Genomic DNA, 255612 nt, shown 5'->3' on the forward strand with positions numbered 1-255612 from the left:
CTCAAAACCAAGTGAAAAGCTTAGTTATTTAAGGCCCACAGTTGTCTTCACGATCTTCTTAATAAAAAAGATATAGATAATTGATTTCTATGAAAGATTAAAAGAGAAAAATCTTTTATCTTTAACCTAGATAATATCCCTTATTTCAATAACCAACATTATTAAACAAAAAGAATTCTTATTAATTCTTTTTGACAAAAACCTAACAATCTTGTTGTGTCTCAAGATAGTCTATCAAATGGATAAGTTATATACCTGTAATGAACTTATCTTCTCAATTACGTGCAGCACCCAAAACGGCATAGGTGTTATCACCGTAATTAGGGTCATTTAGCAATAATCTAGGAGTATATTATTGTAATTAGAATATATTGATCCTTTCCTTATAGGTTGTTCAATTTAGTGTATATTTACCATTGTATTCATCATTTCAATAAAAAAATAATAATATCCAGAATATTCCTCATAATATTCATCATGGTATCAGAGCTAAAACCCTAGATCTACTGTACTCGCCACCGCCGAAAAACTCTGCCGTGAAGAACCTCACACACCGCAACTTCTATCGTGAAGACGCAACCCAGCCGCTAACGCCAGAAAACCCCTCAGTCAATCTCCTGCCCCGACTCACTGTCGTGAAGACGCTTCACGACTCCTTGCCACAACCTCCTACCGTGAAGACATCCTGCCGTGAAGACGCTCACCTGCTGGCGACCCCCTGCCGTGAAGAAACAACCGCGCCGCGAACTCTAGTGAAACCCCAGTCGTGAAAACGACTCCCAGTCGAAATATCTGACGAATCCCAGCCGCGAACTCCAGCCACGAACCCCAGATCTAACGAATTTTAACCGCGACCTTTCGATCCGGTGAATTCTAGACGCGCATCCGACGAACCAGCAGCAAATCTTCGTCACCAACCAATATTCTGTGAACTTTTGCATGTTTTGATTGGACAGTTGTGTGTGGCTAATTATCGTTAGATGGAGAAACATGAAGTTGCTCATCCCATTAGCACCATTCTCGATAGAACTAATTATATTACTTGGGCCCACCAAATGAGGAGTTTTTTTATAGGTCGAAAGTTATGGTGTATCGTTACTGGAGATATCACTAAACCAGTCAAACCTACTCCTCCGATGAAAAACATTAAGGACACCACTGAGTATATTGATACAGACCCATCTGATGTCACGGTTCAAGAGACGACTGCAGAAACCGACAAATACATTGAACGTCTTAAGGACTGGGATAGCAAAAACCATCAGATCATCACTTGGTTGGGTAACACCTCTATTCCAGCAATTCACACACAATTTGATGCATTTGATACGACAAAAGAACTCTGGGATTTTCTGTCCACACGTTTTCAGTCTATTGGACTTGCTTACTATTACCAATTGCACTCTCGACTTGTTAGTCTAAATCAGGAGGGAGGACAATCTGTGAACGAGTATCTTGCAACTCTTCAACCAATCTGGACTCAGTTAGATCAGGCAAAAATCAAACCGGATCATATTCGGCTCATCAAAAGTCTTATGGGTGGCCTAGAGTATGAATCAGTCCGTGCTGCATTGTTACATCGTAACCCTCTGCCGACTTTTGATGCTGCCATTCAAGAAATCTTATTTGAGGAAAAACGCCTTGGCATTGTTTCCTCTCTGCCCTCTGATGTCGCTCTTGCAACCACCCATTCACGATCGACTAATGAGTCTATTTTTTGCAAAAATTGCAAACTTCATGGTCATAAGTTTGCTAATTGTCCTACTATTGAGTGCATGTATTGCCACAAACGAGGTCATATCTTGGACAACTGTCCCACTCGCCCACCCCGCCCTCCTGGTGCCCCATATAAACCCAAGTCCTCCCCTAAATACGATTCTCCACCTATTGTTGCTGCTGCTACCTCATCTGATATCACCACACCTCAAAATTTTCAGTTAAATGATCTTCATGACTTACTGAAACAGGTGATCTCTTCCAACTCTACTGCTCTTGCCGTCACTCCAGGTACATCTTGGCTCCTTGATTCAGCTTGTTGCAATCATATGACTGCTGACATTTCATTATTATCCTCACCTATTCATGTTCAATCTCTTCCCTCAATTCACTCTGCTGATGGTAATCATATGTCTATCTCTCACGTTGGTACTGTTAACACACCCACCCAAAATTGTCAAACACCTATCATGTTCCAAAACTCACATTCAACCTAGCTTCAGTTGGCCAACTTTTTGATTTCGGACTAACTGTTATCTTTTCTTCTCATTGGTGCCAGGTTCAGGATTCTCAAACGGGGTAAGTGATTTGTATGGGACGGAAGGTGGGACGATTATTTGAGCTTACATATCTTTAGCAATCTCTTGTGTTTCCACCCATCTCTGCACCAGTCACTGATACCACTATATATCAGTGGCACCTTCGTCTAGGTCATGCATCCTCTGATAAACTTCGTAATTTAGTTTCTATTGGTAATTTGAATAATGTCTCAAAATTCAGTCATTTTGATTGCTTAAATTGCAAACTTGCAAAACAACCTGCTTTATCATTTCCTAATTCCACCTTTTTATGTAATACGCCTTTTGACCTTATTCATTCTGACATTTGGGGTCCTGCTCCTTGTACTACTGTTAATGGTTATCGATATTTTGTCTTATTTATTTATGACTATTCTCGTTTTACTTGGATTTATTTTCTTAAACATCGCTCTTCCTTATATCAAATATATGTTGATTTTGCAAATATGATTCACACACAATTCTCCAGCAAAATTAAAATCCTTCGAACTGATAATGCGATGGAATATAAGGACTCTCACCTTCTTTCATTCCTTGCCCAGCAAGGCACTCTGATTCAACGCTCATGTCCTCACACCTCTCAGCAAAATGGAAGAGTTGAACGCAAACATCGCCACATTCTTGACTCTGTTCGCGCTCAGCTTCTATCTGCTGCTTGTCCAGAAAAATTCTGGGGCGAGGCTGCCCTCACCTCTGTCTATATCATCAATCGTCTTCCTTCAAAAGTCACTAAAAATGTTTCTCCCTTTGAAAGACTATACGGTACTTCCCCTTCTTACTCCAATCTAAAAATTTTTGGTTGTGCATGTTTCGTATTATTACATCCTCATGAACATACCAAACTTGAACCACGTGCACGTCTATGTTGCTTCTTGGGTTATGGTACTGAACAAAAAGGATTTCGTTGTTGAGACCCCATCTCTCAACGATTACGTATATCTCGTCATGTCACCTTTTTGGAAACATCGTCTGTTTTCTAGTCTTTCTTCATTACATGAATCTCTTTCAAGTTCTCACCCATTCTTCACCGATCCTTCTATTGACCTTTTTCCCACACTTGACTCAACACCTGACACTACACCTTGCCTGTTACCTATACCTGAGCCCACTCAATTGGACCATATTTCTGCACTCCCGGATCTTCCATCTGCCCCTCTTGAGGAACCTGAATCTGCATCAATCCGACGATCTACACGGGTAAGAGAAATTCCCTCTCATCTTAAAGATTATCATTGTTTCTCCACTATCATGTCTTTAGTTGAACCTTCCTCGTATAAGGAAGCCAGCACTAACCCATTATGGCAGCAAGCAATGAATGAAGAACTTCAAGCCTTAGAAAAGACTCATACTTGGGAGTATGTGGACTTACCTCCTGGAAAGAAACCTATTGGCTGTAAATGGATCTTTAAAATCAAAACGCACTCTGATGGCTCTATTAGAACGATACAAAGCACGACTTGTAGCCAAAGGTTACTCTCAAGAATATGGCATTGATTATGAAGAAACGTTTGCTCCAGTAGCTCGAATGACGTCTGTTCGTAGTCTTTTAGCCATTGCAGCTGCAAAACAGTGGCCCCTCTTACAAATGGATGTTAAAAATGCATTTCTCAATGGAACTCTATCTGAAGAAGTCTATATGAAACCACCACCTGGTACTACTCCGCCACATCAGAAAGTATGTCTTCTTCGACGAGCTCTCTATGGTCTCAAACAGGCTCCTCGAGCCTGGTTTGCAACTTTTAGCTCCACTATTACTCAACTTGGGTTCACTTCCAGCCCTCATGATTCAGCCTTGTTCACCCGCCAGACACCTAATGGTATTGTACTCCTTCTTTTATATGTTGATGACATGATTATTACAGGCGATGACCCTCAAGCTATATCTGAATTGCAATGCTACCTGGGAAAGCACTTTGAGATGAAGGATTTAGGACCTCTCAGTTATTTCCTTGGCCTTGAGATCACCTCCGTGTCTGATGGTTATTACTTATCTCAAGCTAAATATGCTTCTGACCTACTCAGTCGATCTGGTATTACTGATTCTACAACATCCTCAACACCTCTGGATCCAAATGTTCGACTTACTCCTTATGATGGTGTTCCCATTGACGATCCTACTTTGTACCGGCAACTTGTTGGTAGCTTGATTTACTTAACTGTAACTCGCCCTGATATTGCGTTCGCAGTTCACATAGTTAGTCAATTCATGGTCGCTCCTCGTACTATTCACTTCACTATTGTCCTTCGGATTCTTCGCTACATTAAAGGCACTTTGGGTCATGGTCTCCACTTCTCCTCACAGTCTTCTCTAGTTCTATGTGGATTCTCTGATGTTGATTGGGCAGGAGATCCTACTGATAGAAGATCCACCACTGGCTATTGTTTTTATTTAGGTGATGCTCTTATCTCCTGGCGCAGCAAGAAACAATCTGTTGTTTCCCGTTCTAGCACTGAGTCTGAATATCGTGCTCTAGCTGATGCCACTTCAGAATTATTATGGCTTCGTTGGCTTCTTACTGATATGGGAGCCCCACAGACATCATCTACTACTCTCCATTGTGATAACCGCAGTGCCATTCAGATTGCACACAATGATGTATTTCATGAACGAACAAAGCACATAAAGAACGATTGTCATTTTGTCCGTCATCATCTTCAAAGCAACACTCTCCATCTTCAATCTATCTCTACCATTGATCAACCTGCAGATATCTTCACCAAAGCTCTCAATTCTCCTCATTTCACTCTGTTACTTCATAAACTCGAGGTGGTATCTACTCTACCAACTTGAGTTTGAGGGAGGGTATCACCGTAATTAGGGTCATTTAGCAATAATCTAGGAGTATATTATTGTAATTAGAATATATTGATCCTTTCCTTATAGGTTGTTCAATTTAGTGTATATTTACCATTGTATTCATCATTTCAATAAAAAAAAAAAATAATATCCAGAATATTCCTCATAATATTCATCAGGTGTATTATATCAAACTGAGCTATATCATGTGTCAAGCGCTATTACTACTTTACCTTGTCTTTACTTTGTTGTTTATCTTGTTTTAACATTTGATCCAACATTGTTTTCTTAGTCAACTCATATTGTTTGTTCAGTATCTATTTTTTTCTTGAAATACGTTTTTTTAGTTTTACTTTTATGATCTTATTTCACTTTCCTCTCTTGGTTTTAACTCTCCTCTTATGTCATAAAAAAACTCATTTGGTTGTAATACATTTTATTTTTCTATTATTTGCAATAATCCGTTCTAACGAATCTAAAGTAGGTTTATCACCGTCTCACTATTTTGATACATAGAAATTTTCTTGTTCATGACTACCAATTTGGTCGTCCATAATTTGGATGACTCTTAAAACCTACTCGAACTATTATCAATATTTACAAACAACAAATACATAAATTAAACACACTCTATACAAATATTGACTGTTCAAATGTAGATTCATTCACTTCTTTTGAATTTTTATTATAATTTAAAATTAAAGTTTACATGTTACGATACTATGCTAGACTGCATATTAAATGTGTTATATATTGTACAACTTGCATTATTTGACATGGCATACTAGCTTTTTCAACTCCTAGTGATATTTTTTTTATCCCTTATTATTCACTACCCAAAGAAAGAAAGAAAAAACTCTTACATGATCACAAAAGTAAAGGGAAAGAGAAAAGAAATTAAAAGAAAAAAGATTACTTTAATTTGTTGAACAACAGAAGAACTACTTTTGTACATTGTCTATTAACCTTCAAATTAGCCTAAAATTTCAGAAAGGATGCAAGAAAAAGAAAACCATTAAAATCTCTAGGGTGATTAAATATTCCCTATTGATACAACAATCCAATAATTAAAATTTCCACTTTCAGATCCATTGCTTTGGAACCCATTTAGGGCATTTGGGGCTGAAATAATTTGACACAACCCTAGAACTCAATAGTTGAATTATGGGTTCATACTTGACACATCTTGGTGTCTTATACTGATTTATTGATGCTCCTAAGCTAATTGCAAAGTCCATGAGCTTGTCGAATGTTCCAGTTTCGACGATCTTGATCTCGAGAGGACCAATGGACTTATCGGAGACCCGACCTTGACGGTACACGGCATTAAGAGACTCTTCGATAGCAAAGCAACAATCCTCAAAGACAGAGGGTGGAATTGGGGTTGATTTGATTTCATTGTTTAGAGTTAGTTCCCAATAGAGAACATAATGGCCAGGGATGTTTGAAGTGTCAACACAGCTTGTGTACTCACTCAAAGTGACATCAAATGGTATCAAATGGGTTAAGGCGTTTTTTACAGCATTTTGTAATTCAACCTCATCTGTTTTGTCTGAATCTATGCTTAAAGCAACATTTTTTCTGCATATGAAATTGAATTGTGGTGCATTGTTCTTGAACCCTGCCACTCTTAGTATATCTCCCACTCTATACCTATACAATCCTGAAGGTAAATAACAGAAAAAACATTAATCATACAAACCATATCATGTGCTATTTAATGTCTGCTTTTGAATCAGTGAGATAAATCATAAATTAAGAAATAAATCAATAAGAATAAGTAGTGATATTTATAAGCTAAATTTTCAAAAACTAAAAACATGGTTCTTGTTATATTATTTAGAGACATGTTTGATAACAACTTGATTTTTACTCTTTTTGAAAATTCATTTAGTAATCACTCGTTCTACCTCTAATTGGTTCCTTTTTTATCTACTTTTTATCGGTAAACTAATTCAAAGTTTGAAAGAAAAAGAAAGTAAAATATATATTTTTTAATTTGTTTTTGTTTTTTTAAGTTTGAGGAAGACTACCATTTTTGTATTTAGAAAAATGCAAATCCTTATTAGTAGTGGAAAGTAAATAAGTTTAATTGTTTTTTTTTAAAAAAAAAACTCTAAAGAAAAAACAAAATACTTAGTAAATTAGACTTTAATTACCTAATGGTTTTGGATTTATGTGGTTTAAATAAATAAATTTACCCACTTCTCATACATGTTTCAAAATCCTAAAATGTTGCTTCTAAAAAAATATATATTTCCAAATATGGAATTGAGGAAAGAAAAATGTTTCCTTACTAAAAAGAAAAAAAGAAAAGAAAAGAAATGAAACAAACTTTAGACTAAATTTTGTTATGTTTAATAAAATTGTGTATTATTAAACTTCATCTACTTGTTAGTTTTGTGGAACACCCGTTTTCTTTCTCCATTTCCTCCCGGATTTGGACAGACAAATCTTAAAATTAAAGTTTTTTTCAAAAAAAAAGAAAAGAAAAGAAAAAAAGAACGAAAAATACTAACCTGAATATGTGGTAACAACAAGCTCATACTCATGACCAAGCTTGACATCAACAAGATCCACAAGCTCCTTCTCCAACTCCTTCTCTTTACTTCTATTCACAGGAAGAAACTCAAAATACGCCATCGTTGGTATAAGCGTATATGCCACTTCCCCTGGTTTACACATCGGCTTCAAATTCACTCCAAAATAACACTCCGATGAAGCATACATTGTGCAAACAATTGGCAAACCATTACTATAATAATCCAATGTCCCGATATACTGCGACATTGTCCCCGTTACAATCACATCCACGTACTTCGTATTCGGCCATATCCTACTTATAATCCCTCCCCAACATTTCTTCCCACATTCCCCTTCCACAAAATCCGCCAATTTCCCATCTGCCTTCAGAATCTTCCTCACCGATTCCCGAATCCCCTGATCCGTGATCTCCGAGTTTAGAGTCCCAGTTCGAATGTCGTGGCAGAGCAATGTGTAGTGCTTTTCCAGGAACCGGATGGCTCGGATGAAGCCGGAGGCGAAGACAGCTCCAACACGGAGGACGTCAGTGCGGTGGAGGAGGCCGCAGAGGAGCTGGGCATACATGCTTTGGTATGAGTCGGAACAGAGGATGGCTTCGTTTGGGCTTGTGTAATTGGTGTATGGGTCGAATGGGCGGTTCTTGAAGTGGGGGCTTTTGTAATAGCTTGTTAGTACTGGTCGAGCGAGTAGTCCACTTGGGGTTTTGGATTCTGATTTTATGAACAGAAAGTACATTCCTTTCCCTTTTTCTAAGCCTTCTATGAATTGGCTCATTACTGGCATTAGTAAACTGTAGAGCGATGATCTTCTTTCTAATTCTTCTTCTATTGTTGGCATTAGCTTTCTCTCTCCTCCTGATGTCCCCGAGCTGGACATGAACCATTCCATAAATTTAGTATCATCCATAAACTCAAAACCTTTCATTTAAAACTATTTTCTTTGAATACATAATCTCTTTTAGCAGTTTCGCTATAACTGACACCCCTCTTCTTCTGGATTTGTATTGTAAGTATTGTTTGGTTGATGGGTTTTAGAAACAAAAAATCATACATGTTACCATGTTAAATATAATTGTCCTTGAAGCCGATGGGTTTTAGTAGTCATGTGACATTTACCCAATTATATTGCTGAATTTAAAGCATACGGAAATAAGAAAAAGTTTGAGCACATGGATATTTCGGCAAACTAATGATATTTATTGATGATTTCAACATGACATCACTTATGGGTTTGTGTTGAAATTACTGTCGATTTCAAAAGATTAAGTTGAAAAGAGTTCAAAAAATAAAGAGATAAATAAATGAGTTGATGGATTACGGCTAACCAGATGATGTTTACCGCAATTTAAAAATAGGACCTCTAAAGTTACGAGTTAAAGCATAAGGAAACTCAAAGCAAGTTGAGGAGGATAGTGGACATCACGATAAACATGATGACGTTTACTTAAAATTGAAAATAAAAGCGTTCAAGTGGATGAGTTACGGTAAATTTAGCGTTTTTACATCCTATACGAGGAAAAAGAAACAAGAAAAACAGAGACCCATTTGAGGAAAGGGTGAAATGAAAAGAGGGGGAGAATATATATAAAAAAAAAAAAATTAGAGAAACCCACCTTGTGAGAAACTCAGAAATGGGAGAGGAACAGAGAATGGAAGAGGAGTCCCCATTGGCAATACGGTTGATATCAGGTTGAATATCCTCGTAGGAGATAAGAGGAAGGGTATTTTTGAAGGTCTTACAGTCGGTGGCGCCACCAAGCCCGTGTCGACGGAGGTACTCAACGCCGGCATTGCGGGAAAGGATCTCGGTGAGGACCCGACGCTGGACTTGATCGGCGTTGGCAGTGACATCTTCAATGAATTGAAGAGTCTTCTTGTTTTTCTCCAACAGTTTGTAGTATTCAGTAGTGGAGAGAAATGAGGAGTTTTGAGGAGTTTCTTCAGGCATGATGTTGTAGAAAAGAAGAGAAGAGGAGTGATTAAGAGAAGGGTGTGTGTGAGTATGTGTGTTTAGAAACGATGGTTGGAATTTGGATGTGGGGAGGAAAAAAAGAAGCAAAGTGGGTTTATATAGACACGAAAATGTGGTTCTTCAAACTCAAACTCAAACTCAAGGTCACGGGCATGGGCGGAGTAAACTAGATGCTTCAAGGGTATAATCGTAAATCTTTACTTTTGCACTACTTTTATATAGTGAGTTTATTCTAATTTGTCAACATCTTCAAATAATAATAAGCAAAATTGTCAAAAATAAAAAAGTTTAACAAAATATTTAGGGAGTTATACCAAAATGTGAGATTTTATTATTTTAGCTAGTGATATTCTTTTAGACCGTGTTAATAGCCAGTAGTAGAAAATATTACTCACATACAATTCAAAATGTTTGTTTGTAAATATTTTAACTGAAATTTTCATAAATCTAACAAACCTACTAAATATTTATGCTCCGTAACAAAATGAAAAAACTCTAATGGAACTTAAAAAAAAGAATCAGGTTTGTCTTCCTCGTCATGGTCTTTATTCCTTAAAAGAAATTGACCATTTTCTACTACTATTTTTTTTTACTTGCAATTTTTTCTCTTTTCATCGTGCTTTTCTCTTCTTTCTATCGTGCTTTTCTCTTCTTTCTATCGTGCTTTTCTTTCGTTCTCCATTTTCTTTTCTTTCCATATTTTTTCTTCTGACATTTTTCTTTTTCTTTTCATCGTCTTTTTCTTACATTTTTTTTAATTTTTTTCCAATCGTTTATACTGTGGTTTAAGATTGTCTCCCAAATATAAAAGATTGTATAAAAATGAGGATATTGGATTGTCAAAAGTAAACGATGTACCAAATCCAAACAGTCGCCTAGTAAATAATTTTGAAAAAAATTGTTGAGATTTGAGTACCAACTTTAAATGATTAAATCCAAACGACTATTTACCAAATATAAGCAATTGTACAAAAACTCTTCAAAAAAATTGTTTAGATTTGGAAACAGGAAATAATAGTCAAATCTAAACGATTGCTTTCCAAATATGTTATGGACATCCTCTATAGGCTAAATATTTTTTCACCTTATTATATTTTTTAAAAAAATTCTATATTTTAATTTATTTTGTTATTTTAAAAAATATCCCAATAATAATTCAATTACCACAATTGTTTTAAATTATATAGAACAATTTTCCTAAATCTAACCAAATATCTTTTTCTATTTATAATAAGTGATAGATTTGATTTATAAATATATTGTTTCAGTATGTTATCTTTAAAAAAAATCATAATTAAATTTCTTTTTTAAATACTAACCATTTTGAATCTCTAGAAAAAGTATAAATGTTTAACTGCTTAGTTAGGCTTGAAATGACTATGAAGTGTTATCTTAGTCATGTTATTTTGAGTATGACATGAGTTTAACTAGATTTAAATATTTAATAAATACGTATTAAAAAACAAAGTTTTTTAGAAATTTTTTATTGATAAAACAGTTGAAAACATTTATAATTATAATAAAAGTATTTTTTTTATCAATAAGACTATAATATAACCAAATAGATATTTATCGTCGGAAGGAGTCGATACTAATTTATTCTCGATAAATACTTATATCAATAAATAAGTGGGCTCACTCCAAAAGACATTTTTTTTAGTTTAATTTCTATCCTAACATTAAATAAGAAAAATATATATAAAAAAAAGAAGTACAAACGGGTTGATATATATATAAAAGAAAAATAATCTAACCTTTTGTTTTCTTCTCTCTTTTTGTAAAAAGGAATCTAGCTTTAGACAACAAAAGGAAAAAAGAAAAAAAAAATTCAAACACTCTCGTTATCTTCTGCATAGGAGAATAATATAGATAAGAGACAATGATGAATAGAGTAGAATATAATTTTTTTTAGGATGATTTTGGATAGGTTGATATTTATTGTTTTGTACACATGGCCATTGTTATTTTGGAATTTTTAATTAAAAGTTAATGGAGAATTTTTAAAAATATATAATAAACGTGTGAAATATTTACATTTGGCAAGAAAAAGTTTATAGGCCTACAAGGTAAAATACAAAAAATATCTTCATAATCTTCTTCTAAACAATAATAATGTACTACAATGTAAACAATGGTCGAGATCATGATATACGATTGTTTACCATAACTACATGATCGTTTTAGTTATATTACAAGAATAGGTGATCGTGCAATAAAAATAATATATTTTGAACGATCGTGTTGATTATGGTAAACGATCGTGTTAATTATTGTAAGCGATCATGTAAGTTATTGTAAACGATCGTGTAGTCCAATGTAAATGATCGTAAAAAACTTCAAATCTAACAATCGTGTTAACCATGAAAAAAGATCATGTTCATCATGTTTGATTATGATAAGCGATCGTGTTGGTTATGGTAAGCGATCATATAGTCCAATGTAAATGATCATGAAAAACTTTAAATATAAATTAACGATCGTGTTGACCATAGTAAACAATCGTGTTGACCATAGTAAATGATTGTATTGATCATTTAAAATTATATTTAAACAATATTGAAATTCTCGAATATGAGAAAGATGAAGAATAATATTGAAACAATTGTGAAATAGGTTCAAAGTATCTTGTCGAATATGATGAAGATGAAATAGGAGATTTAGATGATTTGATCGTCTTATACTCTAAACACTGAAGAAATAAGATCTGAAAGAGGAGATGAATAAATCGCAAAGAAAAAGAAGTGAAGAATCATCCTTCATTATTCAAGAAAAAATCTAAAATTTATGAAAATACAATAGTGACTTCATGAGCTTTTATATTTTGTTACACGGACCGTAAATAATTTTGGGTTTTATTCTAGGGGAGACTGGAAGAATATAAAAAAAAATATTTTTTACTTTGGATAAATAGCAAAAGATTATTTTAATTATAAACATGGCAAAAACTGAAAAATTGAATAAAATTTCACTAGTAGAAAAGTGGTCTACTATGACAGTTGTATACATCCCAAATTGAAAGGAGAAAAGAAAAAACTGTTATAAAAGCTAAAAAACCGCGTCTTTGACGGGAAAAGACGGAATTTTTCGGATTTTACTTTCCGCGACAGTTATTTGGTGTCATAAAAGATACAAAAAATATTTTATTTAATTTATTAAAATAAAATTTATTTTAAATAAAAAATTTATTAAAATCAAATTTTTTCCTAATTCTAAAAACATTAAATAATTTATTTATTAAAATAAAACATCTCCAAAACTCTTTCTCTACCTCCTCCTCTTCTTCTTCTTCTCTGGGAAGATCCACACGTCGCCCCTCTTCGATTTTTCCTCCCTTCCACTAACCATCTCTCTCCCTCTCTCACGCACGCCGGAAAAGACTAGACTTTTGGTCAACAACGCGTGAAATCCCTCTCTTTCTCTCCTTCAGCCGACGCAACCACCCAACACCCCTTGCACCGCTGAACTCACTGGTGAATCTCAACCATTATTTCTATTGTTTGTATTTATACAGTATATTAACTTCAAATGCTTTCATTTTACCCACAATGTGATATATTGATGGTTCTTTTTATGAAAAACATCCCTCATAGTTTTGCTTTTATATGAGATATGTGTTTGTTTTGTCTACCATCCTATTCAATATTGTTGTTACAATCATTTTTCTAATTTGAATCTACATTTTTTCTTTATGGTTGGCTATGTGATGAAACATTTTGGTACCTTACAATGTGTTTGATGAAATGCCTCAATGAAGCATTTGGATGATTTTTGATTGATTTTTTTTCGTTCGAATTAGGAAATCAACGCCAAGGGAGATGTCATGGCTATGGGCTGAAGCTTTGAGTAAAAGAGAATGAAAAATGAAATGTGAGATTTTAAACTTTGATAATGTGTAGGGTCTTTTTGTTTGTCTATGCATTTTCCAAGTGAATTTTAGTACTTTTGATTTTTCTATTGATATTTTGTTTATGGTTGCTATTGAGTTGCTTTGATTGAAGGATAGAGAGAAGTGATTATTGATAATTATAGGTATGTTCTCTCTCCCTTTCTTACAATAAGGATAGTAGCAACAAAAGTTACTACATGTTCTATATTGAAAGGAAAGACAAAAAAATGATGTTGAATTAAGATTTATTTTGTATGGTAGAATTTTATTTGCCACTTACCATGCTAGATCTTTCCAAGAGGAGTAAATTTGAAAATGTTGAAATACACCCTCTGCTTGAAACATAAACCGCGATGTATGTTATACACATTGGAAATGTATGAATGTGTATGATGAAACTTAAGCCTATACACTTTCCAAGAGAATTTCTGTATGTTATCTATTTGGTTTTTGGCTTTAAGTTTTTGAAACTTAAGCCTATACACTTTTTTTACCTCTACTTTTTATCAACGTTTTTAAACTATATTTTCTTCCTATGACTACCTTATGACATTTTTATAATTGATTGAATTGAGGATTAGCATAAAGTTCTCTTACTTCAAGGACGTTGTCGTTATTTGTTCAAGTAAGTAGTGTCTACCTCCCTACCAAAATACATATTCAACTATTGTGGTTTAAAGTATATTTTGTATAATTTTAGTCTCGTTGAAAGTGTTTTAGTCGAATTAGTAGTATATAAACGTTTGCTTGAATTAATATCATCTAGAATCTTCATAGTAGTTCTTTCCTTACTTTGAAAGATCTTGTTGTTCCTTTCCAACAATAGTGTTGGAAATTGGGGGGGGGGGGGGGGGGGGGGATTATGAGAGTTATCAACTCAACTTTGTCAAATTGTCATGTAAATGGAGTACTATTTAATCATTGAACATTTTTTCATACTTAGGGCTTGAAGAATCCTCAAGAGAGTGACAATGCTTGTTGAATTTTTATGAAAATGCAACATTGAAAAGGTATTACTTATGAGTATTTATGTTCAATCTTATTTTGTTGTGATAAATTGAGATGCATAATATGCACTAGAAATTTGTTAAAGTGCTAGACTTATATGTTTTTTTGATAGGGTTGGAAGGGCTCCAAGGTACGTTTTTAACTATTGAATTACAATGAAAATTGTTTGGACTTGTTAGTTCAAAGTTTAAATTGAGTTTAGCTTGTGAAACTCAAAGATTTCATTTGTATACTGATTATATATGTTGGTGTGAAATAGTTTATCTTGCATGTACCTAACAAAATGATTATGTTTGCTTGATTATATTTCTATTTGTCCATTTTCTTAAAGGTTTTGAGTGAACTCAAGTTTATGGTAGATTGGGGTACATTAAAGTTTATTGAACTTATTCTTCATTATCCCATTACATAATGTTCTATATAAGGTGTGTGTATATATATCTTGTTATATTTTTTTAATCTTTCTTAAAGTTTATAAACCATGAAAAGTAAGTTGAACAATAGTTTCTCGTTAGCTTTTGTTTCTAGAGACATGTCTTTTATGTACATAGGTCTCTTTAGGGTTTATTGTGAATATCTATGGATTTTATGAGAGTCACCAAAAAAAAAAAAAAAACACAATGGTTTGTTTATCCCACATTGTATTAGTAAAGAAGAGTGAAGGGAAGGGATTTGAAAAGATTCAGAATTAGCCCCCATTATAACCATATCGTTTTTAGTTTGGGGCATTTAATTTAGGTTAGGTTCATCATCATTTCTTTAGTATTGTCTTCACCTTCAAGAAGAAATGGTTGAATTAACAAGTTTTTACAAAGACGAACATATAAATTCTAACGACCAAGTTTTTGTCTTATCATTCTTTCATTGTCCAGCAGCGTTTTTGTTGTGTTTTATTTTTTTTAAGTCAAAATGTGCACTACTTCTGTGTATCTTAACTTCTGCCTTCTCCTCAATTTGGTGGTTCAGTTATGTGTTGGGAGCTATTGAAACATTTTTGAATGTGTACCAGCTGCAGGGATATTTAGAGGTAATGATGAGTATTTGTTGTTTTAGAGTTAGACTATAGACAGAACTTATTTGTATCTAGTTAAGCCTTTTTATATTGTTATTAGTTGTGGATTTCATTAGTTTTCATTTATAACTTGGATTTAAACAACATTTTTTAGTTTCTAATTTCTATTTTTATCAAGGATATATTTGTCTGGTATGTGAGATTTTGATATAATTTTACATGAGGCACTGATACTCTAGTTTATTCTCATGAAGACACCATGTCCTTTTGTTTACACCCTTGTAAGTTTTATGAAAATGCAATATTGAAAAGGTATTACTTATGGGTATTTATGTTCAATCTTATTTTGTTGTGATCAATTCAGATGCATAATATGCACTAGAAATTTGTTAAAGTGTTAGACTTATATGTTTTTTTTTTTTAATCGGGTTGAAAGGACTTCAACGTACGTTTTGTTAAAGCAAATTTGATCTTTATATGGCTAGGTTGATGAGTTTCCAATTTCAAAAGTCTACCTAAAGCTCTATTGTTTGTTTAACTCAAAGGTAAAAATGAGTAAAGTATGTGGACTTGCACTGAATAGAGCCATGGTAAGTTTCCAATTTCAAAAGGTTACCTAAAGCTCTATTGTTTATTGATGAGTTTCCATAGAATTTTGAAGGTTTGAGAATAGTTGTGGAAATTTGGGACAATACCACCCTCCTTACTTGTATTTATTCTCATTCTTATTAAGTTTTTCTAACTACGTTTCTTTGGTCCCTCAAGGATATGTCAAACTGTTCAACTTTAAGGACTACAAATTGTCATACATGTATTGTGGTAGCGTTTTTTGTTGTAAGGACTAGGAACGACCCAACTTTAAGGACTACAAATGGTTATTTTGCTCTACATTAAACATTGTGAACTTTTCATTGATGAAATTTGCATACCTTGGACATTTTATTTTTGAAGTACCTTTCTTACCATGGACAACAATTCAGTAAGCCTAGGGAGGAGGAAACTTCTTCTTTGACCAGTCTCACATTTTTCAATGTAATAGGTTTTAACTTAAGAGTAGAGTATGTACAGATTCTCAGAGCTAGTATTTACAATGGATTAATAAACTAAATTTCATCGGATAAAAGTTAACCAAAGAATAGCTAATGTTTGTTACTATATTTAATTTTGAGAGTTTTATTGCAAGAAACAGGGGTGAGAGAGTGCTTTGCATTCTTATATTTGAAGCTTCGATCTCATCTCACTTCTTGCTTTTTCAACTATCTAGTGTTTTATGCACACATACACACACACTTGAACTCTCTGTATTTGTCTCTTTTTGTCTCCATGAATAATGAGAAGCCAATACAAACAGATGAATTCTCTGTTTGGTTCTCTTTCTCTATCTCGATGTTGGGGAAAAGCTAAATATTTGAGGCATTGGTTTCAGGAATTGGTGCAAGGGTTTGGATCAAGAGGCTGCTGCAGTTGTTGTGGCAAGATTAACTTCATAAAAAATGGAGATGGAGCTATTCTTAAATGCTTATATCCCTAAAAATGCTTATATCACTTATATTTATTCGTTTACGTCACCAATAATTCTCTTCAAACATTTTACACTGCATTGTTTTGGCTTCGGAAACTTAAAAAAGAAATTGGGAGACGACTCCAAGGTTTAGGGAATTTTATATAGGATTCTTACCTTCAAAAAGTTTACTTTGTCATGTGTGCTGAAATTCATGCGTTCCTCTATTATATTTATTCTATGGTGTTCTTTTACAACATAAGCTCGCTCTATCTTGAATTAGTTTATAGATTTTGGTTGCTGATATTAAATTCTGCAAACGCTCATCAAGTACATGGTTAGGAAATAAGTTCTTGATTAGAAACAAGATTCATAATATATATAACGTTTCTTTTACATTCACATTACTACATGGTAGTCCTCCATTTTCTTCTTTGTTGTGGTAATGTTGGTTCACAAATATATGTGTTATGGATGCTTATATTCATGTTGTCTTTGTAGGTTCAACTGGAGTCGACAACTTCATGAGTTTTCTTTCAAAGAACATTTTCAGAGACGAACATTCTCGGTTGGTCGTTTATGCTTCTGCATAAAATCTTGTTAGATGTATTCTAATGTTATTTAAAATATTTTTTGATTAAGGGTTGGGATTCCGTACTTGTAAATTGTTGACACTTGGTTGGAAATGTACGAATATTATAAAGTGTATTATATCGTATATATATTGAAGTGTTGGCTACTTTTTTCTATATGGGTGTCAATATTATAAATTCAAAATTGTCATTCTCAGCTACATTATTGTCATTCAAATGGTTCGTTAATGGTGGAGCGGCAAGGAGAACAGGAAAAAACGGTAGTAAATTGAGAAATTTGCAACAGAAAATAAATGACGTAATAAATGAATTTGTGACAGTTATTAATTGTTGTCAATCCGAAAACGATGACAGTTGTTCATTAAAATAAATTGTCACAATTGCCCTATATGTGACAGGAAAAAAATGTCGTCAATAGCAAAACAATAACATTTTTATACAAAAAAAAAAAACTATCGCGATTAACATATTCATGACAATTAAAAATTGTCACAATAAATGAATTCGCGACATTTATTTAACCGTCGTTAATACACAAATGATGATAGTTATTTGTTGTCATAAAATAAAATATGACAGTTATTTGACGTCGTTGAATTCTGATTAACGGCATTTATTTCATGTCATAAAATAACTTATTGCGACAGTTTTTAAAAACTGTCATCGAAGGACTTTCCATGACTCCCGCTTCTATGACTGAAAATAACTGTCGTCGTAGACCACTTTTGTTGCAAAAAGGACTTAAATATCATACTTACTTTAGTAAAAAATCACACCTACTAAAATACAATCATTGTGAAAACAGAAATACACCATAACTAAGTTGCGTATCTCAAACCAAACATCAAATCAAAACAATTGGTTGAAATTGTTCCATCTTCTTCATCTTCATTGAAAGATCAACGTCAACCTTCCATCAACGTAGAAACATACATCCACATAGCCAGAATCGTTGAAAGACTAGTGGAACTACCAAACCATAAAAAAACGTGAAGTGAAAAAAATCAAGGGTAACAAGGAGACCAAAATTTGTATTTTAACAAAATTAATTAATATATAAGTAACATACATTTTATATTAAAGGAAAAACTTACAAATTATAAACTAAAAGTTGAGATGTATGAGCAGTCTTTTCTTTTCTTTTCTTCTTTTTCTTCTTTTTTTTTTTTTTTTTTGAGAAGGGGCAAATGAAACGGGAGCAATCAAGACATGAAAAGAGAATATCTTCCCATAAAATGAGAGATAAATGAATCAAAGATAACGAAAGAGCTTCTACCACCTTTTTCGGAGAAAAAAGAAGATGAGTTATAATAAAAGAAACACCTCAATTTCTCAACCGCTCGTGCCCAAGGCACCCTGTTAGCAAATCAAGACACCAAGAGAAAGATGTCACCCTGGCATCCATAAACAATGCCTCATTCTCTATAACAAAGCCACACATTTCAAAATCATGCCCCTTACATACATAAGCATTAATAACCTAGGTATAGTCAAACTCAGCCACTATAGGGGAAAGACAACAAACCAGACCAAGTCAGAATGTCCTCCAAACCTTTAAGCATTATTCAAGGATTTTAATGGGTAACCTCACATCCACAACCTCACAAACAATAAGGATGTAAAATCTAGTAGATTCATGCACCATACCCAGCTGATCTCATCCCTTTTAATCATAATCAACCTAAGAAGCAACTGCATGTGTTAAGCTTACAGTATTGTTAGACTTAGGTTTGGGAATCTGGTGTTGCGATTTGTTATGTAAATAAGGTTTTGTGTTGTATGTATAAACTTATATAAATGTTGTTTTAATTAAGAGGAGTTTCTTTCAGTTCTATTTTTAAGTTACGTGTTATAACTTCCGTTGTTGATCGTTGTTTTATGGGTTAAAGTTAAGGTTGAGTTAAGGGTCAACTAGTGTCGTTCTTGAATTGGGCGATATCGGTTGGCTTCACGCCACGTCTTGGGCTAAGCAAGTAGATGCTCGGGTCAGACTGTGACAATGGGAGTCTTATCCTAGGATCCATTTGGGAGCTCGTGAGTGTTGAAAAGAAAACATTTTTTGTTTTGCTTATTGTTGGAGGCAATTTTAACAACTGATACACATCGTGCACATTTGACCTTTGATTTATGATTGTTAATTTTAATCATGCAAGGACCCATAGTTAAGTAATGGTATAGATTTAAAATAGCTTATGAAACCGAATATTGTTCTCAAGGATCAAATTAACAAGTGTGTTTAGCTATTTTTGAATTGTACTTGATTTTAGCTAAGAAACCAAACTTAAGTGATTTATGGAAGCAAGATAAAACTGAAACAACAAATCTTCGATTTCCAAAATAAAAGATGTTCTAGGGTGGATATCCTTACAAACTTCGTTAGGTTATATCTTAGTCAATCATGGATATTTTACAAATATTATGACTTTAGTTTCAAAATAAAGTCTAGATTATTCTTTTTCAAAAACAATCTCTTCTCATGCAACTTCAATTAAAACTAACATCTTGATATCATATTAAGAAGCATGGCATTAACAACTTCTACTATTTTCCTAACTATGTTCACATGAAAGGCCTAGTACCAATTCAATATTATAGATTCGATTAAATAGGCAATCTATCAACTTGGATATTTAATTTAACAAGTATTGAAGACCAATCAATAATAATAATGCGTAATAACATTGAAAATCATAACATTCAACAATATCCATGAGTTAACATGAAACATCAACCTATATCCATAGGTAGTTCAACCAACCTAAAACTATCAACCTATATCCATAAGTAGTTCAACCAACCTAAAACTAGTGAGATCCTTGTATGGTTTTACAGAATCAGGCCTTGAACCCTTAGAGTTTTGAAAAATTAGAGATGGTCAAAATGGTCTTGTTTAGAAAAAAGAATGTGGTTAAACAAGGGGCTTGTATCGTAGGTCCACCTCTTTGTCTATTGTTCAAATTCTTAAAGGAGTTTGATTCATGTGGATGGGTGCTTCATTATATATAATATATATATATTGTGGATATCAGAATACTTTGTGCTTCTTTTGTTTCAATCTCCTTCCAGTATGTGTCTCATGAATCGAATCAGACAGCTGATCACTCCTTGGCTAGATCAAGGTTTACAGGCTATTTATGACTTAAGCACTTCCCCACTTGTATTGTGATTAAGTTCTCGCGTGATTTTTTTCTCATTGTAATGTAAGGCACACTTCAAGTATATATATATATATATATATTATATTCTCTTTTATTCTTTTCATATCCCACTTTTGAAAGCAAGTTGGAGATTTGCAAAACATAAAGTGCACCAATGAAATATAAATATATATTAATTTAGATGACAAACTGCATTAGACTTTAGTTGGGAAAACTAATGAAAGGTTGAAAATTGTGATAAAAAAATCATAAAAACAAGTGGCTTTTAAATCAATCTAATCATATTATCATTTCCTAAAAAACTAAAATGATGGTAAGAACAGTGACTATAAAAGATAATTATTTATTAGCCAATCGGAATTTTGAAAAAATAATATTAATTGAATCCTTTTAACATATATGTGACACATAAGTACATTAAATTCTATTGCAGAAAAGTACACCAAAATTCTCATATTGTACCTATTTAGACTTAATATTTCATTTTTATTTAAAAAAATCACTTCAAATTATTGATTGACATACCTTTAATCCTTTCAACTTTTCATCCTACACATTTTCTCCACTTCATATAATTCAACGCTTCATTGTGTATTTTTTTAGGTAAAGTTTTATGTGTAAATACAATTGATCTTCGAATATTATGTCAATGATATTTAACGTGATTTTTCTCTCTAAATATTGATTGTTCGATTCCAAAAGTTTGATTTCCTATTCTTACAATTATTGTAAAAAAAATAAACAAAAAACCTCAAATATTATTAATTGACGATAAAATAATATTTACTTTGGATACATGCATACACGAATATATATATATATATATATAATATGAATCCTTCTCTTATTGGTCACACTCCAACAAAGTTCAACTATAGTGATTATGTCTCACCATCTAGCAACTAGTGGATTAGTTGAAAATTTGGATAAAAAAAGGTTATACATGAAGATATTTAGTTGGAGTTAATAAAGTTTATTTTATTATTCCAAGTATGCATATAGAGGTTGTTTTCACAATTATAAGAGGAAAAAAAGGCAACAAACTCAATTATATGCATCACAACACTCATATAAAAAAGAGAAAAGAGAGGGCTAAGTTGCACCAATTATTTGGCCATTGAAAACCATACAAAAAAGAAAGGCTCAAAATGGGTTTGACACATATCACACTTATCCTTGTCCCATTTTTGGGGGAAAAATAAGGCTCATGCATACTTTGCTTTATAGACTTCTTAAGAAAAAAGAGGTCAAGTTTTTTTAGTAGATAAGTATTCATAAAACCCCTTTGCATGCCAGCTAATGATGCAACCCCTTTTTTGTTGCCTTTCTTTTTCTAGTTTTTTGCCATCCATGCCCTAATCAAAATCGAGGCTTTGGTGTTACTTAAATTAATTAATCAATATCATATCATAATATAAACCCTAGTTCATTATCAACTTCTACAAACTTGTCCTTCTAAAGTGTCTATATATATTTGTTTATGTAATCACCAGTCTTTTTGTTAGGTGATAGTGGTTACTCATAATTAAAAGTTCAATCTTAATTTATCAGAACTTTTCTTTTCCTAACCCTTCTTTTTTATCACCACTTTCACACTTAAGTGTGATTTTTATTCATTTCTCATATATATCTTACTTTGCCTCTCCCTCTCAATTATGGTACTTTAACCTCTGGTTTTTTTTTTTCTTTTTATCTTTATGTCTCTATCTTTGTGCTTCATTTAGACTATATAACAATTTCAATGTATGTTTTAAGAAAACAGTTCATGAAAATATATCGTATGATAAAAAAAAGGGTTTCTTAGTTACATTTTACTTTATAATTATTTTAAATTAATTAGTAGACATTTAACTTCAAATGAATATATATTTTAAGAAAATGAAGGTAAAAATGTAAATTTTAAAACCTATGTATCAAATAAAAACAAAATTCAAATTTGAAAGAGAAATGGTAACATTTTGAGATTTAGGGAATTAAATTAAAATCACATATAAAAGTTATAAGAACTAACAATATAATACCTTCAAATCTAGAAATCGAATGAAAACAAGAACTTAAAAGAAGGTTTTTTCTCTATTAGACTATATTGATACAAATTATTTTTCATATTTTGTTTGTGAGAAAGGGGGAGAAAAAGAAACGCAAGAAATAGAGAAGAAACCAAAGGAGACATGTGGTTGTTGAGTCTGTGAAAGGGGTGAAAAAAAAGAGTCCTTTTAGAGCATTTCTCCTTACAAACTTAATTTGGAAGTTGTTGGATCTCAATCCATTGTTAGAAAGATAAAAAGGGTATATATCTAACATTTTAGAGAAAAGAAAAACCCCTCTTTATTTGTTTTTAAGAAGAGTTGCTAATTAAACAGAGAAGTTCTTTTTCTTTTTACCTAGAAAGGCATGTGTGGGAAGAAGATGATGATAACAACAAAAAAATAAGAGAGAAGTGTAATACCAAAGGTATCTAAATTATAATTATGAGTATATCTCCTAAATAATAGAGTTCAACTATCGTGTAATTGTGTGGATAAGAGATCGATATGATTATCGAAAATTAAAATATTTTTTTATGAAGAAGGAACTTTACCCTCAATCCAACTTAATTAACACATAAGTGGAAGAGCAATCAAGTCATGGCCCGTGCAACACGAGCATAGGTTTTAGGTGAGAATATTTATATATTATGAACCTATTGTCCTTTGAGGGCTATGCATTATCACAGTGGAACATAACATATATAGTCCAAAGCACAATATGAAAGGTAAGTTTTTGCCGACATATTTATCTTATATTTTGAACATCATATATCATACAATATATATAACTTCTCATCACCATCCATCAGTCTAACACATGTAATAAAACAAAACTCTCGTTATTTAATATTTTTTTATTCTAAAATTGTCAATTGTATTATCTCCAACCCTCTAGCCTCTAATTATGATCTATGAATTAAAAATTTCTTCAACATTATCAATATTTTATTGTGGTTTCCTACAAAAAAGATCTATTCAGTATTTAAAAAGATTTAAAGTATTCGTAAGATAAAATAAATAGTAACAATGACTTTAAGTTGCTATATATATATATATATCAAAATAATGTAAAACTTTTATAGCTTATCTTGATGGAATATATATTTTTCAACCATTTTAAAAATAAAAAAGAAATAAAAATTTCTCAAAATTACAAAAATTAGAGCATAATTTAAATTCCTTTAATTTATTTTGGTGCTGAAAAGGAAAATCGTTAAAAATAGAAAAAAATTATAAAATATTTACTTTTTTTTATAGATAATGAATTTAATCTTTTAGTAACTTTTTCTATATTGTAAATTTCTTTTGAAAATAAAAATTTTGAAAGACATTATTAGAGTTAGTTACATAATTTAATTTAATTTTGAATACAAGAAAACTATTATAGTTGGATAATTAAAACACTCTACACCTATTATATTAATAAAAACAAATTAACAATTTTGAATAAATTAAAAAGAAAAAAAAAAAAGAAAATGAGGTAAGCCGAAAAAAGTGGAAAATAATGAAAACAGGAGCCGAAGTTGAGCCTACAAAGTGTGGTTTCGAAGAAAAGGTAATCCACTCCTATTTAGACACGTGTTCACCAAAGAAATAGGTGGTTCCACTTGGATTCTCACAAGAAACCATATGATTAACCGTAAACACGCCCGCATAGTATCCATTATTCACTCTCCCTAACTTATCTATGTACACAATTGTTTTAGTTTACATTGTCCTTTACTGAATACTGTTACCCGATAATGGAAGTCTCCTTTTGACAAATTAAGGAAATTGGTTGTTAGGGTATTTTGTCAAACACTCCATGCTTGCTATGCACGCTCCCACATCACAAAATTCCAACCCAATAATCTCGAGACTTTAAAAGGGACAAAACCACTAGTATACTAAACACATAATTTAATAATAATAAAGTATTATTTAATATACAATAATTTAATACTTTAAAATTAATATTAAACTATAAAAATCGAGAATGAACAAATCTACCACGTTTTATTTACTTTGCATCTACTGGATTTTGTCAGTTACTTGTTTTTTTAATTAGTCTCGAAAGTCTTAAATAGAGCAACCTTGATTTTTTAAAGAAAAATATATATCTTTTTCATGTTTTTAAGAGTAAATTAACATTTTGAAAAATAATTATAAAGCATATAATTAGAGAAGAAAATGCCATTGTAAATATTAAAGAAATATTTAGTTTTCCAAGCTAAATATATTCACTCTTTTCTTATTTGGTTATTCACCTTTTAAAAGTCTTAGTTTCATTTAATGTAGATTGAATTTATCAAATAAATTACTTACAACCAATAAATATTAAATTAATGATCGTAACATAATATTTGTATTACTAAAAATGTTAAGGTTATATGTTAGAAGGATTATATTTGTATTGAAGGGTGAGAACATTTTCTTTAGATTTTTCTAGTTTTTTAGTTAAAAATGGAATACTTGAGAGTATCTGTCAGTTGCTAACTCATTGAATATGCTAATTAAGCAATACTTGCTTTAACAACCTACTTGAACTAATTCAACTATATTTCAGTTTAGAAAATTAATACATCATTATACTTTATTTGAATTTGAGATTACACTATTTCATGAAATAGTTTTATTTATATACAAAAAAAAAAAGAGGTAAATAATTAAATAATTGGAAATTAAAATGTTGTCAAAGCACACTTAAAAAGAAGTAAAAAAATATAAAAATGGGAGGCTGGAAAATTTTTACTTTAGTTTAGGGGTGCAGTGGTAAAGGCAATACAGTGGATGATGATGATAGAGTTGCTAGGCGTTTCAAGTTTTGTAAATGTTTCATGCATTATTTGCCCATTTCTCTCTCTCAATTTTGCTTGGATTTGAAGTTAAGTGGTTTGATCTCGAATCCAAAGATTCTACAAAGTTAGATTTCTTTACATGTTGAGGAGTTGTGGTGATAGTGGGATCCTCCCTCATCTGAGAAAGAAGCTGAAGTAATTAAGTCAAATTCGTTGTTCCCTACCTATTTCTAACTACTGTGTCAACTTAACACATGCAGCTGCTTCTTAGGTTGATTATGATTAAAAGGGGTGGGACAAGTTGGGTGGTGCATGAATCTACTACGAGCTCCCAAATGGATCCTAGGATAAGACTCCCATTGTCACAGCCCACCCCGAGTATTTACTTGCTTTGCCCAAGACGTGGTGTGAAGCCAACCGATATCACCCACTTCAAGAACGACACTAGCTGACCCTTAACTTTAACCCATAAAACAATGATCAACAACCGAAGCTATAACACGTAACTTAAAAACAGAAGTGAAAGAAACTCCTCTTAATTAAAACAACCTTTATATAAGTTTATATACATACAACACAAAACCTTATTTACATAACAAAACGCAACACCAGATTCTCAAACCTAAGTCTAACATTACAAAGACTAATTACAAAAGTACTTGAATAAAACACATACAATAACAGACTAAACTCTTCAACAGATAGATAGTAGCGATTTGGGCTTCAAGGACACGATCTCTATCTTGAAAGTGTAAAAACATTTTGGAAAGCATGAGCTAATCGAGCCCAGTGAGTGGTAGTTTTCTAAATACTTTTCATAAATCTTTGTAACAGTAATAATTAAATCCTTTTAACATTGAACAATAAATCTTAACATGAAAGCTTAAACCTTAAAGTATTTGAAAAGTAGTAACATAAAGCCTTGCTTTTCCTACTCGGAATTCAAGTATCTACTCCTACGAGATAGTAGAGATTACTCAATACCATCTCGTCCATAGTATCAGAGATGGACATCCCCAATCCCTATTCCTACGAGATAAGCGTCCCTAACTCGTTCCTACAGATAAGTATCCTTACCTCTGATTGGCGCCCCTGCCCCGTTAAGGAAATTTTGAGATATCTTGATTTAAATAAAACATTTATAAAGATGTAAATCTTTTAACCTTTTCGTAAGCCTTAAGCAATAATGCCTTGATGAACTCCTTTTCATTAATCCTTAAATATTTTTCAGTAAATAGTAATCTTGAATAAACAATAACATGTTTGAATAACTTTTCATAATATAAACATTTAACAAAATTCTTTCATAAATTATGACTTAAAACATGCTTCGAAAAAGTTCAAATAAATAATTTTTCACTCACAGATACAAGTTTAATTCCTTGCCTATAAATATTTCTGATCTCTTCTTGACTTAAAAATGTGGTAAAATAATCCATTTAACTTCCTTTGACCATAGAAACATCAAAAGAGTACTTAAAACTTTCGAATGTATCCAAAACGTCCAAAAATCATGTCTTGACATTACCTGGCGCGCATGCGTGGGTGGCAGGAGCTTGGCCAAATGTTGGACTGCCCTGTGCTAACCTCTTCAGAGGTTCTCTACACGTATTGGGCTGCTTCTGTGCATTGCATGTCGCGTAGCCCATCTTACCTACCTATGGTCGCACTCGCATCTTGCCTACCAACCAAACGTCCAATGCTTATCCTATGTCAATTAAACCTCTATGACTTTTAACGCACGCCCAACTCGCTTGGTGACTTCTCATGCTCAGCCAAACACAACCTGTGCCCAGAACACCACCTTTCAACCAGAATCTTACTTCAACTTGGGAGCTAAATAACCTAAAATACAGAACTCAAATGAAAATTTTTCCTTCTACAAAGTTTTTCTAGTATTTCGTAACTTTCTTACCTCAAACTTTTAGAACCAAACTTCAAAGGATGGGATCTACAGCTCTCTAGAAGTCTACCTTGCTCAGATACACCTGAGAATTGACCTTCTCGTCTTCTCTTAACCAAAACGCCAACCTTCTCGCATCCAAAATGAACATCAACCCTTTCTCATAAACTAGACACAATTTTTAAGCTTTTAAGACTATTTTGAGTGATTTTTTCCAAGTGAATTGTGAGAAATTCTTTCCTCAAGTTGCCTATTTATAGAAGTCCTTGCATGAAATTAACTTGACACTTAAACTTTGATTAGACTCACGTCTTAAGCTTCTAATTACACCTCATCAACTCCTCCATGTTAAAATGCATGTTAACATGCTTAAGACACTTGGATTAATCATAAACCAATTGTCCTAAGCTTGCCACATACATGCCCAAAACACATGGCTAACCTCCAAGGTCTTCTCGCATACCATGCTTCTTGCTCACAAGACTTTCTCGCCTAACCTCTTTTTGCCTCTCAAGCTAGCTTTCTCTCCAACTTTAAGTGCCCAACAAACCTCTAAAGACATTGTCTCGCCTAACGAAGCCAATTCACCAAGCACACTAAGAGGTTATTCCATCCTTCTCAGCCACACACATACTTCACCAAAACTACAAGATAACCTCCTAAGAAATTATCTTCTCGCCTAACAAGTCTCTTTTCACCCAAAATAACCTCTTTAGAGGTTTTCTTCCTTCTTTTGGCCGCCCAAAGCTCTCACTTACCTCTAAATGCAAAATGCTCAACACTTAGCCAAAATTTCCTTCTTTTCCTATTAAATCATGACATTTGTCCTTAACTTAAACTTCAAACTACTCCAAAAGACTTCGGTTTTTCTCCAAGGTTTGAGATTTACACCCAACCTTATCCATATATGATAGCTCTCCCGAAGAGCTACACATTTCCTCCTAAATCATGTTAGATATTAGGAATTTACTGTTTATTTGAGTGTTGAACAGGAAAATGAGCAAAGGAGACCAATGGGGTGGTTTGAATGCAATTCAAACATAATAGAGCAATAATAGAAATCGGAGGGTGAAAGTGGGAAGACAAGCTTGACGAAGTAGAACTGCCCTAGCTCGACGCTCACTTGACGCTCAAGGCAATAACCTATCGACATTAAAGTGCTCTTAGAAATCACAGAGACGCTATGAATGGATCATGTGTTCGTGTAACCCTACACACAGCCTCCTCTGCAACACTGATGACCAAAGCATTTGTGCCTTTTCTATTCTTATGTATATCTCATTCATTTTTTTAAAGGAAATGAGGGAGAGAATGTAGAGAAAACAGGGAGAACTTCAAAACCCAATCTTCTTTACCTTCTTTCTCATCATTTTAAACTTAGGGTTTTACTTTGGGTTTATAACTAAATCTTTGAGCTTCCTAATGTATTTGTTTATGGATCTTTGAGATTAGTGTCGTAGTTTGGGAGCTTTTCGCATATTTTGTGAGACATTTTAGTTTGTGATTTTGATATTGAAAGGTGTATTTATTGAACTTATACTTATTTAGGTATGCTTTATTGAATGAATTGACGTCTTTAATTATCCTTAAATGTATGCCTTTGCTATTTGATTTTAGGCTCGCACATTCCTTACAGTTTATCAACATTTGAAATCAACCAAGTAGAAAAATGTTAGAAATTGTATGATAGGTGTAAATCCTGAACCTTGAAGGAAAACCTAAGTCTTTTGGAGTAGTTGGAAGTTTAAGTTAAGGACAAAACGTGTGTCATGATTTAATAGAAAAAGAAGGAAATTTTGGCTAAGTGTTTAGCATTTTGCTTTTACAGGTTAGTGGAAGAGTTTTGGGCAGCCAAAAGAAGGAAGAAAACCTCTAAAGAGGTTATTTCGGGTGAAAAGAGGCTTATTAGGCGAGAAGATAATTTCTTAGGAAGTTATCTTGACGTTTTGGTGAAGTGTGTGTGTGGCCGAAAAGGATGAAATAACCTCTAAGTGTGCTTGATGATTTGGCTTTGCTAGGCGAGACATGTGTGTTTAGAGGTTAGTTGGATGTTCAAATTTGACGAGAAAGCTAGCTTAAGAGACAATAAGAGGTTAGGCGAGAAAGGCTGGTGGACAAGAAGCATGGTATGCGAGAAGACCTTCGAGGTTAGCCGTGCGTTTTGGACATGTATGTGACAAACTTAAGACAATTGGTTTAGGATTAATCCAAGTGTCTTAAGTATGTTAACATGCATTTTGACGTGGAGGAGTTGATGAGGTGTAATTAGGAGCTTAAGAGCTGAGTCTAATCAAAGTTTAAGTGTCAAGTTACTTTCATGCAAGGACTCCTATAAATAGGTAACATGAGGAAGGGATTTCTCACAACTCACTGGGGAAAAATCACTCAAAATAGTTTTAAAAGCTCAGAAATTGTGTCTAGTTTATGAGAGTGGGTTGTCCATTTTGAATGCGAGAAGATTGGCGTTTTGGTTAAGAGAAGGCGACGAGGTCCATTCTCGGATAATCTGAGCAAGGTAGACTTCTAGAGAAATGTAGAGGTCATCCTTTGAAATTTGGTTTTAAAAGTTTGAGCTAAGAAAGTAAGACATATTCAAATAACTTTGTAGAAGGACATATTTTCATTTGAGTTCTGTATTTTAAGTTATTTAGATCTAAAGTTGAAGTAAGGTTCTGGTCGGAAGGTGGTGTTCCGGGCAGAGGTTGTGTTTGGTCGAGCATGAAAAGTCATCAGGCGAGTTGGGCGTGTGAAAATTATAGAAATTTGATTGACAAAGGTAAGCGTTGGACGTTTGGTTGGTAGGCAAGACACGTGCGTCGCGAAGGGTAATCGTGTCGTGTGACACGCAACGCACAGAGGGAGCCCAACCCATGTAGAAAACCTCTGAAGAGGTTAGCACACGGGCAGCCCAACCCGTAGCCAAGCTCCTGTCGCACACCCATGCTCGCCAGGCACTGTCATGACATGATTTTGGGACTTTTTGGATAATTTCAAAAGTTTTAAGTACTTTTTGATGTTTCAGAAGTTAAATGGATTATTTTACCATATTTTCAAGTCAAGAAGAGATCAGACATATCTATAGGCCAAGTAATTAAGCTTGTATCAGTGAGTAAAAATTTATTTATTTAAAGTTTTTCAAAGCATGTTTTAAGCCATGATTTATGAAAGATTTTTGTTAAATTTTTAAGTTATGAAAAGTTATTCAAGCATGTTATTGTTTATTCAAGATTATCGTTTACTGAAAAATGTTTGAGGATTAATGAAAAGGAGTTTATCAAGGCACTATTGTTTAAGGCTTACGAAAAGGTTATAAGATTTATGGTTTTATAAATATTCTATCGTACTTAAGATATCTCAAAATTTTCCTAACGGGGCAAGATTAAGGGGCACCAATGACAGGTAAGGACACTTATCTATAGGAACGAGTTAGGGATGCTTATCTCGTAGGAACGAGTTAGGGGAAATTATCTCATAGGAACAGGGATTGGGGATGCCCATCTCTGATACTGTGGACGAGATGGTATTGAGTATTCTCTACTATCTCCTAGGAGTAGATACTTGAATTCTGAATAGGAAAAGTAAGGCTTTATGTTACTGTTTTCCAAATGCTTTAAGGTTTAAGCTTTCATGTTAAGATTTATTGTTCAGTGTTAAAAGGATTTAATTATTATTGTTACAAAGATTTATGAAAAGTATTTAGAAAATTACCACTTATGGGTTCGATTAGCTCGTGCTTTCCAAAATGTTCTCTCACTTTCTAAGTAGAGACTGTGTCCTCCGAGCCTGTATCGCTACTATCTATTTGTGAGTTTAGTCTGTTATGTACGTGTTTTGTGTAAGTTTTTTTGTTAGTCTTTGTAATGTTAGACTTAGGTTTGGGAATCTTGTGTTGTGTTTTGTTATGTAAATAAGGTTTCGTGTTGTCTATATAAACTTATCTAAAGATTGTTTTAATTAAGAAGAGTTTCGTTCAATTTTATTTTTAAGTTATGTGTTATAGCTTTCGTTGTTGATCATTGTTTTATGGGTTAAGGTTAAGGTTATGTTAAGGGTCAGCTTGTGTCATTCTTGAAGAAGGTGATATTGGTTGGCTTCACGCCACATCTTGGGCCAAGCAAGTAAGCGCTTGAGACGGGTAGTAACAATAGGGCTTATAGCGCTTCTAAGGTCTTAGTTATGCTTGTCTTAACATAGTTCAAAGAAATTTTGTTAGTAATTAGGCAATCCAAAGTAACTAACCAAGAAATAAAATCTTTAACCTTAATGCTCATATTACTAAGTTCTATATGATCATTCAGAAGGCAATAGAATTTAGAGTATGAAATTTAATTAGGGCTTAGGCTTTAACTATTATCTAGGATGCTTGCCTAGGTCACTCCTAATTAGTTGTCTGGCTTTGGAAAGGCTAATTAGGACGCTCTAAGGACGTCGTTGTTAGCACGTGAATTTTAGTGAAGTTAAATGTAAAATGTCAATGTTCCAATGTACATGGAAATCCCTTTGCTCCTATAGCTAGACATTCCAATTTATCGTTATGCTCCCATATTTTTCATTTTATGTCTTTTTTTACACAATTTAGTTCACATCCACATCATGCCCCTCATTCTTGTTCTACTTATACAATTGACTTGATTTAGCATCGAAACTAGTGTTTTCCTATGGTTTAACTTTGAACTTACTAGTATTGCTACATCTTTATAATGTAGTCATAGGATTTGAGTGTATAATTTTATTTCAATATCGAAGTAAAGATTAATGGTGTCTCGCTTTCAATCATGTGAAAATGGTGTCATTCCTAAAAAAAACACGTCTTTGATGGTTAACTTGGTCAAAAGTCTAGTTAAGACTTTCTTTTGTCTATGATTTATTTCTTTTTTTTTTCTTTTTTTTTTTTTTTTTGTTTTGTTGTGGTAGAGAGATCGTATAGTATGTATTATGTGCTATGTGCAAGGCAAGTTGTCCCACATAAAAAGAAGGCGTGCAAAAAATCTCTAAAATCAGAGGAATGTTTGATGAACTTCCCTCTTCCGTTTGATTGTTGGTTAAAAGGCAATTATAAAGTAGCCTGATGTCATTAAGCTCTACCTTGAGGGATGATTACTATCATTGGGAGCCTGAGCCTTACACCCATCTTGGATGGACCACTTATTCCTACAACTATAGAACTCTCTATCCATCGTCCCTATACTTCTGCCATACCGCCATCCTCAAGTAGTCAAAACTTACTCAATCGGGGGGCCAATACGTCTTTAGAATATATAGTTAAGAAATTGACTAATCACCAATTCTCAAGGCAGTAGGAAGCTCCACTTTTTCAGCAGGACAATCTTTCTTTTCATAAGGAGACTAGAGCTAAGGTGAAACACTTGAGCGATTAAACTTGCTCAAATTGCAAACTCGGTTAGGAGATTGGAGAAAGCCAAGATGTAGTGATATTGCTTTGAGCATGCCAAAGAGTCCTGTCATGAGATAATTTGTATTTATGAAAAGGAAGATGACGAGGCTTCACACCATGGTTAGCCCCAGTTGTAGTTGACACCAAGGATGAGCTCAAAGTTTCCATGTCATGCTTGAAGTTAGTTTTTAAGGTTAAGTATGAGGCCATATATCATCATGAGAAGCCATAGGTGATAAAGCAAGAGATTGAAAGACCTCATTTTGTTTTTTCCTCTTGCATCTCTTACATTTTTCAATACTACTCATCTTTTCCTTGCAAGTCTGATAAGTCTTTTTCTACTTTGGACTCTTATGATTTTCTCGAGTCTTATAAGTAAATATTCTAGATATATTTCGCTTAATCAAGATTAGTCATATGGATCACGACCGGTAACCATGTGTGGCATTTAATGACTCTGAGAGGAGCACGCCTTAATCATAATCTACTTACGAGTAACGTATCGCATCAGGACTCTCGCGGTGCTTAATCATCTTATAATGCATGGATTTTCCTGCACTTCTTCTCACATACAAGTCAGTTTGCATCTCCATCTAGCCATAATTTATTCTGCTTTGCATGAGTCTCTAGGTGTAAATCTATAGTATTAGTTTATTTTAATATTATTTCACATTCTTTTACTTTTTTCATAACGCCTATTTGATAAGTAGATTCGAGTACTAAGCTTTGATATCAATACCCTGTGTTCGACCCAGGTTCATTCGAGAAAACTTATTAGTTTGCTTACACTTGCACAAGCAATAGGAAAGCTTGCACAACGTAGACTTGAAATAGGTGGCAGAGACATTTGGAGCATTTTTCATGCTATGGTCATGTTCACTCACATGATGAAGAAAATATTGGAAAGCATTTTGCATGCAATAATTTGAATTCAATGACACGTCATCACATCGGTAAATAAGTTTGTATGCCTTAATTATTGGCAAGTTGTTTAGCATATTGTTCCTAATGATAGCACAACTTATTCCATATTGATTCCCATGAATTAAACACAATCTCAATTTCGAAACAATCACATCCATAATCATTACATAAGGGGTGAGAGTTTCATGAACACGTAATCCAATAAGCAAGGTTCGTCAATCAAGCAAGTTTTTGGCGTCGTTGTTGGGGAATTGATTTTTCAAACAATAGAGTAAGTTTTTACTTTTTTTTGGACAAAACACTCGATTTTGGCGAATCGCGCGCTTAGCTGAAGATTGCGTGAGAAGGTTCAAGGTACTAGAGTAATTTGAGCTTGCTTAAATGCATCCCAAGATCAAATGCATCTTTCAACTAGTTGTTGCGAGGAATCTCAATTAATGCATTTGATCACTAATGAAGTTGAGACCCTAAAAGCATATAAATTTGTGGATGCCTAATATGATTAAAGGCATAAAAGAAAGTGTCCACGCGTCTAGCTTAGCAAGACTATTACCTTGGCTACCTGCATGAAGAGGACCAAAAAGGTTTATCTAGACATTGCAATGAATGATTGGGAGCAGAGGCTTATTGTGAGGAACAATCAAGATGCAGAGAGTCATGTCACAGAAGATCAAGGAAGTTCAGGAGAGACAATGTGGTTAGAAAAAGCTATGAGGAGCAGAATGCTAATGAGACCACGACTCTTCTTCATCAAGGAACCTAGACGCTAGGGTGAATCTGTAAAGTATAATTTTTACATCTTTACTACAAACTGCATCCTTAAAATTTTTGTATATATCATAATTGTATTTACCTGTAATTATTTTATAGTATACTTTAGTTTTGTAGTTTACATTTGCATTTTATTCTTTTCAAGTTAGGGAGAGTGTGTTATCTTACACAGTCTTAAGGTGAAGTAAGCCAGAGCTTTTTGCTATAAAGTTATCTTACAAGAAGGCTCACGTCAAAACGCATTAGGCATTTTGTTCTTCTCGCAAGGTGTAGAGTAAAGGGTTTCGTTCGTAATTAGTTAGGGTTTTAAAGAATTTTAACCGTCACTTTTTGGATTTCGAATCCAATTTGTATTAACTGTACAATATATCAAGAATTCAACAGTATGTGTCAGACATCACTTCACGTTGCTAACGCGTGGCACTAATTGCACAGTTAACCAAACTTTAACCACAGTTAAGAGTGCCTTTAAAAACCCTTCTAAAACACTAAAAGTAGCATTTTCATCACACAATCTCCCCTGAGTTTCTCAAATCTCTAAGCTCCCCGATCATCTTCTCCAGTATACAAAGTCAGATTTCATTTCTTACCCTTTACTTACCATTTTATTCCCTTTACTTCTTTGTGACAATGGCCAGAGACAAAGTATTTGATAGGTCAGAAAAAGGAGTACCATTATGGTCGATACTAAAATCACACACTGTAGCCCCTAACTTCTTCATCCTATGTCGGTGCAAGCACAAATTGATCCCTTTGTACCTTAATGAGAGCAGTGTCTTGTCAATTTGAAGTGAAGTTTCTGGGATGGGATTAATGAATACCTTCAACATCAATGGTAAGAAGATAGCTATGACTAATGAAACTATAGGAACAATGCTTAACCTACTCCTTGATATGAACAATAAAAGAGGCAGGAGAGAAGAAACATAAAGAAAATGAGGAAAGAACAAGCAGAAAGGGAGTAGATAAAGAAGAGGAAAAGAAGAAGGAAACAGATAAAAGAGTAGAAGAGGATGAAGAGGATAAAGTAGGCAAAGAGGAAGAAGAGGAAAATGAAAGAGAGCATGAAAAGGAACCGTTTTTGCCCATTGCTGAAACTGAGTTTGGAAGGTTGGTAAAGGAAGCCCAGAAACGGAGCGAAAAAGTTAAGTTTGGGCTCCTAAAGATTAAGGATCAGGCCAAAGGCTTGAAGGCCTTGACGGAGAAAAAGTGCCAAAAGGAAGTTGAGAGAGTATGAAGAGCTCCTCAACAAGACTGAAAAAATTGGCTCTCTCCACATAGAAAAGCAAATGAAAGGAGAAGCCCATCGAAGAGTTCTGCAAGGAGTTCAAGAAAGAAGTAAATGAGACGAGTCCTTTAGAGGACAATGTTGGTGAGGAACAACCAACGAAGAAGAAGGCGTCAGAAGAACAGGACGTGAAGAAAAGACTTAAGAAAGAAAAGGCTTAGCGAGAAGATACGAACCAAGAAAATGAGGAGGAATTTTCCTTTTTCACCGAAGATTTAAGCAAACATTATATGGTGGAAAAGAGATTCTTCTCAGTTAAGGGACAATTACCGCCATTTCTCGCAGCACCTATAAAAGCATTAGGATGGCAGAAGTTTTTTCGTAGAGTGACTGTGATTCGGCCTGAATAAGTTATGTTTTACAACGGCAAAATCAACACTAAGAGACATTATGCCATTTTAAAGGGGAAAAAGATAGACTATGGACCAAAGAACATCAATGTGTTATACAAATTGGAACAAATTGTAGTAGGGCAACCAAGTTTTAAGGAACCATCAGATCGCGACATGCAAGATGCATTAGACACCGTAGCCTGGTCTGACACAACATGGGGTGTAACTCCAATTGAGAAGTATCATCTCTTCCAGTGCAATTTAAAGATAGTGAAAAGTGTTTGGTTGGTGTTCATTAAAAAGAAGTTGATACCCACATGCCACGACAGTACAATATCAATTGAGAGAATAATGCTCCTCTAGAATGGAGGCAATACCAATGAACGTGGGTGAAATAATTTGTGAACACGTAGAAGCATGGTTGCAACATCCGATAGGAGTTAAGCGCTTCCTGCATCTTATTGAGAGGCTCTATTTGAAAGCATGCTCAAAATTAGAAAAGTCTCCACAAGTCGTATGCACTCGAGATGTTATGTTTCACACAACAAATTTAAGCTGCATTATAGTCATCCACAAAAATAAGGTCACAACCAAAAAGATAAAAACGAGAGATGAATAAAGAGCAAAAGTTGATCACAAGGTGGAGGTGAAAGAAAAAGAAAAGGAAATGAAAGAAGAGGAGGTAGAAGAAGTAGAAAACAAGGAAATTCCTCTTAAGCAAAAAAGGCATGACAAGGAGGAGGCCTCAAGATTAAAAAAAAAAAAAAAAACCTCAAAGGCCAAGGACTCTAGGGAACCACCGCCTCTCGCTTCCATTGATGTTAAAACATTTTCGAGCATATTCAACCAATTCTCTGCATTAGCTAGATCTGTGGAACCCTCAAACACTATCGCCCCTAACTTCTTCGACCGTTCAATTTCGTATGCCTTTTATGGATCACTAAGCTCTGCTCTCTCTAGCCTTCCTATCTCTTGTGCAGTTCTCGAAAACTGCTCATTTCCTACCTCAACTCGAACTCTCGGGGTATTAGAAGCAAAAATATTATGATTTTCAAATGTTATGCTTGACATGGCTCACTAAGGATAATGCTAAAGAAGTCTATACTTAAAAAAAAAAATCCATACTCCACTAGTTCCCTCTAAGCTAACTTGACTTCCAACTATTTACTTTCCAATTTCTTCTTAGAGCTAACTGCTCTATTTTAATTCCCATGGAGCAAACTGCTTTGATACCAAGTTATCAAAACATTTTTTGAGTATATTGAACTAATTCTCTGCATCAGCTGGATATGTGGAACCCTCAAACACTGTAGCCCCTAACTTCTTCAGCCGTTCAATTTTGTATGCCTTTTCTGGATCACTAGGCTCTGCTCTCTCTGAGCTTTATAGCTTACCCTTCCAAAATGTTTTACCCACTTTCCAGGTAGAGATCGAGTTTCTGGTGCCTGATAGATTGCCTTAGTCTGTTGAAGCTCCGATTTCGATTGTTAGTACGTGGTTAGAGTTGTGCATAGAGTATGTTGTGTTATGATGTATATATCTTAGTATGATATAAATACTCTATAGTTTATGTAAACTTTAGGAGTTGTATAAACCTTTATTGGTTATGTTTTGGTTAAGGTATCTCCAGGCTTACTCGTGAAATCAATTAATTTTGGGCTACACTTCATGTATGTATATGATTAGTATAGGATATGTTGTGTTATGTTGCATGTACAATAGTTTATATACTAGATGAGCAAGTTTATTATGTTAAAGATTTCAGCAAAGTCGACAGATACAAATAAAGAAAAGCATTGCCTGTCAGCTTCACCGTCTTTCGATCTAAGCTAGTAGGTTGTCCGGAAGGGGGTGTGACAATTAAACCCACTACCACTACTCCAACCAAGTCCCCATTAAACCCAAATCAACAGAGTCCACCACATATACCCACCAATCCAAATCCTCAAATCCAAATCACCAATCTCTTCCCAAATCCAAATTGATTCATCCTCTTCAAGGCGAGAATCTAACAACTCCCTAGCCCTAGTACAATTTTACCCAGTTGGCCAAACCAAATCGTCTAGTCATGAAAGATTCAAACCAGGAAGAATGTCGGGACCCTCTCATTGCTCTTAATGTGTCCAACAATGACACGTTTAATAAGCGAAAAGATGGGACAAATAGCACAAACATGTCCCTAAGTTCTTGAGAAAATGATTGACGATTATCCACTCTACAAGGAGAGAGAAACAATATCTGAGGAAGGTGGCGAGACACACCTCCCTTCACTACCTAAAGAAATTGTAGAAGCTTCAACAAAAGATGATAAGAATAAAGAAGCAATGAAGGAAAATGATGAAGAAGTTGTTGACGATGATTATATCTTCTATTTCATAAATCACCACGTATGCAAACCAATGGAAAATTGATTCGAAGATATGATCCAGTGTCGAAGTAATCTTCAAGAAATGCATTTGCGAAGTCAAAAGTAGTAGAGTGACTTATAACTTAAAATAGACAACACAAATGCAAATTTCGAGGCACGAATAGAACAACTGAGTGAGAAAGTCATGGACCGTGTAATGCAAAAAGAAGAGCTCCAACAACAAAATGAGGAAATTGAAAAGGCTAATGGGTTTAGTTGAAGAGCTGGCCGTGAGAGGTGATACACGGTTCAGTGCTCTACTCAAGTATCAACATCTACCGATGTGTACCTGGACTGGGATTTGTATTGTTACTGTAGTCTATGTGATAATTCATTGGTCATGATCACTGTATGCGAATTACTCACTATGTACCTCTTCATCGCATAACTATTAATTCCTTATTGAGTACAAGTTTTCCTACTGTTTGCCCAAGTGCAAGCGAAACAATAGGTTTACCTAGGTGAGTCAGGGTCGAACACATGGAATTGATTCAAGACACTAGTTCTAGAAATTACTTATCATCTAGGCGGTATAAAAGAATTAATTAAATAAAGTATAAAATAATCAGAATTAGGAATAAAACTACTTATGCATGCCAAGAGAATCTGTAAAGGGGAATGATTGGATGCAATATGAAATTGTAGACTAACTTGTATGCGAAAAAAAGGTGAAGGAAGGTCTACACATTATTAGGCGACTAAGTAATGTGAGAGCTTCGATGTCATTAAATAAAAATAATAAAATATTATTTTTATTAAAAATAAATAAAATATAATTTCACCCCTTAATTTCCCTCCAACTTTTCATTAAAAATTATTAAAATATAAACTTACTTTTATTTTCCCTTTCTTCCTTATCATCTTCACGATAGAACCCAAAAAACCCAACCCTAACCTCATTCTTCTCCATTTCCATGAACTTTCTTCTCAGCGATGGAGACCCATGGCAACATCAAATCTAAACATTTCGAAGATAACGACCCATACTCGTTTTCTCATCGACGGGGACCCACACTCGTTTTAAAGATTTTGAAGACAGGCTAGTGTTTAACACCTTTCACTTTTGTGTTTTTCTCTTTTATGAGTTTAATCAATAGGTGTAAGAAATTGAACAAAATTTCACATTTTCTTTGATGTAACAATTTAATTTAATAGGGAGGAAGTTCTGATAGTGGTAGAAGGTCCTCTTGTAAGTTCTTATACTTCTTTCTGTGGTTTTTCTTTTTATCTTATCAATTTAATTTCAACTATAACAAACTTTCACATTCTTTCATATTTTTCTATTCAATTTGATTATGAATGGTTTGTTTAACCGAGAAGTAGACATTAAAATACACATAGAAATAGAAAAATAATCTATTTAATCCATTCCATTGCCAATTCTTGCATGGTTTGTTTAACAGTGTTTTTTAGAATGTGGATTGTGGCTCTGTTTTATACAATTTTTTTCTAAGCATATTTTGATTGTGGAGCTGGAAAGGGACTTTGGAATCCAACCCATTTGCTTTAATTGCACAAATTGCTAGTGGAAGAAAATAAAGTTGCTACTCATGAAGTCCAACTAATGGTTTGCTATTATTATTAGCCTATTTGTCCAACTCTATTGTCAATTATGAGAAACTTCCCCCCTGAGTTTGGTATATTATATAGTGAATAGAAATATTATTATCTCCTTCTTGGTAATGAAAATAATAAATAGGATAAGGATATGGTATATTGTGACAAGCCACGAGCTTAGGAGCTGAAATTAACTTTGGGGTATCAAAGATTGTGTAATTTTGTAAATGGGCATTTGATTTTGTGAGATGTGAAGTTTTGAGAAGTTTGAATGATGATGGTAATGGAGAAAATTTTATAGGAATTATTAAGGATATTCTTACAAAATCCAACATTGATTCCATTGAAGTTGCACAAAATTTGGTCTCTCATTTGATGAGTTTCAGCTCACTTTGTTGAAGGGTTTCATTGACTGCTTGAGCTTGAAGGAAATTTAAAGGGAAAGAGAAAGAAGACAGGATTTGTGGGAGTTGTTTGAAGGAGAAAGGATTTGATAAGCTTTTTCTTTTGGTAAAAATGGAGGGGATTTTGAAGGGACTCCTTTAGAAAAATAAATTGGGAGTTTTTTCTCAACTAATTTTAGGTCATTGATTGTGAAGGGTTTATATTGTGATTCATATGAGATGAAGAAGAAGAGTGATCATTATGGTTATTATTGTTCTTCATTGGAAATTCATCGTCTTGGAAAGTTTGAATATTATCTCTAATTATGGTCACCATTTTTATGATGGGATTTTGTACGGTACTTGATTTTGTACTATTCTAGTTCAGAAAATTGAAAACATTGGAACATATAGGAATAATGTACTATTCTTGGGTCTATTTTATAATAATTTTAACTTGTGAGCTTATGCAGGATCAATGTTTGTTATTAGTCTTTTGTTAACGAGGCATTTGACCCATTTCCTTGTTGGAAAGTAAGTCCAATAAACTCTTATGATAACTATTGTATAACTTGTCTGCTTATGAAAATTTTATTAAATTTTGGTGGCTATTCTTCAAGTAACTTAGTAACTTAACTACTTCTATGTCATATAACGAGTTTTAGTAATATGATCTCTTTAAGAAACTTTTACTACTAAAAAGTATTTTTTATGTGCATGATTTTACTGTCTTAATTATGATATTGTACCATCCACAAGATATAGCATGGTTGAAATCAATCACTAACTTGCTAATTCTAATAAAAGGAATTCTCACACATCAAAATGGTAAGATTAAAATTATGGCTTAAAGAGGTAAGAATCAGAAAATGAACTTTTTTTCCTTATCTAATGAAATGTTCTGCAATAATATATCTTGATATCAAATTCAAATACTGCAAGAAAGACCTTGTTTAATCTTACAATTAAGTTTCGATATGATAACCAAAAGAAAATGCATGATTATGTGTATGTATCCTTTTTCTTCTTTTCTCTTAATTAGTCTCCACTACTACAAAAACAGGCTCTCTTGACGTTTTTAAACTGTCAAAAGAAGGCTCTCTTGACGGTTTTAAAAATGTCGTTGAAGCCAGCGTCAAGAAAGACAAAGTTCTTGACGGTTGATTAAACGTCAAGAATAGTTAATGTTGACGTTTTATAAACGTCAAGTATACTTATGTTCATGACATTTTAGAACCGTCAAGACTGGTATTGTTTATGACATTTTAAAACCGTCAAGGATGAACTGATTTATGACATTTTAAACCCGTCAAGAATTTTAATATTCATGACATTTTAAAACTGTCAAGAATGTAATTATTCTTGACATTTGTCAACCGTCAAAAATGCAATTGTTCATGACAGTTTAAAACCGTCAAGCTTGCAATTGTTCATGACATTTTAAAACCGTCAAGTATTTTTTAATTTTTTTTAAAAAAAAAATTGTAATTGAATTATGCTTTAATGGAAAGATTATTGTCCTGTAATTGTCCTGTAATTGTCCAGCAACAGTTTCATAGATATTTGATATTCATCAAATATAGTTTCAAATCTAAAAAATATATAAATAAAACAATTCACCATATATATTCAATTCCAAGACTTTACATATACATAATGAAATAGGCTTTACATTAGATTTCATATGGCATTACATTGCCATGAATCCAAATCAACTTACAAAGTCACAAAACATGCTAGCTATAACAATAATCAAAAGTATATACGAATGAACACCCCCCCCCTCCTCCATATGAACAATTCAAAAGAATTATCGGCTAAAGTTTCTATACATAAAGTTTAAGGTCATAAAGAAGCGACACAACAAAAAATTTCCTACTTCAGAATCACAAAATATTGGTCATAATCATATGTAAGAACCCAAAAAGTCAGCTAACTCAACTCGCACCTCGTCTAGTTCTGCCTGTGAGTATGATCTTCGTGTATCAATCTATATATAAACATGCAAAATAAATTAAATGAATTAACTGACTATACAAATAAACCAATTAACTCACAAAACCAATAGTTTGATATATAACATACCGCATCGGATATGACAATGCTTCCCCTAGTCACAATTTCTCTCATATACCTCATCACGTAGTATCCACACTCAGTACTCCCAACTTGCAGTGGACACTATATAAAAGCAACAAATTTGAATAACAAAGTAATCCTAATTGCTAGTAGTCTACAAAAATTTAATGACTTTAAAAGTTGATACTTGCCTTTACTGTTCGCCATAAAGTTTGTTTTCTACTTTTTTTAATGTTCTTTTGTGACTGAAACATCGCTATTGCTCTGTTTTGACAAGATAAGATTGAACAAATAGTTTAAATATTGTGTACATGCATATAAGAATCAACACTAAATGAAATACTAGATTAACTTACGTGTCGGTGACGTATCTTATAGTTGACTTCGATGTTGTCCTTAGTGAGTCGAGGTAAAATACTGTATCATCATATGCATTTATGGCCAGCAGTGCCCAATGACCCCTAATTATACAAAATATTAGTACTAGTTTTTTGCAATGCAAGTAATAAAATAACTTGACTTACCCAGGATTAAAAGGAGCAAGAACTATTTCGTTAATCTTTGAGACCATCAATCTACTGCATAAGTTTCGAACTCGAGATTCTTGCGAGTGTCCGACAGAGGTGAGGGATGGATCTACAAAGACGTACTGTATATTTTCCTTCGAACCAAGAACAGATGAATACAAGTACCTACAAAATATTATAAACTTGTAAACGAGATACATAAATTTAGATCTAAAGAAATGAAATTGACTTACGTCATATAGGCCACCAATGTAAATGTTTTGACCTCATTCATGTTACAAAGATCAATGATGTCCTCTCGGAGAACAGAAGTCTTTCGACTAATACCAAAAATGCCAACAGGTAGTGGAATAGTGATACTAGAATCTTTCTCCATTATCTTCTCAGCGTATCTGAGAATCAACTTCATTCCCATTGGCAAAACTGACGTCGATTCACAGACAACCTCTCTTTCCTTAGGCATTTTTATTAAGGCTCTCTCCTAATTCAAGAAAAACATTCACTTTCAATACGATATGAATAATTCAAGAATTTGAGTTTATTAGAGGATCGATCACATACCTTAAAGATGTCCAACTCTACTTTGTCGTCATTTACATTGATCTCCTCCACCTCTTTCCCTTCGATTTTATCCATCAACTTACTCTTCCCTTTGATTATTTTCATCGAGTCACTCTCTTCTAAGATATTTGGCTTCGAACAGCTACCATGTCCAGATAATGGTCTAGACAAGTTTGAGTGGATATGTGCTTCTAATTCGCTTACACGCCTTCGAAGTTCTTTATTCTCAAGTATAATCTCATCCTCACGTTTAGATGTCTTTTTTACAGAATGAAAGTAATTGGTAGGAGTAACATACCCACCGACCCCACGAACACGACCGTGATGCTCTTTTGTACCCAATGCTTGGGTTAACACATCGTTAGAAGAGTGTCCTTTTTGAGACGATGAAGACGTATTCATTGAAATCTCATCCTAAAACAAAAACCAATCTACGTTATAGAAATGTGTAAACAAAACCAATCTAGTTCAAATGTTCAATATACAAAAAGTCTTACAATTTTATGGACAACTTGTTGAACGTCGTCGTTCTCATACTCCCCTTTTTTGTTAACTCGAGCCTTCTTCCACATGATGGCTCGATCCAACTCTTGTTGATTTGAACCTTCCTTTTTCTACATTTCAATTCCATAATAAGATTAGAACAACCTTTGATAAAGTTTGATAAACTTAATAAATTAGTTCTTACCATTTCCTCGATAAGATTGGCATAACCCTTCCTCGAAATCCTATGGTTATACTTGTTCTTAGATCGTCTATCTTGTTGCAGAAGTCTTTTTTCCTATTTTTCAAAAATATTGTTAGTGAGAAAGTAACACACAATCTAAACCTTACAAATATATTTGTTATTGAGAAAGTAACATACCTGAAAAGTTTCACACAATCTAGACCTTACAAATTCTGCCCAATGATGTTGATCAATGAATGAATACTTTTCTGGTGGAACTTGTAGGAGTTGTGGTTCATCCTTATGTGGCATAATATATTTTGTTGTTAGCCAACACTTAAACTGACGAAACGAAATGCCAGCAGTTTGGATAATATTTTTCCTAGATCTTGGATCAATGACGAATGCGGCCTAAATATTTAAAAGTGATTAATAAAGTATACATCATGAACATTATCAATATAAGCACATTGAAATTATATATATACCTCAACCGTACTGAATATTTTTTATCTTTCAGCTCTACCGGCACACTTTTCCATGATGAATATGTGATCGGGACATGATAATGTGTCGCATATCCTATGAAAGACTTCAACTTTGCTCCATTCTCACCAATGGGTACTCCGTCTTCATTGTACATCATCACCTTCTTCTCTCCCAAACTTCTAATGCGAGTGACATCGAACATAATAGTTGGTCCTCGTGGTCTACATATCTGCTTTGGGGTTTCATTTTCAACACCAGCTTCTTCATCACTAAAGTTATCCATGTGATGTATGAATCAAAGGCTGCCAATCAAAATGAAGAAACAATTAGCATAGTATACAAGTTTTAAACAAAATTAAAAACTGATCAATTAATTGAGATGAATGAGCATAATAAACGAATGGTACTATTAGTTTGAGAACAGTAAAACTAAACCTTATAATATTATGTAGGTATCCATGTGCCTTCACAATCTGCTCGTACGTATGTTAAGATGTTGTCATCCAAGTCATTATTTAAGTCAACATCTGGCATACCATTGGGTATTCCTTCACACTGTAGTATTGTATCACCAAGTTCATCGTTGTTATATCTATCTTCAAAGTCTCTTTGTGGTGGAGTAAGCACAACTGACCATCTAACATCGCTTGGATCCTCAACATAAAAAACTTGTTTTGCTTGACTTGCTAGTATGAAGGAGTCTGACTTGTGTCCTACTCTATTCAAATCAACTAAAACATAGCCAAGTTCATCAATCCGAACATCGCCATTGTTTTGAACCCAATCACATTTAAACACAGGAACATTAAATGTATTATAATTCAGTTCCCATATCTCTTGTATGACTCCATAAAATGACATATCTCCGATGACCGGATTTTTATCTTTAGAACTAGACACTTGCATTGTTTTTGCAACTAAGCTAACTCCACTGTTTTGTACACTTCGTTCTTTATCACAAGATTGTGTGTGATAGCGACATCCATTGATTGCATAACCACTATATCTAATAACAAAAGGATGAGGGCCATGAACAATCCATCGTAAGTTATCTGAAACTCCAGCATTTCCAACTTCAAGCTCAGTTGATACCTAACATGATAATTCTTATTTAAAATTGGACACATAACATGTGTAACTAAATTACTATGTTCAGCACTATACCTCTTCCCGTAGCCAATGTATAAAAGTTCGATTATGTTCCTCTTGAAGCCATTTTTGATTTCTAGACTTATTCCGATATTGTAGTTGCAAAGCCTTCATATGTTTTCTTTGTAGTCATCAATTCAAACATTGTAATATAGTTAGATTAAGTATATAAAAGTGAATAAAACAATCAAGAAAGCAAGAAAATACTTACTCTGTATATGGTTGGACATCGACTGTATTTTCCAAAACATATTGATGAGCTTTATGTAGAAGTTCTTGTTGAGGTTTGAAAGGAACTCCCGTGGACAATGGTCTACCAATGTTTAAAGTATCTAAATGGTCTTGTGACTTGCGAGTCCCAAGTCCAATGGGATCTACTCCAGATAAGAAATCAGTACAAAATTCAACAGCTTCTTCTATTAAATAACTTTCAGCAATACAACCTTCTGGACGATATCTATTCCTCACAGAGTTTTTAATGACCTTCATGAATCTTTCAAAGGGATACATCCATCGAAGATATATAGGGCCACAAAGTTTGACTTCTCTAACTATGTGTACTGTGAGATGAATCATGATTGTGAAGAATGAAGGGGGAAAATACTTTTCAAACAAACACAATGTTACCACAATATCTTCTTCCAACTTGTCTAGTTGTTGTACGTCTAATACCTTGTTGCATACATAATTGAAAAAGACGCACAACCTAGTTATAGCATAACGAACATGTTTCGGTAGCACTGATCTTATCACAATGAGAAACAACTGTTGTATGAGCACATGACAATCATGAGATTTTAAACTATTAAGTTTTAAATCTGTGATTGACCCAAGGTTTCTAATATTGGAAGAGTAACCTTCAGGAACCTTTATTTCAGACAAAGTCTTCAAAACACATCGTTTTTCATCCTTTGTAAGAGTATAACACGCGAGCGGAATGAATATTTTCTTTTCACTATTGATAGGGGCAAGCTCTGGTCGAAGTTTTAGATCAACTAAATCGCGTCTAGCATTCAATCCATCCTTACTTTTCCCAGGAATATCAAGAAGTGTACCTAAGATATTCATGCAAACATTTTTTTCAATGTGCATCACATCTAAACAATGTCTAACATGAAGATCCTTCCAGTATGGCAACTCAAAAAAAGAAGATAATCTATTCCAACAAATTTTGTCACTTCTGTTCATCAATCGTTTCTTATGGTTCTTCTTCCCTCTAGAAAATTCAAGATCTTTCAATTTTAAATACACATCCTCCCCAGAAAGTGGCTCTGGAATTGTATCAAGTTCTTTTTTACCATTGAATGACTTCTTTTGTCGTCGATACGGATGATTTCGTGCCAAAAATCTACGATGTCCAAGGTATGCCATTTTCTTCCCATACTTTAACCTTATAGAATTTGTATTATCTCCACAAATTGGGCATGCTTTATACCCTTTCACACAACATCCACTAAGGTTACCATATGCAGGAAAATCATTGATTGTCCACAACAAAACTGACCTTAAGTTGAATGGTTCTTCTCGATAAGCATCATAACATTCAACACCACTTTCCCATAAAAGTTTTAAATCTTCAATTAGTGGTGCTAAGTATATGCCTATGTCATCCCCTGGTTGTTTTGGTCCTGAAATTAGCATTGATAGCATCATGTACTTTCTTTTCATACACAACCATGGTGGAAGATTGTAAATAACCATCACTACCGGCCAACAACTGTATTTAGAACTCATGTCACCATGAGGATTTACTCCATCGGCTGACAATGCTAAACGAAGATTTATGGGTTCAGAACCGAAGTCTGACCATTTCATGTCTACTAACTTCCATGCTGGAGAGTCTGCTGGATGTCGTAACTTACCATCATTAATTCTTTCAGTAGAATGCCAAGTCAAGTTTTCAGCACATTCAATGCTTCTGAATAGCCTTTTAAATCGTGGAATGATTGGAAAGTACCATATCACTTTAGAGGGAATTTGCTTTCTCCTTTCATTTGTATCCTTGACGTTTTTCCACCTTGATTGACCACATTCAGGACATTCAATTGCATTAGCAAATTCTTTTCTATAGAGACAACAATTATTCGGGCATGCATGAATCTTTTCGTATTCCATTCCTAATGCACCTAATGTTTTCTTTGCTTCATACAATGAATTCGGGAGCTCATTGGTAGTAGGCAGAATTTCCTTCAAAGTTTCAAGTAATTCTGAAAAACTAGTATCACTCCATCCATACCCTACTTAATTTAAATTATACAATTTGACTAGAGTAGACAACTTTGTGTACTTTTTGCATCCTTCGTACAAATTTCTAAAACTTCTTGACGTTTTTTAAAACGTCAAGGATTTTTTTAATAAATTTCTTGACGTTTTTAAAACGTCGAGTAAAATTTTAAATTCTTGACGTTTAAGAAACGTCAAGCATGTCAAATTCATACGCTTCTTGACGTTTTAAGAACGTCAAAAAATTAATAGATATTTCTTGATGTTTTAAAAACGTCAAGGAAAAATTGATTTTACTTGACGTTTAATAAACGTCAAGAATGATGTTTCAGAAAAATTCTTGACGTTTTTTATTAAAAATGAAATTTTTCTTGACGTTTTTCGAAAAAAAAACATCAAGAAAGGAAAACTGCAAACGTGAAGAGAGCCTGTTTTTGTAGTAGTGCTCTATCAAGTTTGTGTGTCGTGCCATTGTCTATGGATAGGCCTTCTTTTTAATTTGTTAACGCGGTTCATTAATGTAGCAATTAAGACTGTAGAAGTAAGTGTTGATGGAATTATTGTCTCCAATCAATGAGCTCACCAACTAGATTTTTCTCCTGCCCAAACTAATTATTAAGCTAACATTGTTTCAACTATATAGATATAGACTAAATAGGCACATGGGCATATGAAATAGATATGATAACTTACCAAGCAAAGTTATTGGAATGGTGGACTTTGGAGTTGAATCTTGAAAAAAAAAAAAACTCAGGTGGTTTCTCAACCTTAATCCTCAAAGCAATCTGAATATCCTTTCGAGTATCATTTGTGATAAGAACTCTTTGCCAAACTTCATGACTTTTGGTTTTGGTTTGTGAAATGCTCTATCTTTTGGGCTTGGACATGATGAATCTTGGTAGGTATTGGATTTTGAATGGTATGCACTAAAGGAAAAAAGCTGAATTTATAGACTTTTGTTTGTGTTCATGTTCTAAGAGAAAAGTTCATAGACCTTTTGGATTTTACATATAGAAGAAGTTATCAAGTGGATGGGTTGGGGGACTTTCAAGATGTAATTTGATAAATGATGCTTGTAAGGAGATTCAACTCATCCATCCTATCACCGTAATTAAGGTCATTTAGCAATAATCTATCATTGTAATTAAGGTCATTTAACAATAATCTAGGAATACATTATTGTAATTAGAATATTTTTTATCATTTCCTTATAGGTTGTCCAATTAAGTGTATATGTACCATTGTATTCTTTATTTTATACAATAAATCAAGAAGATCTAGAATATTCCCCATAATATTCATCATGCTATCAGAGCCAAAACCCTAGATTTACTGTACTCGCCGCCGTCGCCGCCGCCGGAAAAACTCTACCGTGAAGCTCACACACCGCAACCCAGCCGCGAACACCAGATCTCCCCTCGGTCAATCTTCCTGCCACAACCTCCTGCCGTGAAAACGCTTCCGCGAACACCAGATCTCCCCTCGGTCAATCTCCCTGCCGCAACCTCCTGCCGTGAAGATGCTTCCACGAACGCCAAACGCCAGATCTCCCCTCGGTCCTTGCCGCAGCCTCCTGCCGTGAAGACGCTTCCACGAACGCCAGATGCCAGATCTTCCCTCGATCCTTGTCGCAGCCTCCTGCCGTGAAGACGCTTCACGACACCTTGCCGCAGCCTCCTGCCGTGAAGATATTACCTCACCGTGAAGTCGTTCACCTGCTGGCGACCCCCTGCCGTGAAGAAACAACCGCGCCGCGAACTCCAGCAAACTCCTTGCCGTGAAGACGCTTCACGACTCCTTGTCGCAACCCCCTACCGTGAAGACCTCCTGCCGTGAAGACATCCTGCCGTAAAGACGCTCACCTGTTGGTAACCCCCTGCCGTGAAGTAACATAATTCCAGTGAAATCCCAGCCGCGAACTCCAGCCTCGAACCTCAGATCTAAAGAAACAACGACGAACCAGCAGCAAATCTTCGTCAACAACCAATATTATGTGAACCAGCAGCAGCTAATTATCTTTAGATGGAGAAACATGAAGTTGCTCGTCCCATTAGCACCATTCTCGATGGAACTAATTATATTACTTGGGCCCACCAAATGAGGAGTTTTTTTATAGGTCGAAAGTTATGGCGTATCATTACTGGAAATATCACTAAACCAGTCAAACCTACTCCTCCGATGGACACCACTGAAAATATTGATACAGACCCATTTGATGTCACTGTTCAAGAAACGACTGCAGAAACCGACAAATACATTGAACGTCTTGAGGATTGGGATAGCAAAAACCATCAGATCATCACTTGGTTGGGTAACACCTCTATTCCAGCAATTCACACACAATTTGATGCATTTGATACGGCAAAAGAACTCTGGGATTTTCTGTCCACACGTTTTCAGTCTATTAGACTTGCTCACTATTACCAATTGCACTCTCGACTTGTTAGTCTAAATCAAGAGGGAGGACAATCTATGAACGAGTATCTTGCAACTCTTCAACCAATCTGGACTCAGTTAGATCAGGCAAAAATCAAACCGGAGCATATTCGCCTCATCAAAGTTCTTATGGGTCTTCGCCCAGAGTATAAATCAGTCCGTGCTGTATTGTTACATCGTAACCCTCTGCCGACTCTTGATGCTGCTATTCAAGAAATCTTATTTGAGGAAAAACGCCTTGGCATCGTTTCCTCCCTGCCCTCTGATGTCGCTTTTGCAACCACCCATTCACGATCGGCTAATGAGTCTATTTTCTGCAAAAATTGCAAACTTCATAGTCATAAGTTCGCTAATTGTCCTACTATTGAGTGCAGGTATTGCCACAAACGAGGTCATATCTTGGACAACTGTCCAACCCGCCCACCCCGCCCTCCTGGTGCTCCATATAAACCCAAGTCCTCCACTAAATACAGTTCTCCACCTATTGTTGCTGCTGCTACCTCATCTGATATCACCACACCTCAGAATTTTCAGTTAAATGATCTTCATGACTTACTGAAACAGGTGATCTCTTCCAACTCTACTGCTCTTGCCGTCACTCCAGGTACATCTTGGCTCCTTGATTCAGCTTGTTGCAATCATATGACTGCTGACATTTCATTATTATCCTCACCTATTCATGTTCAATCTCTTCCCTCAATTCACTCTGCTGATGGTAATCATATGCCTATCTCTCACGTTGGTACTGTTAACACACCCACCATAAAACTGTCAAACACCTATCATGTTCCAAAACTCACATTCAACCTAGCTTCTGTTGGCCAACTTTGTGATCTCGGACTAACTGTTATCTTTTCTTCTCATGGGTGTCAGGTTCAGGATTCTCAAACGGGGCAAGTGATTGGTACGGGACGGAAGGTGGGACGATTATTTGAGCTTACATATCTTCAGCAATCTCCTGAGTTTCCACCTATCTCTGCACCAGTCACTGATACCACTATATATCAGTGGCACCTTCGTCTAGGTCATGCATCCTCTGATAAACTTCGTAATTTAGTTTCTACTGGTAATTTGAATAATGTCTCAAAATTCAGTCATTTTGATTGCTTAAATTGCAAACTTGCAAAACAACCTGCTTTATCATTTCCTAATTCCACCTCTCTATGTAATAAGCCTTTTGACCTTATTCATTCTGACATTTGGGGTCCTGCTCCTTGTACTACCGTTAATGGTTATCGATACTTTGTCTTATTTATTGATGACTATTCTCGTTTTACTTGGATTTACTTTCTTAAACATCGCTCTTCCTTATATCAAATATATGTTGATTTTGCAAATATGATTCACACACAATTCTCCAGCAAAATTAAAATCTTTCGAACTGATAATGCGATGGAATATAAGGACTCTCACCTTCTTTCCTTCCTTGCCCAGCAAGGCACTCTGATTCAACGCTCCTGTCCTCACACCTCTCAGCAAAATGGAAGAGTTGAACGCAAACATCGTCACATTCTTGTCCAGAAAAATTCTGGGGTGAGGCTGCCCTCACCTCTGTCTATGTCATCAATCGTCTTCCTTCAAAAGTCACTAAAAATGTTTCTCCCTTTAAAAGACTATACGGTACTTCCCCTTCTTACTCCAATCTAAAAATTTTTGGTTGTGCATGTTTCGTATTATTACATCCTCATGAACATACCAAACTTGAACCACGTGCACGTCTATGTTGCTTCTTGGGTTATGGTACTGAACATAAAGGATTTCGTTGTTGGGACCCCATCTCTCAACGATTACGTATATCTCGTCATGTCACCTTTTGGGAACATCGTATGTTTTCTAGTCTTTCTTCATTCCATGAATCTCTTTCAAGTTCTCACCCATTCTTCACCGATCCTTCTATTGACCTTTTTCCCTCACTTGACTCAACACCTGACACTACACCTTGCATGTTACCTATACCTGAGCCCACTCAATCGGACCATATTTCTGCACTCCCGGATCTTCCATCTGCCCCTCTTGAGGAACCTGAATCTGCACCAATCCGACGATCTACACGGGTAAGAGAAATTCCCTCTCATCTTAAAGATTACCATTGTTTCTCCACTATCATGTCTTTAGTTGAACCTTCCTCGTATAAGGAAGCCAGCACTAACCCATTATGGCAGCAAGCAATGAATGAAGAACTTCAAGCCTTAGAAAAGACTCATACTTGGGAGTATGTGGACTTACCTCCTGGAAAGAAACCTATTGGCTGTAAATGGATCTTTAAAATCAAAACGCACTCTGATGGCTCTATAGAACGATACAAAGCACGACTTGTAGCCAAAGGTTACTCTCAAGAATATGGCATTGATTATGAAGAAACGTTTGCTCCAGTAGCTCGAATGACGTCTGTTCGTAGTCTTTTAGCCATTGCAGCTGCAAAACAGTGGCCCCTCTTACAAATGGATGTTAAAAATGCATTTCTCAATGGAACTCTATCTGAAGAAGTCTATATGAAACCACCACCTGGTACTACTCCGCCACATCAGAAAGTATGTCTTCTTCGACGAGCTCTCTATGGTCTCAAACAGGCTCCTCGAGCCTGGTTTGCAACTTTTAGCTCCACTATTACTCAACTTGGGTTCACTTCCAGCCCTCATGATTCAGCCTTGTTCACCCGCCAGACACCTAATGGTATTGTACTCCTTCTTTTATATGTTGATGACATGATTATTACAGGCGATGACCCTCAAGCTATATCTGAATTGCAATGCTACCTGGGAAAGCACTTTGAGATGAAGGATTTAGGACCTCTCAGTTATTTCCTTGGCCTTGAGATCACCTCCGTGTCTGATGGTTATTACTTATCTCAAGCTAAATATGCTTCTGACCTACTCAGTCGATCTGGTATTACTGATTCTACAACATCCTCAACACCTCTGGATCCAAATGTTCGACTTACTCCTTATGATGGTGTTCCCCTTGACGATCCTACTTTGTACCGGCAACTTGTTGGTAGCTTGATTTACTTAACTGTAACTCGCCCTGATATTGCGTTCGCAGTTCACATAGTCAGTCAATTCATGGCCGCTCCTCGTACTATTCATTTCACTGCTGTCCTTCGGATTCTTCGCTACATTAAAGGCACTTTGGGTCATGGTCTCCACTTCTCCCCACAGTCTTCTCTGGTTCTCTCTGGATTCTCTGATGCTGATTGGGCAGGAGATCCTACTGGTAGAAGATCCACCACTGGCTATTGTTTTTATTTAGGTGATGATCTTATCTCCTGGTGCAGCAAGAAACAATCTGTTGTTTCCCAGTCTAGCACTGAGTCTGAATATCGTGCTCTAGCTGATGCCACTTCAGAATTATTATGGCTTCGTTGGCTTCTTACTGATATGGGAGCCCCACAAACATCATCTACTACTCTCCATTGTGATAACCGCAGTGCCAGATTGCACACAATGATGTATTTCATGAACGAACAAAGCACATAGAGAACGATTGTCATTTTGTCCGTCATCATCTTCAAAGCAACACTCTACATCTTCAATCTATCTCTACCATTGATCAACCTGCAGATATCTTCACCAAAGCTCTCCATTCTCCTCGTTTCACTCTGTTACTTCACAAACTCAAGGTGGTTTCTACTCTACCAACTTGAGTTTGAGGGAGGGTATCACCGTAATTAAGGTCATTTAGCAATAATCTATCATCGTAATTAAGGTCATTTAACAATAATCTAAGAATACATTATTGTAATTAGAATATTTTTTATCCTTTCCTTATAGGTTGTCCAATTAAGTGTATATGTACCATTGTATTCTTTATTTTATACAATAAATCAAGAAGATCTAGAATATTCCCCATAATATTCATCACATCCAATATCCTTTCTTTTTTTTTTTTTTTTCTGCTATAAGAACAAAAGAAAGTGCAGCTACAACAACTGCCCTTTGTGATCAAATAGTGGTTATAGTTTTATTAGTTGAGTTATAGCTTATAAGTTGAGTATTGATATATGAGAAGAAAAGTTGGAAATGATTAAAGTTCCTCAGTTCCTAATTATTTCAAGTTGTCTTTTGCAAAAAAAATTCCTTGCAGAATACCATATCATTTGCTCTTAGCCAAGTATTGAGATGGTTATAAGGCAAAAGCAATTTTGTTTCTCTGTTACAAGTAACCATTTGCACTAATGACTGAAAACGCATATTGTAGATTGAATATTGCATCTTCATTTTCACATTTTCTTGTTTCTAATGGCCATTAGATAATCATATCATGTGGACGCTTGCTACTGAGTATGGTTTTTGAAACTTGTATTACTCTCAACTATTATTGTTGGTGTTCATATTTCTAGTGTGATCTCATTAGTCATCATTTAGACTGGTTAGTTATAGGCATTTTTTTTCCTTTTTTTGTTGTGCTAAAAAATGTATACCCCACTATATTTTTTTTGTGCAGCTTTCCTTTTCTACAATGATAGAGAATATATCTATGATCGAAGAACATGGGAAGCTGCAAAGATATCGTTCAAAATTGGGATGATATGTGACATGTGTGGGATAATGCATTTTCAACGAACTCAAGGAAAGAATTTTCTAGCACTTAAATTCCCATTTACCACCTACTTTGAGCTTTATACAATTTTTCCATGGACAAATCATAATGTTGCGCTAAATTGCATTTGTTTTTTCTGTCAATAGATAGATCCAAAAGATTGTAAAATTTTGCTCACAGACCCACCTTTCAATCCTTCAAAGAACCGTGAAAAAATAGTTTGTGATATTTGATTTTCTTTCAATGTTATCTCAATTTCATTTGCTCAATTTAATGAGTTGGGTCAATTTAACCTTATAGGTCGAGACCATGTTTGAAAAGTACAACTTTTATGGGGTCTTCATTCAAATCCAAGCAAATTTAACTTTATATGCTCAAGGTGCTTATAAAGATGAATTAAAAGTCAAAATTGTGCTTAGTTATTTTTTCTGAACCTATCATCTTTCCCCACTATTTTTCTTTCTCATTTTTTTTCTTATAATTTTCATCTAATGTTTTACTTAATTTTTTCTTTTTGTGCTGGCAGGTTTACTGGCTGAATTAGTCATCGACTCTGGTGATGGTGTCACTCATGTGGTAAACAATTTACGTACTTGTCGAGAGGAGATTTAAAGGTATAGTTCTAAGGTTTTTTTTTTTTTTTTCTCTCTTATTTAGCTTTCTAATCAATCAATGAGTTTTTGTTGATGAAGTTAATTCTCTACTTTCAGATTATGTCTAGATGTTGTGTTGCTAAAAGCTAAAATTGTCTAGCTACTTTTACCCACTGTAGTTGTCAATGTAGCTAGAATAAAGGATTTGGATATATCTTCAAAACTAATTTGACTTCAGGTTTTTTATTGTTTATTTGTCATGAGATTATTGGTGTTCTATTCGTCAATGTTGCTCTATTTTGTAGGTTTAAACATTCTCTAAGGTCAGTTGCCAATATTATACAAACCTCACACTAACGGTCTTGTATAATAAATTAAGGGCAGAACAATATGTTTAGATTTATTTCATGATAGTTGGTTTTACAGCTAATGTAATTGTGGTCTATCAATAATAGTACTTAAATGTAGATCCCATTGATTGAAAACATATTATTCTTTTTCTTTTTTACATTCTTCTGTGCTTGCTACAGAGTAAATTTTCTGTGACTGTCTGTTATATTCATTTTGTACTCTCTTTAAGCGAGTTGTACTCTACATTTAGCCGACAACTTCATGAGTTTTCCTTCAAAGAAGTTTATCTAGACCATCAAAATACATTGGCTAGCATGGTTTTTAAAAAACAAAGAATATTTTGAGAGATGAAGGCTTACCAGTTGGTTATTTATGCTTGTACAGAAAATTATGTTAGATGTATTTTTATGGTATTTACACTGGTTTTGATTAAGGACTATAACTTCATACTTGTAGATTGTTCAAACTTGATTGGAAATGTATGAATATTACAAAGTGTATTATAGCATATATATATTAAAGTGTCGATCATTTGTTTCTATATGGGTGTTATGTATTATAGCATTATTGTCATTCAAATTGTTCGTGTAATGGCAGAGCGACAAGGAGAATAGAGAAAAACGGTAGTAATTGAAAAATTTGCAACAAAAAAATAAATGTCGCAATATATGAATTCGTTACACTCCATAATTGTCGTCAATATTAAAACAATGACATTTTCATTATAAAAAAACTGTCACAATTGCCATGTATTTGACAGAAAAAAAATGTCGTCAATAGCAAAACAATGACATTTCATTTTATAAAAAACTGTCACGATTGACAACCGGAAAAATTGTCATAAAATACGAATTCGTGACATTTTTTAACTGTTATCAATTTCGAAAAGATGACATTTATTTTTGTAAAAACGTCACAATTGACATATCCTTGACATTTAAAAAATGTCATAATAAACGAATTTGTGATATTTGTTTAATTGTCGTTAATATGCAAATGACGACAATTATTTGTTGTCATAATATAAAATATGACAGTTATTTATTGTCATAAAATAATAATGAACGACATTTATTTTTTGTCATAAAAAAATTTATTGCGATAGTTTTCGAAAACTATCATGAAAAGTTCTGTAAATAATTGCCACAGATTTTATTCGTGACAGAAAACAACTATCGTCATAGACCACTTTTGTTAGAGTGATATGGTACATGCTACATTACATTCCATATCAAAAAATAAAGTTTCTAACTAAATATAAGAAAGAGTGAAATACCTCTTCAAAACAAAGATTAATGGTTTGAAAGATTCAAATCACACGGTTAAGAAGATGGAATTTGGGAATAGGATGAAGGAAGACTCGGAGAAGTGAGGACCTAATGTGGTTTCTGTAAGGTAATAATTCTTTCTTTCTTTTCTTTGAAAACAAGGGTAATTTCGTCATTTCATGAAATTGGGCTGCTTGAAATCTTAGCATTTAAATGAAATTGTGGATGTTTAAGGCACAGACTGGTTGTTTAAGCTGAGAATGATGATTTAATGAGTGAATATAGAGCGAATGTTATGTAAAAGAAAGAAAAGAAGAGAGTGATCTTAAGTTAAGTGGACATGTGGTTACATATTGGAAAGGAATTAGAGAGGGGTGTGATGATATGATGAGAAGAGGATCCACTAAGATTACAAGTGGGACACGTGTTGACACCCCAATAATTGGTGGGTGGTTTGACCCCTCACTTTTCTCTCACCACCATATCTGAGATCACGTGCTGAGTGGACGGGCGGCCGGAGTGCGGCGGTCAAACTCCCGACCGGTGGTGTGCCTCCCAACCATTCAACTATATATTTATCCAAAAAAGGGTTCATTAATTAATCCTTTTTCTTTTTCTTTTTTCTTTTTTGTATTCTCAGAATGCAATTAAGAGAGCAAATTGAAGCCATTTAATATGAATTCTAAAGAAATTAGAACAAGAGGTGGAGAAGTTGTGGGGTCAGAGATGGTGCATCTACACACAGGTAGGCCCCCACTTCTTGGCATGTCCTCCTTCATCATTGTATAGAGACAGATAAACATACTTCTAACCAAATTGTATTACATACTTTCTTTTTTTTTATTCTTTTTCAAACATTCAAATTTTAGTTGTATACTCATCAAACACCACCCTCTTTCTACAACTTTTCTTTTTATCATACTCTTATTATTAATTCAATAATTTAATGCATTTTCCATTCTACCTATCTCCTCAATTTAAAAATAATCCATGAGGAAGATGAGTGCAACTTAATATTAGCTACCATTCAACGTGTGAAATTAGTGGAGAAATGAAATTTAAGCTCTTCATTCAATTATACCAAGATTTGTTGGAAAGAGTTTTGATTCATTTTAACATTTGGAGTTGAGAACCATATGGTAGAGAGAATTTTAACTTTTAACTTGAACAACAAGTGTATATATCTTAATTAGTTGAGTTAATTTAATTAAAGGTAGATTATGAAAATTAAGCCTACAAATCATAAATAAAAGCAGATCTTTAACCACTGACTTATGGTGACAGTTGAATGGTTTTTTTTTTTTTTTTAAAGAAGAAAAAATTGAGTTGGGAGTGTGATATTATAATATTGTTTTATTATTATTTGTTTGATTTCAGTCCTTATATAAAACTCAAAGTGGGAGGAATTTTGATAACAGGAAGATAAATAATAATTAGGGTTTCAAAAAGTAATGCAACAAATCTTAATTACACATTTCTTCACTCTCCCATTAACCACTCACTACCCATTTTCTTACTAAATTGGGTAACCATTTGCACAAGTGGAGGGAGAGAGAGGGGGGACTAATTGCCCATTACCCTTTTTATATCATTTATTTATTTGAATCAAACGTGATTCGGTTGTCAGATTTATTTTGTCTCATCCATTTTGAGTAAGTAATGTTAAGAATAATCATCGAGTGGGAGAAACCATGACTTGGAAATATATGGTATGGAATTACAACTCTATGCTAATAGTTTTATTAGTTAAATTCTAAGAAATTAAAACAAAAAAAATTAGATTTGCAAATTATAATTAACTATATATTTTCATGCAATTCAATTTACAATCAATCAAGTATTCTCTCAAAATTCTGCTAAAGTCGAAAGATTAACAATCAAAGTAATAATTCGTAAATAGTAGAGAAATATTAAAGAATTTAGAAGAGAAAATGAAAAAATCCAAATATTAGAAGCACTTTCAAATTAAAATTGTAATAATTAATTTGAATGTACACCTATACAAATGTAATTATATACATATGTTAAAACTTAGAAGATAAACATAATATATATTTTGATAGAAAATGAAATAAAAGTGGTCCCTCCAAATTTTTATGAAACCTATTAAAGATGTATGGGATCAATAAAGGAAGAATCGAAACCAAATCGTTAAGGAAGGATTCCTGCTCTCAATGTGAAGAGCGAAGACAGTATTAATTAATTTCTAATATTGATATTCATAAACTAAAGATTTCCCAATTTTGACTCTTTTACACATCATATCTATATTTTGGTTTTATGGCTCTGTGTATAAACAAACTCCTTATTCACATCCAAATTTACATTCCCTCCCATGTTTTGAATAGCTACCATTCACATTCACATTTGATTTAACTTTAAGTTTAAAATTCAACTCAACTTCATATTAAATATCATCCAAAGAAGATCTAATGCAACACAACTCACAAAAAGAGATACATAAGTTACATAACAAAAGTCAAAATGATATACATCAAGTTTTACCTCAAAACAAATGTACAACAAGAGTAACTTATAAATCTTATAAAAGTCGGGAGGTTTCTTCCATTTTTTTTTTATGAATCTTTAATGTGCTCCTTCAATGTTGTCCTTTTGAGTACATGTTGAAATTCAATAGATAAAAAAAAGGTGACTTATGAATCTTATAAAATGAGAGGGTTTGTTCGTCTTTTGGACGTAAACTTTCCTAATGAATCAGTATAATTTAATTAAAGAAAGAAAAAAGAAAACAAAAGTTAGTGTAAGATATATGATTGGTAGCTACTATTCCCTCCATTGACAGTCGAAAAGGAAGGCTTTGGAGGTCGAGTTTCACAGTTTCCCACTGGAAGGGGCACAAAATCATGGGTTTCATACAGCCATTTCTCTGGACACATACAAATTGAAACGTAGCTTTCAATTCATGGCAGATTCGAGGCTCTCTCACCTGTTAGCCTGCTTCAATGACACTTCACTATCATTATTATCCATACAAAAAGCAAAGAAAAAACAAACTAATGACTTTAAACAATCATATCCAAAGCAGAGAAATAGTGTGAGAAAAACGAAACATATTGTGAATTTTTAGCCAACTTTATATGCCAAGATTTACTAGTCAAATTACTACTGGCTGCTGGACGCATAATCAGGTAAATCAATTTCTACTAGGGAACACAGCAATGTCTGACCATCATTATATCAATTACATGTTTCAAAACATATTCAGACAGAAATAAATATCAATGAGGAGTAATTTCAACTGTTCTGACACCTATTATCATCCTCCTAAGTTTTAGCATCTTCTCCTTTCTTTTCTTCCTACAACTATGAAATGAATGAATGAAACACCCAAATTTTTAAATTAACAATCCACTCACGAGTATAAGCTATTGAGTAAAGACAAATTTAACACTATTAGTCAATACCATCACAAGTGAGCTAAAAATATGAAAAATGCACCACAAGTGGAAATCAATTTCAATTGGTGTTTTAGATGGTAGCAGATGGTCCAAGAGGTCTTATGTTCAAGCCCTTAAATTGTTATTTTCTTTCCCAATTACAATTGATTTTCCCTTGTGGTGCGTTATGCATGTTTTTCGTTCACAAGTGATGAGGAGTGTTAAATGATATAATATTAAATTTATCTTCACCAACTAACTTTAACTTTTAGGTCAAAACGAATTTAATATTGTATCATTCAACACCTCTAGATATAAAAATCACACCAATATTCTTCTCTGATCATGTTCTAACAGACTCTCCATTCTGTTGTTAATAATGATTTTGGTTTAGTTACTATGGCTTTAGTTAGGTAGATGAGACAACAATTACTGTACGACATCCCTACAATAATTGAAGAAAAAAGTATATCGAAATGGGGTATTTTAAAAAGAGTTATTTTTTAAGAGAAATTTTATAACATGGTGTCTGAAATGTTAAATATCTATATCACTCTACCCATTTAAAAGTTCAACTAGCCCTACCCTACATGAATTTTAAATCCACTCAATGAAATATTTTCACAGAATATTTTAAACATATAACCTAACTAAAAGAAAAGGAAATACTACCTAATTATTACCGCATGACACTTCAAATGCCATACAATCATATGCCAATTTGATTTTAACAACATTATTATGCAGGAACTTCATAGAAAATTTTAAAAACTATCCGGAAGTAAGAAGCACAAATATATATATATATATGAGACACAGATATGATATAATACATTCTTTTACTTCTTTTTTTTAAATCTAGGACACACCGTAGAAAGGGACTTTATTAAAGTTAAAATATATAACATTTATATAGGAGAAATATAATTATAATTAATAACTTTATACACTTTATACACTTTATGATTAAAACATTAGTTTAATATTTTTTCATAAAAATATATTTATCATATAGGCTATTTGGTATACTTTATAAGTATATTACTTAACAAGTGCTAACAAAAACTAAACTCTACTGCATCTAAATGTATGTAGAACCTAGGGATCTTTGACTCAAATCTACCATTCCAATTAAAAAAGTATACTTAACAAGCGATAAATGTAAGTTTAAGAAATGTTAAGCCTACGCTAGACAAACTAAAGTATCCAACTCAAACACACTCAAGTATTCAACTCAAACACACTCGTCCAATTAAAGTATCAAACTCAAACACACTAGCCAAACTAAAATATTCAATTGTGGTCAACAAGGTTAAATTCTTTCGGTGACCTGCAATCAATTCAAACTTGGTATGCGACTGCAGAAATGTTCAATCTCAATTAAAACCAAATGAACAGAAACTTAAAGTTGGAATGCATGCATAACTGTTCTTTCGGTAAAAAAAGAAATCATAATAGGCTGATCACATACTCGATTAATTTCTGCTGCTTACCAATCTCTTTTCATCTCTTTCCATTTCGATGAAGCTAATTTGCCTCATATCGACACGTAATTCGTTCCATGCATGTTTTCCGCCGACAAAAGGATCATCAACAGCATTATGGCCTGCCTTCCCCTACCCAACTACCTGACATTAAATAAGTAAATGCTAATCGTATCTCAGAGCTGCTGCAGAAAGTAAGTCCCTTTATAAGATAGTCAAAAGAAACTGTATGTATATATATTATAAATTAAGAACCATCCTTCTCCTAGAAAATTAAAATAAAATGTCACACTTTTATCTTTTCCAATTTCCTTAAAAAAAAAAAAAAAAAAAAAGAACCTTTGTATGCTTCACTGTGTGCTTTCCATAACGGATTTGTAATACCACATTTTGTGCAAATGCACAGTCCCATGCCAAAAGTGCCCCCAAACATTTATGATTAACATTTAGGTTACAGTGACTTGAGAGGCTATCCACGTGTTTATGGTGAGGAACTAGAAAAAAAAAAAAGCTTCCAGACATTGTCAAAAATGGAATCATACACTTTTTTATTACAGGAGAGCTTGACATAGATTAAATACTAATGCTTAACAGCATCTAAATCATAAAGCACTAATCTGTACCACAAGATCAACTTCTTTTAACCAGAATGGATATCGAGCTTGTTAGCGATTCTTTTCTTATTGCAATGTTTTTATTTCATATTTACTAATGTCATCTTTTGTGAGAACATCCTGCATTTAACTAAATATTTCATTCAGAAGAAGTCGAGCTGGGGAATTATTGTATTCAGCCTCTGGTAAATTAGAAAACGTTAATTGGACGTTCATAGGACAAATTATTGTCTCATCAGACTACAGTGTAAGAAAAGTGAAAAACATGACAGAATATTAGTATTGAAGCTAATTTAAAATCAATTTTTTAAAATAAAAAGCACAATAGGATTTAGAATCTAAGATAGTTAGAACTGGGTTCTAGCTGGACTCAGCTATTTGTTCATCCAACAAATGGAGTCATTAATCAAACATCTTATCTCTTACTTTATAGGATATCATTACTTTTAAGCACTACATATTTCTTTAAGAGCGGTTCGGATTAGATGTGACTATGGAACATTTTGCCAATATTATGACGCTGTTTCATAGATAATAAAATGGAAGTCAGAGCTATACGACAATAAAATGAAAGTCAGAGCTATAATGATGACTTCATAGGCCAAACCGAAGGCCAACTAAGGAACACTTCCTGATTAGGTAAGAAAAAAACCATTAGCAACTCATTGTCGCTGCTTTCGTAATATTAAATAAATAAAATAGAAGAGACAGGAAAAGAAAAAAAGGAAAAATTAGCCAATGAGTTTCTGTGATTGAGGCCACAAATCACATGTTATCACCAATAAAATGAGTTTTTAAGTTTCTGTTGGTCGGCTACTTTTGGAGGCCAGGATTAGATGGCTAGTGATGTATAACACTTTGTGCCCAGGCATATAACATGCATTTTGATTATGGTGTAGCATGTAGCAAAGGATAAACATTAATTTTAAAAGAAAAATACCTGACATGATGGCCCAAAAAGAGATTTAAAAATCACGAAGATGACAAGAAAAGGTTTTGTGATTCCAAAGCAACGATTTTCCATCGCTAAGCTAAGTGCTTGGAATTCATATAAATATTTATTTCAAGTTCCTACAAAAGCAAATTCAAAGCATCGACGTGATTAGACCTTGAAGTTTATATCCAATACAAAAGAGCAATATGGCTTCTTAGGTTTCAACCTTTCAGCCCATCGCTTCCTGTCGCTCGATAGGATAGCCAGTGGGTCCTTACAGCACGAACACCTGTTTGACCACAAGTACGCAAAAAAAGTATCTCTTTTAGATTATGATAAAAAAAAATCATGTATATATTATAAGAAGGGCATATTAAAGCTTCCTTTTTTTTTCTTTTTTTCTTTTTTTGTGGGTTTCTCTTTCTCTCTCTCTTTCAACTTTTCCCATTTCTTTTCTTGAGAAAATGAAGTGACCAGTGGATAGAGATTTATATGACATATAGAGAAGAGGTAATGGTGGGGAGCATATTCATTCGGTAATTGAAAAACAATGTACATAAGGAAATATGTTGAGAAACAGTGTTGCTCTGTTCTCTTAACATGGTTAGGATTTGAAATTGAGAATTAGTGAAGTTTTATGAGGATTCGAGGATCATATATGTGCTATACAGTATTACCAGTATGTCTGGAAGGGTAACAGAACAAATATATATATAAGCATGTTTTCCCTTTCAATTGCACTGTGTTTGACCAATAAATATTTGAAACTGTGCTCGGTTGGTGAGGTGGTGCAAAGAGACATGGGGTATAGAGAGAATGATGGCCCCATTTCAAATGCATCTAAAAAGAGAGGAAAGTGGTGTGTCATGTCTCTCCTGTCAACCCCTATGAAAGAATGAAAAAGGGCTGCATAATTATGTCTTCTTAAGCATATTACTTTCGGCCCCCCCACTCCCTCCCTTCCTAATTTTATCTCATGAAGAAGTGGATGTACCTAAGCACAACTTAGAAATGCCCCCACATAGCTCTTTCTTCTGTGAACTGAGTAGTTCATCCGTGTTCATCTGGTGTAAGGTAAAGATTAGAAGTACCTAGACATGAATTCTAAATACAACATCCACTATTAGTTCGTCAAAGTATTGATAATAACACCCAATGTTGAATGCTTTCACAGGCCACATCATCTAAATTAAACTAGCACAACAAAAGCAGAATATAAATGTGCAAGAAACTTATATTTTCCTCTGCATGATTATCTCACACGCTTGCTCTGGGAGAAACTCATTAAAATTTGAAGTAATCTCAGGCAGTAAAAATTGATGTTCAAATCACAAAGGCAAGGATAAATAGACCGAGAAAACCAAAATTTCTCAATAGTTAAGAAGAATTTGAATAAGCAGATTTACTTAAGATAGTGGCAAGACTCTTGAAGGGAAACAAAAGAGTCAATTTCACAATTAGTAAATGAGGGACCCTCTATGCTAATAAAAACGGTTGACAATTTTAGCGGTCTATGTAGTTCCAACACTAGCACCCTGCGACAAAAACTACAAATATAGGCAACAAATGATGTCACTGTTAGATTCTTACTCGGAAACAGTGCATCAAATAAACTATTAGAAAAATGAATCTTACTCGGTGACTCTTATAAACCAAACCGCAGGGAGAACGGAAAATGAAAGATTGAAAATATATAGATTCTTTAATCCTCAGAAGACAATAACTTCCTAGAAAATGATTATGCTGTAAGAGCTCAAAACATTGATTTCGAAAATTGTTCGATTCTTAGATATAATAATTAAGCAGAAGCGCAAGAGGCAGGGATGGGCCGTGTTGGAGCCCAATATGGCACAAAAACCAGTAAGAATGGAAAACAATGCACATGAAGAAACTTCCAGAAACTTTCCATGAGAAGCTTTTGCACTAACGGTAATTCACTTCTACATATAGAGGAAAATCTGAAGGTGACAAAAGAAGAAAACAAAGAAATTAAAGAAATGCAAAAGCCAATAACTTACACAATTTCTTTTACTTGCGTGTCTGTACCGATTGCCATGCCATGCGCAACCAATATTATAGAATTAAAACTTCATATTTCTTTCTCCATGGAAAGACTGTCACAGATGAACAATAAAATTCAAGTTGAACTACTCGATCCCTTAGCATCACTATTTTGCTGCAACGGATGGATCATATTAGACCAAATAAAAGAGACGGTTATTAAAGCCTGTTTACACCTCTTTATTCTCCAGAGAAGCTAAATATTGTAAGCTTGTAGAACTCGATCCATCTGAAGAACTACAGGTAAAGCTTTTTGCATCCATGCTGATGTCGAACGTCAGGGTAAGTTCACATTCCTTCTATGCCGTTTTAACAATCTAGCTTGACAGATGTTCAGGAAAGGTTTCAAGCGCTTCTACCTGACCGATGTAAATGATAGTTCTGTAGAAATGCATAAAAAAATTCAAACAAGCTGGATTAGAGAATATACACATTTATAGATAAATAGATATAGATATATATTTTGTAAAAAGTCCTATTCTCTTCTATGTACGTATAAGATCAAAAAAACAATTCACACTGTAATCTGTTCACTACCAGGGGGTACGTTTATGTAAAGGAACAAATGTACTACACGCAGAACAGGATCTGATAAGACATAGCCGCAATATGTGCAATTTTCCAAGCAATTTCCTTTGCACGTACATGATATTATAAACTTGTTGAACGAGAATTTCAAGTCAAACTGCTAAACAGTGAACAAGAGAAATATCTTCATCTTTACTGACACAAATGATATGACAAAAAATATAAACTTCAACCTTGACATGATGGGATACTGATTTGGAATTTAAGATAATGGAGTTTCGAGAATCTTCTTATATTTTTCTGTGCTATAGCTTTCAAAGAGTCTAACAAGAACACAGCTTAGGATTTCCATCAGAACAAATGAAAAAACATGAAATAGACAGCACAATCTTAGGCAGATAATAAGGACACCGAAGGGACTTACTACTAGTTTACTGGATAAAGAGATAAGATAAAATTGATAATCTCAGAAGAAATAACAGTTAACACAATGTCAACCCTTTAAAAAGTTTGATCAAATAATTTTGGTCAACAGTCATATTAAAGTTCAGAGACGGAACACTAATTTATTGACCACTAACTAAAAAACAAGATGAAAGAGTAAGGGAATAAGATATACTCAGAAAAAAAAACCCTTAATACAAACTCGCAATTCAAAACAATTTCTATAGCTTTAACATTTCAACTCTAAAAAAATATATAAATCATAACTCTAATCCAGCCACCACAATGTAACAAAACTGTCTCACAAATCTTTCCATCTCTTTCCAATTACAATACCAAAAATACAATAACGACCTAACTTGAACAAAATTATCCGTAAGTGGTATAATTACGTCCTCAAGTTCTATATACCAAAACTATATCAACAGTGACACAAATATGGTCAACAGTTTGAAATGTTGTAAAGTGCTTGAGCATGTGAAAACCTCCATAGCACACATAAATTCATTACAGAAGTTCCTTTGGCAGTTGACACGTTTAACTGAAATTTACAGTCCCTATAGTTACGTTATCAATTTATTCCATTACGAAAGCTCAAGGAAATTACCTCAATCTCATTGTAGAACTTAATGGATGTAGTGCGATCACAATGGGCTTGTTTTTAGACTTCTAATAGAATTTAGGACTTGTATTAAAGCCAATTGTAGACATGTGTACATTATTTTAGAATTATAATTAAATTTACATGGTAGCTATAAATAAGGAATAAACTGTTTGACTTCTTCAAATTTAATATTAAAGAACTTTAAACCTTTTAACCTGAAAGATACAGGCAGATACATACATTAACATTGAAATTTCCATATAGATCATTAAAACCCCTTCCTACAAGATTTCTGGAAGCTATATCAACACCGAAACTTCCATATGGTTCATTAATTCTTGAGAGACAATGTGCCCCACAAAAGTAGCAACCTACTAGAACAATGACACGGGTTGACATGGACAATCTACTCAGAAAATTGAGGAAAAGAAATGGAGTTCTTCCCCAAAATGATTCCAGTTATGGTTACTAACTTACTAAACATAGAAAACGAGAAGTTTTGGGTTAGAAGTTTCACACTTTGTTCAGAGTCCATTTTGAGAGTTTAATACATTGTAATCCACATTTAACACGAAGCACCAACCTTTTTCCTTCTGCAGGTTTACCAGCTTTTCGTGACTTTCCTTTCATTCAAACAGGAGAAATAAGGCTATTTATGCTTGCATTATGTCTTTAGTTTAAAAACATACACTAATCCAACGAACTAGACTTTAGTTTTTCTAAACTAGAATTATTTTGGGGGGAGAGGGGATCAACCCAGCTTCACGAACATCAATGTAAATTGTAAGGTAAAAATTCAAAGATTAGAAGTCTATCCCATTAAGGGAAACAGACAATTAGAGGAAGCAACAAAAAATTTAAATCAATGGCAACTTCACATTGAATATCTGCTACACTTTTGCTCAATACAAGATTCAGATTGTTGGGTTCTGAGAAGCAGAGGCACTAACATGCGACATAAATACGACACAGCACAGACACGATGATATATTAATTTTAAAAAAAAGTAGGACACGACGCATTGGGAACACACTGTTCTTATTTTTTCTTCTTTTTTTTACAAAAGTAAATATATGTGTGCATATTTTGACATATTATGAAATATTACCTTTAAGCATCCAAATAACAGTCATACAATTCATGAAAAAAACAATAGATAAGATGGCCAACATCATAACATTGTTCAAATCCCAATAAGTTGGTAATTAGTTTAAGACAACAAAACAACAAATTAGAATCAAACAAGCCTTTTGCAAATTTTCCTCATGCTACAAGAAAGAATCAATTAGCTGTTGATCATGTGTTTGAGACTTAGTGTATTGTGCGACTGTGAGAAATTGTGGTTAAAACCCTAGAATTTCAAACAATACGGACTGGACACTGAACCCTAATGGGCTTAAAAGGGTCAAAGTAGCATGTTGTGCATTGTCTATTTCCGCCTAAATTTTAGCAGATCACTTGTCCTTTGCGTCTCCATTGAGTGTCTTAACACGTTGAAAAATAAAACTAATAAATAATAATAATAATGGACACAGCAGCTGGCATGTGTTGGACATGTGCCGGTATCCATCAGGTGATACTGAACAATTTTAGGAGTGTTGTGCTTTATAGGTGGGGTTTGAGAGTTTCAGGACACTCAATTTTTGCTTAGATTCATCTCCAATTAAGTTAATGGTCAAAATGCACAGAAAAGAAATGGGGCAGGGGAGTTAGATTTTTGTGTGGTCCTTGCTTGTCTCCAAGATGCTGTGTCTTTGCAAGGAGAGCCGTAGAAGTGAACTATTTTTTCTCAGCAGTCAAGTCATTTCTAGAAGCTAGAATGAGCCTTCCTGATGAGTTACGTCTAAGTTGATATATGACACAGATTCGCTGGCTGCCTACATTGAACAACTCATTGTCACACTCCTTTCAACGACAAACTACAGGTGTTGTGGTTTTGCATGGTTAAGTACTAAGGTTCGGTTAGAGATAAAAGAAAGATTTTTTTTAAGGAAATAGCAGGAGAAAATCTAAAAAAGGGCCAAATGTTTGTGCTCTTTTTGCTGTACTCCCTCCTATAACATCACCATCGGATGATTAACAGGTGTCATACATGGAAAAAACTACACTTATTCAAACTAGAGACGACCTCTGATCTGATGCTATATTAACAGCAAAAAACATCGGATGATTAACAGGTGTCATACATGGAAAAAACTACACTTATTCAAACTAGAGACGACCTCTGATCTGATGCTATATTAACAGCAAAAAACAAAAAAGAATGGAGCTAATGGGTACATAAACATACAAATTTTTTAGAGAACTTTCACGAGTCACCTTAGTAGTTTAAACAATGCAACAAGCTAAGCAGCCTTTTGCCCTCGAGGAAAACAAATGGTTGAAGTGTTGAAACATAACATAATTTTACCATTTGGACCTCAGTAAATGCCCAAATCTCACCATTTGTGACATGGATTAACTTCAATAAAGAATTATCCACAGGAATGAGCAAATGAGCTGGAACATCATTGTATCACATCATTATCTGTAGAGCTAGATCAAGTAAAAATCGTACATCTCCTGATTCCTGGCATGACATTCGAAAAGGTCTGATCAATACACAAAGGACCAATGACACAATCTACATTCTACAGTATAGATAACTTAAAATTGAAAATATCAACGAGCAGTGTACAGAAAACAGGGTTATGCATGAATTGTTGCATTTTTCAATGAATGGACATCATATAGACAAAAATTTAACTAGAAATGCTTCTAAAACTTTAAAAAAATCAAGTCATATAAAAGAAATTTAAGCCTGTAATGTTAGCTTCTATGCAGAATCAAGTCATATAAACAGGTTTTAACGGACTGTCTTTTTGATTGCCATAGAGTTTCCCTTTTTTTCTATCCTGTGTATAATCTAAAGTATGGAAATGAAGATTTCACATTGATTTGAAATGACATTCAAACGAGTATGCAGTTCACCAGCCTTTACCTGCCTTGCTGGTAATATCAATAGGAAAATCATAACCTAGAGTACTATTACAACAACTCCAACGATCTAATTGATGAATTAGTTAAAACTTATAATGATTCTTTGAAAAAAAAAAGAACTCGAAAAAAATGATTGATATAAAATCATACCCATTGGCGGATAAAACCTTCGACAAATTTGATTGCCTCAACTGAACAACTTGTTAGGTACTTAAGCATCTTAGGGAACCACACCCCAAAAGCCAACTATTGGGGTGGGAGAGCTAATTCACTCAAGTACCATGTTGATCATCCCATTCTAACCAATGTGAGATAAAGGAATCCTATAATACTTTGGTTCCTAACAATGTTCCTTCCCCAGAAAGTTGATGTCCCAACGGTACTTCACTCGGCCACACCCAATTTGAACCCTCCACCGGTTCCACTTCGAATCATCAACAACCGACTTTGATACCGTTGTCAGGTACTTAAGTACTTCGGAGAACCACACCCCAAAAGTCAGTTGTTGGGGTGCGAGAGTCAAGCCCCTTAACTACCACATTGGTCATCTCATTTTAACCTATGTGGGCAAAGGTACCCATACTACCTTGGTTCTTAACACAACTCTACAAGCAGCTGAAAACAATTTTGAAATGCAAATTTTCACAGATTAAGAAGATCAAGCAGACCACCAGGACAAACTATACTAAGAGACAAGCACTTTGTTAGATGGATTTACTGAAACTATCTTTATCTTTTAATAAAGTTCCCAAAAACATTAACTACCCGAGAAAAAAAAAACAAATAATTAACATGCATGGAATTTGAGAAAGGCACATGGAAGAACAGAATCACATGCATTGACGTTTGAGATAATCGTTTTCCGTACGATCGGCTTGTTGAGACTTAAGAAGTAAGAAATCAATATAAGAAAAATTGAAAAACAAAAAGTGAAAGTAGGCCTGCAATGGAAAAATAATTGAAGTAAAACCTTGAAAGCTACATGGGATCTGCTTGTATTCTTCATTCTGATGGCGCTCTTTACCTGTTTCCCGGGTTCATTTATAGGGAAAGAAAAACCCATCAAACAAAACAGAGTTAAAGATGAATGCAAATTCTAAACAATAATTCTGTACAGTTTCCCCTGCTGACCTCGCAAATGGTAGCAGGAAAATCTGAAGAGTAGAACCATTATTTAATTCAATTCAGAAAAGTTAAATATTCTAATCCAAAAAAAACGAGTATAGCTTCGAGTCGCATTATCCAGATAGAAGATTATCATCCACTTACTCGAGTTTGAAACATCCAATTTCAAATTATAATTAAAACAATATAATTCAAAAACATAGAAACACCTCTCCATTGGAATATAAATCTAAACAACTGCAAATGAGAAGAAAGAGAGAGAAGAACTTACGAGGAAAGAACAAAGAATTGTTAGGATGAAGACGGAGCCTACGTCGAGGAGGCAAGAGCGACTTGGACACAGAGGAAACCGTCATAGAAGACGATGAAGCTTTCATGATTCAATCGCGAGGAGGAGACAACGGTGGGGGAGAGAAAGCGGATTGGAGAGGAGGAGGGAATATGATTTTGATGTCCGTGCAATTGGAAGGGTAGCGACGTGGGGGACGTAGAATGAGTGTTGACAGCCAAAAGGGGCGTTCGTGCAATTATTACGAATCCGTGCTTTGCTCTGAGTGACTATCACACGCGCTTTTTGGGAACCGTGACTTGCTGCTTATTTCTCTACTCAATCACATTACATTGCAAGCGTTGCATGAATCAGAAACTAGAGCTTGCACTTCGGGTCCTTCAGGTTCAAATTGGTGAGAAATAAGCAAGATTGAACCCCCTGGGAATCCCCCAAAATTTCCGATTCATAAGATTAATTGAAGAAAACTGTCTCTGTTTCAATGCTTTTCCTTCTTTGTTTCAATCTGAAGGTGTGTTCCTTTGGGTCATTCATTCTAAAGATGCCTCCAAAGGGAGGTCAAATGAAAAATAGTCTAATTTCTAAAACTGAATCAAAAGTGCTCTCAGCTGCTATGTAAATTTAGTAATTTGTCCCTAAAAACTACCTGCACGCCCTATTTTATATACTAAATACTAGATAATCCGATACTAGCTACTTATGCTCAACGTTCAATGATCAATATTTGATGCTTGACCTTTTATTTTTTGTTATATATATTTATCAATTATACTTGATACTAAAAAAACAAAAAAAAGGAAAAAGGAAAAAAAAGAGTAGAAATGAACAAAAAAAAATGGAAGAAGAAATCCAAAATAAAAAAAAGTACAACATCAGAAGAAGAAATGCAAAAAGAAAAGGAGAAAGAAAAGAATCTTTAAAAAGGAAAGAATGGAAGATGAAGAAAGAAAGAAATTGTGAAAGGGAGAGAAGAGCATAAGAAAACATTTAGGTTGCGTTTGGGGAAAGGGTTGAGTTATGGAAGGGTTAGGATTATGATAAAACTAGTGTTATGATAAAACTAGTTTTATGATAAGAGGTGTTTGGGGAAGAGTTATGTGACTAGTGTTATGTTAAGATGTGTTTGGAAGAAGGGTTATGTTAGTAGTGTTATTAATTTCTATTTTCCCAATGTGAACAAGGTGACTTCGAGAATGGGGGACGACATTCCCAACGTTTGTGTGTACGCATTGGGAAAATTTAAACTTTAAATATTAACTTCCCTTTCGATCTAGTACGACATCGGAGGAGTCTCTTATTTCACGAATGCCTTTTTTTGCATCACGGATAGCTCCGAATTCTTGTAGTGTTTGTATGAAAAGTATGTTATACTTCAAAGTATATTTATCTGTTTTAAATGATTATGAAATGGTTTTCAAACCATTAGTTGTAGCTCTGTATAAAAGATGTGCATGGTGAGATGAGGCGGGACAATGTATAAAAGATGTGCATTGAGCAACAAGGATGAATCGATGTTGCTTTTTGTTTGATAAGCAATTGGAAGATGATAACAATGAATTTTGTAATATTGATCATACTCCATAACCAAGTTTCGATAATGTACTAAGATTAGATGTTCCTTCTTTCGTCAATTATTGGAAGGATTCGAAAGCGAGCATGACCATAAGCTTCACTTAATCCCATATAAGAAAGCTTTATGAGATATTCATATTGAACAAAAAAATGTTAAGGTCATTGACTCCTCCACGGGTACATTTACTACATCTGAAACTAGGTCGATAATTAATGTGTTCATCCCAAATTGTTTTCATTTACAAGAAATACATCATGACAGAGTTATGTTCTTGATTCAAAGTAGCAAGGCTCCATTTGAGTTGAAAAATTCTAGGGCCATAATCTTTCTTTGAGATCGAGCCATATAGCACGCATCGAATAAGGTATTGTGTCACTTTCCTTTGATACCGAGATTACAACGCTTATTTGTTTCGCAAGAAGGATTCGTTGACGTGAGATGACACCAATGCAAACGTGTTCAAACAGATGATGTGTTGAAACATCCAGCCGATGCAGATGGATGGAAAAATTTTGATTCTGAATTTCATGATTTCGCTGCAGATGCAAGGTGTTGGAATTTTTTGTCCTAAAACTCGTAGTTTATAATCATATTTTGTTCAATAAAGTTGTTATTGAGAAATTAAATATTATAATCTTAAATCCAATAAATCAAGTTCCAATGCTATTTTTGAATAAACTTGAACTTTATGTGTAAACGTAAACGTGGATCAAGTTCGAGTATATAGCCTAAATAGTCTATAGTATATGAATAAAGGTTGGGCGCCTTATTTAGAGAAACTATGAATGCGACCCACTTTGTAGTACAAACGAGGTGATCCTGAATCGTTCATGTAGAGACATGAAAGTGGGGGCATCCTATGTAAATTGTTTACATAAGACTGAACCATGAATTAGTCATTTTTACGTTATAACACCGTTTACTGTTTAAAACTGACTATCTCAATTATTGATGACCTAGGTAACTTAGTCTTAATCCTGAGTTAACTATGAACTCCTGTTCACACGAGATTATCCTTAGATCTGCATAGGTGAGGGCAGCTCATCAGCGTTGGCCCAATAAGCCTCCCATTTCAGGGGTAAGATCGGGTGGATAGCTGGGAACATAGGGTACAAGATGGAATTCACTCCTACCCGCTTTAGGGTTAGTAGATAGGTTGTTCTCTTAAGCACTGAATCCAAGTCTTGAACAAGGGGCCCCACCCTCTCATTGGCTCGAGAGGGATTAAGTTTATAGGTTGAACCTTAAACCAATTGTTCAATAGTGGATTAGTGGGACTTAAGGAGCAAGATGTAATCTTGGGGGTAAAACGGTATTTTGACCCAGCCAAGGTTACGAGCAACCTGTGAAGGATTAACTTACTGATTATGGTTTTATCAAATGGACACAAATATATCTATAGTGAGGGGAGTGCAACTACGGGACTTTAGTGGAATGACCCGTTAGTTAACGAATGTTGATTAACTCGGTTTAAAAGAGTTTAGCTAGTTAATCTTGAATCGTTGGAGCCCATGATCTATAGGTCCATTAGGTTCCTCTGCTAGCTCATATGGATTAAACTTAGAACAGTGTGATGAAATAAGTCGAATTGTTCGAATTGGGAGAAGAAAGAGAAACCGACAAATATAGTGATATAGTCGTCGGTCTTCTAATTAGAAATAGAGCTTTATGTTTTACATACTATAAGTATGAATGCGGATTCATACTAAGAAGCTCGGAATTGATGGAATTGGTCAAAAAATAGTAAAAAGTCAAAATGTTGACTTTTGACTTTGAAAAGTCAAACTTTGACCGGCCTTATATTCAAATGTGATTTGAATTTTGGAAAAATGAATGCGGATTCATGCTCGGGAGGTTGGAATTAGTCAAGACGGACAAAATGGTAAAAAGTCAAAATATTGACTTTTGACTTAGAAAAGTCAAAGTTTGACTTTTGACTTGAAATATCTAATAACCATTTTACCATTGGACTAAGTTAGTGGGAAAATCCAACATTTTGTTGGATAATCCCACTAACTCTTAGTGGGATATGTGGCTATATGAGATGTAGACACCTAACCCACTAAGTTCCACTAATTGTTAGTGGAACATTAGGTGTTGAGATTTGGTAAATTAATTACATGCATTTTTGCATGTAATTAGGTTATAAATAGGGGAGTTTTCAAATGGTTGAAAACTTTTGCCTTTTTTAATATACTCCAATATCTCAACCAAGAAAAAAAAAAACTTCTACCTTCCAATTTCCTTTTATCTCCATTACTTTCTACATCAAATTGGATCCCACAACCCAGTTCTTTGTCTAGAGGATAGTAGTTGAGCACTAGTGTTCGTCTCGGTTTGAATTGGTAAGGAGGTATCAAAGTTTTTGAAAGCTTCAAAGGTAATATTTCCTAAAACCCTAATTTGATTAGTTTAGGGTTACTTGTTAATTGTGGCAATTAGGGTAGAAATTCGATTCTTTTTCCGTTGTGCATATCTTAGTTCTATCACAAGGAACATTCTTCTGGGGTTAGCTTCAAATGGTTTTAATTTGTTCAGTTATATGAGTATCTCGTACAGTATGTGGCCTGTGGTGTTAATTCCTTACAATTTTTCACCCTAGAAATGCATGAAAGAGTCAACTTTTTTCATGACATTGTTCACTCCCGGTCCAAAATCTCCTAGTAGGGAAATTGATGTTTACCTTAGACCTTTGATTGAGGAACGAACTTAAACAGTTATGGACTTTTGGGGTGTGTAAGTATGATTCCCTTACCAATAATTTCTTTCAGTTGTACGCAGCCTTGTTGTGGATGATAAATGACTTTCCAACGTATGGTGATTTATCGGTGTGGAATACAAAAGGGTATCAGGCATGTCATGGGAGATAGATCGTCCTTCGGGATAAGAGGGAAAATATTTTTCATGGGACATCCACGTTATCTTTCTGAGAACCATGTTTGGCGAAGACGTAGGTTGCATGATGGCAAGGTAGAGCGTAGGGTTGTTCCAATGGTAATGAATGGGCACGAACTAATAGAACAAGTAGATCAATTGAAATTTTTCAGTTATTAGTAAACATCATGCATTAAAGGAGAAGAAATTATGTACTTATACTTCTCCAATTCATAACTTACATAAAATTTTATTTGTTGCAGGGTCAAAATGTTGGAACTTCAGTCCCAGCCTACCCTAGAGAGTTCTCAACCACTCTCTAATGATGATATCTGTGAGATCATTTTGGATAAGCATCCAAGCTACTCAAAAGGTCTTGGTTGGGGACCCATACCTAAGTCTGCAAAAGTCCTTGTAACAGTTCTTCGACCACTTATTTGCATTCTACCGCGGTCGAACAAGCTAATGCAATCCTCATTAAGCAACAAAGACTCGAGATTCAAGAAACTAGACACATGATTGAAGAGCAGAGAAGGTTCTTCGAGATGCAGTCTAAACAAATGGAAGAAACGATGAAGAAGATTGAAGAATTGAGTCGGACACAGGGAGGATCGTGAGGCATCCTCGACTTTCTTATTTTAATTTTCTTTTTCATGTCACTTTTCTTAATGAATTTGAAACTATGTTCTTGTGACGTTTATCTAATTATAACAAAATTTCAATTTGGATATATTATTTACTATTTTGGTTGTTCAATTTTTATTTAAACTAAATCAAAATTGAATAGAAACTACAATTTAAACAAAAAAAACTAAAAATTAAACAAAAATAAATAAATAATAATAGTAATAATAATGTAAAAAAAATTAAATACTATTCTCGAAGCCGATAATGTGTTGGGAAAAAGGTTTTTCCCTGACGCATTGTAGATGGCGTTGGGGAAAAGTTTCACGACGCACCGTCTCTCGACATGAAGAGAATCCTAGGGGTAAGCTGACACATAATGGACGTCGATGAAAGTACCATCGGGAGATATGAAATGCCGATGCAGTTTTGTGGTGTGTCAGGGATGGGTCTCCTGACACAATTTTACCAACATTCGTCCGACAGACGTCGAGTAATACATTGGGAGAGTTGTTCCCGACGTTTTTCTTAATATTTTCCGACGTTGTAACGTGTCGGAAATACACCAATCTCTTGTAGTGTTAAAAGAAATAGAAGAAAGAAGAATTGGATTTTACGGTTGTAGACGCCATGAATTAAGAAGAAAATTTGTCATGATGAAGAGAGAGTTTTCTTTAATATGGTAAGAAAGTAAATTCTGGAAAATGGATGATTTATCTTATTCTTCTCCTCTCTTAATAGATTCATATGTGTATATAGTGATAATAAACAAACTTAAACTAAAAGTAAAATCTCAACAACTTGCAGTTAATATGCATAATAGATTGTGCACTTCTAGCCTCAAGTCTCAAGGTAGATACAATAAATTATGGCCATGACAACGGATTTGTTGTTGTTGCTACCGTTGTTGATTGGCAATGTAATTGTTATTGATACGATTTGGAAATTATGAATCTACCGCTACCGTTTAGGGTCAAGTAGTAATTTACTGAAAAAATTACCAACGGTAGAGGAAGTGGGGAACAAATTATAGTGTATTTTCCACTTTTACGCTGCACCAATTTACAAATCAACTCCTATTTTCTGAGAATTTCATTTGAGCCCAATTTTAGTTATACCTATATAATTCACTTCGAATATTTTTACTCTGAATATATACATATATAAAATTTTATTTCAAATATTTTATTCTTTATTGTTTTTATCATTTTGAAAATAAGATAAGCTAGTCAAATATGGAGAAGTATCTTGAAGTATTGATATCAATATAAAAGTATTACCATCAACTATTCCAAAAATAAAAATCTTAATATTGTTTGAAGAGGTAGAACGTAATTAAGATTAAAGAGTGAATATTAGAAAATGTGAATAATAAAAATAAAATAAACATGATGCGTGAAAACAATGAAAAAAGGGTTAATGAGTGAAAGTTGCAAATATGTAAACCATTTTTCAAATATTTATAAACAGTCTATCGGTCTATAGCACAATTGTTTGAAAAATAATGTTGTTATACAGTTTGATTGCTAAGACTGCTATTCATTGTGGTTGCAATACAAATTCATCTCCATACCGTGGAGGTTGATACGTTTTTGTTACATGACTTCTCCCTCTTCACTCTCGGTCGTGATCGTCGGGAAACAAAGAAAAAGGGTGTAGTGCTTTCACTTACGGCGGAGGGATCTGTAAAATTCAACACTTCGTGGCCAGAAAAGTAAAATAGCGCACAAATGGCAACTCCACCACCACCGACGGCTCCGCCAGGGACCGGGAATTTCGAGGGGGGGCCGCTGCCAGCAGCGCCTCAGCCTCCGGGCACGGACATGACTGGAATTTGCTTTAGAGACCAGCTTTGGCTCAATACTTACCCTCTTGATCGAAACTTGGTTTTCGATTACTTCGCCTTGTCGCCTTTCTACGACTGGACTTGTAACAACGAACAACTCAGAATGCGCTCCATTCACCCCCTCGATCTTTCTCAACTCTCGTACGATTTCTCATCTTCTTTTTTTTTTTTTTTTTTAAATTTCTATTGACAGGATTTCGTTTTCTCTATTAATTGATTTCTTCGTTTAATTGATTGTATGTATCTTACATATTTCCCCCCGTACTTGGATAATTCAACCTTGTTCTTTATATGTTCTTGTTTTATTAAGATTTCCGAAATTTGTGAATTGTAACCCTAGGATTCAGTTTCATTTAGGCATTACCATGATGGGTAATCTTCTGTTCAACAGAAAAATGACAGGCATAGAGTACATGCTGAATGAAGTTATGGAGCCTCACCTTTTCGTTTTCAGAAAGCAAAAAAGGGATGGTCCTGAGAAAGTCACACCGATGCTGACTTATTATATCTTGGATGGTTCAATCTACCAGGCGCCTCAACTTTGCAGTGTTTTTGCTGCTCGCGTTGTGAGATTGGCATACTTATCTTTCTTTGTCACTTTCATTTGTTTGATGCAATCTTAGTTTTTCTTCTTTTTTCCTCATAATTCTTGCATTTGGATAATTTCTTAGTTCCATTTAGTAAATTATCGTGTTGGGTAACATCTCTTCAACTGGAAATTTAATTGCTGGATTCCTTTTTTCTTCTTTGTTTTGAAATTAATGTAGAATTTGTTTAAAACTGCAAGGCTATTATGTATTCTGCTTCTCTCTTCCTCTGTTTTTTTGTAATCTTACATTGAGTCTTCATCATACTGCAGAGTCGGGCACTGTATTACATATCAAAGGCCTTTACCACTGCTTCCTCAAAGTTGGAGAAGATAGGATATGGTATCTTCTAGCTATTAGTGATATATTTTTTGCTCACACTATTTTAAGTTATAGTTAAAAGATACTCACCAATGACTTTACACCTCACGGTTCTGCTATCTTAACACACATTTTTTAAGTTTTATTTAAGTCGTGCTAATTTTCTTTGAAAGAATTCTTTGAGCTTTTCAAGATTAACAGTTGGTTTCTTATTTTGAGATCACTTAACCTCGGTTTGGTAACCATTTTGTTTTTTGTTTTTAACTTTTTATAATTAAACCTATTTCCTCCTCATGTCTTACAATTTTGCATCTTTCTTAAATACAATGGTTGAACGCTTAGCCAAATTCCAAAAATAAGAACAACTTTTTAAAAGCTACTTTTTAATTTTCAAATTTTGACTTGGTTTTTAAAACCATCAGTATAATGTAGATAACAAAGGAAGAAAGTTGGAGGTGGAAATAGTGTTTTAGGCTTAAGTTTTCAAAAACAAAAACCAAAAACAAAATGGTTACTCTGAGGACTCTTCCTAAGAAGAACAAGATCTCAATTTATTGAATTATATCTATGAAGAAATAAAAGATAATCCAAGAATAAAGGAACTTGTGAGCCTCCCTCTTGAGTATTTTCACCCAAGCCCTAGATCACTCCACAAATTAACCTCCCTTCATTCACTCATTCTCTTGCTATTTATGCAACATGCTGTAGAAATTTTCATCGAAAGACCATTATACTAACATGCTAATATTCTTATCTAGGTATCTAACAGTCACCAAATGGGCATTGGCCTTAGTGTTTAGTTTTCTCTTGTTTTATTTGATTAGGATTGTTTCAGTTTTCTGTGTAGATCTTACACTTTGTTAAAGGGTTTGTGGGTTTGTTGTTTTCTTTTTGAACTTTTGTATCTTGAGCATCAACCTCTTTACATCATTTCAGAGAATTAGAGACTCCTCAATACAAAAAACCAAGAAAGACCAAATTTTGATGCTTTCAGGCTTTAGATAGTTGATATTTATAGCACTCCAATAGGCTTTATGAATGTTCTTTTTTATTCAGACTTCATTCTGAAATCAAATTTTTGGGTCTTATATGGAATAGTTCATTCACATATGAAATGTAGAATGAACTTTAAAGATACAACACTGCCTAAATGCCTAACAAACTGTTTTCTCATTTCTGGTTCAGTTGATTCTGAAAATGAGAGTGAAGAAGTAAAACCTGCAAAAGAAACCATTAACTTTAAGGAAGTAAAGCGAGTTGATCATATTCTTGCATCTTTACAGCGCAAGGTAACTTTTTTCAACATCACAAATCATCTACTCTCTATTGACATAATCTGCATGAGCTTCATCTTTACTATAACAGAAAGTTATGTATAAATTGCGAAGTGCTAATTTATCTATTAAGAAGAAAGTGGTGAGAATTTGTATGCAGTTTTCCTATAAGTCATTATCACATTTCATTTAATAACAACAGAACTTTTTGAAGTTTCATCAGTTTATTTAAGTTTTGAACAATATTACCAAACCTAATCTAACTACTCACGAACCACTTACTCATTTTGAATGGAGAACTAATGACTTAGGCTTCAAATGTGTCCAGATTCAAATATATTGTACCTGTAAATAATTGAAATTAATTCAATTGAACTTGTAAAACAATTAAATTATCTAAATCGATAAACTGCTGGTATAGTATACAAATGACTTTATGTGTGTCCATATTAATGGTTTATATTTTTCATATTGAAGATTTGGCTGGTCTTTTTGCCTATCCTAATTAAGAGACAAATCTTCTTGTTAAAAATTACAGCTGCCACCTGCCCCACCACCCCCACCATTTCCTGAAGGTTATGCTCCTGCTGCCACAGCAGAGACAGAAAAAGGCCCTGAAAATCAGCAAGGAGAGTCACAACAGCCTTCTGCAGATCCCATTATTGATCAGGGTCCAGCTAAAAGGATGAAATTTTCAAGTGTTTAGGCTACCTTGCCTGTTGAGAAGCCTATTTAATCCTACAATTGAAATTCAACATGGATGACATCCCTGCACAAAGCATGGTGAGTTGTGAACACACACACACACACACACACACACACACACACACACACACACACCCCCAAAAAAAAAAAAAGAAGAAAAGAGGAAAAAGGTCAAAGAGTTGGAATCTGCCTTGTGAAAAGCCTGTAGTTATAGACTTAACTTGTGATAATCCATTGTTTTAGTAGTAACTTGTACTACACTACCATGTAACCATCACTTCCTGATTTTGTTAGCTAGAATTGTTTGATACTCATATGACATACCACTAGTTGCTGTGTCTTTGTATTGTGATAACTTGGGAAGAAGGTTTTTAATATTGAACATGGTAATATAATTCTGCAATATCTTGGGCTAGAGACTTAAAACATTGACATGATTGGAATCATAAGCTTTTATTTGTGTGTCATGTGTTTGGATCCTGTTAGGGAATGAATTATACATTCTTAGAATCATGCAATCTGACGTCTGGTACATAAAGTATTGCAAGTAGAGACTGTTGCTAAGTTTACAAACCTGATGGTCAAAATGGGCTTCGAATCCTAATGGAGGACTCATATACACTTCCTTTTCTAAATTCCCGTTTAGGAACGCGTTGTTAACATCAAGTTGATATAGAGGTTAGTCTTTATTCATTGTATCAGATAGCAAGACTCTAACAATGTTTAAATTTGCAATAAGAGAGGGTCTCAGAGTAGTCAACCCCATAAGTCTAAGTGAACCCTTTTGCAACTAACCTGGCCTTATGTCTATCAAGAGTATCATCTGCTTTGTACTTAATAGTAAACACCCATTTGCATTCCATAGTTTTATGTCCCTTAGAGAGAATGCAGAGCTCCAAGTCTTTTCTTTTCCAGGGCTGGAAGAAATCATGACTGTACTTTTCCACTCTGAGCATTTGAAGCCAACATGACTATTCTTGGGTATCGTAGTAGAGTCAAGACTGGTTGTAAGGCTCTGAACCGAGCAGATAAGTTCTTATAAGAAACATAGTTAGCAATAGAGTGTTTTGTGCAAGACCCGGTACCCTTCCTTAGTGTAATAGGTAGATCAAGAGACAGTTATACTTACTAATATTTTCTTAACGATTCTCCCTAGTTTCATTCTCAGTAACTTTTTGCAGTGACCTCATTCCCATCATCACTGCCCTTTCGATATGAACTTGCTTCCATTGTGTGTATAGGCGAGAGGCATTTTGATGTTTGGAATATAGTTTTTGGGTCGTGTCCCAAATATCCTTAGCACTTGCAGCGTACAGTAAGGATTTGTTGGTATGTGTTGGGTCGAAGAAGAGAGTCCTCTCCTTATAAAGGTGTATGAAGGCTATGATCGGGAGTGTTGGATGTCGCCCCTTAGATAGTCTTAATTGCCGCAATTTGCTGTCAAAGCTCTTCCAATTGCTGGTAAGCTATACCCGAGGAAGAAGCTTGCACGTTAAGGTTGGAATGTGCGGAAGATTCACCAACCTTAAATGTTGAGTGAATTTGAGGATTCCCAGCCCTGGGATAATAACTAGGGTTTGCAGCGAAATCAGTGGGTGGCAACACATACAGATTTGACTGCAGAAACAGTGGTGGCTGGACAGAATTAGATGGCAGAACATGGAGCACTATGTGGGGGACATTATAGGCTGCAAATGAAGATAAGGGTGGCAGAGAAGGATTGGCCGACATGATCTGAACCGGATGGGCTGGTTCGAAGGTTCTCAACGACGATGTGTGGAGCTTCGATGGTGGCACATGGAGTCGCGAACGATGGAAAGGGTGACGGAATCATGTTGGCCAGCGTTGTTTGAAGGTGGCGAAACCACTCATTCATGGCAATTCTGATTTGAGCATCAACGACGACACTAATACTGACGACTGTCTTCTTTGTTTGGTTTCCATCAAGAGTTGTGTTGTCTAGGGTTTGGTCAATATCGGGCTCTGATACCATATTGCAAGTAGAGACAAAGAACACCCACAAGTTTTACGTGGAAACCCTAGTCCAGGGAGAAACCATGTTGGAAATCTTTCTTATTGTTTTCTTTTCTTATATCACTGATGATACAAGGGAGCATTAATTTATATGCAATAGAAGCCTAATTAAAATAATAAAAGAGAATTAGGGCAACATAAAAAACTAAAAAACCTTTGAGCTTTCAACCTACAAGTCCACTAATACTAACATAAAGTATAATCTAAGATGATAAATTTCAAAAAGACTTTTAGGATATAATGGAAATTAGTTATAATGTTAAAACTCCTGCTATTTTGTTATTGGTGATTATTCTGTTATCCCCCACTTACGTGTACTTCCATTAGGTATTTATATTGTCCATTCTTAATAATAAAGATTGAGCAAGTTATTTAATCTCTATGTTAGTTTAATATGGTATCAGTTGATATTCATTGAGAAACTTCTGAGTTCATTTGTCGATGGCCAACGAAGAAGAAGAAATGCTTCTGTCCAATTCCGCCACCGACACTCATTGGATTCTTCATCTTCTCAATTTGGCAAATCCCTATTTCCTTCATCATTTTGATTGCACCAGCCTTGTCCTTGTATCAAATCCTCTCACTGAGACGAAATATACTTCTGGAGTCAAGCCATGATTATTGACCTCACGGTGAAGAACAAGTTGGGATTTGTTGATGGAACGATCACTCGGCCTTCTGGAGAACTGCTACATTTTGAAATTTGAACTTGATTTTGAAAGAAATATCGGCCAGTGTCAATTTCTTCGATTTTGCCAGAGAGATTTGGCTTGATCTACAAGAATGCTACAAGTACAAGAATTGTCTACAAGTTTATCAGATTCGCTGAGAATTAACCACTCTTGTTCAAGATTGATCTCTGTCACAATTTATTATGCCAAACTCAAAACTCTATGGAATGAATTGGAATTATATCACTTGGCTTGTTCCTATGGAAAGTTCACCTGTGGTGGAGTAGAAGATCTCGTGTAATACTTCCAAACAAAGTATGTCATGACGTTTCTTATGGGTTTGAACGAGTCTTTCAACCCAATTCGAACTCAGTTGTTGCTCCTGAAGCTAGAACCGATGATTACTAGGACTTTCTCTTCTACTGTGGTTCAAATGTTCGCTCAAATTCCAATCATGAAAAGAAGAAAGAATGTTTGATATGCACTCGTTGCAACATTCCTGGCCACACTGCTGAAAGATGCTATAAGGTTCATGAATATCCTCTGGATATCGAACCACCAGCAAGAACTCACCAAAATCCGGAAATTCTTCACCTACATCATCTTCTTCAGCTACTTCATCTGCTTCATTTCTTGGAAATCCAACTCATACACAATGCCAGGGACTGTTAGAAATGCTTCAGTCACATCTAGCAAAGGCCAAGACCAAGACCAAGACCAATAATGACTCTGCCTCTACTCCTCATGTAGTAGGTATGTGCTCACCTTACACTAATACTAAAGCCACTAAACTTTGGATCTTGGATTCTGGAGCATCATCAAACATCTGTTGTTGCAAGGAACTATTCACATCATTACATTCCATATCAATTGTCATAATCTCTTTGCTTGATCATAGACAAGTCGGTGTGAGTTTTTCTGGTGATAAATCATGGTTTAATACTTCAGAATGTGCTCTTTATACCTGATTTTTGGTTCAACCTTCTTTCAATCAGTGCCTTAACTGCAAATGTGCCAATTACAGTCCAATTTTATGTTGACAATTGTGTAATACTGGACAAGTTTCGTTGAAGATGATTAGCAAAGCTAGATTTTGGTATGACTTATATGTCCTTCAAGTTGAGAAGCCCTTGCTCTAGATTTGTCTACTCCCTCCATCTTGAATACTGCTGTTAATTTTCATGCTCAAAATACTGTTACTACCACTCGTTATCTTGAAGCAGTGGTTACAAGTACTTGTTATCTTTGAAAGATGAATTGCATATTACTCTTTCTAATAAAAAACACATCTGTCCTACTTGTCTTTTGGCTGAATAAAGGAAGTTGTCCTTTTGTTCAAACAATCATTTAGCAAATAAAGCTTTTGATTTAGTACACTGACATCTGGGGCCCTTACAAATCTTCTACATGTTCAGGTCATTGTTTCTTTATAACTATTGATTTCACAAGATATACTTGGGTCTACTTAATTCGACACAAGTGTGATGCCTTACATATCATTCCAACGTTCTTTGCTCTCGTTTAAAATTAATATGGAGTTTGCATAAAAGCCTTTTGATCAGACAATGCCCCAGAATTTTATTTCACTGATCTTTTTGCAATCATTCATCAATTCTCATGTGTTGGCTGTTCAGAACAAAACTTAGATGTCGAGAGAAAACATTAGCACCTACTTTATGTTGCTCGAGCTCTTTATTTTCAGTCTAAAATTCTCATTCAGTTATGGGGAGGGTGTGTCTTGACAACCACTTTCTAATCAACCAAACACCTTTCTCCATTCTCAATTGTTCGACTCCTTATTATCATTTTGGATGTTTTTCATGTTGAATGCTCATCTATGCACATCTTTGGATGTCTTTGCTTTGCATCATTGCTCACTGCACATAGATCCAAATTTTATCCCCGTACCATTACCTCAGTCTATATGGGACATCCTCCAAGAATGAAAGGGTACAAGCTATATGATGTTGAAAAGAAGTTTTTTTTTATCTCCAGAGATGACTGTTTCATGAACATGTCTTTCCTTGTCAACACATTTCTTCACAAGATAATCTTGTTGATCCATTTCCAGAAGTTGTTACCCCTGCCATTTTCGAGTTTGCAGGGATTCCTTTTAATGAAGCTGGGACTAGTACATTAGCCAAAGAAGTAGTTGCCACTCCAACTAACAACAATGTTGACTGTGAACAAAATAACAGTGCTCCAGTTGAGAATCAAGCAACGCTTGAGAGTCAAGCATCCATTGTGATTCCAAACAATGTGCCAACCACTTCTCAAAATGTTAGACGGTCTACTCGCTTACCAAACCACCTTCTTATCTTCATGAGTATCATCGTTACTTTGCTTCAAGAGTCCTCTATGAGCAACGTGCTCACTATGCCTACAAAGCTCCCCATTCAGAAGTTCATGTCTTATAACAAGTTGTCCTCGAGTTATAAGAAATTCTTACTCACTTCTACCTTCAAGCCACTATTCTACCATCACCCTGTCCCTTTCAAAGAATGGCATGATGCTATGACAGATGAGTTAAAAGCCACAGAAACAAAACTAGACTTGGTCGGTTGTTCCTCTTTCTCTTTATTGTTCTAATTTTATCAGAAGTTCATGTCTTATAACAAGTTGTCCTCGAGTTATAAGAAATTCTTACTCACTTCTACCTTCAAGCCACTATTCTACCATCACCCTGTCCCTTTCAAAGAATGGCATGATGCTATGACAGATGAGTTAAAAGCCACAGAAACAAAACTAGACTTGGTCGGTTGTTCCTCTTTCTCTTTATTGTTCTAATTTTATCAGATGTCCTCCAAGGGACTCAGTTGTTCCTCTTCCTCCTACTCAACATTTCATAGGATGCAAATGGGTGTATAAAATCAAGCATGGAGCCGATACATCGATTGAACGATAAAGCAAGACTTGTAGCCAAGTGGTACACTCAACGAGAAGGCTTGATTATGTTGAAACGCTTTCTTCAGTTGCCAAGCTTTTGACCATCAAAATTTTATCAACTATGGTTGTATCAATGAAATGGGAACTAGTTCAACTTGACGTCAACGATGCATTTCTACCGTGATCTTGTTGAAGAAATTTACATGGATCTACCACTAGGATACAAACATGGTGTGGTTGCTAGAAAGGGGGAGCATTTACTATGTAAACTTAGCCAATCAATATATGGGCTTAAACAAATTTCTCAACAATGGTTTGATAAGTTTTCTCGCAATCAATATATGCCCTGTTATCCCTCGGATTCTCACAATCCAAGTTAGATTATTATTTGTTTACCTGTGGCTCTGGACATACTATTAATCTATGTTAATGATGTAGTAATAATTGGTGCTTTATCTACTAATATCTCCATTCTAAAGCAACACTTGAATTTTGTATTCAAGTTAAAAAAACCTTAGCAGCAACTCCTGGCCAAGGTCTCTTCTTAAAGGCATCTATTTTTCAAATACGTGCCTTCAGTGATGATTGGGCTTCTTGCCTTGACACTTGCAAGTCTACTACCAGTTTTTGTGTGTTTCTTGGTGATTCATCAGTCTCTTGGAAGTCAAAGAAGCAAGTGACAGATTTAAAATCATTAGCTGAAGCAGATAGAGGTTTAGCAACCACTGTTAGTGAAGTTTCTTGGCTTGTCCAACTGCTTAAAGACTTAGTGTTTTGTGATATAGTATTTTGTGATAGTACTGCTACCACTCACATAGCCTCAAATCTAGCTTTTCACGAAAGAACGAAGCACATATAGTTAGATTGTCACCTCGTGTTAGATCATGTAGCAAAAGGCAATATCAAATTGATGCCTATCCGGACTCATTCCCAATTGGCGGACATTTTCACTACGGCCTTGCTATCTTCATTTACACTACTATTGTCCAAGATGGGTGTCCTAAAGATACTAGGTCCATCTTGAAGGGGAGTAATGGAAATTAGTTATATTGTTGAAACTCCTGATATTTTGTTATTGGTGGTTATTTTGATATATCACCCACCTATGTGTACTTCCATTGGGTATTTATATTGCCCATTCTTAATAATAAAGATTGAGCAAAGCTATTTAGTCTTGGTGTTAGTTTAATAAAGACTGATGTTATCTGTATCATACATCTGACCTGTGATTGATTGGAATGGCATCTTGAAAATAGAATATCATATCTTAAGCAAAGAAGTTAATTGAAGGTATGGGAAGAAAAAAAAAAGGGTGATTCACTGGGAAAGCATATTCCAGAAATTGACAACGTCAGAAGAAGCAGGATGATGTGGAGAAAGCGGGTGGCAGAATGAGAAGAACAGTGGTGGATGAGTTCATCTCATAAGTTGTCTCTTCTTTCCTTATGTGTAGTAGCATTAACAAATTGCAGAAATTATTCTCTGTTCTTGTCTTTCAGGGTTTTATTACACCCAATATTTCGACATTTGGGCAATGTCAGAAAGAAAGTGACCGTTTTCAGGGGTTGTAGGGGAAGAATTTAATGTATCGGACCAAATGAAACAAAATACAGAATATATATATATATAATATGTATTTTGTGGTTTATATGTGGCAACTCAAAATGTACTATGAAGTTTTAATTAACTGAATGTATTATATTCAGTTTTTCTTTCTTTTCTTTTCTTTTATTTACTTTTTCTTTTTCTTTTTCTTTTTTTTAAAACTAAAATTCCTACTCTTGAATTTCACATTTGTAAAAGGATATAGTCTTCTTAAATTTTCATGGTAGATGGGTTTATCTTGTTTTTTAATACACAGAATTGAAATTTTGGGTTACGTTAGTTATAAAGTTTAATATTATGTTTATAGTTTTGCTCCCCTTTAGTCATAGTTGAAACTTAAGGACTTATTAGACATTGTTGAAGTTTATAAAAGTTGGTTCGATTAAACATATTATACATTTACAATTATGAATGAGTTAATAATCTATGATAAATATTTGTCCACCTTTAATAAACCATAAACATTATTAACGACATAAATCTATTGATTTAACTAGGATATTAAATGCACAGTTTTTCTATTTTTACATTTTATTTCAGTAATTTAGTTTAACAATTATTTAAATAATATAGTTGTATTTGTTTATACGAATTTAATAAATTTTATCAAATTTAATTTTGATTTATTTTTATTTTGATTAGGTGCTATTTAAATTATTTAATTTATTAGTTTATTTTGTTTGTTTTAGTTTATAACACTACATTGTTGTTAAATAATCAAACTGGATAAATATTTATAATGGGACGATTTAAAAAAAAAAAAAACTATTTACACCTCATATAAATTGCCAAAAATGTAAAAGATAAAAAATAAAACAAAAAAACTCACTACATTTGGTATTGTGAGTGTAAATTTTTTTGCTCACTTTCTCAATTTTTATAATTCTCCAAATAGTAGTTATTATAACAATAAATACAATGAATTAACCCATTCAACTTCTTTATATACAATATTTTTTGACGGATTAGACCATGAAAATATACATTTTGAGGGAGATAAACCCCTATATTTGGAATAAGAATAATTAAGGAATTTATTTTAATTAAATTGAAAGAAATAATTAGAGTAAATTGATAATAGGAAGGGATTTTATAAATTAATTGCAATTTAAGAAAATAATTAAAATTAATGTAATTTAATAAATTTGTTGATAATAAGAAAAATGTAATTTTAATTAAATTGAAATAATTATACATTCCATTGTTAAGGGTATAGATGAAATTTAACAACAAAATCCTCCCCTTTTATATATTATAGATATAAATATAGATTTGTGACAACTTTTTTTTATTCTCAAATGTATTTATAATTTTTTTGGTACAAAAGTATCTGTATAATTATGTCAAACATAAAATTTTAAAAAGTTAAATAAAACTATAACCAATTTTGTTAGTTCATCATTTTCTTGATGTCGTTGTAGGTGAAAAAATTTTAAAAATAATTCAAATTCCTAGTCTAGTTTGATGTTGTTCAACTTAATCACAACAATGAAACCTCATTTAATTTTCAAAAAACCATAGGAAGAGATTGAGTTTTAGATTTAAAAAAAAAATACAAACACATGGAGGTATTGTACTGACCTCCTCCTTCTCCCCGATTTCAATTTTCAATCTCTCATTTCACTTGTTTGGGTTTCCCTCATGTAGATCTGCAACAAATTTATTCTTGGGTTGTGTATTTATATTATTTAGTATTGAATTTTGATAGTTTTCCATTTCAACTTTATAACAACATTAAAAATAAATTGTAACCAACCATGATCGTAATTATCCATCAAATAAATTAATTATCGGTTATAAATATCTAATTTTTGAAAAAAAAAATAGTTTTTTAGTTTCATTTTTATTTAGGACATATTTGCAACTCACTAAAGTTTAAGAGGAGAAAACGGTCTAAAAATGTTATTTTAGAAATCTCACCTTTTAATTTAATTTTTGGTGGAGAAAACTAGGAGAAAATGTTTATTTTATAGGATAATTTACCTAAATAAAATAGTTGACAAACTATTTACATAGTTTTGAATTGGGTTAAAATTTAAGTTATTTATATTGGCTTTGTTAAAATTTTACTTTGGCGGTAAATAGTTTGTATAAAAATTTGATATTTTGTATATATAATATAAAATGTACTGAAAAAAGATATATTACTCCATACATACAAATAAGATAAATTGGGTTTTAAAATTTTAGATTAAATTAGCTTTTGTTTAATTTCGTGTAAATCATCGCTGAAAACTAACCCTCTAACCCATATTTTTCCTTCCAAATCTCATTTCATCTCTATCGTTAGGTTTGATATAATCAAATGACAATTTTGAAATATACTTATGGTAGTCCATATAAATTATACAATACACTATGTTACTATATTCTTGATCTTTTATATCAATTTTGTCAGATTATACCATTAATTCTATTACATTATCCATTTTTTCTATCAATTTCTTAATAATAATTCTAGATAAAGGTTTCAACCTTCCACTTTTGCCAAACATTAAATATATATTTGAGATTTAAGTTCATACAAATGTTATTCGCAACAATGTAATAAAAATTAAATTGCAAAAGAAAAACAAAAACAAAATTAAAGAAGTAAAGAAGTAAAGAAGCCTTAAAAGATTACACAAAGTTAGTCTGAACTTTTATTTTGTGTGTTTATGGTACTGATCGATGAGGTTTTTTTTGTATAGGATTTACAAAAGCAGATGAGCTAAATTTTTGCTGCAAAAAATGTGTATTATCATGTGCTAGTGAAAAAAAGATCATTTGAGCAGTGTACATAGAGCATTGTTCTCCAATTTATATTATTAGAATTTTAACAAAGAAATGTTTTAGTTCAATTAGTTACTATAAAAATTTGATTCCTAATAATTTGATTATTTAAACAATGGGATGTGGTAATCATTCTCTATCCATCTATAACATTAGATTTAAGAGTTTCTTTCATGTACTTTTAGGTAATTAAATCAAATAGTTACATGTTGTTTTTATTCTTTTAGAAATATAAATCTACAATAGTTTTGGAAAACATTTACACGAACGCTGATCATTGAATTTTGGAGAGTTTATAACTTTTGTGCTGTGGTTTGTGTAATAGTGATATTGATATATGGTAAATTGGAAGAGGAGGTTGATGTTTGATTATATATTTTAAATAAAAAAATTGGTAAGCTCCACATTTGTCCTCATATTGTATTTGGGGGGCGTTTCCGTAAAGAATGTTATCTTTTCTTTTTAGAATAATAGTTGGGAGTAAAATGAGATAATAAATAAATAAGAAAAGAAAAATGAGATAAACACGCGTGTGTGTGTGCTGTGTGACACGTGACAGAAACAGAAGTAACGTGGATATTTCTAAGGAAGAAAAGAGCCACACCCTGACACGTGGGCTTATTTCCTTTTCCAAATCAAAGTTTGGTGACGCTGGCTCTTTCCCAACCAATTAGGGTGTGACAGAGTGGACTATAAATTTGAGTCGATGACACACCTCATCTGCATCCCACGGATCATTGTCTTTCCTTTTTATCTTTTCTGTATAACAAAGCAAAGCGCCTTTTCAACTCTCACATATTTGCTTCCGGGTGGGGCCAATCATTTTTTATTCATTCTATTTTCTCTTTTTCTTTTTCCTTTTACCTTTTTTAATATTATTTATGTTTTAAAACTATTTCGTGTTTTATTTATTATATTTCTTCTTTTCTTACTGTAGTTCATACACATTAACTAAAGTGTATACATAAATTTCAGAAAGCAACTGTTTGATAAAAAACGGGTGTTCAACAACAAATTTTAGCTAATTAAATCTCGTCATCTTATAACAAAATTGTGATAATGATAATGTGATTGAGTTTGAGTAATCAAGGTTTTTCATATGAAAGAATTAAGTTGGAAAAGATAATATACCAAAGCTTAAGAAGCAAATAAACTAAGTCCAAATAAAATCCATGAAAATTCTTTGTAAATATACACAATGTCATTCATTTTAGGGATTTCGTGTGGAAGGAAGAATTGAAATTATAAAAAATTAAAGATTCAATCTTCTAAAAATAAAGTTTTTATCAATCCTAAGATTATCATCTTCTGAAATATCGAAACTTCAAAAATTAAACTTTCCTTGACTTTCAGAAATTTAAAGTTCAAATTGATTTACAACTTACAAAATATTCTAAAAAATTTAATTTGTATTAGAAGAAGAAAACATCGAATGAGTATATTCTAGAGATTATATTATACTTTCACTATACAGTTTAAAATTTTAAAAATTTAAGGATATTTTAATTTTTTTTTTCAAATTTGAGGATATTTTTTAAACTTGAAAGGTAAAGAATGAGAACCATCACTTAAAAAAATGTGAAACAAACAAAAATAAAATAAAAAACTAACTGAAAGAAAAACGTTAAAAATAAAAAACAAAAAAGCCCTAAAAAAGGAAGATGAACCACTAAATATGTGTTTCTGTCTATCCATTAATTTAAAAAATGGATAATATTAACAAAAGTACTCATGAAAAAACGTCTTCAGTCACACACACACACACCAAAAAAAGGAAGAAAACAAAACAGAATAAAAAAACGAAAATAAACTTGGAATGGGTAAAACAATACAGCAACCGATGAAAAAGGAAAAGAAAAAAAAGAAATTGTTTTAAACAAGAAAACTTTTAAAAATATATATTAAAATGTTTGATTTTGTATATATCATGATTAAGATAGATTAGTTTATGATTAATATTTTAGTATATGGAAAGAAGCTAAAAATAGTTTGCATAAAAAGGTCAATGGTATAATGTCTTCATCTCCGTATTCCCAACTTTGACGCCGCACCAGAGAGACACTATTCCCGTAATTTAGTTTTCAGGATAACAAATATACAAGTTTTGCATCTCAGTAGTTCATCAATTGCAAAATAACATTATCAAACCCAATTATTTCTTTCTAAAATTCTTTTTGTTATTTCGGAATAAGGACTCGGAGCCTGAAAATTCTCAGGGAAGGGCTTTCCGGCCAATTATAAATACATTCTCCTTCCCCAATTAATGTTCTCACTACCACCGCTAAAACATCTCTCTCTCTCTCTCTCTCTCTCTCTCTTCTTTTCCCATTTCGTTTCTCTCTCCCGGTTCAATCATGACGATCACCCTCCTCGTTGAGAACCCGGAGTTTGGTAATATAATTTTTTATTTTTTAAATTATTGATTCCGGTGGAGTTCTGAAATTAAGGTCACCGGAAGCGGATTGACGATGAGTTTTAATTTGTAGGAGTTGCAGCGGAGGAGAAGGGATTTAATCAAGAGTCGGAATTGGTTTTGGACGGAGGGTTTTTGGTGCCCTATGCCAATTCCTTTGGCCACGGATTTAGGTTTGAACTTTTTATTTATTTATTTATATATATATCAAATTGAAATAAGATGTTTAAAAAATATATCCAAAATATTTTTTATAAATATCTTAATTCCGAGGTAAAAATTGGAAGGTATTAAAAGATTAAAAAAGGAAAAAGGAAATGGAGATTGTTTTGGGTAATTTTTATCCATTTATGCTTAAAAAAAGGTGCATGTTGATACAGAGCGTTTTAAAATAACAATAATAATAATAAATTACTATAGAAAAGTAGCGGTTGGACTTAATTTAAGAAAGTAAAAAGTAAAATGGGTAGAAAATGAGTAGTCATAGTCTTAATTTAAGAAAGTGTATAAAAAGTAAATTGGTTTTAAAGATAGTTTTGGAGATTTTTAAGAATTGAAAAATAAAAATAGTTCGATTTCAAAAAATCAACTACACAATTTCGTCTTAAATGGATAAATATTTTTGTTTTTATAAGTCCATTCAATCAAGTTTAATTTTCTCGTAAGAGTTCAATTGTTAAAGATGTTTTAAAAACTAAAATTAGTTTTTAAAAACTGTATTTTTAAAACATGGTTAAAAAGGTACGTAATAAAAACATTTAAAGGTGAAAAAGTCTTTCTTGTCTTAATTTTAAAAACTAAAAACTAAATGGATGCTAAACTAATACATATTATTGGTTTTTATACTTCATATTGTATCTAACAAATTCTTAATTCCTTACCTCTCTATTTAATATATCTATCAACTTCCATTTTTGTATATGTTGTCCAGTTTCATGTTTTTTCTAAAAAGAAAATTGAACAAAACTCAATTATTATCTAATAGAACTAACTAATCTTATAAAATGACAAATATAGATTAGGAATCTTTTAAACATAGAAACTCAAATATTCAAAGTAGATTAGAGAAGTTTTAATGACTTACTACCCGATATATTTTCTTGATGTAGAGACTAACTATGCATGCCAAATTGCCAATGATGGAAAACTATGATAATTTATTTATCCCAAAAAATTAATTAGAATTTAAGTTCAACTAGATATTAATGAGAAAAAAAAAAAAAAACAGCAAAAAGTTAATACTTCTGATCTTTTTTAAAAAATAAAATTTTACTTCTATATTACTTTCAGAGAGTGTATTGAAATAATTAAAAACAAAAATCATTTTTAGTTCGTGGTAGAAATTTAAACTTCTGATGTCAATAGTTAAGTCATATAAAATATATATTTAAATTTAACAAAGAAAAACAATTAGGTAAAATTCTAAAAATGGTTTTTTAAGATAATAAAAAAAACAAAAACATTTATGCAAAAATTTAAAATTATATATAAATGAAAACTAATTGGATAATAAACAAAATTTAAAATTGTATGGGTTAGTAAAAGTATATTTTTGTTTCTTGTGTTATATTTGCAAATGGTGCGAACTAATTTAGTTCACCATAAATGGTTAATTAAATAATTGAAGTTAGAATTATTATTTTATTATAATATTTAGTGATCTTAAATTTTGGAAAAAAAACACACACACAGAGACTATGATGCGGAAAGCGAAAGGCAAGAAGGAGTAGAGAGATTCTACAAACTCAATCACATTAATCAAACTTACGATTTCGTAAGCAAACCTTTTCCCATTAATTAGTTAATTAAAATAAATTTCGATTATTCGTTTTTCAGTTCCCTCTTTCCCAATTGAAAATGGCGGAATGTGTTTGTAGGTGAAGAAGATGAGAAAAGAGTACGGTCAATTGAACAGAGTGGAGATGAGCATTTGGGAATGCTGCGAGCTTCTCAATGACGTAGTTGATGAGAGCGATCCTGATTTGGATGAACCTCAAATCGAACACTTGTTGCAGACTGCTGAAGCCATCAGAAAGGATTATCCCAATGAAGATTGGCTGCATTTGACTGCTCTTATTCATGGTACTCTTCCCTCTTTTTTCCCTCGTATCATTCTATTTCTACTTCATTTCTACTTATTTAGAATCTCAATTTGGTGATTCTATTTGTTCACTGGTACATGATTGAGAAAGAGACGCAAAACAAGCATTGGGTTTGAGTGAAACTGAAGAGAACATTAGCAACTATGGACAATAGTTCTAATTAGGGTCTAAAATTAGACTAAAGGAAATGGTATCTTATTAATAATGTATTTCATATCCTAAAAGCAATTTAAGATTGTTTAGTTTTCTGCATATTGTAAAAATATCTTGAAGATGTTATGTGATGCTGAAGTTAGAAAGAATTTTTAGGATATTAACCTACATAACATAAGTGGTCCCTAAGTTTAGACCTTCTTATGTGAATATATGTTGAGCTTGAAATCCTAATGGCTTTATTACAGTTAAAGAATAGGGTTTGTAACATTGTCTCTGTTTTTTTAAACTTATTTTTGAGTTATTTTAACTTTCATAGTTATTTCAATTCGTTTTGGTGCTTGTATTTCTTAAACGTTTTGGACTTTGGTTGGGTACTTGGTGTTCGAATAGAACCAAAAATTTGTTTTGTATTAATTGATTTTCTTTATTGTATGACATTGACTTGTGTGCATTTCAACCATTTGAGTCTTGATCAAGCATTTGACTAATTTTTATCTCCTTATTTATTTCTACTGCTTTTCTTTCTGTCTTTACTTTTTAGACCTCGGAAAGGTGCTTCTTCTACCAAGCTTTGGTGGTCTTCCTCAATGGGCGGTTGTGGGTAAGACATGAGCTTCAATCTACCATACAGACAATCACATGATTCTGTACATGGGTCTTTTATTTTATAAAGTTTATTTGCTAATTATTGTTATCATACCCTGGACCAACTTGCAGGAGACACCTACCCTTTGGGTTGTGCTTTTGATAAATCCATTGTCCACCACAAGGTCTTGATTTTTCTATAATTAAAGTGCCAACCAACAACCTGTTTACTTTTCTTATAACCATTGACTTTACTACCCCTTAATTACAGTATTTCATGGAAAATCCTGATTACTATAATCCTGCATATAACACTAAATACGGAGTTTACTCACCAAATTGTGGACTTGACAATGTAATGATGTCGTGGGGGCATGATGACTACATGTATTTGGTATTCCTCCTGCCTCTACGAAGTATTAGAGTATTGAGTGCTGTTCTTAAACTACGATGATAAAGTTTGTAATTACATGGAACTTTCAGGTGGCAAAGGAGAATAATACTATTTTACCTTCTGCAGCACTTTTTGTCATCAGATACCACTCATTCTACTGTACGTTAATAAGAAATTGTGAAAACATTTTTGTTTCACTGAAACTTTTAACTATGAAGAAACCAGTAAGCTTATTTGAAATTGATTCTGCAGCATTACATAGATCCGATGCATATAAACACTTGATGAATGAGGAGGATGTTGAAAACCTGAAGTGGCTACGCATATTCAAGTATGAAAATATTCTTCTTCACCACCATCTTGAGAGTTTGGAACTGATATGAATTTTTAAGTTTCTGATCTAACCAAATCAATGTTTTTTTCACTTTTCCCCCATGAAGCAAATACGACCTTTACAGTAAGAGTAAAGTTCGGGTTAACGTTGAGAAAGTGAAGCCATACTATCTCTCTCTCATTGAGAAGGTAAGCACACTCATGGTAATGCAATCCGTATTTTCCTTCTTTTCCAGGTGCATTATCATTTACTCAACTGGAAAAGTTATTTTTGGTTGCAGTACTTTCCTGCCAAGCTACAATGGTAAAGCAATACCTGTGTGATTTGATTTATGTGAATGGTCGACACATAGAGGTGAAATGGGGTCAGCAGTAGCATGCCAAGGCTAGAGATTTCAAGCTTGGGGGTAACTTGGCTCAAACTAGTCATCAGAGTGGTGTATTAAATAATAATAATAATAATAGTTGTTCTATTTCTGTGCAAATATTGTACAAGGTTTTCACTCAATTAAACTATTGGTTTATTCGCGTGACTTGTCCTCCTATATGAAAAGACTTCAAAACTACCTGCATCTTGACAGGAAGGAAGATGCTCTTATCGGTAATAAGTGAAAGCAACATTGTGGACTTTAAATGAAAAATAAACTTGTGGATGAAAACTGAAAACCAAAATGCATAAAGTTGATAATTAAACTAGAGCAATAGATCTGTCTTAATTATTACCAATCAACCCAACTGTATGGATTGAACCTTTGTTTACCATAACGTGCTGCTAAATTAACCAACTTGGATATAAATATACAAAGATTCATGGATTTTTAGGCTAATCTCAACACAAAAATCTTCCACACAAAAATCTTCCATGAGATAGAATGACACCAAGTCAAATAAATTGATTCAAGTTTCAGCAAACTAGATGGAATATATATTTATTAAACCAGATGCTTGCCAGTTGGAAATACAGCAACTTAAAATTTTTGGTACACAGGAGAATTAGATCACGACATTCATCTGTTATCTTGTTGTGGTTTTGTGTCAAATGAAACTAGAAATTCTACTGACACTCTGTTAGGAATATAAATAGGGATATTTAAGGGTATATTAGTAGTTGAGTAATGAAGGAGGTGGTGAGGCATTTTACGAGTAAATTAGAGCTTGGGAGAGGTCTTAAGAGGGAGGTTGTACTAGGGAGGGTGCAAGTACCTTGAATTACTTGTTTATCTTGCAGTTTCTTCTTAATATTGAAAATATATTAGTTTCCTGTGTTTGGATACCTATCACAGTCTTACACATTTGCTTTGTTTGATATTATTTCATATCAGAATTTAAGGGTCCAAATGAAGGTAGATAGGGGGAAGCCTAAAGTAAATAACTTGTCAAGCCAATGTTTAGAACCTTCAAAGTTGACATAAATCACCTTCAACCAATTTTTTTTTTTGAAATGCAAGTAGCTTTTTTATTCTTATTGAAAAATTGGTGATAATGTCAGGAGAACTACTTCCTAATACCTTCAGACTCTGCCTGGTTGACTTGTCCTTTCTCTATGACAGACAAAAACTAACACGAGTTTTTGAAGAGCCAAAGTTAGACATAACCAAGTCTTTATAACTACTTATATTACTCACATTATAGATGTTACCCAGTAGCAATACAGTGGCTTCTCACTACCACAATTATATTAACTCCTGCACATGCAAACTCATGCAGCTTTAACTCATACACAACCACCATTTATCACCCAACTACTCCACCAAACCTATTCATTAAATGTTGCATGAATACATAGTTTTCCAACTAAATAATTTTATTCATAATGGTTTTTTGCACTTGCAGGAAAGGAGAGGGAAAGTAAAGAAAGCTGAGGGAGAAAAGATTGCTTTCTTGGGATTTGGTAAAGGTATTTAAAACCAATTACCTTCAATGACAGCATTTCTTCACTAAAAGGGTCATTATTGATTGGGTGCACTCAACCTCCAGCTTCCTTCAATAAAAGAAAATCTAAGGTGGGTCCTTCTGACTTTCTTTATAAGTTCTAATCCATAGTTCAGTTGCAAATCACAGCGCTAAAGGAGATGGATTCCATTATTAGCAAAGTGTTGGTGTTGTTCTTTGCATTTTTGCTTGGGAGTGGAAATGCTCAAGATTCTACCACTTTGGTGCCTGCTATCATGACTTTTGGTGATTCTGCCGTTGATGTGGGAAATAATAACTACCTTTACACTGTTTTCAAGGCCAACCACCTTCCATATGGAAAGGACTTCGTGAATCATCAGCCCACTGGCAGGTTTTGTAATGGAAAACTTGCTACTGATTTCACTGGTAAGTGCAAAAACTTTCTTCTTCGTTGAAACTTAAACACATTGGCCTTGCATGATGCTTGGATAAACTTCCTGCATCATGAAAGTCATCTTTTTCTTTTAGACCAAGGGCACAGTTTGTTGGTATCGTGCCTTCTTCCTTCTCATGTGTCTTGTGAGAAAATAAATCTATTTGATATCTTCTTTTTTCCTTCCGAGTTCTGGGAACATGAGAAAAAAGAAATTAAAGTTTCATTCATAATTTGTTGAATCTGCCATTTCCGGTTCAAGTTCTAAATGGAATCAAATGATAATTATGTTGCTTCTCTCTCTATCCTGGTTTTCCTACAAAACTATAAAAAAATTATAATGAAATGTGATTTTTAAAAACACAAAATTATCTGTTTCTAAGATCTAAACATGTTTTTAGGAAATTTTCCTTAAAAACTGAATTGGATGCATAAAACAAGTACAATTCTCTGGAAACCAATATATGCAAACAACATTAAATGAAGCCTAAATATCAAGTTGTTATTGACTGTTATGTGTACCGTCTTAGAACAGGTGTTCTACTTAAGGCCTGTAATTATCATTAATGTTTTTTATTTTCTCCAGCTCAAACTTTAGGATTCAAGACCTTTCCGTTACCGTACCTTAGCCCAGAGGCATCAGGTAAGAATCTTCTCATCGGAGTCAACTTTGCCTCAGCTGCATCTGGTTATGATGAGAATGCTGCGCTCTTAAATGTAAGAATACCTTTGCTTTTGGAAGCAGTATATTTCTGAGCAAATCAGGCCTTCTTTTGTACTTACTTTTACTTTAACTTGGTGAACAGCATGCACTCTCACTACCCCAACAAGTTGGATTCTTCAAGGAGTACCAAGTCAAGCTAGCTAAGGTAGCTGGTAACGAAAAAGCTGCATCAATAATCAAGGATGCACTCTACTTGCTAAGTGCAGGAAGTGGTGATTTTCTGCAAAACTATTACATCAATCCTTACATTAATAAGGTTTACACTCCTGATCAGTACGGGACGATGCTCATCGGAGCATTTACAACCTTTATTAAGGTGTTTTCTTACTGTTTCAAAAACCATTTGGCTTTCCATGTCATTCATGATCTCATGAAATACATTTAACTGATACATTTCTGGTATTGGGAACAGGATATATATGGTTTGGGAGCTAGGAGAATTGGCGTGACTTCACTTCCTCCATTAGGTTGCTTTCCTGCTGCTCTCACCTTATTTGGGAACCACCAAAGTGGGTGTGTCTCAAGGATTAATACCGACGCGCAAGCCTTCAACAAGAAGTTAAATGCTGCTGCAGAAAGCTTGAAAAAACAACTTCCAGGTTTTAGAATTGTCATCTTCGACATTTACAAACCACTCTATGATGTCATCAGTTCTCCATCGGAAAATGGTAAAGATGAAGCTTAGTTTTCTTTGGGGAAAAACTTTGTGAATGTAGCACCGAAGCACCAGAAATTATGCAAAATGGATCACTAATTTTGTTCTTTTTTTTTCTTTCTTTTGGTTAGGCTTTGTGGAAGTCAGAAAAGGCTGCTGTGGAACAGGGACAGTAGAGACAACATCACTTTTGTGCAATCCCAAATCCTTGGGTGGAACTTGCTCTAATTCAAGTCAATATGTGTTTTGGGATAGTGTTCATCCTTCTGAGGCTGCTAATCAAGTTCTTGCTGATGCCTTGATCCTCCAGGGATTCGCTCTCCTCTAGATCACTAAACTTCATACAAATGATCTGCAATCCAAAAGTTTGTACCGTGTTTTATTTATGTATCTGAGGAAATTTGTTCTATGTATTGATAATTATTAGTTACATGTGATCATTCTGTTATATCATAAGTTTATATTTGTTAGGTACAAAAATTGGGCTTAGCTTGTAAGTTCGTGATTTATTAAAAGTCTATATTTAGCATAAAATATGGAGTTTGTAGTTTGTGGATTAATTAAATTTGAAGCTTGGCTACTTCAATATGTGGTGGGGAGGCCCTGAATCTTGAACTAAAATTCCGGTGATATTAATTTTTCTTTTTTCTCATTTCATAACATCTCTTTAAATTTGTTTGGTTGGGAGATTGTGACTCTTGTGATTGGTTCTTTCTCATTTTCTTGTGTCAATCTTCTGAGACTGCTTATAATTATTATAAGCTATCTAATAGAACAAGAAATTGTTTTAGTTTTGGGAAATTATAGACCATGGAAATCCTCTATGAATTAATGTATATCTTCTAGACAAATTAAAATTAAATGTGCAAACAACCTTAAAATATCCCGTTTCTCTGCATGTCAAACTGCAAATTGATTTCAAAGTTTGAGGTGTTCAATTATTAATAATGCTATTTCGCTTTTGGGGGAAAAAATATTGCAAAATTCATCTATACCTCTTTTAATTTTTCATTTTTAAAATAAGAATAATTATAAATAGCAAAACTGTTAAAAATATTTATAAATTATAAGAAAAATATTTAATTATATCAATATAGACACTAATAGAAGTCTATTAATATCTCTAACCGACATTGATAAGTTTTGATGTCTTATTATTAGTGTCTATCAATAACACGGTTAAACAATAATAGAACATTATAAGTGACATCACTCAAATCTAAAATTTTGCTATATTTTATTCATTGTGCTATATTTTTAAATGCTCCTATTTAAAAGCTTCTTTTTTTTTTAATTTTCAATAATTTACTTAACTTTAAAAAAAACATTAGTATGAAGTAGATACCAAAGTAAGAAATTTAAAGATGAAAGAGATGTTTATAAATTAATTTTCAAATTTTAAAAATTAAAAACCAAATGATTTTCAAATATTCCCTTGAGGGAAAGCATTTGTGATTAATATATGGTTACTAATTTATAACTAAAATTTGTGTAATCCAAACAAGTTATTGATGTATTAATTGTTATGGACCTAATTGTTAGATTATTTTATGAAGACTGAGTTTATTTAAGGACAAATTTAATCCACAATTTGAAAAGTAAATTCCATTTCATTGTACTTGTTCCTTAATCGAACTAAAGTGTGAGGTACATTGCCAAATATATAATCAACAAACACTGTACGATTGGAGAGCTTAGAGTGAGTCACCAACTCTTTTAAGATATTTTGAACAACTTTCCAATTTTTATTCTCACATACCATTGCGATTATCGTTGTTGTTGCAAACGATATTACTGTTACTGTAAGAGAGTTATGAGTATGTCACATTTCGCATTACTTTTTTGACACAGTTATCGACTGAACTCTGAACAATAACAGAAATGGTAAGAAGAATGTATCTATACATAACTTGTTTCAACATTGTTAGGCAAAACTACCATGACATATCCTAAAACAACTTCTTCCCATTTTCTTGAATTCCCTCGATCTATGGATGAGTCACTTCCATCCTTTCCTCCAGCAATATGAAAACTAAGGTAAGTTAGTTACAGAATATTGATATATACTGAAATGGAAAGAGCCCTTAGGGCAATAATACAAGGCTAACCAACCAATTCAAGAAGGGTTAGTATATTCTCTCCTTTCACTCTCTTGAGATTCTTCTAAAAGGTAAGAATTAACATAATGAAACACATTCACTTCTACTACTCTCATCAATAAAATCTGAAGACACAACATTAAGTAACATCTCTTCCCTCACGCATCATCAATGTATTTGATGCATCTCATAAATAAACTTAAATTTTAAGTTAAACCTATAGTGTTAACACTCAAAGTGAATCAAATAAAAGTGTACTTGAGACTTAACCCATACTGATAATCTGATAGGGTGTGAGTTTTGTTTTGTTTAACTAAGAAAAGGTAATTTTGAGCTTTTTTTTATTTTTTTTTTGTGTTCAGACAAAATAAAAAGTTTTAGGGACATTTTTATAATATAGGTAAAAGTAAATTAGAAGGTGGGAAATTGGAAGGGCGTGTGTGGTGCAATGGAAATGGCGGGTGATTATACCTTAAATCCTTCCTCCTCTTTCTAAAACCCTCAAACTCTCTTTGATGCATCTCTTAGACATGAACTCCCTCAGAACTATTTTATACTCTCGAAAGCACTTTCTCATTTCCTCAACTTTCTCTTCTTATACAACATCCCCCATCTCCTGCCGCTTTTATCTCGCCCCTAACTCTTCCCTCTTTCACTACGCCCACCTTTCGACCCATGCTCCGAACGCCGACCCCCTCGCCGGTTCCGGTCCCGAACATGAAAAAGGCCGCAATGTTTGGTCTATTTACGGCTCCGTTTCGAGTAAGCTTGCTACTCAAAGGGTCGGAAGCAGTATCGATGGAAAGGACCCCGAACCCAGCATTGGAGTTCAGAATGGAGATGGGTCAGAGGATTTATTGAACAAGAAGACTTCCGAGAGTGTGAGGAAAGTGGGTTTAGAAGATAGGTTGACTTGCAAGCCTAATTCGGGGAAGGTTGTGGGATTGAAGAAGAAGAATAAAGTTTCTTGGGTTTGTTCGAACTGTGGGCATAGTGAGGGGCAGTGGTGGGGAACTTGTCAGTCCTGTCATATGGTTGGGACAATGAAGCAATTTTCAGTAGGCAATGATAGTGGAGGAGAGAGACGAACATGGCTTCCAAAGGAGGTCACTAACGTGAATCCTCTGCGGTTAACAGATGTGAACCGAGGGATCAATACTCAGGATTGGAGACTTCCCTTGTAAGTTATATTTTGCAACTTTATGTTCTTTTATCTCTCTTTCGTACTAAAAATGCATATCAAACTCATTAGAGTGGTTCCAATTAGAGTGAGTCTAAACTTAACGTTCTTTTAATCCATTATTGCTTTTTAACCTTGCGCTTGATGGAGCTCGGGGTAGTGTAGTGAACTCTGTGGACTATAATTTATACAATATGAACATATTGGATATCCGACTGTTTGGGGGTATATTTTTTTATCCATCTTAGATGGGTGTTGATAGGAGGGAAAGTTTATGTCTTTTCACCTTGCTTGATGTTTAGGCCTGGTCCCTTTGGAAATGAAGTGGCAAGGGTGCTTGGTGGTGGGCTGGTACCAGGTTAGTTCAAACTTCGAGTTTTATTTTACGTAGTATTGTGATTGTGCTTAATACTTGCCATCTAGTTATTCTTTATTTTACTTGCTTCTATGTACAATTGTCTGATTCCTGTAAGACGAGGCTATGATTTCTGTTTTTCATCTGTCTGATTCTCTTTTATCCTTAGTAATCATTAATCAACCGAGGTTAAAACATGTTTTATTTTTGTAAAACTTGTACTTCCACTCAAGACAGGCAATGGATCTTTATCAAGTTAATTTTTCATCTGCATGACAATAATTTATCTCATAGTATGATACGCTAAACTAAACTATATAGTGAACACTAGCCTTTGATTATCATGTATAGTATCTACTGAGACAGGTCTGTTTATATTCATATGAAGTAAATCTCACCTTAATTTATATCAATCTTTCATAATTTTGAGGATTGTAAGTTAAAATGTTACCATTTGTGATTTTTGTTTTTTAATATATCATCCTCAAGATTTCCTTTGAAAAGTTTTTTTTTTTTTTTTTTTTTTTTTTTTTTTTTTTTTTATGTTATATTAATATCTGCATCTTCCTGGGTTTGAAGGTTCACTTGTTTTGATCGGTGGTGACCCTGGTGTCGGCAAGAGTACATTGTTGTTGCAGGTATGAAGACATGTAGACCCTGATTGATTTTTTGGTAGTTATTTGAAGTTATATTTTATTATTATCTTATTATTTCCAATTTTTTTGTTCATGGTGTCAAATCACACATTTGATTCAAAGATTGCTGCAATTTTAGCTGAAGGGTGTGGCGAAGGTGGATCAAAATCCGTTGTTTATGTCTCTGGGGAAGAGGTAACCCTCCTAACAGTCTATGATGGTTAATTTTCATTGTTCTTTTTAAAAATTCTCCGAATAGTCTAAGATGTCCTTTCGCAGAGTGTGGAGCAAATTGGAAATAGAGCAGACCGATTGAAGATTCAAACGGAGAATCTTTTCTTGTATTCAAGTACTGATGTTGAGGTGCGTCATGTACATTTCCTTGCTAGTTTTGTTCTGGTGTTGACTTCTTCCACTCCTGCCTACCTGTTTTTTTTTTTTTTTTGTTTACTTGGATTATAGTTATGATTCACTGGTCTAGAACTCTAGGTGATAGGTTGATCTACATCAAAGATTTAGTGTATTTGATAAATCATAAAGGATAGGTAGTCTTATCAAATGTAAATGTGCTAATCAATGGAAGATGTGAAATTAATTAAGATCTTTCCTTATTTCAGGATATATTTGAGAAGATTCAGCCTCTATCTCCTAGAGCCTTGATTATTGATTCTATTCAAACAGTTTATTTGCAAGAAGTAGCTGGAAGTGCTGGAGGGATTTCACAGGTTAGAAACATTATTCTACCAAACAAATGGTCTAGGTGAAAACTTTTTTATGCTTGTGCACTGCTTCACCATAATCATATAGTGAATTTAGAACTATTTGATTCTCTCAAGGCTGAGATCTTAAGAACTCCAATCTTGTCAGGTGAAGGAATGCACCTCAGCCTTTCTCCGTTTTGCAAAGATAACTGGCATTCCCATTTTTTTGGTAAGTAAAGCCAACATCAATTCACGTGTATTCTGTTGTTTGGATGGAATCAACTGTACATACTAGACTTGTACTGTAGTGTTTGATACAATAAGTCCACTATTGCTTTCTCCGGGACAAATTTCTTTCTTAGCTTTTCAAATCCTGAACCTCCAAAATTTTACAAACTATAGCATTTCTTAAATCTGTAGTTATTGTGAATAAAGTGTCATCTTTGCTTTTTGAAAGACTAACCTGTCACCCATTAAACATTCATTTCAAGTTCTTTCATATGAACCAAGAATTACAACAGATAATCTATCTCCAAGTTGGGTTTCGAAGAAACTCAAGATCACCTTTTCATCTCTTTTTCTTTTTTTCTTTTTCTTCCCTTTCATTCAATGGCTTTCTGATCTTGACTTTCCCATTTTAACACTTTTGGCTGGCTTACAGTGCTTATATGTATCATTAGTCTCCTCTTCTCCATAGTAGAATTTTTCTTGGATTAGAGGGATTGTATTTTTTTGTGGGTTCATTTTGCTTTTGTGGCCTGTCTTGCTGTAATTTTTTCACTTTAAAGTTCAAACGTTCTTATGACTATTAGGCTTTCTTCTCCTTCTGTTTTATTTTTTATTTTTTTGTTTTTACTGCAGCTTCTTTACCCTGGCTGAAGTTTCCTACCATTTTTATATTTCATTTTTCAATGAACGTTTTCTTATAAATTAAAATATTTCTTTTAGTCGCACATCAATTCATTCTTCATTTCGATGATGGTAGACATTATGAGGACATATATGCTTTTTGCTCAAATACTGTTTTACTAGTTATGGGTTTCTCAATTCTTTGATTTTTCCATAAAAATTGGTGGCTTGGGACCTTCCTATCAAGATGGAAGGTCAGTTTTACTTACTGTCCTTTAGATGAGAGTAACACTCTACCTACTGTTGTATTAGTCTAGAGTGCATATGAGTGTAGCTACCACCTCAATACTCTTACGTGTTTTTTATTTCCATATCTGTATCATTTATCATCTTCCAACACTATTTCGGATCTTTTGGTGGGATATGAGAATCCTGTGTCTTTTTCTTTCGGGTTACGTTGTAATTTGACCAATGGGAAGGCGACGAAGGTGACCTCTCTTCTTTCCTTGCTTGAAGGGTGGTCTTTTAGGGAGAGGAGAAGGTATGTTCATGTTTAGAACCCTAATCCTAGTCGCGGATACACTTGTAAGCCTTTGTTTAGTCTGTTGTTGGATCACACTCCCCCTAAGGAGTTGGTTTTTGATGTGGTCCAGAGGACTAGGTTCCTAAAAAAGATAGGTTCTTTATCTGGCAAGTTTTGCTTGGTTGGTTGGCTTGTTAGTAGGAGAACTTCGCTTGTCAAGCTTTTCTGTTGCATGCTTTGTTGGAAGGCAGTGGAAGATCTCGATCATCTTTTTTGGGATTGCCAGTTTACGTAGGCTGTGTGGAGCACTTTCCTTCAGGAGTTCGGTGTTAACTTTCTTATTTGCAGAGTGTCAAAGCAACAATCAAGGAGTTCCTCCATCCGCCCTTTAGAGACAAAGGGGGGGGGGTTTTTTATGGCTTGTCGGGGTGAGCGTTGTTATTTGGGACATTTGGGGTGAGAAATGATAGACAACATTTTACTTAGTTGACCTGACCCTTTGTTCGATGGGGGTGTTTTGTTGGGCTGGTTTTTTTTGTATGCCCTTGTATTCTTTCATTCTTTCTCAATGAAAGGTGTTTTCATTAAAAAAAAGAGTGATTTTGAAATGGCTAAAATGTTTAAAATTACCCCGAAACACTTCTTTAATCTCTTAAATCAATTCAATGTTTAGTTTTACATTCTCAAACACAGTTTCTATGTTGGAATGGATTTTGAATGATCAAAAGTCTTTGTTGAGTGCTTTTGGCCATTTGAAAATCGCTCCCAAGCATATGATTACTCTCTAAAGAATCTCATATACATTAGTTGGTTTTTGTATTTCTATGCGTATTTTGGAAGTAATCTTTTTTCTATCCATGTGAACCTATGTATGCATAGGTATGTGATTGGAAGTAATATACACATCCTCATTTGTTGAAATATTTCAGATTGGGCATGTGAACAAATCAGGAGAAGTTGCTGGACCTCGACTTCTGGAGCACATTGTGGATGTTGTACTGTATGTGGAAGTGGGTACATGTACATCCCTCTTCTATTTTCCTTTCTTTTTAGCCGTGCATTTCAGACATATTATCATCCTTTGGGGCTTGATTTTCAATAATCTACCATTGTACACTATCCTTTTCTTGCTAATCTCTTTCCACATATATCTTCTCCTAGTACTTCCAGAAGTAATTTATTTTTAGGCACACTTTCTCATCTCTCACTAATTTTGTCTTTCCATGCATGCATATTTTCTTTCTAATCTGTCTCCTTTTATGTAGTGCATTTGTTAAGTTTATAAATATTAATGCCACCCTTTTGTTTCCATCTAGAAATATATACTTGTAACTAGATCAACGACCCCTTTGAAATATTAGAATCAAGCAGTTATCTATTTATTTTTATAAAGGAGTAAAGTCTTTAATTGTTAATTTCACAGTTTTGATAGAGGCACTTCCAGTTCCAGACCTTTAATTTGATTTAATGTTTTCATATGACTACAGCCTACAGTACGTGGGTAGTGTAAATAATTTCACATGTTCTTGAGTTGTTCCTACTATACTATTTACTTTATACAGTATTTAAAAGTGATTTGTATGAAAGGAAAAAAAATAATAAAATGATGTGTGGAATAGGGGGAGAAATGCTCGTTGCATCGGCTACTACGACCAGTGAAGAATCGATTTGGATCAACAGATGAGCTTGGAGTATTTGAAATGTTGCCATCAGGACTGGAAGTGGTGTCGAATCCAAGTGAGATGTTTAGAAGGGATCACAATGGAAATTTCAATTCAGAGCATTTGACAGGACTTGCTGTTGCAGTGGTCATGGATGGAACTCAAACCTTCCTGCTTGAAATTCAGGTGCTTCCCTCCAACCCCTCTCTTATAAAAGAATCACATTCCAATGTTTTCTTATTGAAAGTATCTGTCAAGTTATAATTACTTATTTGAAAAAAAAGCTATAATTACTTATCGGTCTCTAAGCTAAAAAATAGTGTTTATAGGTCTCTAAAATTCAAAATCTTTTTTTGATAGGTTTTGAACCTTGAACCTTTAATTTTGTGTCTATGAAGTTTTGTCATATTTCATATATTTTTAAAATTTACGATCCCGATAGGCACAAAATTCAAAGTGTCCTATTCAATTAATTGAACTTGAAGTTTAGAGGCCTTAAAACTTGTTTAAGCTTAAGGTCATAAAACTTGTTTAGCCACAATATTTTAGTTTTGGAAGCACGTTCTTTTATTATATTTTTTACTTTTCATTTTTTGAAAAAACCTCATATGTACTTTTAATTATATTAGAACAACTTCTGAACATTGTGAAATCCTCTCCATCTCAATAATTTATTGGATTATCCCAGACTATCTTCATGGTTGGAAATTTTTGTTTTGTTTTTTCCAGAAAGGTTGTTCTCTTTTATTTATTTGCGAATTTATGCCATTGTGCTTTCTGTGTTGTGAAAATTTTGAATTACGAACGTCTCCAAATGAATATTTTCATCTTTGGACGGCTTAATTTGCCTTACAAATTTTATTTGATTAGTTAGTCATATTTGATGATACTCTCGTTGTTATTAATTAACCTTATCAGAGCTACTTATTTCTTGTTAAAAAATTTGGATGGCTAAATTTATAATAACTTTTGTTAATTAAAAAAAAAAAAAGAGAACTGTTGCCATATTTTTAAGGCAGAAAATAAGTAGTAATAACCCTTTGATTGACTTCAAATCAACATATATCATTCTCGTTGCTAATAACTCAATCATTCTCGTTTTGATTAACTGTTATGTCAATTTTCTAGGCACTGTGTTCGTCCAGTCGCTCCTTTGATACACACGTTAATGGGATTCAAAACCGTAGGGCTGATATGATCATATCGGTATGTTGTTAAGTGAATTATTTCTGGTAAACTCTGACATCTCAAGTGCCAACTTTTTGTTTTTTCTCAATGCATTCAACAAACTTTTGCATACTAATTGCTGTTTATCCTAGTCTATAATTTCCTTAGGGACACACAGTTGAGAAATACGGCCTTCATTTGGTCTGAGGCATAACGTTTATGCATTGAGATAACAATGACGTTTACTCGAATTAAAAAATGATGGATCTAATTTTGATGAACTTGAATGGGCTTCTGAAATTTAGTTATCTGTCACTTTTGTTACTTGTTTGATTATTTCATGTTTAATTTCTTATCCTTCCCCGTTTAGCATTCCTGGTTTACTATGAATGTTTGTTTCTACTTTTCATTATTTTGAACTTCCTTCGTATGCCAACTTGAGCATAGCTTGGTGGTTGCAATTTTATATACTAGGGAAAAAGAGAGAAAAGAAAGAAATCTTTATCATTTATTGTGTTAATTGTGAAATTGGTGAACTGTTTATTGATTGGTTTTTAAGTTCATCTTATGAATGGTAGGTTCTCATGAAGCAAGTTGGGTTGAAGCTACAAACAAGCGTGAGTTGACAGCTCTCCTTTTCTCTCCATCTAAAAATTTTATTACTCTGCTTTAGTGGAGTTGATGTTAATCTTCCCTCATTGATTGGTCAAAGTCGATGGATTTGCTCAATTATTGTCCTTTAATAAACAACAGTTATATTTCTTTCATATCCTCTAATAGTCTGATATGTCTCGCTTTATGCTTTATTTGTTTTGTACTTTGAAATTACAGACCATATTTATAAATGTTGTGAGCGGGGTGACATTGACCGAGACTGCAGGAGATCTTGCCATTGCAATGGCAATTTGCAGCAGGCATGTGATTTCAACTAATTGCACTTAACTGATAATCATACCTTTTACAAATAACCTTTTGGTTTCTGTCTGTCTAACATTTAATTTATTTGTTGTCACTTCAGCTTTTTGGAGTCTCACATTCCAAATGACATTGCATTCATTGGTGAAATTGGCCTCAGTGGCGAGCTTCGCATGGTAAGCATTCTATTTCAGCGCTATTAAAGAAGTTTTGGCATGCCTTGTACAGATCATCTAGTTTAGTCTACCATAAGGGCAGTTTTCAAATTTGTTTAATGAAATATCAAAATCTTCATTAACGTTCAGGTTGGTAGGATGGAGAAGAGGATCAATACTGTGGCCAAATTGGGTTTCAAAAGATGTGTAGTACCCAAGTCAGCTGTAAATTGTTTAGGAGTCGTAGGGTTGGGCGAGATGAAGCTCATAGGTTGCACAAATTTGAAAGATGTTATCAACAACGTGTTCATGGTAAGAGATGAAGTTACAACTCCTTCAATGGGTAGTTTTTAGTGTTGTTCTTTTTTGGCATAAAGATACAACTCCTTCCAAAATGAAGTGGATGTACATATCCTTTGAGTCATTCAAACTAGAAAAGTTGATTAGGCCAGGCAAGTTATTTACTTAATGAAAATTTATGACAGTTTTTATATTGGCATGAATTTAATCGCATGAATAGTAATTTTAACGCCATTGGCCATGAGTTTGATGTTGGGATGCAGAGAAGAAATTTATAGCTCTCTGTATTCCTTTTAATTTTCTGTTCTTTCTTGTTCTAACATAACTTAGGGAAGCTAATTTGTTTTTAAAAAAAGAAGTTATTTTATTGATTAACAAATGTTTTACAAAAGAGAGCTCTAACAAGAGTTGGGAAGTGGGAATTACTTTCATCAGTGAAAATAACTCGAAAACTAAAGAACTAGGAGAAAAATGCTAAATATTTAGATTAGCAAATGGCTTCAGTTGTGGGAAGTTGTCTGTTGATCATTGACCTGTTTGGGGTTCAAGAAAGTTGGTTGGTTGGTAGAAGACAATACTCTTGCCCACATTCTATCAGTTGTCACAACTTTGTTTTGCCTCTCAGTTATTCGCTGCACATATATGAAGATGTTTAATATATTTTTACTCTGATTAATTAACCATTTCTAAAAAAAGTAACCAAACGAGGAAACAAAAGCTTCTAATTTTAGACTTCTTACTTGAAATGGTATGTAAGCATGTTCTCCATTCACTGGGCCAACAGTGAAACCCGTGTACCCTGCCATTGCGCCATGAATAGCATTATGAGCAAGAAGAGTACAGTATATATTATCTGATGCATTGCTTGGAACTGCACGAATCATGTAGGTCGGATCTGCAAATGAAACAAAAATGTTATATGCTCAGTAATTTTGTTTAAAAGTTGAAAAAAAAAATTACATGAAGATCATCAGGAGGTATTTATCACCTATGTATTTGAGATTTATTGAAATATTCCCCTTTTCCTTGAAGTGATCCTGCAACCCATGAAAAAAAAAATATTATTTTAAGTTTTAAAGTACATTATCAAAACGAACAGTTTTTCTTTTATATAAATCTTTAAATGTAAGTTAGAAACAAGAACGAACTTTAATTTGTTGGGATAACCAAGAACCAGCATCTTCATGTAGCTTATTTCCAGAAGCATCAATTTGGTTTTTGTCTTCGGATATAAGCTCATGCCCTGCACCTTCAGCTATGACCATAACCATGTGACCTTGTTCTTTCAGGCAGTGTTCAATATACTCAAACAAACCACCCTCTCCTTCCAGATAAAAGGGCGACTCTGGTATCAAACAACAATCTACATCTCGACTAGCCAGCGTTGCATGCATAGCTATAAACCCTGTGGAATTCAATATATATATAAAGTAAAATTAGTTAGTTATAACATTCAAAGTTACAAAATCTCACACCAACTAGTGGTGAGTAATGAAGTTATGTAATTTGTTACCACTATTGCGTCCCATTAGCCTCACTACACCGATACCATTTTCATTACTTTCGGCTTCAACATGAGCAGCATCAATGGCACGTTGTGCTTCTTCTATGGCAGTGTCAAAACCAAATGACTTGTCTATGACCTAAACAAGAATTAACATAATGTTTTAATTGAAAAGAAATTAATATATGACTTGATATATAATTTATTTCACTCAAATTAAAAATGAATTAACACATAAGTTTAAAGGCATTAACTGGAATATCATTGTCAATCGTCTTTGGAATTCCAACTACTGAAACTTTGAGGCCACGCTTTCTAATTTCCTACATGAATGAAAACGGCCATAATTTATAACACATCAAATTAAAAACTCTGTAATTTATGATATATAGTTCATAGGTACCTCGTAAATGGCAGCAACTCCTTTTTGAGTTCCATCCCCTCCAATTATATAAACCTAAATGCAGCCATAACACAAAATAAATTTACCAGTGTTTACTATTAGATACACTTCATCTTTTCATCTCAACACCAATTGATTATGACAGCTGAAATAACCAAACGTATTATCTGTTATACCTGATTGATTCCCCTATGTTGAATGCTATCAACAATCTTGGATGTACCGTGACCACCTCTTGATGTACCAAGAATTGTGCCACCACGTTTATGAATGCCGTTCACTGACTTTGGTGTAAGTGAAATTGTATTTTTGCTATAAAATCCTTTATAGCCTCCCTGAAAAGCAATCAGTTTTGTTTATTTACTTATTATTATGAAACCAATGTCATTAATTAATGATATTTAACTAATAATGTAATTAGAATAAGTTAGAGTACGTAATTACCTGAATACCAACAACATCGTGAACTCCATACATATGATGCAATCCACATACTATTTCTCGAATCACGGTGTTAATGCCAGGACACAACCCCCCACATGTTACAATACAAGCATGTACTTCTTGGGGTTCAAAAAACACCTAAATATATGTATGTGATACATATATAATAATACATTAGTTACCATTCAAAATTAAGGTTTGGATCAAGGAGAGGAATGAACAATAATTAGTATATTAGTAACCTGTTGGCGAGGTCCAGCAAGTCGAAAATATCTCGCACGCTTTTGAGCTTTCTTTCCAGCAACAATCTATGGAAAACAAAACTAACACACATAATTAGGGTGTGTATTTCAATCTTTACCAATTTAGATCTTCAACTTAAATCAAGTTAAACCATTCACTATATCATATTATATTTGGATACAACTTAACTTATAAAAGTTGAGTGAATCATGTGTACGTACATTCTTTGATAAGTTTGTGCAAATTCGAGGTTCGAATATAATTAATACAGCGTAACTATTAGTTTGAGCTTCAAAAAATGATGATAGGTTAAAAGTATAAACTAAATCACTTACATTTTCAGCAACAACATCATCCACATCCACAAAGTATTGGCTATAATCATTCACAAAAAAGATCTCGTAAGTATATATATGAATTGATGTGATTTTTTCAAAATATTAAAGATGAGCAAATATAGAAAACATACTCAACAGTGGAATAGGCAGGATGGTTATGTAATGGATTTGAATGTTCCTGCAAACAACATACAAAATATTATACATTTCAAACGAGACAAAAACATATATGTATAGAACAAAATTATTGAAACTCAAAATTTGATTATGATAGGTTTAAATACTACTTTTGTTTCTCTAGTTTTATATATAGATGATTTATTTTTAGGAGTTTTAAAAACTTACGAGTCGTCATGAAGTGACATATTTTTTTATGAGATGATTATGGAGGCAACACGTTGTATTTAAACAGTTATATTATATTATGCAAAATAAAAAAATAACCTTGAGATGCTGAGGGGGGAGATAATGGGTGAAGTGAGGAATGTCGTCAACAAGGAATGGGAAATGATTATCGCCGCCGGTAACCATCGTCTTAGCCTCGGGGATGTATTTATCGTTAAACAAATCCCAGCCTAGACAGTGAGTGACGCCACAGAAAAAAGAGTCGTCGGAGAAGAAAGAAGCAGAAGATGAAAACGATGAGAAGGATGGATATTCCATGGTCAGGTTTCTTTAGTCTGCAACAGATCAAAGTTGAAGAGAAGAGGTTGTGTGATTTTGGCGCCAACCTAACCGTAAAACTCCCAGACGAAGGCGATGACTATTTATCAGGATGTGAAGAAGATTTGGAATTCCAAAATCAGTTAGGATTTTCAAATAATGCCTTTTTAATTTCCCGCCATTTATTTTATATTTTTCCTTTCTCAAATCCAACAATAATTCATTAAGAATTAGTCTAAATTATTACAAAAAAATGCCCCTAACTTTATGGATTGGGTAAAATATATCCATCATCCTTCAATAGTTTCAAAAATGATTTCAAAATATTCTTGGGATGAAAATCCTTAAATTTTTATTTTAAAAATATCCCTAAACAATTGAAAGGTTTCAATAGATATCTTAAACTTAAAAACATTAGAAAGAAAAAGAAAACTTTCATCAATCCAATGTTTATATCAAATTTCTTAGCAACCAAAACTTTGATTGATATATATGTGGATATTTTTATCATATTTTGAATATCGATAGAAAAGTGAATCTAATATTTCCGGGCGATTAATTTTGATCCCACGTTTCAAAAGATATATTCTTTAACGGGCGATTAATTTTCTATTTTTCTAAAAGAGAAGAAGAAAAAAAGCTATTAATTACGAAATCGTGATATTGTCACAGCTCCTCTCCTGCACTTCTCTTTCAAATCCCAATTCTTCCCTCTTCCACAACGCCACTCCTTCCAACTTCCCTTCAATTATCCATTATTTCCCTCCATTCTCCGAACCTCTCTGGATCTTACTGATCTCCAAGCTTCTCTTGTCTTTCATTACTTGTTCGCTGCTGATCCTGGTATTGTGTAAGACTACATTTTTGTTTCACTTCAACATGCTTATCTCTAGGTTAGCCTTATCCTAACACTTCAAGATTATCAATCTCCATGGTTTTCTTCTAAATTTCACTTGAAGAATGATATATTTTCCTGCTTTCCCCTCTCCCCACCACTTGCTATAGACTTTAATTTTTTTTAAAATATGATATGGTAATTTGTGTCCATTGTTCATATTGTACTTGCATTGATTCTACCGTCATTCTTCATATTTTTGGGTTTTAAATCATACTATTATTACTCTCTGCGTCTCCTTAGAAAACAAACCAATAAACAAACATGAACCAGGACTCTGAAATGGCAAATCTTCTACTTAAGATTGCACCAGTTTTTCCACGAAATCCCAGTTTTTCTTCTTGTATATATTTTGTTTATAGAAATTAACAATAACTAAAACAAAGTCATAAATTAATGGTACATCGAGTCAATTAATAATAATCGACGATGGTAGAACTTCAGTAAAACCCTAGATTAAAAGTTTGTTTAAAAATGAATCTTATAGAATTGGTTCTGATGAGCTTTGAAATCTCCTTGCCAGTGTCTTTTTACAGAAAAAAAAAAAGAAGGAAAATCCTTATCAGAGCAAATTAGTTTGTGTTTACTAATGAAAGTAATGATTGTGATGTGATAACTGTTCGTTGGACTAATTTATATGTTTACACTGTTTCTTTTCATTTACAATAATTTTAATACACTTCAATATCATCTGTAATAGTGCTCTCGAAATTTGAAACGATTATAGTTTACATAATGGTATGATTGACCTTTGAGCTTGGTTTATGAAACTCTCAAGGTTTGTGTGGCTGAATGTTAATTTTGAGTTTAGTGAGCTTGCCGTCCATCTATAATATCGTTAGTGGTAGTGTTAGTGTATATTTTAATTGCCTTGATATAATTTCTAACCTCTGAAGTAGAAAGAAGAGATACACAAAGTAGTTCATAAAAGGTCGTCATCACAATTAAATGATTGCATTTGTGGTGATTACACTCAAGTATTTTACTCAATGGAAATTGTTTTATTTTTATTCTTGTCTTGAGTTTAAGACTTCCAGCCAACCTATTGGCTGTGAACTTGGAGGATAGAAGGAGATCCTCTATGGTGTATTTGATCAACTCTCGTTGTTTCTTTTCTTGACAGCATGACAAGCATAGACCACTTTATTACAAAATATGAAATATGGAACAATCCGAATTTCAAAAGGGTAAAAGATACATATGACTTTATTTTCCATCTCAGCGTCCCAAAAAAACCTGGCTGATGGATGGTTATTCATCTCTTTGGACATACGTACTAACGATCCCCAGATACTTATTTAGCAGCTTCAGCTAACCTGTGTGAGGTAACGCGTTCCTTCACTTGACTATTTTAACTTCTCTACATTGTTCTCTTCTACATGATTCTCTTTTCTAAAACTGCTTACTAGTTGGACCGATAGATTTTTGTTGTTCTGCTCATCACTGACATGTTTAGGGTGCAAGAAACTCGGTTGGTTGGTGGAAGACAATAGCCTTGCCCACATCCTGTCAGTAATCACTACTTTGTTTTGTCTCTCAGTTATCCGCTGCAAATGTAGGAGCAACATAAGATTGGTCTATTTTCAGGTACTAGACCTCTTTTCATACCAATATACGAACAATTAACTTTAAGCAACATGGGAAAGTAAAGGTTTATGATATTGAGCTTACCTGAAATGGTATGTAAGCATGCCTTCCATTTACTGGGCCTACTGTAAATCCAGTATATCCTGCCATTGCGCCATGAATGGCACTTTGAGCAAGAAGGGTGCAAAAGATGTTATCTGATGCAATGCTAGGAACTGCTCGAATCATGTAGGTTGGATCTACAAAAGTAAAAAAAAATTTTAAAAAATCACAATAAGTAATGTTTGTGTGTTTGTGTTTGAAGAAAAATAAAAATTGCATGACAGAGAAGGATAACCCAGGCTACCTATATATTTGAGATTTATTACCATCTTCCTCTTTTCTTTGAAGTAGTCCTAGATTAACCAAAACTCATAGTTAATCTCCATAATTAGTATATGCAAGATATATGTATGTATGTATATATGTATGTATGTGTATATATATCTATTCTTTTAGTATTTAATATAAAGGTAGGACGAACTTTGATTTGTTGGGATATCCATAAACCAACGTCTTGGTGTAGCTTATTTCCTGAAGCATCTTGTTGATCTAGTTTATGTATGCTTTCAGACATGAGTTCTTGTCCAGCTCCTTCAGCTATCACTATAACCATGTGCCCATGTTCTTTTATGCAATGCTCAATATACTCGAATAGACCTCCCTCTCCTTCAAGATAAAAGGGTGACTCTGGTATCAAGCAACAATCAACATCTCTACTTGCGAGAGTTGCATACATTGCAATAAACCCTATATGATTCCAGATCAAATAAGATTGGTTAAGGAAAAAGATTTTTTTGTCACAAATTCAAACTCCAACTAGCGATCAAGTGGCAAAATCTTACCACTATTGCGACCCATCAATTTGACCAACCCTATACCATTCTCATTACTTTCCGATTCAACATGGGCGGCACTAATGGCACGCTGAGCTTCTTCCACGGCAGTGTCAAAACCAAATGACTTGTCAATGACCTAAAAGAAGAGGAATGGTGGAAAGATTTAAATATGGACTTGATGGTTCATGCTGCTACGTTAATCAACAAGTTCACTAATATTTACAGGAATGTCATTATCAATAGTCTTCGGAATTCCAGCTACGGCAACTTTGAGCCCACGCCTTCTGATTTCCTGTATAAATAAGAACCATAATTTATATGAGATCAAAGCTCTTCAATCTTTAGATATCCTACCCATTTGCAAATAACCAAACCAATGTGCATTACTTCAAAAATGGCAGCAGCTCCTTTCTGAGTTCCATCCCCTCCAAGTATGTACACCTGATTGATGCCCCTGTGTTGAATGCTGTCAACAATCTTGGTGGTATTGTGACCACCTCTTGACGTTCCAAGGATGGTGCCTCCACGTTTATGGATGTTGTTCACCGACTTGGGTGTTAACGGAATTGTATTCCTTGCATAGAAACCTTTGTACCCTCCCTATAGGTGAAGTAATTGCCCTTATTAGTGATAATTTTAATGGTGATGAAGGATAGTGAAAAGGGAATATAATCACCTCAATTCCAACGACTCTGTGGACGCCATACATACGGTACAATCCACATACTATTTCTCTAATCACTGTATTAAGACCAGGACACAAACCACCACAAGTTACAATACATGCATGAACTTCATCGGATTCAAATAACACCTGAAAAGTTTTGGACTTGGATTAAAATCCAAAGAAACTAAAGCAATGATGGCAAAACACTTGTAGGTAAAAAAAACATCTAGCAACCTTCTGACGAGGTCCAGCTCGTCGAAAATGTGTCCCTCTCGGACTGTTATTATGAACAACGACCTGTTTCCAACAAAACCATAGGAAAATCAGAATAATTGAATCCCAACTTCATGAGGAAGTAGAACTTGATCACTTACGTTTTGAGCAACAGCATCATCCACGTTAACAAAATATTGCCTGAAGAAAATTCAACTCTCATTAATATTTTAATTGGTGTCATTCCCAAACAAAAGAAATTGTGCATCAACCAAACACCGAAGGGACATACTTAGCCGCAGAATAGGCAGGATTGTCTTGTAGAGGATTTAGATTTGCCTGTAAAAAAAGAACAGACAAATTTTCATTCTTCATTCGTCCATAAAAGTAGGTAATTTTAAAATTACGGAGGGGAAAGGAAAACAACAAAAACATAAAACGTATACACTCACAATCAAAGCAGAGTAGATACTAAAGTGAAATTTAACTTTTTAACCATGATCTTGTGGATTACTAACTATTTTAATTACTTTAATCATTGAAGATAAATTCCATAAATAGTAAGGTTTAAAAAATCAGAATCAAACATAACAAAATAAGTAAAAGAAAATTTTCTAAACATAACTCAATTGGTTATGACATGATTGAGGCATTATAACAAATTTTTGCAACTACCGGAAGGTCAGGGAGATAATCAGTCAAATGAGGGACATCTTCAAGAACATAATGAAAGTCACCACCAGTCAAGGAATCTCCGGGAGCACCTCTACTATTCCCACCATTATGGTCCATCGGAGATGATCCGCGGTTCCAAAAGGGGAGGTGATCGGAGGCAGGTGCCGAGAAGTGGATGGAAGTGGAAGAAGAAGAGAAGCTAGAAAAGGAAGAATCCATGGGAATTGAAGAAGGTCAAAGAAGAAGGAAGAAGAGAAGGCATATTTGTAGACTGATCGACAGGAACGTCAGATGGTGGTGACTTTTATGAAGAAGAACGTCATGGTGGTGACTTGTTGAAATGAAAAATAGTTAGAAAAGGCAGAGTAGTGGTGGCTTCTAGAGGATTGGTGAGGAAGCCATGAAAAAAAAGTAGAAAAGTCCGAAAGAAAGAAAAGGAATATTCTTGAATCTCCCATGGTTCTCATATTCGTGCAGCTTGTGATTTTGCTACCTAGACCTACAGTTTCACGGATTATGGGGGAACCTCTATGGGCTAATTTGTCAAATATTTTAGAAGGAAACTTCAATTCAAACTTGAATTAAGCACAAGGAGAAAGAGAAAGAAGGGTTGACTTTACAACCGATTTGACAAATTGATATATAGGTAGCTATTTTGGGTATGAATTTTCTTACTATAGAGTTGAGCTACAAGAACATCCTCCAATAAACCATCATGAGTTTCAAATGGTAAAAAAAGAGAAATGATGATATTTAATTAAGAGCTCATAAATTTAATTCACGGTGGCCATCTATGTAGAAATTAATTTTTTATAAAATTTTTTGATACCCAAATGTTATAGAATTAAGCAGGTTGTCTTGTGAAATTAGTGAAGGTGCATGTAAACTGACTTGAACACTCACGAATAAAAAAATAAATAAACATAATCTAGTAAAAAATACTAATAAGCCTTTAAAAACCTATATAATTTTTTATTTGTGTGAGTGAATATGACAATTATCATAAATTAATCCGTGGTTAAACTCAATCAAAATAAGTTTAGCTATATGTAAAAAGCTTTAATTTCCTACCGCCACTTAACTTGATAAAGTTGGAGCTGAGATCAAAAGTTAGAACTCTCCTTTAAAGAAATGGTTAGATTCAATGTATAACATTTATTATATATAAGATTTTTCTTGTTCAACATAGCTGGAGCTGGAGTGTATAGTTAGATTCTATTGGCTACATTTATTGCTAGATCAATATATATTTAACTTTGAAAAATAACATTAGTTTTTTGTTGGAGACTAATGTTTGAGAAGATTCTTGATGCCTTCCAACCATACATTACATCAAGTTGACATTGATAATCTTTTCTGTAAAAGAGCTTAGTTTTATTAATATTTTAGAAATCAGGGTTCGAAGTTTTTTTTTTTTCTGGGGTGGGGGAGGAGGAGAATTTTTGAAAAATAGTAAAAAAAAAAACACTACAGGATCCACTACAATCAAGAAGTGTATATATTTAACTCATTGTCATTTTTGAAGATTGTCTCTCTTATATATATACAGAGAAAAAGACCGAAAGCCAAATTATATATTTTTATTTGGGTCTTAGATGTTAAGAAAAGTATATTTAAGGGAGTGACACCAATGGGCATGCTTGTCTATATATTGATCATTTTTCATGTTTGTTGAAGGAATTATATTTAAATATATATATATTTTATCCTTTTTCAACAGGGAATGACGAAATTGGGTTTGAGTTCCATTGTCATATATAGATGATATATTATATAGTATGATACAAACAACTTCTCCCCCTATTGTACTTTATTGTAAAATAAACGTCTAATTAGGTTCTTCAAAATATTAATATATTATATATGAATATTTTAAGTATGTGACAAATGGGTGTCAATAATTTGGTTGCTTACCTGGAGAGAGAGAGAATTGAAAATAACGGTAAATAATACATAAAAATAGGGCAGTGTTTGGAATGGACGGAGAATTATGAGAAATCAACATTCATTCTCAATTCTTTTAAACAATTAATTATGAGAAAATGAACATTCATTTATCATATACATTATTGGGAAATTATTTTAAATAATCAAACCTTATATATTTATAAATATAACGTCAAGATAGACTATTATTTAGGTATATCCCTGATATTTTATAAATATTTGCTATATTTGAAATAGTCGAGGAACATAGTTTACTAAAATCTTGATTAAAAGTCAAAACCCTTACTAAATGAACAAGTTCTTTTTTTTGCAGGTTAGAACAAAAGTGATCACGTAATTTTGAGTGTTAGTGATCAGTTTGTCATTTGAGTTTCTCTATATGAGTTTCTATGTGTGAGTATAATGGCAATGGAGAAAGTTCTTAATAAAGTCTTATTTTAGTTGTATGGTTAATGTTCTTTAAAATAAGATTGATTTGGTACAATAATAACTTCTTGTTTTGGTTGTAGGGTGAAAAAGGATAGGAAGACTCTAATACTCCCATTTAGGAAACTATAACAACCTTTGTCAATTTCATTTCAAAGGTCATGCTAAAGAATTATTGAGTGATCTTTGTGTACCGATTGATTTGATTTAAGAATCTACTAAGAAAATGATGGTTAAGTGCGAGTGTACATTGTCAACACAATAGATATGGAAAGTATTTGAAATATTGTATTCTATGAGAGTGTTTGCAAAATTCTAATTTAGAAGAAAAAGTTTTGAAGTTAGAACTAAATGCAACAAATAAACATAGTTGGATTATGATTTTTTTAGTTTAAAATGTAAATTAGTAATGACAAAGACAAAAAAAAGGGATTCAATTAGGTCTCATGAATACAAGCTACTTGAGGCACTCTTGGAAGCCTAAACTAATATATCCTATATAACTGCCCCAATTATAGCTTAGGTAATTAGCACTTACACCTTTTTAATTTAGCCATCTCTGCCAGTCTTATATCTCATGTCATATATAACGTCTTTTGTCGAATTTCTAATTATTTTTCGTATTTTCTTTGTGAGCTTCGTATATTGTTTCTGACTATCTCAACATTAAGACTCAAACTGGTATACTAACAAGTAATCTGTTTAATTTCACATATTCTGCCATAAAATCAACAAATGAATTAACATAAAAATGTGAGTGCACTAAAATTTAAAATCTATCAAACTAGACTATCCTTTAAGAGAATTATCTACAAGTAAGCATAAACCACATGTTTATAGTTCAAATATGTGTATACCACAATTATACTTTTAAAAGAACAAAACCGACCAAATCAATCCCTTAGGTACAAGATGAATTAAAAATAACAACAAATAAATCTGGACAACACACAATGACTCGAAGCAAGAGATGCTTTTATCTTTGCTAACTTATGGATTACTTAATTAAACACATGTTTTCTTCTAATTATACTCCATTCATCCAAGAAATGGCCTTAAATTTATAGACAAATACCCAACAAAGTGATGTTCATCTCGAGACTTAAAGATTTTTCTACATTGGATACTCATAACATTATAGTTTAATACTTTTTATGCATACCCTAGCCTTAAGGCCTTATCGTATACTTTTTATGGTCCATCTTTTACGACTAAATTGCAATCAACGACTCTAAATTAGTCATTTCTTTTTAAAAACGACTACTATTCTTTCAAAACACATGCTACCTTTGACCTTTATAAATATTTCAAAACTACTATTAAACAAGAAATTTATAAAAGTATTGAATGAAAGTCAAGACTTATAACAATGTATTGGACGGTGAAATTGAGACTTGGACACAACCACATCGTTTTAAGATTTTGCCACAATATTCTTATCGAGTTGTACTTCAACAGTATTTTTGAAACATTTATTAAAGATTGAAAGTGATGTTCCAATTTCTTTTATAGAACAATAACGCTTTTAAATAAATAACTACAGAGTTTAAAAAGTTTGATGGTTAAATTTTATTTATTTATTTTTGTAATTTCGCATATCCAATAGTGTCATTGGTTAAAAAAATAAACTAAATTATATTCATATGGTTGATAGGAAAATTGAGACAAGGTAATCACACTTGACATTCATGTGTCGTAACAAGATTTGTAGTTTAAAGGATAAATGACTTTTCCACCGGTATGTTGTTTATTATACACACTCTAAAGCTTAGGTCAAAGAAGGAAAGAAATCTCATGAGCTTAAGGTTTCAAGTGTTTAGAATGGACATGCATTTGATATGAATGTTGATCTAAGGTTCCTAAATTTAAATTTGAGAATCGAGTCAAGCCAACCCCTCGAGTTCTTTGGTCCAAGGACATGCATTTGACATGCCTAACAAATCTTATTTTCGTGAGTTAATTGACTTTAAAACTAGGAAAATTGTATCATATATATGACAAGCTAGGGACATGCCTAAATTTTTTTTCTCATATAAAAAAACCAGCATATAACACTTTTTTTTCTTCATATTACAAATATGACAAATAATTAGATATATTATATGATTATTAGAGGGCTGTCAGCTTATAAAATTGCTACTTTTACAATTTAGAAAATGTAGTGACATGAATACTATTATCATAAATTGTTTTGCTATTTTCACAAATGTCCTTTAAAACTAAAATATTATTACAATGAATTCATGTGTTTTATCGGCAAAATCCTTCTAGTTTAAACATATTTAAAAAATATATTTTAAAGAAAAAATTACTTTTTCTAGTCTTTACATTCTAATGAATATGCGTTTAATCCCTTAGTTTTAAAAATAATAAACTTTTTAGTTAATTTTAAAAAATAGGTTTATTAGATGTTAGAAGTTTTTTGTTGTTTGATTTTATAAAAATAATTTTAGTATATTTAAAATTTAAAATAAAAATAGTTTTGAAAGAGAAAAAGAGAAGTTATTCTTTCAATTTAAAATATGGTATAATTATTTAAAATAAAAGTATAAAATAATTGAGGAACCTTTTAATCCTATTTTAACAAAATAAGTCAATTTTAGAAAATAATTTTCCATTTTCAATTACTGTCTTGAGTTATTTATTTTGAGAATGGTGGAAAAGACACATAGGCAAACCATCACTTTTGAGGTGAAGTCTTCCGTCACTATCAACAACATTAAGGCCAAGATTCAAACGGGTAGAGATAGTTGGAGATCATGTAATTTGATTTAGTTAATTAAAAACCATGTAAATTTGCACTTATATTTGTGAGTAATTTGATGAGGTTTTTGTTTAAATTTTGATTTTTTTTAGAATTTGAAAAGGATTATTTTCGTATTTTTCTTGCTTCCAAAGCATTTGAGTTGTAAACTATTGGAAATAAGTCCCATTAAGATACTAGAAAATTGAGATATGTCAATGACATCATTTGATTGGGAGTATAGATTCATCAATAACATTTGGATTTTCTTGACCAATATTTTGGCTAGAGATTGAGTAGCTTAAGTTAGGTTATCATTGTAATTGTCATGAGGTTATTATTTGATTGATATCTTATTTCAATCTAATTACCATCTTTACCATTATATATTTGTATATCAATTTAATAGCTATTTGATTCCTATCCAACTTTTATTGTAGAGGTAACCGTAATGTATAACGTATTACGAGGGTGAATGACACTATATTCTGAAGACTTCAGAAACAAATGATTCCTTAAATTATTGATGTGGCAAAACATACCAAGTGTAGTCACTGAACGCATGTTGGTCAAAATAGAAGAACATATAATAATTACATATCAATCAAATTTTATGCACAAGTTCGTTCATCCACGAGGGTAATTTAGAGTTTTCAGTTTCAATTTTTCTTTAATTGTGTTGGTGTCAAATTTTGCTAAAAAAAAAGTCAAACTTTGGGCCATGTGCCTAACTTTTTCAAATGTTTTTTTTTTTTACAATTTTGCGATTGTTCTTGTTCGAAAAACTTTTTCATTTTGTTACATCGACGGTACGGTTTGTTATATTTATGAAAATTAACTAATTATACAAGTATGTGAATGTTTACCTTTTATTTAATTTTTATAAATTAATTAATTAATTTTGATAATAAAAAAAAAGACTTTTTCAAAATATTTGGTGAAATGTTTTATTTTTAACCGTTTGACTCGTAAAAAGTTAGGCAAAAAAACTTCATAGTCTCACTCAACTTTATAAATTCACCAAATTCATATTAATATTGAATCACTCGTCTATAATTTTGAGATGTAATTGGATGAAATTGATAAAGTTGGCATTTCTAAGGGTAAAAAATGAACTTTCATTATTATAGTAAAAAACCTTGAATTACTTATTTTTTACTTAGATGTATTGGTTGAAGGAACAAAAGCAAAGCCTTTCCCTTCTACCGCCCCCCGTCACAGCCACCATTGGGGTTTCTTTGAAAACCGTACTCGAGGGAAAAACTAAGGCGAGCCTCAACCTTTTCTAGGGTTCACTGCCACTCAGCTCCACCATGCATAGAATCGCCGGTTCACGACTCAGGTCGCTCAAGGTCAGTCTATTCCTTCTTTTTGTGTTTAATTAATCTCTTTTCCGAATCGAAGAAACGTGTTGCCTTTATAGATCTGGTCTTTGTTTTGTTTTGTTTTGTTTTGTTTATGTTTGCTGCTCTTTAATGTGCCCTGGATATGGTTTCTTTCTGACGATTTAAAGCTTGACCATCCCTTTTGATCCTCTATTGTTTACCTAGTTATCGGATGCTTGGGATGAAAAATGCTTATGCTGCTTTCACTCGGTTGTTTGGATAGATGGGCATTCGTTTTTACGTCTTTCAGAAATGATTATGTGATTAACTCGTATTGTCAATACAGTTATGGTTGTTGGTTTTTTTTACATGAAATGGTTCATCCATGGTTTGGATGGTGAAAAATAATTTATTTTTAGTCCTATTCAAAACTAGATTTATGCCTTGAGATTGCATTTCCTACATTGTGTGTCTCTCATGAACGTATGTTAGAAAGAGTTGTTCACAGTTTCTTATTTTGTGAATTAGAACCATGCGGCCAATTTGGGGGCCTCTAGGTTTGCAACATCCAGTGCAGTTGCTGCGAGACCAACGTCTGGAGGGTTTTTTAGCTGGCTCACTGGAGAACGTTCAAGCTCTCTTCCTCCAATGGAAATACCTCTATCTGGCATTACCCTCCCACCACCATTGCCCGATCAGGTTGAAACAAGCAAAACCAAGATTACAACACTTCCTAATGGTGTCAGAATAGCTTCAGAAACTTCTTCGGTATGTGTGGCTTTGAAACTTATTGTTTATCATGGCTCTTCCTGAATTAATTTGTATAGTTAACATGTTTATTTCCTTGTTTATCATACTGACAAGTTTTAGACCGGTTGGCTAACCAGAACCCTGCAGCCTCTATTGGGATATATCTTGATTGTGGGTCCATATATGAGACCCCGTTGTCTTCTGGAGCATCACATTTGTTGGAAAGGTTGGCCTTCAAGAGTACAACGAACCGAAGCCATTTGCGCATTGTTAGGGAAGTAGAAGCTATTGGTGGCAACACAGGTGCCTCCGCCTCCCGGGAACAAATGGGATACACTTTTGATGCTCTAAAGACATATGTTCCAGAAATGGTGGAATTGCTAGTAGACTGTGTCAGGAATCCTGTATTTTTGGATTGGGAAATCAATGAAGAGGTAATTAGTCATCTGGCCACTTGTTTGGAAGTATATCCATGTGATAAGTGATAACTGTGTTTGAAAATGGTAGTTTTGGACTTCTGTATCCAATGCTGATATGTTGACTCCATGTGTTTATACAGCTGCAAAAGCTAAAAGCAGAAATTGGGGAACTTGCAAATAACCCCCAGGGCTTACTCCTTGAGGCAGTTCATTCTGCTGGGTATTCTGGTGCACTTGCAAATCCTCTTGTGGCTCCAGAGTTTGCATTAAGCAGATTGGATGGCACCATCTTGGAGGAATTTATTGCTGTGAGATCTTGCATTCTTTTCCGTTGATCTCGTTGTTTCCTTTCTTTTTCTTTTGGTCCTCTATGGATGAAGGCCATGCGACCTACTTTTTTTTTCTTCATACATGATATATCTTCTTAACCCCTCAATATGAGGTAATTTCATGTGGTTGTTCCCTTTTGTGTTTTCTGGTATTTTGATTTCCACTTTTGGATTTCAGGAGAACTATACTGCTTCTAGAATGGTGCTTGCAGCATCAGGGGTTGATCATGAGGAGCTTTTATCCATTTCAGAACCTCTTCTATCTGACCTACCCAATGTACCTGGTGTGAAAGTGCCGGAATCTGTCTATGTTGGAGGGGATTATCGTCGTCAAGCTGACTGTGGGGTGTGTAACTGTAAATGTATTCTAATTACTTTTTCATAATAACTCTCTGGACCATGATCCAAACCTTAAACGAGGTAGAATGCATGTGACTTGGATGATTTTTATACTTGAAGTCTTCTAAATTTCTAACTATTTGACAACCATATACGGGAGTAAAGAAAAGTGAATTATCAAAGAATTGAACATTACTTGGCTAAGACAGGTAATTTGACCTTTGGTTCCTGTGAATGGCTGTGGGGATGATAAACTTGGTTTCATATCATAAAAAGAGAAAAATGAACTCGGTTGTTATTCTATGATCTCACAGTCACATATATATTGTTTTTTATTGCTTCATTGTCGTATATTCACATAGGCTTTTCATTTGAGCAGAGCACACATGTTGCCCTGGCTTTTGAGGTTCCTGGTGGCTGGCATAAGGAGAAAGATGCCATTGTTTTGACGGTTCTTCAGGTACTACGTTTTATTAACTTTTTATTGTAAAGATGGCGTCCTATTATACGAAGGCAACTTCATCAAATTGTCTTGTTGGATTATTTTAAAAATGAAGAATAGAAAACATGTTCAAGTAATCTCATAACAGGGGTAAAAAAAACCATGGCTAAAAATTTATTCTTTGATGAATACTATTAAAGTCTCTCAGTCATGCAGATGCTTATGGGAGGTGGTGGTTCATTTTCTGCTGGGGGCCCTGGTAAAGGCATGCACTCGAGGTTATGTAAGTATTACATTGGTTCTCGATTTAGCATTTGATTAACATTTTCTTCACCTTTTTATCTATGGCCTGTTCTTTAATCTCTTCTTATTTGTTATCGGCTTTACGTGTGGTTAAATATTTTCATTTGCTTTGGATTTGAAACAGATCTCCGAGTATTGAATGAGTACCAGCAGATTCAATCTTTTTCTGCATTTAACAGCATCTTCAATAACACTGGACTGTTTGGAATTTATGCTAGCACCGTAAGGCACAATCCAATTGTTTGATTTTTTATTTGGTTAATTTATTAAGCCGTCATCTTATGAATATAGCTGCCAAATTATGTGCAGAATTATGGTCTGATTATTCGTCTTGCATTAATTTAATTTTATGTACTTATCTATCATAATCTCAATTACAAATGTGTAATCTTTGGGTCCAGGGTTCTAACTTTGTAGCCAAAGCAGTTGATATTGCTGCATCAGAACTAATCTCAATTGCAACTCCTGGACAAGGTTCGTGGATTTTTGTTTATTATTTTTGTAACCAAAGCAGTTGATATTGTTAACATGTCTTGCTCTCTATTTGTTGCAGTTTCCCAGGTGCAGCTTAACCGTGCCAAAGAGTCAACAAAATCTGCAGTTTTGATGAATCTAGAATCCAGGGTACTCTATCCTCTCTCTCTCTCTCGCTCTCTCTCTCTCTCTCTCTCACGCGCACCATATGTCTTTTATCGGAGGACCCGATTGTCGTGGTTGTTTTCACTTTTATGGTGACATGTGAAATTGAAAGCAGACCCTTTCCTTTTGAAAAAGGAAAAGTAAAGAAAGAAAGAAACAACTGCAAGCTGACATTTCATTATCTTGCAGATGATAGTGTCTGAGGATATTGGGAGGCAGATTTTGACGTATGGAGAGAGGTATCTTTTGTGATCAAACTTAGCTTCCAACTGAAACAATTGCACAATTACTTCTTCCTCCAATTTCCTTTTACTCCATGAGCCTTGTCCTTGTCTTTGCATTCTCCAGTAAATTAAGTTTTTGGGTGACGTTTTTTCAATATTCCAGGAAACCTGTTGAGCACTTCTTAAAGGCCGTAGACTCGATCACTTTGAACGATATTACTAACATTGCCCAGAAAGTTATATCTTCTCCTTTAACAATGGCATCATATGGAGACGGTAATCTTCTCACTTGTGACTCAAACTAACAAATCTTGATGTAATTACTATATCTTTTATTAAGATTGACATCCGGAATCTTCATGGTTGGTGTTGCAGTTATTAACGTGCCGACCTACGAGTCTGTTAACAGCCTGTTTCACAGAAAATGAAATACCTGTGCATTTTGAAGCTCATCATTTCTGATACCGTCTGTTTTTTTGTTGTTCTTCGCCCTGGAAGCAGTTTCAACTTTGCTCTCGCCTTTCACAATAAATTATTCGAATGAAAGTTTTCAGATGATGTAAAATTATCTGTTTGTTTCCAATTCATTGAGTTGCTCCCTGTGAATTGTGGAGGAGTTTTTGCCCTATTTATTTGAATATTAACCCGGCCATTTTTTTTCTCCTGGCAGTTTTGGTATTAATATTTTCAAGACCAACTTAAAACTGTCTAAAAAATGTTCTTAAATTCATAGGTCTTTTCTCCAAATCTTCAAGCAAATATATCCATTGGTTGTTATATTATTCTTTTTTTCTTGATGAGCTTAATAGTAAAATAAATTAGCTAAATGTGTATGAACAGGAATACATCAATGGTTTTGTTGCAACTAACGCATAATTTTTTAGTACATTATTGCTTTGTTGCATGATTGGTTTTTTAGCTTTTCGTTTGAGTCCCACACTGATTTAAATAATAATTCAATCAATTGGAGAATTGATATTATTTTATTAACAAACACCTTTGGTCTCTATATTTTCTTTTTATTGAAGTTAGTTCAAGTTTAAGATATTATAATGATTAATAGTTTTTCAATTAGATTTAAGTGGTTTTTCTATGGGATTGATGAATGGATCAAATATTAATTAATTATAAATTTACCCTTAATTTTGACCAGATTTTAAGAACTGTAAACAAATATTTTAAATTTTAAGGTCCCTTTTTGGCTTGTAATTATTTTCATTTTTACGTTTTAAATAAAGTACAAAAAAATAATCATTTGCATTATTACGTTTTCAAAAACAAAAAAAAAAAGAAAAAATATATAATTAAGACTGGTATTTTAAAAAAGAATATGCGAAATAGCCCACTCTCAAAAATAATAAATTGTCATTTTATTTGCTTTCTAATGTTGTTTTAAAAAAATTGTGAACATCAGATATATTATTTTATTTTTTAAGCATAAATTTTAAATTTGAATTTCAAAATTTTAAATAGGAACCAAAGGGTTTTTAAATTTATGACAATTTTTACTTAAAAAGGGTAAACAAATTAAACTAGATGAAATATTAATATTGTTGGAAATATCAAGATCCTAATCAATTTTATGAAAATTGATGAAAGTTTTTATAGTTAGTGAATGAAATTTTGAATTTTGAATTACGAATTTTATAAAGTAAGATAACATTTAGATGTATATTGTAAAATATATGTGTAAATACCAATGGAATAGAAAGTTAACAAAATAAGGGCAAATTCAAAACCAACTCGGAAAGTATGGTGTTAGTTGCAATTATATAGGTTTCAAAATAAAATAAATGAGTTATGAAACTTATCTAAATTTTAAAATTGGACCATTAAACTTTGATAATTCAAATTTTATTATTTATGGGTCTAAGTATTAGAATAATTGTAAAGTTTGAGGGTCCAATTTTAACGGTTGTTACTGTAAAAAGATTGAGAATGTAATTGTAAGTACCTCCTACTATTTATGAATGCTCACTTCGAATTTGTAAAAAAAAAAAATAATAATAATACCAAATATTGGAAATAAATTAAAAAAGAAGTTTGTGAAAAATGATAGGAGTTAAGTAACATAAGATAAAAGAATAAGAAGAGAAGAACCATTTAGGTAAACGAAAAAAGGATAACATTCAACATAATAGAAGATAATGAAAAAGAAAAGTGGACAAGTAGTATAAAATATTGAAATAAAAAGAGATGAATGATGGGGGAGAATGATTCGTATTGGAGTACGCAAAAATGAAATGAATGTTAAAAGCAAAAGTTGGTATTTTATGTATTAAAAAGAAAGTGAGGGCCCAGATAGAGGGAGGTAAGAGCATCAGACGGTCATCATAGATAGCATACTCCTCCAACATAGAAAAGGAAAAACAATGATTGGGGATACAGCGAATCACACACCCATTTGGCATCTGCCACGTTTCATTAGGGTCCTCCACTCCGAACGAGTCTTGTGGATTCAAAAGTAAACCAAACCCCACACCCCCACACCCCACACGCACATTACATACATCAACGCCTCTCCTTCCATCTCATCCTAATCAACGCTCCTAAATACATCACCACACACACCACCAAAATTCCATCAACACTATATATACCCCTCTCCCTTCTCCTTCTTCTTCCAACTGCGATTACCATTTAACACACAACCAAAACAGAGAAACCCATATTTCAAACTCATTCTTTTTTGTTCATTCATTAACTCCCTTGGATTTTTAATATGTCTTGGCAATCTTACATTGACGATCAGTTGATGTATGAGGTTGATGGCCAACATCTCAAAGCCGCTGCTATAATCGGTAACGACGGTTCTGTTTGGGCTCAGAGTTCCGCTTTCCCTCAGGTTTCCTATGATCGCCTCTTTCTCGTTCTTATATGCTATATTCTTTGTTCTCTTTTCTTCTCCCTTCTGGTTGTTCTCCATGTTATCATCAATTCGGCTCCCTCATTTTCTCTTTTCGATATAATGACCGCATTTCGTCAAAATCGACTATCTACTCCGCTTCTTTTTGCTTATTATGATCTTGATGAGATCTGACAATTTTGCACTTTCATTTTTTTAAAAAACTTTCGCCTGCTCTGCTTCTGGATGTAATGTGTCTGATGTAATTTGAGGAATTCTGTTTCGAATACATTTAACTGTATTGGGATTAGAAACTTTGCCATTGTTAACTATGCTTGTTGATTAAGCACATTTTTCAATGCAATTGTGTTGGCTGATAGTAGTTTCTGGATGAATAACTATTTATCTTCCTTTGCTATTTTAGTACAAGCCAGAAGAGATTTCTGCCATTATGAAGGATTTTGATGAGCCTGGATCTCTTGCCCCAACTGGGTTACACCTTGGTGGATCAAAGTACATGGTTATTCAGGGAGAATCTGGAGCTGTTATCCGTGGAAAGAAGGTATGCTTTGGTACCAGTGCTATCTTGCTGTGATTCTCATCTTATGATAATCCATCATCCATCATCAATGTTGCTCATTCTATTTTCTGAATAATCTAATACAGATTATACATAGACCTGATTAGGTCAGGACTGGTTATTCTGCGAGTATAAAGAACAATGACTGCATATTCCGATCATTAAGCTATTTTTGTTTTCCTCACTAAAAGATGTTGAGTGAAAATTGTTAATCCGACTTTGGCTAGTTGAGCCATCACTAATGCGTTCTTCTCTACGAATCAAATCTAAAGAAGAGACCAAAACTTGTGTGGAAGATTATTTTCTTCACTTTATCTCTAATCTGGGACTTGTTATGTTTCAAAAACATGCATGCTCACACAGTATTGCCTATGCATGTCAAACTTTCAGTTTCTCCATTGTGGTTATTCTAAGATTCTACATTTTTTCTTATTGAATCATTAATAAAGCACTATCCAATCCAACTCAGTTCCTCAAATTTCCAATTAACATACAATCTTAGACATTGGACTTCGCATCAAGCAATAAAATTCAGCTGTTTTCATAAGAAATGCAGTACAGTTTGTGATGGTTCTTGAAAATTGGTTTATGTTTCATCCACCTGATGACAGGGCACTTCTGGGATCACTGTAAAGAAAACAACCCAAGCACTGATTTTTGGTTTATATGATGAACCTATGACTCCAGGACAGTGCAACGTGATTGTTGAGAAGTTGGGAGATTACCTGATTGATCAAGGCCTCTAAATTCTTCTTCTATTCTATACATAATTGGGATTTTGAACTGGTGTCCTGCTTTTATGGCTGTGAACTGCTTGGTTAGAGAAAATAACAGTGTGGAGAATCAGGATGAAAAAGCGAGAGTGTGGTGATTTTGGTCGATGATTTCTACCCATTCTATGTATTCTTGGCTTCTATTTTTCCCCTTCTTTTTGTGTATTTATGAATACACGGCTTCAAATATGAATTTATGAAAGCATTACACGTATGAGATTGTACTTATATATTGTTATTTTGGTTTTTAATATAAGTATTCAAAAGTTGTGATGAGTACATTGTATGTGAGTAATGAGTAGCCGTAATCAGAAAGGAGGTATCTTGGAAAGAAACAGCATGGAACATAAGCGTCACTACTATTTATTTTCATTTATTTAAAGAGAACCGACATTTTGTTCTGTTGATTGATTGAAATTTTCTAAAAGAATTTTCTATTTTTACCTTTAGACTTCCGGATGAATTGACTGGGTAAGTTTTTTTGTTTTTGTTCTTACTCCCCACCCTTATGGTTACTCATTGTTTAATTAAAATTTTAAAATGGGTACATCTATATTTCCTTCTACGTAAGTTGTTAAAAGTAGAAAGAGAACCAAACTATTTTAATCTTTGTAAATTTTCTTTTCTATTTTTGAAAAAAAATGATTAGTTACTTTTGAAATAGAATTTACCGTTTAGTTGGGAAGTTCCCATCGAACATTAGGTGTGGTGAGTGCTTTGGAGTTGGGGTTCATAATTCAACTATTTATCGTTACGAGTTTGGACTTTTGGACTTTTGGTAACTCAACTAGGAGGAGGGTGGTGAGAAACTGCTTTTATATCTTCTTCCTTGCATGCTTAGCTTTGCCCAACGCCCATTAACAAATTCTATCACATACTTTAGGATCGTTGGGCCATTCAGACCAAACTCTTTTATTGAAAATTTGAAACTAAGCTTCCATTTGGGGTTTCATTTAGAATATGCTAAAATTATTTTATTTTTAAAAATTTTACTACTTTTTTTTACAATTTGGTGAAAAATAATTGTTAATTACAAAAAAAAATAATTTACTTTTTAAAACAATAAATCTTGTTAATGTAGTCCCATTTAGTGACCTCATTTGTGAAGATACAACATGATTATCTATTAATTTTTTTTTGTCACAATTTTTTTTCTAAGGTTACATTTTTTAATTCTTAACCAAAATTTAAAAGTAAAAGGTATTTTAAAGACTACTTTTTTTTACTTAAAAAAAATTAGGCTTATTTAAAAGAAAATTATTTGAAATGAAAAACTTATTACAAATAATAAAAATAAATCACAATATAGTATATTTGTGATATTTTATAAATATTTTAATTTATTTTATTATATTTTAAAAAACTAAATACAGAACTAAGGAATTTTGTTAGGGATAGAAAATTATTTTAAACTAGTGATTAATAAACTTGATATCAATTACAAATCTAACTGTCCTCAAATTAGAATCAAATGCATAAAATTTGACAAATTAAAATAAATTTGGTAAACCTTAAATAAAAATCTATTAAATAAAAGATTAATTTATGTTTAAATTCAAAAGTTAGTTATTTTGTAAATTATTTGTAAAAAAAAGTAGGAGGTCGTGCATATTTGAATGTTGTTAGAGATCCAGTTTATAAATTATTTTAAATAATTGTGTATTTCATTGATATATTTTCAGTAATACAAAGTGTACATATACCTAAAATAATGCAACTTATAAGGAAAGAATAAATACAGTAATATACTCAATGATTATGGTCAAATTACTATAATTTTGGTAATACCCTCTCTCAAACTCAAGTTGGTAGAGAAGAAGTCACCTTGAGTTTGTGAAGTAACAAAGTGAAACAGGGAGAAGAGAGAGCTTTAATGAAGATATCGACAGGTTGGTCAATGGTGGAGATGGATTGGAGATGGAGAGTGTTGCTTTGAAGATGATGGCGAACAAAGTGACAATCGTTCTCAATGTGCTTCGTTCGTTCATGAAATACATCATTGTGTGCAATTTGAATGACATTGCGGTTATCACAATGAAGAATAGTGGGTGATGTCTGTGGGGCTCCCATATTAGTGAGTAGCCAACGAAGCCATAGTAATTATGAAGTGGCATAAGGTAGAGCACGATATTTGGACTCAATGCTAGAATGAAAAACAACAAATTGTTTCTTGCTACGTCAGGAGATAAGAACATCACCTAAATGGAAACAATAACTAGTGGTGGATCTTCTATCAGTGAGGTCTTCTGCTCAATCAACATCGGAGAATCCAAACAGAACCAGAGAGAACAGTGAGGAGAAGTGTAGACCATAACCCAAAGTTCCTTTAATATAGCAAAGAATACGAAGGACAACAGTGAAGTGAATAGTTCGAGGGACAATCATGAATTGACTGACAATGTGAACTGCAAATGCAATGCCTGGACGAGTCACAGTTAAGTAAATCAGGTTACCAACAAGTTGCCAGTACAAAGTAGGATCGTCAAGAGGAAAACCATCAAAAGGAATGAGTCACACATTTGGATCCATATAAGACCAGATCGACTGAGAAGGTCAGATGTATATTTAGCTTGAGATAAGTAATAGCCATCAGAAAAGGAGGAGATCTCAAGGCCAAGAAAATAGCTAAGAGTTCCTAAATCTTTCATCTCAAAGTGCTTACCCAGGTAACATTGCAAGTCAGATATTGTTTGAGGGTCATCACCTATAATAATCATGTCATCAGCATAAAACAAAAGGAGCACAATACCACTAGATGTCTGGCGAGTGAACAAGGCCGAATCATGAGAGGTAGAGGTGAACCCAAGTTGAGTAATAGTGGAACTAAAAGTTGCAAACCAAGCTTAAGGAGCCTGATTGAGACCGTAGAGAGCACGACGAAGAAGACATACTTTCTGAGGTGGCGGAGTAGTACCAGGTGGTGGTTTCATATAGACTTCTTCAAATAGAGTTCCATTAAGGAACGCATTTTTAACATCCATTTGAAGGAGAGACCATTGTTTTGCAATTGCAATGGCTAAAAGACTACGAACAGACGTCATTCGAGCTATTATAGCAAATGTTTCTTCATAATCAATGTCATATTCCTGATAATAACCTTTGGCTACAAGTCGAGCTTTGTATCGTTTAATAGATCCATCAGAGTGCGTTTTGATTTTAAAAATCCACGAACAGCTAGTAGGTTTCTTTCCAAGCGGTAAGTCAACATAGTCTCAAGTGTGAGTCTTTTCTAAGGCTTAAAGTTCTTCATGCATTGCTTGCTGCCACAATGGGTTAGTATTGGCTTTCTTATATGAGGAAGGTTCAATTAGAGACATGATAGTGGAAAAATAATGGTAATCTTTAAGATGATAAGGAGTTTCTCTTACCCAAGTAGACCGTTGACCATAATCATTGAGTATATTAAGCAGATTCAGGTTCCTCAATTAGAGAGATTAAAGATTTGGGAGCATAGGAATATGATCAGATTGAGTGAGCTCAGATATGGGTAGTGGACAATGTGTAGTGTCAAGTGATGAGGTAACTGTGGAAAATAGATCAGTAGAAGAATCAGTGAAGAATGGATGAGGACTAGAGAGAGATGCATGAAATGAAGAAAGACTAGAAAACATACGATGTTCTCAAAAGGTGACATGACATGATATGCGTAATTGTTGAGAGATGGGATCCCAACAATGAAATCCTTTATGTTCAGTACCATAACCCAAGAAACAATATAGAGGTGCACATGGTTCAAGTTTGGTATGTTCATGAGGATGTAATAATACGAAACATGCACAACCAAAAGCCTTGAGATTAGAGTAAGAGGGGGAAATACCGTATAGTCGTTCAAAGGGGAAAACATTGTGAAAGACTTGATAAGGAAGACGGTTGATAACATAAATAGAGGTGAGGGCAGCCTTAATTTTTCAGGACAAGCAGCAGACAGAAGTTGAGCACGAACAAAGTCAAGAATGTGACGATGTTTGCGTTAAGCTCTTCCATTTTGCTGGGAGGTGTGTGGACATGAGTGTTGAATCAGAGTGCCTTGAATGGGCAAGGAAAGAAAGAAAACGAGAGTCCTTATATTCCATCGCATCATCAGTTCAAAGGATTTTAATTGTACTAGAGAATTATGTGTGAACCATTTTTGCAAAGTCAACATAGATTTGATATAAGAAAGTAAATCCAAGTAAAACGAGAATAGTCATCAATAAATAAGACATAATATCGATAACCATTGACAGTAGTACAAGGAGCAGGACCCTAAATGTCAGAATGAATAAGGCCAAAAGGTGTATCATATAATGAAGTAGAATTAGAAAATTATAAAGCGGGTTGTTTTGCAAGCTTGCAACTTAAACAATCAAAAAGACTAAATTTTGAGACATTATTCAAAGTACCGGTTGTGGGCTATTAATTTTCCATGATCTTCCTAAATAGGTGGAAGAATTAAGTTATTTTTCTATTTATTGTTTTTGGTTATTTGTTTTTTTAATTATGCCCAAAGTTTTAGCAAGCACTAAGTTAGTGGGTTACTAATTTTTGCTTCTTTTTAGACTATAAATACTAGTCCATCAAATTGAATAAAGGTAATAAGTTCCATTTAATTTTCTCTCCCTCTTGGCAATATATCTTACAAAGTATTTATCTTTGCTTTCTTCAAGAAGAGTGCGTGAGATTTTACAGATCCTTTGTTGTAAAACCAACATTTGGTATCAGAGCAGGTTGTCTTCTCATCGCATATTCCAACGAAGATGGCAAGCATCTCGCAGCAAACAAAGGAGAATGGTGGAATGTCGATTCTCTACTCGATGTTAACTCCACACAACTACACGGTGTGGACGATAAAGGCGGAAGCAATCCTCGATGCCCAAGGAGTTCGGGAAGCAATAGAGCCAGCGAGAGGAGCCGAAGTGGATGTGAAGAAAGACAAGAAGGCACGTTCATACATTCTCCAATGCATCCCGGAAGATGTGCTTCTACAAATCGCTAAAAAGAAGACCGCAAAGGAAATATGGGATAGTCTCAAGACAAGGTACTTGGGCAGTGAGCGGGTGAAGATGGCAAGAGTTCAAACCTTGAAGAGTGAGTTTAGTGTTCTTCGGATGAAGGAAACCGAGACGATCGATGAGTTCGCAGGAAAAATCAGCGGATTAGCAAGCAAGTTCACTACCCTCGGAGTTGCACTTGAGGATTCATCATTGGTCAAGAAGCTCCTCGATTCCGTCCCCGACAAATATCTTCCCATTGTTGTTGGAATTGAGCAATTTCAAGATCTCGAAACCATGCCGTTTGAAGAAGCAATTGGACGGATGAAGGCGTACGAGGAACGAACAACACGACTTCGAGAAAACAATAACAACACCGATGGACAACTCCTACTTACCCATGTCGAATGGAAAGCTAGACAAAAAGGACATAGTGGTGATAACTCCTCGATGAACAAAGGGCGCAGATTTGGTGGTACCGATCGAGGAAGATGGCGAGGACGTGGTCGTGGCCGTGGTCGTGGCACTGAGCGTCAAAATTGTGCGGGAGGCACTAGCAACACTGGAAATGGCACTCGTGATAAAAGTCACATTAAGTGTTTCACTTGCAACAAGATGGAACATTACGCGTCATAATGTCGTGGAAAAGGTCGTGACGAGGAAGCTCATCTAACTTGTGCCGCCAAAGAAGAGCCGGCTTTGATGATGGCCATGTCCCAGGAGGGGACACGCACTAGATGTGATCAGGAGGATGCCATACTACTCAACAAAGAGCGGTTGTTGCCAGAGATGTATTGCAACGACAAGAATGGAGAAAATAATGACGTTTGGTATCTAGACAACGGTGCTAGTAACCACATGACTGGCCATCGTGAGAAGTTCCAAGAATTAGATGAAAGCTTCACTAGGAGGGTGAAGTTTGGCGATGGATCAACCATTCAGATCATGGGAAAAGGAACAGTCATGTTCGAGTGCAAGAACGGTGATCAGAAGGCTCTCCAAGAGATAACATTCCAAAATTATGTAGTAACATCATAAGCCTCGGACAAATGACAGAAAACGAAAACAAGGTGCAAATGATAGAAGATATCATGAAAGTGTCTGATAGGAGTGTGAAGCTTTTGATGTCGGTGAAGCGAACTCATAATCGTTTGTACAAGATAACTTTGAAGACACTCAAGCAAGTCTGCCTTCTGACAAGCCTAGAAGATCCAACATGGTTATGGCACGTGAGACTTGGCCATGTAAATTTTCATGACTTGAAGCTCATGGGGGAGAAGAAATTAGTAGTTGGAGTACCACTAGTGACTCAACCGAACAAGTTATGTAAAGCGTGCGTGATTACCAAACAAGCCAGATTGCCCTTCCCCCGTCAATCAACATATAGAGTAGAGAAGCCATTAGAACTCCTCCATGCTGATATATGTGGACCGATTTCACCATGTACTCTTGCTGGAAACAAGTATCTTCTGTTGATCGTTGACGATTCCACGAGATGGATGTAGCTGTATATGTTGGAGGCAAAAAGTGACGCATTTGCAGCATTCAAGAAATTCAAACTATTAATGGAGAATAAGACGGAGTACAAGATCAGAACGCTCCGGACGGATCAAGGTGGTGAGTTCTTATCTGTAGAGTTCACTCAATTTTGCAAAAAATAAGGAATCGAACGACACCTCACCGCTCCATATTCACCACAACAAAATGGCATTGTAGAGCGTCGCAACCGCACCGTAATGGCGATGACGAGATCACTCCTCAAAAGCATGAATGTGATAGAACTAAGTCATGCACAGCGGAAAAAGAATCGAATTTCTACCCTAATTGCCACAATTAACATGTAACCATAAACTAATCAAATTAGGGTTTTAAGAAATATTACCTTTGAAGTTTTCAAAAGGTTTGATATCTTCTTACCAATTCTAACCGAGACCACCATTAGTACTCAACTGCTATCCTCTAGACAAAGAACCGGGTTGTGGGACCCAATTTTGGTGTAGAAAATAATGGAGATAAAATGAGATTGGAAGGTTTTTTTTTCTTTTGTTGAGATGATGAAAATGATAAAAGAGGCAAAAGTTCTTCAACATTTGAAAACACCTCTATTTATAAGCCTAATTACATGCAAAAATGCATGCAATTCATTTCCCAAATCTCCACCTAATGTTCCACTAACAATTAGTGGAACTTAGTGGGCTAGGTGTCTATATCTCATATAGCCACATATCCCACTAAGAGTTAGTGGGATTTTCCAACAAAATGTTGGATTTTTCCACTAACTTAGTCCAAGGGTAAAATGGTCATTAGATATTTCTAGTCAAAAAGTCAAACTTTGACTTTTCTTAGTCAAAAGTCAATATTTTGACTTTTTACCATTTTGTCCGTCTTGACTAAGTCCAACCTCCCAAGCATAAATCCGCATTCATTTTTCCAAAATTCAAATCACATTTGAATATAAGGCCGGTCAAAGTTTGACTTTTCAAAGTCAAAAGTCAACATTTTGACTTTTTACTATTTTTGACCAACTCCATCAATTCCGAGCTTCTTAGTATGAATCCGCATTCATACTTATAGTATGTAAAACATAAAAGCTCTATTTTTAATTAGAAGACCGACGACTATATCACTATATTTGTCGGTTTCCCTTTCTTCTCCCAATTCGAACAATTCGACTTATTTCATCACACTTTTCTAAGTTTAATCCATATGAGCTAGCAGAGGAACCTAATGGACCTATAGATCATGGGCTCCAACGATTCAAGATTAACTAGCTAAACTCTTTTAAACCGAGTTAATCAACATTCGTTAACTAACGGGTCATTCCACTAAAGTCCCGTAGTTGCACTCCCCTCATTATAGATATATTTGTGTCCATTTGATAAAACCATAATCAGTAAGTTAATCCTTCACAGGTTGCTCGTAACCTTGGCTGGGTCAAAATACCGTTTTACCCCCAAGATTACATCTTGCTCCTTAAGTCCCACTAATCCACTATTGAACAATTGGTTTAAGGTTCAACCTTTAAACTTAATCCCTCTCGGGCCAATGAGAGGGTGGGGCCCCTTGTTCAAGACTTGGATTCAGTGCTTAAGAGAGCAACCTATCTACTAACCCTAAAGCGGGTAGGAGTGAATTCCATCTTGTACCCTATGTTCCCAGCTATCCACCCGATCTTACCCCTGAAATGGGAGGCTTATTGGGCCAACGCTGATGAGCTGCCCTCACCTATGCAGATCTAAGGATAATCTCGTGTGAACAGGAGTTCATAGTTAACTCAGGATTAAGACTAAGTTACCTAGGTCATCAATAATTGAGATAGTCAGTTTTAAACAGTAAACGGTGTTATAACGTAAAAAAGACTAATTCATGGTTCAGTCTTATGTAAACATTTTACATAGGATGCCCCCACTTTCATGTCTCTACATGAACGATTAGGATCACCTCGTTTGTACTACAAAGTGGGCCGCATCCATAGTTTCTCTAAATAAGGCGCCCAACCTTTATTTCATATACTATAGACTATTTAGGCTATATACTCGAACTTGATCCACGTTTATGTTTACACATAAAGTTCAAGTTTATTCAAAAAATAGCCTTGGAACTTGATTTATTGGATTTAAGATTATAATATTTAATTTCTCAATAACAACTTTATTGAACAGAATATGATTTACAAACTACGAGTTTTAGGACAAAAAATTCCAACAGAATGTGACTGCAAAATTTTGGGGAGAGGCAGTGAGACACGCGGTTTATTTGTTAAACCGTCTTCCAACGAAAGCCCTTGGAGAACGCACACCATTTGAAGCTTGGATGGGGAGGAAGCCACATCTTGCACACTTGAGAGTCTTTGGTTGTGTGGCATATGTAAAGAACACAACCCCGCACCTCAAGAAACTCGACGATCGAAGCTCACCAATGGTATATTTTGGTGTCGAAGAAGGATGCAAAGTCCATCGCTTATATGACCCAGGCTGTGGAAAACTACAAATTAGTAGATATGTTCTTTTTCAAGAGAATCTTGAATGGGCTTGGAACGAAGTAGTTAGTGACGGTAAGGAGATGGACCAATTTTATTCTGACGAGTTCAAAAACTTGGAGGATGCAGAAACTGGGGTTGAAAATACCTTACCACATGCAACTGAGATACCTGCGATTGGAGAGACCAGTCCATCTCCTCCATCGATGAACACACCGGTTCGTCTAAGATCTCTCAGTGACATCTACGCCAACACAGAGGAAGTTGTAGGTGGTGATGAACAAGAGAATGAGGTGATGATGGTAGTGTCCGAAGAACCGACTTGTTACCAAGAAGCTGTTGCAGAGGGTCGCTGGTATGAAGCAATGGAGAACGAATTAAAATCCATTGAGAAAAATAACACATGGAGTCTGACCGAACTTCCACTAGGACACAAACCCATTGGTATAAAATGGGTGTTCAAATTGAAGAAAGACCCTAATGAAGAAGTTGTCAAGCACAAAGCAAGATTGGTTGCTAAAGGCTATGTACAAAGACAATGCATTGACTTTGAAGAAGTTTTTGCACCGGTTGCAAGACTTGACACCATTCGAGTCATTCTTGCACTCGCTGCAAACCAAAGTTGGGAGGTACACCATCTAGATGTGAAGTCGGCATTTCTCAATGGAGAATTGGAAGAGGAAGTATATGTTACTCAACCGGAGGGTTTTGAGGTTCCAAATGAAAAACACAAGGTGTATAGATTGTCAAAGGCTCTCTACGGATTGAGGCAAGCTCCACGAGCTTGGAACATTCGACTTGATAGGAGTCTCAAAGATCTTGGTTTTAGAAAATGCACTCAAGAGCAAGCAGTCTACACAAGAAGAGAAGAAGAGGAATGTGTTTTTGTTGGAGTGTATGTTGACGATCTCATTGTAACAGGAAGTAGCACTGAAAAGGTCAATAAGTTCAAGCAACAAATGATGGCAAAATTTGAAATGAGCGACTTAGGCCTTCTCTCTTACTACTTAGGAATTGAAGTTGAACAACAGAAGGGTCGAATCCTGCTCAAACAACCAACTTATGCCAAAAGAATTTTGTCCCAGTTTGGAATAGCTGATTGCAATGCCACAAAGTACCCGATGGAACCCAAGGCACAACTTCACAAAGACACGGAAGGAGCACCAATTGATGCTACAGAGTACAGAAGCATCGTTGGTTGTCTTAGATACTTACTGAACACAAGGCCAGATCTTTCATATGCTGTTGGGATGGCGAGTAGGTATATGGAAAGGCCTACAACAATGGATTACAAGGTGGTCAAGCAAATACTTAGGTATTTGAGAGGGACGATTCATTTTGGGCTCACTTATACGAAAGGTCCCAGAGAATTCAATATATTCGGTTACTCTGACAGTGATTTAGCCGGTGATATCGACGGGAGGAAAAGCACAAGTGGAATGACATTCTACTTAAACGAAAGTGGTTTCATGGAACGCGCAAAAGCAAAATACGGTGGCACTCTCATCTTGTGAAGCCGAGTTCATTGCAGCCACTACCGCAACTTGCCAAGCATTGTGGTTAAGATGCCTTGTTAGCGAGATAGTCAGAATGGAGCCAAGGCCGGTAACATTATTTGTGGACAACAAATCCGCAATAGCTCTCATGAAGAATCTCGTATTTCATGGTCGCAGCAAGCACATAGATACACGTTTTCATTTCATTCGAGAGTGTGTCGAGAATGGACAAATTATCGTTGAATTTGTCAACACTGGAGAACAACGAGCCGATGCTCTGACTAAAGCATTGACGGGAGTAAAGTTAGTTGCTATGCGTCAACTACTTGGTGTTCGTAACTTAGAATCATGTCAGAATTAGGGGGTAGTGTGGGCTATTAATTTGCCATGATCTTCCTAAATAGGTGGAAGAATTAAGTAAAATTATGTCCAAAGTTTTAGCAAGCACTAAGTTAGTGAGTTACTAATTTTTGCTTCTTTTTAGACTATAAATACTAGTCCATCAAATTAAATAAAGGTAAGAAGTTCCATTTAATTTTCTCTCCCTCTTGGCAATATATCTTACAAAGTATTTATCTTTGCTTTCTTCAAGAAGAGTGCGTGAGATTTTACAGATCCTTTGTTGTAAAACCAACACCGGTAGAAACGAAATTACGAAGTTTAATAGAGGATGCATGAACTAGACGAAGATGTCAGTGATCTATGGTGGTATCAGTGACTGATGCAGAGATGGGTGGAAACACATGAGAGTGTTGGAGAGATGTAAACTCAAATATTCTTCCCACCTCTCGTCCCGTACCAATCACTTGTCCCGTATGAGGATCCCGAACCTGACATCCATGAGAAGAAAATATAATGATTAGTCCAAGATCACATAATTGGCCAACGGAGGCTAGGTTAAATGTGGGATTGGGAACATGATACGTATTTGACAGATTTATGGTGGGTGTTTTAACAATGCCAATGTGAGATAGACATATGATTGTCATCAGCAGAGTGAATTGAGGGAAGAGAATGAATAGGAATAGGGGAGGATAATAGTGAAATAGCAGAAGTCATATGATTACAACAAGCCGAATCAAGAAGCCTATAACTACCTGAAGTGACAACAAGAGCAGTAGAGTTGGAAGAGAGCACCTGTTTTAGTAAATCATAAAGATCATTTAACTGAAAGTTATGAGGTGTCGTGATATCAAATGGAGTGGCAACAGCAACAATAGGTTGAGAACCAGTTTTAGGAGAGGACTTGGATTTATATGAGTGATCAGGAGAGCGGGGTGGGCGAATGAGACAGTTGTCCAAGATGTGACCTCGCTTGTGACAATACACGTACTCAATAGTAGGACAATCAGTAAACTTATGACCCTGAAGTTTACAATTTTTGCAGAGAGTGGACTTATTAGCAGGTCGAGAATGAGTGGTTGCAAGAGCGACATCGGAGGACAGAGAGGAGACAATGCCAAGCTTTTTTTCCTCAAATAAAATTTTCTGAATGGCGGCGTCGAGAGTTGGCATAGGATTGCAATGTAACAGTGCAGCATAAATTGATTCATACTCCGGGCAAAGACCCATAAGAACTTTGATGAGGCGAATATGATATGGACTAATTTTTGCTTGGTCTAACTGAGTCCAAATTGGTTGAAGGGTGGCAAGATATTCATTCGCAGATTGTCTTCTCTCCTGGTTTAGACTAATAAGATGAGAGTGTAATTGGTAATAGTGAGCAAGTCCAATAGACTGAAACCGGGTGGACAAAAAATCCTAAAGTTCTTTTACAGTATTAAATGCATCAAATTGAGTATGAATTGCTGGAATATAAGTGTTACCCAACCAAGTGATAATTTGATGATATTTGCTATCCCACTCCTCAAATCTTTCAATTTACTTGTGGTCTTCTACCGTGGTTTCTTGAACAATGACATCAAATGGGTCTGTATCAATATTCTAAGTGGTGTCATTAACGTTTTTCATTGGTGGAGTAGGTTTGACCGATTTGGTGACATCTCCGGTAATTATACGCCATAACTTTCGTCCGATAAAAAAACTCTTCATTCGGTGGGCCTAGGTAATGTAGTTTGTTCCATCAAGAATGGTACTAATATGACAAGCAACATCTTTTTCTTCATCTAAACAACATTATTGAAAAATATAGCCAACAAGCTTCCAAAAAAAAATTAGAAATAGAGACCACACAACACGGTAATTGAGGACGTGCAAATCACACAAGAAAACTCAGCATAAACAGAGCCAAATCTGGATGGAAAACCAATGACTGAAAAACGGCAGACTGACGGAAGATGGGATCGAAGATGGAACATATATTGAACGCTATAGCCGAAGATGAGATCAGAAACAGACTTTCTGAAGATGAGATCGGAGACTAAATGCGACATCCGAATTTTGGAGATGGTCGTGTGAACGATCGGAGATGCCCGAGGACAAACCTATCTCGGATGAAGTTGAACGAAGGAAGACATATCTCGTCCTTGTTGGCGAGAAGTGACGACAACCACAGGGATATGGCAGTTCTAACGAAAGCTGAACGGAGAGAGGCAGATCTCGTCTTTGTTGGCGATTTTCAAAAATAAATGACGAAAAACACAGGGGTGTGACAGAGTTGAGATCGAAACAGAGCCTCGTCGGCAAGAAGGAGAATAGAGACCGGAACAGAGCTTCGTTGGCGAGAAGGAGAATAAAATCTCGTCGTCGACTGGTACAAAATCGATGAAAATTGGGTGCGGTGGCGGCTAGGTTAGATTTAACCTAGCTCTGATACCATGTAAATTATTTTGAATAATTGTGTATTTCATTAATATATTTTCAGTAATACAAAGTGTACATATACCGAAAATAATGCAACCTATAAGAAAAGAATAAATACAATAATATACTCTAAGATTATGGTCAAATTACTATAATTTTGGTAATACAATTAAAGATTTAAAAATGAGATAATTAAAAAAAATTACTATAAAGTGATTGTTCTTCTCCAACCAACAACGTCTCTTATTCAACAAATTGAACATCTCTTTTTCAAATAATAGATTTTCTCTTTTTTCAACAAATTGAATATCTCTTTCTCAACGAATTGATCAGTCTCTTCTTCACCAATTTAATTGTCTCTTTTGTCATTTATATTGAAACAAATGGAAGACTAATATATCATGTTTTAAAAACAAGCTCATCAACCTCAAGTCAAAGTCAACATTTAAGAGAAAGTATGGAAAGATTATATATTAGACACTGTAACACTTCTAATACGAACCAATAAAATTAAATTCATTTTCACAAATCAAATTCCCTTGGTTGAAAACTTGAGTGAAATTCCTTAATTATCTAACTTCCAAAAGTTTAACATTCTTGCTTATTTTTATTATTTTACTTTACGTTTTAAAATTTGAAGGCAGAAGCACAAGTCAACTAACCTTAAATACAAATGAAAAGATGAAAGTTAGAAGTTTAGGATGTAAAAGTTGATTAAAGTGATACTAAACCCAATTAAAGATTGAACAAAAGAGTTGGAATGGTTAGTAAGATTGTAATGAAGATGAATATAATAATTGAACGTTAGAGTTTGAATATTTGATCACACATAAGTGTTATTATTTTGACAACAATCTCACACATTCTCCTACTCAAATAAATAATAAAAATCGCATTAATTTGATTTGATTTTGTTAATGAAACATTAATTTTGATAATTTGTGAGTAAATATTAACTAATCCAATTTCCCACACCGGTTTGTAAATGAATGGCACTCTCGTAATTTCGTTTGCGGCTTTAGGATCGATCCACGAAACCCTAGCCATGGCTCTTCCCCTATATATATAACAAGCACTGCCTTCCCTTAGGGCTATCAGATGCCCATCATCCTTCACATTTCTATTCCTTCTCACGTCGCCGTTTTTCCTATTTCGCTTTTCCGATCCTTTATCTTACTCCTCTTCTTCAATCCCTCTCACCTTGAACAATAGAGGTTGAAAAGGCAGGGATTGTGTGTATCGGCGTAGTGCTAATTTCAGTGCACTCTGTTCCGAAAGTATTCCCTGCGACATCAATCTTGAAGGGGGGAAGGTGGGCAGTTGTGATTCATCTCCATTGAATTTTCAACAATCATCTTCCCTACATTGCATTTATTCTTCCTCTTTTGATTATCGGTTCCTCCAATCGAATCCTAAGTTTCTTTTTATCTGAAAAATCGGTTCTTGATTTGGATTTTCTTTATTCCCATATTTTCTGATGAACTCTTTCGTAATGCCCAAGATTGGTTGCTTAATGAAACGTGATTTTGTGATTGTTGTAGATTAATTTTATTTTCACTCTATCTGTTGATTGATAGAGTTGATCTGTGATATATACTTCATGAGGTGTCTGTTTCGTTATGATCTGCGAAATGTTAGGGATGACTACGTTAGATTATCAAAGTTCGATGCTTAAGTGGACATTTAATTGTAAATCAATTTTAGGCAAAAGTCCAATATGATAACAGCAACCATATGGTTTTGTTTATAATTTGATTGAGTCATCCAAGCAAAAAATACTGAGTTTTTTTTACAACAAACCTCTGACTTCGATGCTTTTGCATCCGAAACTGTCGATTTTGTTCTTTGTTTAACAATTATTATTCCTAACAGTACTGTTGATTGTGATTTTGTTTTGACAATACCCTGTTTCATATCAGTTCTATTGGCAGATCAAAATAAAGGTCCCCGTCCTCATGAACTACCACACTTAATAGCCTTTATAGGTGTGGAGGATGATGATCAAACAATAATTCTGCTTCCAATCATTGTAAGGCCCAACTGCTGAATGTGTGACAGTCGGAATTATACTTTCAAAACTCATAAGATTTGAATCTAATCTTTTTTTCGGAGTAACTTTTAACAATCTAGCATATAGAATTAACTTTTACAATCTAGCATATATTCTGTATGAAACTTTAGTTTGAGAACTTTTTTTCTGAAGTTTTTAAGTATGTTTTGAAAATCAATCGGATAATGTTGGATCTAATATAACAGAGACAATTAACAAAGCATTAGGATGGGGAAGGAAGACAATTAATTAACAAAGCATTAGATGTGGGGAAGGAAGACAATTAACAAAGCATTAGATGGGGATGGAAGACATTTAACAAAGAATTAGAATATAAATGGATTACAAGCTTACCCTAGATAGAAAGCTTTTTCTCCCAAGTAGTTGATACTTGATTCCACTAGACCCTTATATATCATGTACATGTATAGATTGTTTCTACCAATGCAGTCTAAAAGCTTCCCCTAAATGTTATATTCTAATTTCTTAATCAATGTTGTTAATTCACCAAATTTGTGCACTTGCTAGGTTAATTCATCTACTTTGATTTTTGTTACCTCAAAAATAGTAAAACACACCCCAGCCACAAATAACTAACAACCAACTAAAAGAACATTAAATGGGTGTGAAGTAACAAATCTGAATATTTTTATTATTGTTTTCTTTTAGACAAACAGATTACAGCAAAGGAGCAAAAGGAGCATTAAGCATTTAAAAAGCTTCAAACAATACTCAAGTCTCATATTTTATTTAGGATATATACTCACTCGTATGTAAGTTTCATGCTATATCATTAGTTGCTAGGCATGATGAACGTCATGGTGAGTTATATTTAAAGTGTCATGATAAACTTATATGAACTTTATGGTAAAGTTATGTTTGAAGTGACATAATGAAGTTATTTAAAATTAAGAAAGAACAAAGAAAAAGAGTGCATTCTAATCTTTTCAAAATGCTTTATTTCTAGAACAAATGTTTGCATATTTCTTTATCTCAAACGTGTTTCATATGATTTATGAATATTAGTCAATTAATATACCAAATATAAATTATTTCAACGGTTGATTATATATATTATGCATATAGATTATATTATATATACTTTATTCAAATCAACTTCACTGTTTTAATCTTTGTTTCCTTATCTGTATTCTCAAATTTTTGAAAAACCACTGCTAAATATGCAAATTTTTGAAAAACTACTGCTAAATATACAAATTTAATGCACTATATTTATAATTATTATTTCAATTATTTTGATATTCCTTGAGGCCACTATCATTTTAATTGCACTATCATTTTAATTGCAAGGTGGAAAGATAAAGTGAAAAGAGATAGTTGTAAATTTAGCAATTAAATTTAAAATAATTAAGTATATAATAATATTTTTAAAAAATTGTAAATATAGCAAAATTTTATTAATGATAGAGTCAGATCATAGGAGATACAAGTTGCTATATTTACAAAAAAATTAAATATTGCTACATCCTTAATTATTATTCTTCAATGATCATTCGTTACAATTAATCCGTATTGAAAAAGAAAAAAGAAGGCCCATTCTAATATTTCAAAATGCTTTATTTTATTTATAAAAAAAACCATGTTTGCATATTTGTGTGCCTAAAATGTGTCTCACATCAAGATCAAGTATACCATATTTTATATTTAGAAAGTATCATATATTTTATTATATTTTCAAAAGTATATATTGTATATACGAAATAACATTTCAAAGAGTATTTACTAAATTCAAAGAGTATCGCAAATTTCAACTATCACATACTCTATCTTTCCTACTCAGAAAAATAAAATATGCTGTTTTTAAATATGTCATAAATATCCTTATTATTCTTGGAAAATTTAAGGTAATTTTCCAATAATAATAATGTTTAAGTTTACAGGTTACCACATTCTATATAAAATAATCCATACTCTATTTTATATTTTGTATTTCCAATAACAATAGAATAAAAAGAAGTTAAACTAACAAAAAAAAACTATATACATCAGGGAAAGAATTTTAAACTTCAATTAAAAATCTTCCAACATTCAAAAGATCCTTCAATTAATGAAGATTTTGGAGTAAGAAAAACTCTGAAAATATTAACACTCTACTCCTATACATCATATATATTAAGTATATGGATTATAGAGTGAACCACGTGCTAGCATAAACAAAAATAAAACAATTTTAACTTCATGAAATATGTTTCTTTAAAAATCTCGTAATAATATAATTGTATATTAAATACAAATTTAAAATCTGAATGTTGGTAAGTTTAATAGAGTTGTTAGTATAAAACTGTAGATTTAATTGATCAAATGTTGGCTATTTTATATAACCTACAAAGTTTTATTTTTTATCTTTTGGTGTATTGGGTCACAATTTTAGTAATTGCAAGCACAAAATCTATATAGCATGTTTCTGAAAAGAAAACAAAAGTTTGTGAAATCACCATCTACTGAATTAAAAAAAAACAGGCTGAAAAACAAGTATATTAAACACAAGTTCGAAAAATAGTTAGGATGAATGATCGGATAACTAAGGTCGGCTGTTTTTGAAGAATATTCAACCCATATTGTCTTGTATTTGTGCCGACAAGTGTGTCGAATATTGAGTGATTCTTTAGATCTCATTGATTTGTTCTGAAGAGTGTTGTTTTGTGGCGGTTGAAGTTTCACTGGGAGGGAGTCCCACACTTAGAGGGAGCATAAGTGATTGTTCTCTAAGTTGTGCTATATTCAAGTGTCTTTAAAATTATCGTATTTATAGATAAGTACATCGTTATAATTGCTTGAATTTATACTAGCGGATGTATCTTTCCACGAGCAATGCTTTAAGACTAGGTGGTATTGCAGCAAACTAGGTTACCAAACTATCTTCTCACATTTGTGATGTTTTGGAAAATGATGTAACATGTATGTAACAAGTTAAGTCGTGTGTTAGATAACCTAGTTCTCTTCGTGCGTCCTATGATTTTTATTTTTGTCCATGTCAAACCATCAACACTTGAATAACCAAGCACGTCGTCCAAATGGATATTGAACGTGCAACACTTTGCCCAAAACACCGTAAAAACTGTTGTTCACACTGCCTCCACTACCTTTTTCGATTACCATGACTCCACTGTTTTGTGTTGTACGTCGGGAATCACGCTCCAACATGTGAAATCGTACACCATTGACAATGCATCCACTGTAAGAGCGGACAACAAGTGATAGTCCCATTGCGAGTGAAAATAAATCTTGAGAAATGTTTGAATTTTCACGCATTTCTGCCATAACCTGAAATTGGGTTTAGCATAAAAGTACTTATATGTATAAAATATATATAAAGTAGAAATGTTTGAAGTCATTTACTCGAAATACCTGAGCTTTGAACCAATCGAAAAATGCTCATTGGTGTCTTTTAAACGGTTCATAAAAGCTTTCACCCCGACGACGTATCAAAAAAGGTGTTTTCTAAAGTACACAATTGTGAGTTTGTGTGTCGGCGAGGTATAAAACCCTAAAGTATGTATAGAAATGTGTACCTTCGATATTCACCTATTTCATCTACATTGCTGAGAATGTACCAATGAAAGAGTCATTTCTCTTCTTGTGATATACTTCGTAAATGTGACGCTCCCAATGGTCGTAATTTCTGAACGAATACTTCATACTGACCAATGACCTCATCCTCTTCAATGCTATCGTCATTTCGATCTTCTCTAGTGAATTAGGTCTCAATCCCCTTCAAATAGCGTGAACAGAAAATACTTGATTCGTTCATAATATATCCTTTTGCAATAGACCCCTCAGGACGTGCTTTGTTACAAACATATTGTTTTAGTGTGCGGAGACTTCTTTCAATGGGATACATCCAACTGTGAGAAACCGGACTAGTAACCTTTGTCTCGTATGACAAGTAACTGCAAGGTGTACCATGGCACTTAAAAAAGCAGGTGAAAATATTCTTTCCAATTTGCACAATATAATTATAATATCTGCTGCAATCTGTCCAAATCAATTATTCTTATCGTCCTGGTGCACTAATCATGAAAAAAACTGCACAGTTCAGTAATTGCAGTGTACACATTTTTTTGGTAAGAATGCCCTAACACCGATTGGAAGAAGTTGGTGTAGCAGTACATGACAGTCGTGCGTTTTGAGACCTGATATTTTTTCCTTGTTTGCATTCACACATCGTGAAATATTATAAATAAATTCATCGGAAAACTAAACTGCTTTCAAGAACTTACAGAACTCAATCCGCTCCCTACTAGTCAAGATATAGCTCGCATATGATTTCACTAATCGGTTACCCACTTCTACCAAATGTAAATTTTTTCTTATTTTCAAATATTGTAAATCTAATCTGGCATTCGTGGTATCTTTTGTTTTTTCTTCAATATTCAACAACGTACCAACCAAGTTGTCACAAACATTCTTTTCAATGTGCATTACATCAAGTTTATGACGAATACGTAGTCTTGATCAATAAGAAAGATCGACAAAAATACTTTTCTTAGTCCAATTAAGAACTATTTTTCTTTTTCTATCTTTTAACGAAGGATGCTTACTCATTACTGGAAACTCCAAAGAATCTAGTTATTCCAATATTTCTTGGTCATCATTATAACTGGAGGTGATCTACACTCTACCTTTCCATCATAGAGAGTACTTCTACGCCAAACATAATTGTCAGGAAGATACCGTCAATATCCCGTGAATGCTATTTTCCCACATATTTCGAACGATAATCTATCCCCCATGCAAATGGGACATGCCTGATATCATTTTGTACTACAACCGGATAGATCACCATATGTCGAAAAGTGATTAATTGTCCACAACAAGGTTGTATACAACTGAAAATATTGATTTGTCAGACAATCATACGTATGCACACCAAATGTCCATAGATTTTTTAACTCCTCAAGAAATGGTTGTAGATATACATCAATTTCTCTGTAGGGAGATTTAGGACCTGGAATGAGCAATGACATGAAAAAGTTCAACTCTTTCATGCATTTCCATGGTGGCAAATGGTATGAAATTAACACCACATGCCACATATTGTATGAGGTACTCATATGACCAAACAGATTGAATCCATCTGAAGTTAACCTCAAACAAACATTTCGTGGCTCCAATGCAAAATTAGGAAATTCAAAATCAAAGTGCTTTCATCCCTCTACATCTGCTGGATGTCTCAACACATCCTCTGTTTCCACTCGTTTATCCTTATGTCATCGCATGTCTGTCGAACTTTTTTGCGATACAAACACATTGTAATCTTGGCACCAATGAAAAGTAACACAATACCTTTTGTGGAATTTTATTTCTCGATCTGTTGGAATTAATCTTATATCGAGACTCACCACAAGTCGAACATTTTCGCAAGTCCTCGAACTCCTTCCAAAACAATACACAATCATACTTACAAGCATGAATAATCTTGTACCCTAAGCCCAAATCACACAATTTTCGTTTGGCTTCTACTAGAGATGTTAGTACCACACATTGGAAACACACATTTTATTAACTCTAACATCATATCGAAAGACTTGTTGCTCCAACCATTGAGAACCTTAACGTGCATCATTTTAACCAAAAAATTTAGTGACGAAAATTCTGAACAGTCGGAGTATAGCTCACAACTTGCTTGATTTAATAACTCCTTAAATACGTTGTTTGTTCTGTCTTCTTCTAAATGTAAATCTTCCTCTCTCTCTTCTACTTGGTCAATACCAGCTTGTAAATCATGCAACATATTCAATATTTCATTTTCTTTAGTAAATGGGTTACTGTTGGTTCCTTCATCAACTATTCGGTTACTGCTGGTTCCTTCGTCAACTATTGGGTAATTACTACTGGTTCTTTCATTAAAAGTTTGTATACCTATTATTAATATAATTAGATTATTCTTAGGAGATACTATTCTGGAGATATTATTTGATATTATTTCCTTAAGTGTATTTCTCTATGGTTATATATAGGTCATCTCTACTAAATAATGAATGAAAATATAGATTAATGCCATAAAATCAACACTTATGTTTAAGGTCAAGGGCTCTCCATGATACACCCAGTTTATATAAGAGGAGGCTATTCTAGTGGTTAATAGATGTTGCCTCACACCCTCTAAGGAGTCCCAATTTGAATTCATACATTTCTTGCATGAACACCTTATTTTTCCATAATTAGTTGTGTGATGTTTTGCAACCTTTAAAAACTGAAAAACTCCCTCAACGGAAAGCCTATCCCTAATTTTTATCCAACTCTTGTCCATCTCGATAAAAAGACCTAACAAATAAATATGTTATATTAGTTTTATACATACTCCATTTTAGTTACGTTATTTAACATTTTAAAAAATTCAAATGCAATTTGAAAATGAAATTCAAATGCAATTTGAATATGAAATTCATATTCAATATCAAATTCAATATTGAATTCGATAAAGACTCCTTAGCTTTATCTCAAATTTACTAGACCCTAAACTATTGTTCAATATAATGTATTCAAATTTTATTTAAATTCGTACATTTTTCTAAATTTGTACATTATTTAAACTTTGTATAATTTTCTAATTGCAATAATAAAATATACATTACTATACATACATATACATTACACATTACATATACACATATACACATAACACATACACATAAAATTATACTTACGTAAACATATACCTACATATACATATACATACACTTTACACACCTAAATGCAAAAAAAAGTAAAAAAAAGAAAAAACACAAGAAAACGACCTCAAGATGGCGACAGTGGGCGGTGATGGTGGCGGCAACGATTCCTTCTCTCCCTTTTTCTCTCGAATTTTCTCCCTCTCTCTCAAAATTTTCTTCTCTTCCATGAGTTTGCGTATAGCTTATGTGTTTGAAATAGCCAACACTTTTCACGACGTTTTCGAAAATATCCCAGAAAGGTTGTTTTCGCGACGTGCCAGGTTGTTGACGTCGTAGATTATCTTCACTTTCCACAACGTCTACGTAGCCACGTCGCGAAAAGTTGAATAACGTATTTATTACTTTTGACTTTCGGCGACGAGCTAGATTGTTGACGTCGCATTATCTTTACTTTCGGTGACGTTACTAGGTCAAACATCGCAGAAAGTCGAAAGTAATAAATATGTTATTCAACTTTCTGCGACGTGGAGGATCGTTGACGTCACCAAAAGTTTCTTAAATTATTAGTTTCCACTTTCCGCGACATGTCACGCCCTCACGTCGTGGAAAGTCGAAACATTTCGTTTCTCTACAAATTTTTTGCGACGTTTGAGGACACTTACGTCACAGAACGACGTTTATCATTTGATTTAATATTTGGACTTTCCGTGACGTAGGTCAGAAGTGTGTCGCAAAAAGTTTATCATTTGAATCAATATTTGAACTTGCCACGACGTCTCTCCCAGACACGTTGCGGAAAGTCAAAAAAAAATTAAATATTCACATTTCCACAACGTCTTGGAGATGGACGTTGCGAAAAGTCTCCAACGAAACGAAACGTTTCGAGTTCCCGCGACGTGTCCGAGAAATACGTCACGGAAAAGTAAAATAACAAATTAATTAGTAAACTTTCCACGACGTTTTGATCCCAAACGTCGCGGAAAGTGCCATACATCAACATAGTTTGGTGAATGTAGACAAAATCGGCTTAACACCGACGTTGTTTTGCACGACGTCGTTTCTGACGCCGCGAAATTCTTGTAGTGACTAATAAATCATAAGAGTATAAGAGTCTATTATCAACAAAAGTTCTATCACTCATGAATGTATCTATCATACTATACGTTAACTAAAGAGTATTTTTTAGCAATTGCAACAGTAATCTTTACTTCACGTTTAAAAAATAAGAACTTTTAAAAATGTTAAATTAAAAAAAAAAATCAATGAACGTGATAGTCTGTAAAAAAAAATGAGTATTTTAAACTGTTAGATTTTTTTTTAAAATACTCTTAATTAGATTTGGACGAAAAGTGTTAAAATTATATTAAAAAATATTGAAAACTTTCTAAATACCTTTAAACTTAAAAAAGATCTAAAATAATTTCATTTATTCAAATTTTATGTCAACCAAATTTGATTTTAGACATAAAATTCTAAAATAAAAAATTGAACTTAAACATAAGAAAACAAAAACTAGGTAAATAAAAAAAAATACATTTTACTATTATTAACACAAACTAGTTATTGTTATTGTGTTAATAATTAGTTTTGGATTGAAAATACTGAAATTTTAGTGATGGAAAAATTTGCTTATTTAGTGTGTAATCAGAAACAAAATCCCTATGAATGCCAACCACCAGATACACACATATCTCATAATATGTCAATAATTCATTTTCCATATGGATCTCACCCAAACGTTTCATACGTGAATTGGTGGAAGACATAACATTATCTTCATTACCGTTTCAACTTTAGCATCCCCTTTTCAAATTGTATCCAATAATAATAAAAAATGAAAATCAACTTTCCCTTTGAGTTTTCTTTTGTTTGAAAAAGTCAAACAAACCTTTGTTCTTCTTTTGATAAAAGTATATAAAATGCCAATTATCCAAAAATATGGCTTCGAGATTTGAAATTGAAGATTGAAGAAGATTTTGATAAGCTAATGTATGGATAGAGTAACACATGGTTTTCATAAAACATAATTGCAATTTGTCCCCTAAGACTAAGGCCAAGGCTTCAAATTTCTCTAATTCAAAAGGTTGTCCCCACCTAACCAATTAATGTTATGTGCATCCTAGTTTCCTTGCATCTACCATGTGTTTTTTTTTTATTAGACAATATTTTTGACCAAAGATTCTTCCTCTTCCAAATAAGATATGGAATACCCACAAGAAGAAAAAAAAAAAGAACGAAAGATAGTGACCCTTCTTCTTATGTGGATGGATAGATCTTCTCTTCATCCCTACCCCCTTTTTTGAGCTTATCCCTAAACTTTTTCAATTCCACAAATCCAAACTTTTCAAAAGGTCAAGCAATTCATACCATAACACAAGATAATGAAGAATCTTAAGATAAGGCTTTCAATCAAAAGCAGAGGACATTATTTATTTCAAATCTTTCCTTTTTTCTATTCATATAATTTTTGTAATTTAGACCTTACCTCTTTGTGTCACCATCCAGTGCATGGAGCTTTTGTGCTTTCAGGGTCACTGGTTGACATTTCTTTGTTTTGGGCCATACCCTTTCTATTGGTTGTTTGGAGACTCCATGCCTCTACATGTGAGACCTACAATTTCTCTTTTTGAAAAATAAGCAACCACTCTTGGAATTTTATCTTCTTTTTATAATTGGATGCCTATAAAAATGTTCCACAAGAAATGTCAGAGACTCAAAGGTTATTTATATTCAATTCAAAGGGGTTATCTTATATAAATGCATTAAAAGCTCAGGCCATCAAAAGCACCAAATCTTATCAAATTCTGCTTTTTGGTTCCCGTCTTCATCTTCTTCATTATGGGTGAACTACACAGATTTATGCTTCATCAACCATGTTCAGCTACACTGCACCAAGACTTCCATGAAGAATTAGATCATTGGACGATCACCAAGGGAGTTGATCAGTACAACGTTGCATCTTCAACATCTTCATTTGAAGATTCAACGATTTCGAGTGAATCACTATCTTCATCAGACTTGGCAGACGATGCGTGTTCATCCACTTCAAATTCTTCGTCTCAATCTAATGGCCCATTGGAGGATTTCACAGATCTTTCTGCTCAACTCCCAATCAAGTAAGCTTTTGATGAAGTTCTTTTATTAGAATCACAAGTATGACTCTTTAAACTACTGCTGAATCTGTTCTAAAATTTCTAACAACTACTACTCTATGTGCAGGAGAGGACTATCAATGTTCTATCAGGGAAAGTCTCGGTCTTTTGCATCTCTGTCAAGTGTAAAGAGTATAGAAGACATTCCAAAGAAGCCAAATCCATACGGCAGGAGATTGAATACATGTAAGAGCTATGCAGGTGGCTTGGACATCCACAAGTCTTCCTATACCCTTCCAAAGGCTCCAACTTTTAAGAAGGCATCAAAGAGCTCTCTGTCTTTTGTCCAAGTAAGGAGAGGCAGTAATTTGGCTGGTTGTAGACCTCCTCCCATTCCTATATATGATGAGAGCTTTTGATCTTTGATCACTTCCAAGTTCCAACATTAAATTGGCCATTTATTTCCACTTAACTTTTGCTTGTACAATAGAAATGAAAATGAAAATCATGTAGCTGGCTTTATAGCCAATTTTTACTCTCTCAGCATTGATGAGAGTTTCTCATAGAAACTACTACATTTCATTCAATTATATTAAAATCCCATAGCTTATTTCCTTCCTCAAATACACTAAACAATTTGGCACACGTGATACGAATGATTGATCTTCTTTGATAGAAGATGTTTGAAACAAACAACTATTCACTTCAGAAATCGATTCTAAAGGAGGAATGGATATTAACGATGACACTAAACTCTCTAAAAGAGGAAGTGATCTAAAAGACTATCAGTTATGAAGTCTGTCTAGAATGAACTTCAGGAATTCTAGAGTGGAACAAAGCAAACAATATGAACAACGGAGGGTGCTGTTCCAATAATAAATAATGTTCAAAAGGCAGAAGCGCATGTCATGGCAATGAAGTGTATTACGACATCATACGGTTTCTAATTCTGTTTGATCTTCTCACTGGGGTTGGGATCAACTTTACTTCACCATCTCCTCCCACCTAAAGATGAAAATCAGCAACCTTAGATGAACCATCGGTCGGTTTCAAAGTACTGATATTGTCAAGGAAAAAAAAACCTTACAGGTTAAAATTATCCTCACCTCTCTTTTGACAATCCTCTTCATAGTGGTAAAGCTTCCGTAGGATGGGGAAGAAGTCGTGGCAGAGAACTCTGACAAAGCTTGCTCGGGTCCAGAAGTCATATTCCTCACTGGTTCCTCTTCAACTGAACCAGGAAAATTGCTATCTTCTACCTCAATCGTCCAGTTGTTCAATTTACCCTTAAGAGAGTTGCTGATCTCTCCAACTACGAACTCACCAAACTGAACTGTTGGAGCTTCATTATGGTGCATTACTTTGAAATTTCCCCCTTCATCTCTTGAATGGATAGAAGATGAAAGCTTTTTGAAAGAATCAACGTTCCTGATAATCTCGTTATTTGTTCTATTAACATCACGAGTAACCTTAATTGAAGGTGATTTCCTCACGATAACTTTCTCAGCTTCTGCAACTGGACCCTGCAGCAATGGTTCTACACTCACAGAAATGGCTGGTACTTTTATATCATCTTTCTTCTTCTTAAGTTGGAAAGACAAGACCAAACAAGTCAGCACTGCAGATGATACTGAAAGTCCAAGTACAGCCTTAAGCACAGACTTCGTTTCAGTGTGCATCAGCTCAACAAGCTTAGACTTCAGTTTCTCCAAATCTTCAACAAAACTGGATACTCTGTTTATTATCCCCTCCAAAATGGTGATTTTATCCGCCTCAATAACGAAACCCTCAGATTTCCCTGTGTTGCTTTCAACCATTTCCAAATCTCCCACTTCTTCCTTTTCAACTACCTCCATTTGAGGAGTGTACTCATTTTCGGCAACAGTTAAAATGTTATACAACAACTTGTCCTCATCAAATCCATTGACATTTGAAGCTTCAGTAATTTTATCCGCCTCAAGAACGGAACTCTCAGATTCCCCTCTGTTGCTTTCAACCATTTCCTTTTCAACTACCTCCATTTGAGAAGAGTACTCATTTTCAGCAACAGTTAAAATGTTAGATAACAACCTGTCCTCATCAAATCCATTGACATTTGAAGCTTGAGTTATTTTATCCACCTCAAGAACAAAACTCTCAGATTCCCCTGTGTTGTTTTCAATGATTTCCAAATCTTCCTCTTTTTCCTTCTCAACCACCTTCATTTGAAGAGTGTACTCATTCTCAGAAGCAGTTGAAATGTTAGATAACAACTTGACCTCATCAAGTCCATGGACATTTGAAGCTTCCGTAATTTCATCTTCTTCTGATGTTTCACAAGGGACCGATATTGTATTAGACATTTCAGATCCTTTTATTTTTTTCCAATCACCAGTATCTCCAAAGTTCAGCAACTCAACGCTACTTGTTTCACCTTCAGCCATCTCCTCAGTGACACATTCCCCAGCTAGTGGTTTTTCTCCTTTTTCAACCAGTTCGACTCTTACCAAATCTCCAGCCTTACCACCTCCATTCTCACCATTCAATATCTCGGTTTCTTCAATAAAACCTCTATCTTTGGCATCTTCTTGATTGTTTAATTGTCTAACACCTTCAGAATTCCTCATTGACTCAGACTCAGTAACTTCTTCACCCCAAAAATTCCTTCCATTCCCATAAACAGATTCCACCACTGGGCTCGACAAAAACTCGATTGAATGATTCAAAATCGGTATAGAACCAGACCCGAAGGCTCCTGAAATTTCAAATGAAGGTGAAGACGAGTTCATCGAACTGATATAGAAGGTAAACGAAATCAAACTCACAACTAGCACCAGAAACTTCAACAACTTCCAACCTCTATTCACCTCCTCCTCATATCCTTCACCTTCATCATCAATTTCATTAGATTTCCCCTCACTTTCCACCTCAAGCTGTTCCTCCACCTCTTTAATATTGGTTTCTTCTTCTTCAGAAGATGAAGTGTGAGAAACCGACAGAGAACCCTCGCCAAAAGTTTTCAAAAAGATCTCCCGCCGTTTATTTGGTTCGTATCGGAGAAATCTAGGACGAGGAGAGAGGTAATTTGTCAATGGATCATAGGGCAGTGATGCCTGAAATGCAGAATCCAGATCGACGTTGGGGATCTCCGACAACGAATTATCAGTAAATTTGGGATCGATTGCCCCATTTCGATCAGTCAAAATGTTCTTTGCATCCAACTTTTTGGTTTCCCCTTGCTTTCTCCAATTCAAATTGGCCACGGATGGAGGATAATTTTTATCGCTTTCATCTAACAAGAAAAAAAAAATTACTTAAAGTAGAAATCAGAAATGGTTTAAACTTGAAATCTAAGCATAGAAAAAGAAAGTGGCAGGAAAATCAAGAGAAGGATAAAATAATGAGTTTTCAATTGTTTGACAAGAAATTAGAGAAAGAGACTCACCGGATTTGGAGGACATGGAAGGATTGGTTGTAGTTGGTGATGAAATTAGTTGATCAGGATTCTCCATCTGAACAAAAGGGATTGAAAGGAGTGAAATAGTTGATGAAAAGGGATTGAAAGGGCAAAGGAAGATCAAAGCCACTTGAAATTTGAAGATTTTCGAACGTTGGAAGTGCCAGACTGTCAGTTCGTCCTCTTGTTCATGGAACTCCAGAATTGGGCTTCGATAACTTCCAAACTCCTTGACCCATTTTCATAAACAATTGGACCAAGCCCAACTTCAAAGGCTTTGTCTCCACAACTCGGGGTAGGAGGGAAAATATGGACCTACGCAAATGAATCTTATCGGTTCATCAACCCAACCTAACCCAAAAAGTTTGGGTTTGGTTGACGATCAGTCATCTTTCTTATAATTACATTGTTTTTCAAATTTTTACTTTTCACATGATCTAAAAAAATCGTTTACATAGTCAACATGCTTATGTAACATAGTCAACACAATTGTCCAGATTTAAAGCTCTTTTTCCATCGTTTAAAAAAAACTACATGATTGCGTGGATATGATTTAAAACGATTGTTATATAGTCAACACAAATTGAAAATATAGTACATGATACGTTGTTTATCGGTGATAGATTTTTATTAGTAACGAATTTTGAGATTTTTGTCTTAATTTTTCACTTTACAAAATTACAAATTTAGATCCTAAGCTTTAAAAAAAATTGTGGCTCTGTAAAGATGAATTTATACCTTTAATCTCAATTAATTTTTTTAAACAAAATTGAAAATTGAAATGACTTATCTAACAGGGAAGATTCAATAAATTTTTTACACAAAATTAAGAGTTTAAAGACCTACTCCATTCAAAAACTAAACTTGTCCACTTCAAATCTTGATAGAAAAAAAAAGTTGTGCACTTCATATTAATCTTTCTCAAAATTTTAAAATAAAAATCATTGTTTTGTCCTTTCACTCCTTTAAGAAGATTTCAAGTTCAATTTCACTCCACTATATCAAGCTCAAATACACATATTTTGATAATCAAAGAAGAAAATATCAACATTTTCTCAAATCCAAGTAATTAAACAACGTACATGGAACCTGTTTAGAAAAAAATGAACCATAAATATTTCAATGGATGCATCATAGTACAAAAGGGGTGAAAATGATCAAACAATCAAAAGTTTTAATAGTAGACAATGCCTTGAAACACAACTCACAAGTCTGCAAGGATTCAAAGACAACTCTAAAAATATCAATATTAACTTATGTTAATTAAAATATGTCAGATTCCTTTTTAACACACTATAAGAAAAGAATGGGTATTTGAATGATAGATATTGGAGTTAGTAAAAATGATGCAGTTAATAATTTAAACAGGAGCAAAAAAATTAATTAGTAGTTGTTCAGCCGCGTTTTGGTATTAGTCACCAATATATAATTCTTTTGTTTAATACATCTAGATAATAATTGTTAAAATGGTATTAGAGTTATTGCAAAACTATACTTTAAAAAAAAATATTTTATTGATTAAGGCATATATTTATCTAAATATTTTGAAACCCTATTAGACGAGGAGATAATTATTATAGTTAGATTATAATATTTTGAAAGAAAAAAAAAGTCATAAAAACAGTTTTGAATTAATTAGTTAAAAGGTATAATTAAAAATAATATAAAGTAGAGGTAAAATCGGGTTGGATTATCGGATTGAATAGATTTGTTTTTTCTTTTGTTTCTAGGTACATTTAAATCGGGTTCTATAAGTTTACTACATTTAAATTTCAAACATACATAATTCAAAATTTCATACAACAAATTCAAGATAAGCATTCATAAATTGAAAATTACAAACACAAATAAATTCAAAGTTCTTAAAATATAAAAATTACTTATAAATGTTCATGAAGTTCACTTTTAATAATAAGGTTCAAGATACACTTTAATCAAACCTAAAAGAATAAGAAACCTAATTGTTTTTTTATTAGATAATATATTATTATTATTTATATGTATATTTATATTAATTCAAGTTGGGTTGGGTTGAACCGAATTTCTCAACCCTTCAACCCGAGACCCAAACCAACTCGAAAATATCAAATTATTTTAATCCAATTCAATTCATATTTTAATATAATTAAAGTCAAACCTTATAATATGGGTTTGATAGTGGAGATTATTCAGATTTAACCCATATTTTTACACCTATAATATAAGGTGAGGGTGAGGGTGAGGGTGAGGGTGAGGGTGAGGGTGTGGTATATCCAATTGAAAATTAGAAAGTTATTTAATGAATGGATTGAGTGGAAAAGAAAAACAAAAATCTAGTGGTTGGATTATGAGATGGAGAGGGTCGTGATGTGATGATGGAAGAAAGAAAAAAAAATGATTGAATTGGTCAAAATCATGACTGGACTATGGTGCTAATGCTGTGCTACCCTAAAATACCAAAACTAACCCCGTCCTCGTTTCACGTGCCTCAGATAGTACCATCCATGCGTGCTTCCCAAAAACCACACTAACCCTAAACCCTAAACCCCCATCCAACCATATCAAAACCTCTCCTACTAATCATTGTTCCTCTATTAATCATTCCATTATTATTTAACTCTCTTTTTATTATTTCCAATCTCCACACTTCAATGTATTAATCAACTTTTTTTTTTTTTTTAAGAGAATTAATTATGGCTAACCGCATGTTGTTGCCTAAGAACTACTTTCCTAATCATTCAGTTTTTTATTTAAATTTTGTTTTTAAATTCTACTTTAATCAATTTTAGATAACTCACTTTAATTATTACCTAAATATTAAAAACAAAAATAGTAAAAAAATATATCTAACTTCAACTCAAAATTACATTTAATGAATCATTTTAAAGAGATAATTAACTCACGGGTGAATGTTAGAAATCATTTTTTTGATGATATCAAGATGGCATAACACATTAGTTTTAGCTATATTAAAAACATCTCATAGTCTTAAACAATTGCTAACTTGATGTTCATAGTTGTGTTGGTGGCCAAATACTACCTCCACCCTGACTATTCCAACATTACAAATTCATAATGTAATGGATATCAAATTTTTGTATCTATCAAGTATTTTTAAACTCTTTCTTTTTTTTGTTCAAAATTTTACTTGTTTTCTTTTAAACACACTTAAAGTAGATAAGATAACAAATAAATCAATAGATTGAAGTATTATTAAGTCCGTAAACTCTATACATTCCAGAAGTTCCCAAAATCAAGGTTAATTTTTAAAAATTAAAAATATAGATTTTATAATTTATTTTTTAATTTCAATTTTCTTAATAAATCAAATGTTCGCGTAACAGAGAGGAAGAGGAAGACTATGATTAAAAAATTATGAATGACAATAACTTTTAAAAATCAAGTAGTCATCTATCTAAACCTAAATTATAAATTTAGGCTTTTCAAATGTGCGTGGATTGAGAGTCTAAACTTTTAAAAGTTTCTTTTAACTTTTAGTTGTTTACTTAATAAGTAAAAAAAAAAAAAATCAAATAGGGGCTCTATATAACCTACAAATTTTTGTTATAATTTTTTTTAATATAATTCTCTTGTTTATGAAAGACAAAATTAAATTAAATATGTAATGATAGATATTAAAAAAAAAAAAAGAACAAGATGGAGGTTGTATATGAATATATTAGACATAGAATTAAGGGAGGATACACGAAAACAAAGTTTTATTTAATAAAGTTGAAGGGGAGTAAACCCTATACATTTTTTATATTTAAGAATGAATGTGTTAGAAAACAAAATTTGTTTAGTATTCCATAATGAAATCATTAACATCATATATAACTAGTTTAGTTTTTACTTGTTTGATTATTCTCATCACTAAGTAATTTGTATCAATTTTCATCCAAAACATTCCATTTCATCAAAATCTAAGAAATTTCACCTTAAATTGCAACAAGTGTTGCCACTTTTCTTCAATATTTAATGGATTATAAATATATGTATGTTAGAAACTTGATTAGGTTTGAAACAAAATCAGATTTGAGGGTATATATTTGTTAAAATTTGTAAATTTTGATAAAGTAATTGAGTTGATGAAGAAGTTGTGCATTGATCATATTTTATATCTAAGCCTAAGATACAATTGTATGGGGAAGAAGCAGCAAGAGGCAAGGTAAAATGAAAGAAGGAAAGAAAGAAAGAAAGAGTGAGAAATAACAAAATTAAGAAGAAAATAAGTATGGAATTAAAAACAGAGAGAGAAAAGCAATTATGAAAACAAGTTTTTGGGCTACGTTTTGGATCCATTAAAGGTGGAAGATATATGTGAATGGAAAAATGAAAGCAAAACTATATAAATAATAATGAAGTATTTACGTGTGAAATAAATATAAAAATAATTATACAATAACGGAATTAGGGCCGCTGGAAAGGTAGACACCGCCTCAGACTTTATTTATTTATTTAGAATAAATGAGCCTATACATTTTTTTAAATACAATTAAAACCGTTAAATTTAGAGATTTTTTTTTTCTTCCCAAAAGTAATAAAAGAATAAACCATGCCCCTTTACTTATCATAGAAAAATAAATGATAAATGTGCTGTCTATTTAAATTCATTTTTGAAGTAATTTAAAACATATTAAAAGTGATATTGCCAATTTCAAAAACATTCCCAAACCTACACTAAAATAAAATATATACGTAGAGACACCTAAATTTGATGGGAAAGCTCTTTATATAGGTTGTAGTTTAGTTGCTCTTTTATTTAATGTCAATTCACCTTCATTTTAGTTTTAACTATGTCCCCTAAGACTTTTAATTGTGTATATATATATATATATGTCATAATTGTCTTATTGAATAATTTTAATAATAACAAATTTATTAAACGTTAAATTGAAAACGTATGGTCGTATTAATTGGATGCAAAGTTCAATATATATTCATTCGTTTTGAAAATAATTAAATAAATCATGAACCTTGACAAAAATTAAAATATGAAGTTTAGAAACAAAACACTCCAAGAATTGCCAATTAGAGATAAATTCAAAATCTAAAAAATTAAGGCCAATATTCTTTTGTAATTTATTAAAAAATAGTTTTAAAAAAAACAGAATTAAAAGACAGGATAGAAATTGTATTGATAAGCTTAAGATTAAATTACAAATTTGAGAAAGCTAGAAGTTTAAAAAATTAGAATGCATCCCTAAGATTTGAGGCTAAACATAATTACGAAAATAAAAAAGCAAAAAACATGTAGGCTTTCTAGCTAAACTTATAATTTAAAATAAATTAAACTTCCATTAAGAAATGCTGAATTTACAAGAACACTCTGTTTTTAACACTCAAAAGAAAAAAAGAAGAAAGAAAAAGAAAATCCTCAAAATTCATCAAATCCTTCTTCTCCTTCAATTCCATTACAGCTTCTCTGCATCCTAACACTGCTAATGCTATTCCTCGCCCCCATTATCTCATTCAACGCCACTCTCTTCTTCGTCCATATCTCCGGCCTCTGTTTCGGCGCACTCCGAGACCTCAATTTCGCCTTTGAAGATTTCGTACTCGCCATGTAATTCGGATAATAATTCCCATACCCACGATAATACCCTTCTCCGTACACGCTCCTCCCCGGCGTCGCCACCGCCCCCCACCGGCACCTCCCTCCTCTTGGCGTGCTCTGCGCCGTCCCCGTCGACATCCTCCCATATTCCTCTCCTCCCCCCAAACACCACTCCCCTCCTGATATTCTCGCCGGCGATGCCATTGTCCATAAGTATGGCGATGGCCGCTCTTCCCCCAGCTCCGACACCAAGCTGTTGAATCGACGGGATCTTGATTTGGGTCTTTTGAACATTGTGTCCATTTCCACGATTTTTGGATGTTCTGTTTCGTCGGAGTAAAGGGATCTGATGTCATTCTCTGGGGATTTCTCTGGTTGGGATTTGTTCTCTTTGTTATATGAACGACGACGAGCACGTTGTGATCGGACGGTGGTTTGTGCTCTGATTAAAGCTTGCATGCTCTGTAATGTTGCAGCGGCTCGTTTTCTTACGAGAAATCCTCTTACTAAAGCTTGTAATTTAACTAATCCTCTTAATGCTCGTAGCGCCTTTCTCGCCTGAAATTTCATATTAATTAAATTGATTACAAAAAATCAGTAACGTATGCAAATTCAAAAGATTCATATTTACCAAGAATCCTCTGAAAACGCTTTGAATTTTAACAACACCCATAATCTCTTTCCCTCCATTGAGCAGAGCACTTCCTCTAGTTTGATTCGTAAGTCTAACAACGGCCACTGCCGCCTGGGCCGCCGCGACGGCAGCATCTGCAGCGACTGCCGAAGCGGCGGCCACCGCAATCGCATGGTCATTGCGATCTTCCTCGGACTCTGCAGGATAAGATCTCTGCCAATCGGCATCTGCCACTGCTTTTCTCGGCGGCGGTGGCGGTAGCATTTGAACTTTTCCGGTGAATTCCTTTCCGGATTTGGAGAAACTCCATCGATTCTTCTCTTTTTTATCTCCGGCGGGCAAGTATGAATTCTCATCGGAATTCTTCTCTCTCTTCATTCCCAATAAGGCCCTCAACCACCTTGTAGCTTTACCCATTCTGAGTAGGAAGCCAAAAACTGTCACAAGTGGCCCAAATGAATAACCCTACAACACACAATCCTAGAGAGAGAAACTAAACCCAATTGGGGATCCTACACAATCCTAGACAGATAAATAACTAATAAAAAAAAATTCAATTCATAATAAAAACAGCCAAAAATCGAGTGGGGTTTAGAACAGTTCTGGGTTTGAACCAGAGATGGAAAAAAATGGGGAGGATACACAAAGAGCCAGATGAAGGTGGAGAGGAAAAGACAAAGAAGAAAACCGAGAAACGGAGGAGTAAAGAACAAAAACTGAATCCAAAACCTTAAAAAAGAAGGAAGATGGGTCACCTTTAGGGATTCAAAAAGGGTATAATCTGACAGATCCTCGTGAAAGAATGAAAGAAAAAGAGGAGGAGAAAGGGTAGGTAGGGATCAACAAAATATGAACAGAAGAAGGAAGAGAAAAAGACAAGAATTGAAGTTAAAATAAAATTGAATGAAGGAGGGAGAAGAGAGAGTAATGCTGAGAAGAAAGAACTCACCCAGTTGCTGAAATTCAAAAAAAAGGCTGCCCACTTTGTTCACAGATCAAATCGGTTCGAATATCAAGAAGGGGCAGCGAGACCCCACCATTTAAAAACAGAGAGAAAGAGAAAAAGGTTATGAAGGAGAAGAAGAAGAAGAAGGTTTCATGAAAGTTGTTCTAAAATTCTCTCACTTTCAGGAGCAATATGTACTCATTGAATAGTAAAGATGCAAACTGTCAATCCCGTGATTTTTTTTCGTCTCCTTCTTTTTATTTTAAACTCTTTTAACTCTATATTATAGTTTAATAATTCTTTCAAATTTAACTCTATATTTTAATTCAACTATTTTTTAAATAAATTAATCAATTAACTTTGTATATTTAAATTTTGAGCTTATTGACATTAAAATAAGTCTTAAAAGTTAAAAGGTTTCAAACTTATTCTTTTGACAGATATATTCACATATATTAGAAATTTATCAATTACTAATTAATCTAATTTGACTCCTTTACCATATATTAGAATATAAAATTCAATATTCTACTTCTAAATTTAGAGGAAGACCAAAGATAAATTCAAGTTACCCTAATTTGGAATATTAACATGATCCTACAACTAAATTTACTCTAAAATTTAACAAGAGATTAGGAAAAATCCCTTCATACTCGTGGATTTCAACCCAAAAAAAAAAAAATCTTACAAAGATACAGCCGTTTAAATTTCACATATTTCAATTTTAAAAAAAAATCAAAAATTAAAGTTTAATTAATTTTGTACCAGGAGCATTGTATTTACCCAATTTCAAATAACACAATTCGAGAATAAGAATTTTTTCCTAATCGATATTTACTTTAAAATGAACTATTTGCTCTTTTTAGTGCTCTTTAGCCAAATAACTGGAAGCATGGTTGCTTTCAAGACCTTTGTGTGGACATCAAAGTTAGACTCATTTTGTCATATTAAACTATAGGGAATGAGGAAAAGTTTAAAAAGTAATAGGATATGTTGTCATTTACTATATGTTTATATTTAAAGTGCAATCACTTTCTAGCTCATTAATTTTTAATTGTCTCCAGACTTCTATAATCTAACCCCCAGAAATCTTTTAAAGTGTCTTTTGTGTGTGTTTACTTTTAATAATTTGTGCAATTCTGTTTTGTTTGGAGTGTCTTATACTTCACAGTACTATATATCCTTCATTGTTCTTTTTTAATTTATTACACTTGAAAAAACAAATGGGCCTTTTTGATATAAACTATCCAAAGATTATAATAATAAAAATCACCTATTAATTATAATAAATATTATTTAAAAACTCTAATTCGGTATAATGTTTACTATTTGGTGGTGTTTTTATTGTTTTCAAATTATTATTATTTATTATGTGCTATAATATTTAAAATTATTTAAACTAAAATTATTTTACACTCCATATCCAACTATTATTCAATCTAAAATAACTAACTTCTTGTTTGAAAGGATGGAAATATTATAAATTTAGAAAAAAAATGATGTAGGTTGAATTATTGGTTGAAATTAATTAAGAAAAGAAGAAAAAGGAAAGAGTCAAAGCAGTAAAGAGTACAGAGGGAGTTTCAGTATAATTGTACTGTTACTTCCTTTTGACTCCAAATCATATTGTATTGTACTTTTTCTTCATTTTCACCCCAAACCTACTCCTCCTTCCTACCCTTTTTTAAATTAACTAATATATATAGTGTAAAACTTTGTTCCCAATATACATACATATTGGGAACAAAGTAACATTTTTTAATAAATACCTAAAATACAGTTTATTTTCTCTACTTTTAACCTTAATTCATTCTTTTAAGAATAAAAAAAACCAAACTTAAAATAAACATTTTGTAAATATTAATTAAACTAAAATCAAATGAAAACACACAAATTTCAACCTTAATAATTTTAATATAAATATAATATTAATAACAATATTTATAAATTTAGTTTAAAGTAAAAATAATTTAAATAATTTTATTAGATATTGGTATGTATGTAATGTTTGTTTTGCAATTTTGAGTTATGTTGGTATTTGTGTGAAAAAAAAAAACAAAAAGAAAAATCAGTAAAATAAATGCAAAGGAAGAAAATAAAATGGGTGATCTTAAATTCAAGGTCTATCAAATCCTAAATAGATATATATATATATATTTAATATGGAAATTAAAGGTTCTGAACAAAACATGTCTATATATCATATATATGTGTACATATATAATATAGCCTTTGGCTTAGAAAAATCTGTAGAAAAATGGGTGAAGGATAATAATAAGTATTTATTTTAAAAATTAAGATGGTAAAATGGTTGGTTGTGGTATAATAATGGGATTTATATTTAAAAGATTTTGTCAATTTCAAATTTTGAATTGAGATATGATTTCATGGTTATTATGAATGGGCAGGAAAGATAAAAGCTGAAATCTTTATTTGAATCCATTTATCAAATATTTATTATCTGTGACATCAATTACTTTTCTTCAGTAATAATATATTTCAATTCCAGACACTAATAAAACAAAATGTTCATCTCTCCATTTTTCTTATATTCTTATTTCTAAATTTAAAATTCTCCATTACACCCCCTAACCTTTTTTCTTTAAAGAAACAAAAATCATTTTAATCTATTGCTATTGCTACTTGTCTACTTTTAACTTATTTCGCTTCAAACCATATTTTCAATAGTATACCAATACACATGTTTATATCTATATTGTCAACACAAAAATAGATTTCTTTCGAAACAAGATATTTAAATCCAAATTTCTAAAACTCTAACATCAAAATTGAAGTTTAAATTTAGAAATAAGAAAACATAAATGGTAAAAATTACATTATGATCTAGATTCTTTGTTGGGATATTTGCAATCATAAGAAAACAATGTTAAAAATATTGTAAAAATAATCCAACTTAAAACTAATGGTAAATGTAAAAACATTCAATCCTCCTTCCATAAAAAATGTGTAAAAGTTTAGTTAAATGCAACAAAATTTTGTTGTAAGTTTAATAGACTATTATGTGTGATGTAAGTTTATTATCGATAGATTTATTTTTCAACATTAATTGCAAATATAACTAAATTTACCTTCTATCATATTAAAATGTCCAATAGGTCTATTGAAGATACACAATTTTTAGTTTTTGAAGTCTATTATTTATAAACTTCATTAGAATTATGTTATTGACACCACGGGTCCATAGGTATACTTTCAGTCTCCATCACCAATATTTTTGTAGAACTATTATATAAAGAGATTATAATAGTCTAAAAAATGATAGTAAACTATCTTCAATATTTTTATATCAATGTTATGAATCTAAAAAAAATAAAATATTATATATATATATATATAATATATATATATATATATATATAACAATGCAGTAGTGATATATAGAACACTATCAATAATAAATCTCTATCATCAATATTTACTCTTCTATTAGTGATATGGTTTTATGATTAATAAAGAAAACATTTTATCTTGATTCTCTATTTTGTTTAATTTTAAAAATCAGTCAAAATTAATCACCAATAGTTCTATCACTAATAAAAGTGTCTCGATGACCGACCCTATCATTGGTAACCTTCTATCAGCAATATAAATATATCCTTAAAATCATATTGGCGTGTTTCGTAAATTTTGTTTAGTTTCAACTATGGGTAGAAATTAATCACTAATGTTTTGATCGTTGATAGAAGTTTATTGATGATAGATTTTTATAGTTGAGAAACTTTTATCAATGATAATCAGAGTGATTCATGTTTTGTCTATCTTTATCGTTGGATAGAAGTATACCAATTATAAAATTATCAATGTTAAAATTATATCATTAATATATTTTGTTATTGGTAATAAAAATATGTCGTTAATAAACTTTTATCACTAATAGACTCATATTATAACATTCCAAAATTCGACAATAAATTAATTAAAAAATTACAATGTCAAACTGTTCAAAATTTGGTTAGCTCGAACATTCATCCTCTAAATGTTCAAAACTATAATAATATACAAACTTGATTTTAAGTTGTTAAATTGTACCACATATATCAATGCTTATATCTTTTGTAGATTTGTTAATGACTACATATGTCCACTTGATTAATGTATTTTAGATGTTTTTGGAATCTTCCAAAATCCATTCATAAGCATTTTTAGAATTGAAATATTTTCAAATTTGCTTCACTCATTTTATTTTTTTCAAAATAAATATTAGATATAAATTATATTAGAAATTAGAAAAAGCAAAGAAAAAATAAATTAATAAAATCATAAAATCATAAAAAATAATTGAATTGACTACCATCCTAAAAAATATTCACATTTAAAAAAAAAAAGATTTAGACAAAACACCTAAATCTATTAGAAAATTTCATAGAGGTTCTAAATTATGTTTTACTTCTTTAATTAAGTTTTTCTAAATTTGTAAGACAACTACGACCTTAAAGTAATTATTAATTATATATAAATTTCGAAATTCAAATTATATATAAATTTCTAAATTTGAATTATATATAAATTTCGAAATTAAATTCGAATGATTTTTTATGTATATTATATTAAATTAATTATATAAATAAAACTTCACGATATAAATTTATTACGGAAATTAATTAGAAATATTTTATTAATTCAATATAAAATGAAATCTTTTCTAATATGAAACTAATATTTTATCAATTTAATATAAAAGGAAATCTTTTCTAATACGAAATAATTCAATGATTAAAATAACTTTATATTATTTGCATTATGTGTGAACATTATGAGATAAAATTTTCAACATCAACAACGATTTTGTCTTCTTCTTAATTCAATTTAGATCGTTTCTTCTGTCAATTTTGTTTTTATCAACATCGTTCTTCAATTCAGTTTATTTCTAAATTTCGTTTTATATACAATTTTTGGTTAGTTGTCTTCCTCAATTACTTTTTTTTTCTTTAAATTTCAATCAATTATTTTTGTTTTCATTTTCTTCAAATTTCGTACTTTATCGAGATTTTGTTTACATATATATACCACTTTATATATACAATATGACATGTATTCTTTCTTCTTCCGTTTTGTAGTACATAATTTTTTCTTTAAAAAACCTGTTCTTTCTTTTTCTGTTTCATAGCATATATTCCAATCATATTTATCTTATTTTGTTTAATTTTTTATTGTTCAGTTCATCTTTCTGTCATGTTTGACATATAATTTTTATTAAATGTCCCGTCGTTCGTATATACTATGATATACCAATGAATATTAAATTTATGTTTTGTGATTTGTCACATATATACTACTACTACATATATTCAATAATACATATACATATTCTTTTTTATGTTTTGTGATTTTTTCTTACTGCTTATACCAATATATACACAAATTATATATTCATTCAGTACTTTTTTTTATTTCTTACGTATATGCTACTTAATAATTCATTTATGTTTTGTGATTTGTTACATATATACCACTGCATATATTCAATAATACATACACATATATTTTTTTTTATGTTATGTGATTTTTTCTTATTGCATTTAACTTGAATTATGTATCCGATCAGTATTTGTTTTTAATTCTTACATATATACTACTACATAATACATATATCTTACGTGATTTGTTATATATATAGTATTTCATATATTCAATAATACGTAAATGATGTTATCTTCAATATACTCAATATTTCATAGTGTATTTCGAATATGAAATATAAATTCTTACTAACCTTAAATGAACAATATATACTATAATATACATGTAATCACTATTATTTCAAACATGACTTATTTGAAATAAAACCAATATTTGAAATAAAAATACATAAACCAGTTTAACAAATCGATAGCATAACATTTCGTTCATAAATATACAATGTATTATTTCATATATACTATTCATAAACCAATTTAACATTTAATCACATTTTTCATACAATTCCCTAGATTTTCAATTATTTCATCAAAGTCCTTACATTACAAACATATTCAATTTTCCTTAACATTACATATACTAGAGAACAACTAATGTTACATATATTATATATACTCATCATATTTTTTTCTCATTCATATTCATGTTCCTGTAAACACAAACAACTTTCATACATAATCACTATTATTTCAAACATAACATAGACACGAATATTTAAATAAAATATATAGACTACAAATTGACATAAAATCCTTTTATTAATAAAAATATACACCATATTAATACACTATAATTACGTGAAGTATATGAAAATTAATACGAAACGAAAGAAAGAATTGACGGAGAGAAAGATTGGAAAGTGAGAGAGAAGTCGAGAGGAGAGAACTTTTGAACAAAATCAGAAAAAGAAAAACAATTAAAGAATATTACCGTAGTAAAATTTCCATATTTACCTGAGATATCTAATAAATACAAATTTTAATCATGACTTTTTTTTTAAAATATATTATTAGTAATAAAGATGGATAAATGGATGAATTGAATATAAAGTATTAGTCAATTTAAAACCTTTTTTAAAAATTTAAGAAATTTAGGTGTTCCGTTAAACACTAAAATAAGAAGTGACCCAACTCCTATTTTTAGAAATTGATTTTTGAGAAACCAAATAATTAGTTACTATACATAGGCATCCTTATCTTAGACAATATAATACATACATAAATATAACTTTAAAACAAATTCAAATTCAAATTATTATCCAATAATCCACATCCCTATCAAATTTAGAAATCTAAATTTAATCCCTTAACAATCATTTAGTTAATTTCTTGTACCTTATCACTAAAATTTAGAAATGAATAAGAATAATGCAACTAACCACGTCTATGAGAACCAAACCCATACACATATTTTTATTGATCAATAATTCAAAAACCACCCACATTCTCATAATACTTAGCCTCTTTGTAATTAATACCACCTTCCCTATGTCCCTATAAACAATGGAAAATGCTAACTTTCTTTTTTCTCTAATCTACTTCTTTTTCTTTTTTTTTTTTAAAAAGAATTACCTTTTCCAAAAATAACCCTTTACCTTTTCTTTTTCTTCTAATAGTTATACATTATTCATGGTCAAATACCCTAAATTATTATCTATTTCTCCTATTTTAGGAAATAAATAATTTGCCTCGTACCTTAATCTTCCTTACTTTATTTCAAATAAAGAAGAAGAATTCATTTTGCATATGCAATTTTAACTTCCACTTTTATAACAAAGTTGAATTGTCCTAACAATTCCAGAAACAAAACAATTTGAACCAAATAATTTTTGTTTGGTTTCTTTGGGTAGATTAGTTTTAATAGTTAATGAGTAATTTGTGTTTTTATAACTTTTAGGGTTTAATTGAAGCAATTTTTATATAATGTTTAGGAATATTTTTATAATTTTTTTTTATATAGATTATATTTTAGGTTTCCTCTACTTTCATCTTTTGAACTATAAAAATAATTTTTGAAAAGTCTTAAAACTTTAAAAATAAATAATTTTTGAAAAGTCTTAAAACTTTAAAAATAATCATTTGGGTTGGGAGTGAAAGACTTATCTATTTTAGATTTTAAACTTTTAAAATAACAAATTTTAATTATTGATTATTGTCATTTTTTCATTACATATATATTCATCCACCTAATATGTGTTCAAGATTAGCTCCAACAAATATGCATTTTCCAAGTCATTTTATTCATCATCCTTAACGAGTGGAAAAAAAAATCATCAATCAAATATGCTTAGTTTTTTAAAACACTAAAATAATAGTTTAAAAAATAAATAGATTAAAAATTTAATTACTTAAAAAAGGTGTCATTTTTCATGTTTTTAGTCTGAAAAAGGAGTTATTTTCTTAAAAAAATTAGTATTTGACGTTCCCTAAGAAAAAACTTTCAAAATTCTATTCTACCCATTATTTTAGAAAAAGAATTGTTTTTTGAAAAAAGATTATTTGTTAGTTTAAAATTTTACAATAATATTTTTGTAAGTTTGATGGTCTAATTTTTAATTTTAATATTTTAAAATATTTTGGAGCTAGGAGGGTTTAAGAGTCCATTAACATAAAAAAACTAATGTGTGGTAAATTTAAATTTGATTACCATGTTTGGTAAAATTATTGTGTTTTTGGATTGAGCAACTAAAATAGATATATTAAAATTTGCCTTTTTAAATATAAGTTATAGCTTTTTAAATTAATAATTATATATATGTATATATAGTTTTATTTTTTATAGATTAAGTATTGAATTTTTTGGGGAATTTTAGAATTCAAGCTTACCCTAACTGAAACTAACACCATAATTGGGGTGCCTCTTGCAATTTACTATAAAAACTATACTTTTTTTTTTTAAAATTAAAATTTTAACTCATCGTCGTTTTTTCTTCTTATTATTTTTTTGTGGTTAAACATTTTGTAGTTTTGTTATCATTATAGTGATTGGATGGATGGGGGATGGATAAAAGTGTAAAATTAAAATTGAAAGTATTATTCATTTTGAATGAGCTGAAAAGTAAATGTATATTAAAAAAATATATGTATTATTTTTGTTTTATATATAATAATAAGGTGTTGAGGAGTTTGTAGGAAGAAAAATAGAGAGAAGAAGAAATATATGGAAGAAGTTATTAATTTGGAGCAGAATTGGCAGCTTAGTGTGGACCATACCACACCTAACTATTATTAATATTGATGGCGCAGACAATCAAAGTCAATAATTGAGTTTGAGTCGTTGGATTAGGGGACCAAATAACGCGTACGGTACACTTCTGCGCACTTGATCACCCCCATCATAATTATACTAATACTATTGCCTTCCCCCCCCAATGTGAAACCCTCTTTTTTCACTTTGTTTTTATTTCATTCATATATTTTTATATTTTCTTTTTTAACTTCAATTTTTTCACTAAATACTTATTTTCCATCTTTAGTATCAATATGTATTAAAATTTTAAAATAATTAAATTACACTTTTTTCATCCTTTCAATTTCACTCAATATTAGTGATTTGAAAGTGAGTATTTAATTAAATTTTGAAATTAAATTGAGATTAAGTGTGTATTATTTTGAAATTTAGGAACTAAATAGAAATTATAAAAAAAACCTATTTTCTCCTAAAATTACAAAATGAACTGATATGTGTAAAAATAATATAAATAACATGTTTGATTCTTTAAAAAAGTTGTAAAAGTTTTTATTTTTTTAATTTAAACGTACTTTGGTTTTTTTTCAAAAAAATATAATATTTATCTTTTAAAAAATTATGTAATATTTAGACGTGTTATTATTGATATTTCAAACCCTAGTGGGAGACAATTCAAACCTACCTTCTATGACACAAAGTAGTTAATATATCTAATTAGTATATGTAATCCCAGGAGTTTGTGTTTATGTACACGCTTGTTAATTGTAAAAAATTCACATTTCTTCCAAAAGTTATACACATGTTTTTTTTATTAGTATTATTTTTATTTGAATTTTTTCCAAAAGTTATACACATGTTTTTTTATTAGTATTATTTTTATTATTTGAGATTGAATGTAATATAGTGCATTTAATTTTGTAACTTTTACTTTAAAATTGTTGAGATGTTGAAAATCTTACGAACTCACATTTCACTCTTTGTTCTAACAGAGATAGGTGAATCTATTATTGTCGATTGATTTTAAGATGAAATTTCGTAGTATCCAATATATATATCGTTTGAAGAGGTACGTTGAGATGTTAAGAATTTCGTATCAAAAAATGTAAAGAGAATTGATTTAATTTTGAGACCCATAGCATGTGTGAAATAAAGATAACTAAGAGAGTTAAGAAATGGAAAAGATGTGTTAAATGTAATAAAATATGGAGCGAAAGACATTTAATTTTGTGAGTGTGGATGATAATTTTAGAATAGGGTGTGTGATGGTATAGCTCATGAGACAGAGAATGGAGTGAAAATCTGATTGTTGATGAGATACATAATTTTTGTAATTGACTTTTGTCTTCCAAAGTACTTGGACAGATATGATGTCACTATCTTTCTATTTCTTTTCTCATTCATTTTCTAAAATGAAAAACTCACATTCAATTCGACAGTGACAACAACAAAATGTGCAATCCATTTAATTTTGATAACCACGTTATTTTTTTGTTATTTATTTTAATAATATAAAAGAGTAAGTTTATGAACTCTCTATATTTCTTTCTTTCATAATCTGCTTCTTGTTCATATTTTAAAAAATAAAAATAAATTCACATTTTCAAATGAAAGTGAATTTAGATAGAAAAAAATTAAAATTAATTATGACCATACCAAAACCACTCCCCTCTAAAGGTGTGTTTGAAATGACTTAAAAAAACATTTTCACTTAGAATTCAAATGTTTAAATAAGAAAGGTGAAAATGATAAAAGAAAAAGAGAATGAAAACAAATTAAAATTCAGAAACATTAAATAAATAAAATCAAAATGTTAATGAAAGATATGGTAGTAATTAATTTAATGTATTTATAAAAGAAAACCCGAGCATTGGAAAGGATAAAATGTGAAGTTAGCTTTAAAATTTAGAGAAAAAAATTAATATTTAAAATCATGTGACAACCAAGTTCTCAAAAAAATGAAAGAAAAACAAAAACGATATCCAATAACTGAAGTTAATATATTTTAGGGAATTAAACATTGTGAAAATAATAGTTGGTTTTGATTTCAAAATAATTATTGATATTGAATGTGTTGATAAAATTGTTGGACATTATAATTATTAGTAAACAATAATTAAAAACATCTTAATTTTAGAGTGATGAATAATGAGTAATAATTGAGTGATAGGGAAAGTAGATTTATAGGTTTTGACCTGATATTTTTTGCATTATATTATATTTATTGTCATCCTCGTGTGTGTTGAGCTTACAAAACTATTTAGTACATTTATTATAATTAATTACCTATATTTATTACATTACCACAATATATATTTGTACTTGTTTTTTATTGTAACCATTTGGTGTAAACCAGTTAGGTTGAAAGAGATTCTCAATCTAGTTCATATTTTATGATTAGTTGGATTGGAAATCTAAATAATTCACGTTAATTTCTCAACCCAACCCACATGTTGGATTGTTGGGTTGCATTTTTTTTTTTTTTTCATTTTCAACTCAACGATCATTTAACTTTCTACACGATTATCGTTTAACAAAGTACTCATAACTTTATTTTTATTAAATAAATAATAAAATATAAATAATATCAAATGTATTTCAAGTGTACCAAGTTTATATCATAGATGTATTAATACTACAACAAAAATGGTCTACGACGACAGTTATTCTCTGTCACGAATAAAATCCGTGATAGTTATTTACAGTCATAGTATCGGGAGTCATGAAAAGTTCTTCCATGACAATTTTTGAAAATTGTCGCAATAAGTTTTTTCATGACAGAAAATAAATGTCGTTAATTACTATTTTATAACAACAAATAACTATCATATTTTATATTATGACAATAAATAACTGTCATCATTTGCATATTAACGACAATTAAAAAAATGTTGCAAATTCGTTTATTATGACATTTTTAAAATGTCAAGAATATGTCAATAATGACAGTTTTTTTAAAAATAAATGTCATCTTTTCGAAAGTGACAACAATTTAAAAATGTCATGAATTCGTATTTTATGACAATTTTCCCTGTCAACTAAATGTTAATCGTAACAGTTTTTTTTTAGAAAATTAAATGTAATTATTTTGCTATTGACGACATTTTTTTCCTGTCAAATATAGGGCAATCGTGACAGTTTTTTTTATAACAAAAATGTCATTGTTTTAATATTGACGACAATTATGGAGTGTAACGAATTCATATATTATGATATTTATTTCATGTTGTAAATTCCTCAATTACTACTGTTTTTCTCTGTTCTCCTTGTCACTCCGCCATTACACAAACAATTTTAATGACAATAATGTTATAATACATAACACCCATATAGAAACTTTAATATATATACGCTATAATACACTTAATAATATTCGTACATTTTCAATCAAATATAAGAATATAAAAGTATGAAATTAGAGTCCTTAATCAAAACCAGTGTAAATACCATCATAATACATATGACATAATTTTCTGTACAAGAATAAACAACCAACCGATAATCTTTCACCTATAAAAATATTCTTTGTTGCTTGAACCATAGTCAAATCCTTCATTTTTAAAAACAACAAGTGTATTTTGATGACACCGATTAGCTTCTTTGAAGAAAATTTCATGAACTTTGTCGGCTCCTTTTGGTACAAAGAGAACATGAATATAAGGAAGTAAATACTATATTTGTGCAAACCAAAAAACAAAATACAATCTGCATACCAATCTTCCATCTTCATTTCTAAAAACACCCCCACGAAAACAAAATACAATCTCAATCACACACACAACCTTCAAAATTACAACACACAACCTTTTCAGCTTAGAAAACTATTTAGTACATTTATTATAATTAATTACCTATATTTATTACTTTACAACAATTACTGTTTTGTGTAACAATTAGGGTTATAAACGAGTTAGGTTGAAAGAGATTCTCAATGTAGTTCATATTAGTTAAGTTGACAATCCGAATAATCCAGATTAATTTCTCAATCCAACCCATATTTATGGGTTGGGTTGGAGTGTTGGGTTGTATTTTCTTTTTCATTTTCAATTCAACGATCGTTGAGCTTTCTCAACGATCATTTAACTTCCTACATGATTATCGTTTAATAAAATACTCATTACTTTATTTTTATTAAATAAATAATAAAATATAATATCAAATGTATTTTAAATGTATCAAGTTTATATCATAGATGTATTAAGTGTATGAAAGTGAATGTTAATAGTGTGTATCAAGTGTATATTAACACTATGTCGAGTGTGTATCAGTGGTGTATTAAAATATATGATATATATAAGGTGTATCACATAGATTAGATTTTTTGCCTTTTCAATTTTGCAAAATTAACGAAGTATGTATAATTAGTAATTTTTAATCTTATTTTACTAGACATGAAAAAAAAAAAAACCCTTGATGTAAATTAGAGAGAAAGGTGAGGGGACACTTGCAAAAATGACAAAATAAGTTATAATAATTAAGTTCATAGCACACACTTTATTATTTGTAAAACTGACAAAAATGAAGTCTAACCTACATATCAAAAGGTAAAATGTCACAAATGCCCTCATTACTATATACGTTTGATACACCTTATACACATATGATACACCTAATACACCTCTTGATATACCTGATACTTCTTAATACACCCGATACATTTGATTGATACACTTGATGCACTGAATACACTTTGATACACTCAATATCTTTTGATACACATCTGAAACATTACTAATATATGTTTGATACACCTTATACTCTGCAGATACATTTAATATTCTTCACTTATACAATTGATTGATTGAATGTACTTGATGTGCTTGAAGTTCTACTTAACATTTGATATACTATTGATATGCACTTGTAAACTTGATTCATATACTTGATAATGATTCACTTTACTGATATGCTTTAACAATATATTGTACAACAAAGCCTATGCAATTTTCCAAATTAAAATGTCTCATAAAAACTCATTGTACAACAAAGAACAAAAAAAAAACTCAATTTAAAAACAATCTATAATGCAAAAATGCAAACTAAAATATATTGCACAACAAAACAAAGGACCAAAAAAAGTAAAAAAAAGAAACAAGAAGAATCCATAATATGTGAAAAATGCAAGGTAAAAAATAATAAATCTAAATAAAAAATGTCTTATATAAAACATCCTAAACAAAAGAACAAAAGAAGAAGAAACTCGAAATTTCAGAACAGTTATCCATGATATTCTAGCAAGCTAAAAGCAATAAAAATGTGTCTCATAAAAAGTCATCACACAACAAAAGACAAAAAAAAAAAACTCACAATTTCAAAACAATCCATAATACAAAAATGCAAACTAAAACAAATAATAAATCTAAATTAAAAATCTCCTAAAAAGACAGATGACAAAAAGAGAAAAAAAAAACTCAAAATTTCTTAACAATCAAAGAAAATAATACAAAAATGCAAGAAAAAAAAACTAAATTAAAAATGCACAACAATAACTTCAAAAGGAAAAATTAAAGCAGAAACTAAAAATTTCATAATAATCCCTAATGCAAAATGCAGTTAAAATTTAAAATAAGGGAATACAAAAGAAAGACACCAGCTAAAATGAAACTAGAAGACTGTTTTCTATTAAGGTAAAGTTAAGATTATATTTCAGAAACGATAGTTTGCAGACAATCAATTTTTCTTAAATCATCTCAAATTTACTAAGAACACTCCACAATAAATGATAAAGGAAATAAAAATCAATAGCAAAATATCAAATGTGCGAAATTCTAAAATATTAAAAAATAAATAAAAAGAAAAAGAAAAGAAAGAAATAGAAAAACCCAAGATAGGGAAAGCTGGTGAGATTGAATATGGGGCTGTGTGTATTAGGTCCGGGACGATGACCAATATGAATCAAAATTAGATACAAAAAATGCATGTAATTCGAATCATAAGAAAATTTTAATTAATTAAACAGATAAAAAGGGTTTATGGTTTGATTAAATTCAATTACCAATTAAAAATTAAAGGTTTCTGCCATGATCATGCGATCTTAATTTGTTCAGCATCATTTGGCTCCAATTTTTAAAAAATTATAATCAAAGGAAAAAAAGTATAATTAGTTGAAGAATAAAAATTAATCATATAAAGATAAAAAAGGAAGCTGATATAAAAATGATACAACAAATATAATAATACAACTAAAACAAAGATGACAATAGGCGAGATGTAAATTACTTAACAGAGGAGAAAAGTATTAACTACCTAATGATGTTGACATTGAGATAAAAAAATAACGAAAACCCTACTAATAGAAGAAGCAAAGACACGCGTCTCAGTTGGGTAATTTCTTTCTAGGCCACAATATTGGCTCGTTTTTCAACGTTTTAGGACGAAACTAAAAAACTGAGTATGCGGCATCACCGTTTGACTTTTGTGAACAAAAAACTTTAGTATTACTTAAAATGAGGCCACCTAGTAGTTGGATGTGAACTTTCAAGACATTTGACACTGTTCTAGGTTGGGTAGTTTCTTCTAGGCCACATCATTGACTCTTTTTTCAACGTTTTAGGACGAAGCTAAACAACTGAGTCTGGGACATCACCGTTCGGCTTTTGTGGACAAAAAACATTAGTATTACTCAAGATGAGACCACCCAGTGGTTGGATGTATCCTAAAAAGACATCGCGTATTAAAAGATTAAAAGAAAAAAAAACTCAAATTTCATAAGAATTTTTAATACAAAATGTAAGGAAGTTAAAAAGATAATAAATTTAAATTAAAAATGTGTCCTAAAAAGTCACTGTCCAACAAAAGACCAAAAGTAGAAAAAAAAACGATGAAACTCAAAATTTTAAACCAACCCATATTACAAACTGCTAGCAAGATTTAAAATAATAATGATTATTCAATCAAAGTAAGATTTAAAATTTTTTTAAAAAAATAAAAAAGGTAGAGTTAAGGTAATATAGAAAATTTGATTTCCAGACAATCAATTTTTCCTAAATCACCTCAAATTTACTAAGAACACTCCGATCAAATGATAAAATAAAAAATACAATAATATAGCAAAAATAAAACAAGCAAAATTCCAAAATATTTAAAAAAGAAAAGAAAAGAAAGGAATAGGAAAGTTGGTGAGAGAGAATAGAGTTATCGGGCGTGTGTTATTAGATTCTGTCACACCCTAAACCGTATGGCAACGATAATGCTGCAGTAGTAGGAATACGATGTGAGTTTATTACAACCTTGAAAGTTTCTTATTGTAAAATCTTATTCTCAACTCCTTTTATACTATCAACAAAGCTCAAAACACAATTGTGGTCAACATAAATGTTAAGTATAATAAATACCTACCAAAACATATACTTTATTAATAACAGACATTTGATACATAATTACAACACTTTGACCAAATAGTCAATGCTTAACTATTTCTAAAACATCGATAGTCATCTCGACGTAAATCTTTCAACCTTCTTCTCTACTTGGCCTAAACGTTTTATTCTTGAAGATTGAAGTTTTAAAACGCAAGTCTAAAAAACTTGAGAATGTTTTATGAAATCCTTTTCATAAATATCATTTCACATAAATAAACATCAAATCATTTCATCTCGTATAAATTTCTTTATGTTTAACAAACACATTTATAACATAACAATTTTACATAAACACACATTAATTAATACTTATTCCTTTTGCCAAGGAACCCGAATCGTTCTCTACGCTTGGTCTCATTACCTCGCGTTTGACGACTGTATCAACAACATATGTGAACATACAAATTCATTCTTGTTGTCCAGGTTGTTAAGCTTTATACGCTCTTTTCAACGCATAAATCAATTTATTATCACTATATAGTTCGTACACCCTATGGTAGCATTGACTCTTTATGTGCACATAAAAGTTAGCATCATCTCAAGGAATCAACTAATGGTTTGAAAACCATTTCATAGCATTGAAATCATAATCATCAAATCAATCTTTAACATTATAAAGCATGCTTGAACACATATAAACTTTTCGTAGAAATCTCTTTTTAAAACACTTTCTCAATTGAAATCATATTTCAAATAGTAAAGCAGAATCACAAAACTTTTAAGAAGAAAATCATTCACCACACTTTAACAAAAATCCTCCTATTCCTTCTCTTCTCGCACAACAAATCGTCGTACTTAACATTTTTCTTTTCTTCTCACAAAAAGCAAAATAGCAACATTTTAGCTCTTTTTTTTTTTTTAAGTAAGCACCAAGTCCTCTATTTATAGAGCTCTTAAACTATCTTAGTCATGCTTAAACTCTTCTCAGTTTGTCAGCTCCTACTTAAAACTTTACACGTGTAAATTTAATACTCAACCCAATCATGCTTTAACTTCTTAAGCTTACCCGTTAACCTCTCTCAAATCAGATTTTATATTTTCTTCGCCATACCTTACTTCTCGTCTAACCCCATACCGCAAATACCTTTAACCACTTAACACTTCTTGCGAATAACCTTGTCATGTGGTTATATTTTTGCTACAAGAAACTTTCCTCGCAGACTTCTTCATAGCTAAACCCTTGGTTCTTATCACGAAGACTACCCAAACGCCAAGTCGTTTTTGTCAAAACTTCACAACTTATTTCTTTTGAAAGCGTTTAGACTTGTAGATTTTACTGCAAAACCTTCTTTTCTCAAAACTTCCTCGTGAATTAACTTCTTAATTGCGAAACTTATACTTAACAATAAAAGATTTTATCGCTTAATAATCTCCGCAGATTTATTCAAACACCAACTTCTTTAATACTAGCCAAAGTTTACTTCCTATACTCAAATAAATAAAAAACGGCTCTTACAGATTTCAAGATGATGACCAATATTAATCGAAATTACATAACCAAAATGCATGTAATTCAAATCATAATAAGAAACTCAAATTTTCAAACCAATCCATAATACAAAATGCAAGGAAGATAAACAATAAATCTAAATTTAAAAAATCTCGTAAAAAAGTATTTCACAACAAAGAAAAAAAAAAACTCAAAATTTCAGAAAAAAATCCATAATGCAAAAATACAACTAAACAAATAAATCCAAATTACAAAAATGTCTCATAAAAAAACATTGTATAAAAGAGGACAAAAAAAAAAAAAATCTCAATATTTCACAACAATCCATAATACAAAATTCAAGCTAAAAAATAATAAACCTAAATTAAAAATGTGTTATAAACAAACATCCCATAACAAAGGACCAAAAAAGAAAAGGCAGATGCAAAGAAGCTTAAAAGATAAATAAATCTAAATTAAAAATGTGTCCTAAAAAGACATCACACAAGAAAGGACTAAAAGAAGAAAAAGAAACTCAAAATTTTAAAACAACCCATAATATAATATGAAGCAAAATTTAATATAATAATGATAATTATTCAACTAGAGTAAGATTTAAAATAAGATAATAGAAAAGAAAGACCCAATAACTAAAGTGAAACTAAAAGGCACACGTGTGTCTATTAATGAAGATGAAACAACTAAGGTACTATAGAACAATTGATTTCCGAACAACCAATTTTTCTTAAGTCACCACAATATTACCAAAGATTGTCACACTCCAAACCGTATTGCGACAAAAACACCGAAGAAGTAGGAATATGATGCGAGTTAGTTACAACTTTAAAATTTTCTTATCGCAAAATCTTATTATCAACTCCTTTTAAACTATTAACAACACTCAAAACGTAACGGTTGTCAATATAACGCCAAACAAAATAAATACAAACCAAAACGTATACTTTATTAATAATAGTGTTTCGTACATTATTACAATACTTTGACCAAATAACTAATGCTTAACTATTTCCAAAATGCCTTGAATCATCTCTCCACGAATCCTTCAACTTTCTTCTCTACTTGGCCTAAACGTATGATCTTAGGAGATAGATTTTTAAAACGTAAGTCTAAAAGATTTAGTGAGGTTTTATGAAATCCTATCGCAATACCTTTTCATAATCATTTTGCAAAAATAATATCAAATCATTTAAACATACCGATAAATCATTTCATTTCTCATAGATCTTTCTTTATGCTTAACAAATCAGTTCATTTTGCCAAGGATTCCGAATCGTCCTCTACATTTGGTCTTATTACCTCGTGTTTAGACTACTTATCAATAACATCCGAGAACATACAGATTCGTCTTTGTTGCTTAGGCCGCTAAGCTTTATATGCTCCTATCAATGCATAAGTCAGCTTCATATAACCATATAGCCCGTACACCTCACGGTGACCTTGACTCTTTATGTGCACATAAAAATTAACATCATCTCAAAGAAAGATAGTATTGAAGTCATAATTATCAAACCAAGCTTTAACATTATAATTCATGCTTGAAAACATAACTTTTCATAGAAATCTCTTTGAAACATTCTCATTTGAATTCTTCTTTCAAATCAGTGAAGATAAATCATAATAAAGTTTTTTGACATAAATTTATTTACGTGAAAAAACACTCACAAAACTTTACTAAATAAGTCCTCCTCCTACAACAAAACTCTCATCATCACCTCCTTAGTTACCCAAATCTTTTTTTTTTATAGAGCCCTTAAACTAAATTAGTCATCCATAAACTCTTCTCAGTTTGCCAACTCTTGTTTAAAACTTTACACATGTAAATTTAATATTAAACCTAGTCATGCTTAAATCCTTAATCTTACTCTTGTTAAATCAGATTTGACATTTTCTTCGCCAGACCTTGCTTTCCGCCTAACTCAAACAGCGAATAACTTCAACCACTTAACATTTCTCGCGAATAAATTTTCGCAGGGTTATATTTTAACTACAAGAAACCTTCCAAGCGAACTAACCAACTTTTACTCGCATAAAACTCTTATCGAAAACTTAAACTCCAAAGCTTCATCGCAGACTTCTTTTTTGCGAAATACTTGGTTCTTCTCACGAAGAGCACCCAAAACTCTCAGTCTAACACTTAAAACTTTCACTTCTTAACTTACGCGAAAACATTTTCTCTTCTTATCGTGTTATATCCAACTGATTAAGATCTGCACTAAAAAAGGATTGTGTGATGAACCATCTCGTTACTAACCTCGCATGTAATAAACAATCATAGAATTAAATTTTAAATAATGGATCAAAATGTAAAAGTTTCAATTAAAGGTTATGTGTTCAACCACTTTTTGCATTTCGAGCTCATGGTATCATTGTAACGCCCCAAACTTGAAGGTAAATTATTTTGAGAGAATTATTTCGATTTGTTCAAGGTTTTTTTTTTAAATATGTTGAAGGGGAGAAATAAGATTTGAAAATGTATTAATATAATTAAATATATATGTATTTAATTATATTTTTATTATTATATTTATTCTACATTTTATTAAATAAAAGAAAAGAAAATGAAAATTTTAAATATATATATATATATATATATATTTATATTTTTTTTATTATAATTATTTTATATATTTTTTTTAAATAAAAAGAAAATTTCTTTTTTTTTCCCTTTTCTTCTTCCTCCCGTGCGCCACGACCCTCCTTCCCCTTCTCTCCGTTCGTGCAGCAACCGCCCCAACCGTCCTCTTCTCCTTCCGTTCGTGGCCAGCCGCAGCCCAGCCGCAACCACCACCTCTATCTTCTTCTTCCCGTCCCGCCGCGAAGCAAGACCGCGCCGCTGCCAGTCCAGATCTGCGGCGCCGTTGCTCTTCCGCCGCTGCCCAACCGTCTCAGCCGGTTCTGTCTCTGTCGAAGCCACGGTTCTGCAACCGTCTCCGCCGGTTCTGTCTTCGTAAAGCCCTGCCGCGCAACCTCTGTTTCGAGCCGCCGCCCATTCCGTTCTCCTCTGTTTTCTGCACTGCCGCGCGACTCTCCGACCGCGTCAGATCGTTGATCGATTTTGAGGCAGCCGCCACGTCTCCTTTGGCCGACCGCTGACCGACCCACACTTAGGATTTTTGCTGCGAGTCCGACAGTCGTGCGTTGAGGTGTGCTGCTGTCTCTGTTTTACAATTTTATTGAGGTTGCTTTGTTGGTAACAACTTAAGTATGAATGGTAATTGGTTTCAAACTGGTTCAAGTGTTATGGTTGGAATGTTTAGCTAATTTGTTAATTGGTTCTTGAAGGTGTTGGGAGTAACGTTGGGCTCCCTTAAATTCACAACCAATTTGTGAATTGTTGAGGGTTCAGTTCGCCAATATATCGGTGAGTTGGAACTTACGTTGAGGAAAGTAAGTGAGATATGTATCGTGGAAGTAATTGAATTTTGTGTTGTTGTGCTTAGGATTGTTTCAAGGATGTTAGTTGATTAAGGAGCTTCCCCAACTTTGAGGTAAGGGATTTTCTACTGGACTCACCTAAAGTTTTTGAGTTGTGTTGGACTGTATGGATGATGATTAAGATGTACATGTTTGATTGCAGACTAAATGTTTAGTGTATGTTGTATTTGACTGGAACATATATATATACATTGATGTGTGAATTGATGTGGATTGCCGAAAGTATACATGTGAATGACTGAAATTATGCTTATGTGTACATGATGATATTAATAGATTGTGCTGTATAAAGATTGGATGTGAACTAGTGAATTTGTTTCGGTTGGATGTGGATTATACTGAACTGTGGTTTGTGCTGGTGAACTGAGGGGTGTATTGACTTGACTGTATAGTGGATTGACTGATGTATTAGCATATTATTGACAGACAGATGATTGTAGTAAAATAAGTTGACTGTTAGGATGTTGAAAGAAAGGACTTTGTGATTTGAAGTAACCGAAAGATGGGTTGAATGGAATGAGGGGATAAATTGTTAGGTTGTATTGGGATGTTTACCTTGTAGGTGTCCCACGGGATCACCAATTTATTGTGCACCTTCGGGAGCATTTGACTGATATGTGTTTCTGCAGAACACTAGACTGATATGTACGTCCCTCGGGGCGTTAGACTGATATGTACGTCCCTCGGGGCGTTAGACTGATATGTACGTCCTTCGGGGCGTTAGACTGAAATGTGTATCCTACGGGATCACAAGACTGCGACTGTACAAGGTGTCCCAATAGAACTTTAACAATTTATTTTCCCCTGACGAGACCAGTAGAGGGTCTCTTACTGAGTATTGTTATACTCACCCTTCTTATGTTTAATTTTCAGGCAAAGGAAATAAAGGTGGCAAACCGGCGAGGGGCAGGAAGGAAGCGTGATTGCCATAGGAAACGTGTTTTTGCTTCCGCTTATGATTTCTTTTAAGGTTTAAGATGTACTAAAACTTAGTTTACAAACTTTTATTTGTAAATAGTGTTATTGTTAAGTTTTCTTGAATATTTGAAAATCAGGCCTGACATGTTTTGTTTTTAAATTGACTTATGTTTCAATTTGTATCAACCAAAGTCTTTTGTCAAAAATTAACGACCTCGACTTACCCAGAAAAGTTGGGTCGTTACAGTCATAAATCACTAGAAGTACATGAATGTTATGATTTAATGGTGAAGGATTTAATGGTGAAATTTAGGAAAAGTGTTGCCATGTAGAGGTGTTCAAAGGAGTGGTCGAGTAGTAGAAAAGTAAGACGTTGGTAGCAAAATTGTCTGTTTTGTGATTGGAAATCTAAGAAAAATAAGTTATGTAGATGGTTTTAAAGAGGACTAAATACACGGTCAAGTTTATACGAAACACATTAAATGGTTTTAGAATGGAGGTATTGGAAAAGAAACAAGGAAGATGAGCATGGTTGTCTTGATGTGACTTTAAGAAACAATTTTGAGTTTCTTGTGAATGAAAAGTTACTAGTTTGGAGTTTGAAAGTTGGAATGTAGTTTAACCATGTAAACATAAAATGTTCAGCGAAAATGTAGTTTCTAATCCTTCTCCAGAGGCTAGTTTCAAGTACAAAGAGGTTGGAACTATCGTTTCGCTAAAAGTTATCCCAGCTATGAAGGTTAGTAAGTTGCTTGACCAGGGTACCTGTTGTATTTGACTAGTGTGGTAGACACCAGAGAAGTCGATGTTTCTTTGTTATTTGAATCAGTGGTGAAAAAGTATTATGATATTTTTCTAGAAGAGTTTCTAAGATTACCGTGCTAAACAGAAATTGGTCTTGTTATTGAGATAGAGTTAGACTCGTTCCTATATCTAAAGCTTCATACAAAATGGCACCAACAGAGTTGAAAGATTTGAAGGTGCAATTGAAAGAAATGTTTGACAAGGACTACATTCGACGAAGTATGTTATCTTGGGGTGCACCAATTTTTGTTTATTAAGAAGAAAGATGGGTCGATGCACTTATGTTTTGATTGTAGAAAGTTGAATAAGGTGTCGGTTAAGAATAAATATCTTTTACCAATGAATGAGGATTTGTTTGATCAACTGCAATAAGTCCATGTTCTTTAAGATTGAATTACATTCAGGTTATGACTTGTTGAGGATTAGAGAACAGTGACATTCCTAAGGCAGATTTTCGTTCGAGATATGGACATCACGAGTTCATTATGATGTCTTTTGAGTGGCAAATGCTCAAACAATGTTTACGACTTGATGAACAAAGTGTTTAACGATCTCTTAGACACTTTCATGATTGTATTTATTGACGATATCTTAATTTATTCCAAAATAGAGACAGCGCATGAGGAGCATTTAACATGGTTTTAGAGGCTCTTCGAGTCAACGAATTGTATGCAAAGTTTTCAAAATGTGAGTTTTGGATGAGGCCAAGTATCTTTCCAAGCCATGTGGTATCTAGAGATGACATTTATGTGGATCTCACAAAAGATTGAAGTTTACTAGTTGGCCTCGACTTTCATAGTCAGTGAGGTTCGTAGTCTTTTGGGTTTAGCAGGTTATTACTAACGGTTTGTATAAGAATTTTCTCGTATAGCTACTCCTTTGACTCAGTTAACTAAGAAAAGGGACTCCGTTTGTTTGGGACAAAGCCTATGAGGATAGTGTTCAGGATCTTAAGCAGAAGCTTGTACAACTCCCGTGCTTACCGTACATGATGGTTCAGAAAGTTTCGTAATTTATAGTGATGCTTTTAGGAAAGTTTAAAAGGTATTATGATTCAACAAGTTAAAGTAGTTGCTTGTACTCCTCGTGAGGAAAATTGTCCAACTTATGATATGGAATTGACAGTTGTGGTTTTTACATTAATGATTTGAAGGCACTATATGTATGATGAAAAGATATAGATATTTTCTAACCAAAAGAGTATAAAATACTTCACTCAAAAGAAGTTGAGTATGAGATAGCAAAGATGGTTTCAGTTAGTAAATGACTATGATTGTGAGATTTTGTACCATCTAGGTAAGGCGAATGTGGAAGTTGGTGCTCTTCGTAGAAAAGTATCACATTTTGACAGCACTTATTACCAGACAGGTTTCATTAGACAAAAACCACGAGAGAGCTGAGATTGTAGTTTTAGTGGGGGAAGTCACCTCACAGTTAGCTCAGTTGTCAGTACATCCGATCTTGAGACAAAGAATTCTTGTGGTTCAATTCATTGATCCTTATTTGATTGAGAAGCATCGCCTAGTAGAAGTAGGGCAAGTTAAGGAGTTTTCCATATCCTTTGATGATGAACTTATGTTTGAGAGAGAATTATGTGTGCCAACAAAAATTAAGACAAGGTTATTGGTTGAGACTCATAGTTTCCCATTTCTCATGCATCCAAGTAGCACAAAAATGTATCCGGATCTGAAAAGAGTTTGTTACTAGCGTAATATGAGGAGAGAAATGGAAGATCTTGTTAGTAAGTGCTTAGTATGTCAGCAAGTTAAGGCACCTAGACATAAACCAGCAGGTTTGTTACAACCTTTAAGTGTGCCAGAGTGGAAGTGGGAGAATGTGTCGATGGATTTTATTTCAGGGCTGCCTAAGACCCTGAAGGGTTTCACAGTGATTTGGTTGTCATAGACAGGCTTAAATCAACACATTTTGTACCAGGAAATCCACTTATACTGCTAGTAAGTGGGCAGAGTTGTATTTAACTGAGATTGTGAGACTGCATGGAGTGCCTGTATCGATTGTTTCTGATAGGGATGCACGGTTTACTTCCAAGTTTTGGAAGGGACTTCAGACTGCTATGGGTACGAGATTGGATTTCAGTACAACCTTTCATCCACAGACTGATGGTCAAACTGAACGTTTGAACCAAGTTTTAGAGGATATGCTACGAGCTTGTGTTCTAGAGTTTCAGGTAGTTGGGACTCTCATCTACATTTGATGGAGTTTGCTTATAACAACAGTTTCCAGGCTACCATCGGTATGGCACCATTTGAGGCTTTGTATGGCAAATGTTGTAGAACCCCTGTTTGTTGGGTGAGGTTGGTGAACATAGGTTGATGGGACCTGAATTAGTTCGGTCTACTAATGAGGCTATTCAAAAGATTAGAGCACGTATGCAAACAGCGCAGAGTAGACAGAAGAGTTATGCAGATGTACGGCGAAAAGACCTTAAGTTCATGTGGGAGAAAAGGTATTCTTGAAGGTAGCACCTATGAAGGGTGTTATGCGTTTTGAGAAGAAAGGGAAGTTAAGTCCTCGTTTTGTTGGACCATTTGAGATCTTAGAGAGGGTTGGTGTTGTGGCGTATCGCTTGGCATTACCACCATCACTCTCTGCAGTTCATAATGTTTTCCATGTTTCGATGTTGAGGAAGTATGTGGCCGATACATCTCATGTAGTGGACTATGAACCCTTGGAGATTGATGAGCATTTGAGCTATGTAGAACAACCTGTGGAGATTCTGGCTAGAGAGGTAAAGATGCTTCGTAATAGAAGCATTCCATTAGTAAAGGTTTTGTGGCGGAATCATCGAATTGAAGAGGCGACATGGGAGCGAGAGGAAGAGATGAGGACTCGTTATCCAGAGTTATTTCAGGATTAGAACTTTCGAGGACGAAAGTTTCTTAAGAGGGAAGAATGTAACGCCCCAAACTTGAAGGTAAATTATTTTGAGAGAATTATTTCGATTTGTTCAAGATTTTTTTTTAAATATGTTGAAGGGGAGAAAGAAGATTTGAAAATGTATTAATATAATTAAATATATATGTATTTAATTATATTTTTATTATTATATTTATTCTATATTTTATTAAATAAAAGAAAAGAAAATGAAAATTTTAAATATATATATATATATATATATATATATATATATATATATATATATATATATATATATATATATATATATATTTTTTATTATAATTATTTTATATATTTTTTTAAATAAAAAGAAAAAGAAAATGAAAATTTCTTTTTTTTCCCTTTTCTTCTTCCTCCCTGCGCCACGACCCTCCTTCCTCTTCTCTCCGTTCGTGCAGCAACCGCCCAACCGTCCTCTTCTCCTTCCGTTCGTGGCCAGCCGCAGCCCAGCCGCAACCACCACCTCTATCTTCTTCTTCCCGTCCCGCCGCGAAGCAAGACCGCGCCGCTGCCAGTCCAGATCTGCGGCGCCGTTGCTCTTCCGCCGCTGCCCAACCGTCTCAGCCGGTTCTGTCTCTGTCGAAGCCACGGTTCTGCAACCGTCTCCGCCGGTTCTGTCTTCGTAAAGCCCTGCCGCGCAACCTCTGTTTCGAGCCGCCGCCCATTCCGTTCTCCTCTGTTTTCTGCACTGCCGCGCGACTCTCCGACCGCGTCAGATCGTTGATCGATTTTGAGGCAGCCGCCACGTCTCCTTTGGCCGACCGCTGACCGACCCACACTTAGGATTTTTGCTGCGAGTCCGACAGTCGTGCGTTGAGGTGTGCTGCTGTCTCTGTTTTACAATTTTATTGAGGTTGCTTTGTTGGTAACAACTTAAGTATGAATGGTAATTGGTTTCAAACTGGTTCAAGTGTTATGGTTGGAATGTTTAGCTAATTTGTTAATTGGTTCTTGAAGGTGTTGGGAGTAACGTTGGGCTCCCTTAAATTCACAACCAATTTGTGAATTGTTGAGGGTTCAGTTCGCCAATATATCGGTGAGTTGGAACTTACGTTGAGGAAAGTAAGTGAGATATGTATCGTGGAAGTAATTGAATTTTGTGTTGTTGTGCTTAGGATTGTTTCAAGGATGTTAGTTGATTAAGGAGCTTCCCCAACTTTGAGGTAAGGGATTTTCTACTGGACTCACCTAAAGTTTTTGAGTTGTGTTGGACTGTATGGATGATGATTAAGATGTACATGTTTGATTGCAGACTAAATGTTTAGTGTATGTTGTATTTGACTGGAACATATATATATACATTGATGTGTGAATTGATGTGGATTGTCGAAAGTATACATGTGAATGACTGAAATTATGCTTATGTGTACATGATGATATTAATAGATTGTGCTGTATAAAGATTGGATGTGAACTAGTGAATTTGTTTCGGTTGGATGTGGATTATACTGAACTGTGGTTTGTGCTGGTGAACTGAGGGGTGTATTGACTTGACTGTATAGTGGATTGACTGATGTATTAGCATATTATTGACAGACAGATGATTGTAGTAAAATAAGTTGACTGTTAGGATGTTGAAAGAAAGGACTTTGTGATTTGAAGTAACCGAAAGATGGGTTGAATGGAATGAGGGGATAAATTGTTAGGTTGTATTGGGATGTTTACCTTGTAGGTGTCCCACGGGATCACCAATTTATTGTGCACCTTCGGGAGCATTTGACTGATATGTGTTTCTGCAGAACACTAGACTGATATGTACGTCCCTCGGGGCGTTAGACTGATATGTACGTCCTTCGGGGCGTTAGACTGAAATGTGTATCCTACGGGATCACAAGACTGCGACTGTACAGGGTGTCCCAATAGAACTTTAACAATTTATTTTCCCCTGACGAGACCAGTAGAGGGTCTCTTACTGAGTATTGTTATACTCACCCTTCTTATGTTTAATTTTCAGGCAAAGGAAATAAAGGTGGCAAACCGGCGAGGGGCAGGAAGGAAGCGTGATTGCCATAGGAAACGTGTTTTTGCTTCCGCTTATGATTTCTTTTAAGGTTTAAGATGTACTAAAACTTAGTTTACAAACTTTTATTTGTAAATAGTGTTATTGTTAAGTTTTCTTGAATATTTGAAAATCAGGCCTGACATGTTTTGTTTTTAAATTGACTTATGTTTCAATTTGTATCAACCAAAGTCTTTTGTCAAAAATTAACGACCTCGACTTACCCAGAAAAGTTGGGTCGTTACAATCATAAATCACGCTCAGTTCACACTTGAAAAAAAATTGAATCTTTTTTTGTGCTCGGTCCTTTTAGTTGGTTGCATACTTAGTCGATCTAATTACTTCAATTTTCATCATAAGTGTTTTCAACATTGTATCCAAACAATGATAAAATAGAAAGAACACCCATGAAAATATAATAACAATGGTAATAGGTACGTTTGAGATCCATCCAAACCAAACAAATTATATATTACCTAGGTTAATGAACCCATTTGATAAGCCAGATGTAACCATCATCTCTGTAAAATATAGACAATATTAAAAGTGTACTTATTTACACAAGTAGTTTTGAGTTGTTTTTGTACCTCAAGGCGCTTAAAGGATGATATCAAGATGCCATCTCATCATCAATCACCGTCTGTATATGTTTCTTTAGTTTTCTCCTTCTACAGTTACGGGCCCTGTGTAACGGACATACTTGTCCAAGGTGTGTTTACCTATGGCAGTATGCTCCGATTAGCCCCAATTTATCTTGTCTTTATGTCTTGTATGTAGTTTAGGTAGTTGCTTTCAATTTCAAGTCGATACGCTTGGGTGTGACGTTTCGGCATTTTGCATATGCAAGCCTGCCTGCCAGAGATGAAAAAGTTAAAAATGTACTATAGGGAGTCATACCTGTTGAATCCCCGCCCAAGCCTTGTCGTACTCTTTGTAACCTATGCTTTCTTATTGCAATTGACAGTCTTCAATGCTTGTTTTAACAATGTTTTCAATCAATTTAATCATCTTTCACGTTTTCTAAAAATATTTTCCAAGAATGTGAGGGGAGGTTGAAGCATGTGTTAAAGTTGTCCGCGAATTGCGGATTTTGATCGGTTGACTTGTTCGTCGAGCTAGAACAAGTGCCGCACAATCGTTCACATCGTGTTTAAGGGACTACGATTGTGACAAGTGGTATCAGAGCCACGTTGGCTAGTTGACAGTGCGTGACAGAAAGATGTCGGTGGCGAAACAGTCTAGCAAGACCCACAATGAGCGACTTGTGGGAATCGAAGAGCAGATGCTCTACCTGGTGAAAATTCCTGATTCCATCCGGTTCTTGGAACAGCGGCTTGAGGATATTGCAAGAAAGCTAATGGCATTGAAGCCATGTCCGGTCGCCTTGACTGACTACCCATCCAAGAGTTACTGACTAGAGTCGACACTCTAGAGTCCCAAGTTTTGAGAACGGGAAATGTCACCTACGAGCGTGGGGACAGTTCATCGGGCTCTGTTGCCCAGATGGAAGAACGAGTTATGGAGCTTGATAACTCGCAAAAGAACATGTTGGAGATGATCAACGACATGACAGAGGATTTTCGAGCAACCCTCGATGTCGTGAGGAATGAGCTCGAAGAGGTAAACACGAGAGTGAACCTTACTATGCGAGCACTAGCAAACCAGGATCCAGCTGGAGGAGCCATTCTTGTGGGCAGGATCAAGGTTCCTGAGCCCAAGCCCTTCTGTGGGGCGAGAGACGCCAAGGCATTGGAAAACTTCATCTTTGATGTCGAGTAGTATTTCAAAGCCACGAACACAATTACGGAAGAAGCCAAGGTGACATTGGCAACCATGCATCTGTCAGAAGATGTGAAGTTATGGTGGAGGTCCCCATACATGGACATTCAAGAAGGGGGTTGCACATTCAAAAAGGAGAACTTCGTTCGCAATTTTTCCCTGAGAATGTCGAAATTCTAGCCCGACGGAAGCTGCGTGAATTGAAGCACACGGGGAACATTCGGGACTACGTGAAACAGTTTGCGGGGGTGATGTTGGACATACGCGACATGACCGAGAAAGACAAAGTTTTCTGTTTTGTCGAGGGCTTGAAGCCGTGGGCTAGGACCAAGTTGTATGAGCAACGAATTCAAGACCTCACGTCAGCATACGCAGTGGCTGAACGGTTGTTTGACTTATCTAGCGAATCCCAGGATGCAAGACGGCATCAAGCTTCCTCACCTGGAGGAAACAGAAACAACCGCCCAAATTCCCAAGACTGCAGGGGGAGACAAGCGACAAGGTGGAGATCGCAGGCCCTTCCAAGCGAATGCAGGAAACAACTGGCGAGGACCAAACAATCAGAACAACTCCGGTCGTTCCATCAGTTGTTTCATATGTAAAGGGCCCCATCTTGCCAGAGAGTGCCCCAACCGTACCGCCTTCAACGCTTTTCAAGCCACCCTAGCCTCAGACTCAGACGATAATTGAGTCAGACTGAAGGAGACGTTGGACAGATAGAAGAGGGTGAGAATCCTCGGATGGGGGCCCTAAAATTTCTGTCATCGCTCCAGAAGAAGATGGGGGAGACTAGTGGACAAGCAAAGAATGGTCTCATGTACGTGACTGTTGGGTCAACCAGAAGCCACCCAAGAGTACTATGGTGGATTCTGGTGCCACCCATAACTTCATTGCAGAGGCAGAAGCCAGACGGCTGAATCTCCATTGGGAGAAGGACGCAGGAAAAATGAAGGTGTGAACTCAGCTGCCCTACCTATCGTCGGGTTGGTAAAACGAACGACCATAAAGATGGGAGAGTGGAGCGGCCTCATAGATTGGTGGTGGCAAAGATGGATGATTTCGATGTGGTACTGGGTATGGAGTTTCTACTTGAGCATCAAGTCATACCAATGCCGCTAGCCAAATGTCTAGTGATTACTGGAACAACGCCTACTGTTGTCAAACGGAGATTCGTCAGCCAGATGGGATAAAGATGATCTCGGCTATGCAGTTGAAGAAAGGTCGCTCGTGACGAACCAACCTTTATGGCTATCCCATTGGAGTCGTTGGAAAGCTCAAGGGAAACAGTCCCCAAAGACATCCTGAGTGTCTTAGAGAAGTACAAGGATGTGATGCCAGACAGCCTGCCGAAATCATTGCCTCCGCGGAGAATGATTGACCATGAGATTGAACTGCTGCCAGGGGCAAAACCGCCTGCGAAGAATGCTTATCGTATGGCGCCGCCGGAGTTGGCCGAACTTCGGAAACAACTGGACGAACTGCTGAACGCAGGATTTGTGAGACCTGCAAAAGCTCCATATGGAGCTCCAGTCCTTTTCCAAAGAAGAAGGATGGAAGTATGCGGTTGTGCATCGACTACCGCGCCCTAAACAAGATCACGGTCCGCAACAGATATCCGCTACCAATAATCAACGACCTATTTGATCGCCTTCATGGAGCAAAGTATTTCTCGAAGCTAGATCTGCGATCGGGCTATTATCAAGTAAGAATTGCCGAAGGGGATGAGCCCAAAACCACCTGCGTTACGAGGTATGGGGCGTTCGAGTTCCTTGTCATGCCATTTGGTCTTACCAATGCGCCTGCAACGTTTGTACGCTAATGAACCAGGTCTTCCATGAATACCTTGACAAGTTTGTGGTGGTCTATCTGGACGATATAGTGGTCTATAGCTCCACGCTAGAAGAACACAAGGACCACCTCAAAAGGGTTTTTCAGAAGCTGAAGGAGAACCAACTGTATGTCAAGAGGGAAAAGTGTTCCTTTGCTCAAGAGCGGATCAATTTTCTGGGTCATGTGATTGAATGTGGTCGAATCAGCATGGAGGAAGGGAAGATCGTTGCGATTCGTGATTGGGAAGTACCAAGGTCAGTCACCGACTTGCGCTCCTTCCTCGGGTTAGCCAATTATTACAGGCGATTCGTGGAAGGATTCTCTAAAAGAGCAAGCCCGCTGACTGACTTGCTGAAGAAGGACAATAAGTGGAATTGGACACTCGAATGTCAGGCCGCCTTCGACGAACTGAAGAAAGCTATGGTCAAGGGGCCAGTTTTGGGAATCGCAGATGTGACCCGACCTTTTGAAGTAGAGACTGATGCGTCCGATTATGCATTGGGTGGTGTACTCTTGCAGAATGGACATCCCATCGCTTATGAGAGTCGAAAACTGAATGCCGCGAGAGGAGGTACACTGTGTCCGAGAAAGAAATGCTTGCGTAGTACATTGCTTAAGGGCCTGGAGACAGTACTTATTGGGGGCAACTTTTGTTGTGAAGACGGACAATAGTGCTACTTGTCACTTCTTTACGCAACCGAAGTTGACTTCAAAACAAGCTAGATGGCAGGAATTCCTAGCTGAGTTTGACTTTGAGTTTGAACACAAAAGGGGGTGAGCAATCAGGCCGCTGATGCGCTTAGTCGAAGAGGCGACCACGCTGCTTTGTGCATGTTAGCACATCTCTACACGCAAGCAAGATTGATGGCCCTATGCGCGATGTCTTGAGGGAGTTCTTACAGAAGGATTCTGCGGCTCGAGTGTCATGAGTTTAGCTGAGGCAGGTAAAACAAGGCAGTTTTGGGTTGAAGATGGGTGTTAGTGACGAAGGGGAGACGGTTGTATGTCCCTAGGGGAGGAGACCTGAGGAAGAAGTTGCTACACGAGTGTCACGACACTCTGTGGGCCGGCCACCCCGGATGGCAGAGGACATACGCCTTGCTGAAGAAAGGATACTTTTGGCCTCGTATGAGGGACGACGTCATGCAATACACGAAGACGTGTCTTGTCTGTCAACAGGACAAAGTTGAGAAGGCAAAGGTTGCGGGCTTCTCGAACCTCTACAGGTGCCAACGAGACCGTGGGAGAGTGTTTCTATGGACTTCATCACCCATCTTCCAAAAGTAGGCGACTATGAGACTATATTAGTCATCATAGATCGATTCTCGAAATATGCCACTTTCGTTCCCACTACGAAGCAGTGTTCGCGAGTTAACAGCTCAACTATTCTTTAAACATATTGTGAAATTGTGGGGCGTACCAACAAGCATTGTGAGTGATCGAGATGGACGGTTCATTGGCACCTTTTGGACAGAGTTATTCACTTTCTTAGGGACAAGCCTGAATGTGTCCTCAAGTTACCATCCCCAGACGACGGTCAGACGAGCGGTTCAACTGTATGCTCGAAGAATACTTGCGCCATTTCGTTACTGCGAGGCAAAGAAATTGGTCTCAGTTGTTGGATGTCGCCCAATTTTGCTTTAACGCTCAGACAAGCTCGTCAACTGGAAAGAGCCCTTTTGAAATTGTTTGTGGAAGGCAACCGTTCTGCCACACCTTGTTGATCACCCCTATGCGGGGAAGAACCCTCAAGCTCACAATTTTACCAGAGAATGGAAGCAGACGACAGACATCGCTCGAGCCTCTTTAGAGAAAGCCTCGAAGCGGATGAAGAAGTGGGCAGACAAGAAGCGCCGCCCTCTAGAGTTGCGGGTCGGAGATCAGGTTCTCATTAAGTTACGACCAGGACAGATTCGGTTCCGAGGACGCAAGGACCAACGCCTCGTAAGAAAGTACGAGGGACCAGTGGAAGTGCTGAAGAAGGTAGGGAACACATCTTATAAAGTAGCGTTGCCCACATGGATGAAAATCCACCCAGTAATTCATGTGAGTAACTTGAAGCCCTACTACCAAGATCCTGACGACATGCAACGTAATGCCATAGCCGACCGGCCATCAACCTCAGCCAGAAGGAGAGTAAAGAAGTTGAAGAAATCTTGGCCGAACGAGTGAGGATGGGCCGAAGACCAACAAGAAGGATCCACGAGTACCTGGTAAAGTGGAAGAACCTTCCTGTGGAAGAAACCAGTTGGGAACGTGTCGAAGACCTAGAAGCCGAGGCAGAAGATCGAGGAGTTCAAGCTGCACCAGTCGACAGGGACGTCAACTGTTTAGGTGGGGAGAATGTAACGGACATACTTGTCCAAGGTGTGTTACCTATGGCCGTATGCTCCGATTAGCCCCAATTTATCTTGTCTTTATGTCTTGTATGTAGTTTAGGTAGTTGCTTTCAATTTCGAGTCGATATGCTTGGGTGTGACGTTTCGGCATTTTGCATATGCAAGCCTGCCAGAGATGAAAAAGTTAAAAATGTACTATAGGGGAGTCATACCTGTTGAATCCCCGCCCAAGCCTTGTCGTACTCTTTGCAACCTATGCTTTCTTATTGCAATTGACAGTCTTCAATGCTTGTTTTAACAATGTTTTCAATCAATTTAATCATCTTTCACGTTTTCTAAAAATATTTTCCAAAACGTGAGGGGAGGTTGAAGCATGTGTTAAAGTTGTCCGCGAATTGCGGATTTTGATCGGCTGACTTGTTCGTCGAGCTAGAACAAGTGCCGCACAATCGTTCACATCGTGTTTGAAGGACTACGATTGTGACACCCTGCACACACGAACATTTGTTAGTGATCTCAATGGCAAGGAGTTTCACAAACTGTCCATGAAATTTCATACAATCACTGAAATTTTCCATGTGTTTCTCATAAAAAATGTTATGAGATAAACAAACCGTTAAGCCACAAAAATAAAGAATAAGAAAAAACCGACATACAAATTTACTTGTTTCGACAACGACGTGTAAACTTCGTTCGTGGGAGAAGGGGGAATTGGATGTTTTATAATATTTAAGGAGAACTGAATACAGAATACCAAGATAATGTGAAGATAAAATATAAAATAGAAACCAAAGCCACAAAGAATTCTTTTCATACTATTTGAAACTCATGGCTTTCCTATTCCTTTTGGATGTGAGACAATATATTCAAAGCATTTCAACAATTTGATTTGCTTCGTTTAGTCGTTAGATTAGAAGTAATATAAAATAGGCCTGCCTGAAGATGAGACACGCTCCTAGTAGTGGGCTTATATGTGGTAAAATAACCTACTTTTGTGTTTACAACATAGAGAAGTGTTGATGAGAAAAAGTAGGAGCCAAGACCAAAGGGTAGACGATTGTTCTATAGATGGTATATATCTCCCTCTAATTTCTCTCGTCAGAATAAGAAAACGACTTTAAGGATAATTGTATTTTCTAGGACTGTGAAGAGATGCCCCTAGTAAAGTGAGATACAGAAAAAGAAATAATCAAATTATTGTAAAAAACTGAGACAACGTATAGTTAGTTTTCAAAAAAAAAAAAAAAAAAAAAAAAAAAAGAATTACTAAACACGGTCTTAATAATTGGTAATGACTTTATCCTTCCCTTCCCTCCCTACTTCCATGTTAACATTGAATAGACACAATAAGGCACCTACTATTTTACATCATGTCTCATATGGCTGAATGTCATGTCAGACTACACGAGTATATATAGCCACTGTGTGAATCATGTTCACATTTTATGACAGTGGTGGTAACCCATTGTTTTTGTAGAAAACTGTTTTATCTTTGAGAGGGATGAAAGAACGCAGGAGAATACAAAAAACAAGCTTCAACATAAAAAATGACATCAATCCAGGAAACCAAAATAAAAACTATAATCACTCAACGGTCTTAGACCAACGCCCACAATGAAACATTTAATGGATATTTATACCTTTGAGGAAAGATTGTGACATCTTTGTGGGTTTTAAAAGAGGAAACAAAAGAATAGAAAAAGATGAAAGGGAAAGGGAAATATGAGATATGTCCGTATCGCAAAAGTTGTGCCTCCTTATCGACCAATGTGCAGTTGGTTTGCTTTCCAGTGAGTTTCTGGAGGAAAGTAAATTATCAGCACATCAGTAACTTGATTAAACATAATGTCGAATGCACACGTAGCCATAAATTGCACTGGAATAGAGAAGTACATCAAACCTTATGTATGTTGGTTGATGAAAGGTAATTCTTCCGGCGTGCCTCGCGCAGTTGCCGGATTTCTTAATCCGTATAGACCAAAGAGAGAGATCTAGAGAAAATATAAACTAAATATGAGATAGGAAGCTACAACATATATATCAGTTTAACTTAGCAAGAATCCAATGTCAAAGTAAGCAATATTCTAATTTGAACACAATTCATTACTCATCCACAGTTTGAGTTTCCCCACAATCCGATAAAAACCATCATGAAAGAACAAACAAAAGCTAATTAAATATAAGATAAGACAGTGATGAATGTAACCATATTTGTATTTTTAAAAAGTGTAGTTTGTCACTGCTCCGTCTGCAATGAACTCATAACTTCCTTATGATGTACCATATTGTACACTATTGGGCTTTTGCTCATCAGGTGTTATGCATGAGATAATAACAGTCTTACCTTCAAAGTCACCCTGAGAAATGTGCACCTACAAGAAAGTGATGGAAATATTCTTATTATTCTTCGTAAAGATAAAAAAGAAGAAGAAAAAGAAAACATTCACAAGAAACAAAAGACAGAAAGTAAGAAGAATAACGTCTCTCATTTGTTGTTTGTTTTAAAGAATTGGGCTTTGAGTTGTGACTCTGTGTTACATAATGCCTTTACATTAAGACAAGAGAAGCTCCAACAAAAAATTAAGTTTATTTTCTAGACTGTTTATTCCCACCCATCCAAAATTCGGTTCATGAAAAAGAAAACCATGACAACAAATTCAAAATGAACTTAAAAATCCTTTTATTTCATTCCAAATCTTCTAAAGCCACATAACGAACGTGGAAACGAACCATCCCTACATATGGCAAAGAATTAAAATAACATGTTGTAGAGTAAAGAAGCATTAGAGCAATTAGGGGTAAACGATGCCATTATTGATTCAAGAATCAGGTACAAAAAAAGAGAACACAAATTTTCTTGTTTTCAAGTAATGTTGGTAACATATAGGCAATAAAAACTGTCAATAAAGGGAAGAACAACTAAGTTAACAGCCACTCTTATATTACACAAAGTGAAATTTAGTATTAAAAATGTCAAGAGCTTTACCTGTTGGGAGGCATTGTAACCTTTTGGAACAGCAAATACTTCATGATAAGAGGTATATCAATGGATGGCCACTCTCATCGAATAAATGTACTGGTGATTCCTGCGTCCCCAAAGCTCAACGAGCTAATAAATACGCACAAAGAAAAAGCAAACTGAGGAAACAAGCTTCAAATTTTCCATCACGATTGATGATTCAAATCAACTATATCAAGACAATAAAGAAATAATTATCTATTGATTAGAAACTTTAACTGTTAAAAGATTATTAAGAACATAGCAAGACAAAAGAAAAACAAAAGAGAGCTTCCAATGAGAGGGAGAAAAATTCAAAAATAGGCCAAAATTAAAACATAGATGCATCAACGAGTTCTATAACGATTCTTAGTCAACAAGAAGGAAGAAATAAAACCAATTAAGAAAAGAAATAATTATCAAGACAATGTCAGTCAACACGATTGATGATTTAAATCAACTATATCAAGACAATAAAGAAATAATTATCCATTGATTAGAACTTCAACTGTTAAAAGATTATTAAGAACATAGAAAGACAAAAGAAAAACAAAAGAGAGCTCCCAATGAGAGGGAGAAAAAATAAAAAACAGGCCAACATTAAAACGTAGACGCATCAACGAGTTCTACAACCAATCTCAATCAACAAAAAGGAAGAAATAAAATCAATTAACCATGAATAGAAAGAGGCGTTAAGTCCAAATTCTCAACCTAAAAAAAGCAACCGCACCGTTATAAATATCAATCGAACGACATAGTTAATTACAAAATTCATATAACGAATGTCAAATCCTCACAAAACCACAACTCAAACTGCACGTATCAATCCTACCTCCATTTTGGGTCCACCTGTAACATTTCCCCTCGCAAGGTTACGACATACGTAGCATACTCTTCATTCTGTAGGACAAAATCACATCAAAAAACCCAAAAACGAACAAAAATCTCACAACGTATTATCACTAAATAGCAAAACCAAAAGTAATTAACAATTGAAAACCAATCAACAAGTGAATTTCAATCATATTATAATCAAAGACAATGCAGGCAAGATACGAAGAATCTACATCATTTTCTGGCGAACAACATGGGTGATCAATTTGTGTAGAAAGGAGAGGAAAGAACCTAAGAGGATTTGAGGAAGATGCAGGAAGAAGACGGATTAGATGATCCCAACAAGAGATAAGGTGCTGGAATTGCGTAGGTTAGCACGACATTCTCATCTCGTTCCTTTTTGTTGGAATATTTGTTTAGTTTGTTAGATGGCAAATCAATTGGGACAGTTTTTGTATTAAAATACAAACATTATCGAATATTTATTTTAAGTTTCTGGGATTTACAATGTAATTCTTTTTTAGCACCACAACTATTAAAGTATTAATTTTACATGATCAAATATCAATATTAACCTAATACTATTTTTAAATAATTAGAAAAATAAAAAAATAAATCCTTTTATGATTTTTAACTGAGTTTAACATGTTTATTATTTAGGATGGTTGCAAATATAATAATTATTCTCCAAATACAAGAAAAAACTCCAAATTTCAAAACAACTCCCCCTACAAAACGCAAGCTAAAAGAATAAATCTAAATTAAAAATGTCTCATAAAAGCACATTGAAAGAGCAAGATTAGAAGAGAGGCTTGGGGCATACGGGAATTAATAGGAAATTGAAATCAATTTAATTTATCATGGTCATATTCAAAAGATGAATCAAACTCAATTCCTCATGAAAAAAACAAAACATTCTAACAAAACAAGATCTACATTCAAACTTCAACATTAACATACCTCAAATAAATTAAAACCCCCCACTTAAGCTTTGGTCATCTCGAGCAAAGAAAAATCTAAAACATACACTAAAGCAACATGCAAGAGAAGCACACAACAAACTTAAGTGTAGAATCTCAAACAATCATGAAAGTATAACTTCAATGCCTCCTTAACAAGTCAATTGAGTAAGCTTAACTCTTTGCCTCAACAATCAATCTAAAGCTATTCTAAGTTTCATTTGGTCATGCACAGGAAGCTAGCTGTCAGTTGGAGACAAGTTTTAACTACAATTGCCCGACTAAAACATGTTTAGTATGTACTCATGTTTTGCAACTCTGACTCTAGACATGTTTAGAAAGAGTTAAAAATGCATTAGACTTGTTTTCCCCCTATTGTGGATGGGGAAGGATTTCTCCTCTTTTCTAAGTCCTTGATCAACTAGATGCTAGGTTAAGAACTCTAAGAACTAGGCAAGTATGGTTTTGTTAGGCCAAAAGTGAAGAGTTCCCTGCACAAGTTCTCATACTAAAGGAACTCAACATATTTTACTCGATCTAACGAACTCAACTTTTTTTTTTTTTGAGCTATTATGCATATTGCATTTTTATTCCTTTTTTTTTTTTTTTTTGTATGTCTATTTTTTTGTGCTCAAAGATAATCTCACTTTTTTAGTGCTTTATATATAGCAAGCAAGCCACTATTTTCTTTATTTGGTATGCAGTGTGGTAACTAGGCCTTGCTAGAACTGGTGGACTATCCTTGTTTAGGGTTCTTGACTTAGTTTTAGTTTGATCATTCTCTTCAAAGTGACAACAAGCTTTATTGAACGCCTATTCTTTACATAAGACTTCTAATTTCATTATGGCTAGACAAGAGACTCCCAACTCATGGTTAAGCTCGATAAGAAAGTTATGACCATCTTCAACTTCTAAAAAAAAGTTTTCCTATCATTTTCAAGATCTATCTAAGCAAGATATAGACAAGTGCATCATAGGCACGTCCTAGTTAAGAAACAAAGAAGACTAGCTAAGAAAATCCATTCATGCATTTATTCTTTTATACAAGCAATCAAACATTCACTAACAATCATGCTTGGCATTCAAACAATCATATCGAGTGGGTAAGTCCAAAAGAGGGGTACAAATATTTTTTTTAAAAAAAAGAGCAGCACATGTTTTATGCACATGATATTAAATACGTACACAATTCACAATATTAAAAAAAATTGACAGTATGTGTTCTACTCATTTCTAAGCTATCAAAGTATGCATTTTCAACATATTTAAGCTATTCAAACAATAAACACAATCACAAAGCTGAGCTTCGTGCTCAAGGGTTGAGCATACATGCTTTTCTAAACTAGAAAGCAAAGAAGACATGGTACTTATTCTAATAATAGAGCATTTGAAATATTTTAAAATTTGGGCATTTTTTTACAAAATAAAAATTTCTCAAAGGACATGGAACGTGCAATGCTACAACCCCGCTCATAGTTAAAACTTTACTTTGAACTCAAAGCATTTTAAGAAAGATTATAAGGATGTAAAAAAGAGAGGGGAACAGAAAACCTCCCCTTGCTTGCAAAGGTTTTAGGTTTTATTATACTTCATTTTTCTTTATTCCTACAAAAAGAAAAAAAGAATTTATGTAAAATTTTATTAAAGAGCTTAAACTGAAAATTAAAAAGAAAATGTGCAAAATTTAAAGCAAAATTTAAAAGGAAGCAGTAAAATTTTGCATTTTTTATGTTCGATTGCACGACTATATAAAATTTCACTATACTTTATTCCCTTAATTATCTCACATACCGTCCTTAAACAAATAAAAATTTGATCGACCTTCCTATTTTAATAAATAAAGATTATCCCTCTTATGATGCAAAGAAAACAAAATTCTATGGTAGCTTTGACAAAAATACTAACATGCTTTGAAATAGTAATAATTACCGTGATTGCAATGGGTTGTCCACTAGAACATCTTTGGAACTCTCAGGAACCAATATTTTGGCCAAGTACTTGAAGAATGCCCATATCCAAAAGTCATTATGTCTCAATCATGAAGTCAAATGAAGAAAATAGTTAAACAAAATTAAAGCAATTGCTATAATTTCAAAATAAAAACTACAAGAGATAAACTATTATAAAAAACAAATTTGATGCATGATCAGTTGTTTAAAGATCAAGTACAAAAAAAAATTACTTTCTGAATTCACTAATCATAACATTTGAAATCTACAATAATGATAAAATTGTTATAGTTGAGGGTTATTCAAGACAGTGTTTTTAAACGCTGAAGGCGCACTAAGGCGTAATGGTCCTTTGAAGCCTATGCACAAGACACAAAAAGGCGCGTGCTTTTTTTCATGAGGCACACATGTATATATACACTTATGCATATATGTACATATTATACATACATACGTTTACATATTATATATACATAGATAGCTGTACATATTATATATGCATACATAGTTATACATACTATATATACATAGGTGTATATATTATTATATATACATATAAACGTGTACATATTATATATACATACATATAAACGTGTACATATTATATATACATACGTATCTACAAAATTGAAAGGATCAACAATGTATAGAATATATGTATATAACCAAGGTGAAAGTATTATTGTAGATACCGTATTTTGTCTTGTATTTTTCATTTTTCATTTATTTATTTATTTTCATTTTTACGTTTATAAAAAAAAAATTGAATTTAAATTTATATTTATATTTAAGCTTAAAAAAACAAAAATAAATTAAAATATTAATAAAAATAAAAATAAATTAGTTTTTTTGTCTGTGTATTTTTCTCAATCATCACCGCTTTCTTTTGTTTTCCTCATCATTATGCTCTTACTCTTCCACTCTCCCACTTTTTCTCCAGTAGTTTTCACTCCACTTCACTTACTGTTCTAAAAATAAAACGATCAACATTTCCCTATAGAAAGAGGAGGAGATTTTTTCAAAGTGGTACTAGGAGAAAATTTGAGAGGATCGAGAAAGAAGCATTTTCTCCAAATCATGGGTGGTTTCAATTTTATTGAATTTAATCAAACTTGTTTGATATGTAAGTTTTTTTTATTTAGGTCAATTTAATTACTGCGACTGGAAATTTATTGTGTTTTTTTTAAATTCATGGTTCATTAATTATTTGGTACTCATTTGACATGCCTTAATTGTTTGATTTTGTTTGGCATCCTACTTTAATTATTGGGAAACTGTGTAACTTATTTGGTATAAAATATTAAGTATATAGCATTTTTTTTAACAATTTGTATTTATAGCAAATCTTTAATTATTCTTTAAAATATTCCAAAAGTACCCTCGATTTAAAAAGAAATTGGCGCGATTTTCTCCTTCTTCATCTTTACCGTCATTACTCCACGATTTTCTCCCTTCTCCATATTCTTCGCTATTTTCTCTCTTCTCTATCTTCATCGTCGTTTCTCCATCTTCATCGTGATTTTCTCCTAAAGATCACCTTCTCCATTGTGTGCCAACAATTAGTCGTCCTCCAACTAGTCGCTCTCAACGTCCAACAATTTTACAACGATCTTTCGTTAAATCATCTGGTATGTAATTAAATTTGTTTTCTTTAAAGATTTTACATTTGATCTTTGTTTTCTTTAAAGATTTTATATTTGATCTTTGTTTTCTTTAAAGATTTTATCAATACTTCAGTGTAATAGTAGGATGATAATTGTTTTCTTTTATTTTGCAGTAATTTGGAATTATGATTAAGCTTCCAATAACAGCGTTTCATAGTGGACAGTGGGATGATACAAATAAATACTTGAATTACAAGACTATAGGTGTATTGGTTGATGAGACAATCTGTTTTGAAATTTTAGTGAGCTTGATATTAAGGGAAATTCGATTGGATGCATCTCCTTCTTCAATACAATTGTCAATCTTATTGGATTATGACATCACTGATATTCAAACTGTGGTTGAAATTCATGAAGATAAAGACGTTGTTTGGTTTCTAAGTTTAGTTAAATGGCAAGTTTAGTTAGTTGTCCATGCTTCTCATGTCTCTATGGATTTAGAATGGTCATCTAGTGTTGTTAACAGTGGGACGAATAATTTTCCTTCTCCACTACATTCTTCTTCAATTGATGATGATTTTCAAATTCTTACGGATATTCATGTTACTAGGCTATCTTCTACATTCGATTTGAAAGAAAATGATATGTTTGCTAGCAAGGAACTACTATCAAAGTCATTTTACTACATTGCTATAAAGAACAATTTTGAGTTCAGGACTGTGAGATCAAATTCTAAATCTATTGAGTTTAAGTGCTCCCAAGATAATTGTTCATGGTATGTCCGTGCATCTCGTTACAAGGCTGGGGAATTATGGCGACTAATAAAGTATATTGTAATCATGATTGCTCCATGAATGTTATTCAAACTACTCATAGACAAGCATCTTCATCATTGATTAGTGATTGTATGATAAAAGACTTTAGTTCTTTTGACCGTTCGACTCCAAATGATATTATGATTCACATGCACACTAAACTTGGTTTAAATGTTAACTACTATAAAGCGTGGAGGGCAAAGGAACTTGTTATGAATTCTTTGAATGGTGAAGCAAAAGAATCTTATGCCTTGATTCCCAACTTTTTTACAAAACTAAAAGAAATTAACCCAGGTATGTTTTTATTCTTACAATATATATCATCAATCAAGCTTTTAATGATATGGTCTATCACTAATAAGATCTATCACTGATAGATATCGTCTCATTGATAGTAAATGAGTAGATGACATGATGGTTTACTGTAGGACCTATTAGTGATAGTAAATGAGCATATCATGAGACTGATGACATGGTGGTTTACTATAGGATCTATTAATTATAGATCATATCAGTGATAGATCGTATCAATGAGAGTGAATGAGTATATAATCAAACTGACGATATGGTGGTTTACTATAGGTTCTATCCGTGATAGCACGTATCAGTGATAGTCCTTATCAATGATAAACCATATTAGTTACATAGTTCTAGTGATGTGCTAACTATTATAAAGTATCAGTGATAGACTACATCAATGACAAATATAAAGTAAAAGAATATGTTGTCTTTGATATAATGTATATATGTATTTTTTATTTTAGGTTCATTCATTGCTTATGAAACTGATACAAAGGGACATTTTAAGTACTGTTTTATGGCTATTGGAGCATCCTTTGAAGGATGGAAATATTGTAGACCCAACATATCTGTTGATGGCACTTTTTTGAAATCTAAATATGGTGGAACTCTTTTGACGGCTTCAACAATTGATGATAATAATCAATTTTTTCCATTGGCCTTCAGTATTGTAGATTCCAAAAATGATGAATCCTGGAGACGGTTTTTTGATAATATAAAGAAAAGCTTAGCGGATCGGAAAGGTTTAGTTGTAATATCTTATCGACATTTAAGTATTCTGAAAAGTGTTCATAACGTTTTTCCAAATGCTGAATATTGCGTTTGTTTGCAACACCCTCTAAAAACTTTGAAGCTGATGTATAAGGACCCTATAATTGATAAGCTCGTTTTTAAGTGTGGAAAAACATATATTGTTGTTGATTTTGAGACTAATATGAGATGGATGGAGTCTATGTATCCTAATATACGAGACTATCTTAGTAAGGTTGGTTTCGAAAAGTGGGCTCGAGCATATTGTACAAAGAAAAGATATCAAATGATGACTACAAACATTTCAGAAAGCTTAAATTCAGTTCTAAAAGAATCTAGAGATTTGCCTGTTGCAACATTACTTGAATCTATCAGGTAAATACTTCAAAATTGGTTTTATGATTGAAGAAAAGTTGCATGTTGTATGAGAACTACTTTAACTAGTTGGGCTGAGGTCGAATTACGTATACAACATCAAAACTCAAGAAGCTTCATAGTAAGTTTTTGTGTTTTAATGTTTATTTACTTAATTAGCGGGTAATATAACAAGACCTATCAATGATAGACTTTGTCACCGATAGATTCTTATTATGCATCAGTGATAGATTCTATCAATGATGGACCATATGTGTTGACTAAGTATTTTTTTTTCTTTTCAGGTTAATGCTATTAATGATGTTGAATTTCAAGTGATTGATGGAAGAAAACAATTTATGGTACATTTAAATTGCAAATCATGTACCTGTCGCATTTGGGATCTTGATGAAATTCCATGCACTCATGCATGTGTTGTTCTTTGTGGGCGCAATATTCACCTACTCTTTTGTTTCCAATTATTTTTTTTCAAGCACTTTGGTTTTAGCTTATACTGGATCAATTCGTCTAGTTGGGAACTATTTTAATTGAAAATCTATTGGGGTTGACATGAACATACTTCCTCCAGTTTTCAAGCGTTGAGTTGGACGACCACGAAAACAAAGAATATAATCAATTGGCGAGAAGAAAAGTCAACCAAAATGCAGCCATTGTCGTCGTGCTGGTCACAATCGTAGAAATTGCAAATTTCCACCATTTTTACAATGATGTAACATTATGTTTTTTATAATACTCTTTTAGCTTGAGCATAGAGAACATTTTTTTTTTAAAGTAGTCAATAATAATCTACCTTTTGTAAAGTACTAATACATATAAAAATTTATCTCTAATAGTTTCTATCAATGTTAGAAACCATAAAATGCACCAATTAGTTCAACCTGTGATAAAAACCATTATTGTGTAGTCTATTGTCAATAGTTTCTATCAGTGATGGAAACCATAAAATGCACCAATTAGTTCAACGTGTGATAAAAACCATTACTGTGTAGTCTATCACCAATGGTTTCTATCAATGATAGAACCATAAAATGTACCAATTAGTTCAACCTAGGATAAAAACCATTATTGTGTAGTCTATCATCAATAGTTTCTATCAGTGATAGAAAACATAAAATGCACAAATTAGTTCAACTTGTGATTCATGTCAAATACTAATCCCGATGCAAACAAAGACAAAGTAAGTTGTAATCCAACATTTCTATCAATTAATATAGTAATATCAAACTACATATGAAGATGTAAAGGAATTGTAGAGTCTATCACCGATATGGTCTATCATTGACAAACAACCATAATTTCTAATGTACTACAATGTCAATGTGAACTATCACAAAAAATCACAAAATTAATGCACTAGCTACAATATCCATACTCATAATTGAGAGATTTTCAAATCAAAACTAGGGGCAAAATCCTTTGTTCTAGGAGACTGTCTTGTTACTTTTGGAGATTCTTTCTTCTTATCTTTTTGGATTCTTTTGGTCTTTTTTTTCTTTTGATGTTTCAGATTCTCCAACACTTTCTTTGACGGTTTAGGTTGTCTCTTCGATCTAACATTTTCGTTGTTCTTCACTATTTCCATAGTTTTAGCTTTTGCCTTTTCTTGAACAATCTGAAAAAAATAATTGAATTAGAGTTTATATATAGACACATTGAGCCTATCATAAAACAAGAATTGTGATTATTATAATACCTTCACTTTATTTGATATGTCATGCACCGTTTTTTACTTATTTTCACGATGATTATCATCATCTTCCTCATTTTCATCGTTATCTACAGTCTTTTGTAGAAATTAATATTAGTGTTGCAATGAAAAAAATTACAGAAACTGTTAATATTCAATAATCAAAAAAATAGTCTATCACTGATACAGATCTATCATTGATAAACTTTTCACTCACAAACACACTCTAGTAGTAGTCTTGGAAAAAATAAAAGTAAAAAAACTAGAAGCTTTAATAATGTTACCTCTTTATCTTTTGCGCAAGAAGTTGCATAAGCAATTGCTTGATCAATGTTAGTATCAATATCAGCATCTATCATTTCTAGACTCATTGATGGAGGATGATTCTTTTCCAAGGACTCTTCAAGTTATTTTCACTTTCACATTTGTGTGGAAGTCTTTGATTCACAACTTCTGTTAGGGAAAGTAACAAATGAACGATCTCCTCTTGTCCCTTTTTCAGGTGGTCTAAATCTTCTTTGTGCTGTTTTTTTAAATCTTCAATATCTTCATGTAAAGAATATATTCTTTCTACAATATTTTTATCCTTTACAACATATGCTTCTTCAACCAATCTATCATTTTCTAACCCCACAAAATATCGAAAGTACTCAGATGACATTTCTTCTTCAGATGTAACAATGGCGACCACAGATAGCTAGAAAAAATATTCAATCAGTATTAAATAAAAAAAAAAACTTATGCACATATATTTGTAGAGTGCAGTCTATCATTGATAGATCAATATCAATGATATTGGTGACAATAAGAAAACAAATTAAAAACTTACATTTTTTTCCAGAAACACGTTGGCTTCAAGATCTTGTCAATCTAGTTGTACACTGGATTCCCAATTTAATATTATGGGGCAGCGTTTTCCTATTCTCGTCACATATCCATTAGCAAGTTGAGGAAGTATTTTGTATGCCCAATAAGCAAGAACTATAGGGAAGCCTTGTAGAAAGGCACATGATTTAGATTCTAATTCTGAGTTTTTCGACTTCCTTTTGGATTTTACAGCTTTTTGAATGAATTGCTTTGTCAAACTATAGCACAACCTTCCCCAATGATAACTCCTAAACTTCTCTTTATCATCCAACATTTTTACATGTTTCAAATCCAAAATATTGTGATTTTGTCTAGGAATCAAAACATTGTATAGGAAGTAAAGATTGGTTAATTTGGCTAGTTCTTGTTCATCACTACAGGTTTTACAGTGATAGTTAAAAACAGTCTTCAATTCTTGTTTACTAATAGAAGTATTGTTTCTAAAAAACAATTGTTTAACCATCGACTCATTTTCTTCTGTTGTATCCAAAACATCCTCAATAGTGTATTCACCACAATTTAACCCTGTAATCAAACAAAAATCTTGCAAACCAAATTCCACAGTTTTACCTTCAATGTTGAAAAGAATAGCATTGTTGTCTGTTGAGACACATTGTCTTCTAACCAATTATGCTAAAAGTTGTAAAGGTATTTTGGTCATTTTCACATTTAGTAAGTGTGCAAATGGACCTTCTTTAAACAAATCTAGGCAACTAGGTAGGCTTTCAATAATATGGTCGGTAGTTTGTAGACTACTGTACACGATGATTCTCAAGGTAGACTTCCACATTTCTTTAGGAATAATTAGTTGTTTTCCCTGTTTAAAGCAAAATAATAGTTACAACTATGCAGTCTAACAATTTAGAGAGAAAAAAATATATATATATATATATATAGTGGGATACCTTTTCTTTTTTAATCTTTTTTTTGCTTGATTCACCTTCATGTATTGAAGCTCTTTTTATCCCTTTTTCATTTGTTTCCTTTTCCATAGTTTTTTTCTTATCCATCTATTAAAATTCCAATAAATACATCAACACAATGAAAACAGATTAGCATGCCAAAGAAACAAGTTTAACATTCTCCAAATCCATTAATCACTGACAAGAATGTATCATTGATAGACCATAAGCAACATCCCACACAAAATATGCATATTAGACTAAAGTATTTACTAAATATATTTCAGGTCTATCAATGATAGAACCTATCATTGATAGGTTAAGAAACAACAACTAAACTAAAACATCCACCAACGCACCTTACCACAAGCAAACCAAACATCCTCAAGGTCTATCATGTCTATCAATAATAGAAACATATCACTTATAAATCATGAGCAACAACATACAGAAAAATACACATAAGTGAACTAACGCATCTACTAATGTCTCAATGCAAACAAATTAAACACCCATCAAGTCTATCACTGATAGACCATATCCCTAAGCAACAAAAAACAAACTGAAAACAGATTAGCATGCCAAAGAAACAAGTTCAGCATCCTCCAAATCCATTAATCACTGACAAGATCGTATCATTGATAGACCATAAGCAACATCTCACACAAAATATGCATATTAGACCAAAGTATTTACTAAACATATTTCAGGTCTATCAATGATAGGTTCTATCATTGATAGATTAAGAAACAACACTTAAACTAAAACATCCACCAACGCACCTTACCACAAACAAACCAAACATCCTCAAGGTCTATCATGTCTATCAATAATATAAACATATCACTGATAAATCATGAGATAATACATACAGAAAAATACACATCAGTGCACTAACGCATCTACTAACATCTCAATGCAAACAAACTAAACACCCATCAAGTCTATCACTGATATGAGCATATCACTGATAGACCATATCCCTAAGCAACAAAAAACAAACTGAAAACATATTAGCATGCCAAAGAAACAAGTTTAGCATCCTCCAAATCCATTAATCACTGACAAGAACGTATCATTGATAGACCATAAGCAAATCTATCAATCACTGACAATAACATATCATTGATAGACTATAAGCAACATCTCACCCAAAATATGCACATTAAACTAAATTAAAGAAACCAAACAAACAAGTTCAATATCCCAACACATAAATTTATTTCAAATCTATTACGAACAAACAGAAAAAAAAAAAGTACCTGAAAGAAGCAGAAATTCTGAAGTGAAGTCGAATTCGAAGAAAGCCGAAGACGGAAGAAATACGAAGTGAAGCCGGAGAAAAGAGAAGTGGAAGACATAAGTTATACGAAGTGAAGCCGAAGAAAAGAGAAGAACCTGAAAGACAGAAGAAATACGTACTGAAGCCGAATTGAAGCCGATGAAAAGAGAAGAAAGTGGAAGTCTGGAATATACGTAGTGTATTTTGGGGGGCATTTTCGTCTTTTATCTTATAATTTAATTAATATTTGCCATACTTGCAATTGTATTTAAATATTTGCTACAGCTTTAATTAATTTATAGTAATTTGTTATATTCCCACTCAACCCTTAATTATTTGGCATTCATTTGACATCTGTGTTAATTATCCATTTTAATTATCTTAGCATCCTGCGATAATTATTTAGCACTCATTTGGCCTTATGTTTTAATTGAATTATTTACATTCTACATTAATTAATTAGCATTATGACATGTATTAATTATTTGACACCCATTTGAGCTCTTGTGCTAATAATTATTCATTTGCCTGTGTTAATTGAATTATTTACATCATAAATTAATTAATTAGTAGATGCATCATGTGTTAATTATTGGGCACTCATTTGCCTTATTACTTAATTAGCATCTTGTAATTATTTGGCACTCATTTGGCGTCATGTGTTAATTATTCATTTGAATTTTTTGCATCCTACATGTTGCATTAATTAATTATTTTGCCTCTTGGTATCTTGCATGTTTTTGCATCTGCTGCGACAGTCGGTGGCTGGACGTTGCGAACGAAGACCAGTCGTGTGAAAACGACCCGCGACGCGAACTGGCTCTTCGACTTCAACCTCAATGGGACAACGAAGGTTCAAAATAGGCGGCCGGCGTGAGGTTGGGGATGTGGTCGCGGATCCGAACGGAGATGGGGAGGGGCGATCGGTTGAGTTAGGGCAGAAAGAAGAAAAGAGAAACAAAAGAAGGAGAGGGGGGTGTGCGCGCGCGACAGGAAGAAGAAAAAAAGAAAATTTTTAATTTCTTTTTCCTTTTCCTTTTTTTCTTCATAAATATAATTAATAATTAATAATATTATTATTATATTACTATTATTATTATTAACTTTTCCACCTTCACTTCTTTTCTTTCCCATTAAATAAAATTCTTTTTCAAGCCAAAAAGAACAAAATAACACCCAACAAAATTAAAAGTCCTGAAAATAGAGCAATCTGATTAAGATTAATTACCTTAGAGTTCGGGGTGTTACAAATTCACAAGTATTCCTCAAATTTTGATGTTTTGTCACTATTGTTGTTGTTATTTATTTACCAATTTAATTATAAAAATTTAAATCGAAGAAAAAATATTGTTTTTTTTATGTGTTATAATTTAAATCCCTTGAATACATGAAAATTCTCAATTCTCAATTTAATAAATAAATTGTCTTTAAACTTATAAACAATTTAATACTTTTAACTGGGTCTGAGTAGTGTTTTCTATGAATTTATTAATTCTTAAATACATGAAATTTCTCGTGGAGATTAAAATATCAAAACTGGGTATTTTTAATATTCTTGAGGTGAACGTAAAAAAATATCTTTTGAAATAAAATAAACTCATTTTTCTAATAGCTCTTATGTCACCCATAATTATCTATTCACGCTTAGGTTTTATTTTCTTCGACGTGAGTTGATAACCATGAGACATTTAAAAAAAAACATAAATAAAAAACTTTGTTTTGTGAACCCTTTTAATTTAGTTTAAAAGATAAAATTGGGTAACCATTTTATAGGTGTTGTAGGGTGTTAACACCTTCTCTACACACAACTGACTCTCGAAGTTAAATCTCATGAATTTTCGTAGACCATCTTTTTTATTTATTTTTTTCTTTGGGTGACCAATCACACTTTAATATGGTTGGTGGCGACTCCAAAACTATTTATTTATTGAAAATAAATAAACGAGAAGGTTGGCCACTCTGCGTAGCGATCATGTCGCGACAACTTGGCGACACCACTGGGACATTGAACATTGTTTAAGACAGCCGAACCGTTATATTTTTATCTTTTATTCTTATTTTGTTATGATTTGTTGGTTGACTTAATTATTTGTTTTTTTTTTATTTGATTAATATGGAAAGTTTTGTACTGTCATATGTACATTTTTTTTATGTCATTATGCTTTTTACACAGTCACAAGCTCTCTACCCGGGCTACAACCTTATAGGACTAGAATTGAGGATGTAGTAGTGTTGACATTTGAGAGGTTTCGACTTTCGTGCAGGTACATGAAAAATTCTCGCTCAAATTAATTTTTTCGTTATTTTTTAAATAACATTAGAATAAGTTTGAGGGTCTTTCTCTTCTAAGAGCTTAGATGACACCAACACAATGTCATTTTCTTTTTGGCATATCTATCCAAAAGTCAAAGTGTCTAAATTATTTTTTAAAAAAACAAAGTTTCACATTTTTATAAAATTTGAAATCACACACATTTCTTTTTTTTAAAGGGGGTTTAATCATAGAATTTTTTATAATATTTATTTTTTCAAAATAAAATTTTGATTTAAGTTATTATTTATCTTGATTTCTTTGAAATTTGGTCTTTGGTTTCAACCATAAGAAGAGTAGTGTCTACCTTGTTGAGGTGCATGGAAACTTTTGATTTACTAAAATTAAATAATTAAAAAGTAATATTAAAATAAGAAGAGATTAATGCTTACAAGTGCATGAAAACCTTTACATTCTCTAAAATAATTTTTTTTTTTTTAAATGAGAGTGATGCTTACAAGCGCATGAAAACATTATTTAATGTTTTTTTTAAAAAAAAATTCTCATTTTCATTTTATTATTATTTTTTTTAGCAAAATGATTTGACTATTATCTTTTTATCTTTTCTTTTTGTCATAGTTGTCTAAAAAATAAACCGTGTTGAAATACCAAGATGTCCAATATGTCAATGCATTCAACTATTGAATCTAAGTTTGATGAGCCAAGTGATGTTCTTAAATGGGCCGAAGAGAAACAACAAAAATTTCGAGATAACATAAACAATTCTTCACAACTATCAACACTATCCAAGTGTCAGCTCTCTTTTACACTAACCATTTAGCGAAACTAAAAATGATTTGAGAAACATTGACACCTCAATGGAGATTCATGTTTTCGAAGAAGTATAAACATATAGCAGAGTTGATGTATATACCAGTGAATTATTTTGCTTTAAGAGCCATAATTAATTTTGAGATCCAGCATATAGTTGTTTCACATTTGGGTCGTGTGATTTACTACCAACCATAGAAGAATATCAAGCTATGTAAAGCATACTTGAAAAGAAAAAGGAAATTGTTTATTTCTTTAACCCTAAGAAAACAAGAAAAAGGACTTTGTCAAAATCTTTAGAAACCGTTCATGTCAAAAAATTCAAAAACATATAAAAGTTAAGGGTGGGGAAGAGAATGTGTCATTTGACTATCTAATAAAGATGATACGAACTTACATCAATAAAGATAAAGGTCTTACTCTCTTGGCATTGTGCATTTATGGAGCAGTGATTTTTTCTAAAGTAGAAGGTTATGTCGATGGGAAAGTGATCAAATTATTTTTTGAAATAAAACGAGGAGTCGATCTTATTATACCTATATTAGCTTAAACTTTTCGATCCGTTAATTTCTGTAGAAATAAAGGGGCAGGAAAATTGAATTATCGTGTTTCTTTATTATATATTTGGATACACAACCATATCAAATTTTCGACATAGTTTAGGTGTCCAAGGTTAGATTTCAGTAGCCCATGGAACTTAATGCGAAACATAGTTAGTGAGTTTGGTATGGCAGTTTGTGACCCAACATATCCAAAGAAGGAGACTTGGGTGTCTTCCTTTTCAACATTGAGTTCTAAAAATGTCATATGGAAAACTCAATGGATGCCTTTGAAGGCACTCATTTACAGATGTTGAGATTTTCATAGTGTGCCTTTGTTGGGACCATGGGGAGGTGTTAACTATATACCATTGTTAGTTTTGCGTCAAGTGTAGCTCAAACAGTTTATATCACCAACTCATAATCTACAAGACTCTGACTTTTCATATGATCATGAAGATTGTCAAGGAAAAAAAAATCGAGTAGTATGTGCATGGAATTCTATGAGGAAGATAAAAGACAAAGGACACTATGAAGGGGTTACCGATAGATATGAGGCATGGCAGACAAACGAAAGGAAGATTGTAATAGATACCTTAAGGGAGGTAGTTGAAAGGGTAGAAGTGACAAGTTTTGAACAACCAAACCAATGGGTTGAGAAGACCACTAAATTAGAACAGAAAAATCGATTGTTAGAGTAAGAGAATGAGAAACTTTGAAAGGAGACAAGCCAATGGATGAATCATGCGACTTTTTTGCAGAAAGAGCTTGAAAAGATCAAGAGTTTCTTAAAAAATTAAGATAAGTTGGAAAAGAATCTTAAGGTGTTAGATAAAGAGATGAGGCGAATGAATAAAGCGAATAGAAGCTTGAGAAATGAAAAGACAATAATACAGACAACAGTAGAATCACAAGATGAATATATTAAAAATTTAGAAAGCATGAAGGAATATTCTCTCGAGCTTGTCAATGATTTGAATACATCAATTGAAAAAAAAAAGTATAAATAGTAGATTTGGAAGTACAAAATCATTCTACGTCAAACTGTTGATAGCCTACATGTAAAGATGGTCGAGCACTCTGAAGAGTATAAGATACTGAAAAATTATGTTGATTCCTTACACTATCATTTTACTACATTTCGAAGTTCAAGTGAGAGGGTAGTGCAAGAATACAAATTATTGAAGACAAATTACGTGCAAATGAAAGTTGATTACGATTTGCAAAGGAGGAATTTCCAAGCGTTAGTTGAACGTGTAGATCAAACAATTAAATTTCTCATAATAGTGTCTAGAAGAGCAAATGATTTTGCAGAATGAGCAGTTGATTTAAGGATCAATTTTTTCTCAATACAACCTCATGTTGATGATCTGAATAGATTCTTAAAGATGATATGCAGAGAACTTGGGTATTTTGGTCGTTTTCATTAGTTGTTTATTTTGCTATTACGGACAATGAGAGTTGTTGTTACATTTTGTTTGTTTTCTTTAATTTTTATTCTATCAAGTTTATATTTCGTGTGGATTTATTGTATTTCAATTTATTATTTAATAAAATTTGTTTTTTCCCTCTCTCTTTCTCCCTTACTCTTTGGTTTCAAAGTTTTCAAAATAATCAAAGGAAAAGGAATTTAAAATATTTGTTTTCAAAATATTCAAAACCCTAAGCCCTACTCCAATTCGTCATCCTTACAATACGATGCATAAAAGTCGAATCATGGAAGAACAGGATAAAGACATGGATAAAATGAGACAAGATATTAATAATTTCGGGGAACAAGTTTCGAAAATACTGGTATTGCTTTCAGCAGGAAAAGGGAAAGTCGTCGTAGAAACAACACAATCGAGCAATCCAGTTCAAGACACCGATAATTCCATTTATCCCTCAGGATTTACGTCATGCCACATGAATGTTTTACAATCTCAAACCACTCAACACTTTGTTGCTATGAATCCACTCTTTGTTGTTCCACCCCTTATCCCAGATATAGAACAATTGGAAGCTCGGGCTAAAATTCAAGACATTGGGCAAAATGAGAACACTCCAGCTAAGCAAAAACTAGATGTCTTTGAAGAAAGATTGCGAGCAATTGAAGGGACCGACGTTTATGGAAATATAGATGTGACACAATTGTGCTTAGTGCCAGACTTGATCATTCCAACAAAGTTTAAAGTTCCAGAATTTGACAAATATGATGGATCATCGTGTCCAAAGAGTCATCTTATAATGTATTGTATTGTAAAAAGATGACAACGCATATTGGTAATAATAAATTGTTAATCCATTGTTTTCAAGACAATTTGACTAGTCCAACTACTCAATGGTATATTCAATTAGATAATGCACATATTCATGTTTGGAAGGATTTAGCTGATGCATTTCTAAAGCAATACAAACATAATATTGATAGGGCTCCATATCGTTTAGACCTGCAACATATGGAGAAGAGGAGTTCAGAAAGCTCTAAAGAATATGCTCAATGATGGAGAGATATGGCCGCAGAGGTTCAGCCACCATGAGCAGACAAAGAAATGATGTCTATGTTTATGAATACTTTGTTGGCTCCACTCTATGATCGAATGATTGGTTGCTACAACCAATTTTTCAGACATTATTGTTATAGGTGAAATAGTTGAATATGGGATAAAACATGGGAGGTTAACAAAGATTTCAACTGAGTATGAGGGATTAAAGAAAGGAACAACATCTAAAAAGAAAGAAGGTAAGGTTCATGCAATTGGTTTTCTTAAGTCAGGGAACCACAAATCGATTTTTGGCCAAAGAAAACATGACCAAAATTTTCCTTCATATATAAGCAATGTTTCTCATATCCCTTATAACAACTATGTACCACCTCACTCTTTCTCTAGAACCCAAAAATCTTTTAATTCAAACTCTTCTCGACCATTTGTACAAGGTCAGGGTAGCAAAATCAACTCAGATACATGGTGATTTGTTCCAATTCCCATGACATATACAAAGCTTTTACCTCAGCTAATTCAAAATCGACAGTTAGCTCCTATCCCAATAAATTATATATAACTTCCTTATCCAAAATAGTATGATTCAAATGCTCGATGTGGTTATCAAGCTGGAGGAGCGGGACACTCAACTGAAAATTGTTTGGCTTTAAAAAGGAAGGTGTAATCTGTAGTTAATGTTGGATGGTTAAGCTTCAAAAAAGTTGGTGAGAAGCCAGATGTCAACAACAATCCACTTCCTAATCATGAAAATTCAAAAGTGAACGTGGTAGATTGTCTTGTTGAAAAGTGTAAAAATAAAGTTCATAGATAGTAATGCCTATGGAAACACTTTTTGAAGGTCTTTTTGAAGCATGGTATATTTGTTCAGAATATTTGGACCCCAATATATGATACGAAGGGTACGATGAAAGAAGACATTGTATATTCCATCAAGGAGTTGGATGTCACGTTATCGAACAATGTTGTAAATTTAGATCTAAAGTACAACAATTTGTGGATTCAAAGATACTCACGGTATACAGAGAACAAGAAAAAGATGAGATGAAAGACAATAAAATATGTACATTAATGGATGAAGTTGCAAAAAAGGAAAATTCCTTTTTACCAAGGCCTTTGACAGTCTTTTATCAAGAAAGTCATAACGGGTCAATTTTCTGCAATCCAAAACAACTCATGATTCAAGTATCGAGTCCTTTCAAATTTAAGGATTTGAAAGCAGTGCCATGGCGGTATGATTGTCAAGTCATTACAAGTTCTTCAGTTTATAACATTACAAAAATCAACGGGATAGCTCGAAGTGAAAGATGTTATAAACCAGATAATTTAACAGATAATATTAGAGTTCTTTTATTAATAAAATAGTGAAGTGTGGTTAATACACTTTTAATGTGTTTAAATTATGTAACTTTTCTTGGAATCTAATTATTAATTATAGTTAAAGGTAATACAATGTGTAAAGGTAGAAATATGAAAGTAGCTTCTCCGTTTTTGTCGTGAGAAATTCATTAAAAATAATAAAATCTTTATATTTAATTTATTTTAGAATTTTAAAAGTTTAAAAAATATTTTATCAAGTAATTGATAATAAATCATAACAAATTTATGATTTTATAATAAATTATAATAAATTTTAGAATTTGAAATTTTGAGTAATTTAAAAAGACTACTCAACTTTTGAAATTAAACAGACATCACATTTGCATATATATTTTTTATAAAAATCTTGTATATGTATTTGTTTTTTTTTTCCAAACTCAAACTATTTTTTCAAAATTAATTATTTGATGTATAGTGTGCTAGAGCATAATAGATAATCACATTTTTATATAAAAAGTTATATAGGTTTATTTTTCTTCTTGACAGAGAATTTATTCATTTGGTATGATATGAGATATTAGATAAGTGCAATAAGTTTTTATTTTTATTTTTTCCTTCCTAGAATAAATTATAAAGTAAGTGCTTTAATAAATAATATACTCTTATATTTGAAATTTTATTTTAAATTTGATTTTAAACGTCAAGTAGATTAAAAAAAATTATCTCAAGTGCATATACTAAGTTCTTCCTTCAAATAGATGTTTTCACATTTTCTTGAATGAATACAATCAGGTTCCTAATAAAAAATTATATAAAACTTTGAAAAAAAAATTACATGTTTAAAGTGAAACTAAGTAGCATGTTTTGTTAGGAGCAAAGTTAGTTATGATTCAAGAATTTAACATTGATTGCAAGATTATATTCTAATGCATTATATCTTATAGAATACATTAGACATTAACATAAAATTACTTTTAATCCTCTTCATTTTTCACTTTCAATTTGGAATACTTTTTTATCAAACATCTTTTCTTCGATAAACTCAATATCAAATAACTTTAATGATAAAAATAGTAATGTGTATATTTTATACTTTTTTTTAAGAAAAATGATGTATCTTTTGTTCTTTTGAAAATTAAATTTGTTGAATTATGTTATATGTCATGTGTTAAGCACGTGTTGAAGGACTAGTTTTAAAAAATGGGACCAAAATCTTTGTTGAACAGAATATGCTAAATTAAATTACTATTTTTCAAATGAAATATCCATAAATCTAGTTAATTTAATTTGTATTAAAATACAAATTATTAAAAAAGAACAAAATCTTTTTCCAATAAAATAGGCTAAATTAAATTATTATTTTTTAAATAGAATATCCCATAAATATAGCTCATTTAATTTGTATTAAAATTTAAATTATAAAAGAAAACAATTTTTTTCAATAAAATAGGCTAAATTAAATTATTAATTTTTAAATAGAAATATATTATGAATATCGTGAATTGCTTTCCATTTATTGGTTCATATTAATGGTGACTGTGAACGCAAAGAAGACGGGGAATGTGAACGTCATAGGAGATGAGGAATTTGAGGCTGAAGAAGTCGGTGGCTGTCGAAGTAGTTTGCCGGATGGATTGTCTCCACCGCCCAACATCCATCTTGGCTATCATGTAGATGATGATCCAACCCTGTGGAGTTGATAGGTTATCCTCCTCCTTAGATTTGTCATGTTATTCCATCTCAGTTTTATTTAGACAGGAAGACGAAAAAAGAAAAAATGAGAATGAAGAAAGGAGGTAGACGAAAGAAGAAGGAAGAAGAATACGAAATCAATGGTTTTCTAAAATTAAAGAAGAAAGGGTCCTAAAAATTGGATGAACAAAATGTTATGAAAGTGTAATTTTTTTCTTAAATTTACCTTAACAAAGTAGGGTGTAATTGGTTAGGGGTATTATTAGTGTTTCGAAATTTTTATTTTTTCTTATTCTTTTTTTATTTGCCATTTAAAAGAAAAAGATTGAATTTTCTATTTTTAAAAATCTTTTTCCTTTAAATGACAAATTTTAAAATTGTTATAGTTGTAGTTGACATAATTAATAATCTTAAATATTATTTAGAAAAACTATGAGGTTGGGTTCACAAAATTATTTTGGGCCATAGTAGTAATAGGTAGAAAAGCCCAAAAAGAACAAACATACCTGGCAGGCCATGCAGCCTGTTGGTTTGTTCAAGTTTCTTCTTCTTTCTTCTTGTATATGTATTGTATTATTCAAATCCCTTAAATATGGTATTTTATAAATAGAAATAAAAAGATGTGTTCCAACAAATTTCCTTCCATTTGTTCATTTTGTAAATGTACTGTTATTGTTAAACATGTACAAAATACGTTAGATTAGACTATTAAAGTACCTTATTATTGATGAAGTAATTAGAAAACTATATTATTTGGATGGGTACAAAAGTTACCAATTCTATAACCCCATAACAATGCACACAAAATGTATATACCTATGAATGATCATTGACAAGTACAGGCCGTCACCACCACGATGACACATAAATAATATTTGTCAACTTATTTACATTAATCAAACGAAAAAAATCAATATCGGTAGGTTATTCTTCCAAAGTTGTTCAAGAACAACTCGACTTATGTACACCCGTTATGAACTAGGGTTGATCAAGCATCTTTCTTAAGAAGCTCAAATACTAAAACAATTAAGCTATTTGTTATCATATAATTGAACTAAAATGCATGATTCATTGTAAGAATATTTTTTCTTGAAAGGTCCTTGTATATATGAAACTCTATGTGAAACAAATGTAAAATTTATCGTAAAGGTATATTTTAAAATATAAAACCCTATGTGACGAAACAAATGTATAATTCATTCTTTTACAATGAATTATATCGATCTAACTCAAGTGTTTCTATTAAAATATGAATTTACTATATATAAAAAAAAAAATCTATTAGACAGTATGAATTGATCGTTATAGTGATGACTTGAATTGGTTGTCGAAGTTAATCGCATGAAGCTAGAGTTGGTCGGTAAAATGATTGTCAAAATTGGTGATCAAAGTTAGTTGACAAAATAGAGACATTAAAAACATTGGAGGGAGAGATTGCTGATAATTTAATCTCTTGTAAATAGTGTTATTATAGCAAAATGGAAGGTTGGGATAATTCTTACCCTATATTGTTTTATACCACGTCTCAAATTCTAATAGGACTATTATTACAAACACTATCATGCAAAAACTCTTTTGGGATGAGAATCCACAATCCTCAATCATTAAAACCTCCAAATCAACTCAATTTCAACCTTAAGAATTGAGTTAGATATGAATTACCCTATAACGTAAATGTATTTTTTTGCACGCAACTCAACACAAAAATTGCATAATTCAAACTCCTAGCTAATCACCTAAGGCAAAAATTCAATTCATACTAAAACCCATCAAACAACCTAAAAACCTAAAGGCTAAATCCTATAGTATTTTTATAATTATCTTATAAATACACAAACTTAAATATCCATATAACAATACTCGAAATATTAAGCATTCTTTCATTTTTATCATCAAATCACACTCATTCAACGTTAGTTTATTAAATATAATAACCTAAAATTTGAAGAGACGTTTTAAAATATAACAAAAATGAATCAAAATTATAGAAAATTTTTAGATTATATCAACGATAGACATCAATAAACTTTAAAAACTTTTTGTCTTGCAATAATTTTCTATTTTTAAATTTAAAAATAAGACTTACCAATCTTATTTTACAAGTAAATTAAAAAAAATACAAACGACTAATATTTAAAAAAGAAAAGAAAAGAAGGAAAAAAAAAACATGGGTTTGAGCAATTTCAAAGAAAGTGAGAGTATATTGGGTTTTACACAGAATGTCGATGTTGGTGTGAAGAGAGTGATAAGCAACCAATTAATGATTATATTCTCCACTGGCCCAAATTACACAAACAAACACATCTAAATGCTTTCTCCATTCATGAAACCTTTGACAAACTTAACCCTTCTCTCTTCTTCTTCTTCTTCTTTTCTTTCTTTCTTTAGTCCAAATGATAATTGATTTCCGTTTTGAATTCTCCCCCACCCCCACTGTCTTCTCACCATTTACAACCAAAAATCAACCCAAATTAAATCCTTGTTAATTGAGATCCATCTTACAAATCTTTTCATTTTGAATATCATTACACCAACTAATATTAATAATATTACATATATGAAGAATGAGTTGAAATGTTTAACATCCACCAGCAGCAATTCTAGCACTGAATTGATTATTATAATCAATGGTAATGATGGCTTGTGTGTGTTATAATAATCCTAATAATACTGAACCAAACTATTTTAAACTATTTTATTCAAGAATATAATAGTAAGGATTTTAGGTGAAAACTATTCTAGTATATGTTAGATAAGAAATAGTAGACAATGTAACAAAGAAAAAAAGAGAGATAATAAGTAAACAATGTAAGGAAGAGAGTGTTGTGATAGTATATCAACTATATTTAATTTGTAGGATATATATGAATATTTGTAAACAACAATATTATTATATTTGGATATCCAAAGCAAGATAGGTTATATAATGTACTCCACCAATTTCAACTTCAACACTTCAAACTAATGTAAAAGGAATCAAAGTATTACAACACTTCCAGGTGCTACATATATAATTCCTAAGGTGAAAAGACAAAGCTTAAGAAAACAAATGGAATAATTGAGAGGAGAACCATTCTCTAATGGTCATTATTATTATTCCAAGTGAAAAACATAGTTTCTCCCTACATCCATTTAGGCAGTAGTTGGTTTGTTCCCCAAAAAATATAATAATTGTTTGTTTTTTATAGTACAAGGTTAAAGTGTTTATGATGTGTATGGATGTGAGGCACAAACTAGAGAAAGCAAAAACGAACGTTGAATGATAATCAAAGCTTTCAAAAAAGTGTTTTAAGCACTTAGAAAGTGATTGTTCCACACAAGTCTATAACAACAAAACTATAATTATACTTTGCTCTTTTTTCATTACAATTGTGAAATGATCAGAGATCAAGTTTCTTACTTCTAAAATAGAAGACCGTGTCAATTGCTATTGAGCTAAGGTTTCTTTGATGATATTAGTTTTTTTAATCAAAACATTATTAATGGAAACATCTGAATTTCAATCCATGTTGTCTTTTAATTTAAAAAGTAACATATGTTCGTTAAAGTTGTGGATAAAAGAAGTCTTTTATTTTTCTCATTTATTTCCATAAAGATGAACCAAATGAATCAAATATTTTAATAGATTCTTCTATTATAGACTTCACCCCAAGAAGAGATTCTATTGACAAATATATCTTCACTGCTAGTAGTAGCAGTATATTGGGCAGAGCTAATAGATGTTTAGTTCAAAAGTTTAAAGGAAATAAAAAGTGTTTTTTTGTAAATCTTTATAATATTTAAAATTGAAAACAAGATCGTGAAAAGTAAAAACAGAAAAAAGATGGTTTGATATAAAACTGTAGAATGAAATAAGTTTTGTATTATAAATCGAACTCAAAATGCTTCATTAAAACATGAGTTTTGGATTACATTACAAACTTAACACATTACATATCACCAAACACCACTTACAAGTGTTTTAAATTTTGTTTTGAATAGTTTTTAAACAATTTAATTCCTTAAAATAATTTATTTCTAAAATTAAATAGTTAAGAAACTAAACCAAACTCTAAACTTATTAAAAATAAACTTCATTTCTTCAAGCATCAACCTATTCACTTTTATAAATTACATATCATTCATAAAAAATAAGTCTCCTAAAGTCCAAATTTATATAGGTGTTTTGTCAAATATTAAGGGAGCTAAAGTGTATAACTAAAACAATGAATCAAATTTGTATTTACTTCTACTTGAGAGGGCTATTGGACTCGCAACTTGAAGTTGGTGTAGTAGAATATTACACTCACTTCATGTCTAGTGTCCCAAATGTAATAATGTTGGTGTTTACAACTATTTGTAATATACAATTAACTACAATAAAACGATTTAAAACTCTTATTTGTTAGAGTATTTAGTAATCTATATTCATCACTCTCCTTCCTCTTTATTACAATATTTACTATTTCTTATCTATAATAAAATAGTTTAGACACCACTCTTTAAAATTTACTTTTCAAAAAAGTTATTTTTGATTTTGTTTTAAATGGTAACAAGTAGTTCACTTACAAGCATTATTGCTCTTAAATAACTATCTCAAGCACAATGCAATGTTGCTGTCAAAGGATAGAGTCTGAGATGTTGTGTAGCCCTGACCACAACTTAAGATGAGAAAATGACTAAAGACTTGGTCAGTTTATGGGCCCAAAGTTAGGCAGTTCTCAATGAAAATGACACACTATGATGGATGCCACCACAACCCCTTTGTTCCCATTCCTTATGCTCTTGTAACCATCATCGCCCTAATGCCTCCTTCCTTTCATCTTTTGAACTGAAACCCACCTTTTTTCTCACTTTTTCCCAACTCAAAAAAAACCCTTTTCAAATTATGTTCTCTCATTTCTTGTATGAAATAGATCATATATGATCCAAGACTTTAAGTGGAAAGTTCACTTCTAACTCTTCCCTACGAAATTGGAATAGAATCATTAATGAAAGTAACCCACTTCAACCTTTATTTGTAGTTATCTCATTTAAATTTATACGTTCTTGATTATTGATCTTTTGCTTCGGATGGAGATTGAGATTCGAACCATGTTCTAACGCTGATATATCCACAACTTCTGCTAAATTATAACCAAATCATATAGATTCAAACTAAAAAGGGTTTTCCTTTTTGTGTTGATAACAAATTCCAACTTAAAAGTTGTATTGGAGAATGATGGATTCTCCGATTAAACTGGGATTTATATTAAAACTCCAAATCACTCATTTGTTTGGTGTTACAATGCAAAAACAACTTGGTTAACTCAGGCTTTCTACAAAAGGAAAAAGATGACAGATTGATTTCACAAGAACTTACAGAAATTACAAAACCAAAAGCATAACCCATTAAACTTTATGGGGATGGATGATTAAGCATGCTACTACTAGTGAGATAATTTTCTCTTCACTTTCTTCAACCTCATAATAATATTAGATGCCAAATTATAGAAGGTAACATTCAAATGTCTATTCTCAAACTTCAGATTTAAAAATCTCTTCCTTCACTTAGTCGAAGGGTCGTGCACCATCTTCTGTGACTTCGAGCAGCCAACTGTAATCAAACAAATAGTCTCTAATTTAATGAAATTGAAGTATCAAATGAAGAAAAAAAAAGAATATTAATTGTGTTTGAACTCACGACTCAAGGAGGGTAATTCAGAGCTCTTGAGCACACGCAGCCTCTTCGCGGTCGAAACAAACATTCTGAAAGAGAAGGGAGGATTTGGAAAATTTCTACTGTTAATGGTGCTGAAAAACATGTACTATTCTTGCTTGATAATGTTTTTGTCTATAACAATAGTTTATAAAGCATGCTTCAATTCAATCCATGTTTGAGATACCATTTATACATGCCTAACATAAGTCAGCTTTTCATTGGAGCTGATGAGAAATTAAAATAATGTACAAGAGCTATAACAAAACAAATGAAAAGAAAGGTTTCGAGAAGTTGAAACTGATCATTTAAGACGGTGTTTAATAACAATTTGTTATTAACTTGCTTTTGTGTGTGTGTGTGTATGTTCTTTCACCATTTCTTTACTGCAGTTTTCATGTCCTATTATTAAAGAAAGAGATGAAATATGCTTACTGCCAAGGGACATCGCCAACAAGAACTCTGTCTCCTTCGTTGTCCTCGTAAACAAGAGTATATTCCCCGCTTCCATCTAGCAAACCCGTGATCGGTTTCTCTTCTTCTTGCTTGTTCAAAACGCCACCACCTGAGGAATCTCTTTGAGCTGTAGACAGGAGGAACAAACAGGCAAGTTTAGTCATCCTCATCAACAAGGAAAAACAAAAAAGTCAAACATGTTTGAAAAGTCGAATATGGACTTCAATAAACTAGTTAACACTTCAACTAAATGTACTTGAGAATCTCTGTAGGGTTCTGGCTAAAGATAAACTAGAATTTCAAAAAGTTTTATACAATGAAACTTTAAGAGTCTTCCATGTCAATTTGTTCGAAAGAGTTTAACAGTAATAGATGTTGAACATAGGCATTTTTGTCTCAATTACAAATAGTGAAACTAATTAGAGAATTTGAGTCACAAATTCATAATACAAACACAATTTGCTGAACCAATTTTGGAAACAAAAAAAAAAACAGTTGAAATGTTCAAATAAGGTTTGGTGTTTTTAGAACTAATATAAATTAACATAACTGATATGAAATCAAGAATAACCTGAAAAATTCTTGGGTAGACTACCTGCAAGTAAGCCTCTGAAGAGTTCATCAACACCAAAAGAAAGCTTTTCATAGCTGTCATAAGCATTGAGATCTATTTTCCTACCAATAGGAACTCCATCCATATTGATCTTCACAAACAAACCCTTTCCACCAACATCAACCGGTTTCTCCCCCGGTCCAGGGAGTTTGCTTGGGGATGCATCTGAGGACTCGGACGCAGGCTTCGAGAAGCTGCTGCTAGCAATATTTCTTCTCGACGAACGAATTGGTGGCCATCCCACAACCGGGGCAGGTGCAGTCCTTTGAATTTCATTCAGAAAGATGAAGAATTATTAGTGTATTTCAGAACCTGATTCTTTGTAAACAGAGAATTCCAACTAAAGTTGATACTGACAAAAATAAAAGGCACAGAAATAGCAAACATGGCGACAACTGGAAAAAAGAAGACATTAATAGAAAAACATAACAAAATTATAAGAAAAAAAAACATCCACTGTTAATCAAAAGTAAAAGTTGTAACATCTGAAAATTGCTCCATTTTACAAAAAAAACAAAGGGCAATTAGGTGGGTTGTCTTGTTCATCAACTTGTCCATTTACACTTAGATCAAAATAAACCAAGAACTTGACCCTTATAAGCCAATTTCATTCACTTGACTAAATTTAGAAATTGAAACAAAACTGAGCTTAAAAAATTGAACAAAATGAGAAGAACCTTTGGATAAGACCAAGGCCAAAAAACAAACAGCCAAAGGAAAGATAAAACTAGACCCATTTTCATTAACAAAATAGAAAGAAAAGGAGAAAAAAAAATGCAAGGACCAGGAGGACCACAGTGAACAATACAAACCTGTGATAAAACCTTTGTCCTTTTACACATGCTTCAATTTTCAATTGTCATGAAGAATAAAACTAATATGGAAAAAGAAAGAGAGGTGCTACCTTTTTTGAGAACTGTTAGAAACAGCTATGTTTACTGAGGAAGGAAATGGTTTAGCTTCAGCATTATGTAGATCTCCCATTTTAGTGCAACAGGGCTGTGACACTCCTTCTTTTCCCATTGCTGACAGACAAAAGCCTGAAATTTTAGTGGGTTGAAGCTTTCCAAGGAAATTAGGATGCGGAGGCCATGGATTCTCAGAGGGAGTAAATTTTCGAGAAACGGGAAAGTACCCAAAAGAAGGAACAGAATCATCCCTTCCTTTACCAGACCAATCACCTTCTCCAGGTAAACCAAGCCTCAGTTCAAGCTTCTTGTCATCTGAGGTGTTGGCTTTTCCGGCGACATCTCCGGTAGCAAGCCATTGCCGGTCTTTGGGGATCAAATCCAACAGCTGAGGGTAATCCTCATCTTTCTCAGAACACCCATTCATCCCCATTGAAAGATTTTGAGATAACCCAAATGAGACAAACGATTAAAAATGATAAGTATGGAGAAATTAGGAAAGAAACTGAGTTGAAAAGGGAGAGAACAGATTTAAAACAGGAAACAGAGGTAGTAATGCGAAAATTTAGAGGAAGAGATCAAAAGAAACAAAACCCAAATCGCAAAGTGACACAAAAACGATCAAAAAGGGAAAAAAACAAAAAGGGGGATTGAAGAAAGAAGTAAAGAAAAGGGTTAGTAAAGCATAAACCAGAGAGAAGAGAAAGAAAGGGAGATGGGATTGGAAGGGTTGAGGAGAAAAATTGGTATTAAAAGGTTAAAAAGAAAGTAAAAGAAGAAGAAGAAGAAGAAGAAGAAGAAGAAGGAGAAAATGAGAAATAGAAAGAAGAGATTCTGAAGAAGAAGAAGGGTATTTAGAGGATTATTCACGCAACAAAGGAAAAGAAGAAATGGAGGGAGGGAGGGATTAATCAGACGAGGAAGCAAAGCGTGCTAAAAAAAGATACTCTCTCTCAAAAAGTTTCTTTCTCTCTTTTTTTTTTTGTTTGTTGAACTTTTTTGAGGACTGAGTGAAAATGGCAGTGGTAAGCAAGAACAGATTTAGCCTAACTTGCACACCAACCCAAACATCCAACATGCCTGCATTTGTGGGGAAGAAACTTCATTTTTTATTTTCACTCTCATTCATTTTTATTCTTTTTCTTTTGACATTCTTTCCTTCTTCTTAACATCTCTTTAAATATACAGATTTACATTTTTTTTATTTTCTTTCGGAACTCTTACGTTGTTTTGCCTTCCGATATTCAATTATGAGTTTGGCTATTCAATCTTTCACATTTTATTCATGCACATAAATTAATGTTTTGTTTTTTTATTATTTTAAATATATGCATCAAACTTAAATATTGTCTTTACTTTAATATATATATATTTATATATTTGTGTGTGTGTGTTGTGTTAAATAATTAAGTTTATAGTACCTCTTTTATTTCTAGTTTTCTTTCTATTTTTTTACTACCCTTTGTTTTAAACAACTAAACTTTTTATCAGTTTTTTTTGTTTTATATTTTTAAAATTAAATATATTTCCTCTCATTTACTTACACATTTTGCATCTTTTAAAAAGACAAGTTCTTATCATAATTTCAAAATGAAAAACATGTTTTTAAAAATTATTCTTTTATTTTTTTAAATTGGGTTCAGTTTTCTAACATATTTGCAAAAAGTAGAGGATGAAGTCAGATTTGTTGCTAATTTAATTATATTTAACAAAAACATAATGAAGCCATTAAATTTAATTTAGTGTTGTTTAATATACTGTTATATTACTTAATTGTTTAATCATATAAAAAAAAAAGAATTAATATTATGACATCATTTCAATTATTGGCTTATATTGAATTTCGATTGAATAAAACATCAAATACCATAATAAGAATTGATGTAGATTCACTAACTTTAATAATGTCATGTTTTCCACGAATTTAAGTTAGTGTTGCTGCTCTACTATTTAATTATGTGATATAATTATACAAAAACTCTTTACTTTTAACCCAAAAACAAACTATTTACCATCTTTATTTTTCTTTTCAGAGTTTTTATTCATTATTTCTCATTAACTTTAGTTTTTATACTTACAAAATAATGATTTTGATTGACTAATTTGTTTTCATTTTACGACAATAAAGAGCCAATTCTTTTTAAAGAAAAAGTAATTTAAAAGTAGATTGATTAACATGAATAAAAGTGTGTAAAAGGAGATAATACACTCTTTAAATTAAATGTTAAATTTTGTTTGGTTGAACTAACCACTATGATTTATATATCAACATGTAATATGTTACTTAACAAAATAGCCTAGTCAACCTCGTCAAATATGAGGTCTAGGATAATCTCCATTTATGATCAAAGCATATTTTATGACCTATTTAGGTCGTGGAAAGATAATGATTTGGATCGAAGATCTAAATCAATCTTCTTGGCCTCGGGTTTGTTCAAAGATGAGTAACGATGAGACTAAAGTTAACCTTGTCTATTTGATGACCAAAGCTTACTGTTACCCATTTGGACTTTAAAATGATCGTGATGGTTTAGGTCAAAAACTTACCAGCGCTCTCCACACATCCTTTAACTTGTCTCCAAATTTAATTAAAAAGGAATGTCAAAATGCATACTCTAATCAATTTAGTTTTTGAAAATTAACTTGTTTTATATGAGATAAGGAAACTGATATCCTAATTCTAGTTGGACTAAGATAAATTTTGTATCAAATTTTCAATAAAATGCACCATTGAGTTATTTTTTATGAGGTATCTAGGAATTTCTGACTTCTCTATTATATAATATTCTTATTTGGCTTAAGGATCAAAGTTTTTTTTCTTCTTTAATTTACAAATTATCTCTTTCTTAACCTACAAATTTAATATTGTTATCATGGAAAGATCTCGTGTGTTTTTTCTTAGCCAAAAATTGACATAATCAATAACCATTATTTTTTATATGGCTGATAAAAATGCTATAAATTTTGTATTTCCTTTATTTTATTTTATTATTTTGTGACAATGTATTGCAATGCTACAATCTAGTGATTATAGAAGATGGTATTGTTGTGTATATTCAAAGTAATTATTAGTCAATCCTGTAGAATTTAAAGGTTCATTATTGTCTCCTTCAATAATAAAACAAATTTTAAAAGAAAATGAAAGTTGCTATTATGCAATATGCCTTCATTATTTCCAAACAACAGAATAGTCATACTAAAATAAACTAACATGTTTATAAAAACAATAAAATTTTAATATTTATCTACATGTTTTTATGAGTGTATATCCACGATGAAAATCAATATCCATCATTCAAATTTTTTTGTTTGTATTTGTAAATATTTAGAATAGTTTTCACGTTTGAAACTATAGTCGTACTCATTGAATTGATCAAAAACTTTAATAAAAGAAATATTTAAAACAAAAAAAAAAACTTTGAACCCAATCTTAAATGGTGTGAGTAATATTTTCTCGAAAAGAGAAGAAAAAACCCTTGAATAAGATGTCCTTTACATAAAGTATGCACCGTATGAAGTTTGAAAGAGTACTTTAATTTTAAAGAAAATGTATATTTGTACGCATTAATGTTCCGCAAGGTTAGAGGAAAAAAAAAGTTAATAACAATAAAGATAATGATAGAATTAAATTATGATGGTGTACTGAGAAATAAATTGATAGATTTCTTTCTCGACATTAAATTTAATACAAATTAAACAAAAGATCGATTGATTCAAATTTACGATTCATAAAATTTGAATGCAAATATGATGTATACTAGTTTGAAAAAGTTTGGTGTATAATAGACATTATCACTCTGTCTTGTAATTATCAATTTGTTTTTTAAGATCATACACATGGTAATTACGTCAATCATGATGTAATTGGTAGTTTAGCGATAACATTAGTTTAATTTAACTTAGAGGGAAGAGAATAGAATAGAGTAAGAATATTAAGAATATGCACTTTTAACTTTCCTTAGAATTAATGTCAATGTCTATAGTTGATTAATTACAATAAATTTTTGTTTAATCAAGTGGGGTTATTTAATATAACACGACTAGTCACGAGGTGGTAGGACATTTTTGTGTTTAATTTAAAACTCTAGGTTTATTATTTTCGTACCCTATAGTTTTTTCTTTCAAAAAGTCCTACTTCATTAATTATAAAATAATATCATTTACTTGATTTTGAGTATATATTCATGTTAACATAAACTAAACTAATTATGAACACTAATATCTTAAATTTTGTCTGTGTAACAAAGTTACAACTTTACTTTTAGAGAGCCTAGCTTATGTTTGTTTAATATCATTATTATTAAAGGTATGGTTTTTTTTTTTATTTTTAGAAAATACTTTTTGTTTAATTGAGTTGTTAGTTAGACATAAGAATCTATTAAATCATTAGATTAGTATTTTAGGGTATTTATAGTGGATGAGACTTTTAGGATTAACAATTACTTAACTACGTAACGATACTTTTAAAACATAGCAAATATAATAAAATTGAACATTTATAGTCTTTCTTACTAATAAATCTTTATAAGTTATGGATTTTTATTAACTATACAGTTAATCATTCATATATAGATTAAGAGAGATGAAGATACATTTTGTTGTGAACTAATGTACCAAACAACAAGTTAAATTCTTCACTTTCCAACTTTGATTCTTTCATAAAATAATATAGTATCTCATCAATTATTCGCATGTGATTAAATGATTTATTCATTTATTTAGTAGACTATACATCTATACTTTTAAAAATGCATGTTTTTGTGACGAGCAAGTAATATACTGTTTTTTGTAAAATAAAAAATAAAAACAATAAATAGAGGTTTGGGATGGGGAAACATTTGTTAAAAATGGTATAGATTAGAGTTGTAATTGAATGTTTAATTAAGATTAATAAAAAAAAAAAAAAAAAGGAAGTAGAATGATGAAATTGAATTGGGTTATTTGAATGTATAACGAGGGGATTAGAGAATAAGGTTGAAATGTGTGTGTTAGTGAATATGAAAATGGGAATGGTGGATGGATGAAAAGAGCAGCAAATGGGGAGGGGTGAGATGAGTTTGATAAAACAGAGAAAGTGAGAGCCATAATATCCAATCATATCATGTCTCTTCTGTCTCCTTCTGCCCCCTCAGATCATTCAGTAATGTGTATTGTGTACTCACTCACACCCCTAATCACTTCCATTCCCAGCCCTCCGATCATCAAAATCTTCATCTTTACATCAGTTTTTTTTTATGCACAAAGCTCGAGATGGAAATTCTGATGGCTAAAAACTACCAAATAAAAAAATAAATAAAGTAGATTTTCTTTATTAACCCTCCCCACTAAATAAATAAAAACGAATTGTTTTTACACCACCTTTACGTAACATCTTTCAAAATTACTATTTGACCATCCCAAGTTTTAAAAATAAACTTAAAATGAGAATCCCTCACCTGGGAAAAGTTTAGTTTATGACAGTTTTACCCTTGTGTTGGAATCTCTTGAACAAAACTTTGAACTTTGACGTTGACCTACTGATATGTGATGAGTAATGAATTTTTAAGGAAGCGTGTACATGCTATGCTACTCTTCTATTTTTCCCTTCAATTTGACTTCAATGCTTTTCTTTTTTATTTCCATTTCTTTCTTTAATACTCCAAACAAAATATATTTTTACTTTTTACTTTTTTTTTTTTCATTTCATTTACATTCTACTCTTTACTTTATAAATCATGATTTCATACACTTTATTAAGCTTTTGTAGTATTTAGAGTTAAATTAAGGAGTAATGAGAATTAAATAGGGAAAATTAATAAGTTAAAGTTATAGGATTTTGTAACTTGTAGAGTTGTATTGAATGAAAAAGTTATTAAAATAGATTTTGTGGAAAAGGAAACTGGGCCAAGTTTTTTATTTTTATGGTCTGACCTAATTCGAATCCTAGCTTAGAGAAAAAGAAAAAAGAAAAGAAAAGGTTTTGAGCCCTACTTAAAATCACCCACATCATATGTAATTGATAAAAGAATATAGTAGTTTAGGATGATGGTACCCAAATAATAAAGATGTGAATGAAGAAAAGGGGGTTAATTTACAACTTTATTCAACCTTATCTATTTAATTTAAAAAGTAGCTAAGAAATAAATAATTGAATTATTTTTAAAATTATATAATATAGATATTTAATTGGGGGGGAGGGGGGAATGGTCGGCCGGTGTCTCTTTTTAGTGACTGCCCAACGCAAAATTAGCAGACGGATACTGTACTCCATGCGGCTCCCCCCCCTTTTTTCTTTTTTATTTTAATCATCTTTTAACCTTAATATAATAATAATACACGTGTCCTTTACAACACACACACACACACAAAAAGAAGTGGGCCCCAATTCACGTCACTGTTTGAGCACTCTTGTCTTCCCCCCCGTGATTTCCCCCTTTTTCTTTTCTTTTTATTTCATTCCCCTCCCCAACATTTTTTACATATTACAATAGTTCCCTCTTCTTTCATTTCTTTCTTTTTCTTTCTTTTCTTCATTCTACCATTCTCTCACCCCTCTTTCCCTTCATCCTTCTTTTCTTGCCTTTAATGTCTTACCTTATAACTTTGTTATCCACTATCTTTCTTATTTATTAAACTTTTCATATTGTTTCTATTATATATCCTTCTACTATCAAAGCTACTTAATATATATATATCTTTTTAAGGTATAACATGCACAAAAAAGTTTATGAATTGTAACTATATCGGCTTCTCATCTTGTTTGTATCACAAACTTAGACATAGGATGATACACTTTTCTGACTTATCCTTACTACTTTTTTACTCATTTTACACAACTCCACTCATTATGTTGAACCCTTCTCTCATACATAAAATTGGTTTTTTTTTTATACCTAATAGCCGAAAATTTATAGTTTTAAAATTTTTATTAATTTACTTTTAGATTAAAATTACACGTCTAACAAAATTATGACTTTAGTGTGTTTTTGGAGAAGAAAAGGATTAGGAGGAAAGGGATATATAACACTTTCCTTCTTTGAAAGAAGGATTGTCATAACCCTTCTTCAACCACTTCAATTCTACTTTTAACACTTTCTCAATCCTTCATTTCAACACTCTCTTATTTATAATTAATTTATTTAATAACTTATATTTAAGTTATGAACTTGATATGATTAGATGAATTTCAATTTTTCATTTTTTTTTGTATTTTTTACTTAATTTATTGTGATTACAACGGTTGACACTTCTTCGTTTTGCTTATGCATTATAAAATCTAGAACAATTTGGTAAATTAAATATATGAAATTTCTCTATTGGATTTAGAATATGATTTTTTTAAAAAGAATTAATAATTTAATCACATGTAACGATTATGTAACAAATGTTGAAAATTGATGTTGTATTTAAAGAAATTACTACAAATTGTTTTACAAAAACTAAGAAGATTTAGTAAATTAAATATATGAAATTTGTGTATTGGAGTTAGAATATGAATTTTTAAAAATAATAATAATTCTTGCTCCTGCATTGTGTTCCATGTAATTGACTTCCGTATATAACTCCATTCTTATAAACTATTTTGTTCTTCATATATCGTTTGGTTCGAATGAAATTATGATGTCAGTCATTAATTTAAATCAATTGTTAAATATACGCAATTTGTGTATTGCATTTAAAATATCAATTAAAAAACAAAAATATGATTATTCGCACCAAATGACCCAACATTAAAAAATGTTGAAAATGGACGTTGTATTTGAAAAAATTTACTTGAAATTGTTTTACTAGAACTAGGATGATTTGGTAAACTAAATATATATAATTTGTGTATTAGAGTTAGAATACAAAATTTAAAAAATAATAATAATTTATTAGCACAAAAAGTTTGTATAAAAAATGTTGAAAATAGACATCGCATTTAAGAAAAATAATAGAAATTGTTTTAAAAAAATATGGCAATTTGGTAAATTAAATATACAAATATTTGTGTATTGGATTTAGAATATGAAATTTTAAAAATAATTTTCACATTCATTCTCACCTAGTCCTTCCCCAAACAAATATTATCATAACACTGCTTATTATAATCATTCCCTCAAATACATACTATCATAATACTACCATTTATGATCTTTCCCCCAAACACATATTATCATAACACTACCAATGATAAACCTTTCCCAAATGCAAATTATCCCAACATATGATTGTCATAATCTTAGAATTATCATAATTTTTTCCCCATAACTATTTCCCTCCTCAAACACACCTGAATGTTTAAGAATATCTATTAATATTTATAAAATATGTTACAAATTAATTAAACTATAAATCTATAAACCAATACCTAAATTAGGGGTGCTTGCAAAAGTAGAAAAAAATCTATGATATTAAAGCTTATGTTACTATATTTTCTAAATTATAAGAATAAGAAATTTAGAAACTAATCTGATTATTCTCTAATGTCATTAATTGCTTGTTATATTGACAAGAAACACCTCGCTTCCTCACAAATAAGCCCCTAGTGGGCGACTTGAGCCTGGGCGCACCTAGGCATGTGCCCCACTAAAACATTACTGCCTAATTCGCATCACATAATCCAACAAGAAAGGACAATGTATCAAACACATACCATTATCCTTAATCTATAATGCCAATAACATATTTAAGAATGCGTTTGACAGAATGAAGATGGGATACTCGTGGCAAAGCCTGGTATCGTGCATACATTTCCACAACAAATGCAATGTCAGGATGACTTGAGGTCAAGTATGGCAAACTTTTGATGATACACGGGTAGAGACTTTCATTAACTTTTTAGATAGTGTCATCTTTGGAAAATTTGACATGAACAACAACAGGAGTGCGCTTGGATTTTTCTTTATCCAAGCCACAATTGGTGATGAGATTTTTTTTCATTTTTGTTTGGGATAGAAAGATGCTCGTGGTCAACTGCTGAATCTGAAAGCCTAGAAAAAAATAGAGTTCCTCGACCATACACATCTTGAACTCAACCTTCATCTGTTCAACAAACAAAGAAACAAAGCCAGAGGAGGATTCACCAAATATAATATCATCAACATAAATTTATGTAATAAAAAAATCAAAACCCGAGAATTTGATGAACATAGTCTTATCAACATCACCAAGACAGTAACCTTGCTAAGATAAATAATCAGAGTCTTTTATACTAGGCACGCGGTGCTTGCTTAAGTCCATACAAGGCTTCCGTAGTTTGTACACATAGTCAGGATCCACTGGATCAGTGAAACCCTTTGGTTGAGCTACATACACTTCCTCAAACAAATAGCCACTAAGAAATGCACTTTTAATGTCCATATGAAATAGTTTAATTTGTCGAATACAGGCAAAGCCAAACAACAATTTGATAGCCTCTAGACGGGCCACCGAACAAATGTCTCACTGAAGTCAATACCTTCAATCTATGCATACCTTTGAGCAACCAAGGGTGCCTTATTTTGAGTGACAGTTCCATGTTCGTTAGTTTTATTCTTAAATATCCACTTAGTGCCAATAATATTTGCATGAGCCAGACGAGGAACCAATTTTCAAACAGCCTATCGTTCAAACTGAATTAATTCTTTGTACATGGTCGAGTCCATTTTTTGTCGCGTAAAGCTTCAACAACCTATGTGTGTTCAATTTGAAACGTATAACACACGTTAGCAATCATTTTAGCATAATCTCGCTTTTCCTTTTTTTCGAGCAGTCATACTAATGATGTCACCAATAATGTGGCGGGAAGGGTGATTCTTTACAACATGTGAAGAAGGTGTTATTGCCTTAGGTGCCATAACAGTGTTCTGGTGATCAATATCAGAGGTAGGCAAGTTTATGATGTCGTTAATACTGTTGATTGAAGCGGAGGGACTAGCGAAGAGAATGTCATTGATTTCAGCAAATACATCTTTTGGATCATCTGAATTTCGTGTCTCAGCAAGATCAACTAGAGGCTCAACTGCAGTAGGCTGCTTGAGCAACAACAATTCATCATCTTTTGGATCATCTGAATTTTGTGTCTCTGCTCCTATGATCGTTAAAATCATTGACAATAACGTTTATTGACTCCATAAAAATCCTAGTTCATTCATTGAACACCCTATATGCTCAATTGTTGGTGGAATAGCCAAGAAACAAGCCACTATATGCTTTTGAATCCCTTTTACGGTGAGGAGTTCGATTACCAAGTATGTGACACTTGCTACCAAATAGATGGAAGTAGCTAACATTTGGTTTTTGACCTTTCCATATGTCATAATTTGTCATCGAAGTACCAGAACGTATAGCAATGCAATTGTAAATGTGACAGGCAATGTTTAAAGCTTTAGCCCAAAAGTATAAAGGTATTGCTTTAGCATGCAACATTATATGGATCATTTCTTGTAATGTTCTATTTTTATTTTCAACTACCCCAATTTGTTGAGGAGTCAAGGGAGCAGAAAACTCATGAAATATTCCTTCTATGTAAAAGAAATCACGAAATGTAGTATTTTCAAATTCACGCCTGTGATCACTTCGAATGTGAACCAAGTTCTTTTAACGTTGTAGTTGAAGACATAAGGAACAACAAACTTTAAACATGTTCGATTTTTCTCTGAGAAAATGGACTCAAGCATAACGGGAAAAATCATCAACACACACAAAAGCGTAACGTTTACCGCCAAGACTCTCATTCTGCATACGACCCATCAACCCATCAAATCCATATGTAAAAGTTCAAGTACCTGTGATGTGGTGCACTTACCAAGCGAAACATGAGATGACTTTATATGTTTGCCAGCAGAACATGTATTGCAAAAATCACGAGAATCATGTTTTAGTATAGGTGTACCTAACACAACTTCAACTTGAATGGTCTTACATATAATAGACATATTGATATGACCAAGCCACCTCTGCCATAAACTGAATTCATCTGATTTTGACAAATTACATGCAAATATCTCAACATCCTAGTGATATCAATTATTAGAGAGATGAATGTCACTTAAAAGATTGTTGTTTTGATGATCAAGTACTCTATAATTTTCTTTACTAAAAGATAGGGAAACCTTGATCACAGAGCTGACTAACACTGATAAGGTTTGTATATAGACCTTTCACTAATCGAACATCACTAAGGCATGGCAAACCAGGTTTATCTATGGATCCTTTACCAAACATTTTACCACTAACTCCATTTCCAAACATAACCTGACCAAAGTGACACTCCTGAAGATCAGAAAACAAGGCAACATAATCTGTCATGTGATGTAAATGTCCACTGTCAAAGTACCTGCCTGAATTTTTAGAGTCGTGAATGGTGGTTAGAGCAACATTGCATCTTATTAACTTACTCATTGGTTTGGGTCTCCATACTGTCTGTGGAATCAACCATTTCTTGCTCTTGCAGACACTTGATTTTATTTTGGAGTTACCAAGAGGACGATACTAGAATGGTCGAATATGACCAGGTCTTCCGCAAAAATGACAAATCCATCTCTTCTTGACATTATGTTTTTGTTGAGTAGCACGAATCATATTAGATTTAGTATCTCCTAAAGCTTGAACAAATACAGTCTTAAAAGAACTAGAACAGGTGTCACCTAAGCAGCCAAGCCCCACTTTATCAGTATCTGATTTTCCTTTAACCAAAAGAATATCTAGACTCTGGGTTTTAGAAGTTAGCATCCTTACATTTTTGGATAATGAATTAAATTCCTAGCGCACCTCATGCAACTCAACTTTCAACATGGAGGTTTTTGAATTCGTTCTTGCGGGTGTTTTATTAAACTTTTATCCTCATCCCACTGTTGCATCCAACTATCATGATCTTGAATACTATCATTGAATTTCTATGAATTACTCTTTGTTCCAACCAAGTCTAAATCATCCGACTTATTTGCTACACAGATTTTCTTCAGAACTTATGCTTATGAATGCACGACTCAAATCTTAAGATTCACCATTCGACCAGAATTCGTCATCTGGTAGTGTAGATGTTAGACCTTTCTTTTCTCTTTTGAGAAATGTAGCGCATTCAGCCTGTAAGTGACTAAATCCATCACACTCATGGCATCTGACACTTCTCCTATCATTTTTGTCATATTATCTTGTTTTGTTAATATTTGAAATGGACCACATGTCTATTGGATACAAGAAGAGCTTCATGTTTGCTCCCTACTATTTTGCTTCTTATTACTTTCCACATGCTTGAAGAATTGACTTTGGAGCTTAGTCATTTGTTTAGTCAACCAGCTATAACAAAATGAGTTTATTCCTTCATTGCAACCAGCGTTCGAAAAGACAATGTCGGCAAAGAAAGGAAACGTCGATATCATACAAGACACATCGATATAAGGAGGTAAGGTCGACGCAGATACAGAGGTGTTGGAAAAACGTAGAAATTAAATAATATGGTTAAACTTTTGCCAACGTGTTTACACACCACGTCGACAAAGGTTTGAATTTAAGATTTTATTCAAACCTTAGCCGACGTCAGCGTTGACCACGTCGACAAAGGTTGTACGCATTATATATTAGGTTGGACTGCTCTGACGCCATTAGTGAAATGTTGGAAAAAGTCTGATGTTTTCGTGTTGCATTGCCCTTTCCTATCCCTATTTGTTTTGTGGATACAGAACACAGAGAATGTGAAATCGAAAGAGAAAAGAAAAGAATAAGAGAAAGAGATGGAAGAAGGAGGGTTGGAGAAATGTTCGTCGTCCGTCGCTACTCGTCTGTCGCCCATTGCTTCGTGCTCCTCTCTCGTGCTCTATTGTTGATTTACTTGGTATAAGATTTTTTCCATTTTTTTTTTTTTTTTGTTTTGAAACTTATATAGTTTGCAATGTATGTATGTCTAATATATTATGTATGTTTTATTATGTACAGTTTGAAATGTATGCATGTGTAGTTTAAAATTCATTGTATTTTTGGTAATGTATTATGTAATTTTATATGTGTAATCCATGCAAGAGATGTATGTATGTGTAATATATTATGTATGTTTTTACATGAAATTGTATGAATTTTTATATGTAAATTTGAGATTGGATGTGTAAATTTGAGATTATATGTTGATATTATATAATCTACGTGTAATATATGTTTTTTATGTTTTTTAAAGTTTTGAATAGGTATTATATATTAAATTTGATAGTTAATTTAAATGAGTTTATGTATTAATTTTTGTTTAATATCAATTATAATACAAATTTTATTTTAAATTTGAATGGGAATGTGAATTTATGGAATCTTGTAGTTATGGTAGCCTATTTATTGATGTCAAAAATTAGTTTCTAATCTTTTAATTACTAGCTTGGAGATTCATAAGGGCTTTTAGTTAAGTAGGTATGAATTGTTAGATATGTTGAAATTGTTAGATTTAAACTTAGTTTAGATTTGAATTTAATTTTAGTGACATATTAGAGATTGGACATTATAGTTTATTGATGGAGTAAGTTAGAATAAGTTGAGAGGAGAGATATAAAACTAATCAAACTTATTTATGTTTTAGGGCTTTCAACGAGAAGGACAAGAGTTGAATGAAACTTAATGATAGATTTTTGGTTAAGTGCAGAGAAAGAGTTTTCCAATTTTTAATGGTTGCAAAATGTCACATCAATAATTACGGACAAATAAGGTATCAATGCAAGAGATGGATTCGAATCGGGACTCAATAGAGGTGTGAAGCGACATCTATTAACCATTGGAATAGCCTCTTTATACATAGACTAGGTGTATCATGAAGAGCCAGTGAACTTGTACAGAGGTATACAAAGATTTGATGAACGAACGAGTAGTAGTAATAATCCTTTTGATAAACGAACTAGCAGTAACCCATTTTTTTGAAGAAAATGAAATGTGGGGTATGTTGCATGATTTACAAGTTGATATTGAACACGTCGAAGGAATGAGAGAAGGTTTGGAGGATGAAATGTCGTTTATCAGTGGAGTAGATGTAGAAGAAGATAGAACAAACGTGGTATTTAAGGAGTTATTAAACTAACCAGTCGTGAGTTATACCTTGACTGTTCAAAATTTTCATCTCTGAACTTTTTTGGTTACGATGATACATGCATATGTTCTAAATGGTATAAGCAACAAGTGTTTCGACATGATTTTACAGATAATAAAACATGAATTTATAATGTGTGGTACCAATATCCTTGGTTCATTCTACGAATCCAAATGCAAGTTGCGTGAGTTGGACCTTGAATACGAGACTATTCATGCTTGTATGACTGCATATTGTTTTAGAAGGAGTTTGAGGATTTGCAAATACGTCCGACTTGTGGTGAGTCTCGGTGAATGGTTAGTTCCAACGTTAGATCATCAAGAGAAATTTTTTTGCAAAAAATATTGTGCTATTTTTCGTTGGTGCTAAGATTACAATGCTTGTTTGTATCACAAGAAAGCTCGACGGACATGAGATGACATAATGATAAATGAGTGAAAATAGAGAATGTGCTTAGACAACCAGCTGATGCATAGGGATTGAAACACTTTGATTCTGAATTTTCTGATTTTGCTTTAGAGCCACATAACGTTTGTTTGGAGTTAGCTTTAGATAGATTTAATATGTTTGGTCATATGAGTAACTCGTATTGTATGTGGAATGTGGTGTTAATTCCTTACAATTTGCCGCCATGGAAATGCATGAAAGAGTCAAACATTTTCGTGTGTTTGCTCATTTGCTCACTCCTATCCCAAAATCTCCAAGTGTGGAAATTGATGTGTACCTACAGTCATTAATTGAGAAATTAAAAAATCTATGAACTTTTGGTGTGCGTAAGTATGACTGTCTTACGAGTCACTGTTTTCAGTTGTATGTAGCCTTGCTTTGGACAATTAACGACTTCCCAACATACGATGATCTATTTGGGTGGTGTACAAAGGGGTATCATATTTGGGTCGGTACATTGTTAAATATTGAACGAAAACTAAGAATACCACGATGCCCGTTTGGATCTACAAGATTTAAAAATAAGAGAAGATTTACATTTTATAGAAGTGGGTAACCAATTGGTGAAATCACATGCGAGCTACACGTTGATCAGCAACAAACGAGTTGACTTTTGCAAGTTCCTAAAAGAAGTTACGTTTCTCAATGAATTTGTTTATAAATATATCGCGATGTGTGAATGAAAATGAGAAGAAAATAACATATCTCAAAATGCACGACTGTCATGTTCTGTTACACCAACCTCTACCAATCAGTGTTCGTCCATTCTTACAGAGAAATGTGTACACCATTATTACTACACTGCGTAGTTTTTTCGTAATTTGTGCGTCAAGATGATAGAGTAAGTGATTTGGACAAATTGCAAGCAGATATAATAATTATATTGTACAAACTGGAAAGAATATTTCCTCCGGCTATTTTCAATGTAATGGTACACCTTGCAATTTATCTACCATACGAGACTAAGGTTGTTGATTCAGTTTCGTACAATTGGATGTAACCCATCGAAAGAAGTCTACACACTAGAACAATATGTTCATAACAAATCACGTCCTGAGGGGTCTATTACAGAAGGTTATCTTATGAATGAATCAAGTACTTTTTGTACGCGGTATCTAAGTAGGATTGAGACCCTATTTACTAGAGATGATTGAAATGACGATAGCATTCTAGAGGACAGGGCGACTAGTGAGTTTGAAGTGTTCGTTCAGAAGGTACGACCATTGAGAGCGTCCCTGTAACGATCAAACTTTTCTATCTAAGTCGAAGTCATTATTTTAAACAAAACATTTTGATTGACACAAAATATAGTGAAATTTATTTGAAATCATAACGATCAAGGAAAGCTTAGGTTAGACCCTATTTCAAACAAATAAAATTCTAAAAGTACTGTTTACAAAATAACTATTCATAAACTCAATTCAATCACAAATAAAATTAAAACCATAAGCGGAAACAATTTGAAAGACATTTTCCCTATGACAATCACAACTCCTTCTTGTCCCTCGTCGGTCTTCCCCTCGTGTTACATTTGCCTGAAAAGTTAAACATAAAAGGGTGAGTATAAACATACCCAGTAATAGACCCACCACTGGTCTCGTTAGGGGAAAAATTAAACTGTTAACTTCCTATTGGGGGTGCCTTGCAGTTTAACAGTCTTGTGATCCCGTAGGAATACACATAATCAGTTTAATGCCCTAAAGGACACATATATCAGTCTAGTGCTCTCAAAGGATGCGCAACAGGTGGTGATCCCGTAGGATACCTACAAGGCACACTACCCTATAGATAAAGTTAACAATTTTCCCTCAGTCCAAATCTAGAGTTTTTAATTAGTTAAACAGATTTACAAATTAAGCTACTGTTGTTTCATTCTTTCAGTTCAATACATTTACGATCAATTTTTGCAATCCAACACATAATCAAACATTATCAGAACGGTTCCTCAAATGAATAAACTTATACATAAGCATCGCTCATCTAAGTTCAGTCAATTCAATTTAGTTCATTAATCTAACCTACCTGAGACTACCTATGCCCTAACATAGCAGCTAACAACCAACAATTTAATCCATTCAAAGTTCACAGTTCGGTCATCATAACCAAGTTTACATATCAGTCAGTCCATTTCAATTCAGCGAGATCCATACAGAAAATACATCTCAATTTCATCATTGAGTCCAGTAGTAGGAACCCTTACCTTAACGTTAGGTAAGTTCCTTAATCGAACTAAAGTGCACGAAACAAACCTAAACATAACGATAGAAAAATTCAATTACTTTTACACTACTTCCTCCCATTTAATTGCCTCAATAAAATTTCTAAACTTACCTAAATATTAGCGAATCGAGCTCCTCCCAAAACTAAAATTTGTTGTGAATCCAAGAAACTTGAACGCTACTTTCAACACCTTCCATGATCAATCAACAAACCAAACCATTATTCCAAGAACAACATCCAAATAGTTATGGAACAATTACAAAATCCACAACTTCTCACCATTAAACAAACTTATAAAAAAATCAGTGGCAGTGGCGTAAAAACAGAGCCAAAACAATCGTGCAGAACAAATATGGCAGCTAACTTCGAGGAGCAGATCGAAATGGATGATGGTGGATGACTCAATCGGATGAAGACGCGACGACGCTAATGGTTGGAGAATGAAGACGCGACGCACACTCCCCGATCGACAAACGAAGACACACAAACGAAAATGGTACGCGACGGTTCAGGATGCAATGAACTAGGCGGTCCACGTGAGGTTGGAGGGTGGTTGGCTGTAAATTTGAATGAAAAACAAAAAGGGAAAGAAAGCAAAGGAGGTGGACGACATGGATGATAGGAAGGAAGAAGATGGGGGTGGGGGCACGTGTGAAGAGAAGGAAAAAAATAATATTTTATTTTTTTATTTTAAAAGAATAAGAAAAGAATTTATTATTAATAATTATTATTATTATTATTACTTTGTTTAGTGAATCCTTATTTCTCTTCTTTTCCAACAATTCTATAATATAATAACATCCCTAAAATTTAAAATCCTTAATTAATAAGGTAATTTGTTAAAAAAAATAACATACCTTAAAATTTGGGGTGTTACAGTCTCATTCTTCAAGCATATTACAAGAAAAAATGCGACTCTTTCATTGGTACATTCTAAACAATGATGATGAAATAGCATAGTACCACAAGTATGTATCTCTACACTAATCATGATGAGTATTTGTTATTGTCGCCACCTAAACTCAAAATTATGTACTTTAGGAAACATTTAGTGTTGATGAGTCGTCAGAGTGAAACCATTTCTAAAACTTTGAAAACAAATGGATGAGCTTTTTCTGAACGGTTCAAAGCTTAGGTATATAGGAGAACGTGTACATTGTATTTCATATTCCATATACAATTCGTTCGTGTACACTCATTTCAATTCTTTATATTTCTTCTCACTCGCAATGGAACCTTCACTTGAGATTCGCTCTTACAATGGATGCATTGTCGGTGGTGTACGATTTCACACGTTAAAGCGTGATTCTTGATGCACAACACAGAACAGTGGAGTCATTGTAGTCGGTGAAGGTAGTGGAGGTGGTGTTGACAACTATTTCTACTGTGTTTTGGACGAAGTGTTGCATGCTCAATATCCATTTAGACGACATGCTTGACTTTTTAAGTGTAGATGGTTTGACACATACATCAACAAAAATCATAGGATGTACCTGAAACTAGGCTATAAATCAATAAATACGTTTTATATTTTATTCATCGAGGAACCAGTGATTCTCGCAACCCATGCCTATCAAGTTTTCTACCTCGAGGACCCTAAAAATGTTACGAATTAGAAAATTGCTCAAGTGGTACATATTAAACATGTATGGGATGTGCCGGAAGCGAAAAATGTTGAGAGAGACTAACTTAATGTCTTGGAAATCTTCGTCGAACATCGTGTGGACGAAAAACCTATTGAGGATGCAACTCTGAGTAGGACTTAAGTTGATTCTATAGTGGTGGAAAGACCAAATATTGTGCGTCTTGTTGTAGACAACTTCATAGAAGATGACGATGACGAACAACCATCATCATCACATCAAAGTGGGTCAAGCGAAAATGAATAAAAATGTCTCCTTATAGTATACACATTAGTCATATGTTTTTTTATACATTTAGTTTATACGGTACTCTCATTTTGTTTAACATCTGTCGGATTTCATGTCTGCAGGAATTATGTATAACTTTCCGATTGGTAATCACGATTTGAACATTTTTCTCAATTTAATTTGATGCATTAGATAATGTGGGAGGATCTTCCTCGGTGGGTGATACTCCAGGTTCGTCTCGTTACACTTACATACTCGTAGTCATCGTTAGTGTCCAATATAATGGCTAATTTTTCTTTTGTAAAGTCGTCTCGATCCTCTCCAACTTTCATTTCAAGAAGGTAACAGCAATTCATGAACATTAAGTTGAAGAGATACATTCAGCAGAATATGAGGATTCTTATTTCAATCCCCCAGGAGGGGATACATCTGTCTCTGCACTCGCCCCTTGTTTTAGCGACACGAACGATGTGTTGACATGAGAGACATTTTAAATTTAGGTGCTAAAATGGACAGATGTACCCCACGAGTGCATCGAAGTCGTCAATGGTGGCTTAAGGGTACGTTTGTAAATTTTTTAACTTATATATACGTTGAAGCTACATATGTAAAAGACTAATGTCAAATCTATTTCTGTTCTAGCAATTTTTAGTGTTGGATTTTTAAAATCCATCACTTAATCAGTTTGTTGAGCATCAAATGCTCACCGTGTGGAAAGAGTTCATGAGAGAGAACCATCGACCCTTCAAGAAGTTTAGTGACCCTAAAGAAGCACTTGCAAGCCCATCGCTCAGATTGGTCAATCGAATGCTAGATTGGCACTTTCTTTATGACCTTTATATGACTCGACAGTTCAGGTGATTTATATCGTCTACGTTAAAACCAATTAACATGATTCGTTTAATCTTTGTTTGGATGTAACGTTTTAATTACACTTTGTCTGATTGTAGAAGCAATCAAGTGCTTGTAAGGCTGCTAAAGTGAAGGAGCCTTACAACCACATGAGTTGTTCGAAGTCATTCCTTCAATGATAAGTCTATTTCACTGTAACAAGCATTCGCCAATGGACCGTGTTGAGTTATTTAGAGAGACACACGCCAGTAGTACTGACGAGTTCATTTCACTAGCAGCAGATGACGCATATGTAAGTTCACCTTAACTTGTTATTACTTTCTATTTAAATTTTGATGATCTATCCTAACCCCCAACGTGTATTATTGTGCAGAATCAAATGTTACAACTTCAGTTCCACCCCATCCTAGAGGGTTCTCAACCACTCTTGAACAACGAGATATGCGAGACTATTTTGGGTAGACGACTGAGCTATTATGAAGAGTTTTGTTTCCTTGGCTTTTACCTCCTCTTATGACCACCAAGCACACATTGCAGAAGTTAGTCAACTGACGGACGACCTTGAAAATGCTAACTACAGGACTGAAGAACAAAGACTAAGAGAGGAGGAGAGGGACTGATAGTAGCAAACCTTGATCGACAAATAGCAGATCGTGATAGATATA

General features: G+C 33.2%; 16 protein-coding genes, 9 long non-coding RNA genes and 1 other non-coding gene across 46 annotated transcripts; 14 read left to right on the top strand and 12 right to left on the bottom strand.

Annotated features, from left to right (window-relative positions):
- Positions 1-5988: 5988 nt before the first annotated feature.
- LOC101219992 (indole-3-acetic acid-amido synthetase GH3.6) lies at positions 5989-9692 on the bottom strand. Its single transcript, XM_004149138.3, has 3 exons — positions 9248-9692; positions 7611-8503; positions 5989-6754 (listed from the first exon to the last, which is right to left on the bottom strand). Exons 1-3 carry the CDS (start codon positions 9580-9582, stop codon positions 6174-6176), a joined length of 1809 nt encoding a protein of 602 aa, XP_004149186.1. The 5' UTR covers positions 9583-9692; the 3' UTR covers positions 5989-6173.
- Positions 9693-13426: 3734 nt separating this feature from the next.
- On the top strand, positions 13427-16059 carry LOC116402868. Of its 2 annotated transcripts, none has more exons than XR_004215531.1 (3): positions 13427-13473; positions 14436-14502; positions 15998-16059. It is a non-coding gene; the product is annotated as an uncharacterized LOC116402868 (long non-coding RNA). The 2 variants fall into 2 exon arrangements; XR_004215532.1 differs by lacking the exon at positions 15998-16059 and adding an exon at positions 14613-14896.
- A 26343-nt stretch (positions 16060-42402) lies between these two features.
- LOC116402864 lies at positions 42403-42698 on the bottom strand. Its single transcript, XR_004215529.1, has 2 exons — positions 42617-42698; positions 42403-42521 (listed from the first exon to the last, which is right to left on the bottom strand). It is a non-coding gene; the product is annotated as an uncharacterized LOC116402864 (long non-coding RNA).
- Positions 42699-43623: 925 nt separating this feature from the next.
- LOC116402437 lies at positions 43624-44270 on the bottom strand. The gene is made up of 2 exons (XM_031881687.1): positions 44196-44270; positions 43624-44112 (listed from the first exon to the last, which is right to left on the bottom strand). The coding sequence occupies exons 1-2, from the start codon at positions 44268-44270 to the stop codon at positions 43624-43626; spliced, it is 564 nt and encodes a 187-aa protein (XP_031737547.1).
- Positions 44271-44390: 120 nt separating this feature from the next.
- On the bottom strand, positions 44391-44874 carry LOC116402921. Its single transcript, XR_004215601.1, has 3 exons — positions 44854-44874; positions 44564-44776; positions 44391-44479 (listed from the first exon to the last, which is right to left on the bottom strand). It is a non-coding gene; the product is annotated as an uncharacterized LOC116402921 (long non-coding RNA).
- Positions 44875-46210: 1336 nt separating this feature from the next.
- On the bottom strand, positions 46211-48118 carry LOC116402438. Its single transcript, XM_031881688.1, has one exon. It carries the CDS (start codon positions 48116-48118, stop codon positions 46211-46213), a length of 1908 nt encoding a protein of 635 aa, XP_031737548.1.
- An 11739-nt stretch (positions 48119-59857) lies between these two features.
- Positions 59858-72471, bottom strand: LOC105434900. 9 transcript variants are annotated; one of them, XR_004215263.1, is made up of 9 exons: positions 71856-72471; positions 71430-71483; positions 69923-70049; positions 66081-66285; positions 64838-65957; positions 64070-64132; positions 63850-63980; positions 62305-62439; positions 59858-60368 (listed from the first exon to the last, which is right to left on the bottom strand). It is a non-coding gene; the product is annotated as an uncharacterized LOC105434900 (long non-coding RNA). The 9 variants fall into 9 exon arrangements; XR_004215259.1 differs by adding an exon at positions 62635-62789 and having other exon boundaries at positions 64838-66285; XR_004215261.1 differs by having other exon boundaries at positions 64838-64947; positions 65862-66285; positions 71856-72453.
- Positions 72472-78432: 5961 nt separating this feature from the next.
- On the top strand, positions 78433-88926 carry LOC101216910 (mediator of RNA polymerase II transcription subunit 6). 4 transcript variants are annotated; one of them, XR_004215276.1, is made up of 6 exons: positions 78433-78931; positions 79182-79356; positions 79650-79719; positions 80884-80987; positions 81511-81755; positions 88525-88926. XR_004215276.1 is itself a non-coding variant. In XM_004149128.3 (5 exons), the coding sequence occupies exons 1-5, from the start codon at positions 78675-78677 to the stop codon at positions 81676-81678; spliced, it is 774 nt and encodes a 257-aa protein (XP_004149176.2). In that variant the 5' UTR covers positions 78433-78674; the 3' UTR covers positions 81679-82105. The 4 variants fall into 4 exon arrangements, 1 of the variants encoding a protein (XP_004149176.2); XR_004215275.1 differs by having other exon boundaries at positions 88559-88926; XR_004215274.1 differs by lacking the exon at positions 88525-88926 and adding an exon at positions 86487-88435.
- Positions 88927-93777: 4851 nt separating this feature from the next.
- Positions 93778-99594, top strand: LOC101217386 (inositol oxygenase 1). Of its 3 annotated transcripts, XR_004215403.1 has the most exons (12): positions 93779-94036; positions 94132-94231; positions 95751-95832; positions 95936-96140; positions 96858-96917; positions 97034-97086; positions 97173-97295; positions 97385-97454; positions 97548-97626; positions 97736-97817; positions 97910-98035; positions 99462-99594. XR_004215403.1 is itself a non-coding variant. In XM_011653174.2 (11 exons), exons 1-11 carry the CDS (start codon positions 94000-94002, stop codon positions 97934-97936), a joined length of 909 nt encoding a protein of 302 aa, XP_011651476.1. In that variant the 5' UTR covers positions 93778-93999; the 3' UTR covers positions 97937-98233. The 3 variants fall into 3 exon arrangements, 2 of the variants coding, with proteins under 2 accessions (XP_011651476.1, XP_011651475.1); XM_011653174.2 differs by lacking the exon at positions 99462-99594 and having other exon boundaries at positions 93778-94036; positions 94141-94231; positions 97910-98233; XM_011653173.2 differs by lacking the exon at positions 99462-99594 and having other exon boundaries at positions 97910-98233.
- LOC101216680 (GDSL esterase/lipase APG) lies at positions 99502-101963 on the top strand. The gene is made up of 5 exons (XM_011653175.2): positions 99502-99947; positions 100541-100671; positions 100761-100994; positions 101091-101346; positions 101465-101963. The coding sequence occupies exons 1-5, from the start codon at positions 99701-99703 to the stop codon at positions 101659-101661; spliced, it is 1065 nt and encodes a 354-aa protein (XP_011651477.1). The 5' UTR covers positions 99502-99700; the 3' UTR covers positions 101662-101963.
- Positions 101964-103862: 1899 nt separating this feature from the next.
- LOC101217616 (DNA repair protein RadA) lies at positions 103863-112107 on the top strand. Its single transcript, XM_011653177.2, has 14 exons — positions 103863-104612; positions 104915-104970; positions 105547-105605; positions 105726-105797; positions 105882-105965; positions 106220-106327; positions 106470-106532; positions 108605-108685; positions 109295-109522; positions 110465-110542; positions 111082-111120; positions 111335-111417; positions 111522-111594; positions 111724-112107. Exons 1-14 carry the CDS (start codon positions 103948-103950, stop codon positions 111925-111927), a joined length of 1893 nt encoding a protein of 630 aa, XP_011651479.1. The 5' UTR covers positions 103863-103947; the 3' UTR covers positions 111928-112107.
- Positions 112108-112218: 111 nt separating this feature from the next.
- On the bottom strand, positions 112219-115468 carry LOC101220466 (ATP-dependent 6-phosphofructokinase 6). The gene is made up of 13 exons (XM_004149139.2): positions 115250-115468; positions 114937-114983; positions 114803-114842; positions 114467-114532; positions 114225-114362; positions 113957-114115; positions 113781-113834; positions 113632-113700; positions 113387-113516; positions 113022-113278; positions 112862-112910; positions 112614-112768; positions 112219-112505 (listed from the first exon to the last, which is right to left on the bottom strand). Exons 1-13 carry the CDS (start codon positions 115466-115468, stop codon positions 112374-112376), a joined length of 1515 nt encoding a protein of 504 aa, XP_004149187.1. The 3' UTR covers positions 112219-112373.
- A 623-nt stretch (positions 115469-116091) lies between these two features.
- LOC116402785 lies at positions 116092-121018 on the top strand. Of its 3 annotated transcripts, XR_004215428.1 has the most exons (4): positions 116092-116361; positions 117586-117688; positions 117820-117950; positions 120390-121018. It is a non-coding gene; the product is annotated as an uncharacterized LOC116402785 (long non-coding RNA). The 3 variants fall into 3 exon arrangements; XR_004215427.1 differs by lacking the exon at positions 120390-121018 and having other exon boundaries at positions 116093-116361; positions 117487-117688; positions 117820-118322; XR_004215426.1 differs by lacking the exon at positions 120390-121018 and having other exon boundaries at positions 116093-116361; positions 117820-118322.
- LOC101220704 (ATP-dependent 6-phosphofructokinase 6) lies at positions 117285-120639 on the bottom strand. Its single transcript, XM_011653176.2, has 12 exons — positions 120384-120639; positions 120001-120047; positions 119870-119909; positions 119730-119792; positions 119505-119642; positions 119216-119428; positions 119052-119120; positions 118835-118964; positions 118474-118739; positions 118297-118345; positions 118035-118189; positions 117285-117910 (listed from the first exon to the last, which is right to left on the bottom strand). Exons 1-12 carry the CDS (start codon positions 120600-120602, stop codon positions 117710-117712), a joined length of 1590 nt encoding a protein of 529 aa, XP_011651478.1. The 5' UTR covers positions 120603-120639; the 3' UTR covers positions 117285-117709.
- Positions 121019-126659: 5641 nt separating the features above from the next.
- On the top strand, positions 126660-131046 carry LOC101217854 (mitochondrial-processing peptidase subunit alpha). The gene is made up of 13 exons (XM_004149131.3): positions 126660-126851; positions 127353-127592; positions 127712-128008; positions 128134-128301; positions 128501-128668; positions 129041-129121; positions 129320-129386; positions 129531-129628; positions 129808-129880; positions 129960-130030; positions 130235-130284; positions 130433-130545; positions 130645-131046. The coding sequence occupies exons 1-13, from the start codon at positions 126813-126815 to the stop codon at positions 130695-130697; spliced, it is 1518 nt and encodes a 505-aa protein (XP_004149179.1). The 5' UTR covers positions 126660-126812; the 3' UTR covers positions 130698-131046.
- Positions 131047-132880: 1834 nt separating this feature from the next.
- Positions 132881-134868, top strand: LOC101218089 (profilin). Its single transcript, XM_004149132.3, has 3 exons — positions 132881-133114; positions 133539-133676; positions 134306-134868. The coding sequence occupies exons 1-3, from the start codon at positions 132992-132994 to the stop codon at positions 134438-134440; spliced, it is 396 nt and encodes a 131-aa protein (XP_004149180.1). The 5' UTR covers positions 132881-132991; the 3' UTR covers positions 134441-134868.
- Positions 134869-139203: 4335 nt separating this feature from the next.
- LOC116402439 lies at positions 139204-140073 on the top strand. The gene has a single exon (XM_031881689.1). It carries the CDS (start codon positions 139204-139206, stop codon positions 140071-140073), a length of 870 nt encoding a protein of 289 aa, XP_031737549.1.
- An 8676-nt stretch (positions 140074-148749) lies between these two features.
- LOC116402407 lies at positions 148750-153091 on the top strand. Its single transcript, XR_004214849.1, has 2 exons — positions 148750-149704; positions 149932-153091. It is a non-coding gene; the product is annotated as an uncharacterized LOC116402407 (long non-coding RNA).
- On the top strand, positions 148896-149043 carry LOC116402983. The gene has a single exon (XR_004215715.1). It is a non-coding gene; the product is annotated as a small nucleolar RNA snoR135 (small nucleolar RNA).
- Positions 153092-158877: 5786 nt separating the features above from the next.
- Positions 158878-160045, top strand: LOC101218329 (hypothetical protein). Its single transcript, XM_004149133.3, has 2 exons — positions 158878-159479; positions 159583-160045. The coding sequence occupies exons 1-2, from the start codon at positions 159202-159204 to the stop codon at positions 159872-159874; spliced, it is 570 nt and encodes a 189-aa protein (XP_004149181.1). The 5' UTR covers positions 158878-159201; the 3' UTR covers positions 159875-160045.
- A 57-nt stretch (positions 160046-160102) lies between these two features.
- On the bottom strand, positions 160103-163379 carry LOC105434901. The gene is made up of 3 exons (XM_011653178.2): positions 162880-163379; positions 160562-162726; positions 160103-160460 (listed from the first exon to the last, which is right to left on the bottom strand). The coding sequence occupies exons 1-3, from the start codon at positions 162944-162946 to the stop codon at positions 160380-160382; spliced, it is 2313 nt and encodes a 770-aa protein (XP_011651480.1). The 5' UTR covers positions 162947-163379; the 3' UTR covers positions 160103-160379.
- Positions 163380-167986: 4607 nt separating this feature from the next.
- Positions 167987-170234, bottom strand: LOC101221170 (protein IQ-DOMAIN 14). Of its 3 annotated transcripts, none has more exons than XM_011653179.2 (3): positions 170011-170234; positions 169059-169498; positions 167987-168985 (listed from the first exon to the last, which is right to left on the bottom strand). In XM_011653179.2, exons 2-3 carry the CDS (start codon positions 169476-169478, stop codon positions 168248-168250), a joined length of 1158 nt encoding a protein of 385 aa, XP_011651481.1. In that variant the 5' UTR covers positions 169479-169498; positions 170011-170234; the 3' UTR covers positions 167987-168247. The 3 variants fall into 3 exon arrangements, with proteins under 3 accessions (XP_011651481.1, XP_011651482.1, XP_004149189.1); XM_011653180.2 differs by having other exon boundaries at positions 169059-169479; positions 169817-170234; XM_004149141.3 differs by having other exon boundaries at positions 169059-169479; positions 170011-170233.
- A 19864-nt stretch (positions 170235-190098) lies between these two features.
- On the top strand, positions 190099-191807 carry LOC116402550. The gene is made up of 4 exons (XR_004214986.1): positions 190099-190586; positions 190726-190804; positions 190884-190931; positions 191752-191807. It is a non-coding gene; the product is annotated as an uncharacterized LOC116402550 (long non-coding RNA).
- A 4106-nt stretch (positions 191808-195913) lies between these two features.
- LOC116402559 lies at positions 195914-197529 on the top strand. The gene is made up of 4 exons (XR_004215000.1): positions 195914-196337; positions 196477-196555; positions 196635-196682; positions 197474-197529. It is a non-coding gene; the product is annotated as an uncharacterized LOC116402559 (long non-coding RNA).
- Positions 197530-204986: 7457 nt separating this feature from the next.
- Positions 204987-207742, bottom strand: LOC101220323. 2 transcript variants are annotated; one of them, XR_969012.2, is made up of 6 exons: positions 207590-207742; positions 207297-207364; positions 206453-206575; positions 205811-205838; positions 205367-205457; positions 204987-205264 (listed from the first exon to the last, which is right to left on the bottom strand). It is a non-coding gene; the product is annotated as an uncharacterized LOC101220323 (long non-coding RNA). The 2 variants fall into 2 exon arrangements; XR_969013.2 differs by having other exon boundaries at positions 207532-207734.
- A 25337-nt stretch (positions 207743-233079) lies between these two features.
- Positions 233080-236711, bottom strand: LOC101209970 (auxin-responsive protein IAA26). Of its 2 annotated transcripts, none has more exons than XM_031883056.1 (5): positions 235552-236711; positions 234606-234910; positions 234014-234161; positions 233564-233628; positions 233080-233476 (listed from the first exon to the last, which is right to left on the bottom strand). In XM_031883056.1, the coding sequence occupies exons 1-5, from the start codon at positions 235986-235988 to the stop codon at positions 233427-233429; spliced, it is 1005 nt and encodes a 334-aa protein (XP_031738916.1). In that variant the 5' UTR covers positions 235989-236711; the 3' UTR covers positions 233080-233426. The 2 variants fall into 2 exon arrangements, with proteins under 2 accessions (XP_031738916.1, XP_004150768.1); XM_004150720.3 differs by having other exon boundaries at positions 234630-234910; positions 235552-236702.
- Positions 236712-255612: the final 18901 nt, after the last annotated feature.

The sequence above is a fragment of the Cucumis sativus genome, chromosome 3, assembly GCF_000004075.3.
Source record: "Cucumis sativus cultivar 9930 chromosome 3, Cucumber_9930_V3, whole genome shotgun sequence".
Lineage (NCBI taxonomy): Eukaryota > Viridiplantae > Streptophyta > Magnoliopsida > Cucurbitales > Cucurbitaceae > Cucumis > Cucumis sativus.

Coding starts and splice junctions, on each gene's coding strand:
- LOC101218329 (XM_004149133.3), top strand. CDS start 159,202: ATGGGTGAACTACACAGATTTATGCTTCATCAACCATGTTCAGCTACA. Junction 159,480..159,582: donor TCTGCTCAACTCCCAATCAA/GTAAGCTTTTGA, acceptor CTCTATGTGCAG/GAGAGGACTATCAATGTTCT.
- LOC101220466 (XM_004149139.2), bottom strand. CDS start 115,468: ATGGAATATCCATCCTTCTCATCGTTTTCATCTTCTGCTTCTTTCTTC. Junction 113,517..113,631: donor CGATTGACAATGATATTCCA/GTTAATGCCTTT, acceptor ATTCTTGTTTAG/GTCATAGACAAGTCATTTGG. Junction 113,279..113,386: donor GCTAATGGGACGCAATAGTG/GTAACAAATTAC, acceptor TGAATTCCACAG/GGTTTATAGCTATGCATGCA.
- LOC101217854 (XM_004149131.3), top strand. CDS start 126,813: ATGCATAGAATCGCCGGTTCACGACTCAGGTCGCTCAAG. Junction 129,387..129,530: donor AGGCATGCACTCGAGGTTAT/GTAAGTATTACA, acceptor GATTTGAAACAG/ATCTCCGAGTATTGAATGAG. Junction 129,881..129,959: donor AATTGCAACTCCTGGACAAG/GTTCGTGGATTT, acceptor TATTTGTTGCAG/TTTCCCAGGTGCAGCTTAAC.
- LOC101221170 (XM_011653179.2), bottom strand. CDS start 169,478: ATGGGTAAAGCTACAAGGTGGTTGAGGGCCTTATTGGGAATGAAGAGA. Junction 168,986..169,058: donor GCGTTTTCAGAGGATTCTTG/GTAAATATGAAT, acceptor ATGAAATTTCAG/GCGAGAAAGGCGCTACGAGC.
- LOC101216910 (XM_004149128.3), top strand. CDS start 78,675: ATGGCAACTCCACCACCACCGACGGCTCCGCCAGGGACCGGGAATTTC. Junction 79,357..79,649: donor GTGTTTTTGCTGCTCGCGTT/GTGAGATTGGCA, acceptor ATCATACTGCAG/AGTCGGGCACTGTATTACAT. Junction 80,988..81,510: donor TTGCATCTTTACAGCGCAAG/GTAACTTTTTTC, acceptor TAAAAATTACAG/CTGCCACCTGCCCCACCACC.
- LOC116402438 (XM_031881688.1), bottom strand. CDS start 48,118: ATGGAATACGAAAAGATTCATGCATGCCCGAATAATTGTTGTCTCTAT.
- LOC101217386 (XM_011653173.2), top strand. CDS start 94,000: ATGACGATCACCCTCCTCGTTGAGAACCCGGAGTTTG. Junction 97,455..97,547: donor CAGATACCACTCATTCTACT/GTACGTTAATAA, acceptor TTGATTCTGCAG/CATTACATAGATCCGATGCA. Junction 97,627..97,735: donor AAGTGGCTACGCATATTCAA/GTATGAAAATAT, acceptor TCCCCCATGAAG/CAAATACGACCTTTACAGTA.
- LOC101220704 (XM_011653176.2), bottom strand. CDS start 120,602: ATGGATTCTTCCTTTTCTAGCTTCTCTTCTTCTTCCACTTCCATCCAC. Junction 119,429..119,504: donor ACAGAGTCGTTGGAATTGAG/GTGATTATATTC, acceptor CTTCACCTATAG/GGAGGGTACAAAGGTTTCTA. Junction 118,190..118,296: donor AATAAATCTCAAATATATAG/GTAGCCTGGGTT, acceptor TTACTTTTGTAG/ATCCAACCTACATGATTCGA.
- LOC101218089 (XM_004149132.3), top strand. CDS start 132,992: ATGTCTTGGCAATCTTACATTGACGATCAGTTGATGTATGAGGTTGAT. Junction 133,115..133,538: donor AGAGTTCCGCTTTCCCTCAG/GTTTCCTATGAT, acceptor TTGCTATTTTAG/TACAAGCCAGAAGAGATTTC. Junction 133,677..134,305: donor CTGTTATCCGTGGAAAGAAG/GTATGCTTTGGT, acceptor ACCTGATGACAG/GGCACTTCTGGGATCACTGT.
- LOC116402437 (XM_031881687.1), bottom strand. CDS start 44,270: ATGTGGAAGAAGGCTCGAGTTAACAAAAAAGGGGAGTATGAGAACGAC. Junction 44,113..44,195: donor AACAAGTTGTCCATAAAATT/GTAAGACTTTTT, acceptor TTTTTGTTTTAG/GATGAGATTTCAATGAATAC.
- LOC101217616 (XM_011653177.2), top strand. CDS start 103,948: ATGCATCTCTTAGACATGAACTCCCTCAGAACTATTTTATACTCTCGA. Junction 108,686..109,294: donor ATGTTGTACTGTATGTGGAA/GTGGGTACATGT, acceptor TGTGTGGAATAG/GGGGAGAAATGCTCGTTGCA. Junction 111,595..111,723: donor TCAGTGGCGAGCTTCGCATG/GTAAGCATTCTA, acceptor ATTAACGTTCAG/GTTGGTAGGATGGAGAAGAG.
- LOC105434901 (XM_011653178.2), bottom strand. CDS start 162,946: ATGGAGAATCCTGATCAACTAATTTCATCACCAACTACAACCAATCCT. Junction 162,727..162,879: donor TTCCATGTCCTCCAAATCCG/GTGAGTCTCTTT, acceptor TTTTCTTGTTAG/ATGAAAGCGATAAAAATTAT. Junction 160,461..160,561: donor AGAGGATTGTCAAAAGAGAG/GTGAGGATAATT, acceptor TTTCATCTTTAG/GTGGGAGGAGATGGTGAAGT.
- LOC116402439 (XM_031881689.1), top strand. CDS start 139,204: ATGGCAAGCATCTCGCAGCAAACAAAGGAGAATGGTGGAATGTCGATT.
- LOC101219992 (XM_004149138.3), bottom strand. CDS start 9,582: ATGCCTGAAGAAACTCCTCAAAACTCCTCATTTCTCTCCACTACTGAA. Junction 8,504..9,247: donor ATTTCTGAGTTTCTCACAAG/GTGGGTTTCTCT, acceptor GTTCATGTCCAG/CTCGGGGACATCAGGAGGAG. Junction 6,755..7,610: donor TGTTGTTACCACATATTCAG/GTTAGTATTTTT, acceptor ATTTACCTTCAG/GATTGTATAGGTATAGAGTG.
- LOC101209970 (XM_031883056.1), bottom strand. CDS start 235,988: ATGGGGATGAATGGGTGTTCTGAGAAAGATGAGGATTACCCTCAGCTG. Junction 234,911..235,551: donor TCTAACAGTTCTCAAAAAAG/GTAGCACCTCTC, acceptor TGAAATTCAAAG/GACTGCACCTGCCCCGGTTG. Junction 234,162..234,605: donor TCTACCCAAGAATTTTTCAG/GTTATTCTTGAT, acceptor TCCTGTCTACAG/CTCAAAGAGATTCCTCAGGT.
- LOC101216680 (XM_011653175.2), top strand. CDS start 99,701: ATGGATTCCATTATTAGCAAAGTGTTGGTGTTGTTCTTTGCATTTTTG. Junction 99,948..100,540: donor ACTTGCTACTGATTTCACTG/GTAAGTGCAAAA, acceptor TATTTTCTCCAG/CTCAAACTTTAGGATTCAAG. Junction 100,672..100,760: donor AGAATGCTGCGCTCTTAAAT/GTAAGAATACCT, acceptor CTTGGTGAACAG/CATGCACTCTCACTACCCCA.